Consider the following 288,358-nt stretch of genomic DNA (forward strand, 5'->3'; position numbering starts at 1 on the left):
AGTCAGAGTATTATATAAGCAAGCGATGGCGGGCCCGCTTAAGCCAGCAGGCATGCAACAAGACACACAGCATCGACATCATAAGCATTCAATCAGTCAGTCTCTGTTTTTGGTCGACCTCCTCGGCTGAGATGTTCTCCTGATACCAGAAGTAATTTTGCGCCGAAATTTCTCCGACGTGATGCATTCTTAGTCAAAGTATCGAATAAGCAAGCGATCGCGGGCCCTGTTAAGCAAGCAGACATGCAACGAGACACGCAGCATCGATATCATAAGCATTCAATCTAGCAGTCTCTGTTTTTGGTCGACCTCCTCGGCTGAGATGTTCTCCTGATACCAGGAGTAATTTTTCGCTGGAATTTCTCCGATTTGATGAATTCTTAGTCAGAGTATTATATAAGCAAGCGATGGCGGGCCCGCTGAAGCAAGCAGGCATGCAACAAGACACACAGCATCGACGTCATAAGCATTCAATCAAGCAGTCTCCGTTTTTGGTCGACCTCCTCGGCTGAGATGTTCTCCTGATACCAGGAGTAATTTTTCGCTGAAATTTCTCCGACTTGATGCATTCTTAGTTAAAGGATTAAATGAGCAAGCGATCGCGGGCCCTGTTAAGCAAGCAGGCATGCAACGAGACACGCAGCATCAACATCATAAGCATTCAATCAAGCAGTTTCTGTTTTTGGTCGACCTCCTCGGCTGAGATGTTCTCCTGATACCAGGAGTGATTTTTCGCTGGAATTCCTCCGATTTGATGAATTCTTAGTCAGAGTATTATATAAGCAAGCGATGGCGGGCCCGCTGAAGCAAGCAGGCATGCAACAAGACACACAGCATCGACATCATAAGCATTCAATCAAGCAGTCTCCGTTTTTGGTCGACCTCCTCGGCTGAGATGTTCTCCTGATACCAGGAGTAATTTTTCGGTGAAATTTCTCCGACTTGATGCATTCTCAGTCAAAGGATTGAATGAGCAAGCGATCGCGGGCCCTGTTAAGCAAGCAGGCATGCAACGAGACACGCAGCATCGACATCATAAGCATTCAATCAAGCAGTTTTTGTTTTTGGTCGACCTCCTCGGCTGAGATGTTCTCCTGATACCAGGAGTAATTTTTCGCTGGAATTTCTCCGATTTGATGAATTCTTAGTCAGAGTATTATATAAGCAAGCGATGGCGGGCCCGCTGAAGCAAGCAGGCATGCAACAAGACACACAGCATCGACATCATAAGCATTCAATCAAGCAGTCTCCGTTTTTGGTCGACCTCCTCGGCTGAGATGTTCTCCTGATACCAGGAGTAATTTTTCGCTGAAATTTCATCGACTTGATGCAATTTCAGTCAAAGTATTGAATAAGCAAGCGATCGCGGGCCCTGTGAAGCAAGCAGGCATGCAACGAGACACGCAGCATCGATATAATAAGCATTTAATCAAGCAGTCTCTGTTTTTGGTCGACCTCCTCAGCTGAGATGTTCTCCTGATACCAGGAGTAATTTTTCGCTGAAATTTCTCTGACTTGATGCATTCTCAGTCAAAGTATCGAATAAGCAAGCGATCGCGGCCCTGTTAAGCGAGCAGGCATGCAACGAGACATGCAGCATCGATATCATGAGCATCCAATCAAGCAGTCTCGGTTTTCGGTCGACCTCCTCGGCTGAGATGTTCTCCTGATACCAGGAGTAATTTTTCGCTTAAATTTCTCCGACTTGATGCATTTTCAGTCAAAGTATCGAATAAGCAAGCGATCGCGGGCCCTGTTAAGCAAGCAGACATGCAACGGGACACGCAGCATCGATATGATAAGCATTCAATCAAGCAGTCTCTGTTTTTGGTCGACCTCCTCGGCTGAGATGTTCTCCTGATACCAGGGGTAATTTTTCGCTGAAGTTTCTCCGACTTGATGCATTCTTAGTCAAAGTATCGAATAAGCAAGCGATCGCGGGCCCTGTTAAGCAAGCAGACATGCAACGAGACACGCAGCATCGATATCATAAGCATTCAATCAAGCAGTCTCTGTTTTTGGTCGACCTCCTCGGCTGAGATGTTCTCCTGATACCAGGAGTGATTTTTCGCTGAAATTTCTCCGACTTGATGCATTCTTAGTCAAAGTATTAGATGGGCAAGCGATCGCGGGCCCTGTTAAGCAAGCAGGCATGCAACGAGACATGCAGCATCGATATCATAAGCATTCAATCAAGCAGTCTCGGTTTTTGGTCGACCTCCTCGGCTGAGATGTTCTCCTGATACCAGAAGTAATTTTTCGCTGAAATTTCTCCGACTTGATGCATTCTTAGTCAAAGTATCGAATAAGCAAGCGATCGCGGGCCCTGTTAAACAAGCAGGCATGCAACGAGAAACACAGCATCGACACCATAAGCATTCGATCAAGAAGTCTCCGTTTTTGGTCGACCTCCTCGGCTGAGATGTTCTCCTGATACCAGGAGTAATTTTTAGCTGAAATTTCTCCGATTTGATGAATTCTTAGTCAGAGTATTATATAAGCAAGCGATGGCGGGCCCGCTTAAGCCAGCAGGCATGCAACAAGACACACAGCATCGACATCATAAGCATTCAATCAGTCAGTCTCTGTTTTTGGTCGACCTCCTCGGCTGAGATGTTCTCCTGATACCAGAAGTAATTTTGCGCTGAAATTTCTCCGACGTGATGCATTCTTAGTCAAAGTATCGAATAAGCAAGCGATCGCGGGCCCTGTTAAGCAAGCAGACATGCAACGAGACACGCAGCATCGACATCATAAGCATTGAATCAGGCGGTCTCGGTTTTTGGTCGACCTCCTCGGCTGATATGTTCTCCTGATACCAGTAGTAATTTTTCGCTAAAATTTCTCCGATTTGATAAACTCTTAGTCAGAGTATTATTTAAGCAAGCAGGCATGCAACGAGACACACAGCATCGACATCATCAGCATTTAATCAAGCAGTCTCTGTTTTTGGTCGACCTCCTCGGCTGAGATGTTCTCCTGATACCAAGAGTAATTTTTAGCTGAAATTTCTCCGATTTGATGAATTCTTAGTCAGAGTATTATATAAGCAAGCGATGGCGGGCCCGCTTAAGCCAGCAGGCATGCAACAAGACACACAGCATCGACATCATAAGCATTCAATCAGTCAGTCTCTGTTTTTGGTCGACCTCCTCGGCTGAGATGTTCTTCTGATACCAGAAGTAATTTTGCGCTGAAATTTCTCCGACGTGATGCATTCTTAGTCAAAGTATCGAATAAGCAAGCGATCGCGGGCCCTGTTAAGCAAGCAGACATGCAACGAGACACGCAGCATCGACATCATAAGCATTTGATCAAGCAGTCTCTGTTTTTGGTCGACCTCCTCGGCTGAGATGTTCTCCTGATACCAGAAGTAATTTTTCGCTTAAATTTCTCCGACTTGATGCATTTTCAGTCAAAGTATCGAATAAGCAAGCGATCGCGGGCCCTGTTAAGCAAGCAGACATGCAACGGGACACGCAGCATCGATATGATAAGCATTCAATCAAGCAGTCTCTGTTTTTGGTCGACCTCCTCGGCTGAGATGTTCTCCTGATACCAGGAGTAATTTTTCGCTGAAATTTCTCCGACTTGATGCATTCTTAGTCAAAGTATCGAATAAGCAAGCGATCGCGGGCCCTGTTAAGCAAGCAGACATGCAACGAGACACGCAGCATCGATATCATAAGCATTCAATCAAGCAGTCTCTGTTTTTGGTCGACCTCCTCGGCTGAGATGTTCTCCTGATACCGGGAGTGATTTTTCGCTGAAATTTCTCCGACTTGATGCATTCTTAGTCAAAGTATTAGATGGGCAGGCGATCGCGGGCCCTGTTAAGCGAGCAGGCATGCAACGAGACATGCAGCATCGATATCATAAGCATTCAATCAAGCAGTCTCGGTTTTTGGTCGACCTCCTCGGCTGAGATGTTCTCCTGATACCAGGAGTAATTTTTCGCCGAAATTTCTCCGACTTGATGCATTCTTAGTCAAAGTATCGAATAAGCAAGCGATAGCGGGCCCTGTTAAACAAGCAGGCATGCAACGAGAAACACAGCATCGACACCATAAGCATTCGATCAAGAAGTCTCTGTTTTTGGTCGACCTCCTCAGCTGAGATGTTCTTCTGATACCAGGAGTAATTTTTCGCTGAAATTTCTCCGACTTGATGCATTTTTAGTCAAAGTATCGAATAAGCAAGCGATCGCGGGCCCTGTTAAGCAAGCAGACATGCAACGAGACACGCAGCATCGATATCATAAGCATTCAATCAAGCAGTCTCTGTTTTTGGTCGACCTCCTCGGCTGAGATGTTCTCCTGATACCAGGAGTAATTTTTCGCTGGAATTTCTCCGATTTGATGAATTCTTAGTCAGAGTATTATATAAGCAAGCGATGGCGGGCCCGCTGAAGCAAGCAGGCATGCAACAAGACACACAGCATCGACGTCATAAGCATTCAATCAAGCAGTCTCCGTTTTTGGTCGACCTCCTCGGCTGAGATGTTCTCCTGATACCAGGAGTAATTTTTCGCTGAAATTTCTCCGACTTGATGCATTCTTAGTTAAAGGATTAAATGAGCAAGCGATCGCGGGCCCTGTTAAGCAAGCAGGCATGCAACGAGACACGCAGCATCGACATCATAAGCATTCAATCAAGCAGTTTCTGTTTTTGGTCGACCTCCTCGGCTGAGATGTTCTCCTGATACCAGGAGTGATTTTTCGCTGGAATTTCTCCGATTTGATGAATTCTTAGTCAGAGTATTATATAAGCAAGCGATGGCGGGCCCGCTGAAGCAAGCAGGCATGCAACAAGACACACAGCATCGACATCATAAGCATTCAATCAAGCAGTCTCCGTTTTTGGTCGACCTCCTCGGCTGAGATGTTCTCCTGATACCAGGAGTAATTTTTCGCTGAAATTTCTCCGACTTGATGCATTCTCAGTCAAAGGATTGAATGAGCAAGCGATCGCGGGCCCTGTTAAGCAAGCAGGCATGCAACGAGACACGCAGCATCGACATCATAAGCATTCAATCAAGCAGTTTTTGTTTTTGGTCGACCTCCTCGGCTGAGATGTTCTCCTGATACCAGGAGTAATTTTTCGCTGGAATTTCTCCGATTTGATGAATTCTTAGTCAGAGTATTATATAAGCAAGCGATGGCGGGCCCGCTGAAGCAAGCAGGCATGCAACAAGACACACAGCATCGACATCATAAGCATTCAATCAAGCAGTCTCTGTTTTCGGTCGACCTCCTCGGCTGAGATGTTCTCCTGATACCAGGAGTAATTTTCCTCCGAAATTTCTCCGATTTGATGAATTCTCAGTCAGAGTATTATATAAGCAAGCGATGGCGGGCCCGCTGAAGCAAGCAGGCATGCAACAAGACACACAGCATCGACATCATAAGCATTCAATCAAGCAGTCTCCGTTTTTCGTCGACCTCCTCGGCTGAGATGTTCTCCTGATACCAGGAGTAATTTTTCGCTGAAATTTCATCGACTTGATGCATTTTCAGTCAAAGTATTGAATAAGCAAGCGATCGCGGGCCCTGTGAAGCAAGCAGGCATGCAACGAGACACGCAGCATCGATATAATAAGCATTCAATCAAGCAGTCTCTGTTTTTGGTCGACCTCCTCAGCTGAGATGTTCTCCTGATACCAGGAGTAATTTTTCGCTGAAATTTCTCCGACTTGATGCATTCTTAGTCAGAGTATTATATAAGCAAGCGATCGCGGCCCTGTTAAGCGAGCAGGCATGCAACGAGACATGCAGCATCGACATCATAAGCATTTAATCAAGCAGTCTCTGTTTTCGGTCGACCTCCTCGGCTGAGATGTTCTCCTGATACCAGGAGTAATTTTCCTCCGAAATTTCTCCGATTTGATGAATTCTTAGTCAGAGTATTATATAAGCAAGCGATGGCGGGCCCGCTGAAGCAAGCAGGCATGCAACAAGACACACAGCATCGACATCATAAGCATTCAATCAAGCAGTCCCCGTTTTTGGTCGACCTCCTCGGCTGAGATGTTCTCCTGATACCAGGAGTAATTTTTCGCTGAAATTTCTCCGACTTGATGCATTCTCAGTCAAAGGATTGAATGAGCAAGCGATCGCGGGCCCTGTTAAGCAAGCAGGCATGCAACGAGACACGCAGCATCGACATCATAAGCATTCAATCAAGCAGTTTTTGTTTTTGGTCGACCTCCTCGGCTGAGATGTTCTCCTGATACCAGGAGTAATTTTTCGCTGGAATTTCTCCGATTTGATGAATTCTTAGTCAGAGTATTATATAAGCAAGCGATGGCGGGCCCGCTGAAGCAAGCAGGCATGCAACAAGACACACAGCATCGACATCATAAGCATTCAATCAAGCAGTCTCCGTTTTTGGTCGACCTCCTCGGCTGAGATGTTCTCCTGATACCAGGAGTAATTTTTCGCTGAAATTTCATCGACTTGATGCAATTTCAGTCAAAGTATTGAATAAGCAAGCGATCGCGGGCCCTGTGAAGCAAGCAGGCATGCAACGAGACACGCAGCATCGATATAATAAGCATTTAATCAAGCAGTCTCTGTTTTTGGTCGACCTCCTCAGCTGAGATGTTCTCCTGATACCAGGAGTAATTTTTCGCTGAAATTTCTCTGACTTGATGCATTCTCAGTCAAAGTATCGAATAAGCAAGCGATCGCGGCCCTGTTAAGCGAGCAGGCATGCAACGAGACATGCAGCATCGATATCATGAGCATCCAATCAAGCAGTCTCGGTTTTCGGTCGACCTCCTCGGCTGAGATGTTCTCCTGATACCAGGAGTAATTTTTCGCTTAAATTTCTCCGACTTGATGCATTTTCAGTCAAAGTATCGAATAAGCAAGCGATCGCGGGCCCTGTTAAGCAAGCAGACATGCAACGGGACACGCAGCATCGATATGATAAGCATTCAATCAAGCAGTCTCTGTTTTTGGTCGACCTCCTCGGCTGAGATGTTCTCCTGATACCAGGGGTAATTTTTCGCTGAAGTTTCTCCGACTTGATGCATTCTTAGTCAAAGTATCGAATAAGCAAGCGATCGCGGGCCCTGTTAAGCAAGCAGACATGCAACGAGACACGCAGCATCGATATCATAAGCATTCAATCAAGCAGTCTCTGTTTTTGGTCGACCTCCTCGGCTGAGATGTTCTCCTGATACCAGGAGTGATTTTTCGCTGAAATTTCTCCGACTTGATGCATTCTTAGTCAAAGTATTAGATGGGCAAGCGATCGCGGGCCCTGTTAAGCAAGCAGGCATGCAACGAGACATGCAGCATCGATATCATAAGCATTCAATCAAGCAGTCTCGGTTTTTGGTCGACCTCCTCGGCTGAGATGTTCTCCTGATACCAGAAGTAATTTTTCGCTGAAATTTCTCCGACTTGATGCATTCTTAGTCAAAGTATCGAATAAGCAAGCGATCGCGGGCCCTGTTAAACAAGCAGGCATGCAACGAGAAACACAGCATCGACACCATAAGCATTCGATCAAGAAGTCTCCGTTTTTGGTCGACCTCCTCGGCTGAGATGTTCTCCTGATACCAGGAGTAATTTTTAGCTGAAATTTCTCCGATTTGATGAATTCTTAGTCAGAGTATTATATAAGCAAGCGATGGCGGGCCCGCTTAAGCCAGCAGGCATGCAACAAGACACACAGCATCGACATCATAAGCATTCAATCAGTCAGTCTCTGTTTTTGGTCGACCTCCTCGGCTGAGAAGTTCTCCTGATACCAGAAGTAATTTTGCGCTGAAATTTCTCCGACGTGATGCATTCTTAGTCAAAGTATCGAATAAGCAAGCGATCGCGGGCCCTGTTAAGCAAGCAGACATGCAACGAGACACGCAGCATCGACATCATAAGCATTGAATCAAGCGGTCTCGGTTTTTGGTCGACCTCCTCGGCTGATATGTTCTCCTGATACCAGTAGTAATTTTTCGCTAAAATTTCTCCGATTTGATAAACTCTTAGTCAGAGTATTATTTAAGCAAGCAGGCATGCAACGAGACACACAGCATCGACATCATCAGCATTTAATCAAGCAGTCTCTGTTTTTGGTCGACCTCCTCGGCTGAGATGTTCTCCTGATACCAAGAGTAATTTTTAGCTGAAATTTCTCCGATTTGATGAATTCTTAGTCAGAGTATTATATAAGCAAGCGATGGCGGGCCCGCTTAAGCCAGCAGGCATGCAACAAGACACACAGCATCGACATCATAAGCATTCAATCAGTCAGTCTCTGTTTTTGGTCGACCTCCTCGGCTGAGATGTTCTTCTGATACCAGAAGTAATTTTGCGCTGAAATTTCTCCGACGTGATGCATTCTTAGTCAAAGTATCGAATAAGCAAGCGATCGCGGGCCCTGTTAAGCAAGCAGACATGCAACGAGACACGCAGCATCGACATCATAAGCATTTGATCAAGCAGTCTCTGTTTTTGGTCGACCTCCTCGGCTGAGATGTTCTCCTGATACCAGAAGTAATTTTTCGCTTAAATTTCTCCGACTTGATGCATTTTCAGTCAAAGTATCGAATAAGCAAGCGATCGCGGGCCCTGTTAAGCAAGCAGACATGCAACGGGACACGCAGCATCGATATGATAAGCATTCAATCAAGCAGTCTCTGTTTTTGGTCGACCTCCTCGGCTGAGATGTTCTCCTGATACCAGGAGTAATTTTTCGCTGAAATTTCTCCGACTTGATGCATTCTTAGTCAAAGTATCGAATAAGCAAGCGATCGCGGGCCCTGTTAAGCAAGCAGACATGCAACGAGACACGCAGCATCGATATCATAAGCATTCAATCAAGCAGTCTCTGTTTTTGGTCGACCTCCTCGGCTGAGATGTTCTCCTGATACCGGGAGTGATTTTTCGCTGAAATTTCTCCGACTTGATGCATTCTTAGTCAAAGTATTAGATGGGCAGGCGATCGCGGGCCCTGTTAAGCGAGCAGGCATGCAACGAGACATGCAGCATCGATATCATAAGCATTCAATCAAGCAGTCTCGGTTTTTGGTCGACCTCCTCGGCTGAGATGTTCTCCTGATACCAGGAGTAATTTTTCGCCGAAATTTCTCCGACTTGATGCATTCTTAGTCAAAGTATCGAATAAGCAAGCGATAGCGGGCCCTGTTAAACAAGCAGGCATGCAACGAGAAACACAGCATCGACACCATAAGCATTCGATCAAGAAGTCTCTGTTTTTGGTCGACCTCCTCAGCTGAGATGTTCTTCTGATACCAGGAGTAATTTTTCGCTGAAATTTCTCCGACTTGATGCATTTTTAGTCAAAGTATCGAATAAGCAAGCGATCGCGGGCCCTGTTAAGCAAGCAGACATGCAACGAGACACGCAGCATCGATATCATAAGCATTCAATCAAGCAGTCTCTGTTTTTGGTCGACCTCCTCGGCTGAGATGTTCTCCTGATACCAGGAGTAATTTTTCGCTGGAATTTCTCCGATTTGATGAATTCTTAGTCAGAGTATTATATAAGCAAGCGATGGCGGGCCCGCTGAAGCAAGCAGGCATGCAACAAGACACACAGCATCGACGTCATAAGCATTCAATCAAGCAGTCTCCGTTTTTGGTCGACCTCCTCGGCTGAGATGTTCTCCTGATACCAGGAGTAATTTTTCGCTGAAATTTCTCCGACTTGATGCATTCTTAGTTAAAGGATTAAATGAGCAAGCGATCGCGGGCCCTGTTAAGCAAGCAGGCATGCAACGAGACACGCAGCATCGACATCATAAGCATTCAATCAAGCAGTTTCTGTTTTTGGTCGACCTCCTCGGCTGAGATGTTCTCCTGATACCAGGAGTGATTTTTCGCTGGAATTTCTCCGATTTGATGAATTCTTAGTCAGAGTATTATATAAGCAAGCGATGGCGGGCCCGCTGAAGCAAGCAGGCATGCAACAAGACACACAGCATCGACATCATAAGCATTCAATCAAGCAGTCTCCGTTTTTGGTCGACCTCCTCGGCTGAGATGTTCTCCTGATACCAGGAGTAATTTTTCGCTGAAATTTCTCCGACTTGATGCATTCTCAGTCAAAGGATTGAATGAGCAAGCGATCGCGGGCCCTGTTAAGCAAGCAGGCATGCAACGAGACACGCAGCATCGACATCATAAGCATTCAATCAAGCAGTTTTTGTTTTTGGTCGACCTCCTCGGCTGAGATGTTCTCCTGATACCAGGAGTAATTTTTCGCTGGAATTTCTCCGATTTGATGAATTCTTAGTCAGAGTATTATATAAGCAAGCGATGGCGGGCCCGCTGAAGCAAGCAGGCATGCAACAAGACACACAGCATCGACATCATAAGCATTCAATCAAGCAGTCTCTGTTTTCGGTCGACCTCCTCGGCTGAGATGTTCTCCTGATACCAGGAGTAATTTTCCTCCGAAATTTCTCCGATTTGATGAATTCTCAGTCAGAGTATTATATAAGCAAGCGATGGCGGGCCCGCTGAAGCAAGCAGGCATGCAACAAGACACACAGCATCGACATCATAAGCATTCAATCAAGCAGTCTCCGTTTTTCGTCGACCTCCTCGGCTGAGATGTTCTCCTGATACCAGGAGTAATTTTTCGCTGAAATTTCATCGACTTGATGCATTTTCAGTCAAAGTATTGAATAAGCAAGCGATCGCGGGCCCTGTGAAGCAAGCAGGCATGCAACGAGACACGCAGCATCGATATAATAAGCATTCAATCAAGCAGTCTCTGTTTTTGGTCGACCTCCTCAGCTGAGATGTTCTCCTGATACCAGGAGTAATTTTTCGCTGAAATTTCTCCGACTTGATGCATTCTTAGTCAGAGTATTATATAAGCAAGCGATCGCGGCCCTGTTAAGCGAGCAGGCATGCAACGAGACATGCAGCATCGACATCATAAGCATTTAATCAAGCAGTCTCTGTTTTCGGTCGACCTCCTCGGCTGAGATGTTCTCCTGATACCAGGAGTAATTTTCCTCCGAAATTTCTCCGATTTGATGAATTCTTAGTCAGAGTATTATATAAGCAAGCGATGGCGGGCCCGCTGAAGCAAGCAGGCATGCAACAAGACACACAGCATCGACATCATAAGCATTCAATCAAGCAGTCCCCGTTTTTGGTCGACCTCCTCGGCTGAGATGTTCTCCTGATACCAGGAGTAATTTTTCGCTGAAATTTCTCCGACTTGATGCATTCTTAGTCAAAGGATTGAATGAGCAAGCGATCGCGGGCCCTGTTAAGCAAGCAGGCATGCAACGAGACACGCAGCATCGACATCATAAGCATTCAATCAAGCAGTTTCTGTTTTTGGTCAACCTCCTCGGCTGAGATGTTCTCCTGATACCAGGAGTAATTTTTCGCTGGAATTTCTCCGATTTGATGAATTCTTAGTCAGAGTATTATATAAGCAAGCGATGGCGGGCCCGCTGAAGCAAGCAGGCATGCAACAAGACACACAGCATCGACATCATAAGCATTCAATCAAGCAGTCTCCGTTTTTGGTCGACCTCCTCGGCTGAGATGTTCTCCTGATACCAGGAGTAATTTTTCGCTGAAATTTCTCCGACTTGATGCATTCTTAGTCAAAGGATTGAATGAGCAAGCGATCGCGGGCCCTGTTAAGCAAGCAGGCATGCAACAAGACACACAGCATCGACATCATAAGCATTCAATCAAGCAGTCTCCGTTTTTGGTCGACCTCCTCGGCTGAGATGTTCTCCTGATACCAGGAGTAATTTTTCGCTGAAATTTCATCGACTTGATGCATTTTCAGTCAAAGTATTGAATAAGCAAGCGATCGCGGGCCCTGTGAAGCAAGCAGGCATGCAACGAGACACGCAGCATCGATATAATAAGCATTCAATCAAGCAGTTTCTGTTTTTGGTCGACCTCCTCAGCTGAGATGTTCTCCTGATACCAGGAGTAATTTTTCGCTGAAATTTCTCCGACTTGATGCATTCTTAGTCAGAGTATTATATAAGCAAGCGATCGCGGCCCTGTTAAGCGAGCAGGCATGCAACGAGACATGCAGCATCGACATCATAAGCATTTAATCAAGCAGTCTCTGTTTTCGGTCGACCTCCTCGGCTGAGATGTTCTCCTGATACCAGGAGTAATTTTCCTCCGAAATTTCTCCGATTTGATGAATTCTTAGTCAGAGTATTATATAAGCAAGCGATGGCGGGCCCGCTGAAGCAAGCAGGCATGCAACAAGACACACAGCATCGACATCATAAGCATTCAATCAAGCAGTCTCCGTTTTTGGTCGACCTCCTCGGCTGAGATGTTCTCCTGATACCAGGAGTAATTTTTCGCTGAAATTTCTCCGACTTGATGCATTCTTAGTCAAAGGATTGAATGAGCAAGCGATCGCGGGCCCTGTTAAGCAAGCAGGCATGCAACGAGACACGCAGCATCGACATCATAAGCATTCAATCAAGCAGTTTCTGTTTTTGGTCAACCTCCTCGGCTGAGATGTTCTCCTGATACCAGGAGTAATTTTTCGCTGGAATTTCTCCGATTTGATGAATTCTTAGTCAGAGTATTATATAAGCAAGCGATGGCGGGCCCGCTGAAGCAAGCAGGCATGCAACAAGACACACAGCATCGACATCATAAGCATTCAATCAAGCAGTCTCCGTTTTTGGTCGACCTCCTCGGCTGAGATGTTCTCCTGATACCAGGAGTAATTTTTCGCTGAAATTTCTCCGACTTGATGCATTCTTAGTCAAAGGATTGAATGAGCAAGCGATCGCGGGCCCTGTTAAGCAAGCAGGCATGCAACGAGACACGCAGCATCGACATCATAAGCATTCAATCGAGCAGTTTCTGTTTTTTGTCGACCTCCTCGGCTGAGATGTTCTCCTGATACCAGGAGTAATTTTTCGCTGGAATTTCTCCGATTTGATGAATTCTTAGTCAGAGTATTATATAAGCAAGCGATGGCGGGCCCGCTGAAGCAAGCAGGCATGCAACAAGACACACAGCATCTACATCATAAGCATTCAATCAAGCAGTCTCCGTTTTTGGTCGACCTCCTCGGCTGAGATGTTCTCCTGATACCAGGAGTAATTTTTCGCTGAAATTTCTCCGACTTGATGCATTCTTAGTCAAAGGATTGAATGAGCAAGCGATCGCGGGCCCTGTTAAGCAAGCAGGCATGCAACGAGACACGCAGCATCGACAGCATGAGCATTCAATCAAGCAGTTTCTGTTTTTGGTCGACCTCCTCGGCTGAGATGTTCTCCTGATACCAGAAGTGATTTTTCGCTGGAATTTCTCCGATTTGATGAATTCTTAGTCAGAGTATTATATAAGCAAGCGATGGCGGGCCCGCTGAAGCAAGCAGGCATGCAACAAGACACACAGCATCGACATCATAAGCATTCAATCAAGCAGTCTCCGTTTTTGGTCGACCTCCTCGGCTGAGATGTTCTCCTGATACCAGGAGTAATTTTTCGCTGAAATTTCTCCGACTTGATGCATTCTCAGTCAAAGGATTGAATGAGCAAGCGATCGCGGGCCCTGTTAAGCAAGCAGGCATGCAACGAGACACGCAGCATCGACATCATAAGCATTCAATCAAGCAGTTTCTGTTTTTGGTCGACCTCCTCGGCTGAGATGTTCTCCTGATACCAGGAGTAATTTTTCGCTGGAATTTCTCCGATTTGATGAATTCTTAGTCAGAGTATTATATAAGCAAGCGATGGCGGGCCCGCTGAAGCAAGCAGGCATGCAACAAGACACACAGCATCGACATCATAAGCATTCAATCAAGCAGTCTCCGTTTTTGGTCGACCTCCTCGGCTGAGATGTTCTCCTGATACCAGGAGTAATTTTTCGCTGAAATTTCATCGACTTGATGCATTTTCAGTCAAAGTATTGAATAAGCAAGCGATCGCGGGCCCTGTGAAGCAAGCAGGCATGCAACGAGACACGCAGCATCGATATAATAAGCATTCAATCAAGCAGTCTCTGTTTTTGGTCGACCTCCTCAGCTGAGATGTTCTCCTGATACCAGGAGTAATTTTTCGCTGAAATTTCTCCGACTTGATGCATTCTTAGTCAAAGTATCGAATAAGCAAGCGATCGCGGCCCTGTTAAGCGAGCAGGCATGCAACGAGACATGCAGCATCGATATCATGAGCATTCAATCAAGCAGTCTCGGTTTTCGGTCGACCTCCTCGGCTGAGATGTTCTCCTGATACCAGGAGTAATTTTTCGCCTAAATTTCTCCGACTTGATGCATTTTCAGTCAAAGTATCGAATAAGCAAGCGATCGCGGGCCCTGTTAAGCAAGCAGACATGCAACGGGACACGCAGCATCGATATGATAAGCATTCAATCAAGCAGTCTCTGTTTTTGGTCGACCTCCTCGGCTGAGATGTTCTCCTGATACCAGGAGTCATTTTTCGCTGAAATTTCTCCGACTTGATGCATTCTTAGTCAAAGTATCGAATAAGCAAGCGATCGCGGGCCCTGTTAAGCAAGCAGACATGCAACGGGACACGCAGCATCGATATGATAAGCATTCAATCAAGCAGTCTCTGTTTTTGGTCGACCTCCTCGGCTGAGATGTTCTCCTGATACCAGGAGTGATTTTTCGCTGAAATTTCTCCGACTTGATGCATTCTGAGTCAAAGTATTAGATGGGCAAGCGATCGCGGGCCCTGTTAAGCAAGCAGGCATGCAACGAGACATGCAGCATCGATATCATAAGCATTCAATCAAGCAGTCTCGGTTTTTGGTCGACCTCCTCGGCTGAGATGTTCTCCTGATACCAGGAGTAATTTTTCGCTGAAATTTCTCCGACTTGATGCATTCTTAGTCAAAGTATCGAATAAGCAAGCGATCGCGGGCCCTGTTAAACAAGCAGGCATGCAACGAGAAACACAGCATCGACACCATAAGCATTCGATCAAGAAGTCTCTGTTTTTGGTCGACCTCCTCAGCTGAGATGTTCTTCTGATACCAGGAGTAATTTTTCGCTGAAATTTCTCCGACTTGATGCATTCTTAGTCAAAGTATCGAATAAGCAAGCGATCGCGGGCCCTGTTAAGCAAGCAGACATGCAACGAGACACGCAGCATCGATATCATAAGCATTCAATCAAGCAGTCTCTGTTTTTGGTCGACCTCCTCGGCTGAGATGTTCTCCTGATACCAGGAGTAATTTTTCGCTGAAATTTCTCCGACTTGATGCATTCTTAGTCAAAGTATTAGATGGGCAAGCGATCGCGGGCCCTGTTAAGCAAGCAGACATGCAACGAGACATGCAGCATCGATATCATAAGCATTGAATCAAGCGGTCTCGTTTTTTGGTCGACCTCCTCGGCTGATATGTTCTCCTGATACCAGTAGTAATTTTTCGCTCAAATTTCTCCGATTTGATAAACTCTTAGTCAGAGTATTATTCAAGCAAGCAGGCATGCAACGAGACACACAGCATCGACATCATCAGCATTTAATCAAGCAGTCTCTGTTTTTGGTCGACCTCCTCGGCTGAGATGTTCTCCTGATACCAGGAGTAATTTTTAGCTGAAATTTCTCCGATTTGATGAATTCTTAGTCAGAGTATTATATAAGCAAGCGATGGCGGGCCCGCCTAAGCAAGCAGGCATGCAACAAGACACACAGCATCGACATCATAAGCATTCAATCAGTCAGTCTCTGTTTTTGGTCGACCTCCACGGCCGAGATGTTCTCCTGATACCAGAAGTAATTTTGCGCTGAAATTTCTCCGACGTGATGCATTCTTAGTCAAAGTATTGAATGAGCAAGCGATCGCGGGCCCTGTTGAGCAAGCAGGCATGCAACGAGACACGCAGCATCGACATCATAAGCATTCAATCAAGCAGTCTCTGTTTTTGGTCGACCTCCTCGGCTGAGATGTTCTCCTGATACCAGGAGTATTTTTTTGCTGAAATTTCTCCGATTTGACGAATTCTTATCCAAAGTATTGTATCAGCAAGCGATCGCGGGCCCTCTTAAGCAAGCACGCATGCATCGAGACTCATCTCATATCGATGTCGATACAGTATCGACATCATAAGTTCAGGTTCAAGTTTCAGTTAATTGTTACATCATTCTGTATACATATGTTCAGTGTTCAGTTCTTTGAGTATTCGTGTCTGTGTAATTGTTTGTGTATGTATGGATTTCTTCTCTGGCTTTCACATTCGTTATCGTTTTGTCATGCCTCCGATGTAGTTAATCCTCTTCACATGAGCATTTACATGCTCGTACGAGGCGAGGGTGGTTTTAGTGGTCCTTGTTTTCTCATGCTTTCAATGGTTTCTCCGTTAGTGTGTTAGTTTCTTCTTTCCTCTCTTATCTATAGTTCATTTTTCTGTGGTTTGCTTCAGTTCCGGGTTTTTATCCTCATCGTGGTCAATTGTTCGTTTTTTATCCGTAGTCATTTCTCCCTTGCTGACTTATCTATCGTCTCACGTCTTTTTCGCATGCATTCACTCATTTCTCGCGTATTGCTTGAAGTATCTGGTTGTATACAATCGCCGCAACATTGTTTTCACGTCTCCATCCTCTGGTCGTGTGAGCTCGGAAATGCCTCAGATTATTTGTTTCTTCTTCTTAAGTTCTGTATTCGTGCTGTTTTGTTCTTTCTGCGACGTCATCGGGGTTTTTTTTGAGTCTGTGATGATGTATTATATTGAGAATAGGTAAACAGACTTCCAGAAGGTTAGAACGGATCAACGAATGAGTAGTAGGCCTACGATCGTCGAAGGATAGAGTCGGTGCGGGAGTGATAAACGTTCAGAAAGTGATATTTAATAAATCCTGATCAGGTAATAATCGATAGCCCCCACATTGACAACGACATTTTTCTAGAAAGGAATAATTAAATCACATTTTATCACCCACAACTCAGTAACCCACGTAATCGCTTTACCTTCAATTTTATACAATTTTGTCTATTTATTTCAGTTTTATCGTTTTACATTTATTTATCTTTTTACGACTATTGTCTGATTTTATGTTATTTATATTTGTGTTCTACATTTTAATTTATACATTTTTGTGCCGTCTATTTGTTCTTCAGTAGACTAACAAGTCCGGTCAGTGGACTTGCGACGAGCAGGGACCATTTTATTTTTGTACATCATAAACTCTTTCTTTTTTTTAAATATGTTTTCATAAATAAATGAATGATTGTAATATACATTTTTATCCACTACGTTTATTTGTCTTTTTTATTATTCATTTCTATTTTAAATTCATTATCATCAGTAAATTGTTATAAGTCGTATCATCATGCCTGTTAAATATGTTTGTCAAATGTCGGGGATGTCTGCCGTTCGATAGAGCTGGTCGTTCAGATAGTCTCGAGGTTTGTGCAGTGCTATTCTTAGGATGATGTTTTGCATTGTTTGGAGTGGTTTGATTGCTTTGTCATACGCACTTCCCCATGCCGTTATTCCGTATTGTATTATTGAGTGTACAAGCGCATAATATATTTGTTTTATCACTTTTGCCCCAGCCATTGGTCATGTGTTTACAAATTCTATAATGGTCCTTCTTATCTTTTCTATTGTGTCTTGTATGTGCTGAGTCCATTTCATTTTCTTTTCAAAAATCATACCTAGGTATTTTATATATGGCGTTTCTTCAATCTCCTGGCATCAGCATTCTTTTGTGGGCTCTGCACACTTGTGGACTCTTATTTTCAGATCCACGGCTTCTTTTATATCCCTTGTCATGTTATTTCTGTATTGAATGTTTTTAGTTTTTTTTTTTATGTTCAATGTTAGCTTGTTCCTGTCGAACCAATGTTTCATTATACCTAGATCAGTGCTTGTTTTCTCATAGACCTCTTTTCAGTCGTTTCCTCTGGTTACTACAGCGGTGTCGTCTGCATATGCATATATTCTGGAGCTAATTTTGATGTTGCATAGGTCGTTTGTATAAATGTTGAAGAGTAGTGCTGACAGAACCGATCCTTGGGGTACTCTTACCGTTGTTCTTTTTTTTTCACTGATGTGGTCGCCTACGATAAGCATTCAACCAAGCAGTCTCTGTTTTTGGTCGACCTCCTCGGCTGAGGTGTTCTCCTGATACCAGGAGTCATTTTTCGCTGAAATTTCTCCGATTTGATGAATTCTTAGTCGAAGTATTATACCTATATACTCAAACCACAATACAGAATCGGCGGAAATTGTATGGTGCAATTCATTGCAGCACGGACCGATATTCGTGTCTGGGTCTGTACCTACTACCCGGATGTACGAGACATCGACCCAGTGGAAGAGTTTTCGCCAATATTTTATTCGCACATTCGCTTACGTGTACGTGTGCCGCAGGTAGCCTTGCATCTGACAGCTTCAAATTGCCGGTTCCACCCTCCTGGGTCCGCTATCTCGGACAGTTTTCTCCATTTTTATCCTAGACCAGCGGGTATCACGTTCAGCTCGAAGCCCGAGGCAACCGTTCGGTTGACGCGTCTTGCACCTCGTTTCACGCATTCTGATGGTCTAGACCTTAAGCGTAAAATTTGCAGGTATACAGGCGAGCGTTTGAATTGGGCGATTTTATCTCTGCTTTTACGAAGAAGCATATTTTCCATTCTTTTCGGAGATTTTCGTACTACCTGCCTTTTTTCTTTTTTTCTTTTTGGTTTTATCTTCCTTTCGATTGGATCGTTACCTCTCGACGATGGCAGCTGCGCCGCAACCGCCCCGCTGATACGAATACGTCGAGGTGACGGGGGTGGAAATCACTCGAAGAGTCTTGTCATTCGGGAAAGTGGAGCTTGAAAGCCGATTTAAGTGGAAGACCAAGTGTCTCGATAGCGTGTAAAGTCTGCGCTACCAGCGAACCGCCTTTCACGGTCTGTTTACTTAGTCGGTAAATCGTTGCCACTTGAGGCTTAGCCAAATCAACATTCACCTTGTATGTACTTTGTATAAAGACTCACAGTGTCATACGTAACGTGAAAATAAATTTTTAATTCAAATTAATACTCATGATGGTCCATAAAAATGATCAACGGTCAAAATACACCTGTTTTCAATCAATTCCAAGGATCATGAGTGTCAAAAATGAACAATGGCTATTAGAGGATGTGGCATGAAGAACCGAACTGACTATTTCTTCTCTTCAACTAGCAAACTCGGCCACGCGTTAAAGTGGGTCAGCTCAAAATAATGATTCCTAAAAAACTAAACACACACGTCGTTTATGTCGTGCATCTGTGGAACATGTGTGACGTGGAATAAATTGTAGCATTAAGGGGAAACGTTTTAATTAATTTAATCAATACAGATGTCAACAAATAAAAATTACACCGCCATCTATTGAAAACTTATGGAACTTATCAATGAATTACAACCGCCTTGTCCCAAAAAAACTCTTTAAATTTGCAACAAAAAATATTGAGGGTCACTTGTCGGGATAAAAACTATCCTACCTCTCAATTTGGACCAAGCAACACACATTTACAAAATTTCCTTAAAATCGGTTAAGTCGTTTGGCAGATTAGTGTGGAGGAACATCGTGAGACGGGATTTTTATACATAAAGATTGGGTCGACTTCGGGTGAGGTTTGTCAACCAAGAAACGAGTAGCTCAAACTTAATTTTTACCAAGTTACCATAATGCTGTTAACCCGGATGTATTACCATTATCGTTTGGTCCAAGGAAAGCCGAAATGAGAGAAAATTTTCAAAGTCGTGACCGAAGTTAATCGCTTTAAAGTCATCACACGAAGTCTCTTTAAAAATTTATGAACACTTGCAAATTCTCAACGACAAAATTCGATTACCAACACTTTTTGCGAGATCATATACGTGTAGTTGAGTTTGTTTGATAAAGTCGCTGCCAGCAGCGGAAGGCAGTTATTTGTGAATAACGAATTTCCTCAACTGTTTGTCTTATGCTGTTCTTGATATCTTTTTCTTATTCCTAAGGGTTCAATCAGTGGAAATATGGTCCGGTAAATCGATTCCGAGACGACAAGGAATTCGTCACAAGAAATCACGAAAAAAGAAGGTCAACCCCTTTGAATTTAGTCAGATAAATTTCCGGCGATTTAAAAAAACTCTAGGATCAATTTTTTCAAACCCTATTCCGACGTAACATCATGACAGGAAGTCGCTGTGATCGGCAGATGATAACAGTTACAGCCGAAAAGCTGTAGTAGATTTTCATCCTACTCTCTCAGCTTTTCATTATAAACAGTTGCAATGTCTAATTAGAAATTTTTTCAACCGTCAAGGGCTGTTGCACCCCTTCGTTGCGTCATAAATGTTACTCAGACTCGAACACCCTAATTTTTCATCCAATGCAACAACGATCAACAAGCTTGCTACCCGCAAATTGCGGGACATCATGCACCCTACAGGTATAACAGTAGACGTGGAGATTATACAGGTATGTAGAATGCGTGGCGTTGCAAAGGCTCAATTTCCGGTCTCTCACACGAAGTGATCACCGCATAACACGCGTGTATGTGCATCGACACCAGGAACACATCAGGGAAACACTAATTACTCCGGTGTCCGGAGAGCCAAAGACACACACACACACACACACAAACACAAGAACAGGGTTGGTGGATGCGAGGCGTTGGTTCGGGGGTGAAATCCGCCGGCTGCAAGATTGTATTGTTGGCGGAAATTATCTAGCCCTAAATGTCAACAGGGAGGGTTGAGAGATATCTCTTTGAGAGTTTATGGGCACACTTGCACGTCACAGGTCAGGACCTAAACGGCTTTTTGAAATTAATCTCCCGTCGCGGCGTGTATACGTTTATACATACCTATGTATATAGGTATACACAATATGCATGCTACATGTATGAGAGCAGTATTTATAAACTTGACGGCTCCCTGCGATTTACCCAAGTGAGTTTAAAGGCGTCTCATCTCGTCTCTCCAGACTTAAGTTTTATAACTTTTCAACCGTATGCATAAGGTACCTACTCGAAGCCACGTCTCCGTTCCGAATTTTTTTTTTAACATTGCTGAAATTATACCTCCTCCACAAAAACCTCTCCCAACGCCTCGCGCCAACTGAATTAGACCAATTTTCAAAATTCCTTCTCACCTCTCTCGAACCTTTCATAATGCATACGTGCGTATGTGCCATAATATGCACTTCCTACTCTCCAGAAAAGAGACATTCTTATTGATTCCCGGAGTGTTTTTTTTATCGGTTTCGTTGTCCAAGCTCAGATAATATACATACGTAAAGTCACAGGATACCACTTCCTACCCCTTCGTTCGGCTCTTAATATTGTCAACCACTCTTCTTCTTTATTTCCGGGTATTTCCCATGTTCACGATATCAACGTAGGTAGTTCGTAACGACTAAAACAAAACTTGTAAAAATCTCCTAAGATATGGAGGACTCGTGCCTATAAGGTTGGCGTTCACTGCAGCCGTTCCCGAAGGAAAGCGTCAGAAGTTTCTTTCTTTCTTCCTTTCTCCTCGTCAAACTCTTCTCCCTTGATCGTCCACGCACCCTTTCACCCCCCCCCCGGTTTTCCCATATCACTCCACACCTATCTTCGGTTCGCAGACCCCCTCGACCATTTTCACGTTACACATGACGCAAGTTGAACGAGGTGAGACGGATGAAACGCCAGACCCTGGCGAACGTGTCGAACATATCGAGAAGACCTCGAGGGCACCGCAAATATGTGTTTGGCTATTTCGTCGTTTTGCGACTATATCCAAGACCGCGAACGTTAGACGTGCAGGATTATAAACGGGTTGATCCAAGGGTCGCGAATCTGCAGCCCGGACAATGTCCCTGCTTTTTAGGGCGCGACTGGGTAACCCGGTTATATTGTCATGATTTCACGAATTGTTCAGGGTCTAGATGGGGAGGAAACACTGTACGCAATAAGTCTTCTCCAATTAGAAACGGGAGGCTTGCGAGGGGGTGAAACTACGCGAATGTGACAAAGGATTATCTTATGCTATGTTTTTGGCGAAGTGCTTGCTGTCCAAATCTCAAGCAAGTGGAACTATCACCCTGGAAACTCGTTAGTGCAACCTTCGCCTTCGCAAATAGTGCTCTTTGGTTGAATTTGATCTTTCTTTGAAAAGTATAATCAAGACTGGAACGATAGAGGTGCACAAAATCAATTAGGGGAGGGTGAGGGAAAGTGGGCCGTTTGAGAAAATAATGCCTAAAATCAGAATAAATTGTTTAGTTTTCACATGAATAATTATATTAGATTATTATCTAGCTTTCTTGAGGAAAAGGAATCATAAATTTAAGTTTAGAAAATTATTTGTCTCTGATGAGTTGAGAATAAAGCACAACTTGAAACGTTTCGCGTTATGAGGTGTGCATATACTCGAGTAAATGATTTCCGAATAATTCATATTCAATAAAAAGTTCAGGTGGTTAATTTCATTCCTTGTTAATTAAAAAATTTCAGGGGGCCCAATTTTTTGAGACATCAAAAATTTTAAAGTGCCCACTTTGCCCCATCCTCCCCTACATTTGGAGTCGCTACAACAGCTTGAAGTAATTCATTCATTTATAACTGTACGAAATAGTTGATAAAACCACGACTTTAGTAATTAAAATTGTATTCAGCTTAAAAACATTGGAAGGTACGTTATTATTATTCCACAATTTCAGTTCGATAATGATGATCGTTCGTTTCAACAGGGTTTCAGCACTCCCATCATGCATGTACAGTGTACGTACGACGACGCGTATTTTAAGTTATATTAATTATATTAATGGGGTATTCCGGTCTAGAGGTCTAAATTTTAGACATTTTTCTAAGTGAGATAAAAAAGAAATAAAAAACCTTTTTACCATCCATATTTTTACAAGACTTTTATTGATGTTTCAAGAATACAAGCAAAATTCTTCTTCTTCAAAAAAAAAAAAAAGTTACAGGGTGGTAAGGTGGGGTCTAAGAAAAAAAGACGCGTCCTGGTTGACATATTTTTGACTCTTGTAGTGTTGCGAAATGGAAAATCCGAAGAAATTCTTTATTAGTAAAGACGTCTATAAACAGTCCGGATCACGGAAAGAGAAAAAAAAAATTTTTTTGCACGAAATGCCGACGATTTGAAATAAAAATTTTTCTTGTGCCCCTGTTTTTTGACCTTTCCGAATTTTTTAAAAATAATAACAAATTTTTTGTTTTTTAAATCCGTGCTTCCAACCATAGAGGGATATACAAAGAACATTTCCACCAAATTTCAAGTAAATCGGTCCATCTGAACTTGAGATATCGTGTCAACCGTATCGAAAAAAGTAGTTTCAAGAAAAACGCGTTTAAACATTCGTTCCGGCCGGACCGGTTTAGTTGGCGCGTCAAAAAAATAACTGTAACGCCGAAAATGATTTGAATTTCCAAAAATCCTCTTAGAGGCTTATTCCTCAAGGTCTAAATTTTGAAAATATTGAGGAAAAAACAACGATTTTTTCAAATTTCTAGACCAGAATATCCCCTTAACGGACGTATCGCACGCGAATTCCAAGTACCTACCAAGTTTACTTAGTACCTACCAAATTTAGTTGGCTACAAAGGCCCTACAAACTAAACACTGTCTAGTTGTAGTTACACTCGAGGCATAGGGTCGTTGAAAGTTTCTCAACGGAAATGGCAGGTGGATGCTACGATATTACGATATGGATTAGTAATAAACGAAATCGGGGGAGAATTACGTGTATATAGAGAAGAAATCTGTAATTTATCTAAAATCGTTTGGCAACTGAAGCATTAAATAAATAAAAATAATAAGTAAGATTTGAGCAGTGAAAAACAAACCGAGAGTTTGAACTTTGAACGTACTCGTAATCGAAGAAAAAGTTTATGCTCCGTTATTTTGTCTTTTCTCCTCGTGAAAAATTCCGCGTTCGGTTTAGTATGCCGCTCTTGAATCCGGCCACTTTCCTAAATTTCCAAGGTATAAAAACTCATCAATCTGCCTGCACTGTCGGCACGTCTTGGAGAGTTTTCATACACGTAGAGATTCGAGTTGACGACGGAAATTAAAAAACATGGATAATCTCCGTTACGCTTCTTCGTTATTGCTTGTCGTAAAATTTTTGGCTGGTAAGGTGTAATGTATACGTGTTTACGTGGCGCTGCTTTTTTTCGCTCTTATCAGGATTGCCTGAAAAGAAATTTTAATTGAATTATTGATTCGTTGACTCAGCGATTTTCAATAATTCCTACTAATTCGAAGCTACGATTAATTGCGATGACGTCGGCAAATTTTGCGATTGCAGGATGGCCAATCGCCCCAAATGAAAACTGTTATCTATGCACGCTGGAAGTCTTCGCTGTTCTGTTATTGCAGTTCCTTAATGACGACGGAGAATTATTGCTTATGAAAATCGTAATTGCATCTATTTGATAAAATATTTTCAAGCTTTGACATCACTTGAATCCCGGTGACAAACGATAGAAATTTCAATAAAATCGCCCAACTTTCTACATGGTGGGTACATTGTGGAACAAAAAAACATAGTAGAAAAACGCTGCTTCCATTTTTACACGACTGTATTCAACAACAGCATGCACGAAATATTATCTACTATGTGATAAAGTTGCTACAGAGCTACTGCTATAATGTGGTAACAATTGCATAATCTAATCTGAATACAATTTATTCCTAGAACTATAACTAAAAATTCTACGTTTTTTTTTTATCCAATTTAAATTTGGCATTTATCGGACCGATTCGTTCGGGATTTTTGAAGTGTGTAGGCACAAATTTCAATAATTTTCACTTCTATTCTCAATAAGACGAGGGACCCATTAATTTTCGTAAAAATTTGGACTGGAATGAGCTTCGAGACAAGAATTACTTATAATGTTCATCCAACGAACATCAAGTAGGTTTGAAGAATTCAATCCGTGCAGAATCAAGATGATTGTACAGTAGCTGTGTAAATACTCTGGCATTGGTCGAGAATAATATCGTTTGTGAAGCATATATTCAAATAGTGCAGGTAATAATAATGACAAGGCTATATTTGCAATTTAAAACATGAATTTAAATAATAAATAATTCATTCGCATACAGCATATATATGGTATTATTATAACGTTACTAGGTATGTAGATCCTTCGATATTGAAATGAAAACTTATCAACTGGACATGCACATGAAAAAAGAGTTTCCTTATATTGCACTGTGTAATCACACGTCGAGGTTTTATACGGTAAAAGATAGTTAGATAGATAGAATAGATAGATAGATAGAAAGAGATAAAAATAGAATTAGATGTATAAAAAAACTCGTAATTTCTTATTACGAGTTTTCTTTATTACTTTAAACCACCAGCATACTTGAGCATTAGTTCAGTTGCCGGTAAATAATAATCTATTATGCTAGCATATTTTTTTTCTATTTTATTTTATTTTTTAATCAAGAAACGAATGGCGTGTCCTATACATCACAGTATTTAAACATTGATTCCTGTTTTTTTCAATTTTAATTTTTTTATTATTTCTTCTATTGCTAGGGATTCCCAGAAGCCCAGAGTATTCCGTATCGCCGGTTCGAAATTTTCGCACGCACACCCGCGCACCCGCACACACACACACACACACATACACATACACACTCACACTCATGTATGCGTACATCAGGCTCAGAAGAGCGGACTTGAGAGCTTATAGAGGATTGAAAGATTATCTTACTGTAGATTACACGTGCATGGGAAGGGAGCGATATTTTCATAAAATTATATAACTTCGACGATCGAATCGTCAGTGATTCTGTTTAACAATAAATGCCATCGTTACGATTTCTCTGGTTGAATTTACAGAAACGATAAATACACAAGTCAGGAACCCCTTTTCAGTCTAGATCTACGATCTGTTCTATATAATTTTTTTTTCCCAGACTATGCTGTATACTTGCCTTTGCCTAAGTACATATGAACGATACAAGGACAATGGTTTGTTTGTTTTTTTTTTGTTTTTTTTTCCTTTTCTCTCATTCACCTATTAATTTTTATCTCCTCTCGTATATAATAGTAGTATTTAATGTATGTAGTAGTAGTAGTAGTAATAGTATTAGTAGTAGTAGTAGTAGTAGTAGTAGTAGTAGTAGTAGTAGTAGTAGTAGTAATGCTAATAATAATAATAATAATAATAATAATAATAATAATAATTATCGTGTATTTATAATATTTATACCGTCACGTACGATAATATAATTATATTATATAATCCAAATATATAACATAATTATATTACACTACATCATTTTACTTATTCACAAATTAATCATTATAGTATATCATCAAAAAACAACGCGTAATTGTTATTCTTTAATATATATATGTACAGAAGATATATATATATATATATATATATATATATATATATATCCGTTGATATTAATATGGTAATTTTTTTTTCCTTTGTGTAATAATTTAAGATTATGATTTTACATTATTGTTATTCTATTATGTTATTGTATGCGTTATGCGAGTGCACGGTGTTCTCTGTTATCTCGCTGTTGGCTGGTTTACGTATAATATTTAAGTATTGTTTTTTCTGTAATATGCAACATATTTATTTAATTATTTTTCTTACTTTTCTTTACTTTAATAAATGTACAAAAATTACAGTTTCCGTGTTGCTGAAAAATTGACAAAGACAACTTTATGACAATGAATATTGTAAATCTGTGATTAATAGCTTGCGTGACTTTTGTTTTCGCCACGCTATTTATTGAACTGACCGATCAATCTGTAACAGGAATTATCTGGTACAGCCGACGAATAGACGTGCTTAAACAAAAGTCAAATGAGTATCATATCGACAATATCAATTGCACCAACAATTATCAAATGCTTCGATTCTTGGGTCCTTAAATTACGCAGAAAAGAAAAGCCAGCGCTCACGAGAACACCTGTGGGTCATGTCAAATTCTAGATGAACGGGCAACGCAGACTTTACTCAGAGTTTCGGTCGCCCCAAAGAGGGTTGTATTCTAGTGAAAAGGAACAGGCTTGATAATTACCTAAAAACCTATTCTAGACTACCATAAAAGCTATCTTACTCTCCCAACTACAACTAACAAATCACTAGTTGCTAAAATTCTATGCAAAAACTACTTCACCGCTAAGTTAGCAACATGGACATTATTGTTTGTTCTCAATCATTCAAAATATTTCTCGTTTCAATTTTCTTCTTATAATTCTTAGAGAAGAGGATTACGATAACTTTTTTTTTTTTTATTATTGTTATCATTTTTATTAATAATAATAACAAATTCTGTTGTTGTTATTGTTATTATTAATATTTACTTAGATATTTACTCGGTAATTTTATTTATATGATACATAAATAATTTACTTGGATATATCACTCTTCACTGTTGTACCGAGCGCGGATCCAAAAATCTTTAAACGCATTTGTAAACTGTAATTTACAGTCTTTTGATGCGAACTTATCGTTCGAATTACGTATGACGTAGTGCACTGATGGTTCTATCCGACGATATCCAAAATTTCAATCTATCGTCGTGAACCAATTGCACATTATTAATAAGAAGATGATTCATGACGTCAATCAAAGTGATAAATGATGCCTTGTGTACTTTGACGGTAAGTTGAAGAGAATATTTCGCCTATGTTGCAGCACAGCAAGGTATTCGTACAGTGATTGTATAAGATTTCATTTGTCAATGCAAATAACTTTCAACACATTGATTGAACTATTTACCTTCGCAATAACAAGAATCGTTTTAACGGAATCCTGTATTGTTGATCTCGAGTGACCGACTTGAGATGATATATTGAATCGTCGTAATTAATTTTCTCTAACCGAAACGATGGAATTTTCAAACATTTTTGGTGAGGCTCAGTACTCGTAATAATAATAATAATAATATATTTTTCGCAATAATTACAGTATCTAATATTATCCCGTTATTGTTGTTATTATTAATTTCATTATTCATATCATCATTACTGTTATTCTTATTTATACTATCATTATTATTATTGTTGTTGTTATTATTATTAAGTTTATTATTAAGATTATTATTATTACTTTTTTTATAATTAGTGTTACAAAAGCTTGATGATTATTTGGATCGGACTGTAGCAATATATTCACATAATTATCATCGTGGAAATAAAGATTTAACGTTACCATACATTATTAATTAATCAAATTTGTTAATACATATTTGTAGTTTCGCGTTGTATCCACAATAAATATAGATACAATTTACATTTCATAATTATTTATCTTTCCTCGCATATTCTAGGATGCGATTCATCAAATATTGTGAAGGATATTGTGTAGAATTTCAGAGCCACGCGTTTATTGATTACTTTTTATCTTTCTTTTTGTAGTTTTCAAATTTCATCCTCTATCATACGCTTCTTGCAGTAAAATATACAGGCTTGTTCAAAGAATATGTTTTAAAAAAAATTGATTTGTTGAATTTCGTTTATAACAGATTATACGAAAGTGATTATTACAATTTTATTATTCTTATTTCTTCATTATATTATTATTATTATAGATATAAGTTATATGTGAATTATCTTTTCACTGCGTGAAACAATGCTTATGCACGTAAAAATATCGGATAAATACCTATAGATCACGCTATTTTATCGGCTTTTTTTTATACTCGCGTGAAAAATTGCAAAACAATGTTTATCACGCTCTCTAATCACATACCCGCATTGTTTGTGAATTTTTGTTTTCTTTCACATTTTCATACCGTCTCTTTAAAAACCATTACTCCTAAAAAAGAATCAACAATAAAATAACTCCATTAGGAATGCCCCCCCCCCCCTCATTTATACGCAATTTTAATTATCAACAAATTATTTAACTATTTCAATTTGGCATTCAATTGCCTTCAGCACGAGTGTATTATTTAATTCCAAGTGATGTTTTTATTTTTTGACATTTTTTAAAATATTTATGTCATAAGTGACGCATATTTCGTGTAAGTATGCTTTGAATTTTCTTTGTACGGCCTTAAAAATACCAGAAGTTTGTTTCATGAATCGATATTGTGATTTCTCTTATTGCGCTTTGCGGAAAAATTTAATATCGATTGATATACCAAGGGTCATTCGAACGCAGCAACCGAAAATTAAAAATAGCAATGCACCAACAAATAAAATACGGAAACAAAGTTCACAAATTTGCGAATGAATCTCGTCAATTTCGTGTTCTATTAAATACTAGGTAAATGGTTATAGATTACTTCCAGTGTCTGGGGAAACATTGTTTTTACATAATAATTTATAATATAGAATTTTTACATCGATATATATGTATAAGGTAAAACTTAATTTAGTTACATAATCAGTAAAAGCATTTGCATCTACCATTTTCCTCCAATAAATCAGATTATCCATCTCGTATGTCAGAGCATGTTATTTTATGTCCAACGCTATTATTACATGACTAATATTTATACATAGGTCGTTTAATTAATTGACCTATACCAATTAAATTAAGATACTAATAACTAATCAACTAACAATAACCAATAAAAAAAGTGATTGCAAGGGCCACGGCAATTTTTATAGACTAATAGCTGTGGCATATCACGTTCCATCTTTGTTTTCAATCGCTATGAAGATCACAATCAGTTGAAATAGTTTAGTCGACGAAAAACTTCATTACAATAGTTCTCTCTAAATAAGGTCGTTGAATTTTCAGAAACTTTATTCCAGCTGTAATTTTGTTTCACAAAGATTGTAACATATTATACCAGAGCTGTGTATACACCCATCGGTTAGCTAAATATATACAAATCGTTATTTACGAGTAAATACATTTTTTACTCACCACCACTCCACCTCACATAAGGTCAACGTTACCTAAGTAAGTTTACTACTATTTACTATTATTTTTTTCCCCTTAATTTTAGTTTTCTGTTCCTCGTTTGCTCGTTAAATTATGAGCAACGGGCACGTAAAAACTTAGGAATATGCAGTAAAAGTTCATTGATAAAACCATGTTTCATCATGTTTGTAATAATTTTTTGAAGTAAAATAATTGGTAAAAAATAGTATCATCTAACACACCAAACCAAATATCGCATCGCTGTTGTGATTGTTTTTTCATACAGTGGCAGTATTGATCAATTTCGTTCATATTATAGACAATATTTCTGAGTTAAATGATATTCAAATATTTCCTCGCTACACCGCTTTCAACGAGATTAGAATAATCTTCGAGGAAGATGCATCTTTGGATTTCACCGACCTGTGAGATCGCTGTGCCAAATGTACGTTGGAATAATTTATAGCAGGCTCCTATCCAGATACTTCTCTAATTTCATGCAGATAATCAATTGATTAACGTGTAAAACGAAGAAATTTGAAAATTTGAGACAGCGCTATTAATTTTGTTCATTACTGACGAAACAGTTGTTTTCGATACAGTACAGCTTGTTTCATTGTGAAAACGAGTTATGTTATACATGAGTTGCTCTATTGCTGCTGCAAGGTAATTATTATCTCTGGAACTAAATAAATCGAACAAATTAAAAATTTTACAATCAAATTCAAAAGTTATGAATTTTATCGTCTACAAGGAAATGCTTTTATTTGTTCCCATAACAGTTTTGTACGAATATAATTTTCATACAATTATTGCTATCGTTGTTATTAGTGTAATTGTTGATACATTTGATGGGAAATTTCTAAGCAAGAAAAACCCAGGATTGTGGCACAACAATAATGTATACAAGAGGTTTCGGCCGATCTATAAACTGCCACAGCAGCAAATGAACAACAGTTTTCACGATAACAGTAATTGCACATTGTAAAATATGCATCCATCGACACATCAAAGCATTTTACCAAGTTGTCAAACTAGTTTCACAATTGTTAGTTCAAAACAGACTAATCCTGGCAGCAACTCGGAATATGATAGGAAGTGATTTCAATAAAGTGATCACTTTCCATCACATTCCGTAGTAGTGAAATATATGAACCGATTGTAAATTGAGTGTCGTCAATGCAGTTTGACATTTCACATAAAAATCTAATCACTGTGATTGATCTGACTCGTTCTTCTAGTACCAATGTTTACTGTACAACGTAGAAAATACCACTTTCTGTTGCATACAATCATCTACAGAGTTTCCGGTTCGGTTTGAAATGCATAAAGAATACAGGTCTGACATATTTTTACAATAAAACGAGTAAGTCGTCACCCCCTTTCATTAACTTTGCGATACTGCAAAGAATAGTTTATAATTACCCAAAGAGCCTATGATCAAGGAGTTTTGGTTGAAAGTTTGATTTAATTTTTTTAAATACAAACACGAGCACCTTTTCTTTTCACCGTTGTTATATGACAGTGGGAAAACTTGTGTCGCAGTATCGAAAGTCTAAATAATAATGTACTCATTAATCGAAAGCAGTCGCTTTACAGTTTGAGAACGTCTGTTTTCTGGTTCACACCTCAATAATTAGGAAAACCTGAAGCTTACTTGTAAGAAACGAAGTGCAGGAAGGTTTTATTATTATTTGCGTTTTTTTTGTAATTTTTTTTTCACACTTCTTGTTTTTGTTTTTTTATTTGTTTTTTAGAAAAATCTAACGTAAATTTCTCCAAACGCAGCTGATTCGTAAGAACGAAATCATAACGTCCACTCAAACGACCCTTTCTTATATCAAATTACCCATAATTTATCAGATTTTTGTTTTGTTTAATTCAGTTTTATCTTGGTTTTTTTTTTTTTGGTGTTGAGATTACCTCAGAGAGCAGTGCTCGGACTGTCTACTCTATTTTAGGGCAGATGGCGAAATTATTCGTGTTATATTTTCTTTCTTTCTCTAATTCACCGATACTATAACTTGGACTGTCACGTATCGTGAAAATACAGAATTATAACCAGTGTCTACCGTGATCCAGCTGAATCTGCGGGTTGTGCAACGGCAACTGGGTTATGACTTGTCTCGTATTCCATAACTTCTTGATAAATTAACTCCTTCCACTGATCCACAGTGTGTTCCCTCTCATCGACGCTATGATCATATGGTCCAGGCGCAGGCTGATATAGGGTGACAAAGAAAATATGAGGAATTATTAAAACAGCAATTATGAAATTAGATGTACGAATAGTGTATTAACATATTTTAATTGAAGCTGTCGATTCATTTGCTATGACTGGGTACAAATACAATACTATTTTCTTTTCTTCTCTGGAAAGTATACTCACAGCATTAACTTCTCCCTCGTCGTACCAGACATTGATGTAGTTATGCAGCAGCGCATCATCCACAGAGATTCGCCGCTCAGGATCAATGACAAGCATACGTGAAAGAAGATCTCTAGCTTGACTCGCTGTCGATGCAGGGCAAAAAAAGAGGGAGAAACGAAATCATTGTTATTAGTATTTAACGAATTGGGTGAGACACAGAGTCAAACAGACAGCAAATGCAGGTTTATAAATTTGACACAGATATCAACTGAATGAAGACTTGCGTCTGATGTATAATCATTCTACATAATTGTACGAAAACTTTTGCATTGACAATCTGTTAAAATCTGTGCTATTTGGCCTTAGCTAGTGAAGAACAACCTCTACCTTTTAGCCTGTTGTGTTCAGAGGAATCTGACGGAAACAAGACGTCTGGAAATAGCCTGTCGAAAGGATATCCGGGATATCTCGGCCTGTTTTCAACGTAATTCCTCACCGTCGGTTGCAGTCGTTGCATAAACTCTGCTGCAGGCGTTCCTAATTGCTCTATACGACAAATAGGGGAAAGATACAAAAATGCAACGATAATTTAACAAGGTACGTTTTGCGTTTTCTCTAATACTGTTTCAAATTTTCTCTGATTATGGAGTAACGATTGGGTAAAACTGATGCAAAATTCATTCAAATGTATTTCCAGCTGGAAACCGCACTGGTTTTTCTAATGTTTTTGTTTTATTTTGAAACGATGTAAGAATTATTGGTCTACAAATTTGTCCGAGTTTTTCCAAAATGAAAAAATAACTAAAAAAACTTGGTTACTTACCAATAATTTTGTTCCACTGATCGATGTGATCGGTTCCAGGGAACAAAACGCCACCTCGAATCATCTCTCCCATAATGCATCCGACTGACCAGATATCCACGTTTTCTTTGTATCCCATGCCGAGAATCACCTGGTAACGAATAATTGCTCATCAAATTTAATTTAAATTTTGAGAATCTTAAATTTATTCCTCTAATCAACGGCCATTTGAGATTGAGAATCGTTTGAAGGATGATTATTTCCTGAAGACTTACCTCGGGTGCTCGATAATACCGTGTCACGACGTAGGGCGTCATCATAAACGTTGTGCCAGCAGTCCTGGCCAGACCAAAGTCCAAAATTTTGAGGGTACAATCCGATTTTACAACAATATTGCTCGGCTTTAAATCCTAAAAAATCAGACACAAGCTCGTTGATTCCCTTTCAAATTGTTGAATGAATGGATCAGACTTGAACTCAACAAATTCCACAACTTACCCTATGAATAATGCCAGCGGAATGTAAGTGCTTGATTCCACAGAGCATCTGATACAGAAGATAGGACATGCGTTCGTGGTCCAAATCCATTTGGATCACCTGGCACAGATTAGCATCCATCAGTTCCATAACGAGGTAGACGTCTTGGAACTCGTCCAAGGATCGTTGAGGTGTGAATGCATTCAGAAGTCCGATGATCTGCAAAATTTATCGATACTCATTTTATTTTTGGAAACAAGTTGACGATTTTGTCTGTTCTTCTTTTTTAAAAACTTTTTTCTTGTTTCAAGGTTCATTCTAATTTGACGAAAGTTCGATTCTGTTCCAGCATAACTGGCAAATGATTGAGAAATCGCACAACGGAAGAATATCACGATGCGTTCTTACGTTTTTATGGTTCACGAGTTTCATGAGCTTGAATTCCCTGTAAGCTCGTTTTGCGTGTGTTACATTCTGAAACGGTCTGGACAGCTTCTTGATGGCTACATTTTGCGCTGTCACTGTATCGTAAGCCGCACTGTAAGCAAACAATATCACCTTAGATAATCAGTGTCTATAAAATAGTTGAGGAAAATTCTTGTCAGGTACAGGATAAGAAGTCGATTTGAAAGTACACGCGATGTTGGGAAATGCCGATGATGATGATGATGATGATGATACAAAATGCACTGTATTAAGGAGACATTTTCCCCCCAAGTTATACGGAATTTCATAATAATTTCACGATTGCAGACGGAGAGATGAAACGTCTCTCATCTCGTATGTCGAAGATTCTTTAGAGTTGAAAAACGATCTTTGCATCATGTTTAAAAGCGTAGTCGAATGAGCGCCAAGATGAATTACGTTAATTTCGTAACACTATAAATCCAAGAAATTGCATAACTCACCAAACGATACCTTGAGCGCCGACGCCTCGTGGCGCGACGTCGACGTAACGCTCAGGAATGCAGAGTTCCGTGTCACCGGAAACGTACCGACGATATCCGGCTCTGATGTTCCCACCGGCCAAAGCGTTCACCGCGTTTTCCATATTGAATTTGGCTCTCTTTTATCACCTTCGTGCTTTTTTAATTTATGGTTTTTTTTTCGATGCTTGCCAAGATCGTGCGGTCAAACTAGTCGTACGTTTGTGCTAGCTACCAAATCAACCACAGCATAGATACAATAGGGAACGAAGACAGTTTTTTTTTTTTTTTTTTATATAATTTCGGGACAGCAGTTGTCACGCGGTTTCGAGAATTATTAAAAAATGGCAACACGTATCCACTCTACGAAGTGGACGGCGGGCAAAATTTTCAATTTCAGAATTTCGCGTGACATTTGCGTATCCCGACTACCGTCACTGATTCTACTTTGGAGGACAAACATTTCCGAGGCGAATGAAAAAGTATTTGAACAGCTAAATTTTCCAGGTGAAATTCGAATGTCAATGCTTTCGGCAAAAATTTTACTATGCAGAATCGATGACGGATGCACGTGGTCGTCGGAACCATCCATACAATTTCAGTTTCTACGACACTTATAACCACCCCTCGACCGACGCTGAAGAATGCCTCCTCTTCTCGTCTTGTATTATACAACTTGTACGATTGAGAGAATGAAAAAACCCAGCGCCAATATCCATGGATTATAAGAATTGAAAATGAAAAATAAAAAACGTGAACGAGAGTGACATTCAAGTGATGAGGCAATACCGACACCGTCCCAAAACCAAAATCATAACTGGATGGATCCAAAAACCATGCATAAAACGTAATAGATAAATTAATAAATGAATAATTAAACAAGTAAATGGATAAGAAAATTATCAAAGCGGTCTGAAATAAATAAAACAAGTGAATCAATTTAAACACTATATACGTAAATAATGCAAGTCGCCGAGTGGTTATAAGAGAAAGAGGAATTCAAAAAATTAAACAATTCATATTGATTGTAATTTTTATAACGAAACACTGATGAAAATAATATTATTTAATTTTCGTCATCAATTTTTACTTGCACTTTGCATATAAATTTCTATTCCTCGTTCTGTTCAATAACAAATATGGAACACTCTCTGTACAACAACACTCGCAAATAAAATTCTATGCAACGATGGTGGATAAACGCTAAAGAAAAACGATATGCACTATATAGGTATGGGGCATTCTATGTAAAGTGAGCCAGTCTCCGATTGACTTACGTGAATGAAGCATAAACAGGTTATTTTAAATTTTTTCGTGGACTTGTCACTGATAAACGAATATTCAAAAGCTGACCGTCTAAATTGTTCAATTAATTTTTAAATGGTTAAGAATTTCTTTGTTAAATTGATTTTACAAGTAAAATGACTGGTCAACAGAAACAATTTTCCCAACACAATAAACACATTATTCCAAGAATATATTTTTTATATTGTTTTTATAACTACGATACGAAATATTTACTGTATAGATTAAAAATGGTCAGCTTGGTGGTTGGCTCATTTGACATAGCACGCCTTGTACATACGTAATTGCATGCATCAGCAAAGTGTGTCTATTTGTAACTTATACACAAGAATAACGATGAAATTGATTATAGATAAATCGTATGGATGGTCCTTCGCCTACTTTGTCCTCGTGTTCCCTAAGGAGTTCTGCTTACCTGCGTATCATGTCAGCTTTCGATCGAATACTCATTTCCCGCGAGACGTACCGATCGCCATAAAATTGAGAGAGAAAAAGGTGGAAATGGATTTTGATCAGCCTACTTTTCGCGTCGATTCAGTCTTCACTTCCGGATAAATTCTCTCGTATCGTGTGTGTATAAAATATATCTGATAACCAAGCACATGAAATGTTCATGGGGTAGGAATATTGAATTTGCAAAGATTGAATCAGCAGTTTCTCTATGTGTCGTTATTTATAGACATGAATTTCAGTCCCGCTGGATAACAAGCAAGTGAAATTCGATGCTGAAATTACTTCTTCTATCTTCCAGATGAAAATCACTTTCCAGAATAAATACTTTATTGTCATAAATAATTCCATTTATTCGTCAGAAATAAATTCAGCAGAAATTAGAGACAAATTATGTTCAAAAATAAATAATCTTTCTTTTGATGAGCGAATGATAATAAAAAGAAGATTTCGTCTGACTCGAGGTTAAAAGCATAAGTCGTCTCAGCTTGGAAGTCAGTGAATAATGTAGTGGACGACGGAATATTACGTGTGCAAATGAAAAATTCCATTAGTATCGTCAGATAGAATGTTGAAAAATAATTAAAAAGTATTTTTTCTTTTTTCAATTTAACATTCCCCAACAAAGATATAGCAGTTTGAAATTGACGCGTGACGTCACAATGTGTTTAAATATAGATATACTAAAATGTGATGAACGTGTAACATTATGACGTCACGCGGAATTAAACTGGCTACATCTTTGTTACCAAACATTAAATTAAAAAAGGAAAAAATACGTGTCAATTATTTTTCGACATTCTATCTAACGATATTAATAAAATTTTTCATTTGCACACCTGATTGTTCAAGAGTTTAGCCGACGAGTATAGTCAAAATACCTTTGAGCTTCCATTAAAGTTTTTTGAATTTTTATAAATATCGGATAAACATATGTTAGGTATCTACAGTACAGCATCGAGCCGCGTATAACAAATCTGAACGACTGTGTAAACATGCGCGGCCAGCCGGAGATGGCCATGCGGCAGTTTGCATAGTGGAACGTCTGTTTTTGTTTACATTGGCAAGTAGGTACACGTGGAAGACTTTACCTCTCTGTAAATCACGACTTGGTTCACGGTAAACCGCGGATGAATAAGATTATTTTCATTAATTTCTATCAGCTGTTTCGTACATGTTCGCAGGACTGCCAGTGAATCCATGGATTGAAGGACGCAAGATGAGAGTGATTTTGAGAGCAAAATAAGTCATCATTGCTTAATTAACTGAATCCCAAGACAAAATGACGTCAAAAATTTATGACTATTCATTTTTTAAACACAAAAATCAATGTTGTTAGGACAGTGATGGTAAGAATTATCGCATAAAAGAGAAGCACGCTATGAGTGAGGATTTTTCACATGAAATTTATACATTTGAAGCCTCATCGAAAGTCCAAAAAGCGTCAAAAAGTAATGAATCTGAAAACGCGACCGAAAGTGATTTTACATAAAAGTAGAAGGTACGAAACCAAAAGTGAATTCATCGATTCACTGGCAACCATGTTTACATCGCATTCAAGAAACAGTGTTAATCGGTTAGACTCAATATCTTCACTCCATTTTTCGAAGCATTGATTTCTTACTGTTCTGCTCCTTTTTCTCTCTCCCACTACGAAGCAGCGATGATAAAATGCTGCGATAGGCTGGCGGTTTACGGTCGGATCTTATTGCTATTGGAAAACGTTAACCGGTAGTGTTTCTAGGACATTGTCTCACTTACCTAAACGATTTACTGCAGGTTTTCCAAACAACAGGTACCAATACCGTTTTACTCACTAGCCGGATCGTCGATCTCACGATCAGCTTTTCGATCTCGGATAAAACCAGGTTCGCCAACGTTGGAATGTAATTAGGCAAACTGATAGCGTAGCTACTCACCAGACGATACCCTGAGCTCCGGATCCAATTGGCTTGAGGTTTTGGTAGCGTTTGAGGATGGTGAACTTCGTGTCCCCGACCTCGACCGTGTAGAACAAGGCTGACAGCCGGGATGTCATGTCAGGCCCCAGGTAAGGCATGCGCCTCACTGCCCCAACTCGCCTTTCCTGCACCTGCACTTGCACCTCCACCTCCACCTCCACCCCTGAGCACTCCTGGTGCACTCGACGCGGACTTAGGCTCTTAGCCACGTTGGAAACTGTTTGAAAAATGATTCCCGGTGGTTCAACTGCAATCTCCAGATTTCGATTCTCAGATTTGCTTCGCTTCTGATTTCTCACTCAATCAATCAATCAGTCCGACAGCCAGATTTGTCTGGAACAAAAAGTACCTATTTTGAAATTCGTCGCCTTTCTACTTCTCGTCTCGTTTCCAATAATGAGTAAAGATGTTCTTAAAAAAATCAATCTTTCACTGAATGCCGAATTGACACATTGGAAGAAACTATTTATTATAATAATAATACATTTTCCCAAAAAGTACGCAGATCAGTAGAATTGAATTGTACACCTAGGTACATGCTATAGGAGGTGAAAGAGCTGTATATAGGGGGAATTCAGAGTTAAACTTCCGTTCAAATAAGATTTACTTCAGATATTCTATTCACTTCTTCTCGGTGAATCTATTCCGTCAGCTTTGGCAAACCGGTGTTTTGCCAATTACCGTTCGGAGAGAGGAAGAATGCTAGTCAAAATGTCAAAGCACCAATTTTCCACACACGCTCAGCGGTACACAGCTGGCTAGAAGAGCAATTTTCAATCGCCATAGTTTACTGCCCGTAGTTATTGGGTATACACGTGAGCGAGGTATACAAACGTATTAAATTGTTATTGTAATTGCCTGCAGCCGTAATAGGATTATGTCCCGTTGCACTCTCGGCTCAAACTGCAGCAATATAGGGTCACCAAATGCGAAAATGGTCGACAATAGCTGCGAATTATTGCCGTCTAATAAATTCACGCGGTTATATAGATTACAAGAGCATGACGTATTTACGAATATGTATACTAAAAATCAGATGCCTTGCGCTTTTTGCAATGTGTTTACTTATAATGAAAGGTTTAAGGGGGAGTCTTGGAGGTCAAAAAGATGCTTTGGACATTCTAGATGAAAGTTCTTCGCTTTATGGGCCTGGCATTGATGATTCTGTGTAATTATAGGCAAAAATTACTGGTTAATTGAAGTTTACTTTGTGATTATTTAATATAAAAAACTATAAACGAGTTTTTTCTTGAAACAACGTTTTCAAAGCCGATGCAATCTGTAACTGAAAATCTACTGCGCCGATCGTTCTGAAATTTGTTACACTATTTGTATAGACAATTTGCAAGGTATCAATATCAAGGTTTTTTTTTTTCAATTATTGTTATTTATTTTACAATAAAAAAATGGCCGATGTTTACTCGAAAATCGATTTTTTCACATCCGAGTGTTACCAGAAATTAAAAAAATAAAAAATCCACCGTTGTAACCTACAGAAATTCATTAACTAATGATGAAACTTTGGTTTTTTGATTTCATATAACCCAGTATTGAGTTTATGCGGTGCACTGCAAAACAACTTTTTGTCGAAGCGCCTGCGAAGATTTGCTGTCATTTGCTTAATTCTTAGTATTTTTCGATAAAAATCCAACACAATATTCTTCAGATATTACATTATCATGTACCAATTACATAAATAAATTTGCATTACCTCTATTCTCTGAAAAAATTCTAAAAAATCCCTTTTTTTTACCTCCAAGATTTTATATCGACTCTCGACTCTCATATCTGTCCGAATAACAATTCGATGACATTCGACTTTTACAATCTTGTACACAATACAATAGATTGTTTTGATTGAGGTAGAATTGTCGCGCGATGGCGATACACGTTTTAGCATTTATACCGTATTTGCGCAAATACATCGTTAACTTATAGTGTTTGTATGGCTGTGTAGACCATAGGTAGAGCGGATATAACGGATATAGAACCTCGATGAACACATTTTGTGCTGATATACGACTAGCTTCGTGCATCTGATTTAACATGTTGGCTAAATTACCAGGCACGTCACGAATTGCCTGTAAATTCGCGCTGAGTTCGCAGTTGAAATTTGATTTCGATCTGAAAACTTCAGTTTAATTTCACGCTGTGCGTTACTACTCAACACAATCAAAGAACACTTTTCATCACTATGAATAAAACAGAGATGAAAAACTTTCTACATTTCGACTAGTTTCCGGTGCAGGTTTTCGAAAGAATTGAAAAACAGCGCAAGAAAAAAAAAAAAAAATACAGAAGACATATTCCGAGCGACAAACGTGAACGAAATGCGAAAAACGCTTTTGGTCTTAGTTTGAACCAAAATATGCAGAGAGACAAAAGATGCAAAAAACAGTGCAACGTGGAAATGCCATATGTTACAGGCGGGCGCATGCTGCAGCAGGTTCATTGTTACGTTGAAAATCATTAGGAAGTCGTCAGGGCACGAAAAGGGGATGAATAAAACCGTCCGCTTGTTTCGGTATCTGGGTCATGCCCTCTTGCAGGGTTGCAGAGCAACATATATGTATAGTGAAGCCTGCACTCACGTCGGCACCCCTGCAGCAGAATCTGCGATCAATGAGCAGGAATTGTTCCCCGAATTGCAATAAGGTGCTTATAAAGACACGTTGTACACCTCGAAAACGCGGAGATGCAAAACTCCTATACTGCTTAAGCGATCAGAGTGAAACTTGGGCAGTTAATGCCTTATTTTGGCAAAAAGTGGAGCGTCTTTTTAATTTTTCAAAATTTGGAAAAAAATTTTACAGATTGGTTACCACCCACAGAAATTGGCCAAATTATCACAGTTGCACGGAATGAATCGAACTATCCGGTATGATGCCACTCGGCGGTGATGAAACACACATTTTGAGCCCAGTTCCATGAGATTTGATGGTGAAATGGCGAAATGGCACCTGATCTGGTTTTCGATTACGAAGAACACCGAAATCTCATTTTGGCGACACTTGTTACCGATCTTTCACGCCTGCCAGTAATTTTTTACCGACATTACAGGCATACATTACCGGCATGCACGTAATGTCGGTAACAAATGTCGCCAAAATGAGATTTCGGTGTTCTTCGTAATCGAAAACCAGATCAGCTGCCATTTCGTCATTTCACCATCAAATCTCATGGAACTGGGCTCGAAATATGTGTTTCATCACCACCGAGTGGCATCATACCGGATAGTTCGATCCATTCCGTGCAACTGTGAAAATTTGGTCAATTTCTATGGGTGGTAACCAATCTGTAAAATTTTTTTCCAAATTTTGAAAAAGTAAAAAGGCGCTCCACTTTTAGCCAAAATAAGGCATTAATTGCCCAAGTTTCAGTCTAATCGCTTGAGCGGTATAGGAGTTTTGCATCCCCACGTTTTCGAGGTGTAGGTACAACGCGTCTTTATAAGCACCATAAAGGTGCCACATTCTAGACCTTAACTATGCGAATAAGGTGCAAGAAAAATAGTGTTGCAATTAAGGCCGAGGAATATGTTTGAAAGTTTTCCCTGTAATACGAAACTCCGAGTTGGCGGCATCCGACGCACAGGAATTAAAAAGAAAAAAAAAGAAAAAGGCAAAGAGAAACAGAGATGGAAGAGAGAGATGCAGGCAGACACGCAAGATCTTCTCAAGTGCCTCGTGACCGCGCCGCCGGTTCTCCGGGATTCCCCCGGTTATTTATAAAGTCCCCAGACAGCGCCGCCGTCTGCGTGGGCCCGCAGCCATCCTCTGAACGAGTCTGATCTCCTCGGAGGAACACATCCGCCTCCTTCTCGTCCGATTGCGCAACTAAACTTTGTCGGGTACCGCAACAAGCATGTGCGGAGCGAAAACGCAGGCGAGGAAAACGCGTGACTCGCTCGTGGATCTTTGACCATTTGTCAGAGGGATGCTGTGATGGAGATTAATCGGCTCGTGTACCTAACTAGCGACTACTAATTACCACGAGACTGGTTTTGCCTCCTTTTTCTCTCGTTTATTTCACCGTAGCTGCGTAGCCGCGACGCTCGCCTACACCTTCTTATTATTCATTTTATCAATCACTTTTATCCGCGGGATTCTTGATGCTGTTACATCGTTCGACTCGAATTAGAGGAAAAATTATGGGATGAAAAATGTTGTAGACACCCGTGTGTCAACGATCGAATAAGATCGTCTGGCCTATTAAGAAAACCGACATGCTTTCGCTTCGCTGCAGATTAAATGTGTGGTAACACCAAGGTTAGGCAATGAGAAAATATTCATGTGTTATACTTGATGGAGCATTTTGGTAAAATGGGGATTCTTACAACAACTACTCGAATATATTTGAAATTACAAGTAATTTTTGTACAAGCAAATGTTTGGTGCGATTAAATAATCTGTGATCTAAATTTTTTTAGTTAAATGTGGGCTTAAAATTAATTTTTTGTTGTGAAAACATCAAATTATCGCAATAGTAAGAATAAAATATAGTACGAGTGACAATAATCAACTAGAATAGTAATACATGATAGAATAAATGGTTAAGGATATGAAACTCATTTGTAGTCTGTACTCAAGGCTATATTTTTTGGTCATGGTAAAAAATAGAAATAGTTAGGAACTGTATGGTAACTAGACCTGGGCGTCGATAAAAGACGAACAAGGTTTAAAACGTGCAGTGAATTGAATAAATCAAGTGATATTTGAACAAAACAATATATTTCACAAATGAAAGAATATTTCAAACTCACGAATTTGATTGTAAAGCAAATCTCGATTACCCATTGATGTCAAAAGTTTTTAAAAGTCAAAGATGCATCAATTTAATAATTAGTTTCATTGATAGTTCAGTTTAATCGCGAATAATAAATTCTCTACTAACCACGTAAGCAGGTCAATTTTTCATTCATATAGATTATATTCTCAATCGATTACAAAAACGTTGCATGAAGAACTGTTATGGGTAAAATAATTATTAATGAACCGATGCATATTAAAGAGTACCTCGAAGCAGTCGAAAATACGTGACAAGCAATTCATAAAAAATTCATTAACAAACATCATAAGCTCTGATCCATAAAACTCTAGAGTGCAATATTGTTTTAAGATATTGTAAAAAACGTAGCATCGTATTACAGAAAATAATCACCATTCAGGTTCACCCTTAAGCGTCTTGAATTATATCTCGTGACATTCGATTTTGTTTACTAATTCAGAGCAGGCGCGGTGAATTACTAAAAAGAAAAAAAAAAATTACTCAAAAATTAATATGTGCAAAATTTACGACGTAATATTTAGGCTTTTGGCAGAAAATTTCCAGCGTACCGCTTCGAAAAGTTACTTGCGCATAGACTTTCATCGCAGGAGATTGAAATTTTTTTTCACGACACATACTGCCATAATATAAATTTTATTGGAAGGAATTTTAGATCACATCTTTTTTAGTAATTTAAAAGACAAAAGAAAAAAAAAAAAAAACTCGATATCACCAAAATTTCACCAAAGTCCCCCCTCAAATGCTTACAATATTGCACAAGAAATTTGACTGTTAATTAAAAAATATTGCAATTCATGATGGGACAAAATTATAATTGCCATCGACACGTTTTTGCCGCCAAAATTTCCTCGTTTCGAAAATTTAGCGGCGGCAGTATCATTTCATCATTAGACACGTTAAGTAGGGAGAATTTGCTTCGTGAAGAGAACCCACGTCCGGGGTTTAATTTGACACTGAATAGAGTTTGAGAAATTATCGAACATAAACAAGGTCCCATATCCTCCGATGATGTAGGTGAATGTCGTAAAGTTTGTTGAGCTTATTTCGCGATCATCGAAGCATGTGACAAGCCCGGTAGCCGACTGGGAGCGTGGGTGGCGCGTTCTATAATCATTAGCAGTCTGGCGCATGCTGGATATTTTTGAGAGTATCATCGTTACGATGCTCCTCCAGTAGGAGGGGGGGGGGGGACTCCAATTTGTATATCCCTCTTTGTTTACGAGTCGCTTTCCTCGTCTGTATTATTTAATTTAATTATACGAGTTATCATATTTTATTCCTTCATAATATTTCATCTGTTTCAGCCTCTTGGTCTCGTTTTTTACATCCGCTAAATCCCCTCGAGGCTAATTCATTATTTAAGTCAATTTTACAGGCATTAGGCTATACGTCAGTTTGATAATAATAATAACAATAATAATAATAATAATAATAATAATAATAATAATAATAATAATAATAATAATAAAGAAAAAAGGGGTATAATTTCTGGCATTCAATCAAGCAGGAATTATTAAGTATCTTCGATAAAACAGTGGACTTGCACAAATAATTATTAACAACTCATCCCGATCGGATTTAAATTCACGTGAAATTATACGTAAATGATGTTCACTGTAATACAAAACATTGGAAAATAAGAATCTAGCTACGTTAAGGGAAAACTTTGGTGAAATTTTAGACAAAAATGGATTTTTTAACGCTTACATTATTTTAAAAAATTATATGCGTTGAAACAAAGTTTGAACTTCCTGGGATGAAAATGTATACGCAAGGAAGTTTTCGAAGAAGATTCTGCCCGTCTTTGTGAAAAATTCCTTGCGCATAAGCATTTATCGCGGAAGGTTAAAACTTTGTTTCACGGTTTATACTACCATAATCTATAATTCGGTGAAAGGATTTTTTCGTATGACTTTTAGTAACGATTTTCAAAATTTTTACCGAAGTCTCCCCTTAACAGAGAACAAACAGAATATTGTAGAAAGTAGAAAGGTTTATTAATTAGTCTATGGGTTTATTCGAGAAGTAGGCAAAGTATTTATTGCCATTGTTCAACTTTGCAAATTTGGAGTCGCGGTTAGTAATCCCGAAGGGCTGAATCCCTGCTCACTTAACTACTATACGCATTACTTGTGCACGAAGAGAACGAATATTTCAGACATTGCCATTATAACTTTCGTCAATTTGCAAGGAATGTTGTTTAATCGTCATAACAAAATGAGTCTTCGTTACAGAACGTCGTTTCAAATCGCACGGACATGGGTAGCATAAAAGCCTCTTGCGAGCGCCGGAAATGAGTTTTGCCGGAAGTGTATTTTGAGATTATGAAAATTTAGAGTAAGAAGTGCTGAAATGTAGACATCGTATCGAACTTGCTTGAAGGAGTACCAACACGATTTTTCAAACTAGAAAAGAAAGAAATTTGAAGTCTAATGAAATGCGTAAATTTACAATACGAGTGCAGTGATCAATCTGAATTTTCATTAGAATACGGATATCGTTTTATTCATTCAACAAATATCTCTGTCATTTTTGAGAGCGACTTGCATACTTTGACTACCAACGTAATTACACAGTAACATGCTGATCAGCCCGCGAAAAGAAAGAGGAACGTATCTTGTTACGTGCTCGAATAACGAATTGCGCAACGCACGTACGCGCATATACGTGACTCCGTCACGTTGTTTGAAGCGACGCGACGCAGGAATTAGACGCTGCGCTCGCTGCACTCTCTGCGCTTTTGCATCTTCTTGCGGTTTTTTCCTTCGCCAAATTCCGAGGTCAAAGAGACTCGCCGAGTTTGCAATTTGGATCTTCGAATCACGCAGGAAAATTCGGAATGGTCAGATTTCCAAAATTTTTATTCAGGGGTCGAAGATCATTTTATCGAAATTTAAGATACATATATGTTTTCGAAAAATATTTTACTTCGATAGATCAAAATCCGACGGTTTAAAACTTCGAATATTACCGATATTCGGAATTTGCGAAAATATTGCTAATTAATTGGATAAAGTGCCTGGTCAACGTACTTTAAAATATGTCAACAAATTATGGTTTTCATCTCTGGTCAACTCTTTAGTACCCACAACGTGCGATAATTTCGAAATAAAGTTCTTTTCAGAAAAAAATTTGTTACAACAATTAATCTTGGCATTGTGAAGAAGATTTCAATACGAGAAATTGACATTTTATCTTTAATTCCGAAAACTTGAAAAGGCTAACATTATAAAATTACCATCTTAACGTAAACTGAGCCAGAGTTGATTTCTGCGGTTGAAAAAAAAGAAGAAAAAGCCAAAAAAAAAAACTAAAATTAAAAAATTCTCCGGAAGGAACAACAACAGCAACAACAAAAACAAAAAAAAAAAAAAAAAAAATGAAAAAAATGATCCAAATAAACCAGTCTTTGGGAATTGGACGATTCGGAGAAAGGAGATGCGGCGTAATGAAGGTCAACCCAAATTTCAACGACTGTGGGGAATTCGGGCGGCGCGGCACCCTTAGAATCGTCTGAAACGAGCTGGCACGAGGTGCACCGACGATACGAATCCTCTTGAAGTCTTGTTCTTGTATCGTTAGAGCCCTCCTGTGTGATGTGAGGTCGACGATGGCGGTGGCGGTGGTCGCGAGCTTTGGTGGCGCCCGATGTGTACGTTGGAGGTGATCCAACGTTGTAGCAGATAGGAATGCGAGCTCTTGACTGGGCACCGACGTCATTCGGACGCCACCGACGCGACACCGTGCCAGTTCCCACATTCGCGTTAACCGACGGATATGTATTTCGCTTCTAATTGGTGGGAATCGCCGGCTGCGTTACATTCTGTCGCGTCGGTCTCTAGACTAGAAATGGAATCGATTGGAAATAATTGAGGAAATGGTTGGACGCGACGACTCGGAAGTTGGGCGATAAAGATTACAGAAACGTTGATAAAGTGTCAAGATCCCCTCCGTCGGAGGCTTTGAGATATGGGACTGTCTCTAAATTTTGTGACGTGAAAACCGAGTCATTTCGACAAGAGTGAAGATATTATTATAGAAGATTTAGAAAACAAATATTTAGATAATCTTATTTATTTAACTTCTGTAAGATTGACTTGGTTTTTAATCCGGAGGAGTAAAATTCTTAATAGATAAATTTTCAGAGTAAACTATGTAAGTTTATAATTTTTAGAGGCAGTTTAATACCATAAACAAGTTACTAAAAAATCTATACGTTGAAGTGACTTACGTTATTAAATTCACTAGAAATATTGTAGACTTAATTTTTATTTATCAGAATCGAGTGAGAATAAAGCTTTAGATTTGCGAATATACCTGGATTGATTAAATGATCGCGACTATATAGCGAAGGAATTAATTACACTGCACCCAGTGTCGTTAATTACACATGTAATTACGTGCTGGTAATTAAATACTAAACGACTATATTCGTACATCGGTGATTGTTCAAAGCTCGAGTTGATATATATGTATAAACACGAAGTATTTTCTATTTATTGATAGATGACATGTAATTAAACCCTGAATGTGATTTACATTAATAAATTTAGCAAAAGATTAAAAAGGAATTTCGGGATGTAGCAGACGATTAATTGTAACGAGTTTCCGCATGGCTTTTCAACCGTGCTTAAATATCAGGTCAAATGAACCCGGTAAAATCAGTCACGTGGGGTTTGAATGTTCAAGCTTGATTAAAAATTGGCAAGCTTAGCGAGTCCAAATCGTCCGTGAAGTTGGTGAAGCCTTTTAAACGCTTATTGTTGTTGTGCCAAGATCAGAAAATCGCCAAACACCTCGAAGTGGCGAAATAAATTCACCTTTTTCAGCCTTTTGGGTCTGGAGTCCTTCGGTCCATTCAGACCAGCAAGGGACTACCTCTGCTTATTCTCACAGTGTCACAACAATCGTGAAATTAGCAAATTAACAAAAAAGACTTACCATAAACTGGCAGCCATTGTGGAAGGTTTGTTACACAGTTGACTCGCGGGAAAAATATCTGTGAACAAGCACGTAAAGTCCTTTATTACGTAGATAGATATTTACAGGTGCGAGAATCCACGAAATAATATTATAACAGTCGATGGGAAGGAGGAACACTCACGCATAATTATATTTCAGGTCTTAACGAAATTCAAAGTATTTCAAAGTCTTAAAGTGACGAAAATACAGACACTTGACACAATCAGCACAAGCAATTTATACGTTTTCAAGGATAAATTACAACCGAGTCCCTCTCCATTGATTACGTCTAAGGTGATGAGTATAATTATGAACAAGTTTTTCGAACAAACTTCTTTGCCCCGAGTTATAGATCTGCGCAAAGCTCTGGATGCGCCAGAACTAAATGGAAGTCGAGTCTCTTTCGCCCCTGCCTTAATTCAGATGTGTATATATATGTATATGTATATATATATATACACAACCGCTTCTAAAATTAATATAAATTAGAAGACGGAGTCAGTCGGGTGTTTTACTGCGAGTTAAGAGAAGCGGAAAGAAAGAAAGAGAAAGAGAGAGCGAGAGAGAGATAGAGAGCTCGTGGAATGCTAGCGCAGTTTGCGTAAATTAAGACAAGTCGTCGCTTGGCCAGCTGGTAGCCAATGGATTTTCCTAAACTGAAATAAGTCGCTGCTCTTGGCGATTTTTGGTGACAGCAGCCTGGTGAAACACTTTGATAACGATATTAACTATACCGTTTTATATGCGGAAAGGAATCCTAGCTAGTGCCGATGATGCCCACGTGAACCCCTTTAGTTCAATGGCCCAAGTATATTTATGAGGATTCACCAGCAGACAGGTTATGAAATTCAATTACTTTTTGTTAGTTCTCGTCATTTTTATTCTTCAAACACGGCCTACTTTTTTCACTCAGATAAAAATCAACTCGTATTCTTATATACATATATATCATATAATGACGAGATAGCCTACAAAGGATCCGGTCAATGAAAGCGCGTCATTCCCCACTGAAAACCGAATTAATCCATCTGGTGGTAGTTCTGAACCGAAGTCAGGAGCCCGTTGAAAATTTGTTAAGGGATGGATTTCACGACACCTTTATCCCAAGTCGCTTCCCCGTTACTTCTAAGCCCGAATGGGGTCACACGGACGTTAAACGGCAGTTCGATTCGCGTTTCCAACAACAATATCAGGGATTTCGTAGCTTCTCGCGTTCCATTCCGTCGATGGCGTGAGACGCGAAACGTAAACAAACGGTACTGATAACTTATCTGGGATTCTCAAAGCCGTTGTTCAATTGGGAAACGACAAACACTAAGAGAATGCAAGAGAACAGAATGAAAAGTTTTCATTCATCCTCATTTCGATGGTTCGAAGACCCAAAGGAGAGAGAATCATCCTCTTTCTCTGATTATCAATTGTAATTTTGAACTCTTGGTATTTTATATTCTGACACGTTTATTCGAGAGAAGCAAAACGGAAGTTGAGAAAAAAAAGGGGGCGAAAGCCTTTCACTGCTCAATTAAAGCTGATCTAATAATTCTGGTTCAGCATCATCAGCAGGATGAAAGGTCGGTCACGGCTGAGCAATTAAGAGTGTCAAGTTACTGCTAATGGTACATCAAAACACTGCAGCAGCTCGAGTTGTTTGTTTATGTTTGCCAAGTGCACTCAAGAAATACCCCGGCTGTCCGGAACAGATCAGGCCGTACCGAAGAAAGGTAACGTAAACGAAAGACTCCAAGACTCCAAGCTCTCTGATCCATCCTCAAAATCCCGTGAACGAGTTTCCACTCAAACCTGGCAACTCAGAAGTTTTTTTGCGCGTTTTCAAAATTATTTTACTATACATGGGACAGTCCAGTCACTCAATTCTAAGTAATAACCGACAAAAGAACGAGTCGATGTCACAAGTGTCCATGAGTATTGAAATTCTGAAATTCAATACTGACAACTGGCTTCAAAAAGTTTTACTACCGTCATACGCAAATTATCCTAATACAGTAGGACCTCGATTCTATAGAGTTCGATTATTCGGATTCTCCACTCCTATCGCAAAAAATGGAAGTAGGCAAAACCTATGGACGGGGTTTGAGGTGGTACCGGAATTGGTTCTCTGGATACCTCGATTCCTGTGATCAGAAACGTGTAGAAAATCAGGAGAAGACACATTTTCACCATGGCACTGAAGTTGCCTATCCATTTGATTAATCAAGACCAAAAGCCATTTCCGAGACAAAAGTAGGGGTTCACCTCTGCGACATGAAATACAGCAAGGCATGTTTCGAGGATACGATGCGTAGGAAGACACGTAGTTGGTTAGTATGACCACACCGAATTGTCGGAGGTGGTTATTGTTGATATAAATAACCAACGATTCGCTGTGGCATCAGGTGGAGATGAACGCGCGGCGGCTGACAATTCTGATATTAAACTTCCTGCCTAGTGCATGAATTACACAGATTTGCTCTGCAGCAGATCTGCGCAACTAGCAGCGCATGGATTTCCCAGTGGACGAGGAAGGCCGGGCAGCTCAGCCAACAGCAAGCTCTCGACTCTGAAGCACTCGGACATCTGTCACGTGGATATTAGACCCTGGGACATGAACCTAAATCCATCCAGGCACCCAACTTACTGGCTGTACCCCATTTTCTGGAATAGCTACTGCTATACCCTCTTCGAAACGCCCCCGGCTTCAATAGACACTTAATATACGGTTAGAGATATTCATGTATTATATCGCGTAACCAAAGTGGGAGAGAGAGAGAGAGAGAGAAACGATATGAGAGAGAATTCCAGGTGATTGGTTGGACTATATTTTTTCCTATAGTACGGCAGTTCTACACGTCTTTACGAAAAATTTATCATACCATCGATTATTCCCGATGTTCTGCTATATTATTCATATACGAATGGTGGAATAGCTGCGCGATAAAAGCAATCGCTTTTATACTCTGCGATAAACCAATAGTTTAGTAGAGAATATCAATACGGAACCATAATTTCGCTTGTATTATTTTATCGTAAGCGAATCAATTGTGTTTCACTAAATCATATGCTTTTACTACTTTCCACTGAATTATTAGATGCAGACTTTAATCGAGGAGCTATTTACTCGAAAATTTGATGAGAGGCTTCGCTTCAAGAAAAGTATTCTCAAATCCTTGACCACATTCATGATCCTGAGAAAGAAATTGCCCATAAATTGTGCCAATGGAGTATTCATCCATTCTAGAAAGAGAGAAATTCCTCAACATACTTGAATAGATGATAATTTATTGAAGCTATAACCAAGAGAAAAAAGCCTTCAACAAAGAGTTGATACCTCGTTACATCTTAGGTTTAGAATTTAATGGTTATTTATATGGTCAGTAATCGATACTGTCTCTTAGATTAATAAGAGGAAATTTGTTTCTAACACGAATCGTGGACGAGGAGTCTTGACTGGAATACGGGCTGAAAATTTCCCTTGAAGCAGACTTGTTCAAAAAGAAACCTTCTCCCCATGGCTTTAATTCTCTGCTCTTGATTGAGGGTCTGCTGATGTGTCTGCCTCGATGCTCGCAGAGACTCTGTGATTATCAAGTTTCGCATGACTTTTTGGTTGACTCTTTAACGAATCGAGCTGTCTCCGGACCGCTTCACGTGTCCACGGCTAAAAATTTACAAACTCACTCCAGACTCGAGTGCCTTTGATAAATCTGGCCTTTCACAGCAAACTCAGATGTATAATAGCGGGACGATTGGAAACTTTGCTGACAATAAGACTTTTGAAATTGCGGAAATACGATCAGCTGGATTGAATGGAATTCACGGAGTAAGATAATCGCGAACACTTTGGCGCTAACAAAAAAAATACGACAGATGCTCTTCGGAAGGAAGATTTAGAAGGACGAAAAAAAAAAATGTTCAAAGTCGTGCAATCAGATTGTGCAGAGAAAGCGAGACGAAGATGAGTAGTATTGACAAACTCTGTCAACTCGATAGAAGCCATGACAACTGGAAAGATGCATTCTTTGGAGGCAAACGATATGCTGAATAATTGAATGGAGAACTTTGGGAATAGTCAAAATGACATTTCAAATACTAATAAATGGATTTTGATGCTATTTGAACACGACGTTCGTGACAGAAAAAGTTGAAATTCTGGTGAAAATTCAATTTGTTTTACTTTCTTGGAGAAAAAAAAAATTACCAATTGGTAAAAATCGATTTTTCGTCGAGTTTACTTGCCTAGAAGACCAAAAAAGTGAATTTTGCATAAGAACTGAGTCTTCATCACGTCTTGTGCAATGTGTAAAAAATTAAAAAAATATCTAGAAGTCGAGAACTTATTTCAAGTCACAATCTCATCATAGTCGACTGCTTGAAACTGTCAAGTCGAGAGTCACGTGAACGGAAAATACGATGCACGCGTTCGTTAAAAATCCTCCCGTCATCGCTTGAGTTGTGACAGACGTTCTTCGAGTAATTCGACGTCGGTTTTGGCTGTAGATTAAAACTTCTCTCGTATTGTACGTGGCTGTTGTTGGTATCATAACGAGGTATCGCGACTAAGCAGACGACAATTATCCCTGTTTTGAGGATGAAATTGATTATTTATCAACTTTAACCGACGCATGAAATATTTTGGGTCCAAATTTTCGTATCTCTAATTTACTCTGTCAACAAAATCTTGCGTGATGTTCTTCGTCAACGTAACGCATTCTATTCGATAATTATATCATCCGTCGCATCCTCCGTCTAGTCTGACGGATGCAGTAAAATGTATAATTAACTGACAGAATAATTAGACGAGAAGAAATATTTTTAGAGTAGTAAAAAGGGGATATGGGAGAAACAACACACCGTAATCACTATAATTTAAGACTTGAAACGCTAATTGTGTTGCTGTCAAAAAAAGTAGCTGTTGAAATGAACAGATGAGCAGAAAAAGATCTCATCGAAGAATTTGATTCGACATCGTCGTATCGCAAGTTAACATTTCGTTGGCAAAATTTTACGTGATTATTTACGTGGTTAATATTTCATATAACTTTACTAGATCATAACTCAGTCAGTTGAGATACGACGATTTCTCGATCAAATTCTGAGCTACGATGTTATTCTGCTCAGCCGTCGAAACGATACTTACTCGACGTTATAGATTGAAGGTTGGTTTGAACCCCATGAAACGGGTTTGCTGAAAATTTTTTAGGACACAACCGCGAAGAGTCTGATTATTATTTAGCATAATACGAAGAAGCGGGTGACTCGAATCAGAGAAAAGAAGGAAAGTGATTCAAGTTCCCATTTCAACGCAACTGAGCCGAAAAGCTTGGCTTGGCCGGCTAGAATTTGATTGTGAAAGGTTTATACGAAGTCGTCTCAACTGTCCGTTCACACCCAGCCGGTGGTCATCTAATCTCTAATCTCTCATCTCCCGTCTTTCGTCTCTCGTGTCAGTTCGTTCTGCTCTTCTTTTAACTGCAAAACTCTCTCATAAGCCACGGAGAAACGGGCTACAAATATTTTTAACGACTCTGATACGAGCCAATGAAAGCATTTCGTTCCCAGTCGTCTTTGGCGGACCTCCGCGAAAGCCGAGAAACCGCGGAGACAGAAAAAGACGAAAAAATATTATGAAGAATAAAACTTTGACCTACTGCGGCAGATCCTGAAGAACGCCTCTGAGCAGTCAAATATATTCGGGTTTTAGGCTATTATTAGGATCAGATATCACGTCCGTCGAGGACTCGTCGTGTTGCTTTTCTAAACTATATTACCTGCAGACTGAAGACCGACACACGTTGGTGCGTCGATACATACTTGCCAATAACAATCAACATAAAAAATTAATAAAAAATAAGACTCGAGATCCGACCGTCCAACCAAGATCAGGACAGCCATCTAATTTAGTTACAATTTCACAGGTGAAATGACAGCGTTGAAAAGCTCTAGACGCTGTAGAACAGTTGAATCAATTAAATTTTTTTTTTTTAGGGACCCAGAAACATGATCTGAATATTTCATCGTAGACTTTCAGAATTCAACACAACGCGTTTATTATATATTTATTATACTTGAATTATCATTTCCCTGCCAACTGTTTGCTGTTTAACTTTTTATCAATGATTTTATCGAACTTTTAGCTACCGTTATGCTTTTTTTTTATACCTTTATAGGTTTTAAGCAAAAAATTTTATACTTTTTGAAAAACTGCTGCGAAACACGCGAGGATTAACTGAATTATACCGTAAAACGGGGTTTAATAGATTTTACGTATTTTGTGGGTAATGATTTAACGAGAAATAAAAATGTAAAATAGAATCGTAAAGTATCAGACTCGTATTAGACTGATAAACCTACAAATTTCAAACAAAACGGAATGATATTTTACGACCGTTCGAAACACATTTCTATGAAGTCGTACGACACGTTAGCTAACATTTACGACACTGCTAATGAGAATATAAAAGTAGAAACGCTAGTGACTGCGGGAGTTGATGGGCATAAAGTATATCAACGCCGTGGTTCTGCGCAGTTATTGTTCAGACTATTAATCATTTTTTTAGGATAAAAAGCAGTCAGCTTATAACGTATATTCTCGACTATATTCTAGCTGCCAAAATTTTTTAATTTTATCCGTGAATTGGCTGGTGCCGATTGATACTGATTGAATTCTTTGAATTTTTCGGTGTTTGATCTATGACGTACTTTTTCAGTGTTTTATTTTCCAAACGTAATTAAGCGGTCACTTTTGCTTTACAAATTAAGTGTTAAATAGTACAATTGCAACCTGATACCTATGAAATTGGACGTAACTAGGTATTTTAGCAACGTGTTCAAAGTCTTGAGAGCTTAAGAGCTACGGTAAAAAAATTTTTAAAATATATCAGTATTTATAAAAACAACAACAACGACAATAATAATAATAATAATAATAGAACTCAAGGTATGGAAAGGTCTGTGTATAGAGAAAATGTAGTTTCAAATGGTGTTTAAATAGTGAAAATGTTTAATACGTTTATAAAACTGAAAAATACTCACATGACTGATAGATCCGTGACGCTCGACGTCTTTATTCCTCTAATCTCGCCGTCTGAAACAGAGAAAAGGAAAATCATAAGTACTGGAGTTGCTGCATGCACATTCAAGCGCGTTGAACATCTCTGATTAAGAGCCGAAAAAACAGAAATTAATTTCGCGTCTTCTCTGGCTCGTCGAACGATACTCTTGTATTGTACAAGAAGAGATGATAAAAGGAGAATTATTGTGAAGCTTTGATTAAAAAACCGAAGCAAACAGCGACTGCTGCTGCTGCTGCTGCTGCTGCTCGGAAGTCGTATAATTCAACATACAGCCACGCTGTCTGCTGTTCACATAGGTACACGTGTACCTGTTAGGTGGATCCGAGTCTCTCAACGTAAAAAATATACCTCGAAGTATGTCGAATCAAATTGCTCTAAAGTTGTTGGTTGTGATAAGTGCTAGAACTTCTAAACTTGTGCGATATCGAATGATATAATTTTTTAATAATATTAAAATAATATTTTTTTCTAAGTTCGCAGTTTCTTCTACACTACCGTGCAAAATTTCACGCAGCATTTGAATTGGCGAATAACTAGTTCGCGATTAGTCAATTTCGAAGGGCTGACGCTGAGATTGAACTTGTGGCTTTACAAGTGGCTGACTGCCAGTTTGTCATATCCGGGTTTTCGTTGCAGAAGTGGAAGGAAAATTGCAATCGCGTTGCTTACGTAGAAAATTGTCAAGAATTCATCCCGGTAATAAACCTCAATTTACGAACAACAGGTGCTGCGGGCTTCGCAGCGTTGCGACAGTGTGGCTGCCCGGTTTTATTAATGAACGCGACGGGATGGAAAGAATTTGGAGGAGAAGTGTGCTCGCGAGGAGAACATCTGGCAGCGAAGAAGGATGGTAAGGAGGAGGGAAGGAGGGGGGGGGGGGGGGGAGAAAGGAGAGTAAGCAGAGACGGTTCGGACGACGTTGGAATTTTGCGTATCTAAAAAATGTCGCCAATGTCAGTGGCAGACGGTCGTTGAGTATTTATAAATCGGAGGAGGAGCGTCCGGGTTGCCAGGAGTTACAGACGGCGGCGAATTTGCAAACACCGGAGATTTGTCGGACGGGGCTTTAGGACACGCGAAACCATCCAAGTCTATCTTCGCACACGCTGCAGACGTCCTCGAGTCTCTAATTCAGCTCTCTCTCCCTCTCTCTCTCTCTCTTGCACACGCACTCTCTTACTTTACTTCCTTCTCTGAAAACTTAGAACGATGATATGTTCAAGAGAATTCTAAGAAATGAGATGCACGCTATTATCTTAGAAAGCCCAGGTGGTTTTGGATGGACATATTCAGATGAGAGGTGCTTTTGAGATTTTAACGGTGCAGGTAAAGTGCTTTTGTAACGATCATCCGGCTATTATAGCGAGAGAATATTCTAAAGCTATCGAATTCTTTTTTTTCTCCACAACATTTGCGATTCGTATGTATATTTATGATAAATCAACGATAACATTTGCGAAAAAAATTGAACCTTCAAAATATTGGGTTCACAAGATTTTTTCATCTTACTAAACTGAATTAAAATACATACAGTATGGTTATAAGATTATTGATGTTATGCATAGTTGGGGTGCGAAAAAATTTACAAGTATACCAAAACAATAACACAATAATAAATAAACTTACAGTTAATGGCTGATGTGATATGATCCAAAGAAGACTGTAACCTTCTTAATTAATATACTTAATTGTTTGAATAATTGAATATAACATATGTACTGCAAAAAATATGTTCCCTTCTGTGTATGCAATTCCTCTAGCGTATATTTCGAATTGTATAAACAGAATATATGTGTATAGGTACGAATTATTTATTGTATGAAATATCTGTTAAAGATAAGTGTAGCAAAAAAAAAAAAAAAATAATACTTTTTTTTTTATAATTGAAAATCGACCGAGAAAATAAGTATTCGGTAATTCAGTATGTAAAGAAATTTTGCATCTTTTCAAGTATAAACGGCTGAGTTGCATTTTCAAAATTATAACTTTGTCGAGAGGATGAAATCGATGGATAGATTAAAACAAAAACAAAAAAAATTCAAGATGCACAGTGATATGAAAATTGGTTCGGAAAATTGGACCAGAGTTTCATTTTTTTTTTTCTACACGCGGGTGAAACTTCGAAACATCTTTATATATATATATCAAATAAGAATCTTAGGTATGAAAGACAGAGATCCTCACTAGATAGTACCGAATAGATTATATATCCGAGTGTGATCTACTATACATTTGCATATACAAAAAAGCAAATGAAAAAAAAAAAGCAAAATTACAATGTGAAAAAACGTTGAAAAAATAAATAACAAATTCGTCAAATGTCGAAGAGTGCAAACCACCATGCACGGATAAATCGAGGTATGTTTGCGTTGGCGGATGCACAAAGGACACCGCCGACCGTCCGTAGCAGTCGGATGGAGATCGAGAAAGACGACGCGTGCCTGAGTCGTGTTACTTTTCATTGCTCTGTTTTCATTCCAGGCCTGCAAAGTTATGCAAGCGACGAGTGTCGCTGCCAGTGTCCGAGACCTAAGGACGACATCGACACCGGCTAAACTATTTGTGGTTAAGGAATGCCGTTGATTGGACTGAAATAATACATCCCGTCTAGCTGCTGATCTACGCGGCTCATTCCCGTCAACTTGTTCACTTTTATTTGCGTAGATTATGTACATCATTCGTAGAGGATACAAGATTACAATAATTCACTATCGTTCCACGATCCAGGCTTTAATTTGGCGCGTTATAGTAGCTTTTTTGTACGTTTCGATCTATGTATCTAAAGATAATCTTCACCGGCGTGAGATAAATTTCATAGCCATATGTTTTCTTTGAATATAAGTTACAGTTTGCTGATTAAGAAAAACAGATTCATTAACGTTAGGATTATTTTGTAACTATTCTAGAACTCGATTCTTCACATCAGTGATAGCTAATTTTGGATGGTCACATTTTTACAAACTCCTGTAACGATTAGTTTATCGATGATTGGTCAGTGACGACAATTACGCGTATCGATAAATGTGACAGCATTTTTCATGTCGATCAGGAATTGTCGGTATTGGTAATAAAAATGGCAGAGAAAAGAAGCCTTTTTAATGATCAAGTATAAGGATATTCATACCCTTTTCTATAACATTAGCCATGCCATCGTCGATATTTACCATTAAAGAAAAGAAAGTATCTATTAAATTTGCAGGCAAGCTATGGATGATAGTTTGATGGATAGGAAATCCGAGACTCGTCACAGAAGTAAGAAAACAATATCGACAAACGATCTGTCAGTCGACGTTGTTGTTTTGTACAATATATTATAATCGTCGAAATGGAATATAAATATTCGTGAAATATTGCAACCCTAAAAATACTCAACTTTTTTCTTTTCTTTCCTTATTTATTTTTTTTTTTTTTCAGAAGATAAAAATAATTCATCGTTCTTACATCAAGTTTAAAAAACGTAAGTCCTTCATATTCGATTTAAAAAAAATATTCAACCTGATACCAGTTATTTCTTTTATTTTTTAAGCAATTAGGGGAAAAATGCTTAACGGATTCAACCTAAATTGTACCCTAAACGAATGGCTTACTAATTCTCATAGGTGACGACGGACCTCCGTCGTAGTGATTTAGTGGACGAATAAAAGTGCCTTAAAGCATCAATTTTTTCTCCTTCCTCCGTTGCGCTCATTTTTTCTTCTCTTTTTTCACCTCACCGGCGTATATGAAGTGACCCGATAAAGCCGACTAATCAACGTCGCGAAAAACCGCCGACGATCGAATTCAAGATTACATAATACGATTCGATGCAGATAATTCCAACCGCACGGTTGAATTCATTAAAGTGGAGACGATATTAAAAAACCGAAAGTTTAGAAACCAATATATCCTGAGAGTTTATCGAGTTATCGTACAAGGTCTGAAGCGAAATTTCAAAATTTAATATCCAATATTCAATCCTTGTCAGTTATAGACACTGCAATATTAATATTGTCCATCTTTGAATTTGTTATTCTGCTATAAATTACTGATCAAGTTCTTTTTCACAATTTTACAAATGGCGTTCTGTTTTCGTTGTTTTCAGATTTTCCTGCACCCCCCCCTCTGAAATTGGCACCATCACATGACAGATTCCTCGTGACCGGAAGCACGATAGATCAGCTTAACGCGTATCGCCGGCGTTTATTCAAGATTTGGCAAGCCATGTAGAAGTGGTGGCTGTAATCAAGTGTCTCGCGAGGGTCTTTTCGTATACAGTTTGAATACGTACCAATTAACGATTCTTGACTGACACATAACACTTCGACTCCAATTTAACGCGGCAATTGAGCTAAAGTTAGTTTTCGCGGCCTGTGTGGTCGGCGATTTAGGTTCCTATATAGATATATATACGTACATACGTGGCGTCGAGGCGAACAAGAAATGGTCAAAGTGACCACAGCGAAGCCTCTAAGTTCGACGAGTGTCTATAATTATGCATGACGAAAGTACAACTGCAATGGAAGTAACGTCATGTTTTTTTATTCGAAAGATGGGCGAAAAAATTGTAAAACTAAAGTTAATACATTGTACGTACTTGAATCTAATTCAAATAGTATCTCCTTGACACAAACAAAAAGATAAATAATAAATTTCAATTTAAGCAATTATTTTATTTTGTTATTTACCTGAGGCAACTTGTCAAGGTTAATTTTTACGAACAATAAGGCATTTTTGTATGCAAATGATTCTACAAAAAGTCTGCAACGTAGAACCGTTGTTACGAGTTACAGGTGAGAAGCTTATGATAACTAAACGCTTAATTAAAAAATATTTTTCTTGCAAAAACAACAACAACAACAACAACAACAATTCATCGATGTGTAATATCGGACGATGAATATCCTCTGTGACTGTATGAATTATAGAATAATCATGCAATCTCTAAATTTGTGACGAATTGACAATATTTTTAAACGATACATACAAACGTTGATTTTTTTACTACTAAAAAAATATTGCATTTTAAAATACATTCTATTCGATTACATTACTCGCACGTATTCAGTTTATGAATTGATTTTCTATTACTACTACAATTCTCTTGTACTCGATCACTGCAGAAAACTCTAATAAAAGACAATTCTAAGCTTAAATTGTGGTACTTGGACATAACTTGGCGACAACGAGGAGAATCGTATGGAAATTGTTTGTTCTGAAGAATTATTAAAGTAAAATTTTAATCTCTGCTAATCAAAAATAAAAGATATTTTAACCGGACGTTTATTCCTGCAGCCCTTTGTCTCGCATTTAATTATCTTTAGTCTAATTAACGTAGTAACTTAACGAGAGTCGCGTTGCACCTTGAAAATTCTGACTTAATCCTTAAGACGAGTAAAATTTGTCTTTCAGTGACCAAGAGAGGCAACTGATTGTGAGCCAAAACTAAGGAACGAACGTGAAGTATACACGCGCCATATTATATCGTCCTAGATAAGACGATATACGACTTGCTCTAGGGAGAGATGGAAAAGCACGTGTTTCAAATTCTTGACTGAAACACTTTTTGGCGCGAATTAGGTGCCTCGACCTGCGCCAAGAATTATAAACTCACGCCGCGAGCTTCTACGCGTGCGTAAAAAATTCAACTAGAAGAACCGGGTTAAGTAAGTTTCCAAGAATGCTTTCAAACCTGACGTTTATACGTTTGATATAACACGATCATAAATTAAACCTCGAAACTTAACGCCTTGGCGCAGGGACTTTGCTGGTACAGTTTAACGAGCTGATTCTCGAGATGACGTCGGTATAATACGAGCAACATCATAACGGAAATCAAAGGCCAAATGTGCGCACACATACACGATCATCTCTGTTTGGACGAGGGAGGCTGTTGAATTTTTGACGAAAACGAAAGGGCTGAAACAACATTAACTTTTTCCAGGTGCAACAAAGATTTTCGCTAAAATTTTCTCTTTCATTTTCCCAAATAATTAATTTTCATTAGATGCTTATTACGATACTGAATGTAAACGACGTGAACTCGGTTATAATTAATAAAGTTGAATATCGTAAAGTTGAAGATTTTGAAGCTGGATTATGTTTGTTCCCGAAAAAGTATTCACTGAGTTGCGCAAGTTACACATTCTTCTGATGTTGCTAATGAATACAAAAATGAGAATTGAAATGGGAACATTATAAATGACAGAAGGCACGAAAAAAGACGCTGGAAGTTGTGTAAGTGGAAAAATAAGTCGGAAGACAGTATTTCTTTTGTGAAATATACGTAAGTTATAGGAATATTACACGTATAGATATCTGCCTCGAGAAAAAAAATATATTTACTTGATATATACGTTATATATACTACACATACCTATATATCCAAGGGTTGTTGGATCGGTCCATTAGGAAATTGGTATCACGTGACGTGGAGGAATTGACATTCTGTTACAAACTGAATGGAAAAAAGCTGCGTAAAGTTTTGTTGTTAAAAACCTCAGAGCTTCGAGTTGCTTGCAGGCCGTTTGGGTGTTCGCGATGCATTTTCGTTTCCCCCTGTACTTTTTATACGAATACAAACCATACATACGCATAAATAAATCCTCGCGAGAGTTGCGCTTGAATAAATATGATGACGTGCTTTTGTACATCGCTGAGGAAGAAACTAAAATACAGGAACAACGGAAAAGTAAATTCCGGATTCACCTCATGGCGGCGATTGTGAATGAGAAAAAAAGCGGCGAGAGAAAAGGGGAAAACGAAAGGATACAGGATAAGAGTAAAAAAAATATAACAAATCTTGATGAATATTCATTAACAGGGAACAAAGTTATTCGAACGTTAGTAACGAGGAATATAATCTGATTGGAAAGAATTTTTAACCCTCTTTTATAATTTAATATATTAACGTTGACGCAGTCATCATGCATATCGCTTCTTCAGCATTCATTACTTTAAATCCAAGCTTTTCAACCCTATCTGCGTTCTATCTACGTTGATTTACTCGGACAAGTTGGCAAAGAAAAATTGGTGAAATCGGAAGTTGGCGTAGCGTATAAAAAAGATAAATCAAACGAAAGGGAGCTTACAAAATCGCGTTTGACATTGCAGGTTATTCTGTGAATCTACGTTTCTTCAGTCAACTGTTGACAACTCTAGCAACTTGTCAATTTCTCAATCGATACCCTTTTGCGAGCTGGCCATCATCAGCTGTCTGCCACCCCCGGGGGTTATTTCGGTGGTTGGAAAATGACACCGTGCTAATCTTGAGTGTAAATCAATTATCTCAGAAGTTTATTCACTGGAACAGAGGGATGTCACTAGCAGGCTGAGGGGTGAAGCTGTGAAAGCTCGTCAAGTATTAGATATTACTCGACACTAACAAAGCGATACCTTTCAAGTGGTGAAAAGCGAATTAATGGAGTGACGTCAAAGTTATGTGTTAACGCCGCAAAACCCTCGGAGGATATAATTTACAACGACACATCCGTTCCCCAAATGTTTTCCGTTAACTTTCACTGGATCCTTCAGTTTTTTATCCATATTTTCTATGTCCAACGTTTAAAGTAGGTACCTAATAGCTAAAATTTTCTCCTACCGCGTCCGCGTCTTAAAAATTTATGACCCTTGTCTGGTCTTTTCTCTACCCAATCCCACAACTTGGACTTCCTTTCAATCTTAAATATTTTTCAATAGTCCAAGTCCCTTTAGCCAAAGCGGATGTGTTCATTCCGCGAGTAATTTTTTTCAGCAAATCTCAATCTATGCTCGTGTATCAATTAAAACATGACGTCGTTTGAAGAAAGCTGAGATACATTATGATTATTATTATCATGATTATGCGAAGCAAAGTGCGGCAGCCAACATGTTCCAAAGATTGATAGGAAGAAGGCGAAGAGGATTCTGACGACGAGAATATACGGGCACCTACTTCAGACGGTGTAGGGTTTCTTGTTTGTCGAAAATCTGTTGTTTAAACAGGAAATGACTTTGACCGAAAACTCGCAGGACGCAGGGGTGCAGAAACCAAAGTGCAGGGCGTTGAGACGTGAAGCTTATCTCCTTGAATTTCACGTCAGCTTTCTGTAGCTGCGGGTTTCAAACCTTTCATCAAATTTTTTTGGCCCAAAATTTCGTCAACTGATTGCCGGCGAAACGAAGAGTTTCTCTCTCTCTCTAGCTCTCTCTCTCTCTCTGTGTCTAAGGGTATAAATAAAATCGCGTACCGAAGCCGAAGAGAAAGGAGAACAAAGCCTCTTCACGGTTGCCTCCTTCATCGCGCCCCAACGAGTATCGAGTCAACCATGATGAATTTCCGCAGACAAACGAGCTTCAGGAAAGATCGCGGGAATTTTGGCGACGTTCACTCATCGCGGAAGATTTTCACAAAGTTGAACTTTCAACATGTGAAAGCGTTTTTTTTTTTTAAGTAGTGATTGATTTTCTCTTTTTTTTATGTCAATACGGCATGTAAATTGAAGGACATTAGTGTTATTTATGAAGCAGTTTCACTGTCAGATTTTCTGATCAATCATTGATTTCAATCTCTAGATCTTTTCAGCGAAACCATATAACTATAAATATAAACTACAATGATGTTGATTTGGTGCAAACCGTGGTTGCTCTCATACAGCAGGTAAAGGCGCTACCGCGAATGGTGAGGGGATTATAACGTCGATTAGCAAGTTCCCAGTCATGAGCAGGTTCTTGTCTCTTGGGAAATATTACATAGCCGTGGATCATTAGTTTACCATCTAAGTATAACCTTCAATAAGATAGGCGTGAGCGCATCGCGATGTGCTGACGGTGCGCCTAGTCTCTTCCCTTTTCTGATTTAACGTTGTTTAGAAGTCTATGCTGGGGGAAATTGATGTAGTAAAGGTGTGTGGATGTGTGGATTTCCAAGGTGGAGAAACGGGATTTGATTTAGCGCGTGCTAGGCGAGGGAGGAACGCCGTTTCGTCTTTCGTCGATTATTGCATTAGATTGTTTTGGAAATACTGGTTATCTGACGACTACATGATTCGACGGAAACTTCAACTTCAGAATTAATTTGAGCTACTGGTACAAGCAGTGGTATTAATTTCTTGGAAAAACTGCGATTCGATATGGCTAATGGGGCTAATAATAGAGATTGAGTCTAGACGCCAGACTATGGCGAATAAGTCTAGAACTCCGAGATGGAGATTCCAAGATTGCCATGGAAACAACTGCGACGACAGATCGTTGGAAGCAAGCTCTCGACCGTTTACATTCATTCAACATCAAAATATAATCTGGTTTTATTGAAAAATAATAATAAATGATTATATACGAGAAGCGAAATACATGAATATATGTATATATTAGGGTGGCGCAAAAAAACCGACAATTTTTTTTTTGAGTCTCGTGGGACAAAATGTTAGTTTTTGATGTTTTAAGAGCCCACTCCAAAGGACAGTTCGAAAAAAAAATTTCAAAAGGTCACTCCGCATTTTTTTAAACGTCAGAAATCGTCAAAAATCGATTTTTTTTTTATATAATTTTTTTCTCGTTACGGTATAATTTTATAGACAAAAAAAAATAAGTTTCCGAAATTTTCAGTTCAAAATTTGAATTTTGAAAGGTCTCTCATAATTTTTTTTCAATTTTTTGGTTCATTTATTTAGATCTTTTCGAGCGTCCTTTTAATATTCATATTAAAATTTCATAATTTTTTTTTCTTTAATTTAGTAAGAAAGAATCGACAACAATACACCACGACATGAATTAAAAATCGAACAAAATACTGAAAGTATAATTTTTTTAATTTAATTTTTTAACGATTTTTGACATTTTTTAAAATTTGGAGCGACCTCTTAAATTTTTTTTTTAGCTGTCCTTTGGAGCGGGATCTTAAAACATCAAAAACTAACATTTTGTCACACGAGACTCGAAAAAAAAAATAGTCGGTTTTTTCGCGCCACCCTAGCATATATATAAATCCTATTGTTTTCAGTGCGCAATTTATTCACTGCACTTTCTTCAAATCATTATTGATTCCGACTTAACATCTCGAATATTGGGTAAATTAAAATGGGAAGAGAGAAGAAGAGAACTTTTCTTGGTTGATCAGTCTGAGACGAAATCTGCGTCGATGAGTTTGGCAGAATTCTGCAGAAACATACTCGACGCGTTGTCGAAATCAACAAAGTCACTCACGATCTGTGCTCTCTGAAGTCTTAAAAGTTTAAAAGTTCAACAGCAGCGTCATTTTTGTTAGAACTTGCGAGTTCCCGTGAAAAGAAACTATCAGTAGTGACGAAGCTAAAAAAATCCAACCACGTACCATAAATTCTGCTCTTACCCTCTTCCCTCCTTCTCTAATCAGTTTCAACCATTCTAGTATATTAAAATAGAAAAGAAAGAAAGAAGAATCACATTTCTCGGATGAAAGTTGACCAGGATTTTGTAACAGAAAGTGTCCACTGCCAACAACCTATTCCTTAACCTCAAAGTTAGGACTGGATCCTGATGGTTCGGTAGGTACTCGAGGTCTCTTGCATCCGTCACGTAACACAGAGTATATCGAGTCTGGGTCCCAGAGGAATATTTTTTTTCCTCTTCTTCGTTACACTTCTCGTCGCGTTGAAGCGCTGAGCTTGACTTATTTCAGGATTTATTCAAGCTTCTTGGGCTGCTGCGTTGCCCGTAGGTACGTATGTTCTTCGCGTAAATGTGATATATTTGCCGAGTATTGAGTTCTTATTTTTTCGTTATAAACTTCAATCTCTCGTACAGCATCTCTCGTATATCAACTTCTGTCGGAGAAACTGGTTGTTATACGGATACATAAAATATAATCGAAAACGGTTAAAGCGAATTGAGGATATTAGTCTCAAGCCAGCCTACAACGTAGTATTAAATAATTCTGGCGAATGTCAGTCTTGCAAATAGTGTGGGTGGACAAATTTCAAAGCAAAAATATGTATTAGTGAAACACCGACATTCGTCAGAGTCTGCGGAGCACCGCGAAAACGGGCGGGAAAATTTATTAACGAGTATGTATGAGCTATACTTCGCGAAAGTATGTGATATATCAGACCGGGCATGTTGCGTAGCTACTACCTAGCATCAGGGATAAGTATTAGGTACGTACAGCTGAAAACTTTCAACCACTTGATACTTGAAACCGCGGAGAAACCGCAGCTGCCTGTACATTTCGGCACATCGATAGAGCGCTAATTCACACGTAAAAGCTTTCAAGGATTTGATTTATGAAAATCAAGGGGAGAGAGTAAGGGCAAAAGAGAGAGAGAGAGAGAGAGAGAGAGAGGGATGCAAGCTGGATGGCGAAAGAAGGAAAAACAGAGGCGTGTATGTATATAGTTATATACCGTTGCATGTAGCGTTCGAGTTTAAAGTCTAATCCAGGCGACTGCGACTGAGAGACGAGTCGAAGGCGGGTCTTCGTCGCCGTCGCGGTGTCATAAATTTTAACGAGGATTTCGCGATATAAATATATATGAGAGTTTTTCAGCCGGTATCATACACGGCTGTGCTGCGTTAATAATGCAAGTCCATAGGCAGGCGCACTCGCGCATTTCCGTCGGCTCATCGTCAGTCGCTCGTTGACTGACAAATATTTCCGAAATTCTGGATCGAACTGCTCAAAACTCCCGTCGCCTTCCTAGGCTTCTTTCAATTATTTCGACCCTCCGTTTTTTCACACAGCATAAACTGGGTTACTAAAATTTTACCCTAATTCTTTCATAAGTAGATAAAATTTCGATCAATCAGGTTTGATTGAAACCTCTACACTGATGATAATAATAATAATAAGATATTAAAGAAAAAATTAAACTTGTTAAGCTATCCAAAAGGAAAAATGATAAACTTTAGAATAAATGTAACTTAAAGATTATGATAGGTACTCTGATATCGAAAAGAGTATACGGTCATTCGAGAATTATTTATGTTTCTCAACACCTGCTTCAAATTTTGGATTTTCTAAGCCTGTGGAGCGAGCGTAAGGTGGCTCATTTCCGCACGATACGGTAAAGCAACGTTGGCGCATAAGCATAACTGAAATGCTATATTTTACACACGAGGGTTTTCGTTGGGACGTGCGCATTTTCGAATAGCTCAATTTTCCACACCGAAAATGATCGTAGAGGTAACCTAACCTCATTTTCACGTGCTGTCAGCGGCAACTTCGTTGCAGCTCTCAAATGAAACTTTTTTTCACGAGTATTGGAAAAAAAGTGCGTGTCACAAGTGGGAATGCGACTTGCTTTTGAGACTGACGTTGTAAATTTCAGACTTATAGGAAATCGCTTACTTTCCGCACTTGTAACACAATATACTATTCCCGGATAGAGAATTTCTGATTGGCACTTTATAACTCGTTCAGAAAACGTCACATAAGTGAATACCTGGTACAATTGGCGCATGGTGAACGTGAAGAGGTGAAGTTTACATATAAGTAAACAGCAGATGCTGGAGTGGTTAGTCGGACAGAAAATAGAAAAAAGACCAGACCCCTAGCTTCGGAGCGCAGATGCTGAGAGCAATATAACGCTGCAGTAAAATGACCGTTCCGAGCACCTGCGGGTTTTTATGTTAAAGAAACCGAGTTGTTGTCGCCTTAGAACGTCGATCAATTTAAATCCATACCACTAGACTAAATCAATTTTAGATTCGCACCTTATCATTCTCCAGCCGATCTGTACGAAGGTATTATATATAAGGTATCGCAATAATTTTACTACGACGATTAGAGTGCGGACAGTAGCACCTACTAAAGGCTTGCGTCATTCGCATTCGACTCAAGGTTAGTCAGTGTCTGATTATAAGTAAGTATGCGCATATCACATGTGCCTGCAGTGCGATAAAAATATAAAATGAGCCGGAAGTCTTATTCCCAGTTTCGCAACGCAGATTCGAATGATTTTGTAAAAATTTGTTAGTTACAGAAATTTCAACTATTCTAGGTGTGTTTGAGGTACCATCAGTGATGACAGGACTTGCACGTATACAAGGAAGAAATTGCTAGGATGTCTTCGACGTCGTATCCTTTGCAGACACGGATTCGCAGTGGGAAAGAGAAAATTTTGACGGAGAACGACGGAGTTTCTCTCAGCAGTTCGGAGCACGTTGCACCGATGTTACAACGTCCAGACGCATAAATCAGCGAAACACGCGTTTCTGAGTTGCCTGTTATCCTCTCTGTGATGCATAGGCACGCGTGAATTCGTAATTTCACGGAATTGCGCACGGTTACCGTAAAATATTTCCCTCCACACGCGATACGATCTTCCGCAATTAATTAAATTGTCTACCCATACCGGTTCCTGGTACATCGTTAATTACTGCGGGTAAAGGATTTTCGCGAATCTCAACGCAGCGGCTTATCCTTTATTTCGTTTACGACTACATACGTACGTATATATATTCTTTTGTACCTCATTAAGCGGTGTGTTTGCAAATAATTACAACAGGCAGATATTTTCAGCAAATATTATCAACTAGATTTCAGGAATGATTGCTCACTAGAAACTGATAATTTATTATTACGCTTAAACTTTACGAATGAAATGGTAACAAGTTTTCAATACGGTTGAACTAAAAAAAAACGGATAATAACGGTAAGGAAAAATTTTTCCTGGGAATAGTGGATCATTTTGAAAGAGGGAAAAACTAAGATAAGGATAATTGTGCGGTAGATTATTATTACGGACGGGTTTGCATCTCGTCGAATAAACATTATTCTAAACGTTGTTTTTTAGAGGGTTGCAGTAAACTTCTCGTGTTATTTTATTTTTCTCTGGCGGGTTAAAATACTAGTTATACGTAACCTCGTATGCGATGGTAAAAGTGCATCGCATACTTTTAGTACACGCATTGCAGGGATGCAGAGCGGGACAATGATATGAGGCGTTCCTATTAAAATGTAAATTTCTTTTATATCCGTAACACGGATTGAACCAGGAATAGGCAAAGTTTGCGTATTGGTAGATATACAAGAGTTTAACTGCTGAAGCACGTGGCGTGAAGCATGAAACCGATGTGAGAGTAGTGAAAAAATATAAAATCCGTCATAGAGGGAGAGCCAGAACCCAATTTCCTCCCGGATCAAGGAAATAACTGTTTTTTTTCTGTATACTTTTCTTTTATACTCGGAGAAAAATGATTTGCAAAAAAAAAAAAAAAAGGAGATTCGATCACTCGACACGTAAGTTAGGTTCGATTTCATTGCCTCGGTAAATTTCACGAGCCGAAACGATTTCCAATCGGACGATATAATAAAATGACTCAAATTATTGGTCATAGTTTACGTAAATATGAAGAAGAGCGAGCGTTCGAGGATAAATGAATTTCGATATTCAGTCGACTAATCGATTTATCCTAGTTCTCAACATATCGATATAAAATTTATAGACGGCAGAAATTGCATCGCTTCGCTAAATGCACCTTCGCGTTTCTAATTCATCGCATCGATTCCATCCGTGACAATATTTTATGTATTACGATATATAAAATTCACATGATTTTCGGCTGGGAAGTTAATTTTATACTTTAAAAGACGAGTGAAATTTAAGAGCGATGGGATCAATGAAATGACACAGAGGGTAGTTTTATCTGTGAAATTTATTTTATACAAGCGTCTGCACGTATGAAAACGACGAAAAAGTCGTAAAGTTTGTCTCTCGTCAATTTTTTATTTACAATTGACTTGCAACTTTCATATGAAAATAAAATAAGGCATTCAAGAATCTAGATTCGAAGATCTTAAGGTGCCGCTGAAGTGACTTGAAAATATCAAATCGTGACGTCATAAATACGTGCAGCGCCTCTGAACGTTGAACGGTGAACTAAGGCCGCTGATTTCATTGGCTTGTTCTGTTAGATCCAACCAATGATGTCAGTTACAGATCGGAACATACTTCTTGTGGACCATAAACGGGCTGCTGTCACATGAAAAACGCGTATACGAATCGAGCCATGTTCACAAAAAAATAACTGATAGTATAAGTTTTCCCGGATAACGTGTGTGCTTTTGTACGTGTGAATCTCCCTGGCGAGGGTGAGAGAAATTGTGGAACAGTGCAATCAGTGAATATTCAACATGCGGTAGCTCCGACCGGCCATGTTTGTTGTCGCGTGATTTTATTCACTTCATCATTCTTTATTATAAACATTATCAGCGATTTGCCTGAGCAGTGACTGAGATTCACACGTACACTATTATTCAAGCTACGATTTAAAATATTTCCGAGTAAGATTCATACTCTCGTTATCGCAGGATTCGTATAAGCGTTTTCACCCAATTTCCCCGCTTCTGACGTCACGAAATATATATATGACATGCCAGGTCAGCGGGGCCTTAATACAGTGATCTCGTATAAATTCTAGGTAAGATTAGTTTTTAAGTCGTAATCTGCACTTTACCATCCGTTGATAGTGCTTCACAATCTTGTTCACTAGATCCTTGGAGATTGTACAACAAAAAGATAATAAAAAATGTACATGAATTTCTTTTTGAAATACGTTGTGAACAAGGAGAACGAAAGGAAAAGAAAATTTCCATAGTCTCGTCGATACATTACTGCAAGATGTTTGCTCATGCCATCGGCTCTATATAAAAATTCCATAGTTGCTTAGACGATGACCAAGATTCTGAAATATTCTATTATCAGCAACATTCTCTGTTTCATAAAACGAAAACTAATTTTTCCTTATACCTCGAATAAAGTCGGATCAATAGAGCTGACTGACATGGTGCTGCTATGAGAGAAAAAAGGTGTAAAAAAAAAAAGGTGCGAGTGAGAGAAAAAAGGGAATGGAGAAGACGCGAATAGGAAACGCAAGGAGCTCGCGGTCTCATTACATTCCCTCTATTCAACGTTCAAAGCTAAAAATCCTCCTGACCTACCGCCAGAAGGTTGATGAGAGAGAACGATATTCGTGAAGAAATCCTCTTCCTCATGAGTGGTTGAGCTATTTTCATTACGACGGATAGCGAGGATTTGTTAAGCGGTATTCAGCAGCAAAGCTGTTTCACGATGGCTCGTTTCTACCGCTGTTAGTAATAGAGGGTCGTCGTAATTGGACACCAGTAAAATATTATGTTCATCATCTATAACCACGAATGAATTGAATGAGCAGCCGACGCTGTTCCGTCATTCTTTCATTTTGCACAACACCGTTTCGTAATGACGTCTTCCTGTAGCAGCTCTGATTCCCATATTCAAGCTGTGAACTAACTTGGAGGAAGAACTTCAACATTTTGTATCAATACTTATTGCCAAGGTTCAGGATGAGATATGTCCTTCCATTTCGTAACGTGATACAGTGGCTCTTGAAAATGGATAGCATTTTCCTGACTGCATTTCCTCTTCGCGTTTTAGCCGTGAGCACACAGTAAAGGCGAAGTATATAGTTAGAAGCGAAGAGGTAAGTCGGTATCAGCCAATCCTTGGTCGGGACAATTCATTGCTCTGGTCTTATTTTCACTTCTATTTCAACAGCTCGATGTTGCTAAAAGAATGTCTAATGGAGTCCCAGAAACGCGAAGAGCTTCACAATCCAAATCACGAGTCTGCTGGTTGAAAACTCTGGAAACTTTACGAGTGTTTCAGTTTCCTTTTTGCAACGTTCACCCCGCTTCGTTTATACGACGACAAAAGATAAAGCACGCCGAGGCTGTCAGTTATCAAAGTCTAGATAAAAGAAGGGAAGAAAGCTTCCAGGCGAAGTAATTCCCAAATCCACGCCACTGCCGATTTTAATCGCTGTCAAGGGGAGGATCGCCAGGAGATATAGAATTCGGCAAGCCAAAAGATAACCGACGCGACGGGAAATTGCACGCACTCTGTGAGAGTAATCGCGATTTAAACTCACACATACTGTTTGTTCACTGCGAAGTTGCCTTTGAATTGAATTGGGTCCAAGAAATTGGCAATACGAATGCAAATTTGAAGATCGGTCACTTTTATTTCCTTCTTTTTACCGTCATCATCGTTTTCCGTCCCATTTTCTTCTTGCTCGTTCGGGGGCCTTCTACGTCCCCTAAGAATATCCACTTTGGCACGAATTTGAGAACAATCGAAGATCGCACATTTATCCTTAACGCCATTCAGTCGACTACTTTCTCGAACTCGGAGGAGGGAATCGGTGAAGATCTCTAGTAGCGATCCGAGGATACTAACAAACTCCTGCTGCCTCGCGTAATCGAAACTCGATACAATAAATACATGAGGCGGAACGCTATTTCCTCGGAAGAAGCTTTAGGGAAAGAAACGTTGGAGTCACCTGCCTCCAATGCATATGCAGGACTAGTCAGGCTATCGAATTTCGATAAAGGTTACGAGCTTCTTAAACGTGCGGTAGTTGCCAAAGCAGGCATTATGATGCACGGTGGAAAAGAATTAATCGTCTTCGACAGTGCCAGCTTCGATATGCAGAGAGTTGCATTGTTCAATTGCAAAACTAGCGTCATGTGCTACCGGAAAATGAATTTGAACTGTATTCGCGAACTGTTTACTGATACAGATTATAACCTGAAATTGAATCGTCTCACGTTTCTATTTGAATATTTGATCACGACTGGCGATGAGTCAAAGTTTTTTTCTTCACTTTGAGTACTGACTGCGATTAAAGGACCATCTAATAAAGCACCCTGAATCCCTAAACTAAATTAGAAAGTAATTACGGATCGATTTCTTCCTCCGAGCGTCAACCAACTTGAACAAGATATAAGCCTGGTTTTGAAGAGGAAGATGGAAGTAAGAGGACATTTTACGTTCCATAATGTGTACCTTTCAAACGAGGTGCTTCAAGTAAGCTCAGCGTTTGAACGTACTTTAGTGTAATTCATTTTTGCATAAATGCAAATGCATGATAAATAAGAATAAACTGAAAAGACCCAAGTATATGGAAAGTGGAGTTTCAGTTCGAGGTATGTGATTTTGGTAGGGAAACACTGGGGCTAAACCTCAGGCTACACAGCAGTAAATGCCACAAGCAATCATTGCAAATTATTTTACTTATAAGTTCTTAAAAAATTGGACGAGACTTCCATGTTGCGGTTGGCAATTAATTAAATACGGTTATTAATTTCGCTTGATTTGCATACAATTCCAATTAAAGCAGTTTGTCTTCTACTCGTCCCCTTGGCACCGCGTCGTGAGAATACTGAGCTATTCGTAATCATATTTTCTCATTAATAGTCAAGATGTGCGGTTTGCCTCTGAGATGCAGAAGACAATTTTCTCAACCGATCGTAAATTATCGCGACTATACGACTGCAAGTGATCTAGCTTGAGCTTTTAAAATCATGTTTTAGCTACGGTGAATAATCACGACAACCAAAGCTAGACACGTGTCGCGATGACAAAGCAATCCTTGTACCGACAGGAAACGAGAAAAACTGTCAAAGTATGATTAATGCTAAAGCTTCAAGGGGTGAAGCCGATGATTGGTGTAGCGTAAAAGCGTTCTAAAGTTAAATTTGATTAATGGAAAACCGATAAATCCAGTCGCCCCTGCAGTAGTCAGCTTTTTCAGATGATTCCGGAAGGAAGAAAGCAGTGTTCTCTCAATTTTCGCAGTGCAATTGCAAGCACAAAACGATACAACTTGAATGAACTTGAATTGAGAATGATTCAGTTGCAAAACGCTCAAGACACTTCACTCTGCAAAGCAAAGGTTGAAAGCCAGTTTCACAGGACTCAAAATACAAAACAAAATTCATATATTTCTGGATTGAGAACCACCGAGTTGCAATGTATCACTGCTGGCAGCACCACGTTATGGAAGGGACGAACAGAGGCTGTAGTTTGGAACAAGTCAATTGCCCCCCGGAGAGTCGTGTTGCGTTGATGTCTCCTGTCTCCTGTCTCCTATCTTCTATGCACGTCGTGTCTGTGTACACGGAATACAATGTGGCATGTGCAAGCTTGCATAACGTATATATATATATATATATACTTGCGCATGCTACTGAGTATAGCAGAGGAGAAAAGAGACGCCAGGTGCTATTGGGGTCCGTGAATGACACCCAAGTGCAAGGTAAATCTGATGTAAATGGACTTACTGGAACTGTGTAAGTTCAATCGTAAGTGGCCTCGACGTCCTTGCGGACCAAAACTTGGAAGGAGCGAAAAATGTTGGATTCACGAATGATGGGCGAACGAGCGATTCTTTGTTTTTTGATGGAAGGACACGTGAAATGACAATATTTTTGGGGGACTATTCGAACGATGCAGCCACCATCCACCGCCTTTGGAAGTTTGTATTTATTTGCATTGGCAGTTCAGGAGAATACGGCATTCATTTTACTATACGACACGCTGGGGAATGCCGACAGATAAACCGCAGGCAAAGATATTACCTCCTCCTCCTCCTCCTCCTCCTCCTCTAACCGGATCTACATTCTCTGGATCGTTGGATAGCTTTTCCTCGACGCAATTATTTAGCGAGGATATCTCTATTGCGGAAGAGGCATGGTTAAGTTGTAATATGAAAACTCCGATAACGCACGATTTATATACATAGAGACTGCGGGATCGCTTTGTTTTCGCAAATAATTAACAATCAAGATTACACTCGAATTGGTAATACTTGCTGATCACATTATTATATTTCCTCAAACTAGTTCTGAAAAATGTGCAAAAACTGATGAAGTTTACACTGAATATCTGAAACGTTAGGAATACTGTCAGAATTTTCCTTAGTAGAATTCATTTCAAAGTAACTGACCTGTCAATGTCTCGAATAGATTGAAACCATGCTTTGGATCAGAGATAATGAAGATAGGTATGCAGTTTTTATTTCATAGCTGGGTTTAATTCGGGGTGAAAGAGAGAAATCGCTGGGTGTATATATATATATATATATATATATGTGTGTGTGTCATTGGAAACGGTTCAACGATGCTTCTGTACCACTGTGAAAATTCGCCAAATGCGAAATGGGACCAGAAGTCAGGATTATTGTCACGTTGACAGATAAAGTGGCCATTGCATCTTGAGTCCGCTGGACGATAGGTGCCAGGAAGAACGTGGCAGTTTTCTTTTTACCTTAGCCTAGCCGGACTTAATTGCGTCTGAATGCTTTTACGCTCAAGTCCGCGTCTTACGCTATTTCAAAAATTCTCGTTTGACACTGGAGACCACTTTCGAGCATCTCTCAAAGTGATTAGTTCCTTTCATCTGACACCACGATCTTCTCACTCTCGGCAATAAACAGAAATAAAATCGAACAGTCAGTGAACTTCCCTTCTCCAAAAAGCAAAGTAGATGGGATGTATTACAGAAGAAACGATAAACTTCGAATTGTGGTGAGAATGGAAATTAAGTGTGAGAGACAGTAAGTACAAACGAAGAATATAGTAAACGACCAGATAAACATAAAACAACACAATTTCAGTACATTTCTCAAGTCTCCTTAAGCCGATTCAACTTTTGGATACAGTTTCGGTTTGTTCAGATCCAGCAGTCAAGAGTGTAATTGAAATACGTGATCAAAAAGCTACGATAATAAATTTATCTACATAAATATTATCTGTGGCAGTTACAACCAAGGATAAAAATTGTAAGAATAACGCTAACTGGAATCGCATGTAAGTCAGAAACTCAAAAGATTGACAAAAACGAATTTGAGCCTGATCGATGCAAATGTAGGTTAGGTACTGGGAACAACATGGCTCGATAAAGCGTCGAGGGTGAAACGATTCGATGAATTGGAAAGAATGACTCCATGCGTGATAATTAATGAAAGGTGAAGCCTTTCTGCCTTCCTTCACGTCTCCCGAGTCGGAAGAGAGATTTTATCGCTTCAAAGTCGTCCGTAAGGTATGGACGCGTACGGACGTGGAGGACATGTTTTAGGAATACTTTATGGTTGGCCGAGGCGGAGGACCAGGACGGGTAATTCCCTGGATTTAGAATGAATTACAGCCGGGACATTAACGCTGGCTAGCGAGACAGCGCCGCTCTGTATCGCGACGACCGGTGCTGGCTACGAAATATGAAATTAGGTTTCCGCTCCATCTTCGTGTCGGCGTGGACTCTCATTTGTCAACCGGTAGCCCGAGTGCCGGGCCAGCTTAAGCAACGGAAGATCAACCATTCGCAATGATAAGTGAGCCAGCCAGCGCTGCAGCGCGGCGAGAGTGTTTGTAAAGTTTTGAATTTACACCCCTTGAATCTGACGGCTTGATACTACGGTCATTTGTTTTTTCGCCCCCGTTTGAGAGCAGGAATTATTTCCTCAAATTTCCATCTTTGTTTAAAGAACCGATGGTACAGCTGTTGGAAGCGTTAAGACCACACGCTTCGATTCGATTCCTGATTAAATGCTTTTTCACGAGTACCGATGTTTATTCAAAGATGAAAAAGGCCTCGTCACGCGGGTGATTCAAGTTTCGGAGGAATTCGTTAGCCAAATATGTTTCGGAATATTGTTGTCCCTACTTTATGACGGCGTAAAAAGAAGCGAAGGAAAAAATTTCGCTCAACTTAATCCAACTTAACGCGTAGCTATTTCCTCCACGGTGTCATCCTGCACGCACACCGGAGCAACGGGTCCCTAAGTGAGCTGCATCTATATTTATAAGAGCAATAAATCGATTATTTTCTTTCCCAAAGTGCAGCTGTGGCTGCTGTCTTCATTGCCTTACCCTCGACTCGCTCTTGCCGAACCCCCCGTATTTGTTTTCTCAAAAAATATACTTCATCTCTGCCTCTGTGCGACGCTCACTTCATGCTAGGGGATGAAAAGCACGGAGGTTACACATTTCCTCTAGTCGCGCAGGAGTGGGAGAAGAATAGTTGGCGATGAATTTATATGCGAAATAAAAGTATATAATAAGTACCTGCATATGTGAAAAAGTGGTACTCCAATTGCAGAAGAACAAACATTGGTGACCAAAAATGGCGAGAAAGGACGATAAAACCTGCATTATCGCATTTACATATTTTCACGAATACTCTGCATGAAAAATTATACCGTGTGAAACGCAACTAAGAATAAGGTATTAATGGTGAAACTGGGTGTAAGAATTGCTCTGCCACGGCGCAGTAATAAACTTATTTTAGAACGCCTATTGAATTTCGTTGTCAAGAGCCACGAGCGAGGGGATAAAAGCGATTGGTAGACGCGACGTGTCTTTAGTAAGATACGTGAAGAGGAACACTCGAAGGCTGCCTGAAGCTCCGAGATTTTCTAAGCATTTTGCGTCGATTGTGTCTCATTGTTAAAAACATCCCGACAAGGGTGAATTTCAGCAGAAGGGGTAGACGCGTGGCAAAATCTCATTCGAGGGAAAGTGCGTGGCAAGACATTTACGTGACTTTATTTTACACGACGCGCTTAAAATAAATTGTTACGTTTTTCCTATAATCGCAATTGTATAACGAGCAATTAAAGGATGGTGGGGACAGATTTCAATCCCATTTGTTGTGTCAGGCGAATGAACTTTAAATCCAAATCTGAGTTCGAAAATTCTGGTACAAAACGGTGCCAATAGATTGTTTGTATAATATATATACTGAAAGCGGACTCAGTCAATTCAAGTTCTCAGTTTATATTGAATAAAGTGTTTAAGAAAGTCTACTTACCACGATTGTCTTGTTTTGCGAGCTGTGCGTCAATCTTTTCAAACCTGTAACAGATAATTACATAGTATTTTTTATTTTTTGTGGTATTTTAGCACCGGGTACAAGTTATTCTGATCTATCTGAAATAAATTCATCATTATATTGCCACAATAAAAAAAAAAATAATTTGGGGGACGACGGATCTATGTGCAAAAAATTATTATAAGAATGCTCTCGATTTTTTTTATCCTTTTTCATTGGCGCATGCCATTTGAATGAAATAATGATTGTTACAATCATAAACTCTTTTGAATAATGAGTTTTAACTACGAAATTTCCGAAAAATCACTCCTTCGAAATTTTTCTAAAATATGATTAGGTGATAGCGATGCATTAGCGAGATGATTATTTGACCGAAATATACAAAAAAAGGTGGCTTATTGAAGTTTTGAAATTTTATCACAGTCTAATAATAGTAGTTTGATAAACAAAGTGAATTACGTTCTCAATACACAAATCAATGTTTCAGAGTAAAAATAAATCAAAGCTAGAAGCTGGGGACAAAAACAAACGTAAGTAAAACCAAACACGAGAGAGTTCATACGAAAACATGAGTTTAAAAAAGGGCCATATGTTTGAGCACTTAATCGATCAAGAAATTAAGGCAATACAGGACTGAAAAAGAAAGTTTGAAAAAAATCTTCAACAGCGATCAGATATTTTGCAATACTTAGAACGTCTTGATGGAGAAGTCAACAATTCCAATCGAGGATCTGACGGGGCCGATATCTGTAATATTATTCGAAAGAATTCGGCGGAATTGAAAAAAGTATTCATCGATCGAAAGTGTCACCAGCTTGACTGATTGTGAGATCTACTGTCTTGACGCAAACACGATCCTCCTTGCGCGGCTGTGGTTAAAGGCCAAGTCGCTCTCGAGGGGGCCTCAGATTTGTGTTAACTAATTTACATACAGAGCTCGGATGGCACCTCCGAACCCTCGAACATTCGCGAAAACAACACGTCAAAACACTTTCTCTCTGCAGAGCCGCCTCGGTCCCTCTGGGTATTCCAGATCCCCCCTCTCGGCAAGAGTGTATAACTTCTTCCATTTAGCCACCATGTGCGCAACCCGAGCACGAGATCAAGTCTTCCAAAATTTTGGTGGCAGTTCGCCAGTTTGGTGATGTCTTCTTCAACTAGAAGAGTAAGAAGCTCGCTGAGCTTGTCATCGCAAAACCGTCATGAAAACTTTCATTTATTCCGAATCCGTCCCGGATAAAAATCCGGAATAACGACAATCAACCAAGCGGTATCCAAATTATGATTCATCGATAAACTTTCACTCCGAGTATGTTTAAGCCCGAAATTTGCGAAAATTTAGGATAAGAGTGAATCTGTAAAGTATACTCGACCAACGGATGCCGTCGTTATTTAAAAATCGAATCAGCGAAGAAACGTGCAGAAGAAATATTTACCCAGTTGTGCCCGGAGGCTTGGTTTCTTGTTTACGTCGTAGCCAGGGGAATGACCGACTTTGTCACAACCGCGTCAGATTAAGGCTACGTGCTCACTCCCGCGCACTCCAAGGAGAATGACCAGATCTCGATATCCAGACTCGATGAAAAAGCGCCGCTTCCGCTCAACTCGTCGTTTTTACTTATAATTTCTCTCGATATTTTCCTTCCCTTATTCACCACCTTATTTTTCATTTACGCGAATTTTAAGTGAATGCAAAGACTATAATCGAGACACTTTGAAAGCGGTAGAAACGAGGAGCCGGACGCGTCGGACTCGCAACGCGCGTTCGTGATGCACTGGGGATTACCAATTCGCGTCGCACCTGTCGGCGAGAGTAGAAACTATCCGTAGAGGAGTGCTAAAATTTTATCAAGAACGAAGGATCTCGGTTCGTAGCGCGCGATTCGAATATTGAATATCTGCGAGTGTGGGTCACGGAAGATTGCGTTTTTTGGAAGATCGGGAGCGAAAACGTTGCAAAAACGCGAGACTCGTCGATGTGACGGTAATGCGGAAAGTGTTGTTTGCCGTTGAGAAGTCACTTAACACGGCATAGCAGCTACGAGCGTTCGATCACATAAATTTAATCAACGGCTGAGCGGTTCGTTCGCAGTAGAGAATTCCAGGAGAAACCGCAAAGTTTTGGCAGGCCTGTGGCGACGCGGTCGACGCGCGTCGAATTTCAGCCTCGATGCGATGCGTCACCCTGCACATTCTCCAACAGTACTTTATCAAACGACTAGATCTCGTCACCAAAAAAAGGCACGCAGTGGCGTCAAGTGAATAATGGACAATATATCCAAGCTAGAAATTTGGAGGCTGAGCGAATCACGTGGGATATTTTCTCACTCCAAGATGATTGTGGACTTGAGAACTCGCAGATGGATATCGGAACGCGTGTAGATACCTGAGATATGCACGTTGCATAGGTATAACTGCAAAGTTGAAGGGGAATTTAATTCTGGTCGTAAATATATACATATCATATTAGGGTGGCGCGAAAAAACCGACTATTTTTTATTTCTTTGAGTCTCGTGTGAGAAAATGTTAGTTTTTGATGTTTTAAGAGCCCACTCCAAAGGACAGTTCAAGAAAAAATTTTTAAGAGGTCGCTCCAAATTTTTTTAAATGTCAAAAATCGTCAAAAAATTAAATTAAAAAAATTATATTTTCAGTATTTTGTTTAATTTTTAATTCATGTCGCGGTGTATTGTTATCGATTCTTTCTTACTAAATTAAAGAAAAAAAATTTATGAAATTTTTATATGAACATTAAAAGGTCGCTCGAAAAGATCTAAAGAAATGCACCAAAAAATTGAAAAAAAATTATGAGCGACCTTTCAAAATTCAAATTTTGAACAGAAACCTTCGGAAACCTATTTTTTTTGTCTATAAAATTATACCGTAACGAGAAAAAAAATCGATTTTTTACGATTTCTGACGTTTTAAAAAATGTGGAGCGACCTATTAAAATTTTTTTTTCATCTGTCCTTTGAAGGCGGCTCTTAAAACATCAAAAACTAACATTTTGTCACACGAGACTCGAGAAAAAAAAAAAAACAAAAAAAAATAGTCGGTTTTTTTGCGCCACCCTAATATCATATGTACCGAGGAGGATTTATCCACGGTAAGAAGTATCCAGCCAGTAATAATAATCATCACGTATATCTCAAAATTCGTGTAGCATAATTCTGTACCCAGACGACGTGAGCCCGCAAGTTTAGGATTGAGAAGGAGCGGATAACTGTGCTAGTACGACTCGTGAGGGACACCATAAGCCGCGTACTAATGAGGCAAGATTAGAGTATGAAACAAACAAATTAAAGGATGGGTGTAGAAGTGTCGGAAAACAAAAATGGCCAACGGAGGAAGGCCGTCCAGCGCCCCTGTCTTTACCCGAATCCTTTTCGCTGCGTTAGCATTATGTCTCGGTTTAACTACTACCGAGATAATTAGCATAAATCCGGGATTGTAATGGCGGTAGTTAATTATGAGGCGAATCCCCACGAATTTTCGGAAGTTCGTTAAAGTAGAGAATGGAGAAAGGCGGGCGACTAAGTGGGTCACTTCCCCCGAAAAACTACCGTTGCTTCTTACTCATGTTTACTCGGTATTCAATATTACTTCTTAATTCCATTTCGTTTCATATATATTCGTACATTTCACTTTCTAAAACAGCAAGCGAAGTTAAGATGTAGTTTAGACTTGTTCGCTATAAAAACAATTCGCAACCAGCATTGAAATTTTTTAGAGAACAAAATACAAACGTTTTGTCGCGTTAGCATCGTGAAACAGGAATCAGATGTTTCAACATAAACCATGAGAAGCGCGTAAAATTCCACTTGAAGGATTATGCAGTGAAAAGTTATTCGCATTAACGTACTCATTTCGATCGAAAGACTCATCATTTTCCGTAGATAATATTTTTCACACTCGGTGAGTGAATCAGTTCAAAACTTTCAATTCGAAAATATCGTGAGGCTGATATCTATTCTGCTTTAATTTTGAAAACTATTCTACAGCCTTATACGTATCAACATCCTCTTACTCTTTATACAGCAGCGCCTCTATGGAACACCTCGTTTTGCGCCGAACGCAACGAAGCTAAAAATTAACCAACTCTTCACGTAGGAGTCAACGCTTGGGCCTCTTTCATTTTCACGCATGAAATTTTACAAGCGACCAAGCCCCTAAAATTCCTCAAGGCAAGGCAACCGCTGCGCGGTCCTTTCCTCCATCGCCTCTCTTCGCTCAAGTCCCTCGGCGCAAGTTACTGTCCTTCTCTCTTCATCCCTGACTGTATAATAATGCAAGGTTTACTCTATCAGACTCACATCCACCATGGAATAAATAGGGCGTGAAAATGGCGCCGAAAAGTACCAGAGATATTCAATATTGTAGTTATATAAGAACGAAACGTCGACCATCTTCAAAAACGAGGAAGTATAAAACAATGAAAACAATCGATAAAAGTTTCAAAATATGACGATATATTATACAGAACCAAGAATGATCTTCAGCGGAATGATCTACCTGCTGTGGTCAGATTATTTATTTCGGTACACATCTCCACTCATATCTGCGAGATGAACAAACACCCCGAAGCACTCCTCTCGGACCCCTTTTCATCTCACTCCGCTTTTCCACCCCGCACGGTTAATGAGAAACGTGTTGGGGTGCGCTCGGCATACGCGCCCCGAGGTCTCAGGATGGTCGGTGGTTATCCCCCGGGGAGCAACAAACTCGCGCGAGAATGACACACTCGTCCACCTCAAACCGGCACTAAAACAGGCCAATCGACAGAACGACATAGGAACTATTTGTAAGTTCTCAAAAGCTCCAACGGCGAACCCCGAGCCGCTTTCCTGACGAAAAATAAGAAAAAAAAAGAAAAAAAAAATGCAGAAGAATGTAGTATAAATTGGAAAAGTATTTTATTTCCCGCACTGTGGCGTGAGTGGCGGCCACGAAGTCCGCTGAAGATTAATCAAGAAGCAACGCGACAGAAAAGCGAGGTCGACAAACCTGCAACTGTTGCGAATAATGCAATTCTAAAAGTTTCAAGCCTCCGTTTATTATAAGGACGTATAGCGTAGCTCGCACCAGCAGTTCCCTCCACTCTCCTTTTCGGTATTTTATAGGACTCGGTTGGGCTGCTCTTGGGTTTCTGCAAAAGCACCCCCCTTCATGAATTTCACGTTCCACGCACCCCTGCGGCCGAGCAATTAACAATGCTGTTTTAATAACGTTATAGTGGGATAGGTAGGTACGCCAGTAATAAATGAAGACTAGCACAACAGACACCTGCATTAGCCGTGGTGAGGATGATTCAACGAGTGTTATAACGACGTCTGGCTGCTCTTCTACCTCAATCAGCGTTTGTTTTAATGAGTCGAGGACGTAAAGCGAAAGTCAGAAATCGAAGTTTCGTCCAACGAAGCATTCTTACTGAGCGACCATAGGGTGACTCTGCTATGGTGGTGGTGTCAGATTAGTTTTTATTTCAGTAATGGGCTCGCGGGGGAGCCAGCGACGTTCTTTGGATAATCCGAGTTGCATGCCGAGGCAGTTTTGACATAGCAAGAGATTCCAGATTTCGCCAAACGCGAGTTGTACTTTGGTATCAAGGTTTACGTAGAACCTTCTGAATTCCCCCAAGACCCCTTACCTCAGCTACAAACTTGAAGCTTACCCGCGTTGTTACAACCACGAGTAAAGCAAGCAAGCAAGCAAGCAAGCAACCGTGAAATGACTTTAACGGGTAGACTAATCGAGTCACAATCAAATGCAATTTGAAGATTTTTTATCGAGTTCTGCGTAATGTCTCAGCTTATAGTTTCCAACCTCTTGAAGATAGGAGTAACAATGGAAACAATGTAGTGAAATATTTTTTATCTTCACGCGAAATGGCCCGCGTGGCACAATATAAGAATGACTATTTGCTCAGACAATCGGCATTAAAATAGGTCTCTATACGTTTCCCGGGGCTGCTCTAAAGCGGAGAATAGTGCTGGGTGTAGAAATAGTGCCGGAGAGGATCTAGAATACAAAGTCAACGAAATCACGTCCCTGGGATACATGACTGTGATGTTGGTATTAGTGTGGAAGTATCCGAAAGCCCAGACAGAAGAGAATCTAGCTTCCATCAGCCAGTTGTAGCTTTGCTCCATCAGGATTCTACTCACGAACGCAAAGTGAAATACAGAAAATGAAATTACGCGTTTACTTCAAAACGCGGTCTTCGCATTTACCCGACATAAAATCCAAGAGCTCGCAGCTTTTATACTTTTAAAATCACCGAGAAACTATATATATATATATACATACTTCTGTACAACGATATTACGAAGTGTTCCGTTTCACCGAAAAACTAGTCAATCTCGCGAGATGATCGAGATCGGAGCTCTTTACCCAAGGACCATAAATTCGTAGGGAAAATCAGAACCGAAGTGAGAATGTATTATAGTTTAAGGCCTAATAATGTTGGCAGACAAGGGAGCCACGTTAATGGCGAAGGCTCGCGTAAATCATAGTTTCTCATCAAACCCCTCCGCAGGTATACAAATGGGGATGCAAATAAGTAGTTATCCTTCTTCCCGCGGTCGCTCATAACTCACCGCACCCTCGTCTCTCTTTCCATTCGCGTATCTTAAAGAACCACCGGGGGAGGAGCCATTTTACGAAGCTATGCATCCCCCCCCCCCTCACTTCATCCCCTTCGTCCCGCCCCCTCTTCTTCCACCTCGGAAAAGATCTCCGAGGATATTATGGCAGACTGGGAAAACCTACCTTCTAGATCCCAAAGGATCATTTGGCTCAACGACCAGGAAAGTAGCGGAGAAAAACCACGTTGCTCCATTCGTAATGCACCTTAGCTTCTTCACCGGTGTCTCTTCTCGTCTTTCGGGAATTTTGATAAATAAAACTGATAAGCCACGTGTTCGGGTTTTCTTTTTTTTTTTTTTTTCTCTTTCTTTTTATCGCCCCAACGCAGTGGTATGTAAATAACTAGGCAACAAAAACAGAAGGGATTGAGACGGGCGTGCCATGCGTTACAAGTATATATGTAGCGAGCATCAGCAGCTAAATTACGAATAAATAAATTCATAGGTCGGGCTTCCTCGGTAAATCAGTTTGTTTAGGCTCAGGAGCATTTGGGGAGTTTCGAGTGTTGCGTAAACGGACAAAGATAGAGAGATATGTAGACAGTTTCATGGCTTATTCAGGATCCATTGCCACGCCCTTTCATAAAAACCTACTCGACTTTCTTCAAGTTTACATCCTTCGCAGATAACTCTGGGATCATCGACTCTCCCGTTGTGGTCCGGTAATAAAAAACAGACAAAATATCAATTTTTCTTCTACGCGACCCAAAACAAGATACGGAAGCTTGAGCTGCCTACGGCCGATTACGGAGATTAGAGCCGATCTCTTCACCCGCATTTAACGGCTCGTAAAAGTTGACTTACGTATTACATGCGTGTATACAGTATAAATTCATTTTACGAGGTATAAAAAGATTAGGTTAGTAACAAATTAATCTCCCACCACTGACGCGTCAATCACTGCAGTAGTTTGTGGATGGATATACAAGCTCTTCGCACTCGCCGTAACCAGGTGACGTGATTTATCCTCAAGAAAAAAAGGGACAGACAACACATTCGGGCCCAGATCCTCGTTCTGCGTTCCCCCCTGCCAAGGGCATATGCACGGTACTTCATCGTGGATTTCCACGCCTTTAGTCCGAACACTTCCGTGAACTTATTCCCAGGCAACATCCGCGAGGATCATCAGTTTCCCCGGAGGACCCTTTACCTCGCTCCTGATCCTCCTTCAAGCCCTGCGGGGCACGCCCAGATGCGAATGGTTTTGGTAAACCAAATAGACCCGAGTTATCAATATAGGCAATCATAACGCGTTGCCTTGGGGCGATGGTGGATATTTTGAGTCGAGGAAAACGGAACAGAAATACGAGGGAGAATGCCAACACCTTGCAAAAATGGCCTCCGGGGCGGACTGCAAACAAAATGGGAATATTCTTTTCATCTAATATTAAAGAGGAGATCGGTGCAGGCGAAATTTGTTTATTAATTGCGAGAATCCTTGCAGTACCAGGCAGTAAATACACGATTAACAATCGACTTTCATGCCTACTCAAAAGTTGATGTGTACCCTAATATCACCGTAGCGTCAATGCGAAAATTTATACTTAATAAACAATCAGTGGTTGGCATAGGGAAAAGTTCACTTGAAGCAACAATAGCGTGTCAATATTCGAGAATATAAGTTGCGCAATAATTGCTTGCGAGAGTATATACAACCTTTATAACGGAACAGAGGAGTTTGGTATGATGATGGGTAACTTTTAAGGATAGTAATTAAAATTAACCCCTCTTTTACTTCGCCAATTTAGAGAGAGAGTAGCCGGCTTGGATACGTTGTAATTTTTCATCAAGTTTACCGAGGCTCAGGTTACACCCGAGTAATCCTGGGGCATACGCCGAGAAACTTTGTGAAATATTCATTCGATTAACCATTCAAGAGATTGTGCCGAGGGCAAAGAATAGGCACCTAAATATTTTTATCACTTTCCTCCTTTCGCCAGCAGCGAGTTTAGATACAGAGTTGAAAAAAAAAACTTGCGTTTTTTCCAGACGAGTATTTTCTCGACGCAAATTCAGAAAAGCCGAAAGTACGGACCCTGGTCAGCTTGTTGGCTTTGCTCGCCTTTTACTCGAGGGTAGTCTACTCGACAAATTCACTCACTCCTCGTCCGTTTGGTATTAGCGTGAAGACTGCATCCCGAATAGCGAATACCGCGAGGTCCCAAGCTTCCCGAGTGAATGTGGAAGTTGAAAGCTGAATCAGAGTGGCTTGGGAGAAAGGACTGATGGAGCCAATCAATGTAACCTAACCCCTGAGGGTTAGATTCGTGGCGCATTCTAAGTCCAGCCGACGAGGGTACATGAGCCAAGAACCATTGGTTCACCATTTTGGTCGAACAGCATTGTTCGCGAGATGTTTTCTGCTATAATTTTCACTCTAATTTTGTCAACAGAGTTCAGTAATGCCGACCATTAGACGAGAGGCTTTCCGTTTCCCCAACGATTCACGCGTAAGCCGGTTACAACATTTCTGGCCAGCGTGATTAATATTTTCTGGAAGAAATCCTTCCCTGGTTCGCCTCCCTCAGCAGGAGAGTAAATCCGGCGTGTAACACTTCTGGATTTCAGCTTGGGCTCTCGCGAGCCCTCAAAGTCGTCTTGCGCGATTAACCCTAGCTTTCATGCGTCAAGTTTTGAACCTTGTCATCATTCTTGGGCTTATTTCTATCCTGTAACTCAACTCACGTACCAGAACTTGCTTGGATGATGATGACTCTCTGGAATCGGTTCCAACGCAAAAGACGTTTTGTTTCAAATAATTAAGATAATAGGAACTGGATGATGAAAGAAGGGATCAATGTCATGAAACCAATAGCGCAGTTTTACCAATAAATAATTTTGTCGATTATCCAGTTTTTTATACTCTGCATTAGCATAGTTATTCCTTCTTCCTTCGGGCAAACAGTGAGAATTCACTTTGGAAGTTGGCTGTTTACGTGCACTCGGAGAATACTGACAGGTAACAAGTAACAGTTAAGATAAAGCCCTGGATCCGTATCAGAGTATGTTTGTTTCTCTGTATATTGCAGGGTGGCCCGCAACTGTGTTCACTTCATTCAACTGAGTGAAACTCGACATCGCTTAACTCCACTAGTGTGTACTTTGGGTATTCGAGAGGGATTCAAGGAATATGTAGAGTAGTCTAGCTTTGGATTACGCAGAGAACAAATCGTCTTGGCTTCGGCAGCGTGGGTAGAATGTTCAGGTAATCCACTTGCGCCTCTCCACATTTCAAGTAACAATATTCGCTTCACTTAGAAACCAGGTACAATGAAATTTTTACGGTTCATGTCCCATGCTCGTAAAATGTGCAAAGCTCGCTCCGCTGAAGACAGATCATGATCTACTTGAACAGAATTCAAGGTATAAAAAGCAAGACCGTTTCCATCTTCCGATCTTGGTTAAATTGTAAGACATATATAGACGGGATTATTACTCTCTCGCATTACCGCTTTCAAGGTTTAAGGATGCACAATTTTTCATCCCCGGTTTCTTGGGGCGTGGATTCGCAAAATGACCCGAGATCGCGGTCGGTCGTCTAGATTCTAGAAGTGGTCAGCAATTCCATAGGGACATTCATCGCCGTCCACATAGCGTACGTTACAGCCTTTCATATAAAGACTCTGCCGATCTCGGGACTGAGATGGATCTCTTGTGCTTTGGTCGCCAGTAGTAAATCCGTTTCACCCGCTTTTTGGCCAATTTTATCGCGTTACCTTGGACCGAAGAGGGATATCGGTGAATTTATTTGGTGAACCGAAATCAGGTCTATTATTTATCCACGGTTCCCTTCCGAGTGACGGGTTAGTTGAGGAATTGTACCAGCACAATTAGAAAATAAGAAACAGCACAAGTCTATTCGACCTATTACGTAGCTTATTGTTGCAGAATACTTTGGCGCCTAGCGTAAATCAAATACAAAGAACTCAGAGAATCCTGAGTGTCTGCTTCAGACGTGGGCATCACCGGTCGTTTGTCTGGACGAAGGAAAAGCCGAAATAATAATAAAAAAGTCACGAAGCAAAAGTGAATGAAACGCCTGGCGCCATGCTGGGCGACGAAGACCTATAGCACACCTAATGGCACGAATGAATTGATGTTTTTTTGCTGTTTGCTGCTGCTGCTGCTGCTGCTCCCTACGCTGCACCTTCCTAGCTCCGAAGTGTTATATTGCTTATTATAGGTTACGGCTTGTGACTATGTCTTCAGGGAATACGTCGTCTGCCGCGTTATGACTCTACGGCTTTGTTTTTCACGAGATCATGACTAGGAAGCCATGAAATAACTGCTCGTTGAATGATGATAATGATTCGGGTGTATCACTGTGCGAGCATGTTTTCAAGTGTTCAGTAGAAAAAGATTTCATTACGACATTTGTACGATGTGAAGAATAGAATTCTGAAGGCATTAAGCTGGCTACATTTGAACCATGGCTGCAGCACGGATAAAGAAAATGCAATAATGGTAGAAACGGCTTCGATTGAGTACAGTCGTTTTTGCATCCGGGTCCTGAGGTTCGTATCGAATCCAATTCACTGGGAGCACTTTACGGAACAGAATAAGATAATACTGAGGATAAAAGAAGTACCTACCCAGGTGCAAGCAGCAATTTATCTTTAAGCCAAATTAATCCTACAGTGAGTTGAAACTCGCCATTGGTCTGGTTCGAAAAATTAATTGTCAAGAAAAGCTAGACTTTTATCCGGTTCGATGCTCGCTGGTTCACCAGCGCTTTCCTCGTTGTATATAGCTCTGGTTGAAAAGCTCTTATAGAAGCTGATAGTCGCCTCACGTGAGCTTTCTGTTTTCTGCTGGGCTTCTTTCGTCTCGGCTGAAATCTGTCTTGGACGAGAGCTTGGAGAACTAGTGACAGCTGACTCCTTCACTCCACCAACGCTGCGCACAATACCCAAGAGAATTAAGATGGCTTAGCCCCCTTTTATCCCGAACCCAACGGGATATCTATGAGGGCTGACGAGAGGAGGTCTGGAACGCTGATATCGAAAATCAATGACAGGAATATGAAATGAGGCAACATATCTCAAGGTGTGTGTGCAGTAGACATGCATTAGTTACGATTCCTCTTAGACCCCAGGTAACCCAAGACTCTGAAGAAGGTCAATGGAGTGGGCAAGTCATAGGTCGGGCCAGATGACTAGCTTCTTCAAAACATCAGCCTGATAGCACTAATACCGTTCCAGACATTTCTCACCTGTCTCAAAAGTTAGCGAACAATACTTCGCATAACTTGCATGCAACATTTCAAAACACGACGATTTATAATCTCATATTAGCTCGGCAAAAATCATCCGCAATCTTTACCCAAAGCTTTTCTCATTGTACCCCTATGTGATCAATGTTTTTCACATTTAAGTACCAAATTTTATCAATTGTTCCCACTGCTCTTATGTTCTTCTGGTCTGTAGTACTTCTTCAGTTTTTCCATAATCTTCGCATTTCTTTCAATCTTCTTAGAATCTCTTTGCTTGAATGAACGCAACGTGCCATGTACTTCTCGAGTCACCCACAACCACGAATAACAATCGAGAGTTTATAAATGAGCGAAATTTCATAGATTAATTCGTACTCTTGTAGCATTCCTAGCTGTAATATACCCCGGAGCTTGTAACTTCCAATCAATTACTCACTTCTCAGGCTAACCAAACGGTAATAGTTCGGTGTCGAACTGAAGCTAAATCATCAGAGTATTTCAAGAGAAAATTACAGACAACTGAGGTCCAAGTGCAAGAACTCCAGTACCTTGAGGCCGGATGATCTAATGAACCAACCGTTGGGTCATGTGCGCTGAATGCCGAATCAACCCTTCAACCAGATCTACACTATCAGTTATTTGTACATCTCTGAGAGTTTTGGATCCCTTTGCTTCGACGATCTGTACTCTAGACAGAACTCATGATCAGCTCGATGAGCCTCATAGGTATTACTTAAATGCCAGCAAAAATACCTGCGATCTTGACCTGAGATCGGAACACCTTTGAGCCTCATATTGTTCCGCGAATAGCCCGGGCGGAATCCCCTTCAAGAGGTATTGAAATTTTACGACTCTGAAATTATTCGGAAGTTCGTTCAAAGTACTTGGAATATTGGATAACAGAATAATTTGACCTTATTGAATATAGAATGAGTTAATTGGAAGGAGTTTATGGTGAGTGACGGTTCGCCCGGGTCGTAGAAAATCAACGAATCTATTTATCGTTATGATAATTTTCTGAGTTTCTTCTCTTGGAATGTTGAACATCATACTGCACTTTATGCTAATTAATTTACCTAGATTTAAAATTCTCCAATTACAGAATAATGACAGTTTTATTCCTCACGAATGGAAAATATGGACTCAGATTTTCTTGCGTCGTATGTACTTGTAGTACCTGTGAAATCCACTTAGAGCGAAAAAACGAATCAACTCACCTCAGTTGATGATGATTGAAGTTGCGCTAGCGATTTCTGAAACACAAAGATATTTGATCTTGTCAGTAATTTCTGGGTTTTTCGTGTACTTCGTACAAAAAATTAAGATGCGTGTTATGAGTTCTGAAATTGACAGTATTTGTTCACTTTTAAACTTCATTCAGGGATCTAGCAGATGCCTTTCTAACATTTCATACGAACAACCTTATCGACGTCATTCGGGATGTACGGAAGCAGACCTAAAATGATCTGCGTCAAGACAGCTAGTATAAATCGAACGAAGTTCATATTCTTGACACTGTCGTCTTCTTGAATTTAGCCCAACTGATTATCAATGAGACAATTCCCACGTGATAGCGACTTCACAGAAAATCTCAAACATAAAAAAAAGTTGCATCACTGATTGTATAGCAGGTAGATTCCGATGTAATGGATTGAAAATATTCTCTAGGCACGAGAGGTACCTGATTCATAAGATTTTTCGAAATTAGAATAATATTGACCCATTTGAAGTACGTAACTTCAGTCCAAGCAGTGCAAGATCTGAGTTCGATAGCATGTACCTACTTGGTACAGAAAATTTTAAAGTTTAAAGAGCAGCACTGTGCACGTCATTGCAGTAAACCGCCTTTGAAAATCTCTGAGAGGATTAATGAATAATCACAACGTTGGTAAAGCACTATTAACTGTACATGGCCTCTCAAAGATTTTTCTTCGTTTCCTTTTTCACCTTTTGAAGAGGATCAGGTGTTCAAAGCAGCCGGTTACTGCCGTTCCGTGGAAATCCACGCCTGGACAATACATGTAAAAAATATGGTAGCTCATTGAAGGTACAAGAAGTTCACGGCTTTGTGTACATGGTATCACAAATCATGCGTGCACATTTTTTCTGGTCTTTCATCACCCAACGATCAGTTCGTTGAGTGCAGAACCACTCGGGAATCCAGTGGGTACATGGGATCGAAGTCATTAGCACTTTGGCATGTTGAAGAAGACGGTACTATGCATATCTGATATAAGTGAAGTTTGCACACTAAAATATTATCCGAAAGAAAATAAAGTTTAAGGCAAAGAGGCGAACTGCCGAGAACTGGGTTCCGGTCGACCTGGCACGCAGATGTAGATACAATGTGTTTTATAGAGGTCATAAATACGTGCCACATGGCCTACCTATACTGAGACAAACGACCCTATCTACGGTGCAGTAGTACCGAACTACCTACACCGGAGGAATATTTTCCGAGAAGTTCCCGATAACGCGAGCAGCTTCTAACACCACGTCGTCGATGGTGGAATGCTTGGGTCATCTAGCTCGAGAGAGAGACAGAGAAGCACCCATGGATGGTAAGGAATGCCAATTTGTAGTGAAGTATTTGTCTGCCCGAGTCTCGAGGACTTGCCTGGCCTCCGCATGGTTTGACGAAATCGCTGAAGTATTCGGTTGAGGGAGAAATTTAACAATGAACTTCGAGATAAGCCACGAACCTTGGGCTTGTGCGTAATTCTGTGTGAGGAACGGCTGAAGTTCACTACTAAGTATACATACCTACTCGAAAATTTCTCAGACCGGCGAATATTGTTTGTCAGCTGACAACTTTTCTTGAGTCAAGCTTCGTCGGGTCAACTTCAAACTTTTGCAATATCGGATGTTCGTACAGTTCGTACGTAAGAAATTATTTAAAAAGCGTTGTAAGCCAACGATATACTACATGCGATTTGCAATAAGTGAGGGATTACAACTGAATGGAAATGATATTTTTTTACAAAGGCCCATGAGGAATATTACCGAGCAATATCAAAAGAGCTGAGTAATTAGATTCTAAGACTCGTTGAGAGGTTTATAGGTGAAAATCGGTAGCTAGAATTCAACTATATGTGGAGCTGAAGGAGCTTGAGAATGAGAAAACGGGAATCCTCGTTGAGTAGAAAAGCCTTCGATCCTCTTTTATCATGGTTTCTCCTTTTCTAGCTTGTAGGGATATCCTAATCTATACCAATATAGAAATTCCTTACGGTTTCTCCTATCGTTGGTATCCCTGATATGAGAGAACGCCGTTCAGTGGGGCAAAGGTAATGAGATTTCTGGATCATTATTTCTAGTGGAAACAGTTCAAGGCGGTTTACGGTTACACAAACCCAGGAAAATATAAATTGCTTGTGAAAACAACCGGTAAGGGTAGGCTATGTAGCTGAACAAAAGTGCGAAAAACCTCTTTGAAGTTGTGAGTAATTACAGAGTTAACACAGGCTTCAAAAATTGACTGCACCCATTATTTTCTAGTTCCATGTCAGAACTAGACACTGAAAATAAAAATTTTCACAATGCCATTTCCTCGTTCACGTCGGTCTCTCATTACAGCTTTTCATACTCAGTGAAATGAGTTTCCTTTCAAGTTTTGGTATTTCTGTCCTATGGAATCTTTTCCGGTTGGAATAGCGCGAACAATTTGTCGAATTCGTATCATAAAATTCGTCATTTGATACTTAACGTTCAACGGTATGTGGCATTTTATTGCGGTATCGAATATCCTGTCTTGTAATCCTTTCATTATGTATGAAAAGTGCAAATTAGTTTAGAGTTTTAGAGTTTCTTTGACCAATTCGATATATGATAAATTTTATTTTGAACGTTCGTGAAATATTATCAAGGGTTGAATACGTCTTGGAATGAACGTGAAATGGCGGGTAAAAGACCGAATAGTCTTGCAAAGCGAAAATTTTCCGAGACAGCTGTTTTCCGTACACCTATTTTCTGTCTCTCTTCCTCTCTCTTAAATTTCGTCTGAGAAACTCGCTTTGGCTCTGAAAGTTTAACGAAATAGAGTTTAACAATTTAACTTTATTGTGAGAAAAATGCGAGCATTAGTTGCAGCAGAAGAGGAAGCAAACTTCGTTTGCTTTAAAAACATTTTCCGGCTTCTTTGCGATATCGTATCTCTCGGCCTGCAACTTTAAATGCTTCGTAAATCACCTGCGTTTCACCCGAGTACCAAGTGAGAATAGACCCAGTTGGAATATCAAGGATATCTCGTCACGGGATCAATATTGCTCGCATTCGCTGCATGAAAACCCCTCAATTTGTCAATTTTCGAGTGAAGAAAAGGATCACTGAAAGATCAACGGGGCCAAAAAAAATTTAATCTCGTGATGAAAAAGTGAACTCGCAAACTCTGCCACGTAAACTTTAAACATTGTTGACAACATGTTAAGCGAGATCAATAACCGTAGAAATAACCCTCAGTGAGGATCGAGTGAGTAAATGTTTCAGCGCGGAAGCGCGAAGAACCGATAGGAAAAATAAAGAAGAAAGTCCGACATAAAGTCGAGTCAGGATAATCTTGGGATGCAGCAAATGATGGAAAGTAAATCCAAGGCTCGTGGGTACACTCCATTCGCCACTGAGGTTACATCGCCTCGTAAAAATCCAGCATTGTACACAAACGGGAGATAAGCCAACCTTCATAAATGTCTCGTCGTTACGTGAAACTGAGGCGTTTTAGTGGTGTTAACATCGTTTTTTTTTTTTTTTTTTTTTATTTCACTTTTTAGTTATTTATTTATAAAAAATGCGTGGCAGTAGAATCGAAAATCGATGTAGTTTACGAGATAGCTGGTTGAGCATCGTTTTTAATCAGGTTCACTAAGTGACACGGGTTCTTGTTCGATACGAGAGGTTAGTGAGGGTCTCGTAATTTGACGGTGATGGAATGCCTCTTTGGTCTCAGGCCCTCGTGTTGCGTAAGAGTTTTCAAGGCTTTTTGCGAATTCATCATTGCGAGGGCAATTGAAGTTTGCACGCCCTTTTACGGAAAAAAATTATATACTCATATGGATTATATTATACACGTGAATAAGCTGCGTAAAGTTTTTATTTTTTTCTAAATCAATACTGGAATCGAGCAGAAACTCCGAAGTCTCGACAGAACAGAATTGATCCTACATTCGTAATTTGTTCAAATGCACGAGGATACTCGAGTGCGGTTCTTTTGGTGCCAAGCTTAGAACGTCGCAGGTTGATGTTTTCCATTACGGAATATAGATGGAGAAGGTCATTCTTGGAGCCCGTAATATTATCCTATAGGAATAAACTAGACGCAGTACGAAGAGGTTATGGGGCATCGTTAAAAGAGTAGGAGCAGGCTCTCCAGAGAGTCGTATGGTTTGTATAGTTAGACGTTCTTAGCGTTGCACGCAATAAGGACATGGAGTAACCTCTAGTATAAGCATCACCTGGTCTTGATCAAGCTGCATTGCTGTTCAGCTGCGCTATTTAATTCGCCACAGAGTAACAAGGGGCGAAAATTCGAAGACAAATAAAGGCCTTGATAGCAGTTGACGATACCTAATTGTTTTCTGAATTTAACGCCGAACTAATTCAATACCCTGTGATCGAAATCCGCGTGAAGTTTTTGGTGTGATTTATACCCCAGCGAAAAGTTTTACGAAGCACACACACACACACACACGTTATATCCCGAAGATGTTGTCTTTGATTTATCGTCAGGCGGCACAATTAGCAGCCACCTATTCGACGAGGGTGTGTCCTCAAGTGTGTTAAATGCTGCTGTCTTGGAGATTGATTGCACTGCAGACTCGACGGCGACGTGAAGTCAGTATTATTGTAGCGAGCGAAAGGTTCTGATCATTCTCAGTGAAAGATTTGACGAAAAGCTTTTCTGAACCGTCTCTGGTTAATGAAAAAAAGGGATTTTATCCTCAAGGGTGAGGGATTTATTTCCTAGGTTGAGGGACACTGGGCATATTTTCCACCAATTGGATTACTCGGTAATAAAACCATTGAGCTAACGATTCCAGATGGTCTTTTCCAAGTTGAAGTTACTGCATACTTACGTAACTATATAGTGTGTCTGCAAATATAAATACGGTAATATTTTGCAAATGATTTTTATGTGTAAGGTTAGTTTTGTTTCTATCGGAACTCAAGATTCTTCTTGGAATGAAGTCACAGCGATTCTTTTATAACAGTAAAATTTTCTGAGGCTACCCTTTGAACGTATAATTGCGGGATCTTTCAATTCTGTTAGAGTCCAGTGACAGCTCGATGCAGAAATGAGAAACGGGGCCGAGCGGCGCCGGACGTATTTATAACGCGGCGACCTTTGACGGGTAGGCGCCGCGACGCTCCCTCTATGAAAAAGCGTCACGGCGCTCTAGCCAAGGCAAACGTTGCCGACATGGCCGGCGCCATGCCACCCTAAATGCCACTCCCGATATTCCGAGACAACGAAAACAACAGGGTTCAAGGATCATATCAACTCACCCCCCTTCTGCATTTGACACGAGCTCAATATCCATTGCAGACAACGTCCATTATTCCAGCTCGCAAGAAAAAATTTCATAGCAATAGATTCGTGATGAAACATCACGTTATCGCGATGCATCGGTGAGTTGTAGGCAAAGTCGGCCACGTGTGTTTTTGGTGATTGAAAATATATCATTTTTGGATTGATTCATGCCAGCGTTCCATGCACCATGCAGTGAGGTTGAAACAAAATTCAACTTCACTCAGCATGTTGTTCAAACTTCCTACATCTCCCATGACTCTAGACAAAACTTTTTCAATTTGAATTTACATTTGACCTCAGGTTCCGACCTATTTTGCCTTGGAGCATGGACGCAGAATTATTTACGCCCTGGGAATAACGTCGGCACGTGGCAATGCAGCAAAAAGCAATCTCTCCATACGTCCTCGAATTTATTGTTAGCGTATGGAAAGGAAATACATATATACCAATACATGCATCGCACATCTGTGAACGTGGGTTGGTATTGGCTTCAGACACTTAAAATATCGATTCAAATATTTTCGCTGTGCGTAGACAGTTAGAGTCCTCGAGTTGGTTAGCTTCTGCTAGCACTCGGAGGCTTAAGCAGGTAGTTTCTCGTTTGAACGAGGGGGTTCACTTACAATTAGTCGGCAGTTTCAATTAAGCACAGACACTGCGTACCGTGGAGTTCCCACTTGAGGCGTCTCGGCATGGTTAACGACAACTAGCACCAGCCGGCTTTTGCAGTCTCCTGGCACAAAGGCGTCGGTCTAAGGACTGAGGAGACAATAACACATTCGCTAAGTGTCGGCGAAGCACCAAGGATAACGGTTAGATCTTATTTACGTTAACCAATTCGTCAGGCCGGAGCTGTATACCTTGCTGTTGAAACAACGTTACACGACAATTCTACTTTTTCATCCCATGTTCCATTAATTTCCCGGAGTTAGAAGCCTAGTGGCGGCTGTCGATATTTCTTCTTCACGAGGTCGGATTCTGTTCTATTTTTTATTTACGATATAAGCGTGGATTCATGAGTAACTCAAAGCCATTTTCTTCCGACTCCAAGAGTGGAACCAAGGCATTGCGCTTCCTCGCTTCTCAAGAAAGGTATAATATAAATTAAACAATAATAAGCAAGAAGTCAAAGTGGCTGAGGCAGAGAAACGGGAAACCCCGTTGAACTCAAGTTTACAAAGGATTTATTCGGAATAAACGGATGATGAATGTAACACAACAAGCACCAATTAAACCACGGGCCATCGTCGTCGAGAATGTCAGCTGTGAAGAATGCTCGTTCCGGTAGCCTGAGCCATTTGAAAGTCAACTCCTGTCTAACCTGACCAAGTTCAAGAAAGAATGTCACAGTCAAAATACGCTTGATTGAACAAAATATCGAAATGCAATTCTTGAACCGCAAGACGATTCAGAACCAAAACAAAGAGAATCATTCGATTCTTGGACATTGCAGCTAGACTGCCGCAGACATACAATTCCCAATGGACTGTCCCTGTAGAAATCATCGATAGAAGCGCAAATCGATTGGGAATTTATTTATTATTCAAGGATGGGTGGGTAGTTGGGTTCCACACTAAAGGGAAACGAGGTCCAATGGCCGTGGGATCTGCACCGTCAACGCCGGAAATTGAACGAAGCGATACTCAATTACAGTACTTATATAGAGCGTGGTCATTGCACGGCGAGAATCTGTTGCCGCAGCACGAGACTCGGTCCGCTGTTCGGGTACAGGGTGATCCTAGCGATTCCCAGGTCCGGGCAGGGGTTCGTAAATGGAATTATCCCTCCGCTAAAACTGCCCGCGGCCACAATTGGATGGAACGCCGGGATTCTTGGCGACCAATATTCACATGCTCGAACTACAACAGTGAGCAGAGGGAGAAGCTACAGTGTGGAAGTAGATATACTATTTTAGCACAGCATAATGATGGTGTTCTGGCTTTAGGTGTTCTGATCAATATTTGGATACTCGATTATTTCCATAGGCACATTTCATTTTTATATTGCTAACACAATGTCACGCTATATAGCACAGTTGTAGCAAAAAGTATCAAAATACAACAATTTTTTAAATGAATCAACAAAGGAAGTAGGCTGTGATTAGATGTTTTTTTATATATATTGATTAGAGGTTACTTAACGGTTCTTTGCATGACACTCATGCGTAGACCAATTTTTCGATCCTTCGTTGTGTAGCGCGTTTTACGAATTCATGAAACAATCGATTCTGGCATTCTTAAAAAATCGAGACAAATTTTGTCAAGAATCAAAGGGGGGAACCTTACTTAGTATCAATGTTGTTGTTGTTTGCTATATTCGAAGCCTAGAAATTTCTTGTCCCTGAATCGCGGTTCAAGTGCGTTTTTAAGGTATTTTTTTTCTGTAGAATATATGCAATAAATAAAAGTGGAAATACTGTCGGATAGTTATATATACATATATATATACCGACTATGGAGATGTTTGTTTCGCATGAAGACATATTGCCGGTGTAATAAATTTATTCAAGCCGTAAAACCCGAGCAGCTATCAGTAGGCCTACCAGAAATAACAATTGAAGACAGAGAAAGAAAGAATGCAAAATTATCCGTAAATGAACATTGGAATTTCACGAATGACGTCATTCAAGAAACATTCACGTATCTGCACGTTAGAAGATCAAGCGTGTCAATTCTTTGTATTAATCTTTTTCTTTGCACTCAAAAATTTTTTTTACCAACGAAAATTTGAATAGGACAGTCGACAGCAGATAAAATATCACAAAGATGTTTTTGGCTCTGGTTAAAATGATAATATACGTCGGAAGAGTGTTTTATCTCATCGCTCTTTTTCAGGTAGGCAACTGAAAAACGGTCTGCTCACTGCTTAAGCCCGCATGATCTATACATCTGCATGTTAACGTAACAGCTTTTCCAAGCCGCTCGACAAATGTAGGGCCGAGGATCATCCAGACTAAGGAGAAGAAGAAAAACGATGTAAGACGTTGCGATTAGTCTGTTCACTACTAGAATGCTGTTCACTTCTATGCGGACCTGCACTTGCTTACTCCGTGTTTCCACCATCTACCAGATGTGATTGTGATTTCAAGTCTCTTGGTCGCTATAACGATTTCAAATCAGACTTCTCATCAGTAATCTTGGGAGTATAACAGTTTTGTTGGTATTGGATAAAGAAGTATTTTTTAAAACGTAAGGAACATAAAATACCTTAAATGTATCGAAAACCATTGGCTCTACTGTCATTGTGTTGAATTCTATAAGGTAAGTTTACAAACTTGTACCAGCCGTAAAAAGTATAACTGCAGTAGTGCCGTTATCGCCGATTGACTGACTAATTAGTCTCCATCTCTGATTTCATATGCCTACGTATTCACAAGTAATGAATAATTCAATTTATTCAAGAATCCCGTTCCGTCAGCTCAAATGCTCACCTTTCATTCCGCATGAGGGAAGGATATAAATATCAGGTATAACGGAAAACCGTGCATCATCCATAAGTAAACAAGATCAGATGTCAAATATTGAAGTTGGCTCTGCGATATGGACGGCCGTGAAAACTATTGGTTCAGAATTTATTTGAAAACTCTGGTGCGATTCGTTCGCGCTGCAGGTTTGAATGGGCTTCCTAACCGCAATCTCAAATATATCTTTCTCAAATGCTATTGCCGAAAGAGGAGATGCTATCTGGCGTTGAAAAATATCTAAGTATATCCTGCAGGGGTACGTGAGGATTCTGTACGTCAGCTACCTATGTGAATACATTGAGTTCGTCTAGGAGCGCTGCATACGAGTTTCAATAGATACCGCAGCACTTACTTCATATTAGGTATATATAGGTATGGCTGCACAAAAATGCAGTTGTGTATCGTACACACGGATGTGAAAACACGCGTTGAGTTGGCTGTTCATATAATAGAGCAGCGGGAAATGTCGTGTTCGGTGTTATTTTATTCTGAAGAAGTAGCATTCGTTGAAATGTGAACTATTCAAAGCCTAGAAAGATTCAGGGAAAGAAATGCGGCACACTATTTCTATACCTGAGATGTAAGCAAAACATCGGTCTAGCTGTGCGCGTGTTTTCTATAAAAGCATACGGACTAGTAAAAGGTTTGAATAACTCACCTCCACAGTTCCGAAAGGGATCTACCGATCGGCAAGAAACTCTGAGCTCGAAAAACGTACCTGAAACAAAAACATAGTCGAACATTAGTCGATTGCATGGTTAAGACCGTTCAATTTAGGATTATAAGATTTAACAAACTAAGTTACGAACGTGTTTATCCAGACATTAAAGCGAAAAAATTTGGCTCTCGATCCACGAGATTAACTACATCGTAAGTTTTTTTTTTATTTTTCACATAGAAAGCCAGGACCAAAATCGATTCGGTTTCATATTTGCTTACTGGCTTACATTTCATGGAAGGATAAAAGCTCGAGGCGCTTTAGAATTTCAAATAGAATAAACTCCCGAATGGATCACCGGAGTAGGATTATCGTGCGGTATATAATCGGTCAAATATTACTCGAAGAAAAAATTGTAAGGGACCGTATGTTTTTGTCTGAGAAAAGCTTGAGAGTCTTCGAGGCAAGTGGGTTGGGACCCTTCAAACAGTTTCGTGATGAACAAGCTTTGTTCGAAGTTTGTTCTGTGGGGATCATTTTCATGAGTAGAAGCCGAGAAATAGAGAGATTTTCGGAAAGCCCTACAGACCACAGTGTGTAAGAACCCATCAGTCCTCTTTTCGAGACAAGTGCCATAGCGGCACGTCTCCTCAAAGTGTTGAGATATTTTTCTTTGAGGTAAAATTAACCATCGCGTTTCGAAGCTCAGCCTACGTAAACATCCGTTTCAAAACGGTGTGACAGTAGGGTTTAATTGTCTGGAACAATTTTTATCGCGATTCTATCATACCGGTGTATGAAAATACAGATTTAATTTTTTTCGCCATCAAAATCGAATCACGGGAAGTAGAGTACAATTATTCATTAAACTTGTCTTTTCCTTCACTGTCACATGATTGTGCTACGATAAGACGAAGTCGTGCCTTGTCATAGGGACCATTTCATATTTTCTGAGCAATAACGGCTGGTTATAGGTATATATATATATATGTATATATATTAGGGTGGCACAAAAAAACCGACTATTTTTTTTTTGTGTCTCGTGTGACTCTCGTGTCCTTTGGAGTGAGCTCTTAAAACATCAAAAAGTAACATTTTGTCACACGAGACTCAAAGAAAAAAACAGATTGTCTGTTTTTTTGGCGCCACCCTAATATATATATACTGTCAGTTGTTTCCGGAAAAGAAATACGTTGATATTATTTCTATTTTGAATTTCGCCCTAACTGATGCTTTTGCACGATTTATAAGAAGATTCGCGGATAAAGCCTGCACGTAGTGAAGGATAAAGAATGAACAAAAGTAGCGGTGCAGAGGCAGGTGGGTAGTAAGCAAGGTAGCAGCGGCCAACGAGCACCAGAGGTAGAAAGGAAAGGAAGAGAACCAGGGTATGAAAAAAGAAGAAAGAACCATTGTACTAATTCACGACGCTAATGTGGAGAGTTTCTAAAGAATGGCGAAACAATGGAGCTACTACACCTGTTCCTGTGCTCTTTGCACTCGCCATCGTTCCTGCAATAGTGTCCCTCTGTCGACTCTTTCCGTGCCTCGACACGTGCCTCAGACAAGGACGATGTGTACCTCTTTACGCAATATGTCTACCCAAGTCCCGTCAATCTTACGCTCTTGCCATTAGGGATCCTCTTTGGCACTGCACGGACCGTACAAGTGCTGAGAGTTTCAGAGAGTTTCGATGGTGCTCGCGAACTAGCAAGAAGAATTACGGACAGTAGCTTCTTTTACAAGCTTTCAATTCGACGTTGCAGAAGGTCTTCGAGTAGTCGAGGAGAAGGAGGAACAAAAACCATAAAGATTTCGTTTTTGTTCGGAGCTCTAATTTATGCAGGGATTACTTACAGGGAACATTTCTGACAGAGTAATGTCTACAATCGAGAAACAAAGTTTTTTTTTCTGCGATATCGCAGTGACAACGACGAGGTAACTACCGAAGATCCCGAACATCAACCGAGCTTTGATATATCGAAGTGGGCTGACGGAACAGGCTAGACAAAGAAAAAAGCGACCCGACTTTAATGCAAGGAGTTGGAGTGGTGGTATTGAAGCAGGAACTTTTTACAAATTCTTTTCCAACAGTTTCTTTACTTATAGGGCATTCTAAGTGAAATCGAGGAGTCATTTGTCTCATATCATCAGATCTTTGCATAACTTTTTTTTTCGCATTGATTCCACTTCAAAAGAAGCCTAATTTTTTTTAAATAAGTTTCTCGTTACTCCTTCAGGTAGCGCGACGATCGTCTTCGCGTAAAACGGGGTGTATATATATAATATATAAGGGGAAGATATCAAATTTTTCAAGAAATGTTTTATATTTCTATTTTTTTTTTCGCTTCTGTAAGGACTATTAAGATTTGATTTTTTATGTTGGAAACTAAAAAAAAAAACGCAAAAAAATATGAGGCAGCCACAGCACACTTTCTAATTATGATAGGTATTACTAATTTTTGACCCAGAATCTGTGAAAAAAATTGTAGAATTTTAAAAATGGTGTATTTTTAGCTATCCCTTTTTTTTTTACACCAACGACGATCGTCGTGCCACCTGAAGGAGTAGCGAGAAAATTCTTTGAAAGAATGAGGCTTCTTTTGAAGTAGAATCAATGCAAAAAAAAAAGTTATGCAAAGATCTGATCACACGAGGCAAATGACTTCTCGATTTCACTTGGAATGACCCTCAGACATCAGAGGCTGAAAACAAAGAAAAAATTTGTTTTTCTACCATGACATGTAAAATAAATCCTAGAGCATTCTTCCGATTTATCGTGTCCCAACGTTGAGAATAACGTTCAGATATTACAGGATTGAAACTGTACCTCTAATCTTCCGAATAAGGTACATGCTCATTGAAATCCCAAAGGAATTACACACTACAAAATTGTTAAAATACAAACAGCTTTGTGTTATAACAGTTTGGAATGCTATTTCTTCAAGCCACACGTATAAAAGATGAGTGTCTAAAAACTGAACTAATGAAACTTTAACCGGCGAAATCTAAGCAAAGAAAAATAACAAAAAAAAAACAAAGTTATCCCTCAAAGAGGACTGGGATAAATATGAAATAACCCGTTTCGTCGTGTACAGCAAACGTCCCATCAACCGTGGAGGTTATAACTTACGTTTTAATAACTTCAAGTCCCCCCTCCTCTCCGCACCTGTCCACAGAGACGCTTAATCCCTACGGAAAGGTCCAGGAGTGCGTAGCATAGCGGTTGTCCCGACTGTGAGAGGCGGATTTGCAAGGTTTATTATATTTTTAATTAGCAATGGCATCAGCAACAGCAGCAGGAGCAGCAGGGCACGGGTTCGGAGGGTACGACAATGCCCTCAACCAGCCGAGAGGAATGGGTTGAGAGTAGGCGAGAGCGTGTCTTCGTCGAGAGGAAGTAACAAAAGATTTATACGTGGACCAGAGCGAAGCAGCATCAGCAGCAACAGCAGCAGCAGTAGCAGCACGATGCCACCGAGTGAACCTTCTCTCACAAATATTGCGGGTCTCCTGGGTTAATTCTGTTGCTACTATAGCCAAGCACCTCACGAGAGATTATCAACCCTTAATTAACTTGGAGTAGACTCGAGAGGACAGCCTCGATTTTCTGAATGAAAGAAGCTCGGAGGGCGAAACTGCGCGTTGCTGCTGCTTTTACCACCGAGCAATTGGAGTTTCGTCAATTTCGTTTTTCTCAGTAATTCCTCTTCGTGCATACGACTCACTGTGCACAAGTATCATTATCAGTAATGTGGTCATGAGAAATCGAGGTCTTTCTGAGGTAATATATAATAAATTCTAGCGAGTTTGAAACTCGACAACACACATCGATCATATGAGAACAAATCGAGATGCTTTGCTACACGAAAATAGACTTTAATTCAAGTGAGTTTAACCCGCTTCGGCAAGCAAGGGTTGGTTATTATTATGAATGCAAACCTCAAGAGCCATCAAATTAAGTGCTATTTTTAGACGTCAAATATCACGATATTCGAGATCTAAGAAACGATCGATCTTCCGAATCTTTTATGTACCCAATAATTGGAACTGCTCGACAAACTTACTCCATAAACACTGGGTTTCATCATTTCATGAAGATACCACAAAAGTACACAGACTTCGAGATCGCAATTCTGGATTCCAACATCGCATTATTTTCAATCATATGAATCCCTCGATATGAATATTTTTTAGCAGATGTGAAAGGGCAATGAAATGTCCAGAAAACAAGGATTCTTGTAAATCTGATATCACAGTAGACCAGTGAAAAGAAATTGAAAATGGAATCGAATAATTTCTTCATCGGGCGACACATTCGTGATGAATGTAAAGGTTCCCGCTTATTCATCACACGACGTTTTGGCAAGCTGCAAACGTGAACTTCTGTTACATCAGGCATAAATAAAATAAAGGAGGGGAAAATAAGATAAAAAAGTTGCGATCGAAGTACCGCTCCATGCTCGTTCCACCGTATTTGCATCCCGAGCGACTGTTTCGTGCCAGATTTTCCTTTTACTTTCTTTCATTTTTCTTGTTAGTAGTCTCGGGTGAAGTGATAAGAAAAAGGACTAGAATGAAAATAAAGATAAATATAAAAGGAATAGCCGCACATAGAAGTACCAGAGGGGTTGAGCGAAGAGGGGAAAATAAGACGAAGTTACGCCGGTAGTTCCCTTGGGTGATTGCGCAGATATTTTTCGTCTTTTCTTTAACTTCGAACGAAAAGAAAAAAAAAAGATAGAAAGAAAGAAAGAAACACGGACTTTCACAAAGGGGAGCATAAATAAAAATTGGGTGTTGAAGAATTTTTTATACTTACATTTTTTCACAGGAATGGTTGATAACTTGGTAAAATCAAGGGTGCAAGATTAATCGAGAATGGAAAAAGTGTTTTTGAAATATTAACCTGATGAATAAATTGATAACTTCCGGAATATTAATTAATATTCGCTTTCATCCGCATGATTTTATCGGAAAGTAATTAAGCCTTTCACCATCGCAAAACAGCCACTGAGCCCAATGGATACGTCTCGACGTGTTCAGTGGCAGCGTTGATTCTGTCTGCCTCGGTAATTTCGTAGCTTTTAAGATGATCGGCCACTGTGAGATAATGTGACGATAATAACAACTCCGGCATGGTGGCAGGTACGACAATGCAACCGACCATTATCCACTTTCATGCTTTTTCCCATCACCGTTGAGTACCCTCGTAATGTGATGATAAGAAAGGGAATTCAACGTTCCAGCGCCTCTTGCCCGTGAACGCTACGATTTGTTGCGTGAGATTAGAGGACCGGTTGTAGGGTGGTTTGATAATTTGAAGCTAGCTTGCATCACGTACCGAAAATAGTTTGAGCAAACAATGTCGCAAGGTGTTATTCATTCTGTACAATTTTGTGTTTCTCTAAATAAGACTTCAGCTGACGTTGAAGAGCAAAGAATGTCATCTTTTCACCATGGGATCCAGGATTACAAAAAGCTACAATAAAATTTCTGGTTACGCTGAAAGAGGTATTAAAACCGCGATAATTCGGTCGAATGACTTAGCAGCGTTCTCGAAATTTTTTACTCTCCTGACCGTGAAAAATTTCACAAGTCGACTCGGATTTCTTTTGTTTCGTCCCTCGTACCTTGTACTTGTATATAAAGGACTTTTCTTCAAAAATGAATAATGAGGCTTCTCAAGCGAACAATGTAAACGACGTACTTACGTGCGTATATACATGTAGTCAGATTTTTCCTCAAGTTGGACATTAATCACGAGGGGCACGTTATATGGAAGCGTATTTTTCACCGATCAATTGGTCGATTTAATCGTGAAACGGTGATGAATAAATGCAGTACGTAATAACAGCTAATACGAGTACTAAAATTCATACTCAGTATCACTGGATTATAAAAACGCACGGCTGCTTAGCAGGCTGCGTCCTGCATAGGTTCACGAAACTTTTAATCACTGCCAAGACCTCGAGGTTCGATTACGCGTAAATTACGTAGCATGATTGTCAAATACTTTCTACCATAGATGGCCGATAGCCAAGGTTTCTTGCCCAAGATTGTCGACGAGGAGCACTTGGGACGGTACGTGTAACCTTCCTCGAGACACGCCTGAGCCGTAAGCTGACACTAACAATGGGGCACACCGTACATACCCAGTTACCCACTCCCATCGGCGTCGGGGACATCAATTCATTGCCAATCAAGCCACGTAGAGAAAATTATAAACGGATTGGTATATAAAGCCTACCGCGGAAAACCCAGAGCATCATTCAGTTGTGAGTTTATCAGTTCATTCACAACCCCGCCGAGTCGATTATTTCGTAACAAAAAACAACGATGAAGAGCTTCGCGGTATGTATATAATATAAATAATCTACCCTATATTGCAATCTTCCTGGTACAAAGAGAAAATTTTGTAAAAGTAAATCTCTGATTTTGGTGGAGAATAATAACGACAGAGAGAAGAAAAAAGAAGCAGAATTATACCTACAAGCTTTGTTTTCGATTCGGAATGAGCGGTGATTTATGAATCGAGATCAGATCCTTATTCTGTTCCTTAATTCTAATCAGTGGCGACGTTTTTCTCAGGTTTTCCTTATCGTCGGCGTCGCGATGTCCGTCGCCAACCCGGTTGACGTCGAGTCTATCGAGCCTGTGAAGACGACTAAGGTTGAGGATGCTGTGGAGCCGGTAGATGCGAGTGTCAGAGACAAACGCACCCTCCTCGTTGGCGCCGCTCCCTACGTGGCCCCGGTTGCTTATTCGGCCTACGCAGCACCCGTGGCTTACACCGCCTATTCATCCCCCTACACGAGCTACCCTCTCGCCTATTCAGCCTACAGTGCCTATCCGTATTACGCTTCGTCCTACTACGTCGTGTAGAGACTTTGGGACGCAGCGAGGTTACTCATGGTGGTAGGATAAGTGCATGTAATGAAAATTTTAAGAGAATGTAGTTGAAGAAACAAAAACGAAAAAAAAAAAAAAACATATTATAAATATATAACGGAAAATACGAAACATCCAACATTCTTAACTCATCGCAATGTCGATATATTGTTACGTGGCATGTATATGTTATGTGATAATGCGAAATAAATGAATAATTATTAACAGAAATTCATATTATTTGAACTGACGTGATTGCCAAGGAAAAAAAATTAATTTTTGTTGCTTTTTTCAAGTGCGCAAATACCACAGATTTAGACTCGATGCGATCAATTTGACCCTTCTGATTTATATATATATATATACATATATAAGTTGAGCATTAAAGCTTCTCGAGCATTTTTCAACGAAACTGGTTTACCCAAGATGTAACGATTTTTCTTCATAAATTTTATGTGATGAAATAGTTTAGATCGTACATAGCTTTGTAAAGTGTTATATATTTTGAAACATAATTTTATTGAGATCCTTGTGGGAGGAAAAAACGAGAGACTTGAAAATCGCGGAAGTTTGGATAGTGAAAAAAAAACTAATTAACTAACTTTACACTTGGTCACTTAGTTTCTGAGTAAAGTGTGTCAAGTCTTTTAATAATAACATGAAAATGATTAAGAAGAGATATTTCCGAATGCCTATGAAGATTAAACCACTAATCGTAATTGTGATAATCTTATTTTGATCAGTGTATAATTACCGCAGTAATCACACATTTATTATAAAGTAAATGTGAATCCAGTTGACATTGAAGATATTTTTTTTATTACTAATTTTTTTTTTTTTTTTTTGTTCATGTCAAGGTTTTAAAACAGATTGACGAGTCTTGCATATTTTGCGGACAAGGCAAAGTCATCTTGGGAATACACGGTGAACTTCTTTCGGGTTTTGAAAGTTCATGAATTTCGTAAGAACAAGCGTAATGCGAGGAATGTAAACGGGTTTGAGAGAAAAGGGTTTTTTCGCTTCCGATTCAGCCTCAAAAACAACAACAAGAGTTTCAACTCAGCTTTGAGCTCGTCCTAAGCTTGCTGAGGGTTATTCGTGGAAAATAATAAAAAGTACAAAATGAGATAGAAGGTGAAAAATAAAAAAAAACGTAGCCAGGTCGCGAAATGACCTCAAAGAGTGAAATTCTGTATCAACCAAAGTGCGGTGCGATGTATTTCACAGTCTAATTACCCGCACTGGAGTATACAATAAATTGTATAAACGTGCTTAGTAATTACAGTAACTGTATTTATAATTAAATTAGGCAAAAAAAAAGTTTTTACCAAGTAAAAAATGTGGACTGATGATTTTTTTTTTTTCTTCTTTTTAACGCAGTATTTTGTATTATTTAAACAAAATATAATACAACAAGACAAGAACACTTGTCGCACTTGGATTCAAGTTTGAGAAATTTTCACCCGGCACAAATAATTTATATCAGCGTTACGAAGAAAAAAATGACCGGATTGGTATTATTTTTTTTTTTTTCTAAACTTTAAGCGAACAGCGTGAAAAAAGTTTTCCTAGTATTCGGCAACTTCGATCTCGTCAAACAATAAATCAGGGGTTAAAAAAATGTCGTATTTTTCCTTCAGGATTGTTAATACTTTATATATATCATATCGACCCTAAACCATCCATATTTGGTATTTTTCTAGCAAGCACTGATTTTCCAAGGGAACACCGGGACGTCTAAAGAATTTTCTGATTATTATTTAATTCAAAGATATAAAAAAACATTTTTTCACTTGGGTTTCAATATTTTATTCAATATTTACACGTTTCCCATTACAATGCAATTAAGAATTAATTTAGTTTAATTATTAATTAAATTAAGAGTTAATTGTTCATTTTTTTGTGAAATGTTTTTTTATATGTTTTAATTGAATAATAATCAAAAAATTCGTTAGACGTCCCTATTAAATATCAACTCAGGAGTTAAAATTCCGCGAGCATCTTATTTAAGATACAAACTGGTCCAGTGGCCACTGTGAGCACAAAAAGAAAATATTTACTAACAATAATCCATTATAAATTCGATAAAAAAGAAACAAAAAAAAAAATGAAAAATCAAATGCGCCCATATTCCACTCAACCGACAATGCTCATCTTTCGCCAGATTTTTTTTTTATACCTAAACCAACTATTTCAAGTGTAGTCCGTTGAAAAATCGAGCAATTCAGCCATGAACTCAAGATCATACGCGTCATCGAGTTTCTCACTATGTCTGTCAAATCCACATTACGAGACCTGAACAAGATATAAGTGTTAACTCGTTTAACCGTAGATGTATGGCATGAAAAAAAAAGAAAATGCTTGCGAGATGAAATAGGTAGGAATAAAAATGACAGAAGGAAGAGCATCGAGAAATAAGATCATCTTAAACGATCACCGTTACTCTCTTACAACCCAATATTTTTTCTGCAGGGGATCGCAAAAATTCTCAATGAAATCCAATTTATCGTCAATTTGTTCATCATATTGAAGTATCGTTTCCACAGACATCAAAGTTGAACTTATTGTGATAGGATAATTTCTAGGAAGAAATGATTGTCATCAAAGTGAATCTCTTTACCGTAGCATCGTTGAATATAAATCCTCATAGAGCCAGCTAATGAGGGCTGACCATACACGTGATGAAATATCACGTGTGCGATAACCCAATTATAGTATCACATCCATTGCAAGATTTATAAATGTGCGACGGAGGAACAGGGTGAATTTCGAACTTCAGCCATGCTAGCATAATGAATTTTTAAACACCTTGATTTGGGAGAGTCACAATAATATTACGAATGTTTTACCACGTAAGCAAAAGTGTTGAACTAAAATTAATCACCTCAGTAAAATTAGCTCAAGTGGAAATTGCATTTTTCATATCGATCAATGGAATATTGATCGATTTTGCAGTGATAATAATAAAGTGCGTAGCTGGTATCGTAAGAATTGAAATCTCTACTAGATATATTACTTAAATATCTATTCGAGTCAAATATATGAAATCGTTATATCGTAAGAGTTTGATTTATAAGCACTAATAACACTGATCAAGGATAGTGAATTTTGGTCATGCGTTAAAGCTTCATACATGAAAGTACTACACAGCGATCAAATTGAATAATTTAATTTCGATCACCGCTGGAATGCCGCAAGTCGGAGCGATGAGTCGATTAATGAGGTAAAAGGGTTGATTCGGTTGATCAATCAACGAAATAACCTTTGCCAACATGGTGGCGTGCCTGGCGTAGTTGATCACGCCACGTCAAATTCCATTACGCGTGCTGCATATTATATAATTAATTATTTTCGTCAAACGGTAGACGGCAGGGATGTGGTGGGTTTTAGATAGGATTCGATAAATCAATGCAACGAACCGTAAATACACGCTTGCACACGAAAATGGATTGACCAATTTTTTGGTACATTTCCCAACTATTGATAGGAAATTTTCAAAATTGGGGAGCGGATGTGAAGCGGACAGCGAAAAAATTTTGAGGGTCTGAAATTCGTTCATCTACGGCCTAATTCTATTCCTTTTTTTCAACATCTAGTCTTCAAGTTATGAGCTTTTAAAAAACTGACATAATTGAGGTACAGATTTTTTGGAGGCAGTTTTTCGAATTCAACAAATTTACAATAAATTATAAAGCATGATGGTTTCTACGAGAAATTTATTGTACTTTTTAATTATGAAATCAGATTAGAAATTTGATTTTTTATGTTTGTAAGAAACCAGAAGTAAATATTTCAAACTGAAATTTTATGAATTTCCACCATTTTTGCCCCAAAATCATCACATGGTTTAATTCTGTAATCACAATTTCAGGAACTAAAAATTTGCAACGCTTTATTCTATAATCCGAAGGCCCGGTTCTAAAAAGAACTAGTTCTAGTGTTGATTCTCACTGTAAAATTGTCAAGATTATAAATTTTCCTTCATTTAGTTAAGGATTATTATCAAAAATATGGATATAATTATACAAAATTACTTTTGAAATTTCAAGTATTTATGTCTACAGAGCTGTGATATCGCAGCAGTTTAACTAAGTATTATATGTTCTTTTTTCGAACAAACCAGCCGAATAGCATCCCGAACAAATGTTTATTTCCGGTTTTTTACAAGAACAAAAATAAGATTTCGAATCTGATTCCATAATTAAAAAGTATAATAAATTTCCTATAGAAGAATGTAAATTTGTTCAATTCAGAAAACTGCATCCAAAAAATCTGTACTTCAATTATGTCAATTTTTTGAAAGCCCATAACTTAATAACTGGAAGTCGAGAAAAGGAATAAAAAAAAAGATGATCACATCCATACCTTCTAGAAGTACAATTAGACCGAACATGACAAATTTCAGATCCTCACATTTTTTTCATTGTCCGTTTTACGTAAAATGCCCCAATTGTCAAACGCGTTTTCACGACGACATTACGGGAATGTTTGACGTTGAATGACAAGTGGGATATTGATTTGTATCAAAAATGGTTATTTACCCAACCAAGGCATATCATCTAATCATACATGATCTAATCTTATCTAGTTTTGTATAGATTGAAGAGAAGAGGCACCGTGTGAATAGAACATTTTGAATACTTCAGAATACAATCTGATTTGATAAATCTGTTTCTGATATCAACAAATTTTTGTTCAGCTGGAGTATGCGATAACGGAATTGTGAAGTGAAGATAGCGATCGTTTATTTCCTGACCGGAAATACAAAATTGAATATCGTCATCTGTGGTCGCGTGAAAAGCTATAATACCAAGCTTCTAAAATCGCAGTAAGAAGTTAAACAGTTCATTTGTAATTTGCGAAGGAACAAACATTCGCTCCGCACGATTTCGTTACAGGCAAATTGAAATTTCACGAACTGAACCACCGAGCGATGTGTGCTTATAACAATAATCCACAGGAATAAGCAAACCCCATAGAGAAGGGAATTTGTGATCAGATCTAGTCGATAGCGGAGGTGAACCGTTGCCGTAATTAGACTTCCGGCGCATCTGCTACCGGTTCCACGTGATATATCGGGGCCACGACTAGACCGCCACCCTTGGACTCATTACCTATCACAGCAAGCGAATTACAGAGGTCAGTCTGATTCTGGCTTTGGTCCTAATTAAGTAACGTAATTAAAGTCCTTCTACGCGAACGGTGCACACATGCTTCTCTCCCTGATTGCTATACATACTATGTATTCTCACACTTACCTGCCATAACGTCGAACTAAAATTTGGCTGGGTAATTTTGCAAAGCTCAAATTAGAATTTTGGAACCTCTCAACCCTTGTATTCCGATATATCAACTCGAATTCAGGTCTCATTTACCTCAAACATTGCAACTGAGGCTTCCGAGGGTCAAATGAGTCCCAATTTTTGTTCTCATTACAATCTCAAGCATCGGAATTGGGACTATTAATCTTTATTACTCGGGATTTCCCTGTCTAAGAAAGTCTCGCATTATAGGTTTCCAAATTAAAATTTCGTCTCGCGAGTCGTGAATGTGAATATAACGCATCCCAATGGGCCCACGAAATGTTAGATCTGAAAAGGACTGAGAACTCTGAAAACCGACACTGCTTCACGCAAATAGATTGTTCAGAGACTGAAACAGTAATTACAGGATTTAATCACGATTTACGTTGGTAACAATAATTTATTGCGACTTTACCACTCAACAGAACCCTCGAGGGTCGGCTGGTCGAACGTGACTGTACTCGAGCCGTTTCAACTTCACACTGTCCAACATGCCTTGTCCGACCTCAGAAAATTACGAGTATATATATGCCTGTTCCGAAATGTGTATCTGGACTATGAGAATGGACAACCGTAGCTCGCTTTTACACTTCTCGAAAATCTACAAAGTGTATAATCGAGCCGACCACAGATATACGTGAATTGAAAAGCAACAGGATCGGATATATCAGAGTACTTACAAAGCCGACGCGTTTATCTTCCGAAGAATAAAGTTGCCGAAACAGCTTCAACCAATGGTCGGATCTATAAGTAATTGACATTCCATGCGAGAATGCAGGAGAAGGTATAAACTCCAACTTCCGAACGATCGTCCGTATTATGCGTCCTGAATATTTCTCCTGCATGAAGAGTATCTTCTTCAACTGGTGATAAATTGGGTACCACAAGATAGGGGGACCATCTCTTAAGAGTATTGCAGAGCAATTTGATAATGGATGGTGAATTCGTTCCATATCCGTAATATTAAGTCATCGATAATTTTGTTTCGCCTTTTGCATGGCAAGTCGAACGTTTTAACCAAATGGTTGCGACGAGGTCGAACGGTTGTTAGATCACCGATCAAGTTATTGTCCTGGTTGCTCAACCAGCTGAGCGAGGATCGCTTTTTCGATGTAAATCGGGCTTTTTTACTGCTCTATATCACCAGTCCTCGCATCAGCATCCCTCGAACAATGTGAGCTTCGATATTGTGCCTATACCAACATGAAATGCGATGACACAACGTAGGGAGGAAACAAGGCGACAATTCCCACCTAATACATTCGATATTGTGTGCGTGCGGGCTTTTGACACGGTTACAACGATCTTCGACGCTACGTCGACGACGTGCCGGTAAACTAGCGTGGAACTTCGTTATCGAATTTACGGGAGCAGGGTGCTTGCACGGTGGTGAATATTGTCCCATGTGCTCCGATTAGCACGTAAACATATTATGCACACGTATACATGCATTACACCGGTAGGAGTTAACAATAAATTAAGAATGCTATATTATTGCCGCTGCCGTTTTATCGTGGAGGAATTATTACTCTTCGGATTTGTTATTACACGTTGCTGGATACTCAACGAAATTAAAAGTTTCGTTGCAAATTAACGTAGACTGAATTTAAATATATATATATATATATATATGCGAAAGTATAACTTGAACGGCAGAGGTTATTGCGAGAATCGACCATAAACCGCGAATGACTGAAGTGAAAAAGTGTAAGTACGTTATGATTATTATTATCGTTATTATTATTAGAACTTTATTGTTGCTGGGAGGAGAACGGCTTCGTAATATAATCGCTCTGGAGGGGGGGGGGGGGGGGGGGCTTGTTATTATACGTTTTGAATTCGAACTATAATTGAAACTCAATCTCAATATACAGTATCTCCATATTTTCTTTCTTAAATATCTTTGTCTTCAGAATTACTCAGTCAATTTTCAGCCAGAATCATTGAAAAATTTAGTTATTTCCGATTTATTGAGTAGAATGATCAGTTTTCCGGTATTTCGCAGATTTACGTGTTTTTTTTTTCATATTCGATTATTTTACTAGGTAATGATCGCTAATTTGCCTTGAAATACAATAGTTAAGGAGTATCCCAAATTTTTTACAAGTTATTTGAATCAATAGCTACGTTTTTACGCAATGATTTTTTATGTGAAGACACCAGTGACTGTTATACACAGAATATGTGCAGCGTAAGGGTTAATCAAATTGAGTATAAGCAAGAATTTGAAACAATTACATCGTTTCAAAATCAAATCAAATTAATGGACAGACTCACGCCATGCTAGGCGAGATCTTTCTGGAGGCCGATGACATCCGGTCAGCCGGAAAAATATTCCAGAGGTGTCTCTCCGCCCCTTTCGAACGACATAGACGCTTTCAGACGACTGATTTATGGTCGCTGCGAGTGAAAGAGAGAAAAGAGAAGAAAGAAAAAGAGGGAGAGAGAGAGAGGGAGTTTCATCCAGAGTCCTGAGTCGATGGTTCGTTGCCAGGAAACTTTGCCACGCCACGCAAGTGACCCGCTGAGAATAATAAAGAAAATTGGTGGTAGCTCGACAACTTTGAGTAAGTTGTGGTGGTGGTACACCATGATTCGGTGAGTAGATGTTTTTGCCACGATAAGTCGATCATTATTCGCGATCCAAATTTTTTTTCTCTTCGATGCCCACTGAAACTGATTTACTGAGAAGTTTTCGCTCGTAACCTGATCCCCCATCGGCATGCACTAAAAAGAATCGGACATTTTTCCCAATGAAAATTCAATCGGTTGTCCGGTGTTCGAGGTTGACAGGCATACCCACCTTATTACAATAAATCATTTTGTATTATCCAATTAATTCCAGATTTCGAAATGGAACACGTGAGGTTCAACCGGCAAGATTCGAACCAACTGCTGTTCCAATTGATATGCGCCAGATTTGCAGTAAGAAGAGCAAATATCAATGCCAGGCGCAGGTAATTGGCAACGATAATCGAGCCACTATCCGCGAACGGGATAGACACGAGTAACTCAATTGCTCTAAAGCTTCTCAAATATACGCCGCTAATTTACCCGCCACTGATGATCGTTTAGGCTCTGCATCGCTTTGCTATCTACTTGATATGCCGTGTATAGAAAGTAAATAGACTCGGCGAGATGCTTCAAACGTAATTTCCAACGACTCTTGAGATCCTAGGATATAGCTATACTACGTTTAATCCACTAAACGCGTCGTATTTTCGTGTTTCACCAGCTTTGGGTGAAGCAGGATTTCATCCTTATAGACGATCATAAAATACAGAATGTAAATGCATTAGAAGTAACGTTTTCACCCCAGAAAAATATCGGAACAATGGCTAAACGCTCAATTAATATGTTGATCGTTGCTGAAACGATATTTATCAGAATATAGTCCGACTTTGAAACGTACGTTAAAATTGGAAAATTTTGTACGAAATCAGCGCTGTGAGAACCAACCAGGATACAAATGCGAGGGGGGGGGGGGGGGGGGGACTAGTCTGATGTGCGTGAATTGCTGGCACAGCCGCGATATTAACGGGCAAAGTTTGGGTTGAAAGTTTTAAAGCTGATATTGGCCAAGGCGCATGATGCATTGCCTGCACTACTTGCTTTCAGCAGCTTCATTCCTTCGCCCCCTGCTAAGTCAGGGGCACGAAAAGCAAGCAGAGTCGACGAACGGATATTGGATGATCATGATTTATTACAGTGCTGAGCTGGAGAGACGAGGGGAATCGGATCCCGATTCATTTGCACTTAAGTCGACTGATATTTCATGTTTACTAGACTGCGGAGCGACGTTTCTACCGATAAAAGATGAAAGCTGTCTTCTGCTCGACTGAAGCTCCGAGAGTTCCGTTTGAGTTTACAGAAACGGTTCTTTGATAGGTAGATGTTTATAAATGTTTTGTTCGATGATTCAATCCGTGGATCGGAAATCACCGAGTATAAAGCCGGGATCAAAATGTAATTAAGAATCGTAGGTGGTACTTCAGGAGTGAAATTAAGAAAAAACGGACGGATTTTGAAGAGGCTTGTTTATCTTAGCAAGCTAATAGGCTTACGTCTTCTCGAGGCGTTATACCGAGTTGAAAGATAAAAATCTCCTCTAGTCTATTATTGAAAGGCAAAGAGGTTACTTTTCTACTCGTCGTAGATAAATAAACTCACGGATATAATACATACGACGGATCTTACAAAAAGCTGTTAAGGTGTTGACGGTATGATCGCCAAGAGATAAATTTAATAATTTCAATTTCGTCAAGGCTACCATTGTCCTTGAAAACAAGAACCTTCGCTCTAATTGTACCTTCCGTTAGTCGGATTGAACTTGAAAACGAAATTCGGACGACGACCAACCTTCTGGGGGAGAACCTTGTTCCTTCGGGTTAGAGGTCGAGAAAAAAACTGGCATTAGGCCAACTAAAGGCATCCTTTTCTGCCCGCCTAGCAAGATACTAAATTAACGTTCCCAACTGAATCGTTCTCGCGTCAATGCGGAAGATCCTGTCTATGTGCCAAAAGTCGTCTCCAGAGGACAATACGCCTCAAAATTCACCCGCAATCGACAAGATAAAGAATAGTGACAAGATTTTTAACCAATCACTACATTCGCTGATTGATTAATTCGATTCATGCCAAGGTTGAGGCTCAGGTTAACGACAAGATATTGTCAACAATTACATCTTTTTTACATTGAGTGAAATTCGCCTTGTTTTATCGACTGCGAATGAGTAATGAGCTGCAAGTATTACGTATATATGTACATATAATATGTCCGACTAACCACTGATAAAGAAACAACGTCTATTTGGTAAAACCCGGTGATCAGATAACTTGTCTGCATCTGCCCACTTCCGTTTGATATTCAAATGTTTCTCGCAACAATCACGGCTCCTCATTCCGCTTTCTGTGCGACAATCAGCTCTGGTGCAAAGCGTTTTATTTTAACGTAATATACTTACGAAGATCCTCATCAGCTTGAATAGCCAAAATTGCTTCATAGCTCTAAAAATCTAGTATCTTAGCACTAATCCTACTGATGATGAAGTATTTGACAGTAGATTCATATCATGAAATGTTGACCTGAAGCTGACGCGATAATCGAGTTCAGGTCTTTGCTGCATAATCGTTTCACAGCTGCTTCGCAACCCCATCTATTAAGAATCCGGATAGTTTATGACGGCATGAAGGAAATTAGCCGAAACTCCGATGACACTTAGGCACCAATTCCAACTAAAGGTCTGGAAGCCTTGAAACTTGAAACCCTAGAGCCCTGCAGTGAGGGTTGAATATTTCAGAAGTATCAGAGTGGATACGGTTTCATGGGTGTCAGACGACAGTCGCTTCGTTGTAGTTTCTTGCCTTAAAGATCCGTAGAGCTTTCATCGTCGACGTAATAACTTGTTAATTGATGGACTAGTCACGAACGGCAAAGCATCGAAACTGTTGGAAATGACATTTTGATTTTATCACTGGTTAAAACAAACATAATCGAATATTCATAAATGAATGTATCGATGACCCTTTAAGTAATTACGACTTGAATTGATCGAAGAAGTTACCGATTCAAATCTTGACGGTTGATTTGACGCAGTTACTTGCATAACTGGGACAGTTGTGATTAAATTCCTCGCAGAAATACTTCAGAGTAGTTGGTCTTTTTATTGAACTCGCTTTTTAAACATGTCCTAAATTTCGTTCAGCGGTTTATTGAAATTACTTAACAACAAATTACAAGCTTAAGTTCGGAAAGCAGTTTCGTCGTAACCATTAAAGCGATAATCAACTCCAACGAGGTTTTTGAAAATTGAAATACTTGTATCACCGGCAGTCTTAGGAAATCGCAACATAGATTTGAAGACCGCTTTGACTTCCAAGAGTTACAAATATGGCAATAAGTCCATCGCGCAAGCTTTACTTTTTCGACATCTCCTGCAGGATTTACTGCAACACGCACTGAAGTTCATAGGCCCTAAAAGGGTGTACAGATTTAATTTGGGAACGTGACGTTGTAACTGAGTTGATACACGGGCTGTGAGTAACAAACTTTACCGGTTCCAGTCAAAGTGGAATTCCGCTGAAGTGGTTCCGTATACCGTTCCGAAGCAGCGCTGTGCTCCGGGTTCAAATTTTGCGAAACTTTGAACCACTTGTGGCCCACTAAGAGTAGCAGATGTCCTACGTGCACAGAGGATTCTCAGAACTTGAACGTTATTGCCGGAAGGAAACGTGAATCCTTGAAACTTGACTACAGTCAAATACAGTTAGACACGAAGTTGGGATGTTTTTTCGACTTTTGGTACAGTTGATGATTCGTTTCAGAGTCCATATCGTTCACCTTCGAATTTCAGTCATTGAAGGAAACAGGATGCAGGTATAAAACAGTTTTTGCCTATTTTCATGATTTGATAGTAACGGATATGATGAGTACTGCCACATTTCAAACACGTCGTAGGTTAAATTGTTGGTAGTTTGATGGTAAAACGAAGATTCAATTATATAGCAAGTACTCAATCAACATGACAGCAGTTGCGGGATGCGTCAGTGGTACACGAATTATTTGCCTAACGAATCAATGTGCGTTGTCACTACTACAAAGGAACCTCATTCATTATGGAACAAAGAGTGCGTAGGTACTTGACTTGAAATAAGGGACAATTTTTTAGACGGCAATTTCAGGCAAATTTATGCCGACGATATTCAACATCCAAAATTGATGTCCTCATTACAACCGTTCAACGGCCAACTGCTTTCAATCTTTCATCCAGAATTGGAAGCACTTGTCACTAATAACCTCGTTGAAATAATATATTTCGAATAAGACCAAGAATAAAATAAGCAATAATATCTTTGGGTCTATGGTAATTGACTGGAAAATGAATATTACCGTGGTCAGCAGAATCGGGTGATCAAGTTTCGACATTTCCTTTCATCGGATTCATTGAGCTAAGTTGTTTTTAATATTCAAAGTTTTCAACTAAAATATGATCAATTACGGATTCTCCATTACCAGTTAAACTTTGAAAGTCGTTTAAAGTATGACGTCACAAATTGATTAAGAAATCAATGTTGTTTGTTCAATTTTGCGACAATTGACGTCGCGGAAGATATCTGACGTTGATAATACTTGAGTATACTTTAAAGAACGAAATACCATTTGAATCAAGCTGAGGAACTTCATGGTCAAAATTGTATTAGAATAACGGACTTCAAACGCAACCTGATGTCGTAATTTGACAACTCTTTTACAAATACAGTAAATATTTGTAAAATTTACAATAATTTTTAACTTTGTAGGACTTCCGTCTGGTTGTGATTCTGTGTACTTTGCCCTCGGCAGAAATATCCGTGAGTTTTATAAACCGTGTTTCAAAAGCTCTTCTAAGTAATTGCAAAAATGTGCATGGCAAGAAAATTACCCCGGTTTCTTATCTACTAGAGCAAGCGCTTGTAAGCCACAGCAAATGCGATGATAAAACGGTTCGGTGGTTTAGCGGTTCATCCAAACATAGAGAGGATTCCACGGCAGGGTTTTTGCATCTCTATCGCAGAACCTCGCGAATTATTATCACTGAACGCGCGGATAGTAATTTTGAAAAGAAAAAGTAAAATTAATAACATCACTGTGCCAATAACCAATTCAATAAGCGCTTGTAATCACTTGAGGCGAGATACGTAAAATAAAACTCCCGTCATTTTTTAACGTCCAATTTTACAGATGCGAAACACGCATGTGAACTTCTGCCAGAGTAGGTATAAGTAAAATTTTCAGAGCAACCCCTCCGTAAAATTCAGCCGAGAATTTTCACCCGAAGAATAAGGAAAGTGTTCCAGTTCAAAACTTCTCGCTGTACCAAGGAAGTTGGGTAATAATTTAAAAAAACGCCGAATTATCACAAGCGCCAACCCTCGAGCAGCAACCCAGGCGGCTAACCGAGTCCACGCTGTCTGCTTGGTTCCACGGATGTCGGCGTATCTCTCCTCCGGGTTTATGACTGAACTTGCGAAAGATATAAAGTAATAGGTACAAGAGGGTTGGAGAAAGGCGGTTCTCACGACGCGAGAGCTGCTTACGCAACGGGGAAAGGATGAATCCCTCTTGCATCGTTCTGCTTTTACCACTTCCGCCAGCGGCTATCAATTTATTTTATCTTATCAAAGATCACTGCGAGAAATTTCTCAGGATGAAGAAAAAAAACGAATGTTGCACAAACTGCGTCGTTAGGGGAATTTTTAATATGGTACTTACACAGACATAGTTAATATAGAATCAATTTAATCTTTTTTTGCGACGTTATTTAAACTCGAGAGTCAGTATAGCGATGGATTCTTAAGTGCGATGTGATTTTTTAGTAACAATCCCCTTTCATGGGACAAAGCAGCCATGAAGGGAGAACCTTTTTTCGCTACTTTCGGCTGACAGATTTGGCGACCAAATGTGCAATCATAAAACACAATTCCCTCTGGCATTATTCTTACAACCACGTCTATGGGACTTTCCACAATTCCTTCTTCAATTGTTCTTATCCACATACCCTTTCCATGACGCGTTTCTGATACGCGTTTTTTTAACCAATCCGAAAAATCCATCAATTCTCGAAATCCACCAACCAATAGAAATGACCGAACTCATACACTCCTCCACCTTTGAAATTCTTCAAATCGTCAACTCCAATTGTCTTGCGTTTGAATTACAACTAATATTCAAATTATTACACATTATTCGAACAAATGTAAAGAACTTGGTAAAATTAAGCGCGACTCTAGAATTCGTTGTAAAAATATTGTCAAGTTTAAACAATGACGGTTGTTTGTAGTATTTGTCATAAACAAGTGCAGCGATCTATTGCAAAGTCTGAAAAATTATTACAAAACAGCAAACATCAGACCATTTTGCTTCTCTGGGATGTTTTCGAAACTTTTTTATTAATTCACGTCATGCTTGAGGCGTTACAAATTCAACAACAAGAAATAGCGACACTGTATTGCATAAATATAAATAATATCGCATAAATAAAAATGTTGTTAAAAGGTGAAACAAAAAGAAGTTAATGTAGTCCAAATATTTAAGTACCGACACTAAGAAACTCTGAATGTGAAATTTGGAATGCTTCGAGCAGTAAAATTCCGTCGATACAAAAATCAATGTATTTCTTAGATTTATTCTTCATTTATTCTTCTCTGCAAGCCTCACTATACAAAACTAGTGAATTTTCGTTTAACTAAAGTAAAATCGCGATATTCCTGCGATTTGGAATGAATTTGCAGCCATTTCAGCAACTAAGCAAAAAATAATTTTAATTACACGTGTGGTTTCGAGTACGTACCTATAATAAACTTGATTGTTGTTCAAATTTCAGGCCACGACACAAAAAGTGCCTACAAACGATTGACAATTAGGTTGTTCGCTCACCTGGAACAGAGGGAAAAACATAAAAAAAAAGTTATTACAGAGAACAGGGGAAGAGCTGGACGAGGAGAAAACTCGTATCGATTAAAACTTAGCTTAGAGTTAATTCCAGGTCGTGGAATAAATCGCGGTACATTGATACGGGGGGAGGAAAGAGAAAGAAAGAGAAAGAAAGTAAAAGAGTTTGGATTTATTTCTTCAACTGCGATGGTTCAACGATCGAACGGCGGAAGCGCCGCTGGCAGACTTTTTTGAGTGTAAACTTTTATTTTCAAAAAGATAAAAATAAAATTCGCAGGTCCATTACGCAGCGGCATTCATGCAAGGGATCCAAATGTTTAATTCACTGTCCTCCGGGTATCTAGATATCCCCAAAAAGCACCCCAGGTACTAAAACCTTGCGCCAAGTTCTTTGAAATACAAGAACAATTTACTTTGCAACTTTGAAACCACTAAATTAAGGAACCACTTGGTGGAAAATGACCAACGATTAAAAATGATTTTCAATATTAAAAGATGAAGTACAGCTCGAATTCAGTGATTTCCAAAGATTTTCAATTTATTCCTCTAGATGATGGCCTTCAATCCTGAGACTGGCTATTCCGAATTTGAAAAAAGTCAAGCTATCCACGCACGCGTCGTCATGTCGATTTTTTTCATTCGAAAGTCTTAGTATCCAACTTTTTTTCTTCCAACATTCTGGGCGCGAGACTCCACTGAGTCTCTTGATAACACACGTATATATATATATATATATATATCTCACGCTATAGATATACAATGTTCGCACAGCAAACAATCAAAGAACAACGTCGTAGAATTTTACGATGCGATCCTTTGTCGCTGGAGATATTCTTCGGCGTGTGTAAGAAGAAGAAGAAAAAAAAAATGAAAAAGAAGTGGAATAAACACCAAGGAAGCTCCACGACGAATCGAAAGAAGGCGCAATTTCACGCACACGTTTTATCGAGCCAGTTTCCTTTCGTAGAGAAAAATCCCACTACTTCCGGGATCTGAAGTTAACCGTATAATATAGTTACGCAACAGTATTCGCGATCTTAGATTGAAGGGAGAGAAAAAAAATAGCCAGAAAAAACTCCCCCAGCTAATAATTTTTACCACCCACGCGCAAAAGCTGGAGGGAAGAATTTTTTCAAAAAGCATTAGTTTATTCGTTTCAAACTGAAATCGCACGTCGATTACGAGAGTTTCTTCCAGGGTTGAGTTCCGTTAAGAAATTTTCCACAGCGGTGTCGAAATGTCCCTACCATTGGTCCTCGTATAGCGGAAATCAGCGTAGCAAACCGCACGCGAGACTCCAACCAAGTCTCGAACTTCAAACCCTGGCTAAGCACGAACGCGGCACAAGGTATAACGTAGAAATGTAGGCACAGAACCGAATTTAGACAAGAACCGTGCGGAACTCCGAAGGGGCGGGGCGGCGCCGTTGCTGCTATAAATCAAATGGCCACCCCAATTTTCCGTTACCACTATACACGTTGCCCTGTTCTGATCCACCCCGATATACGACAACCTTTCTCGCGCCACTCGAACGGCCGTTTTTCATTCTATTTTTCAACGTCTTACATTGCTGTTATTTTCAGCAAGACTATAACTTTTGCAAGTATATTTCAAATCATAGCAGGTTCCATAAATTTTTTTTTTTTTTTTTTTTTTTTTTTTTTTGGCGACACGACAATTCTTATCGCGCAGAAAAGCGAGTTGGGTGTATGAAAATAATATTCAAAATTTGACTAATCAATTTCGTTACACAATTTTCTCACAGCAAGTAAAAAGTTTTCTTGTGAAATTGCGAAGAACGGGATTTTCAGTGACGACGAAGGCTGTATAATAATAGCTGAGGAAGGCGTCGCGGATAAAATGTGTACGTATAAAAAATTATGCCAATTCTTGAAGCGAGCTAAGCATAAAAAACTGACTGCGATTTTTCGGGTGTAATTACCAGCACGATTTACTCCTGGCGCAAACTATCCGTTCAAGTTAGCGATCGTGACCGAAAGTTTTCGACTCGCAGGTGACAGGATGCCGGGTATATATAAGCGTAATATATCGCGAAATTGTGCCTCGATTCTGGGGGTTAGCGTTTGGCGGTCATGTGGATGAATATCTTAATGTGAATCTGCGTGATTTCCGGCCGCTGAGAAACTGAGAAATTGAACGCGATAATGCGGGCCAAGTTGACCGGCTTATTCCCTTGTCACACGAAATATCTAACTAGCAAGAAATTTCGTTTTCGAGGCATGGAATACGGGTGAAATATGTCTACCGAAAATTTGACTAAAAATCAATTCTACTAAAACAACTTAACTAAAATCAATTCGACTAACAATGAGTTTTAAAGAATTTGAAAAATACTCCCAATTGATAAGATATTTTTTGTTTAATCACGTGTATTTCGATCTAATGATTAGTCCAGCCAGATATATAAAAAATCGTGGATACATCAATCATAGGAATTTTATAAAAAGTTCAAAAAAACGAAGCTTTTAGAGGAAGCAAAAGAGAAACTTGTGTTTCACCCAAAATTTTGTTATAAAACTAATTTTTAGTCGAATTGATTTTAGTAACGTTGTTTTAGTCGAATTGTTCTATTCTAATTTTCCGCAAAGCGTTAAATATGCAGGCTTTTCAACTGCTACACTTGAATCAGAACAGAATGTTCCAAATTACCCGTCAATAGCCCCAATCAAGTTGGCTGGAATTACACCGCGGTATAAAATAAATTAATATGCATAATTAATTGCTCATCGCGTTATAGAAACTCAACTAATTTCCCTGTATTTTGTCCCTCATTACACTGCCGTAGTTACATGTATATACATCAGCCAAGAATTTCTGTTCGTTCAATCTGGTCGGGAATATCGAACCAGCACCCCCCCCCCCCCCCCCCCCCCCCCCCATCACGAACTTTATCTGTTTTGGGTGAATTCTGCTTCGGCACGCGCCGTGCTTATTATTCTATTATTGCAAGAGCAAATTGCCTTCGATGATTCACATACACGAGCCTTGACCATGTTCAAATAATTGTTTATGTTTACTCGGTTATCCTGTTTTGGTTTTAAACCGCTCGATGGACTCGAACGCCAAGGTAAGTCGGCTCTTCATTAAGTAACGCATCGCACTAAAAATCGAGACTCAAATTTGATGAACCGAAAGGATTAGTCACAAATTTAGAGCAAACCTTGGTAGAAGCAGAAGCTAATATTATACGTATCATCTCGAAGGAGAATAAAATCTAATTGTAAGTGTCACTGGTTATTCTGATGAATTACATTACGGCTAGTCTTGTAACACGTAAAACTACACAATTAATCTTCGCATCTAACGTATAAGATTTCTGGTCTGCCGTAGATTCGTAATTCAATTTCGGCTAAAAATTTTACGATGTTTGTTATTATTGATGGTGAATATCTATCTTTTCTACCGAAAAACTGTACAACATCAGTATGAATACATGCATTTGCATGCTGCCGAAACAAAACTAATCCAGTCCATAGTAAATGTGAAGAAATACGAGAATCAGAGTAGAAAGAAGTCTGACGAGGGGTGCTTTATTGTGGCTTACTCGCAATGATTAACAACGAAGATTTAAAATTTTACCTAAATGGTTTTAACAAATGCTGGACATTTTTTTATTCCCATTGTTAGTATCGACACATTTTATAACGACCGTTTTTGTGCAGCACAAGCGGTAATCAATAGAAGTACTTTGCAAATTCTGCATGCATATGTATTCATACAAAACAGAATAAATGTGTTCATATTGTTATAGACCGAAGCATAGGTGTTTATATATATATAAACACACATGTATTTCGCTCGTGAGTTTTGTACAAATATTTGTAAGAAATTGTTACAGTTTGGCACATGGTTGGTATTCGCTCTTCGTAGAATCGGAATTTGGGGTATTGACGTGTCAATGAATCACCAGAATCGTATTCGTCATTCCACGATGCTGCTATATTTATAAACTTGGATACAAAAATATAAGAGAAATCGTTCCTGGCGTCGACCTTTGCCAATACGGCCATGGAATACCTGAAAAGTTGACCAAAGTTTTTTTCGCATCTTTCTTCACGAAGCCTTTTGCGTCATTGGCGTAAAAGACTAATTACTTGAAATTCATTAGAAAATTAATGACAAGCATACAATTTATTGTTACACTGGTGCAGTAATCAGCTCCTGGATTTTAACTCATTACGAAACAATTATGCCTGTAAAGAAATAAAAATCAATGACAAAAAGTCCTGGGCAGAGGTGGATACGCGATAAAGTGAATGGAGTCAGCGTATAAGCGAAGCATTCCTGAAGCTAACGGTCAGACAATCGAGTAGTGTGTAAACATAATCTCTAAAATTTGTTGACAGGATAGTTTCTGAATCACAAATGTAAATAAATTTCGTCTGCATTTGCCGTTGTGAAAATAAACAACAGCTGTACAGACGAGTAATTAAAATAATTTGAAAAAATTCTTGCAAGTTTTTTAGGTGTCGTACTAACGTAGAAAAAATCTTTGGTGAAATTAAAAAACGTCATGGTCAACCGTTTAATAAATTTTTGTGGTGACGAAAATTACCCGGGGAGTTAAAAATGATTTGATACTGCGGTTTTGCACATCTGTTATCAAAGGCGTAGATATATCATTCTTAACTGCAGTCAATTGCGTAATAATTTCGCAAAATACGTAACCGCACTTCAAATGTATAATTTCAAATTATTCTAGACCGTTCAACGATGCTTGAATAAGGAAATAAGCATCTTAGATGAAACTTGTTTGACCGTCACGCACTCATTGGACACAGTTTATATAACTTAGAATAAACGGAACGTGGATTATTTTTGACGAAAAAATCTATCGGAACTGTATTCGTGAACGAGTTGTGTTAAGCATCTTATGATCCTCTGCGATGGGATCGACAAGCATAACGTTATTATCGCTTTAATTACTCGGTAATTAGGATGCACGGCAATTCAAGGATTACAATAATGATATCATAAATACGACGATTAACTGTATCGATCCTATACACCTCAAAATGATCTATAATCACAATGGATAAACACCTCAGTCTAAGTTCCGCTTAAAAATGGTCAGCGCAATTAATTCATTGACATTTTACATATATGGCATTCCGTAATAGTTTAGAACAATAATTCGTCTTCCAGAATTTGTAATTTTACGAAAGGTGCAAGTGAAGTAGATTGCGAGAAGATAATTAGTAATGCAAGCAGGAGATTTCCCGACCATTCCACCAGCGTCGTGAAGCGTGGATATTACTACGAGAGATTGTAGTTGTAGTTCTCGTTTCTCACAGGATTAATAGACCGAAGTTCTCGAACCCGAAGAATCGCGGTGTAGGCAAAACGTCTAGATGAGATATCTCCAGATGGGGTCAGCGCTGCGTCCAACTCCTGACCAGAGAGGCAAGGATTATTAAATTTAATACGGCCAATTAGTCTGGACCACCAACTAAACCAAGAGACTAATATCCGTGGAGCTGCATTTCCGAGGCTTTTCAACAGCGCGAACCGGACTTTGGACAAGCCAATGCTGGACTAGACGTAGCACCGGTTTTGCTGAACTAATGATTCTAGTATATCATACCTTATGTCAATTAATAACAGTGAAAGCTGCTGCAATTTATACGGCGCGTCGCCAAGTTTGCAGAGATGATTTGAAACTATGTCGCGAATCTGTGATTTGTACATACTTATCGTCCTCCTCTGTTCGTAGCTCATATGCATACTAAATGTAGCGCATGATACATGAAACAATGTAACGCTGTTGATGAGTAAATCACCGAATTGACGGTAGCAAACTACATAATAGAACGTCATATTTTTACTTATCTTTAATATAATTACTGCTACCACTGTTTCAGTTTTGCTCCTCAAAATCCGCAGATTTAGCAAGGCGAGCTCGTAAGTTTTAAAAACTTCCCACAAAAATCTAGAACGAATTAAGGTCCATTGACTTCGGAAAATTCTGTTGTTTTTATAAAGTCATATTTAATAAGTTCGATATTCGGTAAAGAGTTGCTAATTTGCAACTTCAGGGTTTTCTGTGACTCGATAAAACGTGATGAAGCGAAATATATGGATATTTTGCAAAGTTAACAAGATCATAGTCATTCTATAAAATGTATATGAGATAGTGATTTTTTGTCTCATTTCTTCGCTACGTGCACCTTATCAGCTTTAACTCTTTCAGTCACGGTGAGATACTCATGCAGCGTCCTACTTTAAAAATTTCCATGTCCTATCCTTATCACAGTTTATATATATATGCAATTTGAAACAATCTTTGTTACTTCGTACGACTATCAAAATATGTAAAAAATATAATTCTCGGCCAGAACTATCAAATTTTTATAATTTTTTACATTTTACATCCGCTAGATTAGATTCGCTATCCTGTATAATTAGATATGATCGAATTCTGACTTCAGATTCGTGATCAGGGCGTCGGAAAAAGCCACGAGTAACAAAATTCAGGCCAAAATATTGATTGTAAAAACATGCGACTGAAAGTGTTAACCTTGCGTTCTTGAACCTCCACCACGCTGAACACCCTCTAGTTCTAAAGTTATCCATGTTTACTAGGGTGGCGCAGAAAAACCGACTATTTTTTTTTTTTTTCGAGTCTCGTGTGACAAAATGTTAGTTTTTGATGCTTTAAGAACCTTTAGTTTTAAGTTAACTTTAGTTTTAAGTATAATTTTATATACAAAAAAAAAAATAAATAAAAAAAAAAGTTTCCAAAAGTTTCAGTTCAAAATTTGAATTTTGAAAGATCGCTCATAATTTTTCTACAATTTTTTGGTGCATTTCTTTAGATCTTTTCGAGCGACCTTTTAATATTCATATTAAAATTTCATAAATTTTTTTTCTCTAATTAAGTAAGAAAGATTCGATAACAATACACCACGACATGAATTAAAAATCAAACAAAATACTGAAAATATAGTTTTTGTAATTTGGAGCGACCTCATAAAATTTTTTTTTTGGGCCTGTCCTTTGGAGTGGGCTCTTAAAACATGAAAAACTAACATTTCGTCACACGAGACTCTGAAATAATAAAAAAAAAAAAAATATTCGGTTTTTTGCACCACCCTAATGTTCACGTTCGCTCGATTCAATAACGGAGATAAAAAGAGGAAAGAAGCTCCACGATTTGCACATGCTCGTAAAAATGTACGAATATTGGTATGGTAATCGAATTGAAGTATCGGGATCTCGGTTCAGCGATCGCGATAGGTGCTGTTGGACGTGACAACCTTCGTTGAACACACAGCTGTAATCGCATGGATCCAAAAGCCGGCGAGAACTAGCTGCTGTTCGTGTATGGCAGGATCGATATCGAGCGACTCGCAGTGACAGGGTTTGAGACTAACTGTGGTTCGGTCGTCAGGCAGGCGAAGGCGAGCAGGCGGCATGGCAGCCAGCCCAGAGCCCAGCGTGCTTGCTCTTTCCGCAAACGAAGGGTGTTCCTGGCTTGTGTGGTAACCGAGTAGAAAAATCAATAGGTAGGTATGTGTGTTAGTGTTATTTCATGCCGCCATCTGCCGCTGCTGCCTCCTCGTGCGCTACGTGGAATCCCAGCTATGGTTGTCAGTTCGGAACTGCGATGAGGTGTTTCTTTCGCAAAATAATGGAGAACGAGTTGCGATCCTGACACGCAACTTCGTAGGTTCGTGATTAGTTTGGTAAAGGGGAACCGTATGGTAAGAAACATCGTAATTGGTGAGTTAGCAATGTTAATAACAATTTCAGGTCCGTTTATAGTGTTAGGACTAAACAATTTCTCTACGAGATAATGAATCTGAATCAAGTCTACCGGAAAATCGAAGAAAAAGGAAATCAAAGTTTTGAATTCGTGGTTAATCGATTTCGTTACAGAGATATTCGATAAGTAGAGAAGTAAAAGCTTGCCTGATGATTTGTAGACTTGTAAAATCCTTTGTCGAGTTGTCTGAAAAACGTGTTCAGATTGAAAAGATGATTTAGATCAGATGCGAGATTATTGAAATTGGTTGGATGGAATAAAATAAAGAAATAAAAACAATTGGTAATCTCAAAGGTCAGCAGATTTGATTGGCTCCGCGTCGATCGACGCTACCATTGTCCGTGTTCACTAGCCCTCTATGAGCTTTCGTCGACAGTAAAAAAGCGGAAATCGATATTGTTATGATTGGAGGGATGGCAAACGACACCCAACAGAAAGGAGAGGAGACTCGAGCTATTCCTATACACGCGCGATCGAGAATTTCAGCGGAAAAATAAGACGGCATCGGATACGAAGAGATTCACTCCAAAGACTAATTCGCTTTTCTCTTGAATCTGAAGAGTCGCAAAGACACGTGTCGCAAAAACGCGCAACGTGGATAAAAATTTATTGAGTTTTCAAGAAAAATATACAAAAATGAACAACGCATTGTGATAATAGGTTTTTCATTCGTTTTACACGTATCCACAAAATCTTCGTTTAAATTTCATTTCACCATAGTCGGATTCCTCGAAGAGGTTCGGATCTTTGAACACTTAACGCGATTAAGCTGCACTAGAATATACACAGTATCTACTGAAATCGAGAATTTAGTTTCCAAGATAATTAATTAAAAAATTATTAGACGTTGATTGCATGGTCCGTCATCTACCAAAATTTAACGCATTCAAGGCCAAGTATTACGAATGAAATGTCACAGTTTTCAATAAAAAAAAATCTATCAGGTCAATTTTTCCAGGGTAGATCAAAATGTTGAATGACTTTTCCAGGACTTGAAGAGAAATTATTATCATTTTCGAAGAAATTTCAGGATTTAACGATATTTAAGAAGCATTAGACACGCTGAATATATGTACTGGTGAGAGATTGGGGAATGACACGCGTTTCAAAACGTCATCTACCTGATAGGCTTGATAGAGAGTGAGGGAGAGAGAGAGAGAGAGAGAGAGAGCGGAAGGGACTTATCCTTCGAGAGGACAATGCCCTTAGCTACCCTTCGCTTCAGCCTCCACGAATCCCCTCAGACTGTCAATGCCGCCCCTACGTCGCCGACGGCGCCCAAGGTTCTGCTGACATTTTGGTCACGTGACACCTCGCCGGGGATGCGGTGGGCGAAAGGCGAAATATGGAAGGACGGAGACACGCCGTGCACTGTAAATTGAGAGAGAAGTTCGACGGCTTTCAAGGGAGAGACTGAGGCACATGAATAGTTGATTTCTCTCGTAGCTGTACAAATCACCTGCAACGAACTCGACTCCTGCAAATCATAATCATTATCGTCGTCAAGGGTGCTTTTCAGAAGCAGGTATAGGTGCGCGAATGCATCGTCTGCACTCTACCTGCGACTTGTTTTATAGACAGGAGTTCAAGGGTGTCTGTCTGCTCGATACAGTCTCTCACAAAATTTATTCCAAGAATTAGATTACGTGGAAACTTACGTTGTTGTTGAATCGTTGTTTGGAATATAAAATTACTTTCTTTAAAGATAATGGTTAGATAGATAAGTGCGTTAGAGCTGCAAGAGATATAGAAACTGAGTAAGATGGTTGCTAGGTGGTTAATAGTTGTAGTTTGGAAATTTAACCGGAAGCTTCGTGCCCCTTAATAAGTGAGGCAAACACGATATGCTAAAATGCCAACAGAGCCCACGCACGCTGAAAAGGGCTCCACAAGGTTCCAGGCGCACGTTCGTAACTTCAGGTTCAGGGTTCAGGGTTCAGGGTTCAGCAAACGCAGGAGTAATTGAATCGGTGCGGTGTTTATACAAAAGCAGATTATGTCACCCAACAACGAAACCCGGGATTAAAGGAACGGACATTTTTAGGGAGGGGTTAAATCGTGCGTGACTGCGTAACATTGTTCTCTCGGTAACACGAGAGAGAAAGAGAGAGAGGGAGTGTGAGAAAGAGAAGGATTTTTCTATTCACGTCAAACGAACCGATGGCGTCACTCGGATTCAAAAAATACCCATCGAGACACAGAAGCAAACTAGGCAGATTGGCACGGCGGAATCGACTATCTGCAATTCCGTAAAACAAGCACGTTGTGCAGACAAACATAGATATATACCGTGCAGGGGACAATTCTATCGATTTTGGACGATGTAGGTCGCGATCGTATTCATTCAATTTATTCAGGACGCGAAAACCGCGCCATGAACAAGAAACCTGATTCAAGACGGTTTGATAAAAGGGCGGGATGATGAGCTCATCAACTCTGTGCGGTCAGAAGCATCATTAAGCATGCGCTAAATCATCAATGAAGACACCGATAAACTGCCATAAGGATGCTACAGTATTACAGTGAATGCAATATCACGAATTGGTCATTTGCTGTTACGTTTTCACCGAGGCCTTGCAAGTTTGATTGAAGCATGGCCAAGACTTTCTAATCCTTTTACACTGTGCGATACTGCAGATAAAGTTAGTGGATTGTATGGATACTAATTTTGAGGCAAGATTCCGAAGATTGTTTAACCCAAATTCCGAATATTCTTTTAACCAACATTAAATAACTTGGTAAATTCCACCTTAGCACAAAATAAGGAAAACTAAACTCGGACAAAATTATCCACCACGTTTATAATTGGATGTTCCAACAATTGAGATAGAGGAAATGTGAAATGATGAAGTCTTTAAGTCACCGCAATCGATAACCAATTCAAGATACGTCTGTACTTGTACAAACTTCATCCTCGTCAAGGATATGAACATGGGGTGGTTCGAGTTTCATTTAAACGTCTGAACACCATGTACAACTGAAGTTGCAGTCGTTTCATGTAGAAAAGTTGCACAGTATTGCGTTTCTTCAATTTCTATAATACACATCACATCGACCTCTCAAACTAATCGCGGGTGCATTGTACGAATCTACGAGGGAATGGAACATGATTATCCAAAATTCGCAACCTGGTACGTTATAGTGTGACCCTACCTTGATCAACGCCAGACTAGCTGCAGGATCCAGTGCTAATTGGAGCCTTAGTTATATCGCGTGTTTGCCAGACACTCCAGGGTTGGTTTGGCTCTTGTGTTTCACTCGCAACTTTATCAGTTGCGCCGAACAAATGCAGTTTATGAAATGCAAAAAGCTTCTCCTCGTTTCTGACGTGGTCCACGAAGTTTGGACGGATAACTCGGGTCCGTGTCTTACTTGAACCCTGTTTCTCGAACCATAGGCGACACGTGCGTAATTGTGGTTGACCCCTGGTATAAATCTGTTAACGTATACTTTACAACGCCAGTCACTTATTCAATGCTTCTTATCACTTATATTAATGGTTGCTTGTGTTTCGCGTTGGTTAAACGTTGACAAGTTTAGTGGTCGGAATTAGGTTTTACGCGCCAGTCTGGCGCGGCTAAAGTGACGATAAATGTTGGTTGGGATGTGTGGGAGATGACAGCTAACTCACTCGCGGAAGAAATAACCGTGTTCACGTATATTTAACGACCTTACGATGTATATGATATTGCGGTTTTTCACGATTCGTTACTAAGGTTTCTTACACGTGTATAATTGAGATGAAATGAGACGGATTTTCTTCTTTCTTTTCTTTTTAAATCGCATATGTAACTAAATACGTACTCGATCACAGCTGACTCTTCGTTATAATACTATTACGTACTTCTAAATTATCGTAAAATTAATACAGATCGTTTAGAACGATATATTTGTTCAAAAATTTAAACCCTGACGAAGTTGATATTTTATAAAGTGTAATAAGAGAAATATCATTATTTCCTATATCATTCAAAAACCATGATCATTCCTGTGATATAATTTAAGTGTCCAAAATCACGATCGCCGATCTGCAGGTCAAACTGATTTTCCAGCCTCGCCACAGCAAACACCGTTCATGAGATTAAAAACACATGAGTTTGGAAAAGCGACTGATATATTTAAATTCGGTTTGAAAATTGTTCAATTAATGTATGTCCTGTATCACACCATCGGAGATTATTAGGACAGAAGGTGGCGGAGTTGAGGGACGAATTTGCGAGGAGGGGGAGAAGATACGGGGCTCGAGATGGTCGTGAGAAACGCGAGATACGCACGAACAGACGAGAGATGCGTCGCGTTTGAGAGGCCGCGCGCGACTGACGCTCGTGGGGAAAATCGCGCGCCGGCGCCGCGACGCCTCGCGTCGAGGGTGTCCCCGTCACCCTCTCTGACCGATAGCCAAACCACCGCGGGCGCCGCGACGCTCGAATTTGTTCGGTGGCAATGTCTTCACCTGTCCAAGGACGTCGCGGATTTTAGCGCGGATCAGCGAGGTTTCGTTTTTCATCATTTCGCAATATTTATTCATCAAGCATCGCTGCATTACGAATTTGATTAACCCTACCTCTTTTACCTCGGTATCTCGGGGGTGGTGAATGGGGGTGGAATCGGAGCACCCCCTAAAAAAAATTTCTCTCACCACAGGGCCTGATGCCAAAGCGCGTTAGTTTCCGTGCAGCCATTTTTAGACAGTGAGGGTTTAAGGTTTTTGCGTGAGTAAAAGTTTTGTAAAATTTGTATTTCCTTATTAATTTTGACATTTTTTAACAGTATTAATTAACCTGAATTTTTTTTTTTTTTATAATTTGCAGTGATCTGAATTTAATAAAATAATAGGTATATATGTATATATACGACAATATCAATGATAAACTTAACCAAAGTCGTTACCTTTCGCGGAATCATCCACCAGTAATGTATGATGTAGTGAGCTTATAGGAAAGGAGACTAGATGTGAAGAAGAGAATCGTTATTCACATAAATTTTATAATTTTTTAACGTAAATATTTTCCTCCAGATCTCCCAACTTTGAAATTTACCTTTTGATAAATTAGAATTAAGATTTTTTTATGAATAAAAATTTCATTTCCTGAATAATACTTCAATTCTATTGGACTTTACACCTAAAAAAAAATAACTTCTTTTCAGGCAGGTAAATTAATAGTATGTCTTTTTAAACCAGAACCAATACCATCAGGTTTATTTGAAAAAACATATGTTCGAGTGTCAATCCCTAGAATATTTTTTTTTCAACTCTTCAGGTCCGAGATTCGGATTTTGTAGTGAAATGCTCGCTCGACTCGATTTTCTATTGTTTATTTATTTTTATTTATTTCGTGACTAAATATTTTATTATTCTGACTGTCAGAATATCAAAAAGAAACCTCAAACTAGTTACCTCCATTTTTTTAGAATCATAGCTCACCCCAAAGTGGTTACAAAACAGCCTAGAACGAATTGTTCCTAAGTGGCCGACGATTGGCTAACTGAATTGAAATCCCAATGCACAATATTTTTTGAAATAACAAAAAAATTTTTGAAATCATGTAAAATCCGTAAAAATTAAAAAAAAAAAAAACAAATCAAGAATTATAGAATTGCTGAAATCAGATATGTGATCCTTTTACATTGTTCCGAAACATCATAGATCTTTGATATCTGATTTTTACCTGAAATCTAGTGTATAAAAAAATTCACTAATGCTTGATCCTTCAAGTTTCACAAAAAAAAAATTTCCATGAGATTTATAACTTGAACCGCGAGTTGATTTTTACTCATGAAAATGAAAACGATGCTCATGACAAGTATAAATCTGAAATATTTCACGTAGGCATATATATCTATAACAGTTAACGCGTGTCGGGTGTAATTCATTCAAGGGATGAAGATTAGTCGTGTAATTTGTACGGGTGCATTAGGTGAGATATGTCTTTCGATATCTACGGAAGAGAAGGTCGGTGGTGAGCAGCATGATAAATAGAGTAGATTGGTTGTCCCGTCGGTCTAGATTTTGGTTAACCTCGGGTGTGAATTAAGATGGATTCTAGGGATTTTGTTAGAACCCGAGGTGAATTGACTAGTTTGATCCAGTCCGGTGTAATTCTATGACAGTTATGGAGACTTAACTTTAAGGATAATGACGATGAATGTGATTAAAAAAGTCAGCTCAGCCCCACTTTCCTGGTGTTACAAGAATCTCACTTGGCTTGGTATAAATTTTTTCAATCACAGTTTGCGTTGGAGTTAAAGTCTGTCTCTCCGTTCTTCTACGTATATCCATACTAACGTTGAAAGAAACTATTTTATTTTTTATTTTTTACATGTGTTAATTATGTGTGTTAAATTTCTGATCTACGCGTTACTGCATCGCGTTACAAAGTCGCTGTGAAAACTATAACAGTGCATTAGATTCGTTGGCAGTCATCGTTCGAATCAATCATTATTGATGGTGGATCTGGCAAAACGTCGACAGGATCGATAAGCGACATTCAGCTACTAAATGTACAGTGTGTTAAAGTCCTGAATTGCGCGATCAGCTGAAAGAAGATGGATGAACGGGTCTCAACGCATCGTGTAAACTGAAAACTATCAAATTTCAAACTGACGATGAGCTAGAATTTTATCCGACGAAATTGTGATAATAATCAGATGATCACAGCTGTAACCAGTGACGTCATCGTCCAAAGAAAAGCGCGCGAAGCTGCATTGGCGCGAGAATAAACACGTCTGAAGACCGTGAATCAATCTCGAGTGTCATTTTTCCGATAACATAACTCGATGCCGGTGTGTCTTGACCGATGTAGCTCCTCTCTGACCAGAGAAAAAAAACCTCATCCGAGGCAAGAATAATTCTTCAAGAAAGTGACGTGGGAGTAGGAGAATAAGTGCTCACTTCCGTAACAATTGTCGAGTGTACAGTCCCTGTATTAGACGACTGGAAGATAAAATTGTCAATTCAATTTGGTGCTTGAAAGATTTATTTTTCCCCAGAGTTTTCAGTGCCCAGACAAACCACGTTATGCCAGGTTATGTTGGAGTGTCTGATGCTCGCGTATTTTTGCTCCGATCCACCGATAGAATAATTTGGTCGATTGAAACCGAGCTGGCAAAGCTGGAATGGCTTATATAAATTATAGAGATTGGTAGACGCGATGGTCCCTCGAGACTGCGTGGCCTTCCAATGTTAAAACAGTTTTACAGAAGCTATGGAACCAGGGTGAGACCAAGAGCGAGATCAGAAAACTTTTCGTTGGTACGAATGGAAGGCGAATATAGCTGTAGAAGCGTGGAGTAATGAAATATAACGATGACGACACGCGTGCGGAATGCGTCGATAATTATACAGATAAGACACTCTCTGTGTCTACATTAACCGAGGAAAGACTCTCGCGGGTAAACACCGTTCGTTCAATAAATTGTAAAAAAAACTTCCTCTGACATCTGCCGACGCGAGTGTCATTCAACGTGCGAGAATTACTATACTTACTAAAAGCAAACAAGTTTTAAACCTCGCGAATCAACAAAGAATCGAGGTATCTCTGGATTGAATTGTACATACGTTGATGTTCGAATCCACTGGCGCCGTGGAGGGCCTAAGGGCTTCAGGTTTCGACGTGTGGGTTGCAAAAGTAGCGAGTGACTTGAGAAAGAGCAGAAAACCATATCTCGCCAATTTACGATGTTTAGAGAAAGAGAATTCTGCAGTCCTCGCTAAGCTAGCTAGAAATTAGCGGGAAAGAAAATTCAAGACTTTTTCTGTAAAGAAGACGAGTGTTTCTCCCCAGAAAATGGCTAACCAATAAAGTAAAGATTACTCTCTCTCTCTTGCCTCTTTGTGTTCGTAAACAGGGCCTACATGCCAGTTATTTGAAAAAATCCAGACTCAATTAGAACCAAATTAGTATCAGGTCAGCAACAATTATCCACAGCAAATATATCACGAATTCAGATAATTATTAAATATCGAAATAAACACTAATTAGTACAATGTGGTTTCAAATTTATTAAAAAACCAGTGATCACACGTCACGTATATGTCCATTGACATATGTGAGAACCAGTAAGCTCTCAACGATTGACGTGGAGTGAACAAAGTGTCTTAGTAATCTCACAATCACATAGAATTCTATGGTGGATCCCTACTTTGAGACTTTTAACAATTCATAGACTGTGTGGTTGTTATGGGAGGGAATCCGGCGCAGCATTGCTTGAGGAGGAGCGCTGTTTGAACTGTGAGATTATAATCTAGTCCGAGGTGTAACTGGGGCAGTTTAATGCACACCTGATCAAACAAAGGCATGCACGGGTGTTTCATAAGCTGATTATTAAAAGAGACCGCAGTTTAAAAGCAGATTATCGTTTCTATTCAAGTAACAGTTCCTGCGATAAAGATTGAAGCCGGTATCACGGTTATACACACTGGTCCGTGGTCTATTTTCTATTTATAACAATTATTCCACGCTGTATAGCGCGCGCATTTTTTACAAACTTTATAGCCTTACGATATAAACAGCGTTGATAAATATATTTGTGACAATTTATGAATGTTTTCTTATGCTTTGAGAAAAAATCCTTTCAACAGAATCCGGAACGGCCGATCGAACTATTATAATAAAATTTTCGTGGGATATCATAATTGCTTCCAGATCACTATTATTCAAATCACTAGCACATTGTTGTTGACGAATTATCGGACCTATAAATGGAATCGTGCTAGATTGTTTTGAGCATCCAATATGAGTGTCACCACAATGAAAATAAAATAAAAACTGCAAAAACAATTTATGGAAGAAGAAAAAAAAGGTCGAGTTTATACGATTGAGCAGCATCGTAAATATCGCAAGCTTAAAATTGAATAAGACGTCCGTCGAACAAAAAGCTCAAGCTTCATAAATCGTGGAGAAGTTAATTTATGTACGAATGATACAATCTTCTTTGCTGTAGCTTTCACAATTCGATATTTGTCATTTTTAAATGCTCAGAACTTTGGTATGTATAGTATACATTAGGGTGGCGCAAAGAAACCGACTATTTTTTTTTCTGAGTCTCGTGTGATAAAATGTTAGTTTTTGATGTTATAAGAGCCCACTCCAAAGGACAGTTCAAAAAAAAATTTTTAAGAGGTCGCTCCACATTTTTTAAAACGTCAGAAATCGTCAAAAATCGATTTTTTTTTTTTCACGTTACGGTATAATTTTATAGACAAAAAAAAACAAATTTCCGAAAGTTTTAGTTCAAAATTTGAATTTTGAAAGGTCGCTCATAATTTTTTTTCTCAATTTTTTGGTGCATTTCTTCAGATTTTTTCGAGCGACCTTTTAATACTCATATTATAATTTCATAAATTTTTTTTCTTTAATTTAGTAAGAAAGAATCGATAACAATACACCACGACATGAATTAAAAATCAAACAAAATACTGAAAATACAATTTTTTTAATTTAATTTTTTTGACGATTTTTGACATTTTTAAAAATTTGGAGCGACCTCTTAAATTTTTTTTTTTTGAGCTGTCCTTTGGAGTGGGCTCTTAAAACATCAAAAACTAACATTTTGTCGCACGAGACTCAAAAAAAAAAAAAAAAAGTCGTTTTTTTTTACGCCACCCTACTATACATGCATCTAGACGCCATTCACCCTGAGTGCGAAGACACGACGCGTGTCGTTAGCAGACCTCGACTATCTATCATCGTACTATCGACGACACACGTGCTTCGACAACTCGCTCAAAATTCGTTGCGATTATTTTTATGGCACCTGAACCCCACAAAGGAGGTTTTATTTCGTCGATTATAAAAGTTTAAATCAAAATATTCAAAAACATACGTCAGGGTACTCTAATACGTTTAATTTATGATGATTCCTACATCCTTGATTATAAGAAGAATCATTCGTCGCATGTAACGGAAAAAACATACCTTCTGGTGAAAAATTACAAATTTTTGTAAGGATGATACTGTGACGAAGAGACAATACTATTTTCTTTTCATAACGTCTGGCCACAAAAACTTGTCTTTTCGAGTAGAACATAAAGGAGCAATTGAAATCCGACCAAGGGTGAAATTAGCTCTCAAAGCCGCAATTTTGTGTCTTAGAAAGCTTCGTGCAATGTGCATGGTTCACTTGGTGCAACATCAATGAATTTTCCAGACAAGAGTCTGAATGTACTCCCGAATCAATAAAACTGATTACAATATTCGATACGAAAATGCAAATACTTTGTGCATCGGTTACTCGTCTCTCAAGTTCCCGGGGGACGTATCGACGTCCCTCTTCTCCGACGAGCTGAGGACTAGAGTGAGGAGGTCATTAAAAGTGGCAGGAGTTGTTGAAATAATGAACAGACTCGATTGTTGCTACAGGCTGGCACCGCGGGGTCAAAGACACTCGAGGGGTTGGCGATAGCGAGTCAAGTATTACTTGCACACGCGAGATGCAATGTCTGTATGAAACGACGAAGTTGTTGTAAACAACGATGTGTGCTTCTCTGCAGAGTGAAGCAAGTAACCGTGTTTGTTTATACCCTCAAGTTTTGCAGGACATACTTCAAGGGTTTGAAAATTCGCAACCAATCACTAAGTGTGTTGACGTTTAGACATGGCAATTGGAATTCGCATGCTTCTTAAATAAAGACATTCTGCCATCAGTCAAACAATATTTTCTCTAAGTCATATATCGTGTGTCATAAAATATAGCCTCGAATTGTGATCAAAACTGGGATTCGCATTCGTGCCAGGTATTGGGAGAATCGGTGAAGGTTGCGAAATGAAAATTCGATGGACAGCAGGTTCGGGAACAGCAGCTGGTGTGGAATGAATATGCAATTACGGTTTAGCCCGGAGTGCCAAATAAATTATAAGCCGTTAAGCCGATGATGTTGGAAATGATCATGATACTACGAGTAACGCGAATTTCACGTTGTGCATAGTCATGCTATGCTGTCACTTGCCTACCGATACCTGAATAGTCACCGATAATATCGCAGTACGAAAGTGAAGAAGAGTATGCACGAGTATATGAGTAAGAACCTGCATATACCGAGAATCTTCGGATGTGAATGTTTGCTTTATTGTTTCTCCAGAATTACAATGAAGTATAAGAATTTAGGGATAATTGAGATTCTGTAATAGTCATTCCCATAATAATAGGAAATCGTTGTACGTCTATATGAATTATTATAATCTTGACTAACAAGAGTAGTTAGTACTATATGTTTAGAAAAAGTATTATTTAGTATTAGAAAATTAGCAGTATAAAATATTGATAAGAATAAATAGTAAGTTTTCTAAAAATAACTCTGAATGTGATTATTTTTACCAACATAAATTGTAAAAATATTTGAAATTTGGATATTCTGAATAAGAGCGCGAGTTGAATTAAGAAGCACTTGAATTTTCTGAAACTGAAAATTCGTGGGAAATTCTAAAAGACTGTACGAAAAATTTGAAGAAATGCAGGTTATTGAAAATGAGTCAATGAATACGTCATCATCTGTGTTAACAAATACATTTTATTTTATTAAACTGTCAAATAGAAAAAAAGCACGTATACGAAAAATTGCCAAATATTTCCGAATTGTTCTGATTTCAGCCGATGACCAGACTCGCCGTCACACCAGTTTGCACCAAATTATATTATGCATTCATATGATCTCACACATGTGAAATGCAAAATAATTTTCTAAGAAGCTCTGTGTTTTCAAGCAGTTGGCATGCAAAATTGAAATTCCTAAGTTGTATAAAAGAGAGATGTAAGTATTGATCGAAATTTAAATTAATATGCAAATACGTAACACCTAGTGATAACGTGAATATCACATAAAATATCGACCTTTTTTTAATACGAAGCTTACTTTCCTTATACTGTGACATATTCGATCAATTGGTTTTTGAATGTTAACATACATTATTGTTATATTACTCGACCAAGCTGACGAAATACTTAAAATTACCTTAAAATTTTTCACAAATTAATATTGTAAAAAAGTTCTCCAAGGCATGATCTATAGATCTAGACGATCAATGTTCGGACGGTGAACTTTGCCCCCTGTCACTTCTGGCCGTCGTATTTTTTCCGCACGACATTCAATCTCCTTAATGGACTTTGACTGAACTTGTATGTCAAGACGCGAAGAGCCCTTGCAGTTTCACGAGGGTAAAAACAAGGACAAGTGTTAAGCGTTGAGTTTATTGCACCGCATGAAGTCCGACGATAGCGAATTGCCAATGATCGATTCGAGAAAGATTAGAATAAGCAATTAATTCATTTCGAACGACTTCCTGACGCGGATAAAGCGCAAAGATTCAAAAAGCCGAGAAAACTAGACTAGCAAAATTACCTTCTCATCGCCATTGCGAAAAAAAAAGGTATACATCCCAGAATTACGCGTTACATTTTTTTCCCTGTTCTGCTCAACTCGATCCATTTCTTCGAGGAACTTTGAGTGAAATTAAAGTGTAGCGTGATACGTATGAGTCAGTGAATCGTGGTTCGAGGCGACGTTAAATCACGAGGATTTTGTTATGGGTTTCTTTCCCTATATATGTAATGTATAAAGCAAGTGAGAACACCGTATTGGTATCGATTCAGATTTCCTCCACTTCACCGTTTATACTTAAGTATCTATAATGCCTGCCCAAGAGGGTAAATTAATATTTCAAATATTTCCCTAAACGCAGATCGCACTTTTCGAGCTGAACGTTATAGCCCAGAATATAAAATCTCGCGAGCCTTGAGATCAGCACGTGAAAACTTGAGAAAATTCAGACTAATGGATCGGGATGAATTGCTGATGACTTTTTTGTTTAGTGCCGAATGGTTATGTGCACCGTTAAAATCTTTTATGTAAGGAATAAGAGAAGAGTATTCTATATCTGCTTGTATAAAACAAATGAAGCTAAAAACCAGAGACTTAATTACGCATTATGTAGTGGATGTCATGCCTATCTGTAGACGCATAGATAAGTCCGTTGAGGATAGGAAACTCCCATTTGTTTGTCCGTTTGGTTAACATAACTACGCCACCTGTCAAGGTAACTCGTGACAGATCACCCTCTAACCATCGATGCTATGGGTGTATAGTAACGAATTAGGACTAAATATAATTACGAATTAGGAGTAAATATGCATAAGGAGGTGCTGGAAACCGTAGAAGAAATCCTTGTCATCTACGTAAACGTAACGCTATTGAACACCATAATATATATATAATTTTACGTGTAGCTCCACGTCTCAATACTCGGGCAGGGTAATTCATGGTAAAAACGTAATTTTTACACGGATAAACATACGCCAACGTTGATAAAAAATAGTCAGAGTTTGATTTTCCGTAAGAAAATTTCATCTCCTCATTAACTGAGTTCCGTAATATTAGGGAAAGAAATTAACCCTGCACAACGTAGGATGAATGGTACAAAAAACAAAAAGTTTTTCTCCAAAACGCGTACGGAAAGAAATTATTAGCACGAAACTCTTAAGCAGACTGTTTACTGTATCCCAAAAGTTGAATTTATGGGATAATCCACAGCGAAGGGCAGAGTTCTCGCAGTATTTATGTACAGAGCTTTCGAGGTTTAAAAAAATACGAGGAATTTTCGCTATACATTTTCACAGAAATTTTTCATCCCAAAATTTTTTGCGTGCAGTTTCACACCGAGCGCAGTTATTATCCGAAATAAATCCAGTTGAATAACCGAAGTTATGAAGGACGGAGTCGAAGATTCGTATCACAGCGAGCCATGACGACGGATGCGAAAGTGTGGTGCTGAGAATTTTCTATCCGTTGGGTGGAAAAACGCAATGGAAGGACTATACAGGACAGGCAAGACGTGGTCGAATTTCGTTACATGTTCTTTGCGCTCCGACGCCTCGCGACGCTGCGACGCGACGCCCACGCCAAAGTCTTGCCCGAGACGTTAGAAGAGAACTTTCCGAGCCATGTGCACCTTCTCATTGTCATGGCAGGTCCTGGAAAGGATTCAAGAGGTTATCTCTCAGCCTCGTCCTCTTATTGTCAGACTCTACTTCTGGTGAAAAAAGTTACACGATAGTGGCGGAGTGTCGCGCAATGTTCAAACAGCCTGCGAAGCATCTAAGAGGGTCAAGTTTATGAAGGCAAAGGTTTCACGACACGTTGAAAGCAAAAAAAAAAAAAAAACTATTCCAAGTCATATTCATTTGTGAGTGCAGTGACAGATATATTGCTTGCTAAAATGAGTCTCGCGCGCAATGTCAAACGAAAAGAAAAACTTGATGATTGAGTCCAGATTCTGGCAGTTGAACACCGTAAGGTTATTGTTCGTAATGTTCCATACTCATCGCGGTTGAGAGCCAAAACGCTGGCACTGCAATAATTGAATTGAATTACACGAGCGATGGTCCATTAGAACATAAGCGTTGTGTACGAGGTCAAATTATCGGTCCACTATGAACAGGATCAAATTTTCCGAAGATGCAATCAGGGTTGAGTAAAACAGCGCAATGAAATGTCTGCCCCAATGATCTATAATTCTACAGCATGATAAATCTTGATGACGGCTTATCATAGAAATTTAAAAGATTTCAAAGATGGGTACATGCCTAGGAGACGTTGTACGAGGGTTGATTCTGTAGGACAAGGAACTGGAAATGAGCTGTGAGGAAACTGCAGCGCGCTGATAAGACTTGGATTTTGGAGTTAATTTAGTGTGAGTAACTGATTTCCCTCGAATAGGAATCATCGAATGTTTATAATCCGACAGGCGTACGTATCATTGACTCGTTAACTATAAATATCCATGAAAAAGGTCTGTTCTCAGAGGCTCAAGAGGCAAAGGTGGAAATAACTATGACAGTTTCTATAAGTTAACTATCGTGGAAAGTAAATTAAGTATAAAATGTTATTACAAGTACAAAGAGGATTTGAACGATGTGCCGTTACGCTTACGTCTGCGACTCGTTGGTCAATAAATAAAAGTTAATAGAAGACATCTCGCATGATGATGAAGTATAGAAGGAAAAAAAAAAATATATATATATATATATATACTAAAAGTTAATAGTGATTAGAACAGTAGTTTGCCAATTGAGTACAAATAATTGGTCCAATTTTAACGTCCCATGTTATTAATTGCTACTTCGCAAATTCCAAGAATAAATTTTTCGAGTTATAAAATTCAACAGTAATAGTTAGTTGACTGGCTCGTCGATGAGTTTTCTGTTCATTATAGCCAATGATGTATGTATATCAGTGAATTAAGGTAATGATTCATGACCTAAGGATGACTTTCGTATACAACGGAGAGCCGTAAGACGTCTTATAGACGTCTGACTTGATTTTTCCATGTTCTTTTATTTCGAGAAGAGACAGCTCTCTCGGCGTTGGTTTAACGTAAATGAGACTAGACCGGCTCGCCGTGTCTATACATATGTACGTGTGTGTACATCGTAGCTACTCCATTTACCGCAACAGCGCGAGTAGTAAGCCATTACGCTATTTTTCATCCGGTTCATTAGATCCTGCGCTAATCTGCACAGGAAGACCATGCAGTTTTATAAATTTTCTCTTCAGGTACTAAACGTAAGGAAAAGAATAAAGAAACCAAGTAAAGACGGCACGTGCTGTTCATACAAATTGAGAAAAGCAGATCGGCGCTAGAATGCTCAAGCAATATGGTATAGGAATGCCACCAAAGGATAATAAGATTTTAGAGACAAATCGAACCAATTTCAACATCGATTTTATCACTCGTTTGGCAAAACGTTCGACGGTTTTCAAGTTCTCCAGCAATTTTCACGAGCATTTCTTCGGTATTAATGACGTTGTCTCTGATCTTTGACCACTGACGCTTTATTTCTTGCAAAAAGGCGAGTAAGGTGGATGCAAGTCAAAGTGATGCCTGGCGCTTTAAAACCGACGAGCCCTCGTCCGTTTAGGACTGTTGAAATATATACGTCATTTATATTTCTTAGATAAAAATCGTGGAGTATCGACCAGCCTCGTATCGAGACGCTCCAAGGATTGAATAAACGCCGACACATTGGAGCCACCATCGGTAGAAAAGTTTGAATGTATTTATCAGATAACCGATGACCTTTTTAAAAGTATTTCTATGCAAACGTCGACCTGTTTCAACTAGACCTACTCAAGTCCTAGGGGAGAAAGCTTGCCATCAATTGCATTTTGCGGTAGACACCCACGTTGGAGAAGAAAATGTGATGCAAAGACTGGGAAAGAAGAGTAATTGGATAAGAAGAAGAGAAAGGAGGTAAAAGGGTACAACAACAAACGCAGCCTGCATGCATCCTCTCTCAACCTTCTGCACGAGCATTGAGACGGAAAAAAGCCGTATCCACCATTTTTTTTCTATTGTTTTTCAACCTCAATTTCACGATACAGGCATAGAACGCGAGTATTCTACGACCTGACTCAATCCTGCTGTCACTTGTTAAGCCAAAAGGAAACGAGGAGCACGCTTCAAGCACCTTTTCGTTTTACTCTTGTAACATCTATATTCATTCGGAACTTCTCCGATCTATCAGACGTACGTCACATATTGAAATCACGTATTGAAATCTCTACCCGATTTCAGCCACCAGCCACGCTTTATACGAGTGTCGATAGCACGTAGACATCGAGTACCTACAAAGCACTCTACACTCAGCGTCAGCATCATAAATTCTGATTTTTTTTCGACATTGTGATTCATCTGCAATGTTAGTGATACTGAATCTTGGAATACAGCGTGAACCCCAATAAGGTATAATGAATGAACATATGATGGTTACTTATCGAAATCAAGATCATCTATCAGAATTCAGACAATCTGTAAAATACGTTTGGTACCTAATTTTCAGAATAAACTTCTCACTATTTTAGATTCATCTTCCTGAGTTCAGGCATCAACTATTTATTTAAACTGGTGCAAAGTCTTCTGAAAGTCATTCACTTTATCTTCTGAAGCGTTAGGTTTTCATCGGAGTCTTGTGATCACGTTTAAAGATCTTAAAACTACAATAATCGTAGAAGTTCAGTTAATTGAATTTTAATAAATCTGTACCATGCTCAACGACAAGGCGTAAAATTTTGGCCAGCAATGTACCAACCTGTGAGTCTGAAAACTAGATGTCGAATCTGCGGGTAGAATCGAGTTAAGCCGCAAGGATTGATGGGGACTAGATACCGGTTCGAACTTTAACCTAGGAGAGATGCATCTCTGCAGTTTGGGGTCTACGTGGTCGGAGCTTAAACTGACCACTTTTCGAACCACGCGGATCTCGCAGCGGTTGGTTAGCCTTGCAAATCCTTGGCGACGAACGACGTAAGCCCGGTGCAATTTTCACCGATCGCAAATTGAGTTGGAACAAATTTCCATCGTCATTGATCTCGGCGTCAAGACCGGAAGAATTTCAGAACCTCGAGGTAACGGAGGAGATGAAAGTGTCGAATCAAAACGGCTACGTTTCTTTTTGAAAACCCAATGGTCATCTTTCAGTGCTTGGCACTTACTGCCAGCTGCAAGTTGGCATTAATATTGAAGCCAAGATGAATAATTTTAAACGGATCGCAGTTCCTTTGACACGGGACAGAATAAACGTCCTGAATTAATTTTAGGAATGAAAATGGCGCCGCCATAGGAAAGCGAAACAGACACAACGCACAGGCATATATCGGCATTTGTGACCCGCACCTAACTTCGTAAGCTTCTTAACCCCGCCCCGAAATACCCTGGCTGACCAGTGCCAGACTTTACAATATCCCTGCAAATTGCAAGAGCAGTTACGTCGGTGTGTTGGAGGGCTGAGGTCGCAATATATATATATATATATATATACACAATTTCACAATCCAACGAATCGAGAAACCGTCGCAAGCTCATTTTCTCGAATGGTGTGTGGGGCGTCGGACGAACTCGACTTCCATCTATCTAAATTCCGTGTTGCCTTTGTACATGAAGTTCGAAATTTCACGGCTAAAAAGTTTGTCGAACTTTAAGGTCGTGTTCTCTCGCTGCCATTGCAACTCCTGAATAAATCAGGTGCGTTGAGACTTCGAGTGGCAAGAGGATCGACCACCGACAGTTGCCGTTCCCCCAGTTGTGTTACAGAAGTGATCCGAATCACAAGTCAGACTAATCATGAAACCCTTTTGGCAGCACTTTGGCGAGGGTCCGCGGACCGTTGTCAAGGGTTTAAACCAAGGGATGTTGAATCACGATTTGTTTGCAACCGACGCGGTACTAAGATGTCTTGTGATAGATTACTTGATTGACGTGAGAGGTTCCCCAAAATTACTGTCAACAACTCACCAAAAGGTCCAACTTGAACCCTAGAAGGATCACAGAATGATCGTGTTACGACGTGAAACTCATCTGAAACAACAAGATTATTGCGTTAATTTCAATCGTAATTAATGGAAATATATAATACATGTATATTATATATGTTTCAATGAATAGATGGCAGACATTTTCGTTCTCCATCAATCTGAAGAAACAAAACATAAACAACTTCAGCGCATAGACGGAAATCAGCTGCGTTTGGTGGTAAGTTCGAAGCTTCGAAGCAAATATTTTTCCCCGAGCTCTACTAATCGAAGTTAAAGCCTGACAAATTGGGATACAGGGTGAACGACATTGAAACGGCCGGGTAAAAAGCGTAAAAATCGATTGTCGATAAACTTGCTGGTGGAATTAATGGCCGATGCTTACATGTATACATATATGTGAACACTAGGGTGGCGCAAAAAAACCGACTTTTTTTTTGAGTCTCGTGACAAAATGTTAGTTTTTGATGTTTGAAGAGCCCACTCCAAAGGACAGTTCGAAAAAAAAATTTTAAGAGGCCACTCCACATTTTTTAAAACGTAGGAAATCGTCAAAAATCGATTTTTTTTTTTTTTAATTTTCTTGGTACGGTATAATTTTATAGAGAAAAAAAAAAAATTTTCGAAAGTTTCAGTTCAAAAGTTGAATTTCGAAAGGTCGCTCATAATTTGTTTTCAATGTTTTGGTACATTTCTTTGGATTTTTTCGAGCGACCTTTTAATATTCATATTAAAATTTCATCAATTTTTTTTCTTCTATTCATTAAGAAAGAATCGATAACAATACACCACGACATAAATTAAAAATCAAACAAAATACTGAAAATACAATTTTTTTAATTTAATTTCTGACGATTTTTGACATTTTAAAAAATTTGGAGCGACCTCTTAAAATTTTTTTTTTTGAGCTGTCCTTTGGAGTGGGCTCTTGAAACATCAAAAACTAACATTTTGTCACACGAGACTCTAAAAAAAAGAATAGTCAGTTTTTTTGCGCCACCCTTGTGAACACACATACATACATACATACTGTTTTCTTCATGATCCTTGCTATTTAAAAAAATTTAATAACATCAATAAACATATAGATTATGGAGTAAACTTGGTGTAATTCACACGAATCAATATGAAAGTTCTAAATTTCTAGATCTTTTCCAACAATCCTATGACACAAAAATATTAAAATTCTTTCTCTGGTTGAACGAAAAGATATCGAGTCACATTACTAGGAATTCCATCGTTTGAACGATGAGAAGAAAAACTGGAACACAGCGCGTGTAATGATCTGCGTATATCCGAAACGTCATCGCCTCCCTGATGATGACCAATTGATCGAGCAGGGGTGAAATGCACCCCTCAAAGCAGCGACGCTAGGCTAGCGTCCCGGTCGCCTACCCTTCCGATCATTGCAACCCCAAGTATAGACCGAGATCCGTGCGCTACTTGCGATTCAAGTCATGCGGCACCCGCTTCATTAATTAATAAACACTCCCCGCCATTCTCCCGCTATCTTGGCTTCCTTCCCTCGCCTGACTTTATTCCTCTACCTCCACCCCCCTCCGTTGGCTCCTTTCTGACGTAATCCCCTCGTTCCCCGTAAATGATTATCGTTATTTACGGGGACTGAACTTTGTGTAAATATAAGCAAGCTCGCAGAGGTTTGTCCGTTGCCTCTGTAAAGGGTTGTGCGAAAAACTTTCTTTTATTTAAGACAGGCTCGTAGTTACGGGGTGTGATAATAATGTCGGTACTTTAAACGTCAACGATGTCGATGATGATGACGATTTTCACTCAGGATTTAAGCGTTTTCGTAAAAAAAAACGCGTGCTTTCGACACTGTTGCTCGGGGCAGTACCGCGATTACTTCGTCATTTCGAGATTTGAGGTTCCGAGTGAAAAGGACACTGTATAAGCAGTTGCGAGATTTTAACGGGCTCTTTGCAGAGTGCGCCGATAAAGTGAAAGGAAACGTTAAGGCGAGCCGAAATTGGTAGGGTGACGAGGACTTCGATATTGGGACGTCCCTCCTGCTTCGTCTTTATCGTCAGAATATTAAAGCGTCAGCAAGTCGTTCGGGAGTGGTTTTATACTATACAAAACGCTCAAGGGGCTGACTCAACCCCAAAAAGATGGTGGGATTTTGTCGCAGCGATCTATAAATCGCGTGGGAGTCGTCAAAGACGGAATTCATTCTGGTTTGACATTGAACCGCGCATGTTCGTTATGGAAAAGGCACGTCATACCGCGATTAGCAAGAATTCATCCATATTCACCCACCTTGTATGTACGTACGGGAGAACTAAAATTGAGGAACAAAAATTGGTTCTACTTGCTCGTATCGGTATATAGGTACATATATTATAGACGAAGCTGAGGAATAAAGAGTTCGCGTTCCTCAGGGAAGTTTCCCAGTTTAATCGATGGTAAGTCAAACAAACTAGCTTAGCTTTTGGCAGTAGTGAGAACGAGCCGGGAGTCGGGTTAGCTCGAAGGAGCTGTGATGGGAATAATCAATCTTTCGGTGGCCAGGAGGAACGGTGCCTAGAAGATGGAAAAGCGTAGGCGAAAGTATAGCAGAGGAAGCAGAAGTTGAGATCACTTCGACCGACGAAGTTGCGCTCGTTATTTATTACCACCTCCAGAAACCATTTTAATTATCTTCTTCTTCTTCTTTTTCTTTTGCTACTTCTTCCTCTTCGTCTTCAAGATGACGTACTTACTGGCACTTTTGAGAAATAGGTTTTCTTTCTTGTTGAATGATTAAGTGATAAATAATTAAACGTTCAATAATCAACGGCTCCGATAATCTGTTTTCATTGCGAGTAGAGATTTTATATGAAGAAGAAAATTGACTGAAATAAAATTATCCAACATTTCGATATAAAACATAGCAATATAGTTTTTTCTAAACGTATAATTTCAAATTAATTTTTTATTTGTAGCTGGTTGGTATAATTCGTTTGAATACTCAATTTTCCATCTTTTTTAAACAGTTCTTGCTTTTTTGAATAATTTTCTCGCAAACAACACTCATTCGTTTAGGACAAAACTACGTAAGATTATAGATGAGACATAATCAGAAGGAGCAAAATTCTCGTCTTCGATCGATGAAAAATATCATGAGAAAGGATCGGTATGATATACGATACATATTTTTGATGAATAAAAAGTATATTTATTCAATGATATCATCATTAACAATATCTGTGATATCCGTAGAAGTGTAAAACCAGTAATTGTAATTACGATGGCAATACGCGTGGTTTTATTTCACAAATTATATCCGTAACAATTGCTATATAAAGTGCCGTGAATTAATACTTAAATACTAACCAATTCATTCACGCAGGTCTGATCGCCACGTGCCCGGAATTCCAAGGGTAGTTTCATTGAGATCAATCAGATTAAAAGCTTCACCAATCATCGTTTGCACTATTTAATTTTTTTTTAAACACTAGAGAAAAATCCCAGTGTGATTATCTTATTGATCAAATTTGTTGTGTTATTCACAAATATATGAAACTGTTTTTGTTCTTTCTATAAATAAACACTGAATTGCAGTTGAATTCTCTGTTTTCAATGCCAACATTCTCAGCCATTTCCCACACGAGCGTCATAATTATTTTTTAATATGTTATATTGATTAAATGTATACTCAAAATCTAAGCTTTTCGTTATTTGTACAGCCTAGAATTATTCCGTGAAAATAGTGTCTTGAAATCTATTTTTTATTTATACAGACGCTATTAAAAAATTCGTTATTGAAAATTTCTGTATGAAACTTCCTAGACTGTATTAAAAGCTTTGTTCGGATATGCAACAGTGAATTTACCATACATATACTGTTTATTCAAATTCAAATGACTTTTTCTTATTTTTCCTACAAGTTTCAGTAAAATCAACAATTTCCATTGCAAACTTAAGACAAATCCGTAGTAATTTACGTAGACGAAAAAAATGTGTAAATTTGCAACTTGATTTTTCAAATTGAAAACTCTTTTGTACATTAAATTTTTAGTAAACTATAACAGTAAGTCAATTCAATTGAATAAGAATTCAACCAACCGTACTTTCATCGGTTCAGCCAACTTGCTCTCTTAGCAGGTAGTCTATAAACACACTATATATCACGTTTCCGATGCAGATCAATGTGTCTGCTGCAAACCATCGCGACGTGCAGCAACTAATTACCAAGCCAAGCAAGTGCTCAAAGCACATCAATAACGAATTCCAGTTCTCGAATGACGCAATTCAAACAGAATATCAGTGACGAATAAACTCGAATTTGGAACGATTCAGCCTGAATATTCAGCAAACACGTGTATAGCGGGTGCATGGTTCATTGCCCATTTGCATTGACGTCGACGTGACGAACTTCCCTGTGCATGCTGCAGTAATGAGGCCCAGCCCACCCTCGGCGTGCTTTTATTTTCCTGTTTTTCCCCTTTCTTTTTCTGTGTGTGTGTGTGTGTATTTTGTGTCGTGTTCATATTCTCTCTCTTCTTTTCCTCCGCCTCTCGTTTCGCCAGTTTTTCTTTCCCTGTGCCCATTGAATGGAGGTAAAATGTTGACCGAAACTGCTTCAGGCTCGCCGAGTCTTGTTTGCGTTTGTATTATACCTGCACCAGCCTATTTAAAAGAGGCTGTATACTGTTTTTGGCGTCGCTGTTTCTTTTGCACCGAAATTTTTGTGGTGCGGAAGTAAATGCTACACCCAGGCTTTCGGCAGGTTCACATTGGAAAAAAAATTTTCCTCATAATCACCGCTGTAGCTTAACGATACTTTTAACGGACTGTCAAATTTTTGAAAATAATTGTGATTGAGTGACTGAAGAACTTTTCAAGGGTTTACCAATTATAATTTAACATGATTGTATATACTATGATTTTTTTAATTTAACGATTTAATCCAAAAAACACCAATTTAATACGTGAATAAAATCCGAAAGCGTAGACCAATTTTCACGAAATTTTTTTTCTCCAAGTTGGAAGAATAAACTATTCGTTTCGCGTATGCAAATCCAAAAAATCTTTATCCCTTGTTAAGATAAGAAATGAGAAAAAGGCGTTGTGATGATGAAAAAAATTGGTAGACAAAAATGTTCGACCTAGTTTCCATCTGAAATTGTTATTTGAAGTTTGGTTCTGGTATTTTAGAAATTCTCCTAGATTTTATTTACATAATATCAAGCGTTTCTTGTCATATTAGAGTTAAAACATGCGCATCAGACAGGCTATGAAACAGTAAGGTAGGCTGCTCTAACAATAAACAAAGTTTCACCGAAAACTAAAAACAGGCTATATGACCTCAACTTTCACTGATCAGTAAACGATTTTCTCCCACTACTGCAAATGTGATGCTTTAGGTAAGTTGCTAATTTAAAAAAATCCGATTCAATTCTGATTTAATACTGATTAACCGTTGGCTAAAATATGAAATTCACATTATTAACTTGACGCTTATTAATTTCGATTAAGTTCTCGATATCATGTACAATCAAATGTCGTGATAATGAACTTTCTTCATGATGTCCTGAAAACATAATTTTAATCTCAAACCGTGCGTTTTGACTCTAATATTACAAAAAAATTTTAACGTCATGTCAATAGAATCTAGAAGAATTGCCAAAATGTTAGAATCAAATCTCGAGTCACAATTCAAGATCGAAATTAAGTTGAAAATTCCTTAATATCAATTTTTTTCATCCTCACGCGACTTTTTTGAAGCCGGTTTTTTACAAAGTCAGTATCTCTCAGCAAGAAAGGAAGATTTTTGGAATTTGATAACGAGAAACAAAAGGTTCATTTTTCTAATATCAAAAAAATAAAAATAATTCTTGACAACCGGTCAACGAGTTTACATTTTATTCACGTTTTAAATCGATCGCTTTTCTTTTTTTTGGTCCACCCTGTAGTTTTTTATTATACTGCGCAAACTTTGCTTGATATATTGCTCGAGTGGTAAAAATAATTTGAAAAAATCGATCAAGTTCAATATATTTGACATCATTACGTGAACTAATTTCATAAAATTAAATTAGAAATGAAAAGTACAAATACTGGTCGGATATTTGATGGTAGATATATATAGTGATGAATTGTTTGTACATGTACACGTGTACATAGATGAAATAGGTGTTTTCGCCAACCCGGCGGCCACGTTTTCTGTGAAATGAATTCAAGGTGAACCTATGTAAGCCATAAATTTAATGAAACAACGAATCAAAAGTTAATATGAACAACGAATAACCAGCGATAGTAGCAAAAATCGCGTTTCGCGTTTGAATCAAATTCCGCAAGTAATAATTCAACGAATTAAACTCATGACGGACATTATACCTAATAAAACAGAGGCAAGAAATTTCGGTTTGCACCACGAAGAAGCAGTCAGGCTGCAGGTTGCAGTGAGTGTGATGCCGACGAACTGTTATGATGGTAGATGAGAAGGACAGGAAGAATGGCGTGTATGAGGCTGTATGTTAAACCTGTACGAGTATGCTCGGTGGGTGTGTAAGGGTGTCAAGGGTGGCGGAAGGGGCAACAAAAAGGGGCAGCAGAGGGCGGTGAACGTGAAATCGATAAACCAAGATGGCGGCGCACAGTGCCGCAGAATACCGCATCCACGGAACACCACGCATTCAGGGTGATTTCCTCCCTCGTTTCAATGACCGTAACGATATCACTGCAGCGCGATACGTCACATGCAAAATATTGCCGTCGGGCGCCGTCTCCAGGAGGATATTGAAGCGTCATTACGCAATAACTGAAACATCGAGAGGACCTTCCGGCGACTCGACAGATTAAAAAATAATATGGCATGATTTATTGGATCTATCGGCTGCTTTAAGCTAACTAATTAATAAGCATCAAAACAATTGTTCGCAAGATCATTCTATGTGGTAAGAACTTGGCAAATTTGTGCTGGAATTTGACAATATGTTGTGAATTGTAAGAATTTCATATGAGAAACAGATATACCGGAAATAACTTGCCGGAATTGCAAGTACCTACGTAAAATACATTACAATGTCTGAGGTATAGAAAGAACAAGAAAGAGGGAGAGAGAGAGAGAGGTGAAGAAACCGACGAAAGGATCATCCAAACAGCCACGTAAGTGAGGATTGTCATTATTTGTGGGTTAACCGAAGACGAGCTGCTGTCTCCGTAATTTCCGTCGATGAAAGACCGTTAATAAATTATTGTGATCTCCTAAACGAACAATCTAAACCCCTGCGCAAGATGTAACGGTGTCAATTGCGGTTGGATTAAAAACTCAAACTGATTTATATGTAGTATTAGGGTGGCGCAAAAAACCCGACTTTTTTTTTTTTTTTTGAGTCTCGTGTGACAAAATGTTAGTTTTTGATGTTTTAAGAGCCCACTTCAAAGGACAGTTAAAAAAAAAAATTTTAACAGGTCACTCCACATTTTTAAAAACGTCAGAAATCGTCAAAAAAACGTTTTTTTTTTTGTTTTATTTTTTTTCTCGTTACGGTATAATTTTATAGACAAAAGAAAAATAAGTTTCCGAAAGTTTCTGAAAGAATTTGAATTTTGAAAGGTCACTCATAATTTTTTTTCAATTTTTTGGTGAATTTCTTTAGATCTTTCGAGCGACCTTTTAATATTCATATTCAAATTTCATAAATTTTTTTTCATTAATTTAGTAAGAAAGAATCGATAACAATACACGACGACATAAATTAAAAATCAAATAAAATACTGAAAATATAATTTTTTTAATTTAATTTTTTGACTATTTTTGACATCTTAAAAAATTTGGAGCGACTTTTTTTTTGAGCTGTCCTTTGGAGTGAACTCTTAAAACATCAAAAACTAACATTTTGTTTTAGGTGGAAATTGACTGCTTTAGGGTTCATCCAGGGGAAGCCTTCAGTTTTAGAATCCTTATATGAAAAGAGAAAAGAAATAGGTTACTTTTAGGGAAATAGGGGACCCACTATGTAGCCTGCATTCGACAAAAAAAATGTAGGATCCGCAGCAAACTTTCAGTGATAATTATGTAACCAGACGACCTAAATTTTGAGGTAGAATTAGCAGCAAGCTACTAAATATGACAGTCGATTTTCCTGATTTGCCGCAATGCATTGGTACGATTAGGGGATAATTAAATTACAACTGAGTGCGCCGTATCTCTGTTAAACCACTCCAAACTCGAGAGTATTAAACAGTGTGGAACCACCAGAAAGGAGAATATTCACAAAGGTCAAAGCTGGAACGATAAAGTAACTTTATAACGAAGCCGTTTTTATCCAGAATCTTAACTTGCAGGTTAAGATATCAGACTTGTGATGAAAATTGACTATTTTTAAATAAAAAAAAAAAACTTCATGTCAAGATTCAAATATTATTTACCGAACCAAATTAAATGTTGGATTAAGGGGTGAGGATGATCCGAGAAAGCGCTCACACGATCAGCCACAATAATAATAGATATTCCTCGTACAGTCGTATTTCAATTTCTTTCTAAATTCTTAACAATTGTACTGAATATAACGTATCGTCGTTGTGACAGTAGTTCAATCTCAATCTCAATTACGATATAACGAATTATCGTACATCGAATCCTGTGAAAGGACATATATAACATCAACACGAAGATTATCTAAACCAGGGATTATCTAAATCTCATTATTCTCGACAAACTTCATATAAGCACACTATCGTAATTGTATCGCGCAATGGACGTTATTCTTAATCGCAAACTTATTTAAGTTTAGTACATGTACGATTAGTTCGTATAACTATTCTTATCTTGAAACATTCTGTTCAATTTCACTTCACTCTCTCACATAATTTAGCTTCATTTGTATTCCAGAATTTGAATTTGTTAAAATGAAAAGCAAAGAACCAAAAATGTTATTCAATATAAACTATATTTGGCTGATCGGCGAATTTTGAATGAATTAATTTGATGAATGAATGCTTAATAATCTCGCCAATTAATATAAATTTTTGTATTTAACGTGCAATTAATTTCAATATATCTATTTATAAGCTGTCAAACTGTACTAACATCGCTTAACAAATAATCAACACAATTTCTCACTTTCTTTATCGTTGAAAATATAACAAACCACATTAATAATCACTTGACAAATAAAATCGTTACATATTCTTCATCATTCCAAACAGGTTATTCGATCGTTTAACCACGGTACCTCAAGAAGTAGTTCCAACTTTTTGCGTCCAACCGCTTAAACCATTTATGCGATCGTACACTTCTAACAAATTCAATCAATTTCGGCTCGTATGCGACAACCTCTTGGCTGTTTGCTAGAAAGATCAGAATTCGGCGATCCGTTCAACTGCATGGTTCGTGGACTCGGGCGAAACTCCTCGTCAGGAGTTATCCTGCAGGATTTCCCAAACCTCGGGATTATCTTTTGGCGCGCGAAATGTTCGATTAGACTGTGGATGTACATGTACAGTAAAATGACCAAATTGATTTGATTTTTTCGTATATTTGCCGAGTTCGTTCGCTATTTGTGTAACAATTTTTAAAGACTGAAAAGAAATTTTGGTCCATACGAATGCATTGCTGACTGTCATCCTGAAAACTTGCTGCAGTACGTAGGTACTTGTGAAAATTTTCAATGTTAATTAAAGTGTTGTTCAACTTTGTGGAAACGTTGTTTTACATCTTGAGGAAACATTTCACCGTGATCTCTTTGGTCAATATTTTACTTTTACAGTGTTTATTATCCTTAAGAATCTTACCCCACTTTAGAAGACGTGAAGTAATAAACTTGACGGTTAATCCTAACTGTGCATAAAGCAGCAAATGTTGTTGCAGTATTTAGTCAGTGAGAATTTTCGCTTCAAGCTGTATTTCCAGCCATGACGAGTTTCCACTTCCGCTGTAGGTATAACAATTTGCGAAGCGCTTGCACATAAGACGAATTTAATTAAACAACGTTGATGAAGTTGCGAAACAACGTAGCACGATGTAGTTTCCTTGCACAGATTTTCAGTTTCCGACAACCAGGACAAACGAACGATGGTTACTCGGTACATTTTTTGTCAACAATTATCGTATCGATTTATTGTAGCTATTACAATTTTTTGTTCAACAACTTCTTCCTATGAAAGTAACATTCATTTACCGAAGAAAATACAACTTTGTGAGAAACGTTTGTAATAACAAGAGAGTTGCAAGAACAGAGATTAGAAGGTAACATGTGATTACAGTAAAATCATGAAAATGAAACAATTGCAACTTTCAGGAGAGTTTTGGAAGATGATCAAAGGAGTTTGACGACGACTAACGGGTTCAACTTGCGTGAAAATTTTTTTTTTCAGGAATGTCTGCTGGTGTTCTGAAACACGTGAAATCCAGTTTCTCATAGCGCATGAAGAGAGCGGCCAAAAGTGTTGATTTACGACGCTGTCCATAATCCAACGTGTTACTGCAGCTCGAGGCATTCCGACTGCGGTAAAGCGCAGTGCTGCAGTTGCTTCAAGCGAATCAAGATTCAAAGCGACGATGAACGGACGTGAATATTCTCAACACTGTCTGTAAACTGCATTCGTGTGTTCATACATATATACGTGATTATCGACTGAACACGCGTGCTGTGTTCCGAAAGATAAATCACAGGATAAGTTGAAGTGCCATCGCTACCCAGAACAAAGTTGAAAACATGAACTGATCCGACATATGTTTTCAGAGAATTTTTCACACGGATTGTCGTGATAATTTGAAAACCAAAAAAGAGAGAGAGAGTTTTGCGATTTCTGATCAGAGAAAACTTGCGTCGTTTGTTTGATATGAACAAAAAACGTTCGTCACCTCTTCCAACTCCTCAAAAATGAAAAAACTAAAACCCAGGGCGAGAAGCTTGATCGAAATTGAAATTGAATGTGCGACATAAAATTGCCAGAAGGGGAAGGACGACTCATTCGCGGAATTTCGTAATTATGTCTAAAAATATTTTGGGATAACCCCCCCCCCCCCCCCCCCCTATTGGGGGTGGATTTCTACGGTATATCCATCCGGAAAGTGAGTAAACCATGATTCATATAACGTGTAGGAATTTCGGCGGAATCTGGACTTCGACCAGGACCAAAAACCACAAATCGATGATGAGGCAGCGGATACCATGGCGACCCGAAGATTTTTCTGGTGTTTTTTTTTTCTTTGTGGGCCGATATTACAATATCTAGTGAGATTATTGTGTGGAGTTAATCTCTGCGCGTGTTTCCTTGCCACAAATTTACGATCGATGTTTTTTGGCAGGAACCTCCCTTACGTATCTACGTCTATTTTTTTTCTATAATCTTTCAACGAACGACTGATCAAAGGATTCCGAAATTACAGCTGTTTTTTGCTGATGCGTGAAATATCTGGCAGAATTTTTAAATTAGTTCTTATACGAGGATTCGAACTGTACGGATATTGGGATATCCAAATTACTTCGATGCGATCCTTCACTTACGAAACTTCAAGTCCGGATAGTTTGAGTACTCGAATAGTACGAGTTTCATAAACAATTTATGAAAAAATTTGCAAACAAATGACGTTTACACAACAAGTTTAAGAAATTGCAATAACAGTTGTTTATTTTTGCATCAAAGTTATATAAGATAGTGAGTTAATTGTTGAATTCACACCGAATGTATCGCAATTTCACTTTGCTGTAGAGAAATGGTACACTTGCTCAACTTCTGCGCAGAAAATTCGTAGTGAATGTGCAAAAATTTTCAAGAGTAAACATATAATACCTAGTAGTTATATAACTAAAACTTAGCTCTAATACTTGTAGTACAACTATCTTAACACGAACCCTGCGCGGCAAATCGAACTATTCATGTTATTAGGATAGTTTCAGTATCCAAATACATCAAGTGCTCGAACTATTCGAATAGTTCGGACAAAAAAGTGGTAGCTCTAATTTTTATAGGCCCTAGCAATGCTGGAATCAATAACGATGTTGAAATGAGCAGTCTTATCGTAACGAAACATTAGGAAAAAATTACTATTTTCTAATTTTGACAATGATTTTTTCAGGTAATAAGATTGAATAAAATGATTACATTTTGTTTAATCACGGTTTACTAAATTTCAAACAGTTCCAAAATCGCGAAACAATGGTTTTTCCTCAGCATGAATCGTTGCGGTAAAGTGACTACAAACTTCAGCATAATAATCATCAGATATTCGATTTTAGGTTTGTTTAGCAATCAGGTTACAACAACATCTCGCGTTGTTTGTTCATACTCGTAAAGTAAGATAAGAGAGAAAAAGCGTAGTCGACACTCGAGTTAGGTATAAAAAAAAAGTATCAGGTTCGAAAATGCGTTGATAATAAATTTTGAGAGACAGTGATAAAATGTATAACTGAATATGTAATATCCAATGTATAAGTGGCACATTGTGTCCCAGCGGCTCAACGCGAAACTCAATAAGCGGTAATTGGAATTGTTAACACGCAGGAGTAGAAGAGAACAATAAGGCGGCGCGCGAGTCTCTCATTCGATGTCACCCGAACGTATATGTGCAAAGACGTTCGAGGACCTGTCGCATTGTCAAAGTTGTACGTACGTCGTGTTATTACGTTAATTAATATCATCCCTACCTCATGCCCTGCAATCCACCCCAGTTGACTGGGAAACGCCATAGAAGATTGTTTTCGATTCCGGATTGCGTTTTGTGTGATTAATTGAATGTGGATCCAGGCGAATAAAAAACGTGGTGTATTTTAAATATATCATAAAATTATAAGGATTATACCTCCAGAAGTTCCCGGGGAAAAAAAAATATTGCAACAAGGAGACGAATAAACGGAGTATAATAGCAAAAAGTGAAAAAAAATGAAGTTTTTATGCCACTTTAACAACCGAGGTAAAAACTAACCGTGTAAATTTTTTTGTACCAGGGGCTTGAACTCATTACAGATTTTAATTAAAACGTTAATATTCCTGAAGGCAGTTTCGGCTACAGGATCAGAGGACAAACTAAAAAGTTTCCTATCCGGAACTACTGCGATATGCAGCTTTACAAAGCTGAGTAAAAAAGAAGAAATACATAACTTCCTCGTTACCCTGTACTGTGCTGAATAGCGGAAGGTATAGCCAATTACAGTGAACGTTTCTTTCCGACGAAACCCGGTGTTCAATAGTTAAAATATAAAGTCCCCTGCAGCCCTGTTAAGTGTAATTCGGCTATATTCGAGTTGCACCGCGGTTCGTAGGTGATTAAGAATTAACAGGCGAGAGAATAAAACGGGTAGTTAACTGGCCCTAAAGAATTAGCAGCGAACTCTGGCTAGAAAAAAACGACGAATAAAGGCCAGCGAATAAATGAGAATTTTGCACTCGATCTAACCATGTTGCAAAAATGCAAATTGCTCAATCTGAAGCCTAGAAATATTTTCTACACGACGGAAATTGACTGTTTTTTCGACTCTTTCTTGTTGCTTCGAATTCGGAAAATTGGTTTTACTGTATACGTGATTCGTGATGTTTCACTCACCGGATTAGAAGACGGAATCCACATCAGTCAATATCAGGATTTTTTAATGTCTGCAACAAAAGTGAGAGAAAATCTGTGATTAGAGGAAATTGCAGTACTTTGCTGTGGGATAATCGGATCGCATTCCAATTAACGGTATATGAAGTCAGCCAAGGCTGCCAAAATCTGCTGAAGCTTCTTTGGCGACTACTTTCGGGACGCTGATCACCCTCTCGAAGAGGAACGCGCGGGTATCTGACACAGGACGAGGAATTATTACTCCGGTGGGCGGACGGGGTTTCTCTGTGTAGGCACAGTGTTCCAGAGAGCGACTTTCCTTTGTCCCGTGAATCTTTTCAAACATTATTTTCTCCCTTGTAAGGGGGAAAATCCGCGGGAATATTATCTCATATTTTCCACTGCATAGTATTTATATATAATATATATAGTAGTTTTTATAAGCTGCATTCTCCACACTTTTTATATCGAGTTGTGAAAGCATGAGCCTGCAGTAAGCTTCAACCACAAGGATCGCATCATTAAATTTTTATACATGATATCTTCGCTGTGGTCGTCTCTTGTCTCACTCTGATGACGATGATCCAAAATTATTGGCTTTTCGCTACTCTGCTTATCGTCAGCACTGCAGAAATATTAACGAATTTATATATATTCGCAACGAAATGTTAGAATGCAATAAGTGGTAACCATTAACGTGATTGCGTTTGGGGCAATGCAGTTGATTGACGTAAGATTATTAACAACAATTCAATGTATATGAGCAAAGCAATTGATAAAAGATTGAGATTATTATTTGTTAACATGTCATTTTGGCTTTGCATCAGCCACAAAAAATTTACGGAAATGTACATTTTAAGAACCATTTATATGAAGTTATATCTGAAAATGGGATTCGAATTTTCATTACATCGTGCAAACATGTCTGGGACTAACTTCTGATGGGAGAAAATAGAAAAATAAAACTACGGGCAGCGAGAAAATGTTGTTAGAATAATTAAGTATGGAAAAAGTATTTAAGCCGCGATAATTTATTCTTAAAAAAAAAGTATAATGGAACGAATTTCAGTAAAATTGAACTACAGAACGAGAACTCTTTGATTCGTTGATTTTTAATTTTACGATAGAATGATATAATATTTGAAAGAAAAAAATCGAACCAATATGTGATATAATTAAAATAGTAACGGCATATTGCAATAACAAAAAGTCCAAAAGCCGTACGCTTAGCATTTGATTTCCTCTCTGTATAGAAGTCATACAAACAACGATATCGGAAAAAAGAGAAAGCGAAAGCGAGAGAGAGAGGGAAAACGAGAGAGCAAGCAGACACACGGACTTTCGAGGTCTGAAACAATTGAAATATTCATCAAGAATCCACTTTGCCGGGAGGTAACGAACTCGATGGAGCAATAAATAATTAACGAGTGACCTGTCTCTCATCGCAGAGGTATGGGTAATGGGTACGTGTATGCATACATCTGTTACACGTCTGGGTTCGCCACGTAGACATCGTCATCTTCGAGAAGCCACGGTACTGATAACCGTTCCTCCTCGTCTCTGACTATGCAAATACAAGCTCTATATATATATATATGTATATATATATATATATGTATACCTACGTCGAATTCACCCTCCGTGAAATTCGATACGGTTTATGTAATGGAGAAAAAAAGAACCAAGGAACACAAATAATGCCATGTTTCCATCGCATCTCCTATTCTGTGGAGAAATTATACATTCATTGTATCTTCATAGGGATGAATCCTAAGTGTTTGACAGTTTGCTGTGTAAAAGTTGAATGCTTTAACTTTTACAAGACGTCTACGTTTTCATTGTGTATAGTAAAAATGAAATACGAAACTCCAAAATTATACCCGATAGTTTTGATGAAACAAATTTTAATTTTACCTCCTGGCTTATATTAAGGAGAGGCCAGTGAAATTTTAATTATCGATTGAAAATTGTCATATCGGAAAACTCACCCACCAATTGTTAAAATATGCTAATATAGACTTTGAAAAAAAGCTTGAGCTCTCTGGTATGAATTTTTGTCAAAAATGGGCAGAACCACCTTATCTATACGTCAATGCACCCTTTTAACATCGGCAGGTGCAAAGAGTTCAAGTATTTCCATCAGAGTCAAGTACGAATAATAAAAAGAAAATGAACGAATGTCGCTAAATTTCTCACCAATCTCAGAAAAAAAAAGACGAAACCAACATTAAAACCCAATTTGGAGCCCATTGTGCGTAGGTTGAGGTACATATAGTGAAGGAGTTAAGAGTGGAAAGGGTGTGAGTTTAGGGTTGATGTGAAAAAGAGCGGGGAGTAATATGACGCTTTCCTAGAGCAAGCACGCAATGCCCTTCAACGTGACGCGACGGTAAGGTGGGTCGAAATCCACAGTTATCCGCGCATCACAGCAATTATTTAGACTGACGTCTGAGCGAGAAAGGTCCTCTAAGCGCGACCCTAACCACCAAAACAGTAATTACTGCCAGGTATTATGGGGGATAGTGGAAGATGAAGGGGCAGGTTGTGTCCCACTCACGGGGTATATTGGACCACCAATGCGTTTTCAATAGACGGTAGCGGAGTTCGCATCATCGGGAAGAGCGATATATCCTGCTAACAATAAGATGAGTTTCTCTCCGGCTGATGTATGGCGAACAAAAATGGTACACATGAGAAAAGCTCAGGACGTTTAGTTCTTCGACGTTGAGTCAATGTTTTCATTTTTATTTATTTTTTTTTTTTTTTTGTCCTTTTTTGGTTGTTTTTGGTACTTAACACTTCCGAGGCTGTTGTTGATTTCTTTAACGATTAAACTTGTTACTAATAAAAAATCATTGTCCCACGTTGGTTGTACTTTTTTATCATGTCTATATTAGGTATTAAGCGTAAGACTACAATTTTTCACCCGGTATATTCAGCGGAAGAAACGACTTCGTCAATTTGAATAGAAATTTGAATGAAAAATCAAAAACGTACGTAAGCCAAGAGACTTTCCAGTAAATCTCTTGTCCAATAAAATGGAAGAAAAATGAGATGCTGAAAAGCATGGAAAGACCTTGCGAACATTGCGGTGAAAAATGTAAAGCAGGATTTTGATTGCGACTGTCAAAACACTTAGGAAGGTTTTGCGTTACACATACGTCCCCACTCTCACACGCCTACTATGTACTACCAGAAATGTAAAATATATGTAGCATATACAGGTGCACATAAGAAAGAGGCAGGTAGGTACCTACATTTCAAAATGGCTGCGGATTGGTCGCACTGGGAAAAATAAACTGGCTTATTTGAATCTTAATGTGGTGCAGTGACTGAATGTGGAAGCATTTCCATCTAAAGTACGTCCGGAGAATCGATTTAGTTTATTCAACCCACCGCCTTTCAAACTTCTTCTCAGTTATTTCCTGTGAATGTGAATTTCCAGTGAATACCACGAGACAAGTATTCCCGTGGCAGTGGTAATTAGGACCGTTATTCTACAAACGACGACCTGTCCACTGAAACAGACAATGCAGCTGCTACCCATTGGCAGAGGGATAATGAAACGTTAAACTCATGACTGTACGGTTTTTTAGAATTCACTTTCATAATTCAATTGGGGCGTGGTGAACGTGTTATTCTCAAAAGTTTACCAAAGTTGCACGATTGAGTAAAGAGAGATTCTTTGATGACTTTGGCACAGTACCGGATCAAACTGTAACCTCTCCAACTATCATATCGATACTGTAGAGCAACGCCGATGTTTGACTTGATCTTGATTCCGCACAATCGATAAAGCTCCGATTTTCACTGTGTCCAGCAATAAAAGACGACATCTTGATGCTCTGATGATTTTAAGTAGACCACATCCTACTGATTACATTCATCGTATCAATCTGATAAAAACATCGTGCGATCACGGTCTTGTCTGAATCATTCCAACTGTATGTTATCATTCGTGAGTTGTACCGTGACTCAATAGGCTAAAAGTCTTTCGATTTTTGGCTTCTAATTACAATAGCAGCTGCTGCTAATCAGGTTTGAGATACTTGTTATAGTTGTGAATAAGCTTGAGAGAAGTGCCTTTCCATGGCCACGAGAAACAGGACTACCGTAAAAAATCAATAACTGGATAGGTGCTCGATTGAAAAAAGGTGGAAGCTCGGCTTTGATTGGCAGCTGAATTTCAAACTTAAACAATAGAGCAACGGAGGCAAGTTGCCAGAGTGTAATTGACAGTCATTCTTAGAATTTCGTGAAAACGACCAAAGAAGTAGAGAGTATGTCGTGCGATTATTTATAAGTGGATGTAAGCGAATGTGATTGAGATAAAACTTGTCACGCACCAACCACAGATATAGGTATCAACGATTACGTTGTAAACGTTGACAATAATTTTTTAACAAAAATGAAAACAGACAAAAACGTTGAATGACATTTTGACGCAATGCGTCAAATGTTGATTCAAGCACAGATCACGCTACCAGAGAGAGAATTCTTTACATTCACAGCATTGAAAACGATCTTCAAAGACGCATATCTACTTTTAGAAAGCTTTAAACTCTCATTGAAAAATACTTTTCAAAACTGTTTAACCAACATGAGATGCTTTATCACCAGTAACTTGAACTGATCTCATACAAGCCTGCTAGCAAGGACGAGCATAATTCTTCGAGTAAATTATTGATAAGATGATTATACTTGCAGTATACTATGATTAACGGACCACTATCAAGGTCGTAAACCATCTGGACTGGCACATTCAAGTTTTTGCTTTAACAGCAAGGTAGCTGAAAAACCCACCAATTTTTTTCTCCATCTACCACGCCTAGAAGTAGATTTGTTATGCGTCTACCGTCCCTTAAACCCCGCCTTTCCGTTGCAGTGTCATTCTTAAATTCAAGTCTACTGTTACAAATGGGAAGAAAGCATGGAAGCAAAAGTGAAAAGGTCACCATGCACACTACCGCATGTAGTACGACAGTTTTGTGGCGAGGCTTGTAGTTCCATATTTCCTGCTATGAAGCACATTCCTGATATACGTGCTTACGAAAACACGTGTTACTGAAACAGCACGTTGTACACTACAATAATTCATTGGTTATTTACTACTAGATTATATTGACTATTCAATTCACAAAAACGAACTTGAAAGTGAAGAACAATTCACTCCGTAAATCGTCAGCTATCGTAGTACTTCTAGTAATTTGACACTGCAGTGCAGCGCGAGCTTTAGAATAGTAAAAAATGGAAGCTAGGAAATGGAAAAGATTGTCGACCTGAAAACACGCGATCAAACGATGAATACGAGCCGAACCAAAGCGTAGGCAACTAACTTCCACTTGGCAACGGCAAATACATAATACGTACACATGCAGTGATGGTTACAATGTAGAAGGGAAACGCGACACGCGCCACTCCAAACAATTGTTCCTAATTTAGTAAGTACTTCGAGTTTGAGTTTTGCACTTGCGACTTTTTTTGCTTTCTCTGATTCAACCTCCAAGGAACTGGATTGAATTGCTTTTAATTATCCCCGAAATTGGAGAATTCCTCAGAACCTTATACAGCGGAAGAAAAGATCGAGACGTTTGTTCATGCTTGGGAGTAAATCGATTATTTCGCAAAAGATGTTTTGCGAAAAATTGACAACGATTTTCCTAAATTTTACAGTATTTACCGCATCTTCATACTCTAGTTTCTATTCATATGAATACATAGATATATACATTTGCCAACGGCAACTCGTAAATAGTTACAATATGGCGAATCAGCAGCTGTTGCAAGCTTCATACTGTTACAGTTGTGAACATGTGATTAAAACTAGCAACTCCTGTGATGATAAATCAGAAAGGAAACACGAGCCCACCGCAAAGACTTACTTACATTGCGTTCGAGCCATGTGACGCTAAATCTGCTGAGAATGCGAAATGATTTATGACGGAAGAACCGCACAGAGACGTAGGCGAAGGTCTGCAGTTTCAGCAATGGAAACTCGCCAACGCCGAGACTCTTACCTGATTAAATATTGTGTCAACGCCTTTTTTGGAAGTCTGGCTCCTCTCCTCGTCAAGGGAAAAACGAATGATGAAAACGTCATTAGACTTTACAGAGCTAGACGAGCTTAAGAACTTCACGGTGATTTTTAACGCGACTAAGCGCCCAGGGAGATCAAAGCGAAGCACAATTAAAGCTGCAAACAAGTTCAGAGGACGGAACTGCGTTTGCACTCCATACTCGATCCTCGTGTGCGGGTCGACTAGCATCAGAACTTACGTACAAACCGAAATAGGTGTAGGTAGGAATAATTCAAATGGGAGAATTTTCATCCCGCCTGAGGCACCCGTCGACTGATGTTCCTGTTTTCGGCTGAACCCGGTAGGGATCGTATCCGCAGTTCGGGCCTTTTAATTTTACGCCTCCGTTGATTAAACGCAGCTCTTTCCTCGCCTCGGGACTCTCTCCGCCATTCCGCCCAGCTCGTTCACTCTCGTTTTTACGACTGTTTCGACTTGAAGAATGATTTAGCTGCTGCAACTCGAGCCCCCCGTGGAGTTTTAATAAAATTGTTTCCTCACACCGGCAACGCCATCGCTGCTGCCTTGAGACTTTCGGTGATTTGAAGCGTGATTTTTCCATCACTTTTCCTTTTTTTAATATAAGAAAGTCGCGGGCTTTTTCATTCTTCAAAAAACTCGATTTTGGATAAGGAAGGTCACGATGTGAATAAAATCATCCTCAACGCTACCGGGATTCAGTCTGACTTGCCATATACGTGAGTGCACGTTGATTAGCCCGTTCAATCACAGTGGGATGCTCGAAAACTTCCATGTTTACAACTTCAAATCATATCTTTGTTACTTCGGATAACTCGACAAGCCCCCAGTAACAAGTTTCGGCCAGAATCATCGAATTTTGATAGTTTTTTTCAATTTTACATCCGTCATATTGGATCCGCCATATTGGATTTAGAAATAATCAATTCTGACGTCAGATGCGTGATCAGCGAGCCCAAAAAACCCCGGGTAACAAAATTCAGGTCAAAATATTGAGTTGAAAAATGTGTAACTGCAGGCGATAAAGTTTCTTATATCGATGACTTTTCCTACACAGGAATCCTGATCTCCGTCCTTCAGAACCTACTTCGAATCCTGAATCAATGTTCCATTGTTTCGTTGAAATAAACAAACACTCAGCAATGGTTTCAATATCCAACTATCCAACTAATAGAGTTTCCTAGCCGCGAATACTACGAGCCCGATAGTGAATTCAAGTCTCGGTATAACGTAGTCAAAGGATCGCAGGAAGGTAAACAGAGTAGAATGACGCACTAGGATCACAGACACAAAGGTGGAGGCGCGTGTAGTCGCCGAGGCATATCCAGTGCTTAAGTGCTTGCAAAAGCCATAGAAGCGATGGCAACTTAACCTTTTGTCCTTCCTCCTTATTGATATAATAGACGATGTCGTCCTTGTCTCGAGTTGCTTTCCCTGCTCAGGACTCTGCGAGTATCGCCAGCCACTGACCAAAGCCAGTTAACGTCAAGCTCAGGTTAGTAACGTTACTATAACGATGCACATTTCGGAAAAATCGTTATTTCACACTTCACACTTCACTTTAAGATCGTCTGAAATTTAATCAGACATAATAAGCAAAAAGTACTGATATTTGGAAGCCCAACTCGTAGAAAGTTGTTCTAAAATTCGAAAACGATGATTTTTTTTCCTGACGTTCCGATACATTAACGTTACTAAGTTCAGCTTCGTAAAAGTTTACTCGCACACTGTAAGAACATTCAAAAGCTTCGTAGTATTTTAAGGCGAATTGTCAAATAGCCAGAACAAAAATCCGTCCAACTTGGCTATCTAATCGATTTCACAGTATCGCCAGGACTTCGGGGAATTCTCGGGTTCTGGAAATAGGTACATAATCGGGGAGATAAGAGCAGCGATATGCCGGTGATGTAAAACCCCGAGATAAGACGGGATTAGAAAGAAAAGAGGACAAGTCTGAATTTTTAAATACTCTCGCTACAGCTGAATTCTATTCCCTCTTCTTTTAATTTTATCACTAAGAAAAAAGCGCTCATCTGTGAATACCAATTGTGCCAAATTTGAAGCGTATAAACTATATACCAGTAGCTTTTATAACAGTTTTCAAGTTTTCTCACCAATTCAAAGAACCAGCCTCACATATTAACGCCCACTGACTGACAATCTAACAGTGTCAAGTTGAAAGATATTTTTACACTCAGCGAAACAATTTCGTTTGAACGTTATAGGAATAAAAACCTTCGGCTGTTTATTTTTCACAAGATAGCAATACCTCGAACTGAGTTGAAAGTTTGCTATTAAAATCTCGGAAAACGAGTATGCGTGAAAATGGAATTGCAAATTTCATTTTCTGAATCCGGAGTCGCGTAAAGGCGTTGAGGAGTATCGAAACGAGGTTAGGATCGATGAGTTGCGTCGACTGGCAGACGGCGAGTATCGAACCACCGTGACAATTTTTCTCGAGCGTGCAGGGGTTTCAGGCGTCACACGGAAGGAGCTTCAGTTAATTTCCTGTCCAAGGAGCGCAGACCTCCGAGGCTCTAGTCGAAGCCGAATTTGATTTCCGCCATCTAGTTGCTTCCTCCTACTCCCCGAAGATCAACCGATTTAACTGGAAACACGAAGTCGCGCGAGAGAGTCTCGGTGTCACTTTGAATCAATAAATTCTTACCAGAAAATAATGGAATATATGGGAAAATTTTCTCGAGTAAAAAAAATTTAGGGTAAAATCTTGGTTATAACGTCACGCTATCGGTTTCACTGTGAAATCAAAATTACGGCTGCATTGATTTAGCGAGTTGAAACTGAGGCGAACGTCTGAGTTAATACATTAACGAAATCTATCAGGATCGCAACTGTGAGGCGAGGAAAACAATTTGGATTCCAACTTATCAAGTGTCTGAAACGGACGTTGAAAAACGACCATAATCTCCATAAAAGTCTGAGGGAAACGTTGCAATGTGAAAATAACAGAAGATACATTTCAACATTTATAAGCGCCGAATTTTGTCCGTTATTATCATCAAGACATCATAGAGTCGTAATTGATCCTTTTCGGCGGAAAACGTGAGACCTCAAGTCAACCTCACTTTAATATGATTTGCAAATTTTCCAAGTTCACATAAATTTTTGAAATTGAAAAATATCATCATTGTTAATTTTTTTCTTTCTTCATTCCATAAAAAAGCGTTAATTTTGAACTCATTGTTTCAAACAACCCAATATACAATATCATTTCACCATTACTTTCCACCTCCTTTCCATGTTTGTTATTATTCTTGTCGTTTCACAGAATACTGTTAATCATTATAATGTCAAAATCAGTTTTCAGTTTCGTATCCGTAGTAACCTCCACACACACTCGTAGCGATGACTGATACGCGTAATTTGTCAAAGTCGACCGGATGCAAATCCCCAATAAAACAATCTGAGATAACAATACCACATGGATAAATTTTCACCCGTCGCGCGTCGCCTGTTACGTTGAGTGAATCTGTGCTTAAAGCTTCGTCCGTACTATCGAGATCCTACTGCAACAATACCGTGATCTAAAATTGAACTGTCAACTTCCAGCATCACGGTGTGTTTCCCTTATCTAAGCTGCAGTGCCGTGTTCGCGTCAGACAGATCCAACGAATGTCACGACATGGCGCATCGCCGCTTTCCTGTTACTGACGATGACTTACACTGTAGACTGCCTGCCTGTTTGTGCTTTGAGATATCTAATTGGGGTACACCTACCCACGTGAGTTTGCCGAATTTCAAAGCTCACCAAGCAGATTTCGGGTAGTCCGGGTAAATAAATTCAGCCAGAAGGGATTAGACCTGGTAAATAGAGAATTACGGCAAGACTTGAACTCGAGTAAGCCTTGCGATGTATCCCTAGTTCTGAGTAAATGATCAACCCAGAATATACAATGAAAAGATAGAGGGGGCGCAAAGCTTTCGAGAAAGTTGAAATGTTCGATTTTGCAATCCAAGTTGAATAGACAAAAAATTCAATACCAAACCAAAGTCATCGCTTAGACCATTTCTCTGCTAAAAGACTTCCAGCAGGACAGGCGGACGTAATTCATCAGCGTTCAAATGTCACTCGACTTACTCGATCGGGTCCGAAAATCCATTCACCCCCAAGCCGTCTGCACCAAAAACCATCGACCCACTACTCCGCCTTTGTGAAGGATAAAACAATGTTTCATGACCAGCAATCCATCATGTGTTTTGAGCTCTGTTCACGCCTGCAAGACTCGCACACCGTCAAACAAGGTAACGCCTGGTAGACACGGATTCTACAAGGAGATTTAATATGATTTCCTACCCTTCTCATGCCCACCACTCAACCAGTCTCATTGTCAGTATCAAGGCTGTCCTCAAAATGTTGCAGGTGGTACAAAAACGCTGCGAAATTCGGTGAGTCTTTGTCACCAAAGTTCGAACAAATTGTTCTTCACCAATGTATTACGTGTAAATCCTGTCAACTTGGATCCACTTCATGCCTTCGCTAGGATAAAGTATGTCGAAGCTCCGTACATCGAACGACTCCATTGACGCGGTGATAGCAGCCTACCTGGAGTATTTTCATCTAAAATTGACCGTTGACCCAGGAATCGAATATCTCATCCATTCTGAGCGGTGATCTCGTTGACCCCTCTCACAAAGATTGACGCCACCAATCTCGTAACTCGGTATCTTAGCTCCTCGCCATATATACCTACCTGCCATTTCTCAAGGCTGATTCATGGATTTCACGTTTCCGGAGGATGTATCCCGTGACTATGGCGACCATCCTGCACGCCAGTAAAGCATTTGAATTTATAATTTGAAAGTCTAGAAGCGGAGGGGGAGGGGGGGGGGGTTTATGGGGATTTCTACCAAGTTTCGAACGAGGAATTCAACATGGAAACTGTGTCATAAGGACGCCCAACTTTCATGGAAAATCGGAAGAATTCTCTTTATCTGTGAAATTTATATGCTCATTTGAGTAATATTTTACTAATCAAGATAAATTCGTCGTCAGACGCACGCCATTTTCCTGTGAATGGATCCAGATTCTTGTGCGTGCCTGCGATGAGAAGAAAAAATATCGTAAATATCATAGATTCGTAATAAGATCAAAATTTCTTTCACATTATTCTTATAATACTCGGAGGTACGTTTTCAAAGGCATCTCAAGTCGCCTTCTTGGGTTAAAACCTGCGGGAAGCCAAGATACCCGATCAGTAATATTCTCCGGAGTATAAATATGTATCAGCTATCGACGAGGATCCATATTTCGCGTGATCCATCTCTAGAAATACTGCGGTATCAGATATATTGTCGGCTTTGGATGTATCGCTGGAGGCATTGTGCTCTTTAGACATAAGAGTGAGCGAATATGGGATATTGAAATATTGAGGACCACCATTCGGAAATAGTCAAGATTCTCATGGACCGATTGGATCCATGGGTTCCAATATACTTCCCCGTACATTTCCGGGATATCGAAGTATTGAATAACAGCTTCAAATTCCTGATATTCCATGTTTGTTGAAAGTGAAAACTGAGCTTCCGTTTGTCTCCAGTAAATCTCAAGAGAGAGAGAGAGAGAGGATCTCTTGGTTCTGGTTGCAGCCAAGCAAACTTGACGAATAAGCTTCCTCTAAGAAGGTGCGCACACGCGTTCAGGGTCTCCTCCTAATTTATATCGGACATCTGTCGCCTTTCTCACGGACGACGACCACAACGATGATAAACAAACGGAGGCGATAAACTATATGGGTTTGAGGCACGATGCTATTAATTTGTCTATGTAGGACTGTCCGTCGCTTGAACCGTGGACGACACAGAATCGTGTCAGCGCCTCCGCCGTGCCAATGAAGTCGACACCTCATTGCAACCTGCTATAGTAAATCACCTCAAATCACAACAAAGGCCAACGGGAGATAAATTCAGATGAGAAAAGCGACTGTTCGCTTAAAAATAGATGACGGATGATACAAATTCTTGCAGGATTTAGCCGAATTATGGCGGCTTCGAAGTATCAAACGACTACTTAAAACAGAGTGAATTACCTACTGAAACAAGAGTAGAATCGTAGAGGCGGTTGATTTGTTCATACAATTATGAAACTTCGATTTTTCAAAAATTCAAAAGCTCCGCGTGAAATCTTGTTGTTCAAATTATAGGGATGAGCTACTGAGCTTTTAGGTTATACTGATGTTAGACACTCTGCGATGGTGAAATCATGTGCTGTGCTATTTTTTATTTGTATCAACGTTATGAATACATCACACCGGTCAACAAGAAATTTCAGTCTGGGGTCTACAGGTCAAATTTATGATGCCTCCTACGTAACTCATAAATGAAAAATTGTTTTATAAGAAAAAGTTTGTTTTTGTAGAAGCAAGAACGATATTTTGGATTTTAATAAAACTTGCCTATTTTCTCAAACATTTGTTGCAAATAACAATTAAAAAAACTTGAGATTTACGTTTACATTAATTTTTTTCGAAAACAATAATTAATAATAAACAATAAATGTAAAATAATTTGTAAACAGAGTTCAAAAATGAATATTTTTCGTATGGACTTCCTCGTATCAAACCACAAACGTAATCTCCCATCATGCTCTCATTATCGTATCCCTGAAAAAGTTAATAACGATGAAATCCATCACATCTTAGTGAAAACGTTTTCCCTTTTTTTCTGAATAGGCACCCATATCAGCTATTTAGCAAAAACTTCAAGACTTATAAAATCAACGTAAAAATGACAAAAACAAACGTTATAAGTAATAAATATAGGTTTTGGTTATCATTCGATGTGTAGAATAAAAATTTATCCACCTCGATAGAAAAACAAAAAAATTTTTTTTGCTTGCTGAGCTGTGTTATTACCGGAAGTCTAAAACTCTTAGGTTCACTTTTGCATATTATTTAAAAGTGAGTACTTTTAATCTCATAACCATCCTTTACATAAATATGAACGAAATGCGATAGACGCAAGTCGATTCCAAGTACAGATTCACCGATTGGATAATTCCGGTATCCCGCGACACCGAGAGACGTATTACGCGACGAGCACGAATTGGATCCGCAATCAGCAGAGTTCCATGTTACCAATCGCATTCATGAAGTATTGCCAAAGCATGAGGCTAAAATCCGATTCAAACGTTCAGCAGCCCCGATTTATTCCTCAGAAATCCGAGGAACACGTCCTTATACAGTTATATATAGGCATGAGAACCAGAGAATTAAGAAGAGCGGAAAACGAGCGTCATAGGAGATAGAGCAAAACCCCTAACAGAATAAAACTTTTTTGAACTTTGAGAAAGTTCGCGGTAGATGAGAAAGAATCCTTATTCCAGGAGAAAGTACATACATACACACCTACACTTAGAACAACGAACCAGCCTGAATTAAATTATTAAATCTTAGCCACAGTTGCCGCACGATATCGTCGTTTCGTCTGCTGCTCTGCAAACATGGCGATTGTGTTTTAATTGATGAAAACAAAGTTGATGAAACGTCACTCATTCACTTACCTCACTACTATGGTGATAAAGAGATGAAGAGAAATTTCCCCGAAAAACAAGGAGTAATAAGAATAAAAAATGAAAAACTTTCTGCAAGTATCATCGTGAAAAATCGCTCTTTGCGAACTTTGCCACGTGGAAAAGTGAATTTCATTCGACCGTCGCAATCGTTATTTCAATTCCACAGTTTTTTATAGGTATACTTTTATAAACGGGCAGTAATTATTTTATTTGCGTCAAATCATTTTCACTTCTGTCAATGAAATTTACGTCCATTCACTAGATAGTTAAACGAACAGAAACGAAAAACTTGGTGGAAAAAGTAATTTAGAGTGGCAGAAATGACGTTAAGATCTCATTTTATAATCCAACATTCGAAGAATCTCGAAAGCTCTCTGCATGTCGAAAGACTAATTGTCAGTTAACGTCAAATTCGTACAAGCTTTCCAATCGCTATTGAACAAAGTCCTGACCACTTCTCCATGACAAGTTAGATAGATGGATATACCAATGATGGTGCAATTCCACATATTCACAAATGATGGATGAATGCACATTATCAAAACATCTACAATTCCCCAGACATTTGGCACTAAACCCGGTACTCAATTAAGCCAAATTTCAGTACTGTACAAGCATTACTGCAAGCAAGCGGACAGCCGTAGTTCAAGAGGTAGAAAACCGTGTAATGAGCCGGTTCAGTGTATCGGGGTACAACTTTTAATTGTCGTCTCTACCCAGCAAGGAAGCCACGTACCAAAGTTGGTCAGACTGGACACTGCAGGTTAGACTCCGTTGACAGAAATAAGAAGAACAAAGAGCAGAAGTAGGATTGGCGTGATTACAGTGGTTCCACTATGTATACGTATATCGGTCGTGTTCTTCCTTAATGCGGAACGTTCGCTCCCGCGAGTACAACAGCGATGATTAACTAGTTAGCGCTATTGTTCAACGACAATTTGCGACGAAGCGTAGAACGGTAAACAAACGGGGGTCGTTTCCATGGAATAACGAACGCGAGTCTTCGTATAGGACAGACAACGATTCCATGGACGTGAAATTAAACACGGGTATGTCGATAATAAGGTAAATGTGTAGTTTTTCGTATAGACGACATGGCAAATGTATCCACGTACTACGTACTACGTTCTTTCACTCCACAAGCTTTTCTTCTTCGATAAGCTTCTCCACCTGCACTTCTAATCCACGACTAAAAGCACTTCATTTTGACAGTTCACCTGCATCCACGTTCGATTTTAGAAAAAATCGGTAGTCTCCACTCATCGATCTCCGATTATTTAGAGGAAAATTTTATGAGAGTTTTTAAGGACAGTACACATCGCTGTTGATCAATTGCACCGCTGTAGGTACAGAACCTGATGCAGGTCCATCGCGTGCCCAGATATTTTAACACTGAGTGTGCACCGTGGGTAGTACCAAACGGGAATAATTAACCGGGAACATTGCTCCTGTTTTTGGAAAGTCGAGTTGGCAGCGCGAAGCGTCCGAAAGTTTAGAGGAGCCCACTTTGCCCGTCAGCGGCCTTTAATTAAGCGGCCAGAATTCGCAGGTCGTTAGTGAATCCCCTGTAGACTCGCAGCAGGGTTCGATGCTCGTGATCGAAAAGCCTGGTTGTACGAATTACACGGATTTAGCAAAGGCATCAGAGTATCCATCAAAGTTCATCAGATTTTGACTGGTTGGTCGGCTTTCCTCGTCGGATTTCGAATCGCATTGTAAATTCGTGAAACATACGCAGCCGAATGATTTTCCTCGTGAGATGATCCTATGATTCCTTTTTTCCAGACAAAAATTTGAGTTTTTGTTGGTAACAAAATGGTATCAAGCAAAAGCGTGAAGAGAGATAGAGAGAGAGAGAGAGCTTGGGTGATGGTAATTGTATGCAAACTATGGGGATCGATTTGGTAGGTGCACAGGGGATAACCGGATAATCGTTAGCGATTAATTAGGGGCAAAAGGGGGATAATTATAAAAGCAAACTGATTCGGGATTTGGCAACACAAACGCGGATGCTGCCTTGCATGGGGATGTTAGTCGTGTCAATGAGCGAGTCGTGTAAATACTAGTAGCTGGTTCTCCAGTCTGCAGACCCGCAGTTATATTCCTGGCCTCGCTGCTCGCCGTGGTCTACGTGCACTCCCACGGGATGTTATCGGAAATCTAGGTGCTAACCTCTAAAGTGGTTTTCCGAGAACAGCGGCGATCGCGGTGCATCTTGAAAGATCGCGGACCAAAGCCAGATTTACTATACGAGGAGCTGAATTTGATAGAATTTTAGATTTCTCGAAAATTATATATTTTTGGGTGAAATTCAATTGTTTTTGGATCGCCTGATTGGGATATATAAAAGATATTATTAATACAGTATGGTTTGTTGGAATACTTTGAGGATATTATGCATCTACCATTGATCTTTCTCGCAGGTTATATAGTTTTTTATACGTCGTTAATTGAATGTGAAATTAAAACGGCCAAGAAACCGGGGAACCGGCTGTTCTCGTCAGAGGAATGCGAACTCACTTGGAACTAATATTTAATTTTCACTGGTATAGAATCTAAATTTCTTTTTTTATTCAATTCTTTTGGCAATGTACAATATCGCAGAATGAACTATGAAAAAGATTCAAACGACTTTTATAATTTCTCTAAGTAGGTAACTTTGATTCCAAGCAATAATTCCTCTGCATTAAATAAATTCACATTTTTAGTATCGTAATTACGCAGATGTTTCGATAAATCATTTTTCTAAGTGACTATAAAATTGAACATTGATTTTTGATACCATATACTTCTGATGATTCGCTGCCTAGACAAGATTTCGTGTCAATAAGGCGTATCAGTAAGGTAGCTTAAGGACACGAGCCAAGTGATCAATTTCGTGTTCCAGCTAAAAATATAAAAACTGAGCAATCAATTTCTAATCGTTATTTCATCGTTCAACTACTGGAAATCTAAGCGAACTTTAACCTCGTTTAAGAATAGTATCCCCAAGACGAAGGGACTGCAAGATAACGGTTCCTCTAATCACACTAAATCAGGCTGATAAAGTCGGAGGGTGTGTGTAACAAGGGAGAAACTTGAAATATCGTAAAGATTAAGATAACTCGATGGCATCAATTACAGGAGAACGTTCGTCATAACGAGAGTACAGAATGAGAGGTACGAGGAAATAATGATGGTTCAGGTAGCGGCGGAGGGTGCAGGAAAACGTGTTTGTGATTATGAAAACGAGAGACCGGAAATAGACGCACACAAGGGAGGCGTGCATACAGGAGGAGGGCGATATACATCCACATACCCGCCAGCCGAGTCAACTGGCTTATCTATCCCATTACACACTCATTAAACACAATAATTTAGGTTACCTGTACGAGCATCGTCATGGGAGGCGGGGAGGCGGGGAGGTGAAGGTGGGAAGCTAATCTCAAGACGGGACCGATTATCTCGTTCACTGCGTGCGCGCCTCGCGATACGATTTCGTCCATCTCATCGATGAGCCAATTTGAACGGCATCCCCTGAACGGGACCATGCGGTATAACTGGATTGAGCTTACGAAAAAATATTACGTGATGGCCACTAAAAATAGTTGAATAAGTGACGTGACTTTGCCTAAGTAAATTATACCTCTTTCATTCCTAAGATCTGAACTAATAGTGCCAATCCGAGGATATATATCTATTAAATAAAGCTTCTAATATCAATCGGTACTCAAAAATACGTTTATGATTTATTTGATGGCCATGGAACAGAACATATGGATAAAAATTGGACTTAGAATTTGACTGTTTCGTGAGGAAAGCTTTATTCTTCGTCTTTCCTCTATAATTCCCCAACGTTTCCCTGGCTTTTCAGTTTTCCCTGACTAGTGGCCACCATGAATAAGCTGCATTGCACTTCACGCCGTCTGATATAATTCGGTGGAATCAGTTGCAAATACCAGTATACAATTGTTTATACTAGTAGATCATACAATTATGTGGCTCAATTGTTTTATTAGAGTAAACCATAATTATTATGGGATAGAGAAAATCAAAAGAGACCAACTACTTTTTTGGACAATAGATACTATCTCGTATTTCCAGCTCAACACTACCGCAGATCAGTAACAGATGAAAATTAAACTTTCGTTATCGCTTATGGCGATAATTGAATAAGTGTGTACGGAGATGGGTGAAGACCAGGCAGCAGTGAACCCACTTCGACATTGATCTCATAAAATAGATACGTCAGTACCGACAGGAGGTGGTGGGATACGAGAACCGCGTGCAACCAGCCGAATCCATGGAGCAGGTAGGTAAAGGTAATCGGTGGGGTTTGTCATATTTTTATCGAGTAATTGTTCGCGGTTCACTTAGCCATGAAATTATCAATAAAGGGTACAGAGGGTGATGAAGTTACAGGAGTGCACGAGGTCAACCAACTGCACTGCAGTAGCAGTAGCAACAGCAGCGCTGCAGTCTGTAGCTTCATCACAGTTGCAAACCCTCACCTTTTCGTTACAGTCTTTGTTGCAATATCTACTTGTAGCCGAATAGTGCAAATCACCTTTGGAATTCCATCGATCGCCTTCGTCGTGGATTCAAAAATCACGAAGAGAAGAGAATAAATCTGGAACCCGGAACTCAAAATAATTCGGCGCCTTTTTTACCGAGGAAGAAGTTATGCCGCGAGCATCTGAGATACGCGTAATCGCAGGTACCAGGTGGAAACAATTTCGGTAGAGCAATGGCGGCGGGCCGGACTTCGAAGCACTAAATCTCGAATACCCGGCGAGCCTCTCTAACCTTTTGTGAAATTTCATCTCGTAAATCGAGGAGGTAAGGCGGCTCGCCGAGGAGAGAATTCAACCAACAGATTTTCAGGAAACAGAGAATGATCTTCACGGGTAGATTGAACGAACCTTGGCAACGTCTGCGAGGAAATGATCCTGAACACTTTTGCCAACTTTTTCGCAGCACTGCAGAAAAAATTGTAAAAGATGAATGTGTGACGATAAGTGAGAAGAGAGAAAACCTTTTTGCCTACGAAAACTAGGGGAAAGTAAATCGGGTCATTTTTCTCGTGACTTGTCCTAATGACTCGATAATATCACATTCAAGTTAGTAACGTTATCGTATCGATTCATGCTGAGGAAAAACCGTCATTTCGCGATTTTCGAATTGTCTGAAAATCAGTAAAGCATAATAAAAAAAAACACACTCATATGTTTCAAAATCTTAGTTGTTTAAAAATAATTGTAAGATTAAGAAAATAGTGATTTTTTCCTTAATGTTTCGTTACGATAACGTCACTAACGCGAATAGACTGATATGTGTAAAAAATCAATGAAATATATTATGCGAACGTCATATCATCTGCTTAGTAGAGTACGATACGAATGTTTTTATACAAGTGTGTGTATTCCACGGTTACGAAATGATTTATAGCAGCACCTCTTCCTCCTCCCTATACTTTATTAGGTATATAAGACTTGAAGCGAAATGGAAATTTGATGAATGTTGTTTCTTTACAGTAGATTTGCGCCAATGGCTTGATCGATTAACCCGCCAAATTCGCAATTTTTCAAACACTGTGGGTATCGTTCTACCTCGTTTTCTCTTAAAGTTTGACTCTCTCTCAAAATACCAAACAACTCTACAACTGTAGAATAAATAATCCTTACGTACACCTACTACAGAGAACAATAGCATAATCGATCACAAGATTCTTCAAGACGATATGAACAAGGGTTGAAAAAAGCAGATTGCTCGAAAAGTCCTGCCGGAATAAATAAACAATCAAATATTAGTCAAGCAAATGTGCGTCCAGCATATCTGAGGATAAAACAGCTGAAATCAAAGAAACCAAAGAATACGGCAAAAGAAAAAGTAAAAAGGGCCCGATCTATTCCTAGTCGCCAGTTTCCCGAGACTGACACGCTCGGGGTTGAAAACTCACATCAGCTCGCGTGGTTCGAAGGCGGGGGAAAGTTGCGGGAGGGTTGCCGGCGTAGGGAAGGAAGAAACCAGGGCGCAAAGGAGGCGAGGCGGGCGAGGCGGGCGCCTCGGATGACGTCGGTTCTGGTGGACAGAGAAGAGAATCCACCCCTGGCGATCAATACCTCGCCACGCCTCGCGACAGCGGCACCCAAATGCTGACTTCTCTGCCCGCCCGGTTTGCAGCCTCGGGAATGAGCTGGATTCCAAGCCTATGTCGATGCCGATGCACACTGGCCGATGCATACATCATTGAAGTTCGGTCCATCCGTAAGCGCGAAATTACAACTTTTCCTGGAATGGTCCAGACGGATGAACGAGGGAAGAAACGTTCGTTCGGTACATCATCTTGAAATCTATCCTCGTCTCGACGACTGAAGCATAAATAATGCTGCTATCGATATTATATAATTGCGATGTTTTTTACGCGACGTTCAATTGCTTATTATTATCCACAAATTAAAGAGCAGAAAAATATTCACCCTACGAAACTCGATCTCGAATGGCAATGATCAATTTTCTGACAAATTAAATTGGTTGTTGTAGACACAAATTGAGCTTCGAAAGTTTAAATTCGAATCTCTTCATACTTGGGGTTGAAGAGGTTATGCAAAATTGCAGATTCGGTATTATACATGTATCAGAAGTGATATGAATATAATTGTGGAATTATTCGGGAGAATTTGCAAGAAAATTAGGAATTCTACTATATATAGGTGTACCTACAAACTCGGTGGAGAACCACCGCATATTTACTGTAGATGTGTACATAAAATTTGACTTCACCGATTAATAATAAATTGTATTTGCAAATCGTACGTGTTACTACAGTAATTATTTCAAGCACAAATAAAGGCAGCCCGAAAGCTTGGAAAGAAATTTTTTATACCAGATTTGAGATGCTAGGGTACACATTCTGTCACTACTTTTCAACACAAAGTATCGATAAAATCGTGATACGATTGGCGTTGAAATGGCAACAATTTCTCACCTCAAAGGGGGGCAAAAATTTATAGAATATAATATACTGCAGGAATACGGTGAAACAGATTTTCTCACTCCAAAATCACTTCACGCCAGTATTACAGTACTTATGTATAATATCATGTAATTTAGTCTTGGAAAGAAAACTAAAATTGAATTCTGAAACTCCGTCTGCAGATGGTGAAAAATTTATACGAAAATCGGAAATATCTATATATATATATATATATATCTGTGAGATAATAAATACACGCATCGGACAAATAAAAACATTCTGACTTGATATTTTAATAGTAATTCCAAAGAAGTTGGATGATCTCGCTTTCGTGTAATAATAAAAAAAAAAAGAAAAGAAATTCTGACACCCGGTAGGATGCGGCAGCTAATATCGCCACCTTGGCTTTTCAAAGGCAACGAAAGATGGCAGCATTTACCACGAGAGGATTTTACCCAACACGAGTACAACACTTTACTCGGTGAGAAATGAATAATAACGGTCATTATCTTTTCATTGCGAGGCGTAGAGCCAGCAGTGCGATAAGAAAAGGCGTCGTTTAGGTATTATATATACTGCAACAAATTTGGGCTATTCGTTGTCAGATCGAACGAAGTAAAACGGGTGTTAAATTCTGCTAATAAGTGATAATCCATTTTCTAATTATAACGCTCGACGTTGCAAATTTTTTTATTTTTTGCAGAACTTCTCGTCACACGATATTCACATTGAAAATTGCAACTCCTAATGGAGTCAGCGAGAATTTTTATATTATTTTAGCTTATAACAGTAGATACTAGCAGCCAGAGTTAGCAGCCAAATTTGTTAAACTTTTTAAAAATAGAAAAGTGTGGTTCAGTTTTATCCTCATAATTCTATAAGAGTATTAGGAGTTCAAGACATTTCACAAAATTTAGATTTTTGGACTTCACTGCTTTATTCTAACGAATATTAGAACGTTTGGGTGCTAATTCTGGCTGCTAACTTCAGCCTCGTGTGTCTGGTTAATTAATTTACGTTAACGTTTAATTTGGTGAGGTGATACGTTCCTTAGACGTTTCTATGCAACAACTCAAGTCGAAGATAGAAACTACGAATCATCACAAAATAACTACAAGCCATTATCTGTCTAGTCTCAAACAGTTAGATCATTATTTCAACCACTACAAAATCAAAAAGCGAGCTCTTTACGTATCATGACAGATCATATATGACAGATCTCGACCAATACACTACACAACAGTTGCCAACCATGGAGGTATAAGCAAAAAGGAAAGAAGGTGGCTCTGAAAGTGATCCCCAACTAGAAAAAGAGAGACAATGAAAGCCGTCTACCCTTCTCTTTCTACTAGTGCACACATAGGTGCTCTACATATCTTCCATTTTCTTTCTCTCTTTAGTAGGGAGACTCGTCCACTTGCACGAGAGCCTATCGCTGCTCTACTCTATTCTTATATCTCTATGGGGAGGAACCACTTCTTACCGATCGGTATCGGTCAAACTCTAAAGTATCATTCACAATTGACTTAGTGCAGTGGTATTAGTACTTAGTGGTGGTGCAGAAAATGGTGCAGTGTAGAAGAATTTTCCATTTCGAGTTTCAAGGACTTTCAAGCTGAAAATGAACTCCTCATCAAAAAAGCCTTGTGTACAGCCGCAATATTACTGAAAATATTTCTTTCTTCTTAGCTTACGGAAGATTGCCAAGGAACGCCCCATATTAACGGATAATTTTGTAATTTCTCCTCGATTAATTCGTCTCAGGGTGTCCAGTTATTTGTGGAAACGTAATGCCCTAAGAAATGCAGGTTTTCCAAACAAGAATCATTATTTATCCAGATTGTTCTCATGTGCACAATAGATGAAAAATACAAAAATCATACCAACAATAATATTTCATATTTAACTAGAGCGCAGTTCATTGTGAGGCGAATTTGTAAAAATTCACTAGCACGTACTATTTTTAAGAAATCAGGGCTTGGTTCATGACCATTACCTGAAAGTTCAAAGAAAACTTTTTTTCTCACCAAATGGCTAAATTTTTATAAACCTAGGATGAAAATTATTTCATTCCAGATACGACATGAAATTCCCGAAAATTTCCAGGTTTTCTCCAGAGGATATCAAATTCTCTGGGAATTCCCGGATTCCATAATGTCCATGAATACTGGACACCCTGTCGTCTATATCAGGCATATTTCATGTTAATTTTATGTGAGGATTCTGCGCGAATTTTCAAGGCGTCTATTTTGATTGGTCGTTGCAATGGTTTGATTCGTGGTTCAGTGCAGAAGCTTGGAAATTGCAAGGTTCTGCACTAATCCTATCGTTCCCACTCCCACTACCGCCTCCACTAATCCATTGTGAACGATCGCATGGTGTTCGTATTCCCAAACTTCCGCATCACACTATCACTGCACTAAGTTGATTGTGATTGATAATTAAAGCAGTTGCTAATGAAGGATATTTCTAACTGTATAAAAGTAGTAAAAATTCTTTCTCAATATTTATTACTATACAAATTATTTTGTGGCAGTTGAAATTTTTCCATGGTGCTGTGACGTAGAAGCAATCGTTTGATTGAGAAGAATAATCTAACCAAACATAAGAAAACTAACAGGATCAACCATTGCATTAGATGAATAATACCTGTCTGAAATATTTATCGTAAAGGTTAATTCGAATGAGAATAAATTCAATGTGGAATTACTTCTGTGTGAGATTATTTCCAAAATTACAGGTTTACATACAGGAAGCATTTTTTTTACACCACAACATGTGATATTTAATTGAAATCCTGTCAATGCTGTTTTTAGCACGCACCTATCGTAGAACACGATGAAGACTGACTGCAAAATTGGAGCATTTCAGACCAAATGTTGAACTATATATGTCAAACGTGACACAGTCATCGGCTATGATTTGCACGTAATGAGAGGTAGTAAACGTCAGCACTTTGGAGTATCTTGAATGTACAACAATCTGATAATATGGCTGAATAGTCTAAAAAAAATCAAATCAACGCGATTGAAAGTTATACGGAATAATGTTGTTTCATTATAACGTTCTTCAGTTTACTTCATTTCTGAATAATTAGCAAGAGGATCGTTCTATGCATCAGGGGCTGCATATTTTGGGCCAAGCAAATACCTTTATAAGTTTGAACAGAGACTGCATAATTTTATAGAATTGGGACTCAAAATCCGGGTATTAAGAATGAAAGACGTGAGCCTTGAAAAGATTTTCAACTTTTATCGGGGTCCCGAATCGTGTTCGCAATTAATGTGACTGCAAGGGCCAAGATCTTATGGAGTAGATATCATACGTAAGCAGGCTGGATAAGTTGAATAATAGCGAATAAAACGATGATTAATCCATGTCGCAGCACAGAGTTCATAATACGTTAATCAATCAACCTTATATCTCAGCATGAAATTTTTCACTCGAAAATTTCCGCGATTATTCTCTTTGCATCAAGGTTCATTATTTTCTACTTAACACGGTTGAATAATGAAAAAAAAAAAAAAAAAAAAAAAACGGCCAGTGCCTAAATTTAGAATCTGAAACAGCGACGAGATCTGAACAATGCTTGTAAAAAGTGCGACAAACCTCACTGACAAAGACTAATCCGCAAGGTATTTTAACGATCCATAAGGCAATGGGACGTTGATACTCTATAAATCAACGTCCTAAAAATAATTTAGTAACACTTTGATTGATCGATCGATCGAGCAATTGGCTGTTATCGGTCCCGCGACGAAGAGGAATTAATAAAGTGCAGAAGGATTGAAAATGAGACCATAATACATAAAAACCGATTTTCCATTGCATTGAAAACTTATTCAACCTTGGATAAATTCAGTTTTGAGATTAACTATAAAGACCATTGAAAAAACTTCTGAATATATAGTGATACAAGGTAAATGATAGTGTAACGAAATGTGATCTCGGCTCTACATGGACATCAAATAACGGATCATGATCCTTATAATACAGGAGGATGCCGCAGGAGCCAAGCGAAACGCATGCGAACTAAAATCACCGTTGTAAACACGGTTTAACAACGAGTATAATAGGCAAATCGCGTCCTCCTCCGCAATGCGACCGTTCATGGTGTAAGTGCAGGCGGCCATATAGCAACGGATCCATATCGAAACGGACGGCTGCTACTGGAACGAAGCTTCGAATCCACAGGGCAAACAACGAGGTTCAGCCACTGCAGTTATCCAGCCCTCGTATCACACCTGTTTGTCCAAATGTATGTTTAATGGTTACCGCCGTGTCGGCAAACAGCCAAAACAGGCCGCCAGCATGTATTATACCGAAATATTAATTAATCCGTATCGCGTTCTGTGTATATATATGTATAAGAGAATTTCGATTACAAACTCCTAAGTATGTATGACCGTTTTGTTATGTATACCTAAATATTTATATATATGTGTAGGAAATGCGAATTGTTACCTTGTTTTACTGCAATTATCAAAGGTGGAGTACGGCATGAGTTTTGTAGTTGAATTAATGGATAACGAATTTGTTCGTGGAAAAAATGAAAATTCATTGGGCAGTGGTATTTAAAACACTTTTCATTTGTCAAATTGATTTCGACACACTTTTCAACTTCAAGACGAAATACCTTTTTCTTTTTATAATTTTCAAGTAAAAAAGAATAAAATTAATTAAACAAGTTGTTGTTGTTGTTGTTGTTGTTTTTGTTGTTTCGCTTAGTTTGACGTTAAATTTTAAGATTTGAATCTAGTTGAACAAAAATAATAATCATCTATCTTGAGATAATCAATTTTTGCATCATTTTTCTATCCACTTGTGTTCTACGCTGTAGTTATTCCAATGAAACATTATACACCTATAACTTGCGATATCAATTTTTTCACGTAACATAGTAGAAAGTGAAATATCAATTTGAAATTCTAATCAACTATTTTTTCAATAATTCTAAAACCGAAAAATAAAACCACAAGAAAATTCTTCTAGTTATCAAAATACTGTACCGCAAGTCATTGATCCTGAAAGCTGAGCTTATAATTACATATATGTATATAAATACACATATGTATACACATAGTATACTTTCATCCCTGTTCGAAATCGATAAAATCTCGATAAATCTCGAAAAAAATAGATGATGGGTTCCTTCGGCAGTTTTTTTTTTTTTTTTTTTTTGTGGTTCTTTTTTTGTCTTTTTTTTTTATCTCTTTTACACCTGCACGACCACGCTAGTTTCAACTACCATATGGAATGGGTAGAAATGAGGAAGCAAAAAATACACCCTACAACGAATAAAGGACGCCATTGTCTACGTTCTAGTAATCTATACTCAACACGACAATTTTCTCAGTTCCTTTCTTCATTTATCTGTCCCTCATCTTTCATTCCCCATGCATTGAAAACTTCGAAATTTTTTAGTCTAGCTAACCGCAACCGATGAGTAGCCATTTTATACGCAGAATATCGTCGGCTATTCGGCAATAATAAAACGAAGAAGCACGTACTTCAGCAGCGTCGTGAGATGATCGCAGTCTAGAGGAATGTCGTTACTAAACACACACACACATATGTATATATATATATATATATATACATATATATAGGTCATATCAAGTTTCCTGTTTTGCCATACGGGATTCTCGACGAGCCTGAAACCTCAGCGGATGGTAAGAGGAAAAAAACGAAGAAGGCGCGTAAATGTCACGTGGTTTGGAGCATATAACAGACACATGCATTATATATATATTTTATGCAATAGATGCAAGATATATCCGCCTTACCTTGCTTGTTCGCTCGCTTGCATGCATATGCATAACGCGCCTCCTCCACACACATACGCTCACCCGCATCGTGATGCTTGTGCTTGTGAAGGCAAGTTACATGGACGAACGGATACGTTCTCTCATGCACACCCATCGCTGCGCAGCAGCCCCATTTAATCCCAATCAATGCCGTTGCGGGGTTGCGAGGGGTGCTGCGGAGGATCAGAGCGAACAGGAGGGCCCGTTTAGAATATTTAGGTACGTCATTCGCCGCGGTATTCAAACAGATATTTTACCTCTTCGTGCATCCGTTTTTTGTTACTAGTGCATCGAACTGCGAAGAGATGAATATTATCATTTCCCGGCTCATACATACATACGCCAATTAGAAACATGGGGATAATTGAATTATTACTTATGTATATGTAAGGGTTTTTGAAAAAAGATAATTTACAATTTTCCACCGCGGCACACCCCTACGAAAAGTTTATTCACGCTTAATTGATTACATATATCCACTTTTTTTTCAATTTATGAAGAAACACGTTGTAGCACTTTCATTGAGCTTGTTTTCCTGATATTATTTATATTTAAACCGAAGAATCCTGTTCTCATAAATTAAAAGTTTTTATTTAAGATTCTAACTGTTTTATGAGTTTGAATTAATAATGAAAAAGTCGTCAGATATACTTCTCGAGCATCAACTTCATTCAGACTTAATATTACAAGTGTGAGTAATTTTTGTGACATAAATTGATATTTTAATTTGTGTAAGCAATAAAGAACAAATTTTTATCGCGATACTGCATAAATTTAATAAAATGTATAAAAATGAAAAATCACCGGAACCCGACCTTTTGCATTTAACGTAGAACGCTCATCTTCCGATAGAATCTGTCTTTTAACCTAAACAAACTTTCTAGGGGTTGCCATGGTGAAAAATGACAAATTTATTTGTTTCTGAAACACCCTATTGTGTATAAATACACAGAAATTGGTAGAATTCGATCAATTTTTGCTCATATTTTCAACGATTATCGATCTACCAATCGTTTGTATTTAATAATAACACTTGTTGTTTTTTGGACAAAATAAATGTATTATATATATATATAATATAGCGGTAAGATTACTAAAAGAAAGAAATTTAATTTTATTCGTTAAATTAGCCAATCTGTAAACTCGCAATCAGTATTGCAAAAAAATTGTCAACGGTTGTCATACGCAGAAATAATAATTTTAACAATTTTGCTTCTCAAGTTTTTCAGAGAAAATTATACCAGTTATGAGGTTTGTGACGGAGCGTCTTTAATATAAAACGACGTTGGGATTTCAGCGAAAATAATGCGACAGGCACGTGAAGTAGTACGAAGGACAAAAAATAAATGAAGTGGTATCAGGTATAATACGTGAGACGCAGAAGTCGAAAGTGTATGTAATACACGTAATATATATACGATAATGAGTAGACACAACGTAGACGTTTCTGATAGCAAAAATAACATATTTCAGCACCTCATAAAGCCGAAATTATCGTCATTCATTATTTTCCTCTTTGACATGAAGCTACTATACATATAGTATATATATATATATATATATATAGATGTAACATATCTAAAATACCATCGCCTATAGAATTCAGTAGATATATACACGATATTCATATCGGAACAGCTATCAGGAGAGAAGTTTAAATGCAAATTAGTTAATTTAAATATCAGACCAATTAACATCGACCGTCCGATTGGGAAATCGAAATTTCATTCACTGATGCGAGTAAAAAAATTACTGATTAAAACGAGAAAAGAAGGGTAGAGGAGAATCCTGCGGATTCGGATATTTATTACTATACACATTACACACGTATTCGAAAGCCAAGTACGTAACGAGCTTGCAAAAAACACACATTAAGGATCGGAGGGGGAAATTTACGACTTAATACGACTCGCAGCCGGGTGCGGAGGGGAGAAACGGAAGAAATAACGGAACTGGGATCGATACCCACACAACAGTTCGGATTTTAACGGGTCAAAGGATCTCAGATTGTCCGGTGGCATGTTTGGCACTCGGTTTGGCACATGGGGTTAGGCGAGCTGATAACACCGTGGAGAAGGGACAATTTCGCTTGCAACGAAACGACGTGCAATTACCTGTATAGCCAACGGGGATTCGGTGGCTAAATCGCCGATGTCGATCGTATATATCGGTAATAAAATAATGAAGCTCTGTTGCAGGTGAATTTCTGCATCGACGACATAACGTGATACAAGAAAATAAACGAATATGCCGCCCTTCCTGAAGGTACGAAACTGTCGCTTTATGAAGCCGGATAATAATCAACGCTGACCTTTGAAACTGCTCCCTAAATTCACTGCATCGGTATGTTTGCACAGCGATAGTTAACAAGGAAACTAATAAACCGTTTCCGGTGTAACGATTACCGATGCAGAGCTTATATATATATATATATAGGGCTATAACTAGCCTAAAAGTTATAGCCCTTAATATTAATATTAAGTACTCGCCCAGGGCGTGAAAGGATTTCCCATATAAAATACACGTGAATCGAAGTGTTTTTTTTTTTCAAATCTCTACAACTCAGCGGAATTTTATGATATCACATTGGTCTTGGTCGCAAATTACGCAGAATTGAACGATCTTCAAAAGTGTTTCGAACGGCATAAGTGCAACTTACATTTGTAAGATAGTACAGGGCACTAAAGTTGATTTTTACCCAAAATTCTCCTTTTTTCACTGTTATCTCCAAAATGATTAACTGTATCAAAAAAATTTAAACGATAACTTTGTTGGAAATTTGATTTCCTACAAGAAAGGTCCTATAGACCAAAATGCTCAGAATGATATTTCTTGAGATATCGAAAATCAACTCACTTGACGTATAAAATTTGTATGTTCTATTGATTAAACGTTTTAATCTAATATAACGAATAAACATTATGGTTTATTGAATCAAACGTTTTGAATTACTGATATCCCAATGAAATAGATCGAATGGATCGAATCGAATCGAAAAAAATCAAATTCCAATGCAATATTAATAATTTAAAACGTTTGATTCGATAAACCATAAAAATTTTATACGACAAGAAGTTAAAGTTCGATATCTCCAGAAATATCAATCTGAGCAATCAGGTCTACAGGACCTTTTCTGTAGAAAATTAAATTTCCAACAAAGTTTTACTTCGCATTTTTTTGGTGAAGTTGATCATTTCGGAGATAACAGCGAAAAATGGAGAATTTTGGGTAAAAATCAACTTTAGTGGAGCGACCTCTTAAAAATTGTTTTTTGAACTGTCCTTTGGAGTGGGCTCTTAAAACATCAAAAACTAACATTTTGTCACATGAGACTGAAAAAAAAAGTCGGTTTTTTGCGCCACCCTAATATACATACATATTGAGGTGGTCGTTAATTTCCAACATATACTTCTCACCCCTGGAATCCATAGATAATCCATAGATATAATGAAAAAATAATGTTGTGTGAATTATCTCAGATATTTGATCATTATTTAAAATTAAACTTCATTCGCGACTCCAACCGAATCGAAACCGTTACACACGCTGAAGTGCCTGATATTATTTTATTCACCTTAAGTTGAACCTTTCAATTCATTGAAACGAAGCAAATAAGGAAAAAGGGAGTCAAGCACGTGGCAATGGTCGATTCTTCGTTAGAACAGATTATCATTATGTAACGTGGCTGTGGGTGGCATAACTTTTTTACTACGTAATGTACGAGCAGATAAAGACGCCAAGGGGGTCTCTTTTCAGGCTGATGAGAATAATAATCGGGGTTAATTTTCGAATAATTAACAATATGTTGACTGACTTCGTTTCACAATCAGCTGTTTTCCCGCGACAGTCACTGTGAGAAAGTTTTGGCCAACGGAACGAAAAACGCTTTTACAAATAACTGTAAGTCGAGAAGAAATTCGATCTTTCATTAAATTTTTGAAAGAACTATGAATTACCAGAAGCGAGTGAATAAAGCGAAACAAAATAAGTAAACTTATAGCACAAACGCACCCCTGTGACGCAATCGAATTAACAGCTGATCACTCATCCGGAAAGACCTTGTTAAGTGTAATAATCACGTTACTAATTAATTATCTACAACGCCTTCAAGGCTGAAAATTTACCGTCGAAATCTTACTAACTTATGAAAATTTACCAATTTGTACACGTGACGCGATGATGATAATGTAGTATAGGTATCACAACGATAATACCTATAATTTATATATACTCGTCGGTATCGTTTGTCTAAATCGCATTTAATTCTGAAAAAGAAATTTCAGCACAGAATAAAAAAAAACCAAATGGTCATATACCGCAAATATATTCTTACAGCTTTTTGGGAAAATAATATCTATATATATATATATATATATTTTGAACATATTTTCCGTATTTCGATTACACATTTAATATCGTTTGAAACAACAAAAGAAATGTAAAAATTTGTAAATATATGATATATATATATATATATACTAACGAAAGACTTCGTCGCCTCTGAAAGCAATCTAGAAAAATGAAAAGCTAATCGTTATTTACGTGACGAAAGAAGGAAAGATAAAAATTATGCAACGAGTAAACCGAGCATATATGTAAAAAACCGCAGAGTCTACATGATATAAATATATGAATACCTACAAGGACTCGGAAAGATTGTGTAGCACACGCATTAAGAACAAAAACTGTACATTCATATAATATTAATAAAAATAAAAAAAAAATAAAAAATAAAAAAAGGATGATGAAATCGTCGAAACAATTGAAGCCTACAAAGTCAAACGGATGATTGGGAAAATTAACATTTATATTCGAATATAATTCTCGGCGTAACCTTCGTCGGAACTAAATTCAAAGCATCCGTACGCGGGTTACACCTTGTAGTCCTTATTTGACACATCGTCCCGGCATCGTCGCGACCGAAGTGCGAAACGATTAGGAGGCTCTGTAACACTCGCAGGACTCAGAGGAGGGGGGAGGCAGGGTGATAAAGGAGGCGAAACAGGAGTCGACATGTGCGAGGGTGGCGTCTGGCGAGGTTATGGCTCGACATTGACGTTCGATTTCGGGCTGCCGGGCGTGCGAGAGGGAATTAGGCAGACCTCGGGAGGTTTTAGCGCTGACTAAATTTGAGGTTAACCTGTCAGCGCGGCGCGCGGATCAATGCTACTTAAATGCTACCACCTGCGGAAGCGGGGAGTAAAAGTAAAAAAAATACTCACCGCGGACCACTCCCCAGGTCCCAAACTCGGGCACGTGACAGAGCCGATTTGGGTCCGTCTATGCTGCGGCGGTGCCGAGGAAGACGTCGCCGTCGGTGACGGAGAAGAGCCGACGAGCCGGCAATCCTAAGAGCAAAACATCGTCGCGCCAGTCGGCGCAGGAAACTCGCGAAATAGGACGAACGACACTCGCACCAAACACACCGCGATGACGTCACACCACCAGCGGCAACATGGATCCCTCGAGTCTCGAGCCGAGCTCGTATAACCTCGAATCTCGATTCACGGCCACTCGCCGATTATCTCTCCGCCGCTCGTCGCTGCCTCGCTTTTATCGCGATTTAAACTGCTCGAACCACCCGCACGCATTCACTCGACGATGGCTTTTCCTTCCCTCGATTCTACGCGAATAACCTTGACTTCTGACAGACAGCAACACCGCCGAACTTCGGGTTCCCAGTCCTGTCAGTGACTAGCGCTGACTAGCGCAGACGACTCACGACGAGGCTGCTCTCCTGAGGCGTAGGCGAACCGACGCACATATTCGACCATATTCTACTGACGGACACCCTCGACGACGTCTTGATGCAAGGCTGCGTACACGATCCTGGACCGGTCTTGATTGCTGTCAGTATCGACGGTTTTTTTACACTTTGTCAACGGATAATACACCAGGTACGTCTATCAACGAATTTTTCAAGTACTGCGCACGCGCGGAGCGGGAAATTCAAACTACCGATATCGACTCTTGATTTTGATGTTGATTTACCACGAATTGACCATTATTTTTAGATCGTTATTTTATGTTTTTGTTTTAATACTTAGGAATAAATACCTTAGATACCATCAGGTCTACTTTGTGCTAGTAAAATAGTTCAAATATGATTATACCTCACGTTTTCTCACTCATTATGGTAAAAAAAATAGTCAATCTAACGTAAACAATGGTTCTAATGATTCACAGACGAAAGAGCGTCATGGCAACATCGGCTTACGTGTCACGGATCAACCAGATCGACGCGTCTCAACTTGACAACGAGATTTACCACATCCTACAACAGCAAACTAACGAGATATCGAAGGTGTGCACGCCTGGAACGGTTGGGAAATGGCAGCCAGAAATTAATGCCCTGTTGAAAGTGGTCGTATGGAACTATTCTCTTAGAAGCGGAAACTCTACCTTTGGACAGCAGCTGTTGAATCTTCACTATGATAAATATAACAAGAAAAAGGCGATTCTCTATATTATTCTTAGCGTTGTTCCCAGATATCTTCAGGAAAAGATGATCGATAATAGATTGATTGGGAGTATGGAGACGGGGAATCAAATCCAGCGCTTCTTCGATTGGGTATCTACAACTGTTCGATTACTGAATTTTGTCAATATCTTGGTTTTTCTGAACCAAGGGAATCAGCCCAACATCGTTGAAAGAATACTGGGAATATACAATCAACCAACGACGACGCAAAGGCCAAGGAACATTGGTTATTCTTATATGACGAGAGAGTTATTGTGGCACAGCTTGATAGAATTATTCACTATCGGCCTACCAATGGTGAATATTCACCTCATCAAGCAAAGGATCAAGCGACTCTGGTCAACGAGGAAAATTATTGGTGGATCTGTCATCCCCAGATTGGAGTTCGACACAAAATGTCCAGAATGCGATCAGAGTCCTAATTTACCGAGGCATGCCGGATGCGAACATATTTTCTGCTACTACTGCATGAAGGCACGTTTCACTGTCGACGTTTCCTTCGAGTGTCCTTCCTGTGGAGTGCAATTACACTCAGCACAAATGAGGACTGCTTGACTTCTAGACCATTGATCCGCAGTCTATATTTCTGTGCTAAATATCTCTGTACATATACATAAGCATTGAAATAAGGATAAAAGTTCAAATATTTTAATGTAAATAAAGTCTCGTTTTTCAGTACAATCAAAGTAAGTTTAATTCTTCGAAAGGCAGCGATACATTGTCCAGGCTGAAAGGCATTCATGGCTCTTGGAATTCTACAGTATATAATTGCCATATTTCTTAGCTCTGATAATGTGATTATTCCAAGTTTTTATTGATACTTTCTTGTAGAGAATATGGCCACTTCAGTAGAGACAACGTCATTCGAAGCTTGCAACATGTAACGTCATCTAGCGGATGAATTTCGTAGCACAATACGTCACATGGTTAGATAATTCCACTGCGTTACGTTGGTACCTTGTTAGAGCACACTGCTTTACCGTCGGTACGGTAGAATTCGCTTGTACGAAGACGCATAAAGATGGTATAAAGACTGCTATTCTAATGGAGCTTTTCCTTAATTTTTCGTAACGAAAAATGGACGAGATAAATTTGGCGTCAAACGGCGTTCTCTGCATCGCGCAAATCAAGTCGGTAAAGGGTCGGTACGAAAAACTGTGTTCGAGTATAAAAAATGTGTTCGTATAAAAAAAATTATATAGTTGTAACTTATATATAGTTATAAATTTAAGATACATGACTAATATTTAAAGAGGCTGATACTGAAATTAATATTTCATGCTTCAGTTTACGTTAAATTTTCGAAGTTTATTTGAAGCCAGTGCATTTTTATCGGCAAACTGAAACTTTTTCACATAAAAATAGTATTCGCACATATTTTACGAAATTATAAAATGCACGATTGTTATTAATACTTGAATCCACGTTGCAACGAAACCCGATAAGCTTTAGGTAATCATTATCACAAAAGTAATAGAAAAACAAATTTCAAAATAATCTGGGTATTTGTTCATCTGTACTATTACTTGATTGAATGGTGAAATCGGTTATGGACCTTTAAATACAAGATTGTTCGGAAACTTATTGTTTAAACGTCCCGGAGAATTACGGCCCATATTTTAAAAATAACACTACTTGAGAGGTACCTGAGCCAAAAGTCAATACTTTCCGTCAATATTTTTGATCTCAAAGTAAAAGAATGGTAAATACTGGAATTACAAACCATGCCATATACTTATATCACCATTTATTTATCACATTGGCATCGTTTAATATTCATAAATATCATAATTATGGTTTTATAAAAAAAAATTCACTGCAATGCCGCCTTCACATCTCGGCGCGGAAGACAATCGATTTTTACATAATTGATGTTTAAGAAAAAATCGATTATAAGAAGAATCGATTATGATCAAATTAACCTTCAAAGAAAAATCGTGAATCGATAATTCGACAAATCGGCGCGAAAACACACATTTTACATATTTGAAAGCAAAAGTTTCTATTTATTCTATAAGCTGATTTTTTTTTGACGAATATACACAAAGAAAAAATTATCTTGACTTTGAATGGAAGAATTTTGCAGCGGAAAAAATTACATGGTTAGGTAACTCCTTTGCGTTACGTCGGTACCCTACAGCATATTGTACCGTCGGTATGGTAGAACTCGCGCATACTAAGCCGTGGATATGGTGACTATCAACGTACCTCGTGAATTAGTACCCGATGAAAAAATCCTGCTGCTGATAACCGAGGGCGTCAACTTATCCATTGTAGTTTACTTGGTTGAATATTCTTTTTACGGGGTCCCATCTGGTCCCATCATTTAGCGTTCGTCGAGGTATCAAGAGAGTCGGTACTCTCGGTAGAGTGGCGCGAAGTTATCGTCACTGTATCAAGGTAATGGTTGGGATTTTCTTGAACAGATAGGGTGAGTTGCACGTCTCAATTAGGAATTCGTGGCTACAAATAATCGAACTTTCAATAGAATTGAACCTGATCACAATTTATTTCTAGTTATTACATTTACTCTTTTACAATTTCCATAGATTTTTATTTCCATTGATTAAATGGATGTCCTGCACTTTGAGTTTCAGGGTTCAGTGGCATTTGAAGTGGCTTTAAATTGATTTTTAATCATTCCGACCCATTTCCAGCGCCCATGTCCAATTTCGACTCCAATTAATTCCACTGCGGTTTGAACTCTTAATGACTGATCTGATCGAATACACATCCGGTCGGAATAGTTGGCGATCGATACTTAATGCTAATTAGCTTAACAAAATCATGGTTGGATCTAAATCGTGTGAAATAATTTTGCCACTAAATTTTATCCGTAAATTGGAGAAATGCTCTGACAATGGTGAATAAGCCACTCATTATCAAAACATGACGATGGACATCGCTTCGAAAGCTTACAAAGTTTCATCAGATATAAATGTAATAAAATGCATAATAACAGTGATCAGAATTAAGTATGATAAAGTTTCCGTAATTTGAAGTGTAAACATTATACTCTTACAATTGAAGCTTAGATCATCTTCGAATGAATGAGTATTCATATTAAACGCTTCAAATCCTGATATCCGAATATCCGGATAGCTCGGATCCGCGTCTATAAGTACTACTCCAAAGTCCACAACCAGCTGTAAAAATAGTTTTACAAATCATCATCGAGTATATCAGTCAGGCTCATTCTCAATCAAAATGGCTATCGAACTACCGAATTAACTTCAGGAAATGATGCATTTTACTATTTCGTCAACTATTTATTTGACTATAAGCGTTAACTAGTTGATGTAGAATGAACATGAAGTTATAAGATAATTTGCAAGGCAAAGCGGTGCTGAAAATCGTTGTAAATTGTCAGTGCGTGCTCCAATTTTCAAGGCCCTCTTCAGCTACTCTAAATATCGGAATATCAGAATAGGATTAGAATATCGTTTACACAATGACGACATAGACAATGCAATTAAGCTATGCTTACACATTTGACCCACTTTACCAATCCTCCGAGAGAATAAATGCAAATTTAAAGATGAAGCAACTTCTAATTGCAAAATAGCAGCGTGAACAATGATTCAAAAAAACAATTCACGGCTAATAACATCCACCTGCGTCGTGTGCTTACATATTAAAGTCTTCACGAGTCAATAATGACTTGTGCAATTCTATTCTTGGCAATTCAAAGCCTTGATAACATATCGTGCTGAAGAAGAATTCCGACGTTAATGCTACAAAAACGTGTTTGACAATTTTTGACGCTCAGCAATCACGTCTCGCGTCCCGATAGTGAAAGCGTGACAGCCGACCTGCAGATGACGATCGATATTATTACCCTCATTGAAACGAAGCCGCGTGGTAATACGGATAAATGGAAGTGTATTCGAGTGACCTTATTAGAGCCGAATGCGCGGCGTCGGGTTGATGATGCGTCCGCCCTTTCGCCGGGGCCGATTTGAGGTGAGCTGATCCGGTTCGAAGAGTCGAAGTGGAGAGAACTAACTGGCACTTAACGATTGGTCATTAAGCCGGTGAAGAAAATTGAGACGTCCGGTTAACGACGTAGGAGACCTCATAGCCAATTGAGCAGCCTTGATGCACCTCGCTCGGGCGTTGTGTATGGGGACGTCATATATGCCTAATATATTACACGCGCGCATACATAAGCAAGTGAGATATAAACCTGCCGTCTCTGAATGTACACGTGTAGACGGCATAAAGTGACTCTCGTGGTTATACGGAACACGAAGAGGCCCGTAGCTCCAGAAGGAAGTTGGAGAGCAGGCTGCGGGTCACTTAAAGGCATGTAATCTGTTTTTTCCATAGGATTAACTCCGCCGCAGCTGAAGACAAGCTCCTCGTGAGCCACCGTTGTAAGCACATATCAAGTTTGATTGGTATCCTGGGATACCCCTGACGATCCGATCTCGGCACCAAGCTGCAGGATGCGGAGGCTGCGGACGCGGATGACCCTCCCCAACCGCATCGCCGGTGTCCATGGGGGCTTCACTTGGCGAATCACATAGGCGAGGCTTGTAGGAATTAATTGCTCTGCACGCCAATTAACGCGCCAGGCTTAAATGGCCCGCGAGAATCTCCAACGAGACGTTGAATGGTGGCGATACGCGTATACGCATATCTATACCTATATATTTATACACACACATATTTATATATGTATATAAGTATATAGCCATATACCTATGGAGAAGTACGATGCCGACTAGCTGCTAATTAATTTCAATCTCTGGCGCCCCGAGCGCCATTGACCAGGCCGTAAAATAAGCGCAATTAATTAGCTGCGAAAATTCGAAACTCTTGCTCTCTCTCTCTCTCGTTCTCTGTCTCTCTGCCTTTCTCTGTATCTCCTTCTCGTTTTATATCGCTTCATTTGCGCCCACCGCGCGACTTCGACTAGACAACGACCCGATGGACTTGTATCGATCATGCTGACCGCCATCATTCTTACTATAAACTGTACCGCTATTCATCTTCGATCCTCAATTATTATACCTCTAGGAATACCGTAAAACTACTCTTATTCCATCGATCTGATCGTTAAGTGCAAGCTGTTTAGAGGATGAATGTTTTTCTGCGAATTTACAACTGTGAATAAGTTTTTGGATCTTGTGAAAGACGCAATAATTGATTTCAATTTTCTAATCGCTTGGCAAAGTATAAAGTAGTTCTAAAAGTCTAGATACCATCCAACGATAAAACGATATTCCTACAAAACGTTCGTAACAAACATTTCTCCAGATTATTCTGTAAAGTGTACTCCGCAGTTTTGACTATTGATTGTCATATCGGCAAATGTTAGTATGTTAATGAGTAAAAACATATAATCTGTAAGTTATATAAGAAAGATCAGTTTTTCACCTTACAAAAGTATCCCACAATTTTCCAAGCCTACAGTATTTCCGCTTTCTAATCGAAGAGAAAACTTGCGATGTATAAATCTAACTATCTTACACTTTCCAAAAAAATGATCAGACCATTCATTGCAGTGTAGAACGATAGCCCCTCGCTTAAAGGATGTTCCTGATTCATTAGCGGATTAACGATCAGGTGCAAGAATTATGATACATTGCATACAAAAAATACCAAGTTTCAACACTGCGCAAATTCGCGGTATGGAAAGATATCGAAGATGTGGTTCCCTACCTCCGCAGGGTTCGGCGAAGCGGTTGCGGAGGCTGATCGAGACGGAGAGGAGATACCGACGCCGTTCTGCGCACCTATGAGTAGGTAGGTATATAGAGAAGGTAGAGAGTTAGCAGAGGTTGATTTATGAACCAATTAGTCTCGCGTACCAGACGTATAGTCCTGCAGGCAGGGACCCACCGTCGTCCAGATGATATCCTCCTAAGTACGAGGGCATTGGTTAAATCATGTCGGATATCTGCGCGCTAACCTTTTACGCGCCTAATAGAGTCAATATTGCAGTTTACTCCGGGAAATTTTACACACAACTGGACATTATTTCACATCATTTTATGCGTTCGTACCTGTCTAGTTTTTTTACTTCTTATTTTTATTTATTTGTTTTTTTTTTTTTTTTTTTTTTGGTTAGGTATTTCGCTTTACTAGATCCTTACCTCAATTCTCGCACAAATCGTGCTCTGATCGTTATTCATTCCAACCAAAACTGTCACTCATTGCAAGCTGTTGCACCAGTGATGAAGTCTGTCGAGAGTCAGTTGTAACCGTTTCTGATCCTTATACGTATACTTTTCTATATGTAGGTATAATAGCTTCGACCGAAGAGCTATGAGCCTAGTCACGAGAGAAGATTTGTCGGCAGCCGTCTATAGCAGGCTTTTTTTAATGTTCTAATGACTGCATAGAGCTGCAACGTTGTGCAGCATCAAATTATAAACGTTGTTGTTATAATTCTCGGAAATAGTAGGCACATATACGTATATCGTTGCCTAGCTCTTCTAAGTCCGGATTTGATGTATAATTCTCTTAGTGGAATACTAATTGATACTAATGTTGTATGACTAGTGTAATCTCATCACGTCTAGTGAGTGAAAAAGAAAAAGTAAAGTGGAAAATAAATGTATTTTCGGTCATCACGTTGCCTGTTAATTTTTGCAAATTAAACTAGCCATCGGGTATAATCCATCACTAACATGCCACGTTACAATTCCAAGTAACTTTCAGTTACGCCTCTCTGACGATCGTCTAGCAAATACAAAGTGACTATAGACCGTCAGGCTGTTCGATATATTCTAACATTGTTCGAACCTTATAATACTTACTCAATCGAGTAGGTATATCCAATGTTGCAAAATTATGTCGTACTTTGGAATAAAATGCATGTAATATCCCTGCAGGAAGCCTGACATGCTTCTCATAATATGACGTAAGCGTATAGTGATCGAGGGAAAAAATGATCCAGCTACCATTATCTCGAGATCTAGCTATCGTGTTATATATATATATACCGAGGGAAAATTGTTCGCGAAAAGAGCGTGCAGCAGTGTTCACGAATTTGAAGACGTGGTCGCAGCATGCGGTATGAGAATATGCATTTATAATGCAGCGACTCGAACTGCAGCAGCAGCAGCAGTGAGTCGTTTACGATAATCTCGGCGGACCGGCTGTCCCAGCTAATTTACGCGGCCGCGATCTGTTTTAATTTTGTTTCCTCGACAGTCAGGCATTTTTCTGGGAACGCTTAACCGAGCGAGTGTCTATTTTAGAGCCACCGACGCCGCTAAACGGTGAACTTCTTGCGGTGACAGATGTGACAAGGCACCACGAATCGCTAACGCTAAGGGCATTATATGAATACCTACACACGACTTACCCGCGGGATTATATAGACTTGTAAACTTGGACTTCGGGAAGCGGACATGTGGCGTAATGTGTAAAACGTCATGCTTGATCACTTCCTGGATAAAAAGAAAAAACATAATAATAATATAAGAAGGCTATAACTAAAGCTATAAAACCAAGCATGAATCAAAATTAATTAGACCGCGTGAAGTTCAATATTTTCAGGATCGTAACAGTTCACAGGATATAACGTTGCCATGCTTCCTGTATTTGAATAATTTATTTCTTTCCGTTTTTCACACACAGTTTCATAGTCGTCGAGTAACCAATTTTAGACACGACAACTCGAACACGGATTTCTTGAACCAGGCGGCTGTGATTCCAAAAACACCTGCAGAAAAACCACGTAGAAATAAAGTGAATCATTAACAATGTACGAACAATTATACAATAATTAATATGCCAAATTTTCAAAAGTACGCATTTCATGTGAAGACACTGAAAACGAAATATTTCTTTTAGCTTGTTTCACCAGATTTTGCAACTATTCAACCTTATCTTATGGGTAGAACCTTGAATCGTTATCATAAAGGAATCGCACAATTGAAAAGAAAATTATATTCTCTCCAGCTGAGGCAGTTGCGAAGTTGAAGAGCTACGATTATGAAAAAAAAAGTCTAGTCTAATTATTTCGTTAGTGAGCCGTTCAAGTTTGCGTTAACACGGCGGATTTTTTAAAAGAATTGAGTAATTCGTTCGGAGACGAATTTCAACGAGATTAAAGGGGAGAAAGTGTGGATGTTTGATAGCTCGGTTTCTCAAGCGAAAATATTGAGGCGGATAAAAGCTTTTGGTAAGAAAGGAATAGGACTTTCCTAGAGATTCGAGGTGGTCCCCGCACTCTGACAATTACCAGAACAAAACTCTGGCGAATTTGGCTCTCCTCGTGTGCGAATATAACCCGCGGCCCAACTGAAATTTGAGCCGCTAAACTAATGCTGCCAGCACCAAGCCATCACGTACGCCTGAAGGGGCAGAGGTTATGGGTAAAAAGAAAGACGGGAGAGAGGGAGAGAGTATTAAAAGAAAATAAGAAGCGAGCGTTGAGACTCGAGCATTAGCTAATACGCGTGTCATCGCACGGAATTTATGCTCGGAAATTAAAACCGAATCCCTTTTACACGCGTGTAGTATTTTATATACCTGCTTTCAGCCTGTGCACCTCGTTTTAAAGTGAACGCGCGCAATTTAGGGGCTGAAAGAAAGAGGAATGAGTTGAAAAACGCTCTCGATACGAAGGAGAAAAACATTTTTCAGATAAGTCGAATCTTCTGAAGATGATTGATAACAAGTTGCCAATTCATCTATAATTTTCTTCCATCACCTAAAGAAGATGTTACAGAAATGGAATTTCAATCTGAAAGAAAAAGCCACAGAAAAGTTTCGTTTGCTATAGTTGCTAGAAAATTGTAGTAACAATACGTATCGTTACAACGGCTTAAAGATTGTTGGAATGGAAATAAAATATGGTTAAAGCAACTATTTAGTATCATTATAATTACCAACAGTGCGACTTTTGGTTATTTTAACGTCAACCTACTTTTTTTTTTTAGTCGACTACATTTCTCAGTTGAACAAGCTGTTGAAATAAATTTATTATTGCACCAATATCATTACCAATTAACAATTGTTACGAGATAATATAATACGAATTACCATAATCAAAAGAATAGTATCACATACCAGATTTCTTGGTTCATTTTGTACCCAGAACTACATAATTTAATTGTGGTAAAAAGTGGAAATAGATATTTCCATCAAAACTAGAAATTTTTTACATCGGTTCAAAATACTGTAGAGCAGGGGGTGAATTATCAAGTGACCATGGGGTCCGCGTACCTCCGGGAAAAGATAGGGTGCTCCTTAAGCCGAAACTGGGATCCACGGACCTGAAACGGCGATAAATAATAAAATTCATAAGATCTCGTTCCGCTTGGAGCGGGGCTCCCTTGCGGGGTGTGTATACGTATATATACGTATTCCTTGAGCCCCTTGGATGAGCCCTAAGAGCTTTAGACAGCCAAACTTTATTGCGCTCCTGGTGTATTGTCAAAATGTATTATGACTACGGCGTCGCTGCAGCCACATGGTTTAATATCCTGTCTACGTTTAATCACCTGGTATTAGAGCTGGTCCCAGTTTCGTCCTGGTATTAAGCAATTTTTGAATAACACTATAGCCTTATCGACAACTAGCCATGGAGACGTTAATTCTTTTGTCAAGCGCATTACGAGGACGTCTTAGCCACGATTTATCTGATTTAAATACTTTCTAGAACAATCAAGCTATTTTACAGAGTCATGTAACTAGTTATTAAAAAAAAGGAGAAACAAAATACATTTTACTGATCTGATAGTTTTGCCTAAATTTTATATCGAAAGTAAAATAACTCGGGAATAGCATGATTGAACCCTTCGTGTCTGAAAGGTTAATTCGATCGATGCTGCAAATAATTGACGAGACTCTCGGGCAAAAGTCAGGCACGTGGAGTCGAGCCGTGACCACAGCTGAAAATTCAATTGAGAATGTGATTCGACACGCAGGAAGAGGGGACGCTAAACATGCTAAATCGTTGACGTAGTGATATTTTCTAACTCCGGTTGTTGGCACGTGTAATTAGTTACCAACGACGATTCCTGACTATAATATACAAATACGTGTAATGTGTGTACAGGCTATACAGTAGCGTACGTGAAGTTGGGATGTCACATTCAGATACACGGAGTGAAGTTAATGTCAACGGTTGCCCCGAACCTGAGAATTGACCCTTGCAGTTCAAAAGTTAAGTGATTGTATTCTAATTATTATGAATACGCGGTTATTCTAATCGATTCGTTAATTAATATTCGACAATCGACGGAAGTGCGTTACAAGCGACATCCACGAGGAGTCATGCCCTCTTCACGTTGGGTAAATTATATTCAACGACACGGCAACGACGACGTTATGGGATCTACGGACGAATTCGAACCGTAACGGTAAGCGTCACGAGCCCATACATACCGCAACGTCCAGCAGCGTGGCGAATTAGAATTTCTGATTCGCCGATCGGGGTCGCTATAAAAGCTTATTTATTGCTCGACGCTTCTCTCCGTTCGCTTGGGCCCTTCGATCGTGAACTTATAACGGTTAACAATGAAATTAGGACGAAACACGCAAGCTTCGATTGTTACTTCAGCATAAACAAACATGAAACGATTCATCGGTTCATAAATCTTCTCACTCGGTATGTACCTATAAATTTATTTTTTAGGGCATGGGCATTGAAAAGTCCACTTTTTGTGGCAGTTTTCGTTTGGTAAAGTGACGCTTTTATACGGCAGCGAACAAACTTGCGGAATAAAGTCTTTATTCCGCAGTTTTGATGCGCAGTTCGAAGTGCGCATCCCAAACTGCCGAATAAAGTAGCTTCGTCGAACAGATCGCGACATAACCTCACTCTTCGTTTTGCTTTTCAATGCCCGTACCGTAAAAAATATTGAATGTGGCATGCCCGTGAACCGTTTTTTGGCTCGGATAATTTCAGTACTCGCTTCCGGCTCGCTTCCGGCTCGCCTCAGCTCGTCCTGAAATCTTTATCCTTGCCAAAAAAAAAACAGGCGGCTTACGGGCATGCCACATAAATAGCAATTCAATTCCCGAAGGGATTCCTCATTCTTTATCGTGGAATTTTGCGTATTACCGCAAACACGAAATTGAAATAACGCGGGTAAATCGTATAATTAAAACTCTACGTAAAATTTTAGGATGCAGGGAATCCCACGAAGTGAAAACGGAGTGCTCACGAAAACCACGCAAGAAAGTCTACCTGAAATACAAAGTTCCATTCAAACTTCATTTCCATTCGAAGACCAGTGTTTCACCAACTAACCCAAATCAGCTGCACCGCGAATTAACCTTAATCTTGTGACCCAATTCAGACTGAACATTTTCGTTCTAAATACAATCAAACGACATCCGCGAACGATATAATCACTGCCATTCCGTCCCGCTCATGTACCTGTACGCTAATCAGCGATTAATTGAGCACGACACCTGATAGCGGAGTGGAGATCCGGTTAGTCCGACTTACCGGTCGCTGGATACATTTTTCCTGGATCGAATCTCGCCCGTCCTTCTCCCGGTGCAGCTGGTTAGGTATACATACCGATAGATTTCACCGGCTGCATATCACCGCTGCGGCACACCCACGCTGCCTGGAAAACGGGACGTGGAAGGAGCCAGGATAATAGAGTATCGATAGAAATCGGTGATGAGATAATAACGACGCTGAGCGTCTCGACGCCGAGTAACGCCGTAGTTTTTCACACCGAAGACGATCGCCGTGCAGAGGAAAAGGGTCCGAGAAACGAGAGTCGGTATACCTGTGTTGTGCAGTGCTGCAGAACCGCAAGGAGAAGGCGATCGGCTGCATGGCCAGGTGGACGCACCCGCAGGACTCCTTAGGGGAATATCGAGTCGTGGCCGTGCGATTCTTGGAACACAATCGCCATAATACATATGCAGGAGAGTGCAGCTCTTGGAGTTGGCAGAGTCAAACGACAACTGCACCTCGGGTTTGCAGCCGCGATGCACCGGGCTCGCTAAACGACGAGGACTACGTGCAGAAAGGACAAGATGGCCGCCGGGAATAAAACACGTTCGATAATTGTCAGAGTGGAAAGTTATTCTGGGACTCGTCGAAGGATCGACTGCGGGGGTGCGGAAGAAGAGGGACTGACGTTATCAACCTTCGACAACTTCATGGTTCCGGTACTTCAGTCTATGACTAATTAGAGACAGACGCTGAAAGTACGGAATGGAAGAAAGCATTTTTGTTGCGTTGTTTACACTCTCGGATCTTGTATTTAGTCTAAGGAATTCGTTTTAATAAACGCAAATTGGAAGTCAAGAGATCATAAAATTTTACTCTTACAATGATTTAATATACTCGACTACCATGAGATATCCTGTGACAGGAGGAATTAGTTAGTGAAGGTATTCCACATTTTATGCAACTGAAAAGACAATTAAGTGTGATATTATAGTTGTTTTTTCTTCTTTAATTAATTCTTGTCTCATGCTTGGCCATATTAACTTACATTAAAGAATGGTTGTCCAAATGCGATTGGTTGGTCGTAAGTTCTGTTGGGTAGATCGAAAAATTCGATTTTTCCTATCACCACGATCCATTAACGATACAGAGTCAATTTCTAACGATTTAGCGGGAATAAATTGTATCGGTCTATATAAGAATAATACATAACTTTTAAACTTGGGTAATGTATGGATAACGAGTTTGCCCATTTGACAATGAGTACCTAACAATCGGAATTGAATAATGAAATTGATTCCATAATGATTTCCACGTGGCTCATAATTACCATATTCATTTAAAGTAAATTAAATAAATACATATATGTATGCATACGACATACGTATATGATTAACACAGGCTAAACGGCTGTGGATTATGCTAAATACCAGAGTGTTCCGGCAAAGTAACGGAGCGATGACTGTTCACGTCAAAGAATTGTCTCGTACTCGTTACCTTGTTGTTTCGCTCATTTTTTTGGAACTTGTCCATCTAAATCAATTAGCCACTCGCCTGTGGCGTACTTCATACGTATATCGTCTGCTCTCGCAAAATCATATCTGTGTATCATCTGTGTAATTCTCTCGATTGTGTCAAACCTCAGTGTTGTGCGGACCTTCTACGATACAAATCGTATCACTGTATCGAATAAAGTATATTGTGTCTTTGTTTTAATAACTATCATCTGTCTTACTTATCATCTCGCTTCACTCACCCCAGTCTCTTCTCGCGAGTTCGTGGATCCTATACATCGATGATCCACTATCTTTCTGGACATTGATTTTGAGAGCTTCAATTCAGCGGCGAACTGATATAAAAATGAACAGATTTGCAGTCACAAGCGTTAGTCACTAAATCAAACTAAATTCAGCTGTTAGTCATTATTACAAAATCTGACTTGTGATTCTTATTTATTACTGTACATCGGATGAACGTAGGTTATATAACAATAAGTGATGAATTATTCACCACGACTTATAATAGGGAAATAAATTTTTATACGACAAGTATGATAAATAATTGACTAGAAAAAGAGATAAATGAAAAGATACGTCTTTTCGTGAAAATTAATGTTCCTCACAGGCAGTGCAGGAAATTCCATTAAACTCAACGAAGAAACAAAGCAAGATTGATTAAATGATGTTTAAAAATTTGTGTATCGTTAAGTAAAATTGAATAATAAATAAAGTAATTGGATACGTGTAATAAAATTAATTTGAATTTATGGAGAATTGTTATTGTTATTATTGTATTGAAAACTCTACAGGCGTTCAGATTTCTTATCAAAATTCAAAATTCTCAGCACTTTCTCAACTTCTTTGTTAAATTTGAGTTAAATCTTTGGAATCGTTTATTCGCTCATACTATGAATTCACGAACAAAGCTAATACCTGGTTCTTCACACAAGCAAGGTTTTCAAGATATAGAAGACCGCTTCTTGTCGTATCAAAGAGCTGGTCTCATTCACATCCGTTAACGATCGGCTGCCAAAGTAAAAGTATAAATAACTAGAAAGGGTAATTTTCGGCTAAACGGATATAGAACGTCGATAACGTCGTCGGATAATTAGTCAACAGTGCCGAGGGCAGTAAAGCGAAACAGAGATCTCGCGTTGTAAGGCTCCCTTTCTCGGCTCGTTACCGCACGCACACACGCACACACGCACACAAGCAGCATGGATCACCATCAAAAATCAAGCAGGCTCGATTTAACAAACAACGCTTACTCACTGATCAGATTTTGGAATCTACGAGCGATTCGCACGCGGCAAACGTCGTCTCGGGGTAGTTCGACCACCCCTGCACCCAAAGCCGGGCGCCCCGGTTATCACGCGGCTTATCTCCAGATACAATAATGGTTCGGGAGGGTGTTACTTTCCCCCAGGTCATCCCCGCCTGCACTACCCCGGGACAATAACAGCTCTGTTAAAAGCACCGACGGGGCCGGGTATAAGTGCGATTATGATAATGATAATAATAACAATGATAATAACATCAGCACCGACGACAATGATAATCATGATGATTCCAGAAAGGAATAACCATCCCCTTGCAAAGGAGCTGTATAAGAGAAGGAAGGCGAGATGTGTTTGCAAAGGATTTCGGCGGATCCTTGGGGCGAGGACAAATAATTAAAAGCGTTTATCTTGTGTTATCCGGGGATCGAGAAGGGCCACGTTGCCCTGTCGAAGTCGAGTAGGTGTCGTGGTGACATGTCCCTACGTCATTGGCTGCACCCTTGCGCAGTACCGACGACAGGAAGCTGATTCTTCATTGTCAGTACGGCTTTATTCCCGGCCAATGGATATTCGACAAAGAATAATCTCGGCCTCTGTATGGTTACCGTCCTCAACGAAGATTACACCCGATTTTGTATCCTGAAAATGATAAAGCCGGGAGACAGATCTCGCGCGTCCGAAACCCTTTCATAGGTGAAAACCGGTTAGTACATCACGGAGACCCGTATTCTTGGACGAGAAACCGCGATAGTGGCGAGAAAAGAAGAGAGAAATCACTTTTGAAAACTGTCCGTTTATAGTCCCTCACTCGTGAGATATAAGCAGAGGAATAACTCGGCTAGCAGTTTGCAGCGCTTTCTACAAATACAAAGTTAACTGCTGACACTTAACTGCCGAAGACATAGTGGCACAATTTTGCACGTGGTACAACCGAGCTTTTCTCGGTTTGTCGTTTGTCACGGGGAACGAGCATCGCGTCATCTCTCAGCCTCGACCATACGTATACACGGTTAGATGGTCGTGGAAATGGTCGGGATGGCATGGGTTCGTAGACAACGTGCGACGAGACGACGTCAAAGCTCAACTCAGGCCACCGGAATTAGTTTACGTTCCAAAGCTGACACTCCTCGATGGTTTTGTGGCGTTTCCACAGCACGTGCCCACAATTTCACCAGCATAGACGTCTTTCGTCATATGGTTGTTGGGTATTTTTCATCTTCAAATTCAGGTGGAAATAAAGGAATGTGATTATTGTAGAGTATGATAAAAATTCGACGTCAACCTTATGTTATCCAGCGTCAGTCTAATACTATCTGATGTAATTCTGTAACGCTGTAATATGATTTTCAAGTTCTGAATCGACTACTAAAATTGTTTTATATAGAAGTCCAAACTCGTTAATTTTGATTCTCTATACATACAAAATTTTCTGACGTGATAAGGAGTCTAAAAAATTACCAATCCAAAACCCAATCACGCCTTGGGCATAGAACGGCAAGTATATGGTTCCAGTAAGTTACATTCGAAACGTTGAAATGACTTCGTGACTTTAAATCGGTTTAGATTCTTCAGAAAACAGAACATAATAATTTCGTTATTGATTATCATAGACTTATTTTGATGCGAAGTATAAGAGAATGAATTGAGTAGCGGATGAATGAGGGGAAAAATAAGACAAGAAAGGCGAATAAAAAATGAGAAAACATTCCGACACCAAAGATTGCTGAACGATTGCACGTGAAATATCTTAGAAGAAAACACCTGAGCGGGTCACATCGTTCGGATACAACAAAGAGGATCGTAAGTCAAGGGGCCACGGGACGCCGATCATTTGTCATCGCACGAAGCTGAATTGTTCGGCACCATCGGGCCGCCATTTTGGTCACCCCGCCCCTCCCTTACCGGGGGCTAATAGACCCTGCAACAGCGCGCAGTTATTCAATAGCATCGCCCAAAGGCGATGATAAATTGGAAAATAATCTTATGGGCACATTATGTCAAATTTTACGGACCTTTTTCCGAACATTAAGAAGAACGCGCATCGTCACCGGGTCACCGTTGTGGACTCGGGGTATTCCTTACCAGTTTCCAATATTCGCCCTCGGACTATTCCTCAGTCATGAATGAATGAACTCGAGATCTCTTCACTATGAGAATGATACGGCAATATTATTTATGGGGAATTTCAAATCTTATGGGAAAACCGACACCTCGTCTCTCCCTCTTTCCATTCTCTCGTCTCCTTCTATCTCGAAAAATTCTTCGTGGTCCTCAATGGATCCGCAGAACCAAGACCGTGAGCCGTATAAGCTACCTTTAATATAGTTTAAACTACTCTACTCGCCATTCACCTGGCAGGGTGACTATATAGCTGGGTCTACAGGCAAACTTTTCAACGAGTCTTTTCGCGGAACGAACCCTCCGGCTTGGAGTAAATGAATTTTTCACATTTTATGGCACACCGCGAGGTCCGCGTTCCTAACTCCGGCCATTGACAGCCAGGCTTATTAATGGCGCAGCTCAAGTATCCGTTTCTATTTTTGAATAGCTGTATCGTTGCCATTATACGGCTACCGGTCAATGAATCGCACTACTGACTGAAATCCAGTAGGTATAATTTACACGAAGTTTTTGCCTTTGTCCTGTCTGGTTAGTCCAAACTCTGGTCTCGGCTCCCTTGCCCATCGCAGAAAAGTGGCGGAGGAAAGAACCAATATGCACGAAACTAAAAACTCATCATTCGATACTCACAAACCACATATTGATGTGAATTAAAACTGTTTCAAAGAATTCTAAAACGTGTTTATACGACTTCACTGTCATTCGTGATGTACTTTCTTATCTTCATCCCAGGTGTATGGGTGCTCGCTATATAAATGCATGAGAAATCTGTTATACATCGAGCTTACAGCGCTGTTTATATATCTGACGTGATGATTACCCTGTAAGTGCAAGTTTAATAAAAGTTAAAACTTATCGAGGGTTGATTGAAACTCGTGAACCGGCACCTTGAGTATCCGTAACCATTGAAAGGTGGAAGTGCCCGAACCGCAACATGAGAGCATAAAGTTATATGGCCCGTAGTTCTTGCAGCGTAGCCCGTGCCTGTTGTTCAAAGTGTCGTCAGGCGTGCCTGAAACACGTGGATTTATATTTAATCGGCAATTCAAGTGATCATTCTCTACAATATACCTCAACCCTGTACAGCATTTTTTTTAGGGATATCATCTTCGTGAGCGAGGGATGAAATACATATATCTGCGTACCTATAGCTCGACCACCGGTTATGTACCCTCTGGAGCATTTCGTAGAGCATCGAATAACCCGCCCCAGCACTATTGCAGCGCGTATCCATGAAACCAACAGGCCAAAAACCGAGGAATAACAAGAACCCCGGTCGAGAGTAGCTGCATGGTTGTTGTAGTGGTGGTAGTCGGAGTATTGCCTCGCGGGACATCGTATTATATCCCCATGTATGAGGAGAATATTACGGGGCGGAGCCAAAGGGCAATCCCATAGTAGGAAACCCCGTTGGAAAAGGGTAGATAACGGGCAGAAGGGTGGCGCGCGGCGTCGCTAAACGGAAATTAAATATGCCTTCGTCGATAAGTTGGCAAGGCCGGGATCCCACCCAACCGCCTGTATGGATCGAGAGATGAGCTATTGTGTTGTTTGTAGCCAACCGACCAACAAAAAAGGATACAAAAAATGAAAAGGTGGTAAAAGGAAAAAACACTCCACTGTGATATGAACTGGCGTTTTTTCGTTATCTTCTGCATTCGCTTATAACGTTACACCGACACAAATACATGTGCAGAGTCGAAATTTCACAGATTTCAAGATGAAAAAGTGATGCACGAAAATCAGCGTTCTCTTCAAGTTTCATTTACGCTCATTCGAAAATTTTCACGCTATCGCTGTTCAAGGAATGGAACTTTTCGTTTGTAACAAGTAAACATCTTAGTTTGATGAACTCGTATCAAGAGATCATTCGAGTGAGAAAAATTTCGCATGATTCAAATAAAGCCGATTTGTTATTAACGTTCAGTCTTTTTCCTCGATCCAGATGAGACCCAATAATTGTATATATCATGACAAAGTAAACACACATCGGTCACGTCGATCACGTGTAGGTAAATCCTATATAGAATTTTTCTCGCCCCGTTAAACTTCCCCTAATGCGAAGTGGGTGCAGACTGTATATCTATAGAGACCCCAATACAGTAGGTCTATACATAAATGGGTCTACATAATAGACAAACATCGTACGGAGCATATCACAGCAACGTTTGACTTTCAGAGCACGATATGCGAAAGGGGGGATGAAAATTGCGGCAAAACATTTGTCCCCTTGGGATCAAGGCTTCCAACCCTTGTCGCACCCCATGATATGGACAATAATTTTTCGACGAGACTCCCTAAGGACTTGTCCGCCGCGCGTCGCCGGACTGAGATTCAATTTGAGGCCAAACGGCGCTAAACGTTGAAATATATAGACTCGTTTCAAGTCTATTGTGCGTCACGGTTAATGCTCGATGTCTGGCGAATGCACGACCTGGCCACGCCCGCTTTCCGGACCAAGCACTTCAGTAGTAATAATTTTGGATTGAGTTGTCGTTCCTTATGATATATACACTGTTCGTGGTTAACGCAGATTATACAGATTCCTCCATAGACTGTGTGAGTATCAATGAATTCGCTGATATGTTCAATCGTCACATTAATGATCCAAATTGTTACAACCGCTAAAGCAAAAAGATCTGCATTTCTGCTTTGCCATATCCTCCGGTTTCGTTAATTGAAAGGTTCCTGCAATGCATTTTGAGACGAAACGACGAGCTTCATGTAACTGAAGTCCACTTTGTTGAATATTACGAATGACACGTACCTGCCTCAGAGTATGTCTACAAGTAAGTGTGTTTTCATCTGACGATGCGAATTGCCAGTCCGTCAACGTTTTACAATTAAATTGGATCACATTAACGTTCATTCGGATGTGCAGAGGATGAGGGATTGAGGACAGGGACAGAGAAACGATGAAATGTGCCTGTGGCGGTGATGCGAACGGCTGCCTGTTGCTATTTTCATTCCTATCTACAGCCTAACGCCACGTCACCGTACCGCTCGCTTTCAATATGGCGATGCTGCGGGCGGAGTTTAATTAACAATGTGTCGCCCATGAGTTCTGCGGAATGGTGTATAATGCAAAGTTGTCACGTTCCCGGGGACGCGACGCTCGTGAATCGCCAGCTAAACACCAATGGGGGAACGATCATGGTGATAAATACTTGGAAATCTGTAAACGGTTTTCAATCCCACCCTTCACAGCCGAGCCGCAGAATTACGAGACTAGTTATCCGGGCGGCAGGAAATTCGCTCTTGTTATCAACTCAATTCCCTCTGGATTATCGGAATCTCGTATTCGTATGAATTTGGATACGCGGAGACAGTTTCTGGTAAGGTTATTGAAAAGCTGGTACAGCGATCGAAGAGAAAAAACAATTTGAAATTTTTAAAAAGACCAAATATTTTTAAAGCCCCATGTATTGCTGTTCAATCGGTAAAAATTGCTGTTGCGAAGAGTTGGAAGTAAAAAAAAAAAAGATTAATTTCAAACCGTACCAATATATAGTATTAAAAAAAATTTTCCACTCATACGTTTGTCTTCATCAAAAAAAGGAACCTTTACAATTGGGAACAAAATGTTTTGATATAATTATAATTCACGTGCGAAGTGTAATTTTTCACAGGTTCAAATACGTTCTACTAAGAAAAAAAAACAAAATACTTCCACGTCGAGAAAAGCGAAATTTTTTAATTGATTCGTATCGAAAGGAATCATTCGTCTGAGTGTAATTATTCAAAGGACTGTTTAAGATTTCATTCGCGATGCTTTGACATAAGTTTAGGTAAACTGACTTTAGACAGTTCATGCCAATTTCCAAGAAATTCTCCGACATTTCTGCAGACCAATATACGTATATTAATCATCACTGAAACTAAACATAACTATAAATTTCTCATGAGTTCTCAGAGCACTCTCACACGGTATACGACATCGTTACTCGATACTAATTTGCGACTCCTCGAACAGTCTACCCGGGTAAAAGGGGGTGAGAAAAAGGAGTCCCGGGGGGGGGGGGGGGGGTGAACGAATTCCACACAGCCACGTATGTTCGGGTGGGTTTGTGCACACGGACGGTGCAATACCTTCACCATCGAGCATCGATAAGGAGATATCGTGAACGTTATGAGGACTGTACGCGGTAATTTCCTGTGTTTTATGGGTAGCTTGGGAACCCACCGCTTCGCGATCGAGTGAATTAGGAAACTCGATTTTAGACTAGCACATCTCGCTACGACCTAACCTGATATATATAATATAGAGACAGATTTCGCGGAGAATGGGAGCAAATTTTTACATACATTTTTTGCAAAAGTGCGGCGGATTAGGATTTTAAGATAAGAAGTGAAGTATTTTTGGCTACAGGTATGAGACATAGATCTACTATATAATAGCACTCGTAAGACTTTAGCTTTGACGTGAAATGCAGCAGAAAGCCATCACGAAATTCTCTGTGTCCAATTTCCGAAATAGTCATTTGGAATTCGGAATTCGTGTCTCGTTGTACGCAATTAATTGTTGTTGATACAGAGTTGACTTCGCAAACCTGACTTTGATGGATCATTCGTGCACCGCATAAGCACTCAAATGAAAAATAAAAAGGGGGTCATATTTTATTCTTACGCAGGATTTCAACCGAAATCTGTTGAACTAAGTATAGTGAATGACAATATTTAAAAATTACTAAAAATCGAATGATTTGTTTTCAACTAATTGGAATATATCCAAGCATATATGTAATATTGTTACCAGTATTATTCTCACTCTGAATATTGGTGAACAATATTAACGCTTTGCTTCATTTCACAACGGTTTGTACGACGTTTCGAAATTTAAAAACCTTAAATCTACTCGAAAAGACTCTCTGAATCTTCCACGCATGATTTCCTGCCAGCAAAGTCGAAATGGTTACCGTCCATGAACAGCAATACAATTACTTATAGAATCTTGGCGACCCTCGTGGCGAAGTTGGACCAATCGAGGAATCAATCGATCACATTTTATTCTTCGGGGTGCAGGTACCGCAGTTACAATGTCCTGATTCTGTACTAGACTTTGATCGCAAAGTCAGTGATGGTGGTGGTAGTGGTAGTGGTGGTGGTGGTTGGGGATGATGGGCCAGAGGTAGGGACGGGGTTGTTGCTCGTCTGCAAATGATAGGAGAAGCACACGAAGCTACAATGGCCAGGAAATTACATAACTGTTGGAAATATCACCACCGCACGAGGTTGTAGAGCTGACGTTGCGGTGTGGGGGTGGGGGTGGGGGTGGGTGCAGCTCGGTGTTCCTCGCGGACGAGTATGCACGCCGATACACACTTCTGTGGTATAAGTACATAAACGTTATAACAGGGGTGCGAGGGGACGCGGGGCGACGGGGGTAGACAGTCGGGTGTCGGGTTCGAGGGGTGCGCGAGGGGCGGCAGCGACCCTCCTCATCTCCTCGTCGGCACCTCCGCCTCTTCCCTTTTCTCCTCGTCCTCGTTGTATTATTATATAACTGGTTGCTGGCGTATTATACGCGCCCGCCTAGGGAAGTCGGCAGAAGTCGGGGGAAGTCGGGTGGGCAGACGAGATAGCGCCGAGGTGGAGAATGAAACGAGAAATTGAGTTGTACGGAACCAGCCGGAGTCTAAACCACCGAGTCTACCGAAAGCGGAGTCTTAGAACCACTAGAGAACAGAAACAAATTTCAGTCTCAGTTTCAGTTTCTTCTTTGCGTCCTTTTGAATTTTTCTTTCCCGTTTATGGATTCAAGTCGAAAGTTGGGAAAAGAGGAAAAGAAACTTTAGAGAATCCCCAGGATATTGTTATTTTCATTAGTGACATTAAACACCAGCTAAATAACATCTATGCTACCATCGATACTATGAATGCTGTATGATGTAAATGTGAAATGAATTTGAGCAAATTTGCGAAATGAAAGCTAAGGTATCACTAACTTCGGAAAAGGTTTGATAATTGGCACGGTCGAAATGTTTAAGCTCCGGTGTTGCTGATATCGTTTTAATGGTTTTGTCGTCTTTTTACTCGCAAAAAACTTCCCATTGTGGCATAGCTATTACGTGGAAGTGTAATTGTTGATCATCATATCAAAATATCAGATTGGACCAAAAATCACATTTTTGCAGAATGATACCGATACTTCCTCTTTACAATTAGTGCCAAGTTTTCTAGCGTATCTTTATAAAAGCTGCAATTACGATGTAAGACAGGCCACAAAAACGCCGTTCAATATTTTTCTTTCAATACTTGGACAATGATGTGATTCAATTAATTTCCCAAACCCATGACGAACATTGACTGTCATTGTCATCTTATCACAAATATGAAGTATACAGTGAAGATTCTGTGAATAAAAACTTCTTGGACGCCGTTGCGATGTAGAAGCAAAAAACTTCAAATAATATTTAATAAAATCTTCGATAGTATTTCTAAACCTTCGGTCACACCGTAGTGATGTGTAATATAATATATTCAAGCGTGAGACGTCTAAAAATATCCAGTATTTCAAGTTCACCGAACACGTATACTTATTAACTACGATTTTCGTTAGCTTTCTCCATCGAAATTGGAAAACCATAAAAATTGAAATCCATAAAGTTCCACGATTTATTATAAGACTCTCCAGCCAACGATAAATTGTACAACATACCTGCTGTTTTAATGTGCCATTTCAACGAGCAAGGTGTATTTCATATTAATTTCAATTTAAATTGGGCACAGAAAAATCTCGATTCGGTATTTACATTTGAGTCAAACGTATTTCGCAAACCTCGATGAGTTTGTTCAGTCTTGTTGGAGGTTCGTGTATTTTGCTAACGAAATGAACTCCGCGAGTACGGTGGGGGGAGAGAGATATCGTGCTGGTTGTACATAGAGTTTGCACCCCTGCGCCACGTCGCGTCGAGAGGCGAGTAATTCGCAAAAATTAATTACAAACTTGTTCGTGACGGAGAGAGAGAGAGAGAGAGAGAGAGAGAGAGAGAGAGAGAGAGAGAGAGAGAGAGAGAGAGAGAGCGAGAAGGGGGGGGGGGGGAATAGATGGAGATAGCTAGAGAGGGCGGAAGACGGAGAGGAAAGCAGAGGGAGATCTCTTGCCGGAGGTGGAAAATAGAGACAATGAGGAACAGGTTATTTCATAGATTGGTCTCATGGCGCGTGATTTACGGCGCAATCATTGTGAAATGATTCTTGAATCAAGAACATCGGGTGATCCTGGCTGGCTGCCACCTCCTTCTTTATATACGTGGTATGTCCGCACACATGGGTGTCTGCGATATTTGTCTGGCTTGGATGCAAATATGCTGGAACTTACATACGTCACTGTTATTACTTTCTATTTCGAGTAATTTACTCGGTAGAGAATTTATTTGCGAACAGTGTGACGGTTCAGTGATTTGATTAAATATTATACTTGAAACTTTTACATTTATCCCTGACATCTACGCAGAGGTATCTCATCTGACCGATTTTATTTATAGTCACATATTAGCTGTAACCTGAATTCACAGAATTTTTGTTCGTTGTATGAATAGAGTAGAAAAAATCTCTGCAGAGTTTCCACGGTTCATAAAAGTCAAGTCGTATTTAAGCTAGCTTTAGAAATGTTTAGAGTATTCGTACACTTCGTTTAATTGGTTTTACAACTTTTCGAAAAACAAACGTAACATGTGTCTCAATATTCTACTTCAAAAGTTAAACTTCCATACTTCTTTTCAGCGGTTTTTGTCACCGTTATAAAAAATCGTGACGAGTACGAACAACGTCAGAACGACTGCAGCGCCCGATCTACCGGAAATTAACAGCATCGAATACACGGAGATAATAAATCTTAAGTTATAGATATATTCAGGTTGAGTTAGGTTGTGGCTTCGTCTTTGGTTAAGGTACTCAGCGTAAAGGGACAAAAAGTCATAAAAAACAAAAAAACAAAAAAAAAAAACACTACAAAAACAAAATTCGTTCACGAAGCCCCCGACGTTTGGGAAACTTTATTGCAAAACGGAAATAAGCAGGCGAATAATGGCGGTGATGACACGCGTGAATATCGCGCTAATAATCAATGGTATTAATAATGATAATGGTAACAACGTCGCCCCCGCCATCGCCGAGTGAGCGACCCTATAGGCCGCAAGCTTTACGATATTGGCTCGCTAACTGAGCTTGCGGAGGGTTCGAGGAGCGGCGAGGGGTGAAGGCGGGTAACCACCCTCGCCCAACGGGGTGCGCAAGCGCATTTGCAGGGCGTCGATATTAGCGGGGTTGAACGCGACGGGTTGGATCATGGCTCGACTGCAGAAGCCTCGCCGATCTGGACGTTTTTGACGGACGTCGGCTGATCCTTCGTCCTCCGAATTTTTGTAATTGGCAAACGGAGGTGAGGTTTATGGGCCGGAACGATTCGGGGAGAACCGTCGATGACGATGACGTTCACACCTGAACAACATGACTCAAAGCTTGCCTCATACCTATACTTACGCCAATTAATTGAACGGAAGAAAATTATATATTCTTCCTTCTCAATTAGTATATCCCATTGCGACTGATTCCAAGCTTAACTAGGTCTCAAGTATAGGATAATTAATCCACTAACTGCTGGTAGTAAACCATCAACCGTATATAGAGGTAATTTTCTCACACATTCATAATTCTCATGGGTTTGTTCAATACGGAAGTCGCTTTTACGGACGTAGTTCGAGTTTGCTCGGAGGTCACTTTTTTCTGTCGTCTTTACAGGGATGTATGTATACATATATATATACGTATATATGAATATATGTATATACCTACACTATACCGAGAGGTGGCCAGAAATCCGGTAGCTCCGTTCATCACGTACCTATCCTGTGGTTATTATACACGAGGATCATCGTTTCTCTGCGTAGATATACTGCCCGCTATAAACTCGCTATACTTTTTAATTAATCGTTTTATTACAGCTATTAGCATCTCAGCGTGATCTGAGGATACGGGCACCTGTTTTACGGAGTAGCGGTTCATCCTGCGACCGAAATTAATACTAGTCTTGCTGATTTCACTCGAAAGCCCCAATTTTCGACTACTTGGACGGAAACTATCTTAGAATTTGAAATAAAAAAAAAATGCTCTTTCACTACTACATTCGTTTTTTACAACTGCTGCACATGGATAATTAGATTCATGTTATATATTTTCTGTAGAAAAGCATTCCTTCAACTCAATATCGGTTCGAATAAGTTAATTCAGATCATTAGAAGAAGAAAAACCACAATCGATGGGCTTCGGTAACGAACCCTTGAGAATTCATCTAGAAATTCTAACATCGGTGTAAAAGTATGCAAAGGATTTAATTAGGAGTGAACTGATCAGGGGCTAGACGTGCATGATCATTAGAAAATAGAAGGACTCACAATTTTAATTCGATGTCGAACATCCTTTACGTATAGCCGAGCGTCCGAGTCGGAGTCGTGGCATGCGGTACACGCGATGCAGGTTGAACCTTCATGTGTGCTGTTTCGTAATAATTGTTAACGATTCGCAAGCGCCATGTTGCATTTCCAGCTTTTTACCGACGTTCCCCTCGCCTCGTCGCTCCATCCATCCCTCCCTCCCTCTCTCTTCCCCTCGTTGCTCTTTCTCTTTTTCCCCCCATTCCACGACGACGTTTCTCCCTCGCGCATCCCGGTGCTCCAGCAATTTCTCTCCTCTCTATTTTAAAAGGACCTTCCGTCCTTGTTACGGTCATGGCTTAAACATGGCCGCTCAGCCGGGCAATTAGAGGCAGCCTGCGCCGGGCACACCAACTACAATATCATTAAGATAACAGTGGCCGTGGAGTATCTCCTTCTCTCTTCCTCTCTTTACCCCCTCTCCTCCCCCCTCCCCTCTCACCTCCCTCCCCTTCTCTCTCGCTCACGGTTCTGTACCTGTAGCGCCCTCTGCGCAACGGTGGAAGCGAGATCTCTCAGAGACGAGCTCCTCGGTGGGACGAAGATGCGAGAGGAGATAATTGCTTAATTGTCGCCCCCTGCACCCGCCCATGTATACATATATCTACCTACCTACCACGCTGCGCCAAGAAATTATTGTTATTATCATTTCGAAACGCTGCTATTATCGCGCTGTACTTCTCTCCACTACTGCTGCACTTACGCTTTATCCCTCCCGGCGAGGCACGATAACAGGCAATTTAAGAAAGTTCAAGGAAATTCGCAAATTGCAAAAAAAAATAAATAAATAAAAAAAAAAAAAAAGAAACACACACGGCACTTAGCATCTTCAAGTACATGGAGTGTACTGTGTATGTAGGTATAACGTGCGATTAGTAACACTAATACAGCGTCATAAAATTGTATTTTTGACTGCAATTGATATCAAGTGCAATTGCATTGATGAAAATAGAATAAGAAATCAGATTCAAATTGATTGCAATTAGTTGATGTTATCCCAGTTATATCAGAACTGAATAACCAACACTCGCCAATCTCAAATCGACACTGTGTACAGTCATAAAAGAAACTATTTTATTTCTTTTGACAATGAATGCATAAATCATTAGATTACAGTCATCAAGCAAGTGACGACAGTCTGTTTAATTAGTCAAGTTTGGCAATTCTTTGCATGGAAAATCGTTCGACATACGGATGCGGATGAGCTGTTTGTGTCAAATCGCAGGTTTAACTTGGCGAAAATGAGTTTGCGTGAGGAGAAGGATGATTGGAGATATCCTCCCACCTAATTACGAGCACCACACCGGTTAATGATTAACAAGATAATCAAATCGCGGCTGTTACGTAAACAGTTCCAGTTGATAAGTAATAATTACAGGCCCAGTACGGTGTCCGCTTATCATCCTAGCGAACCTGTACGTACAGTCAAAGACCACCCTCGAGTATTATCACAGGGATGCGGAGCAGCAAGAGGGCACAAAAACGGCCAGCAATCACCGCGTCGTTGGCTGCGGGCTAGTCGATGTATAAATCCTTATAAATTGACAAAAAAGCATGGCTATCGGGTCCCGATCTTCAGGAGTCTCGTTATACGTACCTGCACAGGTATAAGGCATAAGAGGCAGGAAGACGTAAGCATGCGCTGTACGAAATGCGGCGTAAGTTTGTACCCGGTAGCTCGCAGGTGAGTCGAGGGGCAAACGCCAAGCTCTCGAAGACAAAAGACCCGAAGCTCAAGGGTCCCGAGGGGCCCGGTGCAGGGACAGTTTCCTCGGCGAGCATTCTTTTTAATTAATATGATTTACACGTAGGATAATTGTCGTTTTATATGCTAATGGTGGCGACAAGGTTGGGACCCCGAGTAAAACAAATGACCACGATATTTGTCAGCAGAAGCATGATGGCCGTCCATATGCACGGGGCTTCTGTTTACCCAACCATATCCATAAGCATGCATATACTTATACTCTCTTCATGCCCGCAAATACGAACGAGTTACCGCAGTTTATGTACCTGCACGGTGAGTTCTATTAAACCTTATATCCAAGATCGATGTAGAGTTTCAGTTATTCCCGGGTAACTTATGTGGCATGGTAATTGGATGCGTGAAATGTTGAATGCGCGTGTGGATACGAAAGGAACTGACGTCGCTTTCACGTAATTTAGGAATTCACGTAACTGATCGGCTTCCTGAATCAAATCGAGGGACTCGGTTAATCTAGTGCCGATTCCAATTACCGGTGCGCAAAACAGATTATTCATCATCGGCGTATAGAGAATGCGTTACCTCTTCGCACGGATTTACCAAAACTAACGCAATTTCTTCTGTTATAACAATAATTGCAATTTTTTATAAAATGTGAACTTCCGAATTGTATACACGCATCCGCAAATGATCTCTTTCTTTAAAAGTAAAGAAATTCAATCCTGTTAACCTATTTCCACTTGTGTGTCTAAAAGGTTCGTTATTTACTTATTAGAGAAAGAAGTATGACAATATAAAGGCAGGTGTTTCCATTCTAAACTCGCCTAAATCCACATCACGTGTTATAGTAGAGTCGAATCGACTTAAATCAGGATGTCCTGCTCCTGTCACTCATTACACATTCAAGGAAGTTTCTGTTTCAGAGCCTCGATGACAGGAAGTTACGAAGTGTATACGGCTCCTCCGCAACAACTTCCGTAAAAGACGAGGATCCTCGTATATACAACTGCAAGCGAGATGGAGATGTTGGATCAGCGATGCGTTACAGCGAGGCTGCAGAGCAATACCGTAATTCTCTCGAAGCGTCTGATAAAGCAATCTGTTTAATTCAGAAATTAAGCACAGTTGTAGGTTGTACACCTATGTACAACGTACACAGCAAAGCCCTGCGCTTACATACACATACAGGACGGTTAATCCTGTAACGCAGCGTTATTCCGAGCGCGCGGCGCGCTTCTTCCCAGCATCCACGTAGCGCTGCACTGCATGGTCAGTGGCAGAAATTCCAGGCTTATCTCGTTTGATGAGGACGAAATTAGTACCGGCTACCGTACGCAGCGCGGTTCTACCAGCGTGAAGAGAGAGAGAGAGAGAGAGAGAGAGCGAGAGATAAAGGGGGGAGGGAGAGAAAAAGAGATAAAAAAAACAGAGACAGAGAGGGAGGACCGCCGGGTTATATACCCACACACCGGTGACACGGTCACGTTTGGACATTCGTAAGTGCTGGATTCCCGGCGGTTGTTAAGTAAATTGGGATCCAACCGGTTTCTCATTTCGTCGCCACCGCCTTACTCGCCTTACTCGCCTTACCGCCTTGCTCGCCGCGGCGCAAGCGCCGTACGTACCAGCGAAGGATGCGGCCGGTCCTCCGTTTGTTCCTGGGACTCAGGCCCCGTCGTCGCGTCGGCCGGCTCGCTGCTAAGGCTGGGGCCAGAAGGACGCGCGTGCGACCCCAGAGCCCTGGACTCGAGACCTTGCCTGACGCGGTGACACTTTCGGCCCAATTTGATGTCCGGTAGCTCTCGGATGCCGGGCAGGCCGCGTATAAGGGCCACGATAAATGGTAAGTAACTGCTCGAGAAGCCGACCACGGAGTGCCTAATTAAACGATGTAGAATTTATAACACCAGCCAGAAGGCCTAATGGCGCACGTTCCTGGAAAACCGGCACCAACGCCGACGGACCACACCTAGCTGAGGAAGAGATTGTCATCTGCTTCTGAAAAGGGGTGTACGATTATCTATATATACCCTGACTGACTGCCCGACTGTCTGTCTGTCTGCCTGCTTGCCTGCCTATGCGGACCGAAACTATCTCGAATATCTACTCCTTCGTTTTCAGCTTGTGGACATATGTGGGTTACACTCACCTGAAACCGCCTAGAATCGATTGGTCTCCCTGCGATGGTCGATACTCGAGAAATCTATTATCATAAATTGTTACAGTTTCATAGATCAAGAACGGCTATGCAGTCACTTTGTACGTAAGTAAGTCGTCGGGTCGCGACTTACCCGTTTCTATTATCTTTGGATTCCAATGGAGAAGACAGCTATGATGTGTTGCAACGAGGTAAGTTAATTTATGTATTTGAATGTAATTATGGACATAAAGAAGATAACGAATTCATTGAATCATGATGTTAACAGAATCTATGTCAAAGTAACCAATCGTATTCACTCCACGATTCTTGACGGTGATTTTTATTTCTGTAAGTGAAATTTGATTGCTTGGAAACTTATAGCCAACAAAAAAAGTGTTCAATGACAGTCATGATAGTACGGATAGACTAATTCCGGGAATCTAGTTCAGGACGTTGGCGACATGTTTGAAATTTTCGAATCAATTATTCGTTAAACGTGATCGTGCAGTTGGCAGCTTCTAAAAATCCAATTGTTTCTTCAGTGTGCTTTTCCTTCGTTCTGAATTACCATTCGTCATACGATCATATCGTATAAATAAGAGTCGTAAAAATAATCATCTCGATACACAGCGATGAATTTAAGCACCAAATTTATTCTCTCACATTTCGTTTTCTGCTAATTTCTGACTCTGCTGAACGCGAATTTTTCGTAAATTTACGTCGTTCCAACGACAACTCAGTTTCCCGATCAATCATCATTCGGATTAGCGTCAACTAAGATCTAAAAAAAGCACGCCCACATCCGTCCATCGTCGAGAGGAATTGGAAGGCGTTTCGCTAACAAGGTGGCGGACGCGGCCATATCTTGGTTTCGTTTTTTAGTATGCCTACGTTTTTTCGGTATAAGGATCGAATGCTCGCGTCCACGTTTCTGCCGCTTTGACAGCAACAGCAGCAGCAGCAGCAACTCGATTCCGGCGCACGTAACGAGGGGTAAATTTTTTTGGGCATTAAAATATCGACTAATTGCCCGACGATGCTACCCGCTGTTTTGTCCTTCCGTTCAGGTACGTGATCTGGTGCTGCAATTTCGAAAATCACGAGTCAGTCAACCGGTCGGCATCGCCAGAGCCCAAAATCGCACGCCACGATTCCTCTTCCGCGTAATAAACGTGCGAATACAGAAAGCAGAGTGACCTCGACAATTTGATGACCTATAAAATTGACGAACGTGGATTTACGAAAGGAGGGAAAAGTGAGGCGGAATCTGAATTTCGGAAACAGCTGATTGACTTACGAAGCAATTTATCCATCTAACCGGACTTCGATCGTTGAGAAACTCAAGGATCAACGTCTGGCCAGCAACTAATTAATAAAGCTAACGACGACTGGATGGTTTATTTCTCGAAAACAATATACGATGGATAGAAGGGTATTAAATCTGTCGAGAATTTCGGACGGGATCGTTAGTCCTTAAGCTTAGATTCCTCAATGCTGGAATTCGTGGTGGCTAACGCAGAACTCTTAATTTGATTCCGCGTCGTCTTTAAAGCGGGCTTTAACGAGTTCAGTTTCAACCAAACCCCTTCGCCTGCGCTCCGAAACACTTGGGAACAGAGCGCTATTTATTTGAGGTGGATCTTTTTCCCCCCATAATTTTGTTCTTTCTTTTTTCGTCCTTTTTCTCTCTTTAATCCCTCTATCACGTAGACGACAAAATTCCTCGAAAGTGGTAATTAAAAGTTTTAAACCTCGCTCCTCTTCTTCCTCTTATAAGTTCTGGCTTCCAACATCGCCGCTGCAACAACACAACGTGTTTTATACACGGACGATGATGATGTAAATTCTCTCTTAATTTTTCTCACAAATTTTCATGGGAATTGATTATACAGTCAAAGAATTATATCCATCGATACGGTGTAGCTGACGATGAATATGACTTTTAGTTCAGTGCGGGACTTCCGAAATTTTATACATGAATTCTCAGATAATTACAGTGGTAATTTGATTTGAACGATATATCTTTCGTACTGGAGTAAATAAATTGACAAATAGATGGAGAAGGAAACGATTAAGGTTTTTGTCGAAACAAAATAAAAGTCATCGACCGCGGCACCTCCTCAAAGATGGTTGTCGTATTTAAACGTGACGTTCGGAGTTTCCTGTGAGCTCTGCACGTTGACTGAGCGACTGACTGACTGACTGACTGACTGACTGACTGAGTGACTGACGGACGGAAGGACCTCCCAAGAACCACGTGATAATTCCGAAAACTCAGTGAGAAGGTGAAAGAAAGAAAAGAAGACAGGCCGAAGAAAGCGTGAACAAAAAGTAATAACAAAATAAATAATTATAAAATCAAAGAAATATAGATATAGGTACGTACAAAAGTGGGGAAAAAGGTAAATGAAAACTGAAAAAAGCCCGGGAGAAGCGTGCATCGGAAATAAGGCCCCTCATTCAGTTTATCCAAATTAATTGGTCGTAAATTAAGGAGGAGCACGAGGAGTGTGTGCATCGCGCGGACCTGCGAGAGAGATAGTCTGTCCGATAGCAGGCATACAGGCATATACCTGTGTCCGGCAGGACGAGAGAGAGAGAGAGAGAGAGAGAGGAGAGAGATGCGACGGTGTGGTGGCGAGGAGAGGGAAGAGGAAAAAAGGGAATTTAAGTGAACGGAGACGGTAGCGCATCGACACACCATTATGTGGCGGCTTCGACTAATTTATACAAGAGGCAGACGGAGACATCGGTTAAATTTACAACGGGAGTGACGAGGACGGAGACGCAACTTAAAAGCGAGTTCCCTAATTGGGTCCTGCCACCGTATTCACCGCATTCGGGTTCGACGGAGTCGACGGATCCCGGGATTACACTTGCAGGGATGTCTATCGTGCCCCCATGACTAAATACGCAGGGGTCGTTGAAATTTCAAGCGATTCCGAGCGACGCGACTCAGCACTCGAAACATCTCAAATTCTCACTCTCTTTATACTCTATATGTTCGTCTTTCTCTTCCGGAGAAATCTGATCGACGTTGACCAACCCGGTTTGCAGCCTGATGAGTGTAAACAAATTAATTATCAAACACGGCCACGGCTCCGGAGATATCCATTACAATTATAACCGTGCTCGAACAGTAATTTATACGCATCGTCGAACGATGTTGAACAAATTCGAGCTATCGCTGCTTTAATCGGCATTAAAAGTACCTAAATCCTTACGAGCACCCATCAATTCATCTGCCCCTCTAAAACCGCGGATCTGATTTAGAGCCCTGATTAAACCGGCTAATCGCTATATATATACACTCGTCTACTTACTTTATCTTTACGATTTTGAGAAAAAAAATTCAAGTATCCATTTGCAATTAAAATTTTTACCAATAAACCCGTGTTCCTTTCAATTTTATACTTATCGTATAAAAACCTTATGTGAAGCTGGAAATCACTTTCATCATAGCTCTCAGATTTCGTTAATCGCTATTTTCAATTCATTAATAGAGATAATCGTGATCTGTATTAACGACAGATAGATAAGTGCAAACGGGTACTTATTCCGACCCGAATCTAATGCAAGGATCTTAACAAGTCTGAATTTCAGGATTAATTTCTAACCGAAATGCACTTCTCATCGAATGTTGAATTTGCCTTCTTGATATTCAGGCCACCGTGCGGATCATCGTTGATCTCTCGACCAGACCGTTCGAATACATGTATATGCCTCTACAGCTCTCCTCCATGGAGCACAGCATAGTTCCTTGTTGTTCCTTATATGTAAATTTATGTACTACCGGTAGCAGATATACGGTATACGCATGCCCAGTGGGACCGCGCGAGCACTGACAATTAATTAAAGAATAATTTCTTGTCTTTGCGATACCCAGAGGAGCGTCAGGCAGTTGGCAGCCAATTATACCTTCGGACGCGTTTCGAATAGCAAGCAGGCGTGCAAACCGAGCGAAACTCCGCCGCTGCTACTGCTGCTGCTGCTGCCCCTTTTACCTACGAGCGAAATCCGCTAACTTTGCGAATCGCGTTCGAGAGAAGCGAGAGAAGAACCGTTTTACCTCCCCTCTACCTCCGCCTGCAGAAGCCTTCCGTTCTACCGATATAATGGAACTGTATAGGTGAATATATATACATATACTTATATCTGATGAAAATAAAATCGAGTTGATTGAAACGGAAGATCCAAGAAAAATCGATGATTTCTTACTTTTTCCATCTCCGCACATTAGCGTATACGTAATACTCAAGTTTATTTTGTAACAGATTATAAAGAATTTCAAAGCTTTGTGCAATACTTTATGGACAAGAGGGAATAATGAAAAGTTTTCGATATATGTGTAGATGGAATTTTCGTTTCTTTTTCGACGATAAATTCTACGAAACTGGTATTTTTTATTCGGATAGGTATTGCAAAGACTACTAACAAGTGGTAGCGAAGTGGGCATCCTCTCGTCAAATTAACATATCTTTATCGTTATTCACATTCAAATTGATCCAACTGGGAATAAAGAACGTTAAATGATTATAGGCACGCATGATCACCTTAACGACCTAAAAACATTCACACCTCATTGACATTCACAATTTTTGACGTTTGTGCAGTGGAGCACGGATTTATCGTCGAGCGACACGAGCGAATCACTGTTTTTATTTTTTTGTTTTTCCTTGGAAAAATGATTTTTAGAAAAAATCGAAGGGAGAAAAATGTGTACTTACGAGAATAATTCTAAGATTCTAAAATTTACTCGCGCATAAACGAGCACAAATTTAGAATCTCGAGAGAGAAACGAGTCGTTGAATGGAAAAATGATATTTTTTACGGCATGAGCATTGAAAAGTCCACGTTTTGTGGCAGTTTTCGTTCCGTAAAGTGACGCTTTATACGGCAGCGAACAAAGTTGTGGAATAAAGTCTTTATTCCGCAGTTTTGATGCGCAGTTCGAAGTGCGCATCCCAAACTGCCGAATAAAGTAGCTTCGTCGAACAGATCGCGACATAACCTCACTCTTCGTTTTGCTTTTCAATGCCCATACCGTAAAAAATATTGTATGTGGCATGCCCGTAAACTGTTTTTTGGCTCGGATAATTTCAGTACTCGCTTCCGGCTCGCCTTCAGCTCGTTCTGAAATCTTTATCCTTGCCAAAAAAAAACAGGCGGTTTACGGGCATGCCACATAAATAGCTATTCTTCACCTCTACGATAATCCTGATAATATTGTAAATAATACCAAGATTTTAACATCGTAATCGTTTTTGTTTTCCGAGTTCACGGCAAACACTTCACTCTGCACTCGCCTGACAAACTAAAACGTAAAAATCTGTGAATCAAAAAATATGCGAACAAAGATCGAAAATGAGGGAGAAAAATAGCGCAGGCCTAATTTGAGCTACCGGCAACGCCGGGATTTCGAACGACGAATCCGATAGGCCAGGGACAACGGACCCCTCGAGTCTCCGAGGCGATCAAAGTGCACCAGTCCCAGGCGGCAGATCCTTTGATCGAGAGAGGCTGCAAACAAGGGAGAGCATCAGGGACCCGGGACCCCGCAGACACGGGAGGAAGAGGTTTGGCGGCGGGCAGTGGTAGGTATATTTTATAATTAGTCGCGAAGGCGACCGTTCGATAAATCAGTGGCGGCCAACAGCTTAAAACTTAATTAAAAAATTTAGTCAAAAACCAATTAGCGGCCTCATAGAATTAACATATTTTTAATTACCTCTCGAACACTTTCGTCTATACTTGATTTAAACGGAAATCTCCTGCCTAGCACATCCGCTGCTTGTGCTAGAATCGACCGCCCCTGCACTTTCAAATTGTGAAATAAGCCCGGCTGATCGTAAGTCTTTGTCCAAATTTTCGACTGATAAAAACTCATTCACGACACCTCACGTATATTTCTTTCAAATTTATCAATCATTCCTTTCTCTGCGATCAATTTTCAGACGTTTTCTGCACTTTGGGGCCCAGTCGCACGTTAAGTCTGCCCTTCTTTTTACTATAAGTGAAAAAACACACGTGGTACACGTATTTGAACAGATTTAAGGCGGTTCGTTAGTCAATACCAAGTCTTTAGCTGTACATGAGACTTGGGCTAATTGTTAATAGGAATGAATTGAATACCCTCGTTGAATATGAGATCAGATTATCGGCCAAAAAGGCGAAAACGATGTGTTGAAAAAGAGACGTTGCTAACAGTTTCGAAAAGATTTTTAATGACAAACACGACGGTGTATCTGAAGTTATACAAATATCGATAACATGGCGCGCAATTTGATTATCGTGAAACGTATTTTCACATAACCTGGATTAATTTATGACCAATAACAATGTAGAGATTGAAATGTTAATTTTTGATTTCAAGAAATCTATTGTACAGTGTATTGTATGAAAATAAGGGAACTACACACTTGTTGTTAATTTTATCTGATGGCAATATTATTCAAATGATGAATTATCGATAAAACTTTGTTGTTAAAATTATAATAAATTATCATCCAAAATGTTCTTGAAATTCATGAATTTTATGTTCGTGTATTATCCCAATAACTTTAATGTGAATTATTACATACTTCTCCGAAAGGATGTTTTACCAACTCCGAAGTAAGTAAATAACCATCTTAAAAACTCTGACAAATTAACTCTTGAATTAAATATTTTATGTACGATAAAAAACTGAGTTGACGAGACTTCGCTTTCGAAAATTAGTGATTTATGTCGTGCATTCAAGTCTTTCAAAAGACAATTCATCTAAAAATCAAAAAGATTGAAATCTCGTAAAACCATTCGAAAACAGATATTCTATCTACCTTGAATAATGAATGAATTGACAATGATAATCGAAAGTTCAGGTAAACAGCCACGCAATATAAGCTTGTTTGACCGTAATTAAACGACGTGTAAAAATTTTTCGGTCGGCCAGTTTTCAGTGACGAAAAGCTGACATCAGGAGCTGTAAAAGAGCCGATAACTGCTTCGAAAAAAAGTATTGAAAAAATGATCGAGCAGGGTCGAATCCTCGGTAAAAAGTAAAAACAAGTTGAAACAAAAAAGGAAAGGAAGAAAAAATTTACGCACCGCGTACATGTGCGTAGAATTACGTGATCGCCGCGTATACCGGCAGTAAAACGACGACGTCGTTAATTGCGTCTACCTTAATCGGAGTTTAATTACCGACGCAGGTAAGTACAACTAAGTCATTCTGCAGCAGGTAGGTGTGCTTTAGCTGAAGAAATGCATAATACACGAATGTAAATACGTGTTAAACGAAATTCAGTAGCATGTTACAATTTCTTCTCCGTTTAATTCTAAATTATGAAAGGTGCGCGGTTTATAAATGCATTCGTCGAGTGAAATATTAATCGGTTTCACGGCGTTCGTTTATCGCCAGTGGAGTTTCATTTCCGTCTAAATAAATCCAATCACCTCGTAGTAATTAAACTTGTCATTCGAATGAAATTATCAGCCCGAGTGCGATGTGCTGCGAGTGTTTGTAACACCTGCTTGAGATTTTCTGAGTTCCAGCCCGTGAATCGAAGGTAGTCATCGCTGAATTGAATAATGAAACCGTTTTATTCTTCCACTGTTATATAGATAATCCCATGGATAAATTACGTGTCATATTAGGTACATTTATACAGGCTATGTAATTTATAGGTACAGATGAACTTATCACTTTCGCATAATAATACCACGGTACAGACGTTGTTGTTCTTTGTTTGTTGTAGTTGGTTATTTTTCTATTTTCTGTGTGTTGAATTATTATTGTTATCATTACTCGTACTATATTATTAATCTTATCATTTATTACCATTATCATCATCATTACCAATGCGTAATATTCAAGTATTTTACATCTCGTTTAGTATCATATATTAATTATTATATGCGATAATCCTTACGTATTTACACTATGTACAATCGGGAATCCATATATACCTATATATTTCTTCTGAGATCAAAAGTCTTGTATTTTTTATTTTCCATTTCTTTTTCTCGTTCGATAGTAATAATTTTATTTCAGATCAATTCTTCATCAGCGTTATGTATGTGTATAAAAATTGTTCACCTTTGATTTGACTTTTCATTTTACTCTTTGTTAAATGTCATGTGAGCATCTTCAATTTCTTTAAACATTTTTTATTCATTCCAAATTCTCTTCCTTCTCTCCAAAGCTTACCTGAATCGAATAAGAGACGAAGAAGAAAACACACTATATTGGCCCTCGAATCACTCCGCACTTTAAATTCTAAGGCCTGTGCCCAGGGGGCGACATGAACATCGCTGCAGCGGCTGCGGCGTGCGGATGTCTCGCCATGGCGGCAGCTATGAAGGGTGGCATGCCTGGTCCACCTGGGGGACCGACGCCAGGGAACATGAGCCCGGAACCAAAACTCGGATGCAGTAGTGGCCTGGCTGATAATCTCAGTTTCTCAATTTCCGCTTCCTGCAGTCGTTTCGCCTTGGCGCGGCGATTTTGAAACCATATTTTCACCTGCAATTAAATATTATTCGATAATAAAGCAAGCGAGGATTAATGCTGGTTCTTACATACTAAACGGTAATTTGATATTTACTTAAGCCTAACGATGAATCGATAGATAACAAACAGCTGAGCGTCTACGAGTGCCTGAGAAACGGGTTTTTGTTTGCATAATTTTTACACTTTATAAGGCTTTTAATTTCGCTTCAACTTGAAAGAACTTCGGAATAGTTTGCGAGGAAGGTAAAAATAGACGAAAGACTATAATCACGGGATCTTGAAAGGCCATAAGCTTTTTATAAGTTTTAAATAAGTGTTCTTGTATCAGTCCAAATACCCATTTGCGAACAAATCACACATCGGGCTGTTATATCTATACACACGTATAATAATTAGATCTATGACTAATTTAATCACGTTTCTTCGTGTTATTTGATATTGGGTCAAGCCTATAGATGAATCGATAGATAATAGAGCGTATCCAGAAGCCTGGGAAACGGGTTTTTGTTTGCATAATTTTCAAATTTTAGCTAAAAACTATCGTTTGAATGCTTGAAAAAAATTTCGGAATGGCTTGTGAGGAAGATAAAAGTAGACGAAAGAAACTATAAACATGAGATGTTAAAAGGCGCCAAGCCAAGTCTTCTACACATGAGTTTTACGTGAGCATCCCTGTACCCGTCCAAATGCCCACAAAGTTTTACAATCAAATCGTATATCTGGCTGGTATATCTATACATACGAATAACAATTAAATGTGCTAATCTTATACGTTTTTTTTCCAAGTCACGAGCGCGACGGGACTCTTCAATTTACCTCTTCAATTTGCAAATCTTTAATTACAGCTAATTTTCACTTCAGCGGATCTGTGATCAAGCAAGACAAATATGAAATATGCCGAACGTATAATAACGAGTAAATTCAACAGTCTTCGAACTCAATTCAGTGTAAATTCACGGTTTGACGTTGTGTTGCAGAGAGTCGAGTGGATAAATATAATGACAAGGTGTAAACCCGTAACAATCTCACATTGAACAAAATATGCGTGGAAGTGAAATTGATTATTTTTTTTTCTGCCCGATCGTTGAAGCAGAATATCGAAGTTTTGAACGCTGAATCAGGATTCAAAATTAAATTAAACTCATGTATTGCCAGTTTAATCGCATGAAATCCAGGCTAAGACCAAAAGTAAAATAAATTAGTCTATTCAACCGTAAGTTTTCAAAACTCGCATTGTAATTCTCAACGAATTTTATTGAACTGCGGTTGTTAGAAAGCTTCTTTAATTGTAAGTATTGTGCATCTATCATGTTTGTTCCTGATAATAATCCCACGTATTTGGTCATTCGTCAACTTTGAACGTACTTGAACTAATTTATTTACAAGTAAGAATCGAAAGCACATGTAACGATCGAAAAATGTACCATATTTTTAGTGCTTCATCCAAATTTATCGACCGTATCAATTGATCCAGAATTATATAAAAATTGAATAAAAAATGGCGGTGAGAAGTGTGAGCTGGCTGACTGCGTGGCGCCGTGGAAAGGTGTGTATAAACGGCTGCAGCCTCTGAAAGGACCGTTTGATATATAATACGGATAGGTATATAGCCACCGCAGAAATCAATACGTGACCTCCTCTGAACCGCCTCTCAGTTGCCCAGCTCTTCAACCACCTCCGGCAACACAGCACTTCGACTGAAACCTCGTGTTCAACGCGCAGATCACTCGATAACTTCTGCCTTCAAAAACCGATGGGGTTTTTCAATATTTATAAAACATGCGTTCGGATCGCGGAACTAGTCGGATATTTGAACATAAGTAAATTCAACCAAAATGGCAAAAGAGGAACAAGTCACCTGTCACCGTGCAATTGATTTCCATCAATTTTGGAATTGATTATTGAGAATTATTGAGATGATATTCGAGCGGAAGAAACGTTATCTCTGAAACCTGACAGGATTGTTCAAATTTCAAAAACATACGTTCTCGGATTCGGGACTTTACGTTTTTGATTATCTGGCTTCTAAGAGTCAATCTACTTGTCATAATACAGGAAAAAAGTTAAAATGTCATTTGAAATATTATTCGGAAGAGTGTATATTTGATTGAAAATCAGATATCCGCAGATATATTTCACCGGCAAAGGGATTAAAAGTTCGTTTAGAAGAGTACTAAAACATATGGAAATGAAATTCAAACACCACAAGCTCGCGATTATTCATTTGTACGAAATGACGATGCAGTGCATACAGACGTCAATAAAAAGTGCAATGACTTTGTTAGAACTCGGAGTAAAGAGTAACTGGCTATAAATACACTTTGAATTGAAAGCGTGGTACGAAAATGTAGCGAGCAAGGTATTGATAATGAATTCCTCGAAGGCCTGCGACTTGAATATACCTAATGCATATAAGAGTGCAGGCTTAAATGCAATTCCGGTGTCCATCCATGCTCGCGAATTCGTCCTCGTCTATTTCCGAGACGAATAAAAGTCTCCGCTCTAACGATTCAAGATCCGAATGACTTCTCGGGTGGCTGTCAAGTATGTACACCATGAGTCGAGTTTAAAGGTGGAAAGAGAAGCCGTGAATAACGTCTCAGGAAAACGAGGAACCGCCTTATCTCGAAACCAAATGAATTCAAGTTGGTGTCGCTGAAAGCTTCATTTCGTCTGACGCATTGTAATGTAACCCGAAAGTGCACCGAGGCACGCCAACGCGGCAAACCTGTGCTGTTTAAGACCGTTTTGCACGTAACCTGCATCCGACATAACCACCCCTACACCTGACTCGCTCGAGTATGCGTCAACGGAAGCCACGTCGGGCAGAAGGAGGTGCGAACTAACAAGAAGAGAAATCCCCGGCTTTCACGGGGTGAAGAACAACTAAACGGTGGCCCAGAGGCAGAGAGATTCCGATTGCGTCAGTCCGACCAGGTCGCCATTACCGTGCTGGCAGGTGTCTTTAAATTATTTTAGCCGGCGCATACGGGACGAAGATTTATGTCTCGGGCTTCCGTCGATTCGGGGTGAAGTCGCTACTCAAAAAAGCTCGTCAGCCATGCATGCGACGTAGGGGAGGTAGGTAGGGTGGGCTGCTGCAGCGTGACATAACGGCGCAGTTCTGACTCGGGAATCGATATTTGACTAATTAGTATCGGAATGCGTTGCGCGGTGGAGTGAATTTAACAACCTCAAATTGTACGATAAATAACACGAAATGTCCGACGAGCTTTAAGGCACGGGATCATTTTTACGACTGCGGTACGTTGCACCCGTTCTTCGCCGCCGTTGCGGCAGCAGCAGCAGCAGCAGCAGCAGCAGCAGCGCCGGAACGCCCTGAGACAATAAAGAACAAGATACCACCTCTTGAGAACCGGTAATCAGTTGCTAGGAAACGATTAAGGCGTCAGGTTAATAATGAATCTTTGTCGCGTTTCGCCGAAAACGTTATTTCGCATTTTTATATCCTGCTTAATTATAACGAGCTTCGTGTCGACAAATAAGTATGCCTAATCGAACGGGGACCGTCTGACTTACCTGAGTTTCTGTCAGGTGAAGCGACGATGAGAATTCGGCCCTTTCTGCTATGCTGAGGTACTGTTTTTCGCGAAACTTCTTCTCCAAGGACAGTAGCTGCTGCGTCGTAAACGGCGTCCGAGGCTTTCTGTTCGGCTTATGTTTCCTCAAAGTGCATCGAACTGGGCCTGCTCCGGGGCCCGGCAGTCTTAGGTCACCTGAAAAAGCTCCTATCCTTCAGAGATAAACACATTTTTAAGAAACTCTGCGAAATCATGCATTATTGGCGATGCATCGTTGCCCATACACTCTGCATCGGACATTCACACGAATTGGGGGGGGGGGCTTTATCCAGGCAGTACAACAAATTATTCGTAGGATATATATACGTATTTCATTTAACCAACGGTAACGTTACAAAATGCATATCAACGCTCGTTTCGAAGTTGCAAAATTCATTAATTGATATTCCATTAGCCTGAGGATATGCATATTCATGAGCGTGAATTGATGACGTTACGGCTTTCTAATGTCCATATATCACCATACGCGTCGAGGCGATATTGGATGTGTATTACAGAGGTTGAATCCGAACCCATCCGTTAAATCTTGACCAAATTTGGCTGCCTGTGATAGGTATTCATTGTCGAATCTCACCCCACGATAGACAGTTTTCACGTTAGTCTTGGAAGATTGATAAACATACTGCAGCCGGTATCGACTGCATGTATATAGACACAACGAAAGGCAGGTGTACTTAAGCCGCACACACTAGCCGTTAGGTCTATCCTTAAGCGTACCACGAAGACGTATTGAGTGTAATTTGAAAGCAGCAGAAGGGACATGATTTCTGAATTACATCAGGAGCTAATTAACGATCAACGATCGCGGGGACAAAAAGAAGTAGTATAGCTGCTGCGGCACATTGTCGGGGTACAAGATATCCGTACCTACACACGCAACATGCAACATGCAACATGCAACATGCAACATTCACCACAGCTAGACACTCTACGTCCACCGTTGCAACTTGCATCAACGATCGATGCTCGGCTATTCCAGGATATCGAACTAACCCGGGAGAAAGAGTTGTGCGATATTATTCCGCGCACACGAACGATCAATCTGTTTTTCCCGGGTTATAATTAATTCCCGTTAATTACACGACTGCAGATCTCGAAGAAACTGCATGCGTAATTATACGTATACATGCATATCCCACGTTTCCTGGACTTGGAGGAATTTCATCTGGTATTTTATCTCGTAAAAATTATCAGCCTATACGGGTACGTGCGTGTGTGTATGTGATGTCTGTATAGAGTAACGACGAGTATCGATACCCCATTATACAGTTCGAGTCACGTTAATGGTCTCCCCGGGCAGAGCTCGTTCCGCTGCAGATTTCAATTGACTGGCCGGCGCGCGTGAGGATTCGACAATGATCGAATTTCATATTATTCAACATGTAGCAGCGGCGATCGGTCAAACAACCGTTTAGCCTCAACGCGGGTTGGGATTCCTGCCGAGCAACCGGTGCTGCAGACAAGTATTCCCCGGCTGCCAATTAATAGCCGTATAGCAATTATACGCCGCTAAGGAAGTGTCGAGATTATACAGTGTTTAGAAATATTACACACACACACACACACACACATACCGGAACGGCGTTTAATAGAATGAAAGTTGTATTAACGAGGAATCGTCCGACGATGGGATATAATCACTTGGCATTTGTGTATAACTTCGAAGAGTAAGTATAACATGAAAGTTTGAGGCGCCCATCGTCCGTTGAATAATATATCAAGTCGAGTATACGAGTATATTGATGAATTTGTTTCTGGCACAGTTTGGCGATCGTTCCTAACGAAAGTTTTACATCTAACGCGAGCGGTGACCGAACGCACGAATGACAATTATATTTGGAATAGAAAACCCTTTGCACGAGGGTGCAGAGACGGGATAAACGAGGGAGATGAGATCTCGGAAAGAGTTGCGATCGGTAGGTAAGTATACCGAACACGCCGGTCGACTTACAGCTCTCGGATCTGCTCTGGAAGTTCCCGACTCGATTTGATGTGGGTAATTATGTCCAACGAGATGATGAATCGTTCGGAATATTTTGTATAACATTATTGGATGGGATGCGGTCATTAATTCATTACTAATACCGAGAGATGGATAGATAACCGGGGTTATAAATTATGTCTGTATTCATCACTCCGAGAACGCTGCAGTGGGGCCTCTCCAGTGACAGCTTGAACAATCTATTTAGATATCAGTCCCAACTCTTTTGGGTATTTATATGAACGTTCAGTCTGAGCAGTGCACTGCATTTGTGCCGTCAACGTCGGTCCATCTGATACGTAAAACGGTTGTAAAAAGCCCAATGACTGTACAGATAGAATGTACTTATTATTTCTGATTTATCACGCACCTTGCCTATCTCTCGCTCACTTGTACTCTATCGTTTGACGACATTTGTGCCACTGCATTGGAATGAGTGATTCACTACCAGATTACGTCCAAGTCGTCATTTATTTTTTTTATCAATATAGTGGTAGTGTAAGTGTAATGTATACCCTCTGAAGAATGGTCACGATTATACAACAAACTCGACGCGTTTCAAAAACAATTTTCTAAAAAAGCTAAATGGCACAACGAACTGACCATATTTCGGTAGGTCACTTTAAAATGGGCAGCATGTTACTCATTAATTGGTTGTAACTAATTGCATTTTATAATCCTACCTACCCTCAAAACTTCCATCTAACTCCATTTTTATCTCTTATAGGTTTCGTTTATTCTCCCATCTTCGTCTCACTTGAATCAACGAACCTTTTTAATTTTCTTTTATAATAATATTTCGCTCTCCTACACGAATATAGTGCATGATCGCTATGATAACTTAACTTTGACTAGCATCGTTGATTTCATTTTGTACTATCTTGAACTTAAAAATGCAAGTTTCAGTTGGAATTCGATGATCGCGTTTGATGATTGATGCTGTGTCAACGCAGGTGGAATCCGAAATGATGACTGGGCGTTCTTGGTCATCTTCAAGGAAGTTAAAGGAACGTATTCTCTTTAAAACCCTACGTGGGGAGTGATAAAACGGCGGCTAGCACCTCCATATATATATATATATATACATCTACACACTTATATATATATATATATATATGGATATCGGCGCGAGCACAAACACCTTTACTAAACTAAACTAACAAGAGGGCAGTTTTTATACGGCAAATATACATTATGGATGTTCGCGTTATGTATGGCTCTATCACGAGGTGTGTTGGTTCGAGTGTGGCTACAGCATCGAGAGTAACGCGAAGAGCGCTAGATCTGGACTTAACGGGCCGAGCCCGCGAGTTCCATCTTGGATTTTATGCGCCTAGAATCCCGTAATGGTTCGAGAATTTCTTTCCAGGAATCACCGGACTTTCTTGTTATGGCTTTGCAAGCTTATTTCAGTGAATTCAAAAACCCCTGCGCACTTGTTCAATTTACTCTATTAGACACGCCTCGAGGTATTTACATTCTTCGCTAGAAAGGTCAGTATATTGTTCTCTTCCGACTAACATGGTCCGCTGAACCGCCTGTAGCTCTCCCGCTAGAAAGTTGCCGGAGCGAACCTAACCTCTTAGCTCTTGGCTCTCTAATCCACCCAAGGTGTAAGGTACACACGATTTGTTTTATACTCCGTTAAAACGTACAATGTATCATAAATTACAAGTGGCCCGAAGAAAGACCAGCAAAACTCTGTCCACTCTTTCCTCATTTTCAAATTTCCTACTCGAGCAACGTCAATCGATGTAAATAAAAGTCACCTCGTAGCTCTTACCGTTCGGACTGGTCGGCCCGCCATGTTGAGGGTACAGATGTCCGTGGGGGTTGTGGGGATGCGGGGGTGGGGGAAGCCACGCGAAGCCGGCAAGAGAATGCGGGAAAACTCCGGGATTCCAGCCGGGTCCACCAGGGCCTCCAAGGTACGCTCCTGGCGGCCTTTGAACGCCGGGATGAATCGGCTGAGGCACAACCGGACTGGACTTCTCCTTCTCGGGGCTGCCATCGGGGTCCTTTTCGACTTCGGAGTCGGAGTCGGTGACGTTGAGGTCCTCGGATTGTCCGACGCTCCTGACGTCGTGGTCCTCGTCCAGGTGTTCGTTGGCGCGATCGCCTTCGACGGACCGGTTGGCCTCGGAGTCGCTCCTCTCGTCGAACTCCCTCCGTAGTACAGGTGACACCGATCTATGGGCGATTCTGTCTTCCTGGAGCTCGTTGCGATCGTCAGGGAAGTCGGCTCCTCGCCCAGGTGAAGAGGCCCGTTTATCCTGCTCGAGACGCTCTCTGACCTCAGTGAGACTGATCCTGATTGCTGGTGAGGACTTCTCGTGACTCGTCCTGGAGAAGTCCCTCACGGTGAGTATTTCCCTTCGTTCGCTCTGCTGCGGGCTCGTCAGCTGCTCGTTGCGCTGATGATTGACGAGGGACGCTACCCTGTGCGGACTCAGTCGCACCAACAGCTCCTGGTTGTGCAGCCTCTGCTGCTCCACCAGCAGCTCCCTGTACCTGGCTCCGACCCTCTCGACATCGAGGCTCTTCTCCGCGTCCATTCTCTCGTCAGCGGTGCATTCTCGCCTCGACAAGGACCCGGGCGACCTCCGCGTCCCGCTCAGCAACGAATCGACGCTGAAGCTGATCTTACCACTCCGAGGCTTAAGGCTTGCCGACGCGGATGTCGAGGTCGCCATGTCGACGTCCTCGGAAATAGCGCTTCCGGTACCCTGGACCACGACACCCTCGGCACCGCTCATCGTTCTGGTCCCGCCTTGTCAACCGCCTAGTCGCTTCAATGTCGCGCGTATCATGATCAGCGCCTCTCTGTCTCGTTTAAGTTCTGGAACTATTTCTGGTCCGTAAAAACCGGTCAGCCTCCTGTCGCTGATCTCGGACTTTTCGTGACTGATATGAGTGATCGTTGGCGGAACTTAATATAAAGATGGAGTCCTAATTGATCCAGAGTCCATGTGAAGTTGTTGGTCAAGTCGTTTCGCCGAACCGTCATACGATTAGTATACCGTATGCATAGCGGCTAAACACAGTGACGATTGTGAAACTGTGGACGTGTTTTCAGAATCGGAGTGGAGAACATATCTGTGCTACAATGTCGGTTATATCCATAAAGGTCCCAGGTATGTCCTCTCCGCGATGATTTTCAGAAACTCGTTGGTTTCGACTTCGTTCGTCGGTTTCACTCACTGTCACTTCACACCGAATTCACCGAAGTCCAGACGACCCGGCGCCCGCTGTTATCCTGCATCGGCGAGGCGAAGCGGTTAAAAAACGCCGAAGTTGAAAACAAGAAAGACCATCGGGTCCGGATATCGTGTTAACCGGTACTGCCGCGGAACCGCACTGATTTCTCAGTTGGCGAGCGCACCTCTCCGGCTCTTCGGTTGTCGGCTCGGTTCTCAGAGCCAAGCCGCCGCAAGCTCGCTGCCGGAAACGCCCCCGCAGCCTGAAAGCACTCCGCCAGTCTCTCTCGGCCAATGCGCGTCCCCCCGGGTGTTCGAGGGGCGGAGCTTCGGTGGGCGTGTCCGATAATCTATGCCGACCAATCGGCCGCGGAGGAAATTGAAGCTTCCGCTTGAGCAGCGCGGTGGTGTGAGTCAGGGGTGAACGTGACGACTCCTAATTGTCTAATTCCCTCGCAGAGCTTCAGGGATTGATTGGCAATCAGGGTTATTGGGTTTGGCGGGAAAAGTAGGGGGGAGGGGGAAGCGCTCAATGGAGAGGAGAGGGGAAAGGACGGATAGGAAAAGAGAAGGGGGGAGCTGGAGGGTGGCGCACCGGCAGAAGGAGTTATTAATATTGAAACGTCGATTTCTTACGTCCTGAGAAATTGCTGATTGGAAATGCCGATGAAGTATTTTATTCGGTGACAGTCCACGCTGATATACTTGATCATCGCGGAAGAGTCCTATCGAGATATCTTGCAAGTAGCGCTACGACTGGGAAACAAACTTCGACGTCTCATTTTCGCAAGAATATCTTAAACCGTAAAAGTTTTCGCCTGAATTTTTTTCATACAGATCCCGTGAAGTTGTTTTTAACCCCTTGGGTAAGCGTGTACGGAAGATCGTGTCATCGAGAAACAAACGTCACCGATTCATCTCTAATGAATTGTGTCGACAGATCCTCGATCGCCATATTTGGTATAGATAATTCGAGTGAAGCACTGCACACCTTGGGATGTGTGTAAGTACGCGGTGGAATCTGTACAGCCACTGAAAGATCGGTAAAAAGATGAAAACCGTCTGCGGATAGGGAATGGCCAATTGTTTTTCAGCTGCACGATCCACGTAGAATCGCGCGACTCGCGGGTTATTCTGTCCCGGCTCAACCAATGGGCGAACGGATCATAAAACAAGAGACATCCGCACGAGCGGTGCACCAGTTCTGCTCCAAGCAGCGCAGCAGCGGCAGCCTTCCGCCACGATTTACAACTGGAGAACAGCAAAAACAACTGACGACTCAATCCTCGAGCCAGCACGCGCAGAACTTCGCCCCATCCGTAAGATTCAAGATTCAATATGCCTGAGTGTCCCGCTCACATATATATATATATATATGTATATAAAACGCAACAAACTTACGGTTAGCGTGTATAGAGAAGTAAAAGGAGCCAAAGAAAAAAAAAACCAACGAAAGTTTGCCAAAGTAACACAAAGAACAAATGGAGGTAAAACTAAAAAAAAAAGGGTGGGGGGGAGAAAATAAATATAGGAAGAGCCGTACTCGGAGGCAAAGACGTGAGAGCAAAAAATTGAACGAGATGAAAGAAAAAAAAAATAAAAACGCGAAAATATATTCGCGAAGTTGTATGATTTAGGTCGGAATCGTGACACGGGGTGGGCATTGCATTCGATGGAGAGTCGGTGCAAGGTATATTATATGAAAGGTTGTGGCGGGGCTTTAAGCTCAGTCCTTGCATACCGCAGGAGTAGCTTTGGTGTGCGGATATCGTGGCTTCGTGTGTTACGTTTGCAGCGACGAGAGTTTTGTTTCTCACGTAGATATATCCTAGCTGGTCTTCAACGAGCGGCGACGGAGTCGTGACTAGAACCGCGAGATTCTTCTCCGACTCGTTTACTCCCCTGCATATCGGCATTAAATAACGTCTGGCAATTATTATTCCTTGTTTTACACTCGTGCCTATACCTATGCCGAAGATCTCGACAGGCCTGAGGCTTGTTCCGCGAGAAAGAACCCGCCATCTTGATTGTACCTAGGCGAAGTCGTGAAGCGTTTTTGCAATAATGCATTCAACTTCGACACCAGAATCGTTGCTGATACGTGTATAGGGTTTTCAAGATAAGTTCAGACGCAATTTTTTTTTTCCACCCTGTTAACGCCACGATCGTATAATTTACTTGTTTGCAACCTGCGACGCTAATTGCGTAAGTTTAACAATCGCGGCTACTGTGATGTGGCGTGATAATATTATATATAGGTACCTAAACTGAATTCACAACGGTGACGTGGTAATATTTCAGGCTTACGATAATCCGAGGAGTCGGTCTGTCGCTTCACGGGCGACAGCAACTCCCCAGAGACATCTAACGAGAAGAAGCGTACGATTTTGGATTCAAATCCGCACGCAATCCGCTTACCGAAATCTTGTTAGAACTGTCGACGCGTATAAGTAAAGGTTCAAAGGTCCAACGACGACGTTTGAAGAAGTCCGAGTTCCTCGAGGGTTGGATCGCAGATTCAAAATGGCGACTTGAGGCTAGAACCGAGTTCCGTTAGCCGGTGGTCTTGAGGATATATATGTATTATGTAGCCAATGATGGGAGCGCCTGTTATACCCGTCGACGACCGGCTTTTTCACCGTGACCGATTGACCATCCAGCTATATCGATTATCGAAGTCGAACAACAACAACGATAAATAATCCTGTGGTTTTCACAAGTTTTTCTCGTCTCGCTATATTATATACGTCACGCTTTACACATTGCATAAAACCTCACTCAACGAGAGATTTATACTTCCAAGATGAAGTGGCCATTACACAAGTTTTAATCTCGCCTATATACATGTATATACATACATATATATATAAATATATGTACGCAGTGCGTAGATAATGTTAAACGCTACATTGAGTAGCGCCAGCGTTGAAAACATTAAAAACGTTAAAAACATTAAGAACGCTTTTAAAACGCTGAAAAGCATTAAAGTTTCGCGCGTAAAGTCCTGCATTATTACCACTTAACAGAGATTCAAATCTAAAGAGGCTACAATTTTCGCTCTGTTACACAGCCACGGTCGCAGCGTCATTTTTTTCGCCTCCATTTCTCTAATTTTTTTCTTTCATCCTGATTCTATTTCCCATCTCTCAAATTCCAAATCTCCTTTGTTTTCAACGATCTCGAGGTATAACGAGGAGCCAACTGCCTCCGCTGCCCCGTCTATTATAATTACGAGCTATGATCTCTTCGGCGTTATAGTGGGCATTTCCGTTCCAACTTTTGAGACAAGAAAAAAAAAAAAGAAAAAAAAAACAAGAGTCAAAAAATGCCCGACAATGAACGATGAAAATATATTTCTCAAGTAAAGACTAATCCACCGCTGAACTTGAACTGGTTAGTGCCGCCATATTAAGCGCGGACTTAAATCACGACCCATTGAAAATTGTCGTTGGGGTCACCTGGAGCCTCAGCTACACATAAGTGTCTGCAGAGTGTATCAAACAGGCGTGTATATCTAGCTATACGGGTTCATATCCTCGGGAGCAAACGGCGGAGGATGAAGAGGGTGAGCGAGAGAGAAAAAGATAGATAGGTGACTCTAGGCTCTGGAGGGTACAAAAGCGTTGACTAGAGTTTAGCCAACGTTTAACTAACTCGGAGTAAATTTGGGCAGCCTATAAGAGGGGAGCTGCCAGAGCGTGAAACTCTGAACTAAACGGCGCTCAAACTCCGAAATATGAAAGCTCTTATGTATTTCTTTGCAAAAAGGGCATAATAGGCCGTGTAGCCAGATAGGTGTATATAATGAGGTTAGAAGGGTCCCTCGACGCATCTGCCCCATTATACTGGCTCGGGGTACTCCTAGGACCATTAATTCTCGCTAAACGACAACCATTTTGTACCTTAACTGGATTGCCAACTCACTAACTGGTTTTGACGACGCTTAATATACTCGAACGAGTCCGCGGGGCTTAATGCCATTACGATCGCGTCAAAAAGTCACCCGCTCATAATATTCTCACGTATAATGGTCATATTATCATCGCGCGTTTTTCAAGCCGCATAAAATCCCCTGCGAAGAACTTCGAGGGAGCTGGTGCTTGGGCTTGACCTGGATGGCAGGATGTCTGTATTCACGTTCACATTTTCCTCACAATCAGTTTGATATGCGTCGGTAATTGCGTCCGAGACGAGTTGTAAAAACAACACGATTTCTTACGTACACATATATAACATGGCGCGATAAATCTACACATATACGGTCATTCGATTCCTCCACTTGTGAAACGTGTCACGGCCTGTAATTGGGAAACCAGATTGTAGTTTTACGAACGCCGAATGTTGATAAGAAACCAGCCGCAGTATTAAGTTTAGAATAATATCATTAACGTAGCCGATATGAAGGCATAGGTCAACCGCAATACTTACATCTTACGACTTTCTGGAAAGATTTTATTTATTAAGGAAATCACAGCGCCAACTTAATCTCACCAAGTGTCACAATACCCTTATCGAATATTGCGACTGATCTCCATTCCTCCAATAGTGCACATTCGAAGTGAACACTACCGGACTGCTTTTGTACTCTAATTACAAACCTACCATCTTGGCTTCACCATATCCGTAGCAGCACTGACTGCGTACAACGCCGAGGGAAAAGATCGCACTTCGTCCTTTGCAGACGGTGCAGGATAAGTAGAACCATGGTTCCGGCTCCTAGCGTAATCCCGACTCCCACAGGGACAACGGAGGGGCAGGGGTTACCACGCCTACAGTTTAGGTAAATAATACTGGTCGTTTAAGGAGTACAATAACTACCTAAATATTCTCGTTGTAACGCGGCAAGAGTCGGATGCAGGTGCCTGGAAAGCTGAACTACGCCCACAAGGCATTTGCACAACGCGAATTTTGAATTTCGAATTTAAGGGCTACATGGCTGAGTCCGTTGTCACCAGCTTACCGAGGAATAGTCACTTGTTTCGGGATTTTACAACTTTTGAACGTTTGCAGAAATTCTTCCGGATTATCTCGTCACAGATACGACTGTCCACCCTTTTTCTTTGGTACAGAGTAAACCTTGTGCTGATCACGTCTCAAGGTAAAAACAGCAAGCGATTTTCCCCGTTGTAGGCGTGCGAGCTGCCACGCATAAACTTGAAAGTCTTTCCCCGGTAATCCTAAAACATCAAACAGTCCGAGGTGGTGTGGAACTTTCCGCTGGTGGACTCAACGCTGCAAACAGGATTAGGAGTAGCCGTGCAGGACGAGTTTTCTTTCAGCTTTCGCACTTTTCATTTTACCGCAATTGTGTAAACTTGACTTCGGGACTTTGGACTCATCCAGTTGGCCGCTTAAAGGTTCTACAAATTTGTAGTCTTTTCGCGGTAATACCAACATCCAAAAATGGGCCAATATTAGCACGATGCCAACTTGTTGGTCTGGATTTGGAAAATTCACGAAACTGTCGGAGCATCTGGAAACAGCAAATAAATACGCAAAGAAAATTAAGCATAAAGGTCAGAATTGGCGATAAGCACGTTACATCAACAACCCAAAGTACATCTACACTAAATTTCTGGGCTACACCCTGCCAAAAAAACAAGGAACAAGAAAGAGAAAGGGAGAGGAAAGTTCGTTGATGGGCCGTTTCCTCAGAGGTCAGCAATAAAATTCAATCACGAGAAGATTTGAAAACCGTGAAGTATCTGGGCAAAGACCATTTAACGGATGTTTCGTTCGATTATGACGTATAAGCGGATGAAAAATGGTCCAGGAATACATTAATACATTATCATAGACCCTCGTATGTATTTTCGACGTGTGTTTTAGCCCCGGTACTCGAATCTCCACCACCACTGTAATAATATCCGGCGAAGAATGATCAAACGGGAATAAAACGACTGACCGAATGACATAATAGACGGGGCATAAAAAGGGATGATTTGTAACATCATATTGACCCGGCAATGCGATTCACCAATAAGCAGCAGCCCTCGCGTGCACTCGGCCAATCGAAGTCGAGGAAAGCCTATATGATAATTGGCAGAAGGGCTTCCCCTCGCTCATCTCCAGCCCTAAACCGAACCAGCATCCCTGCAGACGTCCCGCAGGACGAAGTGAAAAAGAACCAGATGCATCCCGAAGTTAACGTGCCGCGACGAATCCCATTATGTTTGTTTATTTATTATTAATAGCAAATTCATAACAATCACATAATGGAACCCCACGTGAGAGGGCATTGTGCAACAGGAAACTGAATAATGGACCCTGCCCGGGACTCGTATAAACCCAAATATGTTATATCGTTACGCTTGAAGCGCACACCATGCATTTTCTGCGCCTCTTTTAACGCAGAGCGAGATTACGGCTGGATCCGGAAACGAATTTCGTTTCAACCCTGCTGACACCGCTATACATGTATGCAATTATAAAACCCTATCCCATAAAAGTTACCACTGCACACAGATCGGCCTACCGGATCAAATTACTTCTTCTCGTTGCTCGCGCATCGTCGGAGTCGAAGAGATCGCTTTTCAAAGTCGTTATAAACGTGCCTGAATAAAATCGCTGACAGTTAATTCCTGGCTATTTTCGGGGTGAAAAGGGTTGGAACGAACGTTTACGTATACGTCTGCAGGTATTTCTTCGCCAAGATGCAACGATGCCTCGGGATTCCATGGGGTTGATTTTTCTACAATTCGTTTGGTACCTAATCCGAAAATGTTCTTTGCACAATCGACGGCTATAACGGTGCACGAACCGCAAGATTTGTCAATTGGGTTTGAAAGCTGGTGCGCCTCAAAAGGCGCGTGTGAAACAAGTGAAACTGAATCCTCACAGGATCCGCATTTAAGTCCGGTCGGCCTCAGCTTAGGGAGGGAATCAGCATTCGACGAGTTTGCCATCTAACTGTGAACCAGGTAATCCAAGCTTAGGAGGACTCGGGATGAGAAGGACCTGCTGTCAAAACTTGTCACTAGGTTACACGGAGGCACCGGATTACAAAGTCACTGATGTCATCGGCTCTCTGGACCAGCGTGCAGTCATCTCGACGGATCTCTCTTCATCACGTGAAATTCATGCCACAGCGTGGTCTCGAGTTGAAGAACAAATCTCTAGGCTTGAAGATCGTACTTACTTACCTACATTTATGTGTCGAGGACTGTTTGGCGGCAAGTTCAAGCTATCGGATTTACGTTCGATTGGTCGGACACCCGTCCGCGGAACATATCCTTGTCAAGCGTCAACTCAAGGGTGCGAATTCACGGTCGTTCGAAATTCAGGACAGGAAATTAGACGGCGACTCACCCCATCGAAATACTCATGAAGCGTGAGAGATATGATTCTGTGGGGTAGAAGCCCCCCACTTTGCGAGCTCCGAACGCGCCATATTATACTCCAATATATTCACGTTAGATAGATAACGTGTATGTGGCATTCTGTTATACCATGTGAACGTGTGTGAATCGGGGTACGAACGGGCACGTAAAACGATCGGTCTGCCACCGCATGACAATGAGAAAGGAGACCAGAAAGTAAAAAAAAACCAGTGGAAACGAAAAGTATCTCGCATTATTCATCAGCAATGGATAAACTTGTGCAAACGAACTGTTCTATATGCCTATAATCGTCAACATTTGAGACTCGGCTAGATTGGAAGTCTTATATAGGGAGGGATAGTAGTATTCTCAAGTTATGTTTCTGCAACACCTGTCAAGTAATTAGTAATTAATCGTAATTACGCAAAGCTGAGACAGCAGCTGGCGTATTATATGCATACCTGTTTGCACTGCGAACGATAATCAGCGTTACATCCTTCATAACGTGCGTTCTCGTTCCTGGAAGCTATCGCGTACGATCGTTGCTGTAATTAAACTGATAAGGCAAGTAAGTAAGCTCCACGTGAACGTCGAAACATAGCGGAGTCACTATTCTTGAAATCATCGCAACGTATAATTTTAATTGCCATCAACGAGAGCGAGAATTAATTATGTTGATTAATCGTAAGCGTTGGACTCTACTCGGCGCGGTTGTGTTCGTGACTTATCTTGTTTTCAACTAATTGTAAGTGCCATGGTTCAAACCTAGATCCAACACGAGAAAAATAAAATGATAATAATAATAATAACAATATCAAGAAGAATATTAATAACAACAACAACAATAAAAATAATAACAATAGTATAATGAAACGGAGATCATATGCGGTAACAACGCAGGTTCGCGCGTCATTCCCTTTATCGCGTTTTCCGAATATTATACCCAGCAAGCATTTGTATTACTGGAAATTGAATTTAACTTTGAAACATGCCATAATTGCACTCAATTTGTTCTCATAAACATATGGATCTATACATGACTGCTCAATTTTAGATTCACCGATCGATACGCTTTCCGTAATCTTATGCCGATGGTATCTCAGTTTTATCCTTCGACTGGCTTAACATTTATCAATTCTTTAATTAAATTATTACAATAATAAAAATATATAAATTCTTTGACGGTTGAAGTTGAGACTCGGGTGCTGCACGCATTGCAAGACTCGCGAATATCCATGGTGAGAAAAAAAAATTTTACTTCTATATTGCCGATCAATTACGATTAATAACAAATTTTCATAACTCCAGGACTGACATCATTAATTAGTACGCATAAAATGATAAGAAATATAAGTTATTTTAATTGAGTTTCATTTCTTTCGACAAATATACGAGCTTGGAAGATAATGGCTATAGTTATAATTACGATATTACATGAATGATTGACGTACCAGTGCCACGGTGGCAGATTATACGATAATCTATAACGTTATACGCCAATTGTGGTATGAACGGATTTCGAAATACATGCTATCAGCCGTACAACAGAGTCCGGGAATTGCATGTTCCAAGTAACGTTTTTGACTCTTTTTCTCGCTCTGTTATAAGAATTATTACGATTATTACGATAACTGTGGAGCACTCAATGAGCAATGTAGAAGTTTTTTTTTTTTTGTTTTTGTTTTTGTTTTTGTTTTTTTGGGAGGAAAAAACTAACAAATTTTGCAAACGATGCAAAGTCTTATCGTATATAACAATTATTAATTATACGTGTGATAACAGCGCTGTAAGTTCACTATTATTTGAAATAATTATTGATCGAGGTTGAGCGTGTAACTGTGACGTTGAATCTGAGTTAATATCTCAGCGTCTTTGTTCCTTCACATTGTTACAATAATTATGACTAAACGGTAAATGTTGTTTAGCTATGTGTTGTTTTCCGTCTGAGCAGCAGTTAATTGGCAGTGACTAATTACTTCCTCTTATCATGGAATTTATCACGAGTGCTGACCTGCAACCGCGGACGTCATACAGCTTGGATTGCTCTTATTTCTTCAAACACACATTCACATTAACATAACCGATTCCTCTGTCTATAATAATCAAAACTGTCTTTCAACATTAAACGATCATTTACAAACGCCCTCTTAATAACAGCTCATCGTCGTCGTTGACTCGCCTGATAATATAGGTACATACATGCAATAATTCCGAGAATTGTTGCATTGTTCGAACGAATTTTACAATGCTTATATTATTTGCAGTCGTAAATTTCTCTCTCTCTCTCTCTCTCTCTCTCTCTCTCTCTCTCTCTTTGCAAAACGAAACGCAACGCCTCGTCGAATCGCTTCTGCAGTTCACACTCTGTGTGCATAAACGGATTCGCAACACCGCCCAGAAAGACAAGCGATTCAATTTGCGGACTCGCGTGTTGCCCCTGCAGGATTTCGCGTTTAAGAATCAAGATTCAAGATTCTGCTTGCAAGACTCAGGTAGAAATTCTAAAGGGACGTTCGTATATATGCTTCACCTCCGCACGCGCTGACGCCGACATAAGCTTGAAATTATGTGTCCGGTGGATACTTGCACCTACTCGGAACCGAATAAAAAATAAGAAAGAATCTTATACCGTGCGTGCGTTGAAAACTGGTGTAATCAGATTTTGCAGGCGATTCTCGCAGTCATGATAATAAATATCTAAATGAAGAAATCCACGAAAATTGGTGAAATCGAGTATAAAAAATATCACCCCAGGCCATGGAAACTTGCAAAAAATGAATACAAATCCGGGATTTCTAAAGTATATAGTGACCAAAGGTTTTCTGAATCGGTCCTCAAGCTTTTCCAACGCTATTTATTAACGACTGAATGTTACGTAGTTACGCAGTTAATTTACAAGACTAGACACGATTCTTGTTTTTACTGTTGGCACGAGCTGTCGAGAGAAGATAAGACGGTTTCAGTCCGGTCCATAAATAGACGAAGAGCTATATACGACCTGACATCTCGCCTCGATGCAAATTACCCACTTTTCGAAACTGAGGCGACCCGGAAAAAGGGCGTGACGCTCCGGACCCCGGACCGAAAATTCAAAACAAAAAAAAGAAATAGAGATTCGCGTCGCTCATCTGTTTCTGCACCACGCCCTGGCGTCCACCCTGGTAAACCAGAAATTTGACCGTCTGCAGCACGGGAAAATATATTACAGGCCAGATATTTTCGGCCTGTTTTTACCCTGCTTGTAGTTTCGGTCAAAGTGCCGAAAAATCGCTAATTGCCGGGTGCATTCATTATTCCAGTATATTCCTCGTTCGAGATACTCATCTTTACCTTGGATTTATTTATTTTTTTTTTTTTACCTTGCCAAAGATCTCAACGATAATATTTCGAAAATCTCGGTAACAATCGCTGCTTGGTTTCTCATTCGACTCTTCTGAAACTGTTATAAACCGTGTCGGTCATGTTCGGAGCTTCCATTCTCATATATGACATTTTTTTGAATTTTTTTTTGGGTTGGAGGGGGAGGGGGAGAGGGAGGACACTAATCTTTTGTATATACAGTGCGTCCGTGTTATAATATCGTCACATGTTGTTATATAAAAATTTCCCTACTCTTATCTCGTGAACGCTTTTCTCACTACCTGTCGAACGATGTTTTCTTTCTCTTTCTCCCACGCGCAATGTCCTCTCTCCATGCCGAAATACCTACGTGGGGCATCGATGATTTATATATCACAATCGATGTCTCTACACTCCCGAGTTATGTGATATGATGCGCGAGTACTTTGCTAGAATTGGAGCATATTGAATAAACTGAAATTTAAACTTTGTGGCTGTGAATGTTTTTTCTTTCCTCACCTCTTTGAAAATCCAGTACAAATTTCATATTTTTCAGTTGTGACTTTTGATCCGTATCGAGTCGAAACTATGCCCAACGGTTTTCTAGTGCGTGATTACGTCGATGTGAAATCTAAATCAATCAATTTCATCATTCTTCAAAATCTGCCGAAAATGGACTAAAAAAATTCAAAGGGTCAACCTTCCTTTTTTTGTGGATTCTAAATGTACTTTGCATTTCTTTTGACAGGCCTAGTAGCCACGGAAAAGAAAAATCATACAATTATATTTACCAAGCTTCAGCTGTTTATTCAAGCTTTAATTTTAGTACGCGTGTTTTAGTGTCAGTGCTTACTAATTTAACCAGTTACCTAACAGTATAAAAGTGAAGTACAAGAAGACATGCAAAAGTGTGATTGAACATTATTCAATACTATTGAAACCTGATTATTATAATAGGATGAAGGAGTGCAACATGCCTTATTTTAAGCAGAATATGAAAAATATTATATCAGATAGTCAGTACCGTAGTTAGTAAGTATAATCGCAACCTCTGCAGGATACGATATATTATGTATGATATTGTATTGTCACTATTTTATGTAACCTGGAGTGAAATAAATAAATAATTGAATTTTCCCATATCTAATTCGTATTTTGTCAGCTGATTGTCTCACCACGATTTAAACGACCTTTTTTGAATTCCTTGAGGTCTGATTAGTCGAAGAAGAGTTTTATGAATAAATTCAAAGATGAAAAGGTTTCAGCTAAAAAAAAGTAAAACCAACCTCTTTCGATTTATGGTGAAAATTATAACGATTTTCAATAATGCTGGAATTGCTTCTTTTTTATACGATATATCGAATCGAGTCTTGGCTTAAGTACTACATCTGACCTGAATTGATTCTGCATCGGCAACCCAAGCAATTAATAATCGACTCTTGGTTTCCGGTGCAGAAATTTACATCGGTAACCCAATATAATGGTTTCCCGCTGTTTTTCCAGCCTGCTAGGAATTAGTACAATATTGGGAATAGTTTTCCAAGCAACGTTTCACTATCTGCGTTGTGATATCTGTCAAAGGTTGACGTCAGAGTTACAGTGTTCAATAATACAAGCGGAGCAACAACAAGCAAGAGTAAAACTTGCGTTTCAACTTACTACAAATCTCGGTTTATGGCAATTTCGTTACATTCACGTGACGAAAAGTTGCTCAGATTTCATACATAATCAGCGATAAAAAATCTAATAGGAAGTGACAGTGAAACCTGAGCACAAGTTTTAAAAACCTACGCTGATTTGTATCCAAGAGTTTGGCGAAACCAGTTGAAGCATGTGACTAGTAATGCAAACGATGTGCCCGTTTCGAGTTTGAATCCATTATCAAAAGTCTAGCAGCGTATTGCCAATTATTCTATGATTAGTAAGAAATTAATTGCAAGAAGTTATGCAATGATGAGCAGACCGATGTTCTGGACGAAAAAACATTTTGCTAACTTATTTCAAAAATTTTGATTTTCTTATTAGTAGTTTGTCCGGGGGTCAGACTTTCTGGCACATGAGATTGGCTGACAAGGAACATCAGTTTGGTGTCCCCCTCTGATTTCGTTAAGACTCATATATGTTGAAGAACATTGAAACCTAAGAGACACGTGTTTTTTTTTATCTGCGGAAAAACGGTTTAGAGGGATGAAAACGACCCCCAAAGACGGGCACTCAACGATGTGATTTCTTGATGCGCTTAATGGATTTGAACGAAACTAACGCTGAAGTTTTCCAATTCATTAGAAAACATTTCAGTATTGGTTTCATTCAAATGCACGAAGCACGTCAAGAAATCACCCCGTTGAGTGCCTTCGAATTTTTGCTGTTAATTTGAACAAATTTGAAAAATTCTGAAATCAATTCTTTAATGCACTATTAATAATTATTAATAGTATGAATGTAGAACTCGAGTAATGAATTGCTCTTGAGTGGTATACGTCGTAGTTCGAGATCCCCGGTCACCCGATAATCTTATGAAAGACCTGATTGTGATGATGGGTGTTAAAAGTCTGTCTGTGGAACAAGAACAAAAATTTTGAATTTTCTGTTATAGACCGCAGCGTCAATGTACAACTTAAACAGTTGTTGGTTATTTACTCAAGTGACCTCATCGAACGATTATGTATACACATATACATGCGATACATCAATCGGGTCAGAGTGTCATCACTTCACTTAATTATACGAGCTCGATACGACGTTAAATATTACGGATTGTAATGTAACACGTCCAGCGTGTGTCTTGTTAGATGAATATATTATACGTAATGCAGAAAACATATACGCGTATACAATTATACATAGCTTACGTCTTTTTGAATGGAGATTTTTGTTCGGGTGAAGAGTCAACTAATTATTTTCAATTTCGAATCATCCAGAATTACATAATAACAAAACATGAGGAGTAAACACGAAATTTTTCTCGCTGTATATTAATATATCAAAGCCTCCAAGTATAACTGATTAGCCTGACAGTGTTAATTACATTATTGAAAGTTATCATCGTTTATTGTCACCAGAATCTTAATTAGTCCCCGCGGTTTCATTCTCATTCTCAAGCAATTCCACTATACACAGTGATCCGTTTGAAAAATATTTGTAAGCGTCTAATTAGCCTGGAGATTATTTTTAAGCTATATATATACACATCATTGATTTTTCACACGCGATGGATACTAAAAAAGCTGTGATTTATATTCTTTGCAATTTTTGCAATCGACGATTAAGTCGTTCAGAGCAATGGCAAGATGGTTTATACCGAATTTTCAAATCCTCAGTAAACATGATGAAATTCTATCCAAGCCTCGTGTAGACCAAACACGGTTGTGAAATTGTGGAAATTTGGATTCCATGGGTAATATAAATGGTTCTGCACTTGGAAAATCTGTCACCAAGCCACGTGGCTCAGCCAGTAACGCAATCTAATTCACAGATGTGGTCCTGTCAGCGAATGTATCTACTTAAGCAGAACGAGATGTACGACAGTGGTGGGTCGAGCTTGGAATTAAATGTGCAGACACAATACATTTACACCCTTAAACGACATCCCCGCTTCTCTGGTATCCATTGTGCCAGATTTACGGTTGGCCAACCGTGCGAGGAGCGCTGATTAAAAGTGTCACGCTTAGGAATTGTTCGAGCACCCTGTATCGACGACGCGGCTTTATCACCCTCACTTATCCATAATTAAATAACCAAAAACTTGCAAGCGAAGCATAAACGAACGACTAATCATGTCAGTGATTACAGATTACTCTTTATCATTGACCAGAAAATACTTTGGGTAGTAAAATTAATGTATAACGCATTGATTACAGTCACGTGTATACATATAGTAATAGATCATCGGACAGCGAAATTTAATTTGCGAGAACGATCATGCGTGAGACTGCTATGATGATTGAAATTTAAGGCTACATGCGGGAGTTTATTTGATTTTCGAACCGCGTTTTGCGTATGTCAGACCCTGCAGTACAGTTTTATCTCAAGCTTGAAAGCCCCACTCGTCGCATAGCACGTGCCGCTGGATTGGTAGTACTTTTTTCTCGTCCAAAGTTAGATTAGATATCGCTTCTTCTCAGCAGCATCCGAAAATATATGAAACGTTTTAAATTAGCCCGACGTGATAAACTAACGATGAGTTGAATTATTAACAAACACAGCTTATCAAATACCATGCCCAGCCGTTTTGGCACTCTCAATTTCGTAACCCACTGACCGTCCTGCGTCAGGATATCGACTCAAGCTGGAAGACAACATCCCTGCGAAGGATCTCGAAAACAAAGGTTTGACACGGTCGCAACAATATCGCATCATCCTGCAAGGACCAGCTAACCCATAATTAGCCGAGGATCCTCTTTTGGAGAACCGTCTGCCGTTATACTTGCCCGGCTTGTCACCAAAGGACAATGAGCCTACCTGCTTCCACACGCCGATCGACAGGCCAAGGATCAGTTGTTTACGCGGCGCTGATTCTGACTCGGAGTCCTCAGAAGTCAACCGCATGGTTCAGGAGAGTCGCCTTTATCTTGAGAACGATCTTGTAATGGTCGAAAACCCTGGAGAGTAGGATTTATCTACGAGGTGGTGGTGAAAAAGAGGGACCCCATTGTTCCCGCCATACCTAGGTCACGTAGAAATCCTTCTCTTCCCTCTCGCTCGTCGGCTCTCATTGTCGGTCCTTGACTCTGCACACGAACCGCTCGAGGGTGAGCAGATAATGGCGGTAGAAACAAATGAACGACGACCGTTAACTTGGCTTTTCGATTTTTTCCTCCCCTTCATTGTCCCCGCATTTCCGTGCAGGTTTTAATTGAAATCGTCTGAATGGCTTTGGTTGGTATTCGTCAGTCATCCATTCGGTACTCAGATTAACTTCGTTAATGTCCAGTTACCGAAGTGATTATTTATTTCATTCTCGAAAATCCAACTGGTGCACAATTGCGGGATTTAATGATAAAACGGTCGAGTATAAGCTGCAGGATCGCCTCTCTTTTATTGCTCGAAAATTTATTACATTATCTGCGCAATCTTTGAACGTTGTACCGTTGTTACAGGATACATTCGAGAAATTAAGGCGAACCCTTTTGCTTTGCGAACTAATTAGAAAATCACTGGGTTTCTATGGGAATTACTTAATCAACGAAATTGCCAATCATTTTACCTCTTGACGATGCTATTGCGTGTCAAACGGACAACGTTTGTGAGAAGAATAAAAATAATCATCGCGTAATTATATATTTACCTATATCTATAGACAGATACACCAGCTACTACTGCGTAGAAAATTATAACCGTCTACACTGCACCCCACACGATGTAGTTAGCTTGCTAATATACCCTTGCAGAACGGGGTGCGTGAATGCTATAAGGCTAATGATTCTGGTAGATGACTCACGACAGTGGCCTCAATAAAATTAGTCTCACGTGCTGTATCACACGGTTCTAGGAGGATTGGAATCGGGAGAAAGAGGAAAATGGTTTGGTATCATTGAGGGGATTTTTTGAAGTTATGCTTTTCACACTATGTCCGACATGTTGAAATAAAGCAGCTCTAGTTCTCCGGTTTACTCGGACACCTCGTGGACATGAATTTTACCACCTTTTAATCTGGCAAGGAGTGGTCTTCATATTTACATCCACATTAAGTTTCTACAGATGAATGCCGTGTCGTTGTCTATACATATTAGGTGCTGGAGTCCACCGGCGAAGTGAGAACGACCGCAATTACAGATGCCGGGCTACGTAAGAGACATTGTAGAAAGTTGGAGTAGCAGAGTACCTGTGACAACAGGAATATTGTATAATTTCCATAATTGGGAACGATTATAAGTAATCGGAGAGAAGTGTGTAAAAACGTAGAATATTTTGGAAGCTCCACAACGGTTCCTTTGTCGAAGGTATCGTCCAATCAGAAAGCATTTGATGTTTGATAGTGCTGACGTCACGCCCAGATTCCTCCGAGTCCTTATGGGCGGTCGCAGTCAACGAGTTAGCACCTCTGAGGCCCACGTTTTAGAATCAAGGCCCATTCTGTGCCCGCGTCACCGACAATGCGGCATTGTACTTAAATCAGATTCAATTTGGGTCCCATTGAAAATTACGCTTAATAAATTATTTGGGCAATTCATAAATCCAGAGACGCGTCTCGGTATCAATACGGCGTAACTCTGACGGGGAGCCTAATGGACTCTGGTCTTAGCCGCGGTGCCGACCGGACGGGTAAATATATTACAAATTAGTGGGCCGTTATAAATGGTCGCCTATTCTTGGCGGTCTTATTTTCTCTTCCCACTCCACGCTCGCCCGCGTCTGAATATCAAAGGATACAGCTTTTCTCTCCTCGTCCACGTGTACGTTTAACGTGTGCATGGACCACGCACTCGCACTGGTGAACCTCAGGTTCCGCGTCTCTCTTCCTCACTATTATACCTACCTTAAGTATCGCGAGGAGGATCGCTTATACCGGCCGCGAGTCACCGAGGCCCACTAACTCATCTAGAAATTGTTATATGCGTGGGTGAGACACGTGTGGAGGTGCAGTATCACGCTACATACTCCGATGCGCATACCTCCGCGTTCCACCTCTTTTCAATTCACACCCTCATTCTTCCATCGCGTTTGTATTTGTGGTTAATGGAACACACGCATCACCGATGAAGTCAGTCAATTCCAAGCACCCACCAAGAAGCTAAAGCGTTCCAAGACTAACAGGAAAACCCGAAATTATCATGACGATTTTGTCAAGTTGCCTTTGATCCAAAGCATAACGTAACATTCAGTAATTAGTATCTCCCAACGTCAACGGTAGGTACTTGACCATCGTCTTCCGTCTCCATTGGGCTGCAACACATCAATCTCACAGCATTTTAGAATATCGGTGAAGGAATCTACCCAGCAATATTCGCAAGCTGCTGTAACACCCAAGACTGCAGTCCAGTTCGCACCTTCTGTATTCGCAGTTGCCGGTTCCAGGATCGAGAAATCATCTATCGGGGATGAAACCGCGATAACCAGCGTGGGGCGTACGAACAACCAGGCATGGCAGACCCCACGCACCCGGCTATGGAGCGACGGAGAAGTCAGTGCGACGGAGACCACCCATTAGCCCGGATTGTTGGGGTTCTCAGAAGCACAGAGTCTGGAGCTCGTATTCAAGGCAGTGGACCAGCGCAGAGGAGAGTCTTGAACTGACGAAGCCAACTCCACGTCTTCGGCTCCGTTTGTACGGTCGACTTTGTGCTGCTCGTTGTGCCCTTTGGCGTACGCAATGATCGTACAATGACTCCAAATTATCTCCCGGATGAATGGACCGCTAGGAAATGGTCTCCGAACGTATGTGCGATCCTTAATTGCACCCTATCATCGCCACGCCACGCCACGCCATGCCACAGAGTCCGCGAACCGGTCGTCGATTCATGCCTTCAGGGAAATTAACTGCATTCGCGGTTAGTGTAAATGATGCCGGATCTTCTTTCTGACACGCGATTCTCACTCGAAATTATGAGAGTGCCAATGCTGATTGATCTCATCCCGTGAAAGCTACTGACAGTGCGAAGCGACGAGGCGATTTCAGTGCTTCCGGTGCTTCCAGAGAAACTCTGATTTTTTAGGTAATGTCGAAGCGATGGCGTGGATTGTAATTATTTTTTCCGGCTAGTGAGCACCGGGCACGAATTGTTTTGATCTATATCGAACAAATTCATCATTATCTATTATATTGCCATAATTTTAAGAACAAAAAAAAATATGCTGCGACACGACGGACTCCCTCCAAAAAAATGTTAAAAAAATATTCTTTTTTTTTCACTGACTGCATCCTTCAATTCTATCTGTATTGAATCAATCATCGATTATCTATCGATATGTACGACCAAAAAAACTTGAATTCAATATATATTCAACCAACCTCTAATAATATCTCAATATTATCAAAATTTTTCAGGGGGTCCATTGTGTCCTGTGTCCCCTATGAATTCCTTCGGTTATCATGAGAGGTGTTCGATGATTGAACAGTCTCAATCGATGATCAGTGACCAGAGGAACCGGATTAAGTTTCTCGCGAACCATGTGCTTAGCTAATCGATGAAGTCTTTGCATATTCAAACCATACGTTAATTAATTCATCGATTATCCGTAGTTTTACTTGCAAATTAGTCAAATAACTTCGACGTCACATAAATCTATTGACATTCCATTCGAAAGTGAAAAACACTTTTCCTTTTACCGAAAAGTCAGCGGGATTTTAAATCGGCAAGGTACTCAGTTGTCATTGGCGAGGAGAAACCCGCGAAAAGAGATAGTTGTGCCAAAATGTGAGAACTATGTTGCAGCGTTGCGTGACGACGGGGTATAACGTTACGGTGCTGGAATGATGCTCCTTGCATATTCATGGTGCATTACAGCCGAACGTATACCAATCAAACGCCTCGTGTGGCCCTTCCGAGGGCTCAGGATCCAGACACAGAGGATATGACGTGAACAAAAATAGAAGTGGAAAAAGGCATTTGTGTACAAGAGACACGTTTATCGTCCAATCAACAGAGTATTCAAACATAGTCACACCTCGGATTCAAAAGTATACAGGTACAGCCTCTCCGAGAACCTTCTGACTGAGCCGACCGAGCAGTCGACAACTTTTTGCTTTCGTTTCGCAGTCTTAAGTTTCTCAAGAAATTTCTTGCGGATTAGAAGAATGCGACTAATTTTTCATCCAAGAACTAATTTTCCAAGAGCATCACTCGCGCCTGATGCTTGCTTTCCACGAGCTCGGATCTCGATTGTACATTCAGTGAGAAAACAAAATTCCGAAACACTATATGCCTATCCGGGACTGAAGTCTGGCCGGTTATTCTCGGTACTGAAAACATTTCTCGCGAGATGGATTTTCGGAGGCAGCTGTACCAGACCGCGGGGCACGGGTCCCAGAACTCAATGGGACACCTCGAACAATGCCAAACATTTTTCTGCCTCCGTGAATATTGCCTACGATTTATTCAGCTATTCTATTGGACCTTTTTGTGCAGGCGAGATATGCCTACATATATATACCGACTACTCGCCTCTCTTATCGTCTATGCGGAGAAGATTTTTTTATTGAATTATACACCGAGCGGCGTGACTGGAGGCGCATTATAGAAACGAACCCGTGCGCACAAGCGGCCTAATCAATCCCGGTAATCTGGTTCATGGCGGCGGATAAGCTGCACTTTCTTCGCAAGGAGAGCGGCAGCCACTGAACCACCAGACCCTTTGGTCCTAACACAATGCGGTTAGGTATCCTTGAATTAACCTCGAGACATTTGCTTCAAATTAACCGCTGGCACGAACCCGTCAGTGTATGGTAGTACATTTGGTCTCCCGGCAAAGTAGGCGAGTAACTTTGACTAACTTGCTAATGGCGCGATCTGTCATACCTCCTTCTGCGTGTGAGTGTACGTAATGAAAATAGACCGCGGTTCACGCGGTGGTTTTATTCCCCGGTTTGAAACATGATTTTTTAACGGCAGATCCGTGACTTAGCGCGCGAGGCAAAGAAAATCAAAATCCTTTTTTACTCGACGACTGCATATAATGTAGGACGTCGAGTCAAAGGAAGGAGAATTCTTGGGGTAAATCGGAATTCAATCCTTTCTCCTTATCATCCCTTCTAACTTCGAGGATACGAATAAGGAGGTAATTCCAAAAATTAGTATCGTAATAAAATGAGAATTTATGAATTCTTGACAATAAAGCACGAAATTACACCATCTACGTTGAATTATGAAAAATCTAGATCCGAATATCACCGGAATATTAATCCTCGTCTGTAGTTTTATTCTCTACCCACCCAGGCCGTTACCCACGCGCCTTTTCCTCCCTGTTCCTCGTTTTTAAACGTATACACGCACAGTAATACGAGCGCACACAAACAAGGATCCTTCACATACCGTCTTTCACGGACACGGAGGACTCACAAGAAGCGGTGGATATACACTCGTAAGATTTCCTTGGCTCGATCTGGAAAGTATTTTAGGACCATTTAGTTGAATGCCCGTAAGTTTATGGGGTCCTCTCATAGAGCCTTGGCTTCGGTCCCATTTGGGCCCGCGCGGCGCACAAAGACCCACGGGCCAGGTGTTGGAGTGTTGGACACCATTACAAAACTCTATATCACTTTCAGCGGGGACACCCCGAGTATAATTTATATTTATAGGGTATCCTTAATTTGACTCATTGAGGCGATTTTTATGGGGATAAATTAGTTTTTATTAGCTATAAGGAGCTACGCTCGATCCACGACATGTGAACGCATACAAAACTAAACACATTCACTTCGTCGTGCAGAAGGAAACGGTCCTGCAGTTAGTTGCGAGGAAAAACCACTCCAGCGAGTGGTTTCAAATTGGATTCAAACGCTTCTTCGGAATATCCTTCGAGGCTCGAATCCCGATTATCCAGATTCAGACCTGTTCCAGTTAAGTTCGCAAGGTGAACGAAGGACCTTGGAGGATGAGTGTGCTCAGCAGCAGGCACCACATAGCTTTGAAGAGTTTCATTTCACGTCTTTTGAAACAGATGACAATTGGGCCCACTCTAAGGCAAGCGATACCCGAACCATATTCCCGGTTTGAAGAGGATTTAAACAACTTTGAATTGTGCCCGTGAAATAAGCTGACAATGAATTTGCTATTGAAGGTTTATATTTTACAACCGGGCCTCGGCTGTGTAATATACTCGCACTCCGTGGCGCGTACCGAGGCATTCTTCGAGGCGAGAGCTGATGAATGGCTTGGAAAGCGACACTCGAAGGGCTCCGGCTCACGCCTCCTACAATACTGCAATTTTGGGGGCTGTTGCCTGGGCGCGGAGCTAGCCATTGTCCCGGATGAAGGATCAGTTTTTGGCCAAAACGGCAGAAAACATCTTCTCGGGATCAGTTCCTCAGAGCGGCTGCCGGTATAATTGCGATTTAAGCATCCCGAGGCCCGGCAGCTGCTCCGACCACACGACAAAGGACCACGGGCACTTGAGATCAACAATCGCTGACAATTTGACCCTGCGGTATATATATCCGAAGTTGTCGTGCCTTCCTTCCCTTTGACTTCCCTCTTCGGCATCTGACACTTTTCCGAAAACGATACTACCCATCCTCTCTCCTACAGGCATATCTTTTTTCCACCCCCAACAGTCGAAGACTGAATTTCGTTTGATACAGAAGAAAAAAGAAATTACGCTAAGGGCTTTTTATTATACCTTAGAGGGAGAAAAAACACGAAGTAGGATTTGAATCCCTATGAAAATTACTTTCCTAGAAATTCAAGTAGGTACATACATACAAGGCTCTGATCACAAAGTTGATAACGAATCCTGAATCTATCCCATCTGAAATATCCCCACCACTTAACCAGCGATGTGTATAAAAAATGAACCGCATTCCGCCACGCAAGTTCCAGGGGCGAGCGAGACATCGAAGCGTGCAACCGCCCGGTCAATTAAGGAGACAGCCCGAAGCCGGGCGCGTTCCTCCTAATAGAAGATATCGTTTAGCGCCTCCGCCTCCACTCTCGCCCCTGGACCAGGCGTAACCGGGACGTACGAAAACAGGAGAAGACCACGAAGCAGAGCGAAGTGATCAAGCGGAGCTTCAGAGCTGCGGAGCCGAGTTTCGTACGCGGGTTTTGACGCGCCGCACGTTCATTGCGGAGTCTATTCTGGGGCGAGAAGAGGCGCTTATATGCAGGGGAAGTGAAACATGTGTTCGATATTCAAGCGGTTCTCCCTCCCGGGTCCATTACTGCCCTTTAGGCCGCTCATCCATCCACCGTGGCTCAAAGTCGCCGGGGTTTCGGCCGTTGCCTCTTGTGTCTGTTATAAATTACGTATCATTCACTTCTGAACGTGACACCGGTATGCGAAACGGAATTTAGCCTCGACTTCACCTATCCTACCACGCGGTCCTTCATCTCCGCACAAACGAGAGAGCGAGCGTCGTATTCGTCGTATAATAAGCGACGGTAATGAGAGAAATATGGCGGTGTAATATTGTCTGTTATTAACGAAGGCTAATGGATCATTAGTAAATTAAGGAATACGCCACGGTTACGAGGTGATTTATATCACTCTATGGATTAAATATTGTCACGCGTGAAACTCGAGCCACAAACACCGCCGAGCTGTACCAATATGTCATCTTCGGGTTGCACAAACGTCGACCTTAACGTGTACTTATAATTAACCAGATATTTCTTACCAACGTTAGCAATAAATATTCCAGAACTTTTATAGAAAACCATGGCACGTGTAAATTTCATCTCTGGGCCAGACCTTACACTCGGGATGATTATTCAACCATCTTAAATAAGCTTAATCGACCACGTTTCGATGATATTTGTTGGAAACCTTCCATCTTTTCATACGCAAAGAATAATTTTTTAATCACTTTCAAAAATGGGAAAAGATATTCTCTCAAGTATTTTTCTCCCTGCTTGGAATCCCAAGCCATCTTTTTCTTATCGATACTTCGCGTGGTTCGCGATAAAACAATGCATCGGACAATCGACGATCCAAATCCGACTCCCAAGGGATCGGTTTAGCCCGGTGGCTAACCGGTCTCGTATAGTTAGAGCGTAAGAGAGTCTTCGGTAATAATTTCGAGTGTTGTAAATAGCTCTAACGTACACTTAAACGCCCATTTCCTCCGAAATCCGCCCAAATCGCTTAGCTGTAGCTTAGCAAAGCGTTCCAATTAAGAGGTATGCGGTGCGCTCCCGGCATCCCCCGGGTCTCGCCCCTCTCTCTTCCCTCTCTCTTCCCATTCGCCGTCTTCTCAGTTTCTTCTCCCTTTCTCTTTCCGTTTTCCTGCATCACTGTATCTTTCCATCTTTCTTTCTTTCCTCTCTTTTCTCTCTGTTTCTCTTTTTTTTTCTCTCTTTCTCTCTTTCTTTCTTTCTTTCCCTCTCCTTATTTCTTCCCGTCTTTTTTTTTACACTAGGAGTTAAACAGATGAGCATCGCGCGGTCTATTAGTGGTGCCACTCTTGTCACGTGAAGGAGGATTAATATCTCACGCTCTTTGTAAGCAGCACGACTTCAACCTCTTGTTTTACTCCGTACTTCCCTACAACATCCAGCTCGCTTCCCGTGGATCAAGCTGGGCGCTTCTTTATTCGAATAAACATTCTTTTCCGAGATAGTTGAAACGACCAATTAAAGAGACGACAATTGATTCCGTTTACCAAACTTTGGATCGTCGACGTCACGGGAATCAAAGAAAAAAGATGTATCAGTAATTGAATTTTAGTTACACGGACTGACGGTAGCAAACTGTCCCTGCACACCGCTGGATTCTATGTAACTAAACTAATAGCGTAAGGGTTGGTAAAAAGGAGTTTTCTACGAATACAGAAACATTAAAATTCCACATACACTACAATATTCGTTAACTTAATGGAAGGGTTTGAGAAAGAGAGAGAGAGAGAAAAACAAAAAAAAGAAAACGGGAATAAAAAAGTGAAATCTTTTAACAACCAGACTCATTAGGACCACGCTGTTAACTTTTTTACACCGCGCGACATTTGTAAGCAATACAGACTTTAAAAAACAAAGCCTGTCGCGCAGCGCTCATTTTCGTTCTTTTTTTTTTACGTTTTTCTTTTCTTCCTTACCCGCTCAAGCTGCTCTGTTTGTAGTTTCGTACTTGCTAAGGGTGTCTGGCAGAAATTGAATTTTGCACAGATCACACGGTTGTTCAAATTGTTTTATACTGATTTTCGAAGATAGAATTTCTAGCAGCTGCCACCGAAAATCCGTGAGAATTAGATAATAACACGGAAAGTCTCTGAACCTCAATAATCATGTGTTGTGTAAGAGGGTTCCTCGCCTGTAATACTAATCAAAGCGGAGATAATTACCAAGACGGTTAAAATACACGTACCGACTGGCTAATATAGGCGAGAGTTCAGCGTTGTTCGTGTTCAAATAAAATGTAGGTGTATGTAAATACATACATACATATGTATATATTGTATATCCTACACATATTCGCGCGACGTGTATATGTATATATATATATATATATATATTTATACTTAATAGCATTGATTACGAATGCGCGCGAACCCCTGAAACACATGTTCTTCTCAACTAACACTTCCCGTCGTTAAACGCGGCTTTAACTGCTCCTGTTTATGCGTAATCTCTACGTCCTTCCTTCGCTCCCTGCGTCTCTGACGCCCTCCCTACGCACACAGAAACATTCAGCATTCGCACAGAGAGAGAGAAAGAGAGAGAGAGAGAGAGAGAGAGAGAGAGATACAGTCCCCGGTTGGCACCTCGAGAGTACGAAAAGCTGAGATGCTGTTGTTGATTGTACTGCAGACTTGCGGAGCATGTTTAGTTTCGCAAGTGTAAAATAATGATACTCCGAGCGATTCTTTTATCGGGCTTCTCATTTCGTTCCTTGGGCGATATTTTTTATTTGTTTTTTTCTTATTATTCCTTCCCTTTGCTCCGAATGAAACGAGCCTGACAATCTCGGCGTTAAATAGCTCAGATGTTAAACGCCTTGTGTGTCTGATCTTGGTCTCAAACGAGAGAAAAACGGAGAGCCGAGGTTGAGCTGCGAGCGATTCCCATTCATCTCTAAGACGAGGCTAAACTTAGTGCCTCGGTTAAGGGGAGCACTTACATATCTACCCCGAAGTGCCGAGGATTCTTTGTAAGTCTAAAACTCAAATAGACACCGACCGACCAGCCTCGAGTAAGCCAACGAAAAATATTCCACTGTCTACTGACTCGAAGCTGCTGCTGCTCATGCGTGATCGTGTTTCTCCTGGCGCTAGACAGCCTGCTATTTAAAAATGACGAAGAGCTCTCGTACATCAATTCTCGCACAACCTGTAAGCCACCTAACCAAGTATGCAGAACCATTTTCAAACGGTGAGTGGAAAGGATCAAATAATCCTCGATTTATACCGAAACGTTTTTTCACATCGCAGGACGCAACTCGGAGATTCAAATTTTCAGAATTGACAAGGATCTGCTATCTCAGTTCTACTTATCCTACTTCCAAAGTGATGGCAGTATGTTGCGAATAAATTTTGTGAATTTCAAGCTTTTCAGTTAATTTTTTTCACACCGAGCTTCTTGAACTCGTTTGATCGGGTAATTAAGAGGCGATTCTTGGTGCGATGCGGAAAAATTCAAACCTCAAGTCTGTATCAATCTAAACTGCTTTTACTTCTTGACGAATAAATTTTAAGTCGTTCCCCTTCAAACTGACGAGTCTATGGCCGTGATACTTAATTGATATTAAAAAATACGATGCTCCGTGTTTTATCACCAGCAAGAGAAAAAAAACTGACAAAAGAACCACAGTTGCAGAAAACCGTTCGAGTGAAAATTTACATCAACACTTGCAGCGATAACCTTACGACTTTTATTGTTAGTTACGGCCAAAACACGCGACTTGTATTCGGTCGTAAACTAAGAAGTTAACTCAACTGGCCAGTACAACGATAAAAAAAAAACAAATTAAATAAATAAGAATAATAATAACAACTTCACGATATAATAACGATGAAGTAATTTCAATCACGTATATTTATTACATACGGCTACTGTTCACTTGCGTAAACGGTAGTCAGAAATTTTTTTTGCGTATAATACCAGCAGTCGCAGCATCATATAAGAAGAGACACTGTGCTTTGTACTCGTCATACGGCATGTACGCGAGATGATAATTAATTTAACGAACTGCACCAGAGTTGGCGTCGGATCGTTTCGTCGCGGCGTCGGACGGAGTTGATGGCGGTTTGCGCCTGGAGTTGGTGTGTATAGTTAATTTCAGAAGTTAGTCAGGTGGAGGGAAACAAACAATGAAACAATGCCGTTTACAACTCGGTGGTGGAGCCACTTCATCTTCTCAACGCCTACGCGACGTCGAATATCGCCGGAATTACTTCTGCCCGTTGCTGGCTAAAGAACTTGAGATTTTCACGCGCCTCGAGGGCTTCGGGAAATCATTAATTTCCCTTAAGGATGGGCGTTGCGGGGCGTTTGGGCGGTTTTCAAACGCCGCTGTGCGGACGCGAGGAAAAAACCGAAATGTGCCTGTGTGGAAAAGATGTCGCGCACTTAGCGCCAGCTTCCGCCGATGTCGAGTCCTCAATTCTCTCTCTCTCTCTCTCTCTCTCTCTCTCTCTCTTTTTCGGCATTTAATTCAAAAGAAACGATACTTTTATCGCCGGTTTTGATCGCTGTGCTCGTCGCGTCGCCACGGATTATACTGTATTAAAACAAACCGAGCGAGCGCAGGCACTAAACGCCTGGAAAATTACTGCCTTCACGTACATAGGAATAGCCCTGCAGGTCTTTCTGTCACCCCCTCTCCCTCTCTCTCTTTCTCTCTGTCTCTCTCTGCACATCTAATGCCTGTATAAGCCAGCCGCCGCGCGCTGCCGCGCTTTACGATCGCGAATTAATTGAGACTCCAGCTTATTTATCGAGATTCCTAGCTACGTTTCATTACCATACCGCATATTATGGGGGCAAAGTTCTTCGCGAAAGTATACCCAGGCTGCTTTCTACATTCGTTTACACCGTCGGAATAGCTCACCTGTAATTCCTTCTTCAATGGGATTGAACAGGTGTCGGTGTAAGATGAAAAAAAATGTTGTGCTAGCATTCGTGGTATTTTACGGTTAAGAAACGATATCACTCGTTCATTCAGTTATATCTACATTAAGAAACATTTAAATTCTAGATTTGCAAACGAACATCTCAACTTCCTCCAAGATTTTATTCAACTCTGCAGAGTGGTCAGGTAATTAAAAGAAATTCTTTTTTTCTCTCTCTGTTTAGATCGTAATTAAATTCTTATTATACTAAGAAAAGTGTTTCGCTTTTCCGTGCAGAGAAACTGGTGAAAAAGTATAGGAAGAGAAAAAAAGAAGTCCTGACAACATCGGATATCCTAATTGGAAAAACGGCTCGAGAATTGTGATAAACGGGACCCAATTAGGTGACCCATAACACGAGGCTCATTGACCCAATCCGCACACTGCAATATTTGTGCAACGCGTTGCAACGGACTGTAAGGGTGGGAGGTGAACGCATACCATGGAGGCTAGGATGTATTCGCGTGGGTCAAATTTAACGAGACACCAAGAGCGAGCACTGCTTCATCCGACGACGACGGCATGAGTCTAGGACTCTCCTCTCCGAACGGAAGCCCGATCTCTCGGAGCAACGCCGAGAGCTAATTACTGCCCGGTACGTGTTTCTGAGTAGTTTTAAGACCGGAAACAGTAACCGCATACTCGAAACAAATGAACTATTAGAGAAGCACAAAACCCCACAGCTACCAGAGGGCGAGAAAAGAAAAAGGAACGAACTAAAAGGAGGAGGAGGAGAGGGCTAACCACAGTGAAGATTTCCACTGTACTTCGTCTTCGAAATGCGTGCAGCAGCTCCTGCCGAGGGCCCGAGGGTCTGTCGAGTCGTCGCTTAACCAGCGGATGGCGAGCACGTGTGTAGGTGTCGACTGAAGCGCCCAGGGACCCTTTTCAAATCTTTCGGGACGCTTCGTTTCATGTGGGGTGAAATCGGAGCGAAAATATTTGTGTATCTCGATAATTGGCCACGAATGCAGGACTACGAGCGGCGACGCATGTTCCCCGCCCCCTTCTTCACCCCTTGCAGCTCCGGTTCACCCGGTATTCTTCTTCCGAAGCTTTTTTTTTTTTTTTTTATGGTTTTTGTTTTTCTTTCCTCGCAAAGCGCCGCAGACCTATCTTGACCGGTTTTCGCTAACTAGATTCGTCGTTAACCGCACGAACTATCGCGAAATATAAGCACTGCATTTGAGGATTTCACGTACATATGGCGGGGAAGTGAGTGCTGCCATGGCTGTTGGAGAATTACACAGCTGGAGGTGTGTGTATATGTATATATGTATATGTGTGTATATATCTTATTTGAACGTTAAGCCAATTATTCGAGGATTTTCTTTGGTTTTTGATGTTATAAGCCTGTCTCGGTATTATATGTACAGCGGTTTTCCGACTGAATCCTAATTACGAACTTCCGGTGAATGTTTTGTCCGGTATTAGGCGTTGGTCGGAACCGTTTAAGGGTCAATTCATTCGCCGTCGAGGGAGGAAAGACGATAGAGAGCCGCTTAGAGAAAATTAAATTTAATTAACTGAAAACATTATGAAATTATCGGACGTTATGTGGAACACGCATTCGTATTTCAAGCATAAATATACGTAAGCAATGTGGGGGTGGATGGCGGGGGAAGGGGGAGCGACCGACGCGAAAACGGGGCACACAAAGAGAATAGATTACAATCTTCGGTTCGTCCACGTTCCAATTATTTTGTCCAATTAAAATATAGATTTTTCTCCCCCTCCACTCGGGAATAACGCACACCTGTGCACCCTTAACGTAATACGTGTATTATACACCCAGAGGGTTTTTTGTAACCCTCCAATATTCAATTATTGGTTCGACGAACAAGCGCGGGAGGCTGGGAGGGCGGGAGATTCGCAAAAAGCAGGAAACGAAATCGCATCTGAAGCCGAAACAAACGAGCATCTCTCTGCTGGGATGCTGCGACTGAGAGATTGACAAACGGGGAAAATAAAAGACGATCGGCTTTGTGACGTTCTCGATAAATGATCGAACCTCGACAGCGTATCGAACCTACATACGCCCTCTGCACAACCCAATTTAGGATACCCATGATTTTAATAGGATTTCCGAAACGAACCGCCCAGTTCTTCGCCAAATGTATTTCAAACTCAAATCAAACTTCACCTACCAATATTCGAACGTCTCTGTACCTCCGTAAAATTTCACTGTTTTTTATGGAATTGGGAATTATAGCCGATTGAACAAGGAGAAAAATGCGCTTCTGTTATGGTTCAGTATATATGAACTGATTATCGCTGTAGCAAAAAACTGAGATCTAAAAGGTCGGAAACCATGACGTTTCTGTCAAGTTCAATTGCGGCATCGTAACTATTGCAATTTCTTCCTGATAGTGAAAAATAACGTGCATCAAGAGCTACGTTAGGGGAATTTTATCCCCGGTTAAATGGCTTCCGGAGCTGATTGAAGGGAAGAAAAGTCACACGCTGCTAGTAATACTTATTATTTAAAAATATCGCAAGTAAGGAAACAGTTTTTCTTCTTATCCGTGATGCTCCAAAATTTCACGAGGAGGAAGAGAAAACTTCTCGATGGTCCCGTGATGAATACAGCGGAGTAAACAAGTAGAATGGAGACATTGTCCGCGTAAAGTTACCGCGTCATTCTTAACGGTATCGAGGTCGTCACCCTTCGACCCTTCAAACCAGGATCGCCGAGAGTTCAGAGATCGTTTAGTCGCAGGCTTCGTTTTGTTGTGTACGGGGTATTGCAGGAGAGTGATTTACAACGCGTAATACTGTTCAGCAGGATTCTATGAAACAACTGGGTAAAAACTCACAGATAAACCATTATGGACGCGTTGTCCGCGTGATGTGAAGAACGGAACGTTAAAGCAGTAAAAGAATGTAATCAGAAGTACCGAGTGTTATTGAAAAACTGAGATCCTGCAGCTAAGATGATGCTCACTTAACCCCAAACGTCTTTCGGCTAGTGCTCGACCTCATTTATCTTTATTACCAACAATTACTATCGTCTCAACTGAACTTTTACGAGCATAACACCAGTCATTTCGAATCCTCTAGCACGGTTCAAATATTCAATCGCAAATCTGACCTTGTAATAGATGCTCTAATACTCTTTCTCATACCTTAATCTACACTCACCAGCAACACCAGAATGGCATCGGTGCTCATAAAGCTCAAAAGTGAACAGTCGTAATTACTTGACGGAAAATTATCAATTTGAAGGAAAATTGTTTAACAGTTATGCTACAGTTTGTACTATAGCAGTTTATCCCATCGACGCCTGAAAATGAGTGCCAATTCATTGAAGAAAAATTATTCGTGCGTTTACGACATCTTTAGTTCATCCCTCAACCACTGATATTAATTTGAAAAAATTTTTGTTGCATATCCATACGATTATACCCTCTGCAAAATTAAAAAAACTTTATACTTTTCTAGGAATGATTTATAGGTGTTCAGGGAATGGAAGAGAAGTGCGGAACATCCTGATTTGCAATTGACAAAACAAAACTGACGATCTTGATACAATTTGTTCGGTGTCAGTTTGATTGACCATCGAATCTGTTATTAATTCTAAATTGACGGTACGCATAAATGAAATTGATAAGTTTATAAATCGTCTTCGAAGATCGATCAATCTCGCGTGACGAAAAGAGCACGTAAGAAATATATCTTTTTTCGCCGCGACGTCAAGCGAAACGCGCAACTGCGTCAGGAGAGTTGGCTTAGAATAGCCGCGATCTAATTTTGCGGACGACAGCCAGTAAGAGGGATGTAGACCACCGTGTTTGTAATTTTAACGACAATTTGACTTGAATTTCAGTAGGCCGAAAGAGAGATGCCGGTTTCGCGCTCGATGTACCACCACGTACGCCACCATGCTGATAATTAACGGAACATCATGCGCAGCATGACGCGGTTTGACGTCCCTGCGCAGCGCTGTATCACCTGCGCAAAGCGCACCCCCGTTCCTCCGGAGCTTGTGATGGTGGTATTTATTTTAGGGATCAATTTAGACCTCCGGTTAACGCGCTTGGACGCCGGATTATTAAGTCGGTCCTTTTACCCGCGTGATTTTGCTCGAGAGAGGGATCGTCGTGTTTTGTTCCCTCCGTGTTCATTACCTACTCGACTCCGGTGAATGAAAGAAGAAAAAGAAAGAAACGAACCGAGAGAAGAAAATGAAATGAAAGAAAATAAATTCAGTGTTTGCAGCGCACCGAGAAATTAACAAACGCTAAGAAAGAGGGCGAAGAAAACAAACGGGCCTTGAGTGGCCAGCTCAAACAAAAGACACTCGACCAAGATCATTACTCGTTATCCGTCTGCTCCGACCTCCATTTGTTCAAACTCCACGTCTTGTTGGCTTAGTCTTACCAGCTTCCGGTTGTACATGCCCACAAGAAATTATCTCTTTACGGTATCCGGAGGGTGGAAGCTGCAAGCGTAATGAGTGCGGATAAGAACCAACAACAACATGGCGAATAATAAATTGAACTAATCAAAACGAGAGGCATAATCGAATTGAAAGAAAAAAATCGAATTCAACTACGCTAAAGGAAATCCTGGAATCACTCAAAATTCCAATTGAAATTCGGTGATACAATCGAAGTCAGGGTTGGTAGTCGCGTGTGAGTAGCGGGTGGTCCTCATTACGTGAGCAGTCCCGCAGTGAAGCCTTCGTATCCATTTAACGTGTCCTTCCTTAGTCCATCCCTTTCCATAAGGCGACGTGCGCATCTGTCGACTCCTTCGAACCGTGTTTACGTTTAATTATTCACATAGGTATAATGCAGGCGCGAATATTATGCAGCGAAATATCTGCCGAGGAAGGACGAGCACTGCTGCCATGCTCGTGACAAGGATCGGGAGGACGACGAAGAGGACGAGAGGGAACGGAATACGGCTTGGGGAGTGAGAAAAAAATTTGGAGGACTAATAAAAAGCCTCTTAAAATCTCCTAACGAGTCCCGACGCTCAGTGCCAACTTAATTATATCCTGTTAAACAGAACACAAACGTTTACACTCTGCACCCAGCTCCTGCACCCAGCCACCTCAGCCTCCAGCTTGTTCGTCTGCTCGCCATCCTTTTTCTTATTTTGCTTCTCACTGTCCCTTGTATCGCTTCTCCTGCGGAGTTTTTGTTTTTCAATTAATCTGCCTGCAGGTAGACCTTCCAGTCTTTTACCTCGGTGAAAAAAACCTGGGCGATAAAACAGGAACAGGTACATAAATAAGTTAAAGAAAACAATTTTCGTTGGATCATGCGAATCTCATCATCTTTGACATTTCACGTGTACAAGTAGGTATTTCATATCACCACTGCACATAACCTTCGGTAGCAGGCTCCGTTAATTAGTTACTACACGTGATTATCGCCGTGAAATAATCTCGTCGATTGCACGTTTCTTGGTTCGTATGATGCAACGTGAGAAAGAGAGAGAGAGAGAGAGAGAGAGAGAGAGAGAGAGAGAGAAAAACGGCGGTGGTAAAAATGGCGAAAAATATAAGCGAGCGAACACCTTTCGCAAAAAAAAAAATGGCGACTCGTGATCACGTGTCCCTCGATGCCAACTCGGCTTGGCAATTCACATTTACCGCCTGTCCCAAAGGAGTGTGTGCTTGGTTATTCGCCGGGGCGAAGCGCTCAAGCGTTTCATTTTGTATGCGGATCCAAGTGCCATTAACATACTGCTCGAAGATCTGGCTAAGCGACGATGTAATATTCAATTCAACGTGTTAGCGAGTTTTCATCGTGCGCTTTATCGCACCATGCTATCGACGCTCGTTTGTTTTTGTTTATCGCTGGGCCGCGATGTGACGTCACGACGCCCCATAAACATGACGGATGTGAAGACCGATGCGATCTGCCTGCAGCCTCCGAACAAACGAGGACCATATTCTCGAATCCAGAACCGAACAAAAATGAACGCGGAATAATTTACACACTGCATAACTGTCACCCTCCTGGTCATTTTTCACGGGATAGAACCTCGATGAAACATCCCAAGGCACTTCGCTATGCCATTCTAGTATTGAATCGACGGTACAAATCAAACCGTCTCTGATACTGCACGTCGGAAAAAGTGTCGCATCGGATTTGGTGACAAAGATATTAACATTGAATGCACGTTGAATTAAAAAATCCCGAGGTGGACATTGCGATAGTGAATTCTGAACTTGTGTAGACCCGAATTTTTAGCATCCTTTTTCCGTCTATAATGTAACAATATTCGGTTCTTACTCGTACAATATACCTACATGGAATGGTTTCTGAAGTAACCGAACAATTTGCAGCTGCAATTAGTAATCGAGTTTATGATAATATGAATGAGCTTGTTTGCATAAGTAGTGAGAAAATTAACTTTGACACAAGCATCGCCTACTCACAAAAGTGACGATATTAACAACGACATGGGCTTATGTTAAGTTTTTTTGACCTTATCTTCCGTGTATGTAAAGGATCTCAGCGGAAGGTAAGATACAAAAATGGTCAAATGTAATTTGAGTTTTAGGTCTGATGGGGGGCCTCCTAAGAAAATTATAATTTAATATGCTTGCTTTTACATATGCACAAAGTTAGAAACATTTCCATGTTATAATAATGCTTAACTAGACAATATATAGTTAGAGATTTCTAACAATTAACAATAAAAATTAGGAAAACAATTCTTCGACGTACATAATATGAATACTCGTCAAAACGACATGTGATGAAAAGAAATTACCCGAACACCGGGTGTATAGAACAACATGTAGACATCGCAAGACAAATCATAACGAAAACTCTGAATTTCCATAGTTGTGCTATAAATTCATTTATGGGTTATGTCAGCAGCGTTATGTCATGGGCTTATGCCGTCGAATTTCAAGCACATAGCTAGACATTCGAAGCCAAAAAACAGGACATGGGTATTAAAAATTTCCTTGGATCAGCTAAGAGTGCAAGTATAAATGCGGTTCGTGAAGCATTGTAAGTGGAAGACAATGCACTGCCGCAAGTCTTATCGCGCCAACCACCCTTCGCAACGTCAGTCTCTTTGCAATATACACCGGTTATCGATGTGGCTAATTACAGTGTGAAAACGGTTGCGGTTCAAAGCGAAAACCTTGTACGTTACAGTACTGCGGTATACTTATATACTACTTGGTCGTTGAGTGCGCATATATATACCTACGTACATATATATAGTTAAGAGAGAAAATCATTAATGGAAAGTCGGTGAATGTTAGTATACCGCGTATCCTCTACGGGTAATAAATTTTGCACGGTTATAGTGAAAAGAAGGAGTGAAATAAATTGACAAGATATCGGTTCGGTGATAGTCAGTTTAATCAATATATGTCCTATGGTATATATGTATGTCGGCGACATTTCTGTACGAAGGAAAGTAATTGAATATGATAATCAGTGATGGTCTGAGAGGGTATTTTTTGCCGTACTTCGCGGCTCTAATTGGTCAATTACACTCATTACCTTCTCGGCAGCGAGAGCACCTCACCCGATTGGATCGCTTCGTGGTTCTACTCTGGCATCCCTACCAGACGCTCCGTCGATCCCCGCGTTCACTCCGGTGACTCTTTGTAAAAATTCACCCCCGGTTACCCGAGCTGGTATCGGAAACTCGATTTCTGGTGGGCGGAGTCTGCGGGACCGTCCCTCAACAGGCAGCTCCGCCCTGCCGCAGCTTCCTCTTCGATTCTCCCCACCATTCTCTCTCTCCTCGAGGGAAAAGCGAAAAAGGCAAACCGGAGTCCCGGTGGTCAGGCTTCCTCGTCGTCAGTCCACTGTCAGAGCTCGCCTCGTAAAGATCTTTCCGTAGTTTCTACGCCGCCGCGTTTGGTCCATCGACTTTGTTAGATCAGCCGTTCGCGTACCTCGTGAGAGGTCACCGTCGCCCTAAACTTGTGTCCGTGATCAATGTTCAGTACCTAACTGTGACCCAGAGAAAATCACCCCGCAAAGTGCGCCCCGTGTGAGAAGCGTCGAATCTCGTCGTCTCGACTTCAACCCCCGCAGCGTCAACGGGACATGTCGAAGGGGACATCGAGCTAGGAAGTTCTGTGCTGCGCAGCGATAATCGGGCATCGAGAATGACCGTACTAAGAATGACTTCCCCGGGAACACCCCCTACCACAACACCCGGGTCACCAAACCGGGCGGAGGCTCCTCAGGCCTCAACTCGGCCCGTTCACCAGCTGAGCTTTTCCGTCGCTGCGTTACTCGCCGACACCAAAAAGCCCACGGACTACTCGACCCGAGTCAGCAGCGCGTCCTCCGGCTCCCCCAGGTCCTCACCAATCACCTCGTGCTCCCCGGTCCACCAGCAAATCCTCAGGACGCCGCCCCCACTTCCGACCAATCTGTCTAAGCACCCAGCCGCAGATCCAAGGATGACGCTATTCATGCGGTTGGACTCGCCGAAGGATGCCTCGGACCTCAGGACCGCGTCAAAGTTCCCCGAAGCTCAGGAGATGTCCGGGTCACCGGGGCGCCATGGCGTCGAATTCCGGCTCTCCGGCTCGCCGGCGTTCTCCAGTAGCGACCAGCGCACCTCCGAAATCGGGAATTCGATGTCCCCGAAGCACCCGGCGGACCTCAGAATCACCGACAGCTACGTGGAGAGCTCACCCTGCAGAAGCTCCCCGTGCTCGGAGGGCGACGCCGAGCTGGACATGGAGGACGAGGACGAGGGCAGCCTCGTCGACGTCGAGGAACTCCAGCAGGCGTCCAGCCCAACCCCGGTCAGACCCACCCCCGCCTATCTTGGCGGTTTTCCGTCGCTAGGAGCAATTTCCGGCATGCCGCCGAGCCTTCATTCCGCCGTTTGGGGCGGCCACCAATCAGCTGCAGCAGCCGCGAGCTTCTTTCCGGCGCACTTTTCTCACCACGCTCCTTTGAACGGTAAGCTTAAAGCTCCATCTTGATCGCTGATGTAGTTCGTTGCCCTGTGGAATTGGTGGGGCTTTATTCGAAGCGCGGTCGTTGGTCGACGCGATTCGAAAGCATGCTCGGAACGAAACGTCTGCGACCGACGGGACGAAAAATTGTTAGGCGGTTAGAACGCGGCAGCTGACTAGTCGCAGCTTCTTGTTAGTCACTGGATTTCAATATCAGAAAAGTGTTGTCCAGGTGTTGTCGAAGAGTTATTGTGTCTTTGAGGTTAGGTCAGTTTAATCGCGTTTCCATTTGATTTGACCCGGGCGAGGTGATCGAGACACTGGCGATTAACGGTTGGGATTCGTTGCAATAAACTTCTTAACGCAAGAAACGATGTAATTAATCTATCGAGAAAACTCTGCACGGAGAGGTGAAGGGGAAGAATGAGATAAGGAAAAATAAATCTTAGGATTTAGATCAAAGCATGCAATTATGAAAGCTTTCGATTCGTGCAGAAAAACGAAGCACGTGGACGATCGCAGGCCGCTCAATGTTATTTAAAAAGACATGTAGTTAACAGGCTTTAAACAATAAATGCGATCATCTGTAGACACGATTTGAAGCAAATGTAATGGCGACGAGCGAAACCGAAAAGAGCGTCGGTATAATACGTATGTGGAGAAAATGAGAAAAGAGGAAATTGATTTGCGTTAGTACCTAATGGTCGGGTAGCGGGAGCTAATGACGGGGTTCCGACGGCAGTTTAGAACTCAACGATTTTCACGTAACGAAACGTTAAATGATTTAATAGTCTCTTTAATTTCTTCATTTGGTACGCGGCGAACGCGGCGGGGTGAGGACTAAATGGGTGGAGGATATACCATAATATTTCGGTTTTATTCTTCGGCGATATTTTCATGGTGCTACGCGGCTACGGGGGGAGGCCGAAATGGGGGGGCGGGCGAGACACATAACTCTGAAATACGGCCTCTTGGCGCAAGAGCCCTAACACGTAAGTCCTTCAAACTTTTACACCTTCATCTTATTTTTCCTTTTACTTCCCTCGTTTTTGTTTGGCTCCTCGGCTCTTCTTGTTCTTATTTTCATCCTTATTATTCTCGTTTTCGTTTCACTTCACTTTCGTCAAGTTTTTTCACCGCGCCTGCCTCCCGTACCACCCCGAAAACAGCTGCCGAACGGTTGGGGTGGCGAATGAAATTCTATACACACGGTAAGAAATTGCAATTCAAAGCAATCTCGATGCTCGGAAGCTACAGCCGATGGAGGAATGCCTAAGAGATCAGGAACGTGATTTGCGGCGCAGCCCAACTGGATTTGTCCGAAACAATTGACAGATTTGTAGGCGAAACCCGAAGAAGGCTCTGCGGCCAAATCGGCGAACAAACAAACGACGAGATCGCCTTTCTGAATTTCAAATTTCACCTCGACTCGCGCGCTATAACAGCGGATATAGCCACCGGTCTTTGTATCGTTCCGGAGGCTGCACGCTAAGGGTCCAATTAGTCCCAAGTATTTGGAATTTCTTCGACCAAAAACGTTCGCGGGGCTTTTAATCTCTCCAATCTGGGAATGTATTGAAAATAATTAGCTGATTTTGCCGCGATAGCAGCCGCGGAATTGGCGGAGCTTAAAACACGAGAGGAGAAACAGAATTACGGTCTCGTGCCACGCCGCTCGATGAACGGCAACGCTGAATTACATTACAGCTGTCGTTAGTGCAGTCGCTGCACTCATACAGAGCATGGCCATGCCGTGTAATTTAGTACTAAGTGCCGTGCCGCGCACTGACATTGCCTTCCTACGAAGCAACAATAAACTACCTATGATATAATAAATTGTTCGCGTTTCAACGTGACGCTACAACGACCGAGTTGACCCACGCTAATCCGTTCCAAGCCCATTATGTACGTACATTGGAGGAGGAGAATCGACTTCTTTGCGACGTAGGATAGGCATTATGCAGCCTACGATACGATAAGAACCGTTTACACGCCGTCGCGAGTCGATCATCGCCGGTTGTATCGAGACGTCGGGCGGAATTTGCGGTTTGGTTACTAAAAAGTTAATCGGTTTGGTAGCAGGAGGCCGAGCTGCGGTTCCGGGGAACGGAAAATTATGAATTATGTACGTTATACATACCTCTAGTACATATGGACAAAAAGTATCAACGATTTCTTGTTTATTCAACGTGAAGAAAAACTCGGTAGGATGCGGTGCGCGGTTTTATAGTTTGGTAAACGGATCAATTAGGGGTATATATTTTCGCTTCCCGCGAGACAGTCGATTATTATACATTACACACTTCGATTCATATTCTTCGCTTCGTGATCGTCCTCCCTACTTAACTTTTTTACAACAATTCCGAACAACGTTTGTTCCAGAAAACGGAGAGCCGGCTAAGATCAAGTGCAACCTGAGAAAACACAAGCCGAACAGAAAGCCTCGCACGCCGTTCACCACCCAGCAGCTACTCTCCTTGGAGAAGAAGTTTCGGGAGAAGCAGTACCTCAGCATCGCCGAGAGGGCCGAGTTCTCCTCGTCTCTTCACCTCACCGAGACCCAGGTAAGGACGACGATCCGGATCTAGACGTAATCAGAATCACGCCTCGGCCAAGATTAAAGGTCCGCACCATCGGGCGAGAGATCTTTCTTTTATCACTCCTCAAGGTCAGCCCATCTAACCTCACAAATCTCCCGGTTCGTTGCAGGTCAAGATCTGGTTCCAAAACCGGCGCGCCAAGGCGAAGCGTCTCCAGGAAGCCGAGATAGAAAAGCTCCGGATGTCGGCGGTGAGGCAACACCACAGTGCCCTCTACGGTGGTCACCCGGGTCTTCTGCCACCCGGGAGTCTCTTTCCTGTGGGAATGTTACCGCCATCTTTGTGCGGTCCTCCGCACCACGGTATGCACCAGGTACCGCCGCCACACCATTCGATGTCCCAGCATCAGCACAGGGAATGAATCCTGCAGCAGTGACGTCGCCTCGCGGTAGAATTTCAGGACCGAGATGTCCTTCCGGTTTTCCTTTGCTTTTTCACTGCCGACATGGCAGTACGGGGATCAGGAGAAACGCGGGAGTTCTGAACGGAGTTTAGAGGGACTCTCCGCTTTCTCTTTTAAAATATGTTCTCTCGCCTCTGGGGTTGAACTTCTTGGATGAATTGCCTCGTTACGTGATCTTGATCCACGGGTGGATCTGCGTTAGAAAATATACATTCACGGCTCGTACGTGGAGATGCGTGTAAGAAACAAGCCGAGGAATTACTACCGACGAAGATCAGCCTCACGTGAATCTTTCCGGTGCGATAGAAACTACCGATGTTAAAACAGCTTTGTGTCTCCGATTAAGGACAGATTGTTTCTGCTCCTACAAAACGTCCGGATTATATACGATTCTAGGCCTGAGATCAAGTGGAAAGTCCAACGGGTTGGTTCAACCTTGTAAAAAGTGTAAATCAAGACTTATTTAATGATAATAATCGTTGTAAATATAGATCGTTTCAATCTTACACATGTATACGTCAGTACGCGAGTATGAGTTATTATATAACGAGACTAAAATTGTACATAAATTGGTGCCAAATTATTTTCTCTTGTACATACATATTATAGTATACTATACACACTATTATATATTATCACACACAAATGATTCACGTATGAAAGAAATATAGTTTGATTTTGCTTCCCTTTATTTTGTTATTCTATTTTATTATTATCATTTTTTTTTTTTTTTTTGTATAAATGTACAGAGTGACTGTTATATTATATATTATAGCGGATTAATAGAGAAATGAAAAAAACTATTTAATAAAACGTATTATCTCAAATTCACATCCGGCGTTACACGTTCTTCCCGTAAAATCCGTTTCTCTCTCTCTTGTCTCTCTCCTATCTTGCGGTTTTATTATTCTCCTTTCCACCAGTCTTTTGTCTCTCTCTCTCTCTCTCTACGTACATATTTTATGCACCGTACGCGGCTATCGCGGTTTCCTGTACTCAAAAAGATTCGAGACAAGGATTACCGGGTACGCAAGAATAGCTGGCACTGTTCGATGCCAGAGAATAAATTAGCCGGAGCAATTAGTTTCGGAATCGACGGCCGCGGGCGGTTGGTCCCACCATCTTGATTACGAGTTCTTAAGACAGTAGCCAGCACTGTTTGCCGAAAGACCATCCTCGGCTAATTAGTGATGCCCGGAGAGATATCAGGAAACTATGAACCATAAATATACACTTATACGAAATTTCTTCTTCCTACGAAAACTCGCGCGTTTTAATGTCTCAGTGAATTTTAATCGTGCGTAATTGGCCGCTACCGTAGTCGCTCGCCTCCTAATTATGCCGTCTTGTTAGTCAAACGGTTTTAATAGTTCCCTTATAAATTTCAGACTGTATAATATTATTCGACAATTTCATCGGACAAATAGTTGCAGGGGAATATCTAGTAACTTGATTAGGGTTGTAAAACAGAGATCGGAATTCATTTATGTTTATTATACCTGCATACGAATTATATGCCGATTGCGTTATGTCGCCATAATAATACGCCGTACGTATATGTATACATACACACATGTGTATACATTATATGTATGCATACATATACATATACATATGTACATGCATACTTCGTTCTTCGGTTGATGAAGGCGAAGGGGAAAATTTATCTCGTCGCTCTTTGCCTTCCGTCACGCAAGCCTATGTATCCAAACATCAGACCTGCCTATATAACATAACTGAAGAACACTAAAAACTACGCCACTCGTGACTTCCGGGCATATTCGCAGACATGAGACTAATTGCGATTAAAAATTAAGACATTACGTGAATAAATTATAACACGAAAAGCCGCAAATTCCGTTCTCTCGATTGAGTCTGTTGATCACGTGACCATTATTATGCAAAAAATGAGGCCAACTGTCCAATAAGAGTTTTTGAAAAATTGCCGAATTGCCAGATTGCCTCGTATTACTAGACCATTTTTTCATTAAACGAAGCTGGCTCAATTTAACACCTTATATAGCCTAGAATTAAGTAGAATATCCTTTGCATTAAACTACCCGATTCTGCGCGAAGGACCTTTGTTTCCAACAATTGTTTACGACCTGTGGATTAGCCGACAATTTCAGAATGCAAATTCTGCAGTTTAGACTCGAGGTTTCATATTCTCAATATTTCGAGCTTCGTATAATAACCTACAATAACGAGCCACTCCACCTTTGTTCCGCAAGCTCTTGCGCACACCTTATAACCGCGTTTCAGTAGCGTGCAGCAAAGCATGCAACGCACATTCACAGCTTTTCGCATATGCACTAGCGTGGCTTGCACACGTGCAAATATCGCGCGAAGCGAGCGTCCGGCTGGCTTTGAGTGTGCCAGAGAACGCAGCAGGGTCAGAATATGTGGAAAGACGAGATGGTAATCTACGAATAATTAGCTTCCACTGTTGACTTTGTGGCAGTACGGATCGCGTACGTTGCGTCGTGGACACCGCACACTCAGTTATAATAGGTATAATATTGGTTTAAGCCGCGTGAATTTGCTTTAAATACATCGGTGGAGAAGTATGTTCGCAACGCGAAAGGACCAGTGACTTCGTTGGTAACCGACTCTCATTTTTAACCAAAAACGAAAGCACACCGCTTATATTGTTCGCAATCTGTAGTGTCCGAATGGTGAATTGCAGACTAGCTGCCGCACATTCGAGGGAATTGTAATCAGTTTTACGCACCGCCGGGAGGTAATCGACTCGAGGGTATCGTAAAATGACCCATTTAAATATACCATTTTACTATCCGCTAACGATTCGACCTGCAGTCAACGAGGCCGTCCACCTTAACTATTGTAAGACTGACTTATCGATTAACTATACTCGATTCGATATAACTCCCAGGAGTCGGCCTGAAGTCGATAAGCGTTGTTAGCGTCTTGTTATAATTCCTCCGGATATCGTGCGTGTTTATTAATTGTTTGATTTCGTGCCTATTTTCTTGAAAACCACCAACTTCACTCTGACATTCTAAGAATTCAAAGTTACGACGGTCACTCCGCGAGGATATACACATATTTGTTTGCGGAGGAATTTTTATTCAATTATCGCTTCGAACGAATCCCGAGATTAATATCTCGATGCCTTTCTGGCATGTAGGTAAAATTATAAACGTGATTTGTGTCCCGATAGCTTAACGGCTCGGCTGTGGAACAGCGGCGCTTCCTCTTCGGGCGCCGCACGTGAATAATTATTATTAATACGCTGTATTATTACGCGTTAATCAACGTTGCAGGGTGCAGGTTCAGTTTTTAATTGAAATTAGTCATGGAAGCGATAAATATCCGATCTCCCGTCAACGCAAAATTCGTCAATGTTCCGTGTCTCTGTAATCTAGGAAAATTTACATGCGTATATAGGGACGTGAACACCTTATACGCACACGAATAACGGGTGAGAATTTACCCGGTATCGACGGGGAATCTTAATGCTTCTCGTCCCTGCCTCCCTGCAGCTGCAATCCCGTATTATTCGCGAAGAATTTATTTCGCGATAAGAGCATTTACTAAATTGTTGTTTGTGTTGTGCTAAGTGGACTCAAAGTACAGGCTTGTGTCGGGAGCCGTAGGTGGTCGACTGTGCCCTCCGGCGTTTGCCTCGTAACGCCGAAGTCTCGCCTCGCCGTATCCTCAATTTATTGTTATTGTATACGAGCTCTGAGTGGCCAAAGGTGTGCAGTTTGATGCGATAAAAAGTTTGCTCAATTATGTTATCGACACTTGGCTGCAGCACCAGGTACGCGCGTGGATGCTGCAGGTGGACCAGATTTGGAAGAGCCTCAAGAATCGCGACGTTGAGGTGAGACGGTCGACGCAATGTTAGGTTGAACACAAAATCACTGGTTTGAGTAGGTATAAGGTGACTTGGAAGGAGTTGAGACAATTACAAAATATGGGTGTGGTTTGCTCGTTTCACGGTTTACCGAACATTGGTCAATCGTTGAATTGGATGCTGACGATTTCACGTGTGAAAATTCGTCGTTGCATAGACGTGAAGAACTTGAATTTCGTTGGAGAGCAGCCACTGGACAAGATATTTGCTCGTAAAACGGCAGGTTTCGTTCCCGTGTACCATTCTTTGGACGGTTCAAGATTTTGAAAACTCCCTCTTGAGGGGAATAATGGAAAAAAGAGACATGATACAGTGGAAGTCCCTGAGACTCAAGAGCTAGTCGAGGACTCGCATTGTCCGGTCTTTGTTATTGGTCCTATTCAGGATTTTGACTTCTTTGAAAGGGCAACCTGACCGGCGAGGAATTCACTTCAATTCAGAGTCATAATGCGGCGACGCACTGCTTTCTGGGCTGCAAACTAAACTGCGGGGGGAAAAAGAGGACATTTTTATTTCGGAGAATTGACTCGGAAGAACTCTCAAGCCATGCGGGTGCAGGGTTCTATGAAGATATTAACTCCCAGCGTTCTCTCGCATTCTCAATTCACAAGAAAACTTCTCAACGAATTCTCTACTAACACTGATGTGCGTGACCCGTGAAGAAGGAGCATGAAGAATGAGTCTTAGAATGAGAATTGCACAATGCCGATTGAACAGGCTTCTCAAAAATTGAACACACGCGTCACAGCTTATACGGTAGTGGAGTCTCTTATATCTAACTTGATATCTTTCTGCGATCTTAGTTTTCAGTCTGCTCTTTCAAGGTAGAAAGATATTTCCCCCTAGTTGAACTGGGAGATTGCTCGACAGCTATTTTTACGGCACATTTGAATGAACCAGACGCTGAATTATTATTTTTGGTTTGTTTCAACTGAATTATTGGAATCGCAGTGATTCATCAACTCGACGTTAATTTAATTTTTACCGATTCTAGCATACTTAGATGCAATTCAAACCGTAGCTAAGACTGTAGGATTTTACTACACCGAAGTTTACTCGCAAAAGAATACTGTCAAAAAGTGAAAGCATTTTGTTCAGCTCTGCAGGTTGAGAGGTCCAAAAGGTAGTCAGGCCTCTTGGGAGACTGAAGTACCTTTGTGTTGAGGGTTCTGGTTCGTTTTGCCTTGCCGTATTACAAGCTGAAACTTGACATTATAATGAATCCTCGTAAATTCAGTCAGCATTATAATAATAATTGTGCGATGGCGTGTTTGCTTCAAATTAGAAAATCGCTATCTTCTATGCGTGATCAATTAACCCCAACTCGTAGACACTGTGCGTGGGGGGAATTTCGGTTCGAAAATATGCGGAGTAATTTTCAGCGCAGGACACTTCCTGTCGCTTGTTTATCCGACTAATGCGTTTCGCGCCATTTTCTACCCCCGTAGAGAATTTTCCCCCGCTGCTAGGGTGCAGAGAAGCGCGCGTGTGCAGCTCGATCGGGGAAAATGAACATGGCAACGGCAAGCGTGTGTGCGAAAGTACGATGCCTGGTGTGCCCGACGATGCGAGCTGGGGCGAGTGTGTTGGGGTGGTTATATCTGATTGTCCCTTGGGGTGGGTGTAATTAAACCCAGACCGAAATTGCTTCTGCTTGACGGGGAAAGTTTCGTCCAGGAAAAATACAGGGGCGTGAATAAAAGTGGGGCGGCTGATCTCTGAAGATCTTCGAGACCTTCAATTGAAACCCCGCGTCACTTGTCATGGTGTAAAAAACGGAGAAACGCTGTTAACGAAATTTTGCCACTTTTGTTTCCTCCTCTTTCGAGCCGCTAATGGTGGACAACAGTTTTGCCACCCCTGTTGTACTATAATAATTAACGCTATTATAGCATTTAATTGCCCCGCGAACTTCCACCACGCTGCCACCGCCATCTTGTTTTTATCCCTCCAGGGACACAAAATGGCGGCTAATCTCCTTTGGCTAAATTCCACTCCGCCTAAGTTCACCGTTGATACTCGAGACGGCTGTACCAAATTGACTCTGACTCTACCAAATGCTCGCTGGAACTTCGAGCGAGCCGTCTTTGGTTTTCCCAAGAAACTCCCCCGGGACAATGAAGATCTTGCCGTTATGATACAATGAGACGCATAAGTCAGGAAACATTGTTTAACAGTGTAATAGGAATTGATATCGCGCTGGGATTTCTGTTATGTCTCAACCATTGTTTGAGTAATTGAGGAGTTTAATCTCAGCAAAGACTTACTCGCGTTATACACCACCAACGACGCGACGTCTGAATCTGTGACCGTTCCTCTCTCACGTTTCGCGAGTATAATTGGTTCGGTAGAAACCGCCGAGAAATTGAATCATCCGTGAGCCAAAGTTTCGTCTAAATGAATCCCATTAGATCAAAATATCTGTAATAATAAGTAACTACTTCAGTGAACTGCGTGGTTTTGGTGATTGGCCTGAATTTATGAAGAGTCTGAACGCCTTTACACTCTTGGACAATGCAAAGATGGAAACAATTTGTCAAAACTTCAATGGGAGTTGAAAAAATTGACCGATAATCATGTCGCTTGTAGATTGACAATTTATTAATTTAATGCTCGTTGCGCACACATGCAGCAAGGAACATAATCGGGTTGTTTAACTGAAAGTGGAAAAACTACAGGGATTTCACAAGAGCAACATCGTCCATCTAGTTAATCGAGCGTATCTAGTTATTGCCGCCGCAGAAATATATATGCCCAGGGGTCGTATGTGGGGCAAGAATTGCGGTTATTCAAGAGATGTTGAAAGCCGATTTGCACGCCGGGATAGCAGCTGGCCTGAAGATTGTCCGAACCAATTAGCCGGTTCAGACTCCTCAGAATCATCGAGACTCGCCGTTCGTCTGCATAATCTGCATTATAATACATACAGGTCCGCCGAAGCAGCGCGCACGGCGCAATAGCCGGTTAATTACGTATAAATTTAGCACCGGTTGTGTCGAGCAACTTTACTCGGTACTATTGCGGTTTCAGAAACTGTGTAAGTAACGCAACTACGCAACACAGGCTCAGCGATTGCCGGCGTTATAATAGAATTCAAAAGAAGAACCGAGGAGCTAATAGAATCGTTTATAAGAATTCTGCACACAGTTGCAGATATTTTCTTTCAGGCTTGCGTGATCTGCAGTACAGCAGCACACGGTTGAATCGCGAGGTGTAATCACAGTTTGTTTAAAGTCTCCACATTAACATGACGCGAGTAGGGCGTAAACCGAAAACAGGTCATCCCTGAAGTCTGTTCGAGCCAGATTTCACCCAGTATTATACAAGGTGCTCCGTAGAGTTGATAGCTCTACACGCATTTATGCTTTTAAATATGCGTCCGAGATGCACGTGCAGCCTATACCAGGGACCAGCGCGAGATACGAGCGACGTAAGTGTGGTATAAGTAGTGGTGGTGGTGGTGGTGGCGGTGGTAGTGGTGGTCCAGGAGAGAGAACAGATCATAACTCCACCGCGGCCGGATGAAGTTGTTGTCTTACAGCAACAGCGGCGAGACAATGTGCGGCATAAATATTGTACCTCGTCTCATGTTATACCTGGAGTTTAATCTGGACCCTTAGCGACGTCCACGGCGTTCTTTGGATGGGCGGTCCTGCAGGCCCGACGCCCGAACGAATCTATCAAACTATGACTCAGGTATATCCCCCGAAAAAATCGCTACGTCGCGTCGTTTACCCCAGCCGTTGGCTTTCATCCTCGGCTTCGAGCCAGCTCCTCACCGCAATCTTCCAATTGCGACACGAAAAGACATCCAGTGACACATGAAATATTGATAAGATGAAATCGGACGTATAATTTGCTTGTTTTTCTGCTTTCAAGATCTCAGATGATACATCTTTTTACTGCTGGAATGATTTTCAGATTAACTGACACAGACGTTCAAGCTCAGTACTTTCGTACAATCGAAATAACACAATTGCTGGTCATTCTTATAGATCAACTTCATGGTCTTTGGAGAGAAAAAATTTCCGAAGCTCGTATTTATTGACACAATGAAACCGACACTTAAAACAATAACGTGATTTTTATCCCATAAGTCAAGTTCATACCTAAGCTTAACGGGGTTTACTATGTAGCACCAAGTTTTACACTGGTACTACGAAGTCGACGATTCAAAAACAGATTATCAGGAATCATTTGTCATGTGACTCTGTCCCTTGTGCGCGTGGTCATTGAATCGCCAGGGAGGGGAAATTATCGGGTATCTAGATTCGATCTAAAATTATCGAACAATAGGCGCTAACTGGATAACTGGAATAGACCCTTATCGTTATCCCTCCAGAGATAACTGATAAGGGGTT

At 40.3% G+C, this 288,358-nt stretch overlaps 6 protein-coding genes across 14 annotated transcripts; 3 read left to right on the forward strand and 3 right to left on the reverse strand.

Annotated features, from left to right (window-relative positions):
- Positions 1-29,867: 29,867 nt before the first annotated feature.
- LOC124416619 (stress-activated protein kinase JNK) lies at positions 29,868-133,296 on the reverse strand. Of its 8 annotated transcripts, none has more exons than XM_046897857.1 (13): positions 132,553-133,296; positions 90,560-90,595; positions 77,466-77,509; positions 54,866-54,917; positions 47,816-47,873; positions 38,045-38,419; positions 33,853-33,982; positions 33,466-33,663; positions 33,243-33,377; positions 32,989-33,118; positions 32,547-32,711; positions 32,184-32,308; positions 29,868-32,015 (listed from the first exon to the last, which is right to left on the reverse strand). In XM_046897857.1, the coding sequence occupies exons 6-13, from the start codon at positions 38,182-38,184 to the stop codon at positions 31,863-31,865; spliced, it is 1,176 nt and encodes a 391-aa protein (XP_046753813.1). In that variant the 5' UTR covers positions 38,185-38,419; positions 47,816-47,873; positions 54,866-54,917; positions 77,466-77,509; positions 90,560-90,595; positions 132,553-133,296; the 3' UTR covers positions 29,868-31,862. The 8 variants fall into 8 exon arrangements, with proteins under 8 accessions (XP_046753813.1, XP_046753815.1, XP_046753819.1 ...); XM_046897859.1 differs by having other exon boundaries at positions 38,045-38,435; XM_046897863.1 differs by having other exon boundaries at positions 32,553-32,711; positions 132,553-133,295.
- LOC124416622 (pupal cuticle protein C1B-like) lies at positions 106,219-106,986 on the forward strand. Its single transcript, XM_046897865.1, has 2 exons — positions 106,219-106,340; positions 106,578-106,986. The coding sequence occupies exons 1-2, from the start codon at positions 106,326-106,328 to the stop codon at positions 106,869-106,871; spliced, it is 309 nt and encodes a 102-aa protein (XP_046753821.1). The 5' UTR covers positions 106,219-106,325; the 3' UTR covers positions 106,872-106,986.
- Positions 133,297-192,769: 59,473 nt separating the features above from the next.
- Positions 192,770-194,674, forward strand: LOC124416621 (peroxisome biogenesis factor 2). The gene is made up of 2 exons (XM_046897864.1): positions 192,770-193,438; positions 193,728-194,674. The coding sequence occupies exon 2, from the start codon at positions 193,741-193,743 to the stop codon at positions 194,575-194,577; it is 837 nt and encodes a 278-aa protein (XP_046753820.1). The 5' UTR covers positions 192,770-193,438; positions 193,728-193,740; the 3' UTR covers positions 194,578-194,674.
- Positions 194,675-231,810: 37,136 nt separating this feature from the next.
- Positions 231,811-240,935, reverse strand: LOC124415870 (muscle segmentation homeobox-like). 2 transcript variants are annotated; one of them, XM_046896555.1, is made up of 3 exons: positions 239,439-240,935; positions 235,613-235,809; positions 231,811-232,084 (listed from the first exon to the last, which is right to left on the reverse strand). In XM_046896555.1, exons 1-3 carry the CDS (start codon positions 240,409-240,411, stop codon positions 231,839-231,841), a joined length of 1,416 nt encoding a protein of 471 aa, XP_046752511.1. In that variant the 5' UTR covers positions 240,412-240,935; the 3' UTR covers positions 231,811-231,838. The 2 variants fall into 2 exon arrangements, with proteins under 2 accessions (XP_046752511.1, XP_046752510.1); XM_046896554.1 differs by having other exon boundaries at positions 235,613-235,821.
- Positions 240,936-245,675: 4,740 nt separating this feature from the next.
- On the reverse strand, positions 245,676-246,414 carry LOC124416219. Its single transcript, XM_046897144.1, has 3 exons — positions 246,395-246,414; positions 246,153-246,325; positions 245,676-246,029 (listed from the first exon to the last, which is right to left on the reverse strand). Exons 1-3 carry the CDS (start codon positions 246,412-246,414, stop codon positions 245,884-245,886), a joined length of 339 nt encoding a protein of 112 aa, XP_046753100.1. The 3' UTR covers positions 245,676-245,883.
- Positions 246,415-275,997: 29,583 nt separating this feature from the next.
- On the forward strand, positions 275,998-280,831 carry LOC124415871 (muscle segmentation homeobox-like). The gene is made up of 3 exons (XM_046896556.1): positions 275,998-277,118; positions 279,497-279,678; positions 279,824-280,831. The coding sequence occupies exons 1-3, from the start codon at positions 276,308-276,310 to the stop codon at positions 280,073-280,075; spliced, it is 1,245 nt and encodes a 414-aa protein (XP_046752512.1). The 5' UTR covers positions 275,998-276,307; the 3' UTR covers positions 280,076-280,831.
- The last annotated feature ends 7,527 nt before the right edge of the window (positions 280,832-288,358 follow it).

Source organism: Diprion similis, chromosome 2 (assembly GCF_021155765.1).
Source record: "Diprion similis isolate iyDipSimi1 chromosome 2, iyDipSimi1.1, whole genome shotgun sequence".
Taxonomy (NCBI): Eukaryota; Metazoa; Arthropoda; class Insecta; order Hymenoptera; family Diprionidae; genus Diprion; species Diprion similis.

Coding starts and splice junctions, on each gene's coding strand:
- LOC124416619 (XM_046897856.1), bottom strand. CDS start 34,495: ATGGAAAACGCGGTGAACGCTTTGGCCGGTGGGAACATCAGAGCCGGA. Junction 33,983..34,352: donor GGCGCTCAAGGTATCGTTTG/GTGAGTTATGCA, acceptor GTTTGCTTACAG/TGCGGCTTACGATACAGTGA. Junction 32,712..32,988: donor TCAGTGGAACAAAATTATTG/GTAAGTAACCAA, acceptor TTTGTCGTATAG/AGCAATTAGGAACGCCTGCA.
- LOC124416621 (XM_046897864.1), top strand. CDS start 193,741: ATGGCAACATCGGCTTACGTGTCACGGATCAACCAGATCGACGCGTCT.
- LOC124415870 (XM_046896554.1), bottom strand. CDS start 240,411: ATGAGCGGTGCCGAGGGTGTCGTGGTCCAGGGTACCGGAAGCGCTATT. Junction 235,822..239,438: donor CGGGCCGACCAGTCCGAACG/GTAAGAGCTACG, acceptor TCTGAAGGATAG/GAGCTTTTTCAGGTGACCTA. Junction 232,085..235,612: donor TTCACCTGACAGAAACTCAG/GTAAGTCAGACG, acceptor ATTTAATTGCAG/GTGAAAATATGGTTTCAAAA.
- LOC124416219 (XM_046897144.1), bottom strand. CDS start 246,414: ATGTACTTTGGGTTGTTGAT. Junction 246,326..246,394: donor ATGTACTTTGGGTTGTTGAT/GTAACGTGCTTA, acceptor TGCTGTTTCCAG/ATGCTCCGACAGTTTCGTGA. Junction 246,030..246,152: donor GTCAAGTTTACACAATTGCG/GTAAAATGAAAA, acceptor TTGATGTTTTAG/GATTACCGGGGAAAGACTTT.
- LOC124415871 (XM_046896556.1), top strand. CDS start 276,308: ATGACCGTACTAAGAATGACTTCCCCGGGAACACCCCCTACCACAACA. Junction 277,119..279,496: donor TCACCACGCTCCTTTGAACG/GTAAGCTTAAAG, acceptor CGTTTGTTCCAG/AAAACGGAGAGCCGGCTAAG. Junction 279,679..279,823: donor TTCACCTCACCGAGACCCAG/GTAAGGACGACG, acceptor GGTTCGTTGCAG/GTCAAGATCTGGTTCCAAAA.